General features: G+C 44.8%; 2 protein-coding genes across 3 annotated transcripts; one reads left to right on the top strand and one right to left on the bottom strand.

Moving 5' to 3' along the window:
* The first annotated feature begins 53,559 nt into the window (after nucleotides 1–53,559).
* Nucleotides 53,560–89,779, top strand: MANSC4 (MANSC domain containing 4). 2 transcript variants are annotated; one of them, XM_069228176.1, is made up of 3 exons: nucleotides 53,560–54,025; nucleotides 83,569–83,703; nucleotides 88,786–89,779. In XM_069228176.1, the coding sequence occupies exons 1-3, from the start codon at nucleotides 53,659–53,661 to the stop codon at nucleotides 89,475–89,477; spliced, it is 1,194 nt and encodes a 397-aa protein (XP_069084277.1). In that variant the 5' UTR covers nucleotides 53,560–53,658; the 3' UTR covers nucleotides 89,478–89,779. The 2 variants fall into 2 exon arrangements, with proteins under 2 accessions (XP_069084277.1, XP_069084278.1); XM_069228177.1 differs by lacking the exon at nucleotides 83,569–83,703.
* A 36,358-nt stretch (nucleotides 89,780–126,137) lies between these two features.
* MRPS35 (mitochondrial ribosomal protein S35) lies at nucleotides 126,138–275,406 on the bottom strand. Its single transcript, XM_069228175.1, has 8 exons — nucleotides 275,245–275,406; nucleotides 261,264–261,316; nucleotides 248,188–248,355; nucleotides 240,447–240,507; nucleotides 231,349–231,488; nucleotides 208,314–208,423; nucleotides 171,707–171,776; nucleotides 126,138–126,845 (listed from the first exon to the last, which is right to left on the bottom strand). The coding sequence occupies exons 1-8, from the start codon at nucleotides 275,366–275,368 to the stop codon at nucleotides 126,567–126,569; spliced, it is 1,005 nt and encodes a 334-aa protein (XP_069084276.1). The 5' UTR covers nucleotides 275,369–275,406; the 3' UTR covers nucleotides 126,138–126,566.
* Nucleotides 275,407–288,358: the final 12,952 nt, after the last annotated feature.

The following is a 288,358-nucleotide window of genomic DNA, read 5'->3' as shown; positions in this document are numbered from 1 at the left end:
AGGCATGACCTAAAAATGGCTGACGAGCTCTGGAGTAGCACCGGTATGCCAGTGAGAGGTATTGAAACCAAGATGATTAATGACAGCATTTCCAGCACCCCGGAATTTGTTTACTGTTCTCTGCTGAAGAAGGGATTAACCCAGAAACACATGTCCAGAGATGAACTAACTTATCCAGCAATGGCTGCACCTATTTGAGGTGAAATATACAAAATTAATGGAGTACGACGTTTTAACAAACTACATTTATCATGATGCAATGGGGCTTACTGCATGCTGGGATGTTAGGCAGTGTGCTCCAAACTGTGTGTGCAAAAATGGGTTAGTGACTGGAAGACGGAAGTATAATTGTGTAGCTAATTGAAAGTTATGTGCAAAAATATGTTTTAGGCATTTATAGCGACCAAATAGTCCATTGTAATGATTGACACCTTCAGCAATACTGGCGCATCTGACAACACCAAGTTGCATTTTGGGACTTGTAGTTCACTTTTCGTTTTTAGCTCGAGCCTGCAGGCAGCGCACATTACCTGTCGCTTGGCGAACTACTGTGCTTAAATAAAAACCTCTAACAAGCATTGGCACAGTCAATAGGTCTTGGCAATCCGAGAGCTTTTGGCATGGTCAATGTCTTTTAGCCATGTTGTGGAGAGGAGTGAATGTATGTGGTGTGGATTTGAAATATGTGTAGAGTAACTATGTGCCTTAGTGCAAAGTATATTTATGTGGAGTGTAATTATGTTGCATCGTGTGGATTTAACTGGAGTGGCATTGTGTGGTAAGGAGTGGCATGTAGTGGAGTTGAATCATGTGGCATGTTGAATTATATTGGTTGGATTGCAATTATGTGGGTTATAGTGGAACTGTTTTTGTAATTGTGTGGCATTGAGTGTAGTTATGTGTAGTGGAATTATGTGGCATGGTGGGCACTAGAAATATGTAGATAGTAATTATGTGGTATTGAGTGTAGTGAAATTATGTGGAGTGGGATTGTGTGTTATGGAGTGTGGAATGGAACTGTGTGGAGGTGAATTCTGTGGCATCGAATTGGGTGGTGTTGAGTGAAATTATGTTGAGTTGAATTATGTGGCATGGTGTAGAGTGTATTTGTGTGAAATGCTGCTGTATGACAGAGTGGATTTATGTTGAGTGCAATTATGTGGTATGGAGTGTAGTCTAATTATGTGGAATTGAATTATGTGGTGGTAATATGTGGAGTGTAATTATATGGCATGGTATGGCATTTTATTGTGTGCTGTGGAACTGTGTGGCATTGTGTGGAGTTATGTGGCATGGTGTGGAGTTACATTTTGTGGAGTGTAATTATGTGGCATGATGCAGAGTTGGAGCTGAGTGTTTATATGTGGAGTGTAATTATGTGGCGTGAAATGTAATTATGTAGGTTGTAGTGGAATTATCTGGAGTTGAATAGTGTTGCGTAGAGTGTGAATATGTGGTTTGGAGTGGAGTGGAATTATGTTGCGTAGAGTGAAGTGGAATTATATGGCACGGAACGGAGAGAAAATGTGTGGAGTTGAATTAATTGGATTGTAATTATGTGGTGTTGAATTGTGTAGTGTGGAATTATGAGATTTTTAAATGTGTTGTGTGTAGTGGGATTATGCAGTTTAGATTTGTGTGTTGTGCAATTGCGTGTCACTTAATTGTGTGGCATTGTGTTGAATTAGGTGAAGTTGAACGCTGAAATTGCCTAAAACAGTGTGAATGCCATCCAATAGCTTTTGATGCCTATCCTGCCAGCTCATTTAGTCTTGAGACAACTCCTGCTTCGGGCACTTGGATTTATCACTGCTTTGAATTTTCACCTCAGGCTCTACTGGGGAGGGGGGGCATGGTGATTAATGGTGGCTCACTGAGTCCTCTGCACGTACTCTGCAAGCTTGTGGCATTCTGCAGCTCTTCTATCTGGCAGCATGTTTATTTTAAACATGCATCAGCATGAGGGCTAGAAATAAAGTTATTCTATTCCTCCCACTAGACATGGCAGTCGCTTGTCTGCAGTGACACCATTTAAATTAAGAGCATCTGCAGCCATTAAAACAAGAAGCTATCTATGGTCTCATAACCAGAAATGGTGCAAGTGTGTGTGGGAGGAATAAAGAAACACAATCTGCAAAGGTAAAGAAGCAGCAGTGATGGGGGTGGTGGAAGTAGATGGAGCGAGTGAAAACACAAGCACTTGTGTGGAGTGCTCAAAGACAAAGAAACATGTAGCTCCTTAAACAGGAGCCTTAGATGGACATAAGTACTTGGTCCATGCTCCGCGGAAGGTCTAAACACAAGAAGAGGCATGATGCATGCATGCCATGGACAAACAGAAATGAGGGATAGGAGAGGGATGTTGGAGCAAACAAATGGTAAGCCCATGGGCGAACTGAAGTCCACGGATAGTAAATATCATGTCTCAAAGAGACAGTGCATGCGCTATCTAGCCGAGGCCTAAAAAGGGGCTTTTAGCCAGCCCATTACTTGCTATTTGTTGGCATCATTATCGCTCTTCTTTGCTGCCTTCTACTTCGGCAACTTGCAACACAACTACCTGCATCACTTCCTGCATCACTTCCAGCTATTTGTGTGGCGCATGGACCAAGTACAGATTGAGTTAGCTTAATTAGTGTTTGTCTGCTGTTTGCGCTGTGATTGAGGTACTATTTCTCTTTTTTGGCATTTATATAGCACAACCTCGACTTGACCTGAAGGTATGCTTTCATGCCTTCACGTACCCTACCTTATTTTCACACAAGCACGTGTAAATGCTGCAAAATGCTACTTTAAAATTATACAGTGTTGGGTATGATAAGAAAGTTTGGACGAGAGGCTAGATGAAAACTCTGCCTTTGAACAAATGGAAAGAACAGGGGCGGAAGATTTTCTTACTATTAGATGCTTTCTTAACATAAACTACACCATACATCTACATAGAAATGCTTTCACATTTAATTGACGTCTTAAATACAAATTAGCTGTTCAGTCATCACCATACACAGCCATTCAAATAGGAATCTCACTGGAGAATTGATGCTTTTGACTTGAATGCTCTCCACCTAACACGGGGGCTTTGTAAAAGTTCCTCTTTCTGGTTTGCATAGCTACAGTACCTACATAATTATATAAAAACACAGACTAGGGAAGTCTCAACAGGCTTACCTCAGTGCCATTGTGTTTGAGGGATGGCTCTGTGTATATGTCCATCGTTGGTCCATAGTTGTCCATCACCTGCCCCAATGGTTTTGGGCATGTGGGTGTACGGCAAGCTTGTATTTCTTAGAAATGCAGGTCTTTGCAGTGACCCTGAGTACAAGTGCCCTTAGGGCCTTCAGTTCTGGGCTTCTCGTTAGATTATAAATAAGTGTACTTGCCAATGGTATTGTGCCTTAGCAGTACAGCGCAGTGCTCCTTCATAAGAATTCTCTATAAGTGTCCTCATCTGTGCAATACCACCTCAGGGTAATAACCCTTACTATAGTGTCTGTTGGACTTTTGGCCATACGCATGGTCATCCCTAGTCTTTTTGCCTCCTTCCTCCTGGTTTTTCTGACCTCTCGCTGTTGGCTCTAGGACTCTGAGCACTTTATCACTGCTGACCAGTGCTAAAGTGCAGGTGCTCTCCCATCTAAAGTTGGTATGATTGGCTTATACCTAATTGGCATATTTAATTTACCTATAAGTCCCTTGTACAGTGGTATCTCTATACCCAGGGCCTGTAAATTAAATACTACTAGTGGGCCTGCAGCGCTGCTTGCGCCACCCACTGAAGTAGACTTTCAAACCTGTCTCAGGCCTGCTAGCGCAGGGCCTGTGTGCGCAGTTTTCTGCCACAGGGACCTGGCATCTAAATTTACTTGCCAGGCCCAGAACTCCCCTTTTACTACATGTAAGTCACCCCTAAAGTACGCCCTAGCTAGCCCTATGGGCAGGGTGCCATGTATGTAGAAAGGCAGGATATGTGCCATATTGCATGGCCTGTCCTGGTAGTGACAAACAGCCTAACTTGGTGTCTCACTGCTGTGAGTGCTGCCTTCTCATAGGATTACATTAGAAATGCCCTGCCTTATGTGTAAGGGGTATTGTCTGATTTATGAGGGGTAGCGTAGGCGTGTTTGGTATGGTTGTGATGGTGATAATAAATACTGCTTACTGGTGTGGGTGTGTTTTTTATTACTATCACAGAAGTGCCACTTCTAGAAAGTGCGCATTTATCTGTGCTTATGATTCTGGTGTTTTGCAGCTTGACTCCAATCCACGTCTGGGCAGAGTGACAGTTGGGGCTTTGTGCATACTTTTCAGACAGCCTGTACACAGGGAGGGTGGAGGTGTCACAGAGGTGCATCTGCATACTGAATAGTCTTCCTGGGCTGAGAGAAGGGAGAGGCGGGGCACACCTGCATTTGTAAAGACTGTGCCCTGGCCTCACACAATAGGGTCGTTAACCCCCCACTGATGTTTGGAGCCTGTGCTGGAGGAGAGAGGGGGCACTCCCAGAACCAGTTGTAACTGGCTGGAACCTCCTCTCCCTGTCATTGTAAAACACTGTAAAAATGGACTATAAGTACAGGGGAATTTTCCCCACAATTTGAACATTCTTGGAACTTGAAACTGGACACAGAACGCTGATGAATGGACTCACCAGGAAACCGCCATGGACTGCTGCTGCTGTGCTGACCTGTGACCTGCCTGGTCACTAGGAGGAACTGCCACCATCTGCACCCCTTGTGCTGGCCTGTAGCTGGGCCCACCAGCCCTGTGCTCCTTCTTGTTTAATTGTTCCCAGGGGCAGGGTGCTGTGGCCCCTGACCCCTGCTACGATCCTTCAACCCGTTGGCAGAATGCTTTTACGAGGAACAAGGCATTCTTTTAATGACTGAGGCTGCTGAGGGGCCATTGCGCTTTGAAAGCGCTTTTCTTTTGCAAACAGACAAATCACCGCCGCAGCCCGAGCTTGTGGATGTGTTCTAGCGCGTTGAAGGCGCTTTTCTTTTGTGCAAGGAAATCACCGCCGCAGCCCGGGCTTTAAACTGTGCCCTAGCGCTCTGAAAAGCGCTCTCCTGCTGTTAAAATCACCGCCGCAGCCGGGTTATCAAATTACTGCCGAGCGCGAGGACCGCGCTCAGCTCAGTGCCCCCGGGGCACGAGAAAAAAACACATTTAAAGAATCAGGAGCAAGCCTGCTCCTAGCGGTGCCCCCGGGGTAGGGATCGCTCCGAGGAGCGCCCCTGGGGCACCAGAAGGCCCTGCCTTGGGCCAGAGAACCATCGGAGAGGCGAGAGGAGAGGAGGACGCCTCTCCCTCGCCTAGGAAGCCTCGGAAGGCTTCGCTCGCCGTCGGAAGGGCGAGGGGAGAGGAGGACACCTCTCCCTCGCCTAAGAAGCCTCGGAAGGCTTCGGTTGCCTGGGGAGCGGGCAGCAGCCTCATCGGAGGCTCGCTGCACCCCCAGACCCCTCAGGGCCCCTGCGAGGGCCAGCCTTGCCATAAAGGGGTCTCCCTTGGTGAAAGGGCCGACGGAGGCCCCGGGAGACCCCAGGAGTTTGCGGGTCCCCGGAGGGGCCCGTTTCTCAACCGGAGGGGGTGCGTGGCGCCCCCCTCCCCACTGCAAAGGTTTCCCTGACCTGGGCCCCCCCCTCGAGAGGGCCGGTGGATGCCTAGGGGGGCCCCCAGCGTCTACGGTCCCCCGAGGGGCCCGTTTTTCTTTAGAGGAGGTGTGTGCTACCCTCCTCGCTCCCCAAATTGTCAGGAGGCCCCCGTTTTGCGCAGAGGAGCGCCGGGGGCCCCATTATTCGTTTTAGGCACTGGAGGTGCCTCTACCATCTACCAGGTACTTTTAAATGGACCAATAGGATCATAATTGAAGTTCTTGTTACAGACTTTTCTAATTGTGATATATTGCCTACCTGTTCTTTGATGCTTCTACATATATGTGCACATGTTCCTGTTATGGGCATGTCTTGCTAATATGTTCTCTTAACTTGCCATAGATTTTCTAATGTTCCTACTATGGGCGTTTTATGATATTCTTATGACAAGTGTTCTAATGTGATAACGTGTTCCTGACTACTGCTTATGTTGCAGAATACTGAGTAACCTGTGTGTTATGTGTGACTACTGCTAGTTGCAGAGTAACTAATGTGTAACGTGTTCTGACAACTGCTAAGGTAGCAGGATAGTACTGTTATGTGATGTTGGTCTAATAATTACGTTGTGTACAATACAGTGTATTTTTATATAATCTGGTGTTGTGTTTCCTTTGTGGTGGGGATATTGCGTCACATGTATGTGTGTGTTGTGCAAACGCTTTACGCATTGCCTCCGGGTTAAGCCTGACTGCTCGTGCCAAGCTACCAAGGGGGTGAGCAGGGGTTATCTTGGACGTGTAACTCCCTTGCCCTGACTAGAGTGGGTAAGTTCTGCCTGGCTGAGGTGCATACCCTAGCCAACCAGAAACCCCATTTCTAACAGTGTCCCTTCTGTATAATTCCTTTTAAATGAGTTGTCATGCTAGTACAGGTATTCTAACGTGGGTTACAGGGAATTGCTCTGAGGTCACCTGGGGGGGTTCGACCAGTTACTTTCAACATATCATTGACTTGGTAATGTTAAACATGGAAGTAGCTGTGTTGTGGCCCTGGTGGCTTCTAATTACTAAAATAACAAGCATTGGTAAAGCCAATAGGTCTCGCCTATACAAGATCTATTGGTGTTGTCAACGTTTTTTAGCCATGTTGTACAGCAGACCACCTACTGGACAGCATGGTTGAAAGTGTTAAAAAAAAAGTGTAGTGGCGAGTCAACCTGCTGGCTGCATCATGTCGTTTTTTTTTTTAACTTTCAACCATGATGCACAGCAGCCACACAAAATGGCTTACAAACACCGAAAAGTCTAAGAGTAGAGCTATTTGGCTTTGTCAATGTTTGCTTTGTCATGATGCACAGCAACTACACAGCCGTACAGCATGGTTGAACATAAAAAAGCCCTATAAAGCAGCCAGCGTTGATTACGCCATACCACTTTTTTTTTGTACTTTTAGCTGCGCTGCATATCAGCTGCACTGCTGTACAACATGATTGAAAAATATTGACAAAGCCAATAGATCTCACATAGGAGTGAACTATTGAGTTTGCCAATGTAAATTGTATTGGTGATTGGTTTATCCATGATTGGCATATTTGATTTACTAGGATGTCGCTAGTATAGTGCACCATGTGTGCCCAGAGCCTGTAAAGCAAATGCTACTAGTGACCTGCAGCACTGAGTGTGCCACCCACATGACTATCCCTGTAAACATGTCTCAGACCTGCCATTGCAGTGTCTGTGTGTGTAGTTTTGAACTGCCATGCAGTCTTGGCAAGTGCACCAACTTACCAGGTCCAAACCTTCCCTTGTAGTACATGTAAGGCCCCCTAAGGTAGGCCCAAGGCAGCCCCATGGGCAGGGTAGAGTGTATTTAAAAGGTAGGACATGTGCTAGTGTGTTTTAAATGTCCTGATAGTGAAATACTGCCAAATTCAGTTTTCACTACTGCAAGGCGTAGCTCTCCCTTAAGTTAACATGAGGGTTGCCTTGAAATATCTTTTAAGTGTAATTTACCATTGGGAGCAGATAGAGATATGGAGTTTGGGGGGTCTCTTTACTCACAATTTAAAAATACATATTTTAGTGAAGGTGTTTTTTAAATTGCGAGTTTGGAAATGCCACTTTTAGAAAGTGGCCATTTTCTTGCTTAACCATTCTGTGCCTCTGCCTGGCTGTGGAATACATTTCTGGGTCAGGATGACAGTTGGGTTGGTTGTTAATGCACTCTAAACAGTCATAGAAAGGGAGCTGAAGTGTACCCTGCATTTCCTGATGGGCCTTCCTGTGCTAGAGTGGTGGGAGGAGCTGACACTTGCACCTGAATAGGGCTGTGCCTGTCCTTACATAATACAATCTCCGATGCCCTACATTGTGTCTGGGACCAGGGCAGAAAAGGCAGGGTCTTGTGTACTACAAAGACACCCCAAGTTTTCAGAGGAGGAGCTAAGGGTCATGGTGGAGGAAATCACCCGGGTAGAGCCACAGCTATTCGGATCACAGGTGCAGCAGACGTCCATTGCAAGGAAGATGGAGCTATGGCGGAGAGTCGTGGAGACGGTCAATGCCGTGGGACAGCACCCCAGAACAAGGGATGACATCAGGAAGAGGTGGAACGACCTACGGGGGAGGGTGCGTTCTGTGGTTGCAAGACACCAGGTAGCCGTACAGAGGACTGGCGGTGGACCCCCACATCCTCCTCCACAACTAACAACATGGGAGGAGCAAGTCTTGACGATCATGCATCCTGAGGGCCTCGCAGTAGTAGCAGGAGGACTGGACTCTGGTAAGTCAAATCTTTACTACTATATCCCCACCCTACCTACATGCCATCACAAACTCCTACCCTCACACCCATCACTCCACCACCTCACATATACCCCACTATCACAACCCATTCATCCCAATACCGAGCCCTGCATGCAACACCAATGCATGGACACCCATCACAGACCTGCATGGACACCCATCACTAAAGCATGCCCATTAGAGAAAATCACATAGCCCACAAAATCACCACGCACACAAGGCAAAGCTGACAGGGCTATCACAACCATACAGGGAAACACACCCATGCACAAGATGGCACATGCAGATACAATAACACTGCATTTACATCCCCACAGGACCCCCACTCAACGTCACTGGAGAGAAGGTGCCACCAACATCCAGCCCCCCCACAGAAGAGGCCCACAGTGATGACAGCACCTCTGCACGCCTGGATCACGATGACCAACCTGGCCCATCAGGGACCTCTGGACAGTTGGTTGCCCTGCCACAGTCCCATACCACCACAGACCCTCCCCCCTCAAGAAACACCAGCACAGCACCCACCCAGCGGGCCCATACCACTGTCCCTAGGACACGTCAATCAGCAGTGTGTCCACCACTACAGGGACCCCAGGCAACGCCATAAACCCAAGACAATCAGGGACCTGGGGTCAGTGGGAACACGGTTCAGGGGACAAAGGCACAGGACAACAGGGAAGCTGGGAGGACTGCTGTGTGACATGGGAAGGACAGGCCCATGGAACCCACTCCCCGCGAGGCACTTGCAGGGATCCTGGGAGCATACCACCATTCCCAGGAAACCTTGGGCCAGATACTGGCCAAGTTGCAGGAGACCCAGCGGGTGCAGGAGGGACAGTACCTGGGGATCAGGGAGGACCTCAAACACATCCACACCATCCTGGTCACCACTGCAGGGGTGCTGGCTTACATGGCCAACACCATGAGGGAGGCAGTGGCACACCAACGGGCCCCTGACACTAGCCACACTGAAGAAAAGCCCTCCGCCTCCGCCGGTGCTAGTCGACAGGAGGCCCCGCCACTGGAACAACAGGCCACCAGCACCCCACCCCCTGCAGAAGAAGAACCACCCCCCAAACGGTCCCTGCAATCCAGGCAGAAGCCAGAGAACATTGCCAAGACCCACGCCAGGAAATAAGACTCTCCTGATTGTCACCCTTGTGTCCCACTCTGTTACCCTGTCCACCTTGAACTGCCATTTCTCCTCTTCCTATGCCCCCTTGAACAATGCACCTGTGATACAAAGAGACTGGACTATATATGGACCTTCCTCCACCATCACCCCAGCCCATTGCACATCCCCCTCAACCTCTTAGCCCTTAAATAAACACCCTTGGAACAAATACAAGTCTGAAGTCTGTCAATTGATTGAAATATGTATTAGTTCAACAATCTGTAAACATTGCAATTCATATGTACAGTTATATATACATTGGTATGACCTGTAGTGGGCAGCAGTAAACACACCTGGAGCCAGAGTGGGGCACAGAGATCTGAAAATAGAGGTTCCAAAGGGTACAGTAAGTGGCAATAGACATAGGGAAATCATGCTGCCATGTATAATGTCCAACACAAAACTGCAATGTAAAGTGAAGTTACAGTGTCATACCTGCGTGTCACTGGAAGTACTGCTGTATGAGAGAACTTCTGTTGTCCACATCTTCATCCTCTGCCTCCTCTTCCTCACTGTCCACAGGCTCCACCGCTGCCACAAGACCATCTCCAGGCTCATCCTCCTGCAGAAAAGGCACCTGGTGTCTTAAGGCCAGGTTGTGCAACATGCAACATGCAACAATTATCTGGTACACCTTCTTGGGTGAGTAGTACAGGGATCCACCAGTCAGATGGAAGCACCTGAACCTAGCCTTCAGGAGGCCGAAGGTTCTCTCAATTATCCTCCTTGTTCGCCCATGTGCCTCATTGTAACGTTCCTCTGCCCTTGTCCTGGCATTCCACGCTGGGGTCAGTAGCCATGAGAGGTTGGGGTAACCAGAGTCACCTGCAAATATCGCGGGATACCTGTTAGCCACACACTCACCTTTCGGGACAACACCATACCCATACACCAACATATAATGGGTGGGGACCTTGAGCTCACCTATTAGCCACACCCGGTGCCTCTGGAGTTGAGCCATCACATATGGGATGCTGCTATTCCTCAAGATAAAGGCATCATGCACAGAGCCAGGATACTTGGCATTCACATGGGAGATTTACTGGTCTGCCAAACCCACCATCTGCACATTCAGAGAGTGATAGCTTTTTCTATTCCTGAACACTTGTTCATTTCTCCGGGGGGCGGGGGTCAAATGCTACATGGGTACCATCAGTGGCACCAATATTGTTGAGGATATGTCCCGGGGCATAAAAGTCAGCTTTCACTGTGGCCAAATCCTCCACCTGGGGGAATACAATGTGGCTGCGCATGTGTTTCAGCAGGGCAGACAACACTCTGGTCAACACGTTGGAGAACATTGTCTGAGACATCCCTAATGCTATGGCCACTGTTGTTTGGAAGGAACCACTTGCCAGGAAATGGAGCACTGACAGGACCTGCTCTAGAGGGGGTATACCTGTGGGGTGGCGGATAGCTGAAATCAGGTCTTGGCTCCAATTGGGCACATAGTTCTTGGATTGTGGCCCGATCAAGTCTGTAGGTAAGGATTATGTGCCTGTCCTCCATAGTCGCCACACATATATATATGTTGCAATAAAAATGCATTTCTTCCTTTACAGAAAAAGTATGTGAATTCGAAAATCAGTTGATGTGCCAATGTCTGCTGTGAGGCAGTTAGGTGCCATGCCCTGTGCCCCCCTGAAATGGCGGCTGCCTGACGTCTGAGGAGAGACAAGTGGAAATGAGGTAATTCCGCTGGCTGTGTGCGCCGTTGCGGTCGGTGGTCGATGACCGCCACGCAACTTCCCACTGGTTATCACTGAGCCCTATGGGTTTGAGGAGCCAATGGTGATGTATGCCGGCGGTGACGGTACGCACCGCCGCGGATGTGACCGCCATTTCCTATCACTTGCTACCTGACCTTCAACAGGAGAGGACCTATACTGCAAGTGTTGCTGTGACCTGTGTCTGGAAGTGACAATGGCTCGAGTGTCTGGGGATAGGGCCCCCACCTTCACTTCGGAGGAGTTGGAGAGACTGGTGGATGGGGTCCTACCCCAGTATACTTCACTCTATGGTCCTCCAGACAAACAGGTGAGTACACTGTGAGCATGATGCGTGGACCATGAATGTATGGAGTGCTGTGTGTGTACGCGTTGTGTAGGGTGTGGCTGAGGGGTCGTTTGTAGAGTGCTTCATGTCTGGTGATCAATGTCTGTGCGTAAGGGGATGGGAGTGATATTGTGGGATTTGAGAGTAACAGTCCGGACAGTATTACTAATCACCAAGGAGGTGGGGACCCTGGGGGTCTTTGACAGGCAGAGCACCCACTGCTGGAAAAGGTGGGATGACATGTGTCGCTAGGCAAGGAAGGCGGCGGAGGCCCAGCTGGGGCTGGCCTCCCAATGAGGAAGGGGTGCCCATCGTTCCCTGACCCCCATGATGTTCCGCATCCTGGCGGTGGATTATCCGGAGTTGGATGGGTGCTTGAAGGCATCACAGCAGCCACAAGGGGGTGAGTACAGATTCAGAATCATGACTTTCCGCACGTTAAGGGTTTACCTGGGCGGGGGATGTGGGCCGTGGGTGCCCCTAGGCCAGGGTGAACTGACAGGGTAGGTCCCTATTTGGGCAGGCTCTGAAGCACTCCAACCCCAATAGTGTTAGTGGGCATCTTCTACTGGGCAGGGTCCTGTGGGTTTAAGGTGTGCAGCTATTGGCATTAGGCATTGTACCCCATAGGCTGGTGACTAGCTGTGTAACTGGTAGTACATGGCCTAGTGCATAGGGCAGCTCCCTGTGTGTTGTGCACGCCAACGGTAGTGGCGTTGCTGGCATTGACCAAGTGTATCTTCTGCCTCCCCCCCCTTTTTTGTTTTGTCACCCTGTCCTTGTGTGCATTAGCATCATCTGGCAGAGGAGCAGAAGCACCGGCGACAGAGGGAGCTGCATCCCACATGGGCATGGAGGCCGAATCCACCGACGGTGAGGGCACCAGTGGGATGGAGGGCGAGGGGAGTACCACGACGGAGACAGGAGGGGACACTACAGACTCCCCACCAGGGAGATGGAAGCTCCCTGGCGGTAGCGGACACCTCTATGCCCACCCCAACAACAGGTACAGCCGCCACCCCTGTACCAGCACCACCCTCCCAGCAGCCCCTCAGCGTGTTTCCTGTGCCCACTCACCCAGTAGGGTGGGCATCTCCTTCGCCCCAGGCACATCAGGCCCTGCCCCAGTCAGCCCTGCTGCCCTCAGTGAGGAGGCAATTGACCTCCTGAGATCCCTCACTGTTGGACAGTCAACCATTCTGAATGCCATCCAGGGTGTCGAGAGGCATTTGCAACAAACAAATGCATACCTGGAGGGCATTCACTCTGGCGTGGCGGGCCAACATAGAGCATTTCAGGCTCTGGCCTCCGCACTGATGGCAGCCATTGTCCCTGTCTCCAGCCTTCTCCCTCCAACTTCCTCTACCCAGTCCCAATCCCCTCAACCCCAACCTATCCCAAGCACACCTTCAGACCAGCATTCACCCAAACCAACACACATAAGTGGCTCAGGCAAACACAAGCACTGCACATCATCCCACAGGCACTCAAACAAGCACCATCCAGAAGCAGACTCTCCAATGTCCACTGCCTCCACTGTGTCCCCCTCCTCCTCCTCGTCCACCTCCCTCCCAGTAGCATCTCCACTCACACCTGCATGCACTACACCCTCATCCACTACCTCCATCACCAGCACGCCTATCACTACATGCCCCTCACTGCAGTCACCACCCCCACATCCATGCACACATCTCTGTGTCCTCTCCCACTGTGTCTGTGACCCCTCCTCCCAAAGTACACAAACGCAAACACACACACACACACACCCAACAGCCATCCACCTCACAACAGCATCCAGCTTATGCACCTGCTTCCAAACACAGCAGACTGACAACTCCTACAACCACTCCCTCTTCCTCCACTCCCAAACCTACACCCTCTTCCCACCCCAGTGTCCTTAAGAAGCTTTTCCTCACCAGCATTGACCTATTCCCTACCCCTCTCCCCCACCTCCTTCACCTCAGGCTAGGGTGGCCAGAACCAAGCCCAGCACCTCAGCCACCAAGTCCACATCCGCTGTGGTTTCTGGAGCTCTGAGAGGCTCTACGGAGGCACCCGTCAGCCCAGCCAGTGTGCCACCAACACCTGCCAAGGACAAGAAGGTTCCACCACCAAGAAAGGGCAAAAAGGGGAGAGCATCCAGCAAAGAGAAGGAGGCACACCCAGCCAGCAAGGCCAAGGCAAAGACTCCAGCTGGCAGAAGCAAGGAGGCACCACCCTCTGCCAGGAGAGGGGCACAGAACACCAGCCATGGCACTTCAGCCATCCAAGGCTGCAGGGGAAGGGCTGGGGCCTCCTCCCTCCACTGGCAGCACTGCCAGCAGCACCGCGGCCACCACCACCAGCTGCACCGCGGCCAGCATGCCACCTGCACCGCCACCAGCAGCAGCAGCCCCAGTGGCCAGCCGTCCGAGGCTGCAGGGGAAGGGTTGGAGCCACCCCCCACCACTGGCAGCACCGCCACCTGCACCGCTGCCACCACTGCCAGCTGCACCGCAGCCAGCACCGCCACCTGCACCGCCACAAGCAGCACTGCCACCTGCAGCAGTAGCCCCAGTGGGCAGCCGTACGAGGCTGCAGGGGAAGGGCTGGAGCCTCCCCCCACTACTGGCAGCACCGCCACCTGCACCAGCACTGCAACCACTGTACAGCCGTCCCCGTCGGCAGATGGACTGTAGTCATGCATCCATGGTGTGTCATGCATCCTGCCCACAGAAAATCGTGTGGATCTAGCACCCAGGTGAGTGACTGCGACCTTGCACACCCCATGCGCTGCATCACTGGGCACCAAGCCCCCTCCAGAACCAGTGGAAAACTGGCACCCACTTGAGAGACTGTGGCCTTGTACTCCCCAGGACCAAGCAGTGGGCAAACCACCCACTTGAGAGACTGGGGCTTTGCATTCCCCAGGACCAAGCAGTGGGCATGGAGCCCCCCCTCCAGGAGCAGTGGCGTTGTACCATCTTCCGGCTGAGGTGCCCCCCCTCTTCCCCGTCCCGCTGAGGTGCCTGTGTGTTTTCGACCTGATGCCCCTGCAGTGTTCTCTCCATATTGAGGCAGGAGTCATGTGTGGGCTTGGCCTATGTGTTTTGGCCCAGTGGGCCACAGACATTCTGGGGGTCATTCTGACCCCGGCGGTCTAAGACCGCCGGGGCCAGGGTCGGCGGGAGCACCGCCGACAGGCCGGCGGTGCCCCGCAGGGCATTCTGACCGCGGCGGTTCGGCCGCGGTCAGAAGAGGCAAACCGGCGGTCTCCTGCCGGTTTACCGCTGCCCTTAGAATCCCCCATGGCGGCGCAGCTTGCTGCGCCGCCATGGGGGATTCTGACACCCCCTACCGCCATCCTGTTCCTGGCGGTTCGCCCGCCAGGAACAGGATGGCGGTAGGGGGTGCCGCGGGGCCCCTGGGGGCCCCTGCTGTGCCCATGCCAATGGCATGGGCACGGCAGGGGCCCCCGTAAGAGGGCCCCGAAAAGTATTTCAGTGTCTGCTAAGCAGACACTGAAATACGCGACGGGTGCAACTGCACCCGTCGCACCCCTGCAACTACGCCGGCTCAATTCTGAGCCGGCGTCCTCGTTGCAGGGGCATTTCCTCTGGGCCGGCGGGCGCTCTTTTGGAGAGCGCCCGCCGGCCCAGAGGAAATGTCTGAATGGCCGCCGCGGTCTTTTGACCGCGGTGCGGTCATTCAGCGGCGGTACCCTGGCGGACGGCCTCCGCCGTCCGCCAGGGTCAGAATGAGGCCCTCTGAGTGGACATTGATCCGCCTTTTATACATATTGTATATTTTGTGAATACTGTTTTTGAATTATTAACATATTTCTAACTATTTCTAATATAACACTCATTTGACTCAATTACTTTTGTCCTTGCATTATTCCAGAGGGTTAAGGGGTGTATATGTAATGTTGTTGCATGTGTTTGTGTGTATGGTGTTGGAGGTGAGGGTGGGGGTGGGGGGGTTGCATGTTGAGTGTGTGTGTCACTCTCGTTTTCCTCCCCCCCTCCCCTATGTGCTAGGTGCAGTACTCACTGTGGCCGTCGTCGCCGCCGTTGGTACTCCTGGTATATGAGCAGAAACACCAGCATGGAGAAGACCTGCAGCTCAGGCTCCATGGCGTCCTGGTTCATCCTTGAGTGTCGAGAGGTGAGTGGTTTCCCTTCAAAGTACTGTTTCCGCGATGCTTTTGATGGCATTGGTACTGCCCCGGAAAAGCTGGCGAATGGGCGGGTTGTAATGGGGTGGGCAGTACATTGTCTTCTGCCTGTCTGTTGGCGGTTACCGCCGCGGTGTTCGTTGCTACCGCCGTGGCGGTCGGAGAGTTAAAGTGGCTGTATCTGTTGGCGGTTTCTGCCGTGGTCATGATTCCATTTTTGTTACCGCCGGCCTGTTGGCGGTATTCCCGCCGCTTTAACACCGACTGCCAGAGTTGTAATGAGGGCCTTAATCTTTTTAATCTTTTAAAATGTATATTTTTGCTTGTGTTTGTTGGATTTTTGTCCTTTTGGTCTTGTTTTATTGGCTATTGTTCTAAACTGGTGTGGTGTCCATTTGTAGTGTTTTCACTGTGTTACTGTGTGTGGGTACACATACTTAACACATTGCCTCTGAGTTAAGCCTGGCTGCTCATGCCAAGCTACCAAGGAGGTGAGCAGGGGTTATCTTAGGAGTGGGACTCCCTTACTCTGACTAGAGTGACAGTTCCTACTTGGACAGGGTGTAAACTGACTGTCAACTAGAAACCCCATTTCTAACACTGACTCTGAGGTCTAAAGTTAATGAAGGAAGGGGAGGATGCTGGGACTGGGATATATTCCTCATGACTGCCCTCCTCCCAATTGTCCTGCTGCCAGCGAAATACAAACACCATAAATAATCTAATTATCACACACATTAACAGCATTGCACTGCCATTTGTGCACTCCTGACAGTTTAAGCTCTGGCAGCAGCACTGCTGCTGGCTCGGGGCAGTGGATAAATAAAATGATTACAGCTGTGTGGTAGGGAAGCACACAACCTATGCCCAATCAAAACATGTACTCCTTCCTGGCTTTTTAGACACATGGGTTGGGTGGGTTCTCTGTAGTACTCCTAAAAGCACTTTTTTAGGTTGATCACATTATGTCTGGCGATAGCTGTAAATTCAGACCTAAAAAGAGGCTAACACGCTAAATGCAGGTGAATTGACAGGTATATATTCACCATATGTCATTGCTTCTTGATGATTGATCCTCCAGTCTCATTACAACAACCAAGTTGCTCTGGACTTTAGGCAGTCTCCCTCATGTGCTAGCAACATTCCCATACTGTCACCAAAACTAATAGAACATGGATACTGACACTATAAATGGGTGCAGGTGCTGATAATTACAACCACATTACCTGTGATCAGTAAATTCAGGAGTTAATTTACTGACCCAGCTCAACCGGTGATCTCATTGAACTTGTGTTGTCAGACTAGTGTGGACCAGTAAAAAATGTTCATATTATATTTCCCCATATTTTCTTCTTCTCATCCAAATACTTGGTGCTGAAAACTAAAGGGAAACCCTACTATTTTTCAACCCTTTATTGAGAGGGTGTTTTTGTGCTTTGAACTGACTTTTGACTCACCATATTAAGCAGGTGGGGCATCATTTTGCAAACACCACTGAACACCCCTCCCTCCACATAAAGGTATTTCATGGAATGCTCAAAATGCAAAGGGGCATTTAAGCACTGTTTTTTAAACAAAAAGAGTAAAACAGACATTCATAAATCCCAGAAAGTCATCCTCAGTAATGCTATCCAGTATGCCCTTAGCATAGAGATGCTAGTTAAAAGTTAGCCTTCCTTCAAATTGTGGCCTTTAGAGATGCACATGTAATAATTGTAACAGCAATGACAGAATTATTGGGTACAGTTAATTTTTCATGTAGTGATGAATGTCCTCCTGAGAGCACAGCAGAGAACAGCAAAACCAATATTCTCTGATTTATCACACACTAAGGGCCTCATTCCGAGTTTGGTGGTTGGACCGCCAGACCACCTTGTAGGCAGTCCTGAAAAGACAACCATGCTGGCGGTCTTCAGACCAAACTATTACTAGTTATACTGACGGGACTGCTGACCACCAAGCAAAAAAGACAGACCGCCAGTGCAGCGGTGGCCTGGAAATAGGTGGTCCGACCTCCAGCGTCAACAGCACTGTGACTAACCATCGAGCGTATTACAAGCACATAGTCACTGTGGCACACCCTTCATGGTGGTCAGCAAATGGCGGTCTCAACCACGGTGGTTCGCAGTCAGAAAAGTAATCGACAGCTGAACATTGGATGAATTTGAAAACAACACAGCTGACACACATTTACCAAGTGGACACACCTGCAAAGGACACTATAAAGCACACCCCTTCACAGAACACAATCCTTTGCATTTCCAACGCAAAACACAGAAGCCAGAGCACCTTATTTACCAAACACTTCCTAGTTTAGGCACCCTTTTTTCACCGTCTCATAGATCACCCTGGACACACTTTTGTCCATTCACACCCTTTTGCACATACCCTATTCAGTAAGTCAATGTCACCAGTTTTTTTTCCCCACCGTGTCACAGCCTAAAAAATCCCTGTTTCTCTGAAGATGTGTTAAGAGTCAAGGTGGATGAAATCATAAGAGTAGAACCAGAATTGTTTGGAGCACAAGTCCAGCACACTTCTCTCAGTCGAAAAATGGAAATGTGGGACAGGATCTTCGACGGAGTGAATGCTGTAGGCACCACCCTGCACAAAAAAGACATCAGGAAGAGGATGAAAGATCTTGGGGCAAGGTCCGTTCCCTGGTCTCCAGGCACCAGCTGCAGGCTTACAAGACTAGTGGTGGCCCTTCCGGTGCCCCATTACATCAGAGGAGAAGGTCTTGGCCATCCTGCAGGCTTGACAGGAATACTTGGGATAGTGGAATCTGGTAAGTCACAACACAAAAAATGTCACCAACATGTAATGTCATACGTGCTCATAGCTTACCTTTTGCCACGATCTTGTTCATGTTGCCACCAATATTCAATACCCAGAGTATCTGAGATTAAACACTGTCAGTCTCTGTTGTTGGACCCAACAGCACCAATTCGAAGGCCCCTCACATGCCATATGTCCAAATATGGCCTGTACATCTTTCAATTTACAATAATAATAAAAAGACTCATGGTATGTCTCAATACATAGCTGTATGCCTAAATCCAAAAGCAGTCTGCATAAAGATATGTAATACCCAACATTTGTAATGTGTGTGTAGTAGAGAGAGTTACCTGACTGCAACTCCCAGGAGGCACTGTTTCTATTATTAAAGACACCAGCCCATTGGTCACTTATCCAAATACCCCTTTTTGTCAAATCACAGATTCACTAACCTGGGAGGATACTATTTGTCAAGTGTGAGAAGTAGAGGGAATAACCTGACTGCAAATCACAGGAGACACTGTTTCTCTGACTCCAAACTCTAGACCAGAGTACACTTGTCTAAAGACCCCTGTTTGGCAACTCTCAATTGAAGTGTACTCACCTGAGAGGATAACATTTGCTACATGTTGGGAAGTGGAGGGAGTAAAATGACTGCAAACCCCAATAGGCTCTATAACTCTAACTCCAACCACCAGCACAGTTGACACTTGTCCAAATACCTTTGTTTGTCAACTATCAAATCAAGTATACTCACTTGGGACTGATCAAGCACAGATCATGCCCAAATCACAGACATATCTGTCAACATAGCTCCATCTTGACTTGCTAACCCAATATGAAATATTGGAGCTCAGGAATGACGCCTTACCCAGTGTGTAAAACAAGTATTCATAAGGCCTCAAGATCCCTCACCAGATTGGTATTGGCAGCAGACACATAAGGACTCTAGTCACATATACTACAAAGTCCTAGATCTGACGGCATCAAACTCAACTAGGCCTCCTTATGGACAAAGCCATAGCCACTGTTTTGCCTGCACTGGTGGCAAGATGGCATTTTCAGGCCATCCTCCCAAGTGTTAATGATCTGCACATTTCAGCGGCAGCTTGAGGAAAAATTAATTGAGATGTTTCACACATGTCATGTCAATACTCCCAGTACCATGGTTACTTGCCACAATTGGATTAATTGCAACTTAACTTTGTACAATGTCTCTGCTTACTGCAACACTAAACAGTTGGAGGTAGATGTCACAATACAACCAGTAATATTGTATGTGTTACATCAATAGGTCGAGCTGCCACTAGGCACACAGAAGCCACAGAACACACTGCCACTACCCCCTGGATGAAGCCCTCAGTGAGGAAGACATTTCTGGACATCTGGACGTGGAGGACAGTTCTGGCCCATCTGGGCAACCAGGTCAGATGGCAGCAGTGAGTCTTACTGTGCCCACAACGTCACCTTCAAGCCCGGTTGCCTCAACATCACAGGCAACCATTTGCCCCCAACATGTGTCTATAGCACAGTGTCTACAATCTCGTGCACCCCAGTCCTGGATCCTGAGTTCCAGTGCAACACTTCCAACACTGAGGGCCCAGGAACAACTTGGAGGGGGCACCCTGTGGCAAGGGAACAGGCCCGTTGGGGTAGGGTGCGTGGGAGTGATGCTGTGGGCCAGCGGGGTGAGGCCACTGTGGCTGCTTTTGGCCAGAACACCATCAGCCATGTCTTGGGGGTCTATCAGGAGTCCCAAGGTGTGATGGGTCAGGTTTTGACTGAACTCCAGAAAATCAAGCAGCTACAGAGGGATATGCACAGAGACATGCGGGAACACATGGGGGCCCACAATACCAACACGGCCTCCCTAACAGGGGTGCTGAGGGACATTCACACCACTCTGAGCAGGAATTTTCAAAGCAGTCTATCCCTTCCTTTGGCTCATCAACACCAGGTACATCAACATCGGTGCCAGCCACTAGAAGGGATGCTCTGCCAGAGGAAGAACCAGCCCATGACACTCCTGCCTCTGTAGCAGCAGATCACCTCACCTACACACAAGCGGGGACGTCCGGCAAAGAATGCAGGAGGTGTGGATGGCAAGACACCCACCACTGCCAGCAAGTGACCTCTTCCCAAAGGACTTGCTTTGTGTGCCCCACATTCACTCTGATGACTGATCCTCAACCACCTACCAGTTCCAATGAGAGGAGTACTCTGGACTTTGGATGACCAATGGCGTGGCATCGACTCCAATAATTTCATTCACCATGACTATCACCTTCACTTTACATCTTTTGTTTCTTTCTATCCCAAATGTATTTTCTGCATTAGCATTGTAACAAAATTCACCCATCACAAACCCATTGTCTGCTTGCTTAATTTTCACATTACGCAATGTAGAGATGTAAGACCATGTGAACCACATGATGAAGACACAAGCTACTTGTGCAAGCAGGGATCGGTTACAGGTACACAGTGTCCAGCTCAAGATTACAACCATTACACACCAACACATTAGTACAAGTGTCTGGTCAAAGCAAAAATTTTATTCCAGTGTACAGCAGATAGGCTGTCAATATATATGAAATTTTAGAAACAAGAATGTGTGACTCATACTGAGTCAAAGTACATATTTCAAGGTAGAGATTCCCCCACCCCTCAGACCACGTAAGGAAGGGATTTGTCAGACAGTGTTCCGTAGAAAATACAAACATTAAAGTGGTTGATGTCAGCAGCATAAGCTTATCACATACCACACCAAAGTAACCCACCATCACATAATCCAAGATACAGACAGATGGCAGTACAAAAAGTCCTTGATCACAGGCCCATCATAATCCAATGCTCATGCATCTGGTGGTATGACACAAACATATGTCAGTGTTGTGGCGCAGGCACTCTGGCCTGCAATGATGAAACACATCTACAGCTATATACAGGTCATCCAAAAAGAGAGTTTAGCCAATGAGAAGGAAAAATTACGTGGTCAAAAGCGAGGACTACGTATTTTCAGACCACATGATGACACAAATGATGTATCAGACCCTCAACAACACACAAAACAAGTGCAATGAGCACTTCTGTACCTCCATCCAAACACTGTGCAAACTGTCTTGGTTTAGGTCTCATACTTCCAAACTCTACAACCTACATCATCTGGAACAGTCCATGCCCACTTTATATGTCAGAACAGCATCAGATACCTGCCAATGTCAAAACTCTGAAATGTCCACATGAAGATGCCATGGTGAAGGTACTTATACAAAGAACAAAACCACAGAGTATATGCTTGAAATCATACCTATGACACAAGTCACATAGCAAGCAACTGGAAAACAAAGTACATTGCTCGGAAACTGACACAAACAAAGAAACATCATCAAGGTGGGAATGTGTGAAAAGCTATCTTATCAAGCTGCCTTTGGCTGAATATTGCAGAGTATTAGCTCCCTAGCTGTTTCTAAAGCACTCAACTCCTCACAGATTCACAACAACAGTTCATCATGCAGCCACAGTCATGACATCACATGACATACTTATACTCATGAAAAGAAGCAGTTGAAGAGATCTTCCTGCAAATCAGCTCCTTACTCTTTACCAATGTCATCTCACTTGGCATTTCAGGAGTCCCACCCTGTGGCAGTGCAGGCTACCCCTTCTCTGGGATGTACAGGATATTCCTCCACAGGACAACACTGTGGAGCATGCAGAATGCCACAGTGATCTGTCACACTTCCCGGGTGAGTAGGGGAGGGCTCCACCAGTCTGGTCAGCATAGCAGAATCTGGCCTTCAGGAGCCCAATAGCCTGCTCGACTGCTTGCTGTCATCTTCCACAGGCCTCATTAAAGTGGACTTCCCCTGGCATAGTTAGATTTCTCAGCAGCGTCAACAACCAAGAACGGTTTGGATATGCAAAGTCTCCTGTCAAGGAATGGGACGTAAGAGCAACAATGAGTCATTCACTTCATGACTGTAGCACCTGACACTGTACACACACAATCAGGACAGATGTCACTTACCAACCAGCCAGGCCCTCTCTGGGTGCAGTTGTGACATCAACTGGGGTATGGTGCTGTTTCGCATTATGAAGGAATTATGGACTGAACCTGGATAACAGGCACTGACATGTGAGATGTAGAGATCCACCAAACAAACAACTTGCACGTTGATGGAATGGAATTTCTTTCTGTTGTGATAGACTTATTTAGTGGCCTGCAGTGGCACCAATCCAACATGTGTGCTATCAATGGCCCCCACCACATGTGGGAGACTAGCAAAACCATAGAAGTCAGCCTCCACATTGGCTAAATCCTCATGTTGGGGGAACCTGATATAGCTGCCAATGAGTTTCAACATTGCTGAGAGGAAATCCTTCAACACCAGACTGAACATAGGTTGGAGCATACCAGTAGACAGGGCCACTATATGATAGGACCCTGTGGCTAGGAAGTGCAACATTGACATGACTTGTACAATGGGAAGTATGCTGGATGGATAATTAATAGCTTGCATCAGATCTGGCTCCAACAGACCGCTTAAGTCCACTACTGTTTGCCTATCCAGGTGGTGTAACATAATAATATGCCATTGCTCCATGGTCTGAAGGTCTGCCAGTAGACAGTAGACAGGAGGTTGTCGAATCCTCCCTCTCCCAGAGTACCTATGTGTGACAAGACGTGATTTGTAACATTAGTCAGTGTGTCCACAGCAACATACATTATGCATGCCAACAATATCATGTGACAAAGCATTTCTGACTGGATGGTCATGACACACAGTACACATCACAGTTGGCAACTACACAAAAGGGTCACATGTGACCCCCATGGTTTTCAACATGTGTCCAAAACATGGATTTGGACGGAACTCAAAGATATGCTACAAAGTTGCCCCTCGAAATGTGACTGAATATTACAACCGCCAAAATGAGTCACCAGTAATGGTCCATGGACTGCTGTTAAATGTCATCTGTACCCTGCAACAAACTACAATGGTGGTTGAGTAGAAGGACCTACATGACAAGACAGAATAAGTATGTTTGTGATGCAACAAGACATAGGTGGTCATTACAACCCTGGCGGACGGTGTTAAAGCTGCGGGAATACCGCAAACAGGCCAGCGGACAAAAAAAGGGAATTATGACCCGGGCGGAAACCGCTAACAAAGACAGCCACTTTAACACTCCGACCGCCACGGCGGTACAGACAAACAGCGCGGCGGTTACCGCCAACAGACATGCGCCCACACTATTACAACCCGCCAATCCGCCACCTTTTCCGGGGCAGATTCACCGTGGATAAAAACACGACGGAAACAGCTTTTGCTATGGGAAAACGCTCACCTGAACACATCCCACGAGAAACGACGACTCCATGGAACCAGAGCTGCAAATACTCCCTGCCCTTGTCTTTCTGCTCCTCTACGAACAACAGCTACGTAGGCGCAGAAGACACCGGTGAGTACTGCACCTACGACACGGGGGAGGCAAACGTTAGGGAGATACCCACCAAACACCCCCACCCTCGCATATCACAACATACACACCAATGCATTCACAAAAATCACAAGAACAACCCACAATCCCCCCGGAAGAATGAAAACACAATGCGAAATTCGGTCAAACATTATAATGTGCCAATACAATGTGTCATACAAAAATATACTGATATATATTAGGAAATCACTCATAATTATATACAATACGAGAAGTAGTGCAGATATGTACACAACAATGTCCGTGCACCAACAGTCTAAAAATGCATGGCCGATTGTCCACAAACGACACCTGACCACAATCGGAGTTAACACTGCCGGGGCATCAGATAGAAATACTACAGGCACCTCAGGGGGAAGGGAAGGGGGGGCACCTCAGCCAGATGAATGCAAAGCCAGATCCACGACGGGGCACCATGCCCATTGACGTATCCTGGGGAGTGCAAAGCCACAGTCTCTCAAGTCTCACAAGTGGGTGGGTTGCCCACTGTGCCATCCTGGGGAGTGCAAAGCCACAGTCTCTCAAGTCTCTACAGGGGGTGGGTTGCCCACTGTGCCATCCTGGGGAGTGCAAAGCCACAGTCTCTCAAGTCTCTACAGTGGGTGGTTTGCCCACTGTTCAATCCTGGGGAGTGCAAAGCCACAGTCTCTCAAGTCTCTACAGTGGGTGGGGTGCCCACTGTGCCATCCTGGGGAGTGCAAAGCCACAGTCTCTCAAGTCTCTACAGTGGGTGGGTTGCCCACTGTGCCATCCTGGGGAGTGCAAAGCTACAGTCTCTCAAGTAGATGCAGTTCTCTACTGGTACTGGGTGAGACTGGTGCCCATACTGGATGAGTCTCCATGTGAAAGTTCCTGTCCTGTCACTGTCACTGTCCCAGCTGCACATGGGATAAGGATGCCTGATGTAGCGGTCCTTTCATTCCTACATGGTGCCTGCCCTGTTCAGCTGTGCTTTGCCATAGCGGTCTTTGCCCTGTTCAGCGGTGCTTTGCCATAGCGGTCTTTGCCCTGTTCAGCGGTCTTCACCATGGCGGTCTTTGCCCTGTTCAGCGGTGCTTTGCCATAGCCGTCTTTGCCCTGTTCAGCGGTCTTCACCATGGCGGTCTTTGCCCTGTTCAGCGGTGCTTTGCCATAGCGGTCTTTGCCATGTTCAGCGGTGCTTTGCCATGGCGGTTCTGGTACGGACATTGGTGTGTGGCATGACGTTCCATCATTGCCCAGCGGGGCTGTGGCAGCCGGGGCCCTCCTGGACTGTGACTCTGGCGGTGGTCTCTGGACCAGTGACGATACTTGGGCCCTCCTGGGCTGTGACTCTGGCGGTGGTCTCTGGACCAGTGACAATACTTGGGCCCTCCTGGGTTGTGACTCTGGCGGTTGTGTCTGGACCGCCGGAAATGATGGCGCACTTCTCCGCCGTGACACTCACAACAGGCTGGCAAGACTTCCTCTGGACCTTCCCCACCTTTGGTGGAGTCACAGCTGACTCTCCAATCCCCTCCGAACCCAGGTCAGTTGTTGTCCCATAAGGAGTCTTAACACGGTCCCGTCGTCCACTCTCCAATTTTAGAGCCTTTACAGGGGGTGGGCTGCCAGTGCCTTGGCTCAGGTCCTACTGCCTGCCCTAGTGGCCGGTGCACTCCACAATCCCTGAACTTGCACCACTGGTATTGGAGGCTTTTTGGCTGTGGCGCTACGACGGGACTGATGAATTGGAGGGGGGGTGGGGGCAAAAAGGTCAATTTTACACAGGGACAGTTTCTGACGAACACTGGGATGGGTAGCTGGAGGGGGTCTGGGAGTGGAGGAAGAGAAGGTGGTTGTAGGAGGTGTTACTTTAGCTGTTTTGGGTGCAGGTGCAGGTACAGGAGGCTGTCGTGAGGTGGATGGATGTTGGGTGAGTGATTGCCGGCGTTTGGGTACTTTGGGAGGGGGCGTCACAGACACACTGGGAGAGGACACAGGGGACGTGTAAATGGCAGTGGAGGTGGTGAGTGCAGGTGAGTGGCTTGTGGTGCTGGGTGTCCTGGTGCGATTCCTGGTGCCTGTAGATGTGGTGCATGCAGGTGTGTGTGTAAACAAGACTGGGAGGGAGGAGGGAGAAGAAGAGGAAGGGTACACAGTGGAGACAGTGGATGCTGCTGTGTCTGTATGGGTGTGATGCTTGTGTGAGTGCCTGTGGTATGTGTGGTGCCTATGTTTGCTTGAGCTACTTTTGGGTGTTGACTTGTGTGCATGCTGGTCTGTAGGTGTGCTTGGGATGGGCTGGGGTACAGGGGATTGGGTCTGGGTGGAGGAAGTTGGAGGGGGGAGGCTCGACACAGGGACAATGGCTGCCATCAGTGCTGAGACCAGAGATTGCAGGGTTCGCTGAAGGACAGCCTGACCAGAATGAATGCCCTCCAGGAATGCATTACTGTGTTGTAACTCTCGTTCTACACCCTGGATGGCATTCACAATGGTAGACTGCCCAACAGTGAGTGACCTGAGGAGGTCAATGGCCTCCTCACTGAGGGCAGCAGGGGTGACTGGGGCAGGGCCTGAGGTGCCTGGGGCGAAGGTGATGCCCACCCTCCTGGGTGAGCGGGCACGGGGCAAACGCTGAGGGGCTGCTGGGAGGGTGGTGCTGGTAGGGGAGGTGGCGGCTGTACCTGTAGAAGTGGTGCGCACAGATGGTGCCGCCACCACAGGGGATCTCCCATCGGCGGATGAGTCCGTGTCGCTGGTTGGTGATCCGGTGGCCGACGTGAAGCTCCCCTCACCCTCCGTCCCACTGGTGCATTCAGAGTCCGTGGTGTGGCCCTCCATGGCCATGTGGGATGCAGCTCCCTCGTGCTCCGGTGCCACTGTACCTCCGCCTGTTGATGCTGATGTACAAAAGGACAGGGAGAGCAGGAAAAGGGGGGGAGACAGAAGAACGAGAGTTTTAGTGCATGGTATTCCGCTACCGTTGGCGGACAAGACAGACGCAGCAGCCCCCTGCATTACGCCGTGCTCCTGCACTCTGCACACGCAATTTTTGGGTTATGGTCTACATGGCAATGGTGGACATCTGCGCACATGGATGCCACAGGGGCAAATATACCTCGACTTGGCACTCTGCTGAGGTGGGGTTGAGTGTCACATGGCCTACATAACGGAGGGGCCTTGCCTACCTAACTCGCCCTGGCCTAGGGACACCCACAGCCCACCTCCCCCACCCAGACACCTCCACTGCACGCAAAGTCCACAGAATGAGGTTGTACTCACCCCCTTGTGTCTGCTGTGATGTCCTCAAGCGCCCATCCAACTCCGGGTAGGCCACCGCCAGGATCCGGAACATCAGGGGGGTCATGTTGCGACGGGCACCCCTCCCACGTTGGGAGGCCATCCCCAGCTGAGCCTCCGCCGTCTTCTTGCTGCAGCGGCGAATGTCCTCCCATCTCTTCCGCCAGTGGGTGCCCCGTCTGTGGTGGGCCTCCAGGGTCCGGACCTCCTTGTCGATGGCACGCCAGATGTCCCTCTTCTGGTGGGCGCTGACCTACATGACATGCACAAGGGAAGAGGAACAGTCATTACCAACTGCACCGTCGTTGTGAGTGGCCCCCTCCCTACTCTGGCCGTGTGGCCCATTCATTCGCATGCATTAATGTTCAATCAACTCTGCCCACTTCCCACTTCCACCCAGCCCTCTCCACCCAGGCCTAGCCCATACAACGTGCTCCCTGTGTTCTAACCTGTTGGTCTGGAGGACAGTAGAGTAGCGTGTACTGGGGGAGGACCCCATCCACAAGTTTCTCCAACTCGTGTGCAGTGAAGGCAGAGGCCCTTTCCCCAGACACAGCAGCCATCGTCGCTTCCAGACCGAGGTCACAGCAGCACTAGCAGTGTAGGTCCTCTCCTGTCGAAGGTCAGGTATCTAGTGATTGAACAGTTAGAAAATGGCGGTGACGTCCGCAGCGGTGCGCATTATCACCGCCGGCGCACCTGTTCATTGGCTCCTGGGACCCAGAGGGTCCACTGTTAACCAATACAGCATTGCGCCGCGGTCTACGACCGCCTACCGCGACGGTGTGCAACGCCAGCGCAGTTACCCCACAATCCCATTGTCCCAGTTTAGAGGTCAGGCAGCCGCCATTTCAGGGGCCCACATGGCTTCATTTACTACTGCGTCACACATAGCTAGGCCTACACTCAACACACATACAGGAAGGGTTTCGTGAGTGGTGTAGTCTTGTGTGTAACTGTGGGTACATACCTGGAGGAATAGTGACTGGTTCTTCGCTGTTGTCCTTCGTAGGCACCGTCAGCTGGGACATATGAGAAGATGGCGGAATCCTCCGGTGTACCGACCGCTGGTGGACCTGTTGACAATGGAAGAAAGACATTTAATCGTCAACTACCGGTTTGACCGTGCCACTATCCAGGAACTATGTACCCAGTTGGAGCCAGACCTGATGTCACCGATCCGCCATCCGACTGGAATCCCCGCTGACGTGCAGGTGCTGTCAGTGCTCCATTTCCTTACAAGTGGGTCTTTTCAGACAACAGTGGCCATGTCATCAGGGATGTCCCAGCCTATGTTTTCCAACGTGCTGTCCAGAGTGTTGTCTGCCCTGCTGAAACACGTAAGGAGCTACATCATTTTCCCTCAGGTGGAGGATTTGCCTACAGTGAAGGGTGACTTCTATGCCCTTGGACATATCCCCAACATCATAGGTGCCATTGATGGGACCCATGTAGCTCTGGTACCCCCCCCCCCCCGCAGGAGTGAACAGGTGTACAGGAACAGGAAGAGTTATCATTCCATGAATGTCCAGATGGTCTGTTTGGCAGACCAGTACATCTTGCAGGTAAATGCTATGTTCCCTGGCTCAGTGCATGACGGCTACATCCTGCGCAATAGCAGCATCCCTGATATGATGGGTCAACTCCAGAGGCACTGTGTATGGCTATTGGGGGACTCTGGTTACCCCAACCTGTCCTGGCTATTGACCCCAGTGAGGAATCCCAGGACCAGGGCAGAGGAACGGTACAATGGTGCCCATGGGCGGACTAGGAGGGTAATCGAACGCACCTTCGGACTCCTGAAGGCCAGGTTCAGGTGCCTCCATATGACAGGTGGATCCCTATTCTACTCACCGAAGAAGGTGTGCGACATCATCATCGCCTGCTCCATGCTCCATAATTTGGCTTTGCAATGCCAGGTGCCTTTTCTGCTGGAGGATGATCCAGATGACGGTGTTGTAGCAGCTGTGGAGTCTGTGGAGCCTGTGGACAGTGATGAGATTGAAGCTGAGGAAGAAGAAAACCACAACAGGGAGTCAGTCATACAGCAATATTTCCAGTGACACACAGGTGAGAACATTTTCAGATTTTACATTACATTCACTGTCACACGTCTACCTCTATCCTGTTTGTCTATTTCAATCACAATTTGTTAACTGAGTTGTACCCTTCCATTACGGTTTCACAGGTGTGGTAACCTTCGTGTCAACTGCTTGCATCCTTCAAGGGCTTGTGATTTGTGACATAGGTATGTTAGCCTTACAATGGTACAGTCATTATGACACTGTCATTGATAATACAAAGTATGAAATCATAGACTGACTCCAGATTGTTTTGTGTTTCAAGGGTGTTTATTTAAGTACAAGTTATTGGATGGGGTGGTAAAATGGAGAGGGGGGGATGGTGGAGGAATGTCCTTGGCAGAGTCCAGTCTATTAGTCTCACAGGTACACTGCCCATCTGGGCATAGGAAGTGGAGCTGGGGCAGTTCGAATATGGACAGGGTAACAAAGTGGGACAGTGGGAGGACAATCAGGGTGGTCTCATTTCCTGGCGGGGGTCTTGCCATCTTGCTCTGTCCTGTTCCTGGATCTCAGGGACAGCTTTGCGTGGTGGTTGTCCGTCTGCAGGGGGTGGGGTGCTGGTGTGTTGGTCCTGTGGCGGGGCGTCCTGTCCACTAGCGCCGGCAGAGGTGGTGGGCAGTTCATCGTCCTGCCTGGTGTCAGGGGCCCCTTGGAGTGCCACGGTGTCCCTCAAGGTCTGCTGTATGTCCTTCAGCACCCCTACGATGGTGCCCAGGGCGGAGCTGATGGTTCTGAGCTCCTCCCTGAACCCCAAATACTGCTCCTCCTGCAGCCGCAGGGTCTCCTGCAACTTGTCCAGGACCGTCACCATCATCTCCTGTGAGTGGTGGTACGCTCCCATGATGGAGGAGAGGGCCTCGTGGAGAGTTGGTTCCCTTGGCCGGTCCTCCCCCTGTCGCACAGCAGCCCTCCCAGTTTCCCTGTGTTCCTGTGCCTCCGTCCCCTGGACCGTGTGCCCACTGCCACTGCCCCCAGGTCCCTGTTGTTGTTGCGAGGGCGGGTTACCCTGGGTTCCCTGTAGTGGTGGACACACCGCTGATTGACCTGTCCTGGGTAGGGAGGTTTGGGCCCACTGGGTGGGTGCTGTGCTGGTGTTACCAGAGGGTGGAAGGTCAGTGTTGAGCTGTGCCTGTGCAAGGGGAACCGACTGTCCCGAGGCCCACGATGGTCCGGGCTGGTCATCAGGATCCAGTAGGGCAGAGCTGCTCTCGTCATTGTGGGCCTCTTCTGGGGATGGAATGGTGTTGTCTGGACCCTCTGGTGTGGTGACGGTCCTTCGTGTTCCTGCAGGGGCATAAGATCATGATTATTGCATGTGTGTGTGTAATGGTGTGCAATGGGTGGCTGTGCGTGAACCCCAGTACAAGCATTCCTGTGTGGGGGCTTGTGTGATGATGGTTGGGGGGGTGTTCTGGGTATGTGCAGTGAGCATGCTTTGGTGAGGGGTGACCATGCTTAGTTGTGTCATGCAGGGCTTGGTGTTGGGATGTGTGGTTTGTGTTATGGGTACATTAGTGATGAGTTGTAGTGATAGGGGAGGGTGTGAGGGTGGGGGTGTGTGATAGCATGCAGGTAGGGTGGGGGATCTGATAGCTGAGATTTGACTTACCAGTGTCCCATCCTCCACCGACTCCTGCGAGGCCCTCAGGATGCAGGATGGTCAAGACTTGCTCCTCCCATGTTGTTAGTTGAGGGGGAGGAGGTGGGGGTCCGCCGCCAGTCCGCTGTACCGCAATGTTGTGCCTGGAGACCGTGGAACGCACCTTCCCCCGTAGGTCGTTCCACCTCTTCCTGATGTCCTCCCGATTTCTTGGGTGCTGTCCCACAGCGTTGACCCTGTCAACTATTCTGCGCCATAACTCCATCTTCCTGGCTAGTGATGTGTGCTGTACCTGTGAGCCAAATAGCTGTGGCTCTACCCGTAGGATTTCCTCCACCATGACCCTGAGCTCCTCCTCGAAGAAACGGGGGTGTCTTTGGTGCGCCATGGGGTGGTGTGTGTGATGTGTGGGGTGGTGTATGTGTTGATGAGTGTGGTGAGTGTAGTGGTGTTTTGCACGTGGAAGTTGTGTGGGTGATGGTGTTGTGTGCCTCTGTGTGATGGGGTTGTCAATTGCTGTGCTGTCTCTCTGGCCTTCTTTCAGAATTTGTGGTCGTAGGGGTTTGTGGGTGATGTGGGTGTGTGTTTTATATAGTGTTGGGTGTGTGGGAGTGTTGTTTGTATGTGTATCAGGTGTGTGTATTTTGAATTGTCCAATGTGGCGGATGTTTTGTAGATGTGTGTGTATTTTGAGCGCGGCGGTGTGTACCGCCAATGGAATACCGCGGTTGAAAGACCGCCGCGTGGATTTGTGGGTCGTAATAGCATGGGCGTGTTTCTGTTGGCGTGGAGGTGGAGGATTTGTTTCCGCCAGTTTATCACTGACCTTTGGTGTGGCGGTGTTGTGTGGGTGTCTGAATTTCGGCGGATTCTGAGATGTGTGTCATAATTGCTGTGGCGGTCTACCGCGGCCGCGGCGGTGTATTGGCGGTCTTCTGCACGGCGGTAAGTGCCTTTTACCGCCAATGTTGTAATGACCCCCATAGACTGCAGGTGTGATGCAGTTTATAAAGCCTAATACGGCATTTCCATCCGCCAAAATGATGGATGCCGGACCTACTCCACTGGACATTAGGAACCACCCAGCAGAAGTCATCAGGGCAGTAGGCGGTTGTAACCGCAGCAGACACAGCTATAGGCTAGCATTGTTGCTTGTGGCAGTTGCGGCCCAATGGCTACGTCCGCAGTGGTGACAAGCGGGTACGTGGCGGACGTGACCGCCATCTTGTGCAAATTCACTCCCTTGACTCCTGAAACTGCTGCCAGCAACACCACTATGACCTGATCAGCTGTGTGCCACCTCTGGGAGCAGTCATGCCACATGCAGCAGGTGATAGGGCCCCTGCTTTCTCTCCAGAGGAGCTGGAGAATCTAGTTGATGAGGTTCTACCTCTGTATGGACAGCTTTATGACTCACCAGAGGCACACGTAAGAATCTCATAGGCACAATTGACACTGTTCGACACCATCCTTTCCCTTCTCACAGGCTACAATGTGCCCCTGTGTGCCAGTTAGACTTCTTGTGCGCCTGTTGTGTGGCATAAATGGGATATACATGGTGTGGGTATTGGTGGACAGTACTATATGCTAAGTTCAGTCACATTGTGTTGTGTGAGATTTTTGGGGTCCTAGATCCTCCTTGTGTTGGATGCACATAACTAGGTTAGGAGACTTTCCTGCCATCCACTGACATCTCATTCTTTACGATGTCTGTAAATGTTAGACAACGTGTATGTGCATGATAGCATGAGCTGTGTATACATTTTGTATGAGTCATTTGAGGATTTTGTAAGCAATGTGTATAGCACCACAGATCTTTCACCCCACATCTAGCCTTCCCAAACTGTTGTCTGGAAGGCATATGCGGACTCACTCTGCCCTTCACGTTGCCACATACACCACATGCCAAATCGCTGATGGCCACATGATGTACTATCATGCATGGGAGTGATGGAAATGGAGAGATATGTACGTTCTATATGCTCAGCCTGCAGAGACCAGGGCCTGTCAAATGTATCTCCCAGTATGGGACATATTCCAGGCTGTGGTAGAGTCTCTTTGGCTATGCAACTGTGCCCACTCCCTGTACACCAGCAAATCCTGTCATGTGGCCAATATGAGGCTCTAGTGGCAAAACATGCCCTGAATGCCTCAGTCCATTCACTAGCTTACACCACAAACTATCCATATGTGCATTTAGCATCAATGACAGTGTGTGTTTTACTCCCTCAGCTCTGTTGTCACCTTCACATAAGTCATATTTGTCTTGTACAGGCTTATTGCACTGATGACAGTTCCACAATGCGGACAGTGTGTTGATTCCTGGGAGGCCATGACATGTGACTCAGTAGCTTGGTCACATAGCAAAAATTGTAAAATGCATACCTTTGTATGTTGGATGCCATCTCTGTAGGATAGACACAGTGTGCAAAGGTGTGTCTGTGGTACAGGTACATGCCACAGAACCCACCCTCTAAAGTGACATGAGTCTGCATTTGGTAGGCTACATGTCCACACATACACAAGGAAGACACTTTCTGTACCCACCATGCCAACCCCTTCATTGTCCCTCATGTGTAAGGGTGAAGTCTGTACTATGGCAGTTGCCTGAAGGGACTGTGTGCATTGAGTCAATATCTCACAGAGTGTGAATGTGTTGGTCCAGCCAGGCCTCAGGAGTTTATTCTTCAGAAGCCACATGTGTGTAGTGTGTCACTGTGGTTCACATCACAGTACATATTGCTGTAGCATGGGCTGCTTGCTCATTGTCAATAGGCCTGCTTAGTCATTGTAGCATGGGCTGCTTGTCATGTGTCAGTAGGCCTGCTTAGTCATTGTAGGCCCTGAGAAGAGTGGTGGGTTAGTCTGCAGATGAATATATATGTCTGTAGTTATGTCCCTGTACTTATGGGCTTGTGTGCTTTACACTTGTGGTGTGTTAACCAACTTAAAATTTGTAGCTTGGTGTTTCTGACATGTGAATGACAATTTGTGCCAAAACTTGGGATTGTAATATCTTGATTTGTCTTTTGCATTGATGCAGGTCAACGCCCATCAGAATGAGGAGATATGGAGAGCCATTGCCTGGAAGGTGCGGACCCTGGGGGTCCACAGTCAGGGGAGCGACCACTGTCACAAGAGGTGGGATGACCTGAGACGCTAGGCCCGAAGATCGCAGAGGTCTACCTGGGGTTGTCCTCCCAATGTGGGTGGCGTGCACACAGGACCATGACCCCCCTAATGTCACGCATCCTGGCGGTGTTAAACCAAGACCTTGATGGGTGTTTCAGGGGAGCACAGCAGCCACAAAGGGGTGCATACAGGGAATAATCCTGCCTGTCATGTTGCCATATTAATTTGTTAGCTTCTCACATTTCTCCTTGACGATTAGTGATGTGCTATGTGTGGCACAGTAGATGAGTGACTGTTTGTGTCGATATGTAGTGTGGTGCATACTGATGTGCCATGCCCATTGGCCCAGGGACCTAGGACAGAACTGTGTACAATCCACAAACAATTTGCTCTATCCGGGAAATATATGGCTGTGTACATTGAGCAATCAAGTACTGTTTGTTGTAGTGGGTGTAAATTCTATGCAACGGACCACTACTCCTCAGTGTTACAGGCCACAGGAAAAGAAGTAATGGATCACTGTTCTTAACCATGTGTCTGGATAAATGAGTATTATGGCATCTGCCACCCAGAGGCCACTTGTCTTCAGAGTGTGATGGGTGCTGGTGCCTCACTAGTGTCTGTGTTGTGAAGATGGCCATCATACATATGACAGAGCCTACATTGTTCTTTGGTTGCTGCTACTTATCAATATTTTCCCTTGGTAAGTGGGGAATGTCTAGACATGATTTGTGTGCCATCAATGTTGCCAACATTACTTGTGCCTACATGTTGGCATGTGTCCCTTTCTTGTTTGACAAAATATGTAAAGTGCTGTTTCATGCAAGGTCTACCTGTATTCATGGGATAATTCCTGTATTCCCTCACATATATGTGCATGCCAACCCGTGTGTAGAATAGGACATTTGCAATGGGAGTAAATTTCACGTGGTGCCACAGACAGGAGTGTGTCACCATTGATTCTTGACTCACACATACCCTCAGCCACCATTGCTTGTCATTTGGCATGTACAACTGCAGTAGCAATGAGGACAAGAGCTGTATCACTAGATTGTTTAGCCACAATGTGCATTTCTAGGCCATTGATGTGGCATCATGTAGCAAAGCCCACTGCACATGTTTAAAAGGAATATTTTTTTAACCTGACTGTTGGCATGCATCATGGAATGACTTGCAGTTATGTTGAAATCACATGTTGTTGGGTACACCCATACATCCACAGACATCTGGGTTTGCAGGATCAACATGGAGACAGTTATGTAGGTTCCCATGGGACAACATGTTGAGGACCCTCTACAGGTACTGGCAAATCTCTCTGTCTTTCCAACATACAAAGGACGAATGGTTTCTACTGATGCAATCAGAGTATGTATTGTAAGCGGTGCTAGACATTAGTGGTGATTTCCCTGGGGCTTGCTGATTCATTGTGTTGTGGATTTTAGGGACATATCTCCCTGACAATTTGCACATGATGTCTACAGTGTATATTTCCATGCCAAATGTGTGGCCTATTAGAGCAACATTGGTACTACCTCCATCAGTGATTAAATAAAAATGTACCGGTGCCCAAAGCCCTCCTTTTAAACATGCGGCTGCTGCAATTAAATGTGCGAACATGGAATACTGAGTCAGCGTAATCCTGAAGCCATCTCGGGCCTCTTCAATCTATTTAAAGCCACTCCCTGCCCCATGCAGGTTTCTGCTTTCTCCCATTGTGAAGCTTTTTTGTTTTTCTCTTCCTCGTCTTTCCCATATGTGTCTTTTGCTCGCAGTAAATGCTTAAGGCGGAAAAATAAGTGCCAGCCCTCAGAAATAAGTGCCGGTACTCTGCACCGGAAACAACAAGCACAAATTAAGCACTGACCTCCATGACTCCACTTGGACAAATTACACATGGTGAAGTGTCCATTGTGGCTATGTTTCCAGTGTGACATGAGTATTTCCATGTCACCTTCTCCAGGCTACTGTACTGTTGTCAGCAACATGGCATGTTCTGGGAGCATCATTTCTTATTGTTGTGTTATTATGTATGACAAATAAATGTCTGCATGACCTTGTGTGGGATCTGTGGATATGCAGTTGGCATTGGCCTACTATGGTATGACAACCGGTAACTGAGGTATGCTCCATGAGGCAAACCATTGAAGGTGATGTGGTCTCCTACTTGTTCAAAGGTTACTGTGATTGCACAACTTCTCCCATGCAATTAGAGTTGTCTGAGAACCTGATTTCCCTGTGGGCAACCGTTGACAGTTCAGATGGCATGCATGCATATGGTATGGTATATGTACGGGCCACTTTGGTGGACTTTGTTGCTGGGACCTACTTGACATCATCGTAATATTTACTAATCAGAGCTGTTGTTCAAGTGTGATCAGGGACATGTGGTGACACTATTTTTCTGTGTATTTGCAGCATCAGCCCTTGCAAGTGAAGGAGACAGGGCACAGCCGAGTGGGGAAGCATCTGGCCAAGGGACCTCTGGTCAAGACACCACTGACACAGAGGGAGCCAGAGGTCCCGAGGGTGAAGGGAGTGCCACGGAGGAGACCGGATCTATATCATCATCATTGGATTCTTCCTCCAGTGGCCACTCCCTAGTGGTAGCGGACCCATCGGAACATACTCCAGTACCATCCTTGTCCACCACCCCCAGTTCTATAGTCACCCTCCCTGTTTCTCTCCACCAAGTTGGCTGTGCCCGCTCACCCAAGGGGGGGGGTGTTTCCTTTGCCACAGGCACCTCTGCCCCCTGAGTGAGAAGGCTTCATCTCCTCACTCAGGAGTATCTCTGTGGGTCAGACTGCCATTGTGAATGCCATCCAGGGGCTGGCCTGCCAACTTCAGAAGACCAATGCTTTCCTGGAAGGCACTCATAGTGCCATGCCTGGCCTACAGAGATCTTTTCAGGCTCTGGTTTCCTCACTGATGGCAGCCAGTCACCCCCCCATGGTCTGTCCTCCCTCCATCCAATCCAAAAAACCCATTTTCCTATCAAGCCAAAGCACACAGACACATCCGCACGCACCCACCTCAACACACACTAGCAGCACACATAAATTCAAACTCCCACACACATCAGTCTCCACTTCCCCAGACACCCCCACCAACCGACACACCACATCAACGATACCCAAAGGCATCATGACAACAGGGAGTGACACATCCAGCGCACCTACCATACCCACAGACACCACCCCAACAGCCACACAGAAATTCACCCACCATACCCAGAGCCACCACACCAACAGATACAGACATCCACCACATCCAGCGTATCTGCAGACACCACCCCAACAGACACACAAACATCCACCACTACAAGCATACCTACAGACACCACCCTGAAAGACACACACATCCGCCACTCCCACATTACCCAGCACCTCCACCACCCAGCCTTACCAGACACACAATTGCCCACACTCACACATGCAACAGACACCACCCAAACATAAGCATGCCTCACACACACACACACACACATACACCCAAAACATCTGCACCGACACATCAGTCAACCACTCCCTCAACCTCCAAATCCTCCAACCCCTTCTGATGACCGTCTCTGTGTTCCAAAGAAAAGTGTCCCTTTTCCTCAGTTCCCTCAACAACACTTTCCAAACCAAAGAGGCCCTGACCCACATCCCAGCCCATCCCTTCTACATCCAAGTTCACCCTAAGAAGAAGCCCACTCCTCCTAAGAAACAGTCCACCCCTTCCAAACCCACCCATCCCAAATCCGACCCCCACCCCAAAGGATGATCCCTGAGGTGCCTGCCTGCCCAATTGATGCCTCTTCCTGTGGAGGTTCCCTGGCAGTAATAGAGTCAAGTGTGGGCACAGTACTGTACATTGGCAATGTTCTAGACTGGCCAACGGCCTTTGATCTTTTGCATTTTGTTTCAAATAAACCCAAACAGTTGGTTATTTGGGTACACATTTGTCCTACAATTCCTTTTCTACCTTTATGTTGTTCCTGAGTAACCTGTGTTGTATGCCTACAGTTCTGAGTGTTTCACCCTGCTTGCTGATCCATGTGCTCCTGACTTTGTGGAGAGCACTGGTGTCACCAAAGACAAAGGTAGCTGTTTACTGTATGGATATATGGATGTTTATGCAACTGTGGTATAATTGCATTGCGTTATGTTTGTTATGGTAAGTATTTCATCTTGTGTTGGCCAATGTCAGCATATTAGACTTGTCCACCTGATATGGATTGTATATTCGTCTCATGTGTGAAAACTTGAGTTTAGTTTGTGCAGACATGAAGAATGTTCAATTGTGCTAGCTTTTGCATTTGACTGAGCATATGTCCATTTTGCCATGTGTACCTTGCAGCTACTTTATCTAGATGTCTGGCCCATGCTGTTGCATGTGCTTTCTTGAATTGCACTTCCACATTCTGCAGATAGGCATGTTACTTGCTCTAGTATTGTTTGTCCCTGAGATACCCGAAGGGCCAGTTCCTGTGCAAATTTTGTTTTATGGGTGTGTGCAAAGTGATATGTGCCCAGTGCAGCATCCTTTGCTGAGTGGTCCTGATGCCCCCATCCCTATTATGCAGGTATTGTTTGAATAGTGAGGTTTGCATATATTTGTCTCTCTGACTATTGTGCATCCCATTGACCTTCCACTGTGTTGCAATGTGGGTGATGTCTGGGTCCACTGCAGGGCTGTTTAATGGGAGTAGTGTTTGTGTTCCATGACACTTCCATACATATGTGTGTTGAATCTGACGACAGTCCATGGCATGTGTGCACTGAGAGAGTGTCAGTTGTATTGGTAGATGTGATGTTGCTGTGTTGTTGGTGTTGTGTGACACAATGTTGTGTACACTTCACTGTCCCTGTGCCTAAGATGTGCAGATGTGTGTTTTTGTGCAGTGTTGCAGTGCAGTGTGAGTAACCTGCCCAAAGGGGGTGTTTAATGGCCATGAATGTGTACTTCTTTGTGAATGACTCTTAACTGTGTACACAATGATACGAGAACTTGGTGCCCGTAGCGTGACCACCATATCATGTGAACGACGGCGTGACGTTCTGTTGTTAAGCATAATCACACTGCTAGGTTGTTGCGTCCATGGCGGTGTGGATTTTTTTGTACCTTCGATGAGCAGCAGCAGAATGTGTGTGATGGGCTCCATGGTGACACAGGACGTGTAAAGCTGCCTGCAGGTGAGTTGCTCCCTTTATACTCTCCGTATCCCCCTGCAGGGAAGTGGTGTTTGGACTGCAACAGTCACCTTGGCAGTGTACAACCTCATAATGTGTCCGGCGGAAACACCGGCTCCGCCGGCTGTTTGTGCTGCCTTGTGCTGTCTCGTGACCTGGCGGTGCTGGCAGGAACGCTACAGTCTTTGTTCCATAGGCCTGGATGACTCGTACTACTGTGGTCCGACCGCCAAGCCAATGGGGGTCAGACCGTCACCACAGCCATGGCGGTGCACGGACTACCAAACTTTTAATGAGGCCCTAAGTTGTAAATTGATGACGGTAGACACCTCTCCTAATTAGCTGATTTAGATGGTGCTGAAATGTCTTTTTGTTTATTGTTTAAAAGCAATTCCAAAAACGTTCACTTTTTGTCTCCCACATAAGAACATCAGATTGGAAAGAGGACCCAGATCAGTCAATAATTTTATTTAGTAATCAGTATACATACCATGATATATAGATTCAACAACTTAAAGAAAATATACACTGGGATATTTCCATGGCTAAATACCGTATCTAAACTAAAAAAAAACTGAACCAACATTCTTTTCCCCATTCCATCATTTTTGTGTATAAGTAGTTAAATTTGTATAATTCATAACAACTCCACGAGCCCAATAACCAAAACTTGAAAGTGCCTTTTTAAATAATTTTGCATTACTTCTTTAGTGTCAGGCAATTGTTCTAAGAATCGAATCCACAAAAACGACAGTGTGCAGTCTTCGCTTTTTTATTCCGATCAAAATATGTCCTCGTGCGATTTGCAAAATTACCTTAGGCAGCCTATAATAATAAAACAAAAAAAAAGTTGTCCCATACAAGGCTGTAGGAATGTAACAAAACCCCCGCTCTCGTTTGACCTTACATAACTGATTTTTTTCCTAAATTGTCATTCAGTTTCATCAATTCCTGCATCTTGCTCTTAAAAGTAGTTATGTCTGCTCTAATAGCCTTCCAGTTCTCATTTTGTGTTACCTGTCTAATGGCAGGCACCTGTCCTAATTCCAGTCTAATTAGTACTTGAGATGAACTTTTTCTTTTTCTGAATTCAAAAACAGATCTCAGTCCCTTTAACCCAATTAATGACAGGTTCCTCAAAAAACAACTCAGCCATAACACTGGTTTGAGACAGTTTTTGCTTAAAACCCCCAGCGCACTGGTCAAAGAAACTGGTTCCTGAGAACTGTAAAGTGTGTGAATCCCTCACAAACCCTTATGACTTGTTTTAAATGTTTATTGCCTGATCAGGAGATTGGCTGGCAGGTTATGAAATTGTTAAGTTGTTTGCGACAAGCCTATATTAGTAGATGTATATTTATTGCCTTTACTAGACCTTTGGACAAACCCACGTTGATCAATTGGGAATGCTTTTCAGTCTATAGTCTCACAGTGTCAGAAAATTCTATTTACTATATTCCTCTAATGATGTTATTAGCCGTGTGTTATCTATTAAGAATATGTTATTGGCATAGGCAAACATGTTGACTGGCCAGCCACCCAGTTTAGGAGGAGCTTTGGACATTTTGTAATATCCAAGAGAACTCAGATATTTTCTCCTTTGGGCGTGGTCAGGTTAGACATACCAGCCATGGTGGTTTTCAAAAGACAATAGATGTTGGTCGCCAATGTGGCTAAAACAGCACTGCTAAACAATTTTAATCTCATCAACCACTAAACTCTAGAAACCATATAAATTATACATTTTGATATTGTCCACTTTGAGATTTTTAAAGGGTAGGCCTTCCTCCCACTGTCTGTCTAGCCACTTGCATGATGGAAAAAGAGATTCATTTTGATTTTGCAAAAGCACATATTTCCTAACTCTGCACACAATCAGAAATACTTTGGCGAGACTTCAGAAAAATGGCTTTCATTTTTATCCCCAACTTGCTTTCCACAGACATGAACGCACCACATAAAATATTGATTCAGCTATGTTTCTCTTTTGGTAGCTTCTGTTTAGGGATGTTAGATACTAACTGCAGGTTTTCCATTAGTATGAGGTCTACAAAGATGCTAAAACAGAATCCTAAACTGTGAGCAATTAATAAGCAAAACTTTGCAGAACAAATGGTGTGACACACCTCTTGTTTGGTGACACGGAGGCCCTAATTATAAATAGGCTGGTGTTCTTCGACCCCTGTGTGAACTCTTGTTTGCGCAGAGGTGGGAAGCATGAGTTATATGTGTGTTCAGTGGTTATGTCTTTTCATGCAAGCATTATCCTGTCTATCTCTGTGCCCCATGGTTAACAATGTTTCCTGGAACATCTGAGGCCTCTGTAATCTAATCACAAAACAAAAGGTACTTTCACAATGTTCCAGATTAAATACTAAACCTGCATGTTTACAAGAAACACCTTGTAACACACAGTAACAAAGCCAAATCTCTAAACCTGAAGTCTTGCGAGCGATCAAGCTTTTAAAATGAGCTAGAGCTCCTGGATACGATGGAATTTCCATTGAGCTTATTTCCCCTAAATATTATAGTTATAATATTCATTCCTTGTAGGAAATTGGGTTATTAGTTGTGTGGCCTGCACAAGTAATAGGTCCATAATTCTTCTCACTGGGAATCATGCACCCCATTGTTGGGCTTGACTCTCTCAGGGTAGCGAAGGAAAGGAGGCCAGTCCAAGGCCTACTCAGGGGAAGTGGTGTGGGTTAGTAATAGCCATTCACTGGCATACAAGAATAACACTCAATAAATGATTGTCCAGTCAGTGCTTTTTCTTTAGAAAAAGGAAAAGTACATTTATTACACACACACACAATACTAAATACTATGCAGTAATGTACAAATATGCACGTAGGCAGATGGAAAATACCATAGATGACAATACATAATCACCTTTGACCCCCCCCCCAAAAGAAAAATGGTCATACAAACATATAAGGAAAGTCTATTAGCTTGGTCAAAGGTTAAATATCAACAAACCACATGTAAATACATAATTTTATATATAAATGCAATCAATAATCATCAAGTGCAACTGCATTTATAGAGGTCAAGAAAGCATATTCACTATGATCAATTAACACTTTCAGCATTATTATGTCAAAGTATTTTAAAATTAGCAAAATGTTTGTCTGTGTGCTTTTTGTTGACTTTTAAACCATGAAAATGCAATAAAAAAACTGCCCCTAGAGGGCATCACATTTTGACAACATAGTCCTGCAACCACAGACTTAGGGGGTCATTCTAAGTTTGGCGGGCGGTGGTTGCCGCCCGCCAAACGGGAACCGCCAATTGGCCGCTCCGCGGTCAGAAGACCGCTGGGGCCATTCAGACTTTCCCGCTGGGCTGGCGGGCGCCCGCCAAGGGAGTGCCCGCCGGCCCAGCGGGAAAGGGCCTGCAACACTGAAGCCGGCTCCGAATGGAGCCGGCGGTGTTGCAGGTGTGCGACGGGTGCAGTAGCACCCGTCGCGCTTTTCACTGTCTGCTATGCAGACAGTGAAAAGCTTAATGGGGCCCTGTTAGGGGGCCCCAGGACACCCGTTCCCGCCATCCTGTTCCTGGCGGTGAAAACCGCCAGAAACAGGCTGGCGGGAAGGGGGTCAGAAGCAGCGCCGCCATGGAGGATTGGGCCAACCGGGGTTAATCCGGCGGGAAACCACCGGACCCGGTTTTCTGACCGCGGCTTTACCGCCGCAGTCAGAATGGCCCAGGAAGCACCGCCAGCCTGTTGGCGGTGCTTTCCGTGGTCCGCGGCCCTGGCGGTTTTTACCACCAGGGTCGGAATGAGGCCCTTAGTTCATAGAGGGCGCTGTACAACAAGTACTCTTTTCTAGCCTCTTTAGGCCACAGTAAATGCAACCATACACTTAGCCCCTAGAGGGTGCTGCACTCCCAGATGTAGAGCAGAAGCTCTAGTCCAGGAAGTGCTTTGAAAACATTAGAAAATCTCAGAGGGTCCTGGTTTTGAGGACCCTGCAAACATAGCATAAGTATTTTAAAAACTCTTAGGTGGGGAAGCTGCTGCACTCCTGCGGCTCACCCACCCCCACACCTCCTTGGCTTAGTTGGTGGTGCCCCTGCCTGTTTTGGGTCCACCACAAGTGGAAAAGCATGCAAACAGGAAAAAGCCCTGCAGGACATTATAAGACGCTCCAGCTGGAGCAGTAAATATTATAACAACGGGCCTACCACTATGCTGGGAGCACACTTGCCTTTTTTTATTGTATTTCCTCTTTTTTGGGGGGGTTGTCTGTACTCATCTGGCATCCCCATGCCGCCATCATGTTGGGGACAGTCAAGGAAGCCCACCCCTTGCTGCCCTGCTGTATCCCGCACAGCCTGCACCTTTATGTGCAGCCACGTAAGCCGGCAGTGTCTCTCTCCCTGCTCACTCCTGCGGGCAAGGCTGAATCCTTCTGCGGTCACTGTCCCACTCTCACTAGACACAGTTGCGAGGTCACAACCATTGAGGTAGGGAGCGATGGTGCTCCCTCATTTTCCTCTGCTTTGGGGTCAGGGATAGGGCTCCGGCCCCCTTTTCAGTAAACATGGCTCAGGGATGGGGTCCACAGGCAAATAGAGCAGTGGTTCACAACCTTTTGACTTCTGGGGACACCCTCTTTATCATTACTGGAACCCGGGCCCCCCCCCAATCATTATTGAAATCCAGGGGGGGTGGGGGCCCACGGAGTCATTACTAGAAGCCAGGGACCACGGCCTAAACATTGTGGATGATTTTAACCACAAAACAATACACAAAAAATAAAGAAACAAGCATTCATCAAATATGTGCACACATGTTAAGACATTTTATTTAATAGGCAAAAAAATAATATATAAAACATTTTAAAAAAATAAAAATAATAGGAAGGTTGGAGCTTTTCTTAATTCAACTGAAGACACACAGTATTCATGCTATATTCTGTTTGATGCATTGCTCCCACAAATCAATCTGAGGATACTGATTTAGTTTTTAGCCTCCAATTTCAAATTCCTTGTTATTTACAGTATGATTTAAAATGTTAAATTGCAATTTAGCCACTGTATTTATGTACACGTTATTATACTGTTAATATTATTTAATTTTGTAAGCAGTCGTGAATCCACTGAGAAGGCTTCGCGGACCCCCAGGGGTCCCCGGATGAGAGGTTGGATACCTCTGCAATAGAGAGTCTGAGGAGGGGGTCCTAAGCAGGCCTGGGGCAGAGTGACAGCTGGGCTTTGTGCATACTTCTCAAATAGCCAGTACACAGGGAGTTCTCCTGGATCCCTGTGCCAGCCTTCCTCCTGGTCTCTCTCTCTGGGCACAGAAGTCCAGGGCTTTCCCCCAACTTGTACTCACAGGATCTAAGTGGGCCAGCCTCTCTGGCCCCTGGGAGACCCAGTGGTAAAAGGGGTCAATCGGGCAGAGTCCTTAGTCCTTTGTGGGCATCAGGGGGTTCTTCCTTCAGTTGTCCATGGCAGTCTCAGGGTCCAGCAGTAAAGCACAGAAAAATCACCAGGCAAGTGTTTTTAAAGAGAAGTGGAAGGTTCCACAAGTGAGGCACCCCTGGCTAATCCTACAATGCCACATCACCTCTCCACCCCTGTCCCAACCCTCCTGCTCAGCATGCAGGAACAGTTCAAAATGATGTCATCCAGGAGTCACTGGTCCCATCTCCTCTGGTGGTCTCAGCTCCAACCCTCAGTGACATCACCGCCAGAGCCTCTCTCACTAAATTTTCAAAGAGAAGCCCCTCCTGTGTTGGTTCCAGAGGCCTGGCTCCCTCCTTTGTTCAGTGGACTTGAGCAGGCTCATCCCTGGTACAGTGTGAGAGCCGACCGATTGATGCAGATCATTCAGCCCCAACCCTTCCTCCTCAGGAGCTCGGCAAAGCATTGTTAATTGCACCCTTTGTGTGTGGGGGTGGGGGGCTGTGTTCCTGCTGCCTGAAAGAATTGTAATTAACCTGGTGCAGCAAGGTGACAAAAGACCTGGGCTCAGATTCTGAGCTGGGCCAGAGAAATATGACAATTCTGGATGACCCATAAATGATACAGATATTTTTTTGGTACTTGCAGAATTGATTTCCCCTGCACAGGTTACACCCCCATTTGATATGTCACTGGTCTGTGATGGCCAAAGGGAACAGAAAGTGCACTCTAAGGCAGTTTTCTCCCTATATGTGTGATAAAGTGTCACTACAGACTCACATTATAATATACCCCAGGACAATATCTAATTATACAATATTATTATAAACCAGGACAATATTTAATCCTGCAGAGTCTCCTCTGCGCCAGGCTACTTGTGCGCAGTTACCAGGCTATGCAGGACAGTAGTCTCTCATGCACAGCCCGCACACATGTTAACGTTTAACCAGCCACACGCCTCTTATACTTGCTGCATCACAGCAGCCTTATCCTAAAAGGTGGCCACTGACGGTAAACATGCACAGTCCATTTGCCATGTGATTACCGTGGGTGAGACACAATTACTGAGGTTCACCCACAGTAAACAGTCCAAAACCGGGTGATCCAAGAAGCAAAAAATCTGGGTGTACTGAACGGACAGGACCCAATTGCAACATTCCTTCATAATTCATGCGCCACTGGTAGTTTGTTAGAAGTACTCATGACTAATCCATAAAAAAGCTTTGCAAAAAGTTATAGACCCATTTCATTTATTAATTATAATCACAAAATGTATGCAAAAATCTTGACCACACATCTCAAATCTGTTACGCAGTATCTTATAAAATTTACCAATCAAGTTTTATTAAGGGCAGATTGACTGCTGACAGTTCATGTTTTCTCCAGTGGTATTTCACTAGCCTCAAAAGCTATGATGAGTAGCAGCCTTATAACTAGATGCCAAAAAAGCATTTTAATGTATTAATTGGCAATATATGTTAGAAACTCTTTAAAACTTTGTTTTTGATCCTCATTGTATTTCATTTGTTACATTTTTAGTTCTTCCCAAGAGCTGGTGTCTTTGAAAACAATTGTTATTCCTCTTATTTTAATTTGACTCATGCAACTAGATAGGGATATCACCTTTTCTCTGAATTGTTTATAATAAGTTTAGGACATTTCCATGGACATTTGAAATGTAACTTTTCCATTCTCCCATTACTTATTTTCAATGTAATGGTTTAGAATTTACAACCTCAGTATATGCGTATGATATTCTATTATATTTGTCTGATCCCCCAACTTTATGAAACCTTTCTTAGATGAAGTCCAATTTTCATCACAAATTTCTTGTGATATGTTAAACTTAAATAAGACAGATGTTTTACCTTTGAATGAAATATATGTTTGACACCTCTAACTTTATATGGAACACAACCAAAATTAAATATTTTGGTATTCACCTAATCTTAAGAAAACCGTCAATTTAAACCCTCTTCCCTTAAAACCAAGTTACTTGGGTACTATCTATTTGGTCCCCTCTTTCACTTTCATGGTGGGGTAGTTTAGATACCATCACAAAGATGATCACCCTCATATCCCTTTAACGCTTTGCTTTAACTTTTCAGATTCTAAATTTTGTGTTTAAGCAATTTGACAATATATGCTCAAAAATTCCTTGAAATAACAAAATACTCAGAATACTTTATCAAAATAGTAAAAAGTTAACATGTAAGGCAGTGTGAGATTCCCCAGCTATGAACTGTATCACTCCTTCTTCCTTACCAGACAAGCATGTGAACTATTTTCCTATTATGATGATTTTCCTGCACCTCTATGGATTAACATTGAACACACATTCTTTGCTGATTTCTCATTCAATGATATTATTAATATGTCTATTTGACAATGCTTGCATAAAAATCATATATTAAAACATTTGCGTTTTGTTTTCCGTTATTATCTTTTAAATGAACATTCCTCTTTAAAGTGTTTCTTTTTATCTATAATTTGGAACAATTGTTTTTTAATCTGCGCTAAATCCTTTTGCTGGAATCACTGGAGAAAAGCTGCATTACCTGGGTATACCACACATGGAATTGTTCCTCTATTATACCCTTTGAGAAATTACAAAATATTTATTTACTATTTAATACTGTTGTTAAAGATATATGTTATCACAAGCATCCCTTTCTACTTCTTTATCTGGGTCCTTGAATTTACTTCCACTCATTCATATACCACCAAAACATTTTCATAATCTGATTTGGAATTGTAGTATACCAAAGACCAGTGTCATTTGCAGATGACTTCAATAGCCAGCTATAATCAGGTCTAAATCTACAGTCGAACTACTCTGGGAACATGCTATGCAAAATTAATTTGATATACAAATTTGGAAAAAAATAAAGCTCAAATTATTCAAAACACCTAAATCAGCAGGTATTATTCAATCATTCTTTATTTTTAATCAATTGCTTTTTACCCAAGTTCACATTTCCAGGCTTGATATTTCTGGTTCTAATTTATGCTGGACTTTTAAATAGGGGAGACGGTACAATGGTTCTTGTTATTTAACTGTCAATATGTAATTCATTCTGGAAATTAGTATGTACTGAATATTTTGAGATTATCCAATTTAACATTCCCTTTCCTTTGATAATATATCCTGATGTCATTTTTAGCCTGCTGCTGTAATTGTACTTATGATCTTAAGTCATTGTATCCCCTTATTCCGTTTGCATCAAGACAAATGGTATCCTGTTTGAATGATTTTTCTAAAATATCTTTTCAGTCCTTGGATAATAATATATTTGGTAACCATAGACTTGAACTGTTTTAGCTGTAGACACCAACATCAAAATTAAGAATGATTTATTGTGGTTGCTTTTTTTGTAATTTCTATTGAATACTCCAGTTACTTAAACGTACTTATATATCTGTCTTTTACATGTTGTCCTTTTCTTTCCTCTTTTTTTCTTTATTCTTATAATGCTGGACCTTTCTTATGTATTTAATCTGTTATAATAGATATGTTGATAAAATACATGCTCTATTCTATGCATTTCTGTTTTATTGCTCCTTTAATAAAATGTATTAAATGTAAATGCACCTGCTTCATATTCATTCCTCCATGTTTTACGACTCTAGAAAAAAAGAGATTCTGTGGTGCATGAAGTTCTTATCTCTGGCATTAGCTCTGAGAAAATAAGCCCCACATTCTGGCTTGTCCAGAGGAGAAGCAGTTTAGCCATTTTTTAGATAAAGCTACCTTCTGTCTGGCGTATGGGGGCTCTGCCTGAGCAGAAGAAAGATACAAACAAGATACAACAATTGGGCAAGACAATACCACTATGTAATGCAGTGGTCTGGTGTGAATCTCTCTTCTGGACCTTATGCCAGTCCGTTGACACACTGGGAGAAGGGGCTACCAGCTTTTCCATCTCACTTCGCCATAATCTTGTGAACTGTAGGATTGCATGTGGTTTCTAAAGGTGTACCTGGATCTCTTGTGCACCACAGCATATCCTGCTTGGTATCCATGGATTTCCCAGCATCTGTAAACAAGCACACCAGAAGGCCAATAGAAGCAGAAGTGGATTTACAAGTAGGCATATGATTGGAGGTGCACTTCTAGGATTTAATGCTGTTTATATAGGCCACTTTATTATTTGCTACATCCTTTCACTCTAAGGGCCTGGTGTGTGGGAGAAAAAATATGGGGTGCCAAAGGAAATATATAAGTAAGAGAATGCATAAGAAAAGGACATCATCTCCTCCTCCAAGAATGCTGTTTGTGCGGCTCATCTTAAGGAGAGGTGTCTCATTGAACACTGGGGAAAGAGGTGCTCTCAGAACAATTTTTGTTAAACTATCTTATCTCAAAAGTGCAGTTTGAGGCCCTGTTGGTAGAGATGTGGCAACACTGCTCTTCTCCTCTGGGAGGAACCACTAACTGGTTCATGAAGTTTTGTGGTTCTTCCTAGCAAATCAAGGACCAGTGAGAACCACACAACTGTCCAGCAGTCCCAGCAAATGTGTGGTCCTCCCTGGACCTAACTTTGCCAGAGAAAAAACAGACAAGTGGCCTGATTTAGAGTTTGGCAGATGGATTACTACGTCACAAAAATGATGGATATGGGACCTTATCACAAGTGCATTATATTCTATGACACTGTTATTAAGGCGGACAGGATATAGGTCACATATGGGATGGAGTAACCCATCTGCCAAACTACATCAGGCCCAAAGTCCACAAACTGTGAAATACACCTATCTTTCAGATTCACTTGAGGAACTAATTTGGTCTGTTTCTGTGGCTCAGTTTTGCTACCCAGAAAAATTAAGAAAAAGGGTGGATTTCACCTGTCATGCAAAATAGTTTTGCCCACCCCAGTCAGGAGTCTTTCCTAACTGTAGGCATATCGCTCTCATCTCAGGTTTCGGATCAGACTGTCACTGAATGGCCTTTTTTTTTTTTTTTACTACAGTGATAAATTATCTTCAATCTCTGCCGTTCGCACCCTTACGGAAGGTGGCATTGGACATTCCATGTCATGTTGATTTCTTAGCGTTAAATCCTTCATTTAGCAACTGGGGACCATGCATCTGATTTCTCCCAATAAGCTAGGCTCTCCTTTATACTTCAAGTAGGATTCAGTTTTACGTTAGTCATAGAGTGGTGATATGCCTAAATTTACTCCTCTCAGTTCCTCTTCAGAAGAGGTTTGGTTCCCTACCTGGCTTGTTAAAATGGCAGTAGAACTTTATATCACCAATAAAACTTTTGCAATGATGACATCCTTTTTTTTGTTTTTACTTCCATGATGAGGGGGTGCAAACCTATAAGGAATTATTTTACTGTTCATCTCTTTCACTTGCAATATGAGTAGTATTAGAAATGGGGTTATTAATTTAGGAGGGAGGGACCCCTATCAACTCGATAATCCTTCTGTGATTAAGTCAAAATACAATTATGAGAGAATGTATGCTCAAAACCTGGTAATTATGGTACATGCAGCAGGCATTTCCCAGAGAAGTGCATGTTAAGTTCAAGCAGTACCAACAATTCTAAAGTAAAGAACACAACACCATAAAATTCCCAAATTAACAGCTGGGAAAGCTTTTTCTAGTCAGGCCTGCAGCCACTAGCTCCTGAGGACAGGCTTGTGGTCTCCAGATCTCTCTCCAACATCTGCAGGGACTAGTCCTCTTTGGTGAGCTAGGCCCTCTAGGAACCAGGAGTCTTTCTGCTTTTTGTGTCTCTAAAGCGGTTAAATAAGAGGTCAACCACTTGATCCTTGAGGAGCAGTTCCACTTCCTGGGTGCCACCAGGAATCAGGAGTCATTGAGCCCTTGCTTGAGTTCTCTGCTTCCAGCAGGAGTCAGTAGTCTGGATTCTGTTTCTTCCAGCAGGACTGTCTTCTTCAGATGCAGTCTTCCCTGGTCCAGGAATGTTCTGAGAAGGTAGTAGTCGAGGTGCAAAATATATCCTCTGCACTAGCCAATGACTAGAGAAAATGTAGCAGCCAATTCTAACTATTTTAATATATTTGATCCACCGCCTTTTACAGCACTTCCTCTATGCCTTAGTGTAAAATTACCCAGGATTCTGTGTTTCAACATGACAGGACCCAACTTCCACCAAGCAGGCATGTCTTCAGCTTCCTGGCCACTTGTCTACCTGACAGGGTAAAAACTGGTTTCCATCCTTCTGTGGCTGGAGCCTGACTGTCTATATGAGTCCTGGGGATTAGCCCTCTATGGCATCTCCAAGTCAAAAGAGTTAGTGCTAAAGCTGTCCTTAGTTCTGCCAACTGTTCCTGTCCACTCCCAGATACCTAATCCCTGCTAAGTGATCAGTGGTTAACATCCATTGGGGGTTCCTGGGCTCAGAGGCTGGCCATTGTTCTCTGAGCCACATCATTAACTCTCCCAAACAAGGATGTGAATTTTAGCTCTGTAGGTGTGATGAGTGACAGAACTGGTTTTAAACCAGTTTCGCCTCAGGCAGCCTAGACTAATTTTGACAAAGTTACTTTTCCTTACTTTTCTACTTTAGTTATCAAACATCTGATTTTGCCATTAAGATTTTAGAAACTAAGCAGCAGATAATTTTGTAGCATGATTCTAGCCCTTTCTTAAGCAGAGGTGAAAAATAAAAATATTATTCCAACCTAGGTCTCTTAGGGTAAAGTATAGCCAGGCCTAAACAGCAAAATAGCTGTTAGGGTTTATTTTGCTGGGATAGCATACTGACCCCCAATATGTAGTGTGCCCTATTTTTGCACTTTGACACCATGCCCTCTAGACTTACAGGGCACACTTTATGGGTGACTTATGAATATGTAAAAATAGGCTTTTACTTCATGGCAAAGTATTTTTCTCTGCCATGTGTCACTACTAAGCATCTAAAGTGTAGCCTAACTAGAGTACAGTGGTGCTCCTGGCAGGCATTTATTTTTGTCATATATGTAGGTCTTGTAAATACACATTGCAGCTCAGATTTGACATTTCGCTTTCCATGCCATAGATACACCTTAGGCACCATTTACAAGGGACTAAGAGGGAAGATAAATAAAGAGTTCCAATATACAGCACATATTTTAAAGGGAAAGCAACACCACTTTACTACCGTTTGGCAGTGTTAAAATGCACAGTTTTAAAGCCAGCAAGTTCAGACATGCAAAAATGGCGGGACCACAACAAAAATAGGATAATTTCTTGAAATAAGTTTCATCTGTATGCTCTGTATCCAACAACATCAACATTGAAATAATGAATTTCAGGACAGATGGCCAGTGGTTTGAAGGGTGACCAAGCACAATGCTGCAAAAGCGACCTAGCTAAATACTTTCATCTCCCAATGTTTATTTCTAGGGGCGAAGTTCCATCTGACACTGTTTTAAGTACTTTCGCATTATTACCTGATAAGTGATAAGAAAAACATTTTCAACCCTAATATTTAGATTATAACTTGTGGCTATTGTTTGCGGTTGGAGCTTGGGTGCTAGAGGATCAGGGTCGGACAGGACAGAAAATAGTCCTGGGCACCAAAATAGAAGTGGCCCCATTAGTGAATTAGATAGCTAAAAAGTGCCTCGTGTTTGCAAACTGGGGCAGTTTTTAACTTGTAAAAACACCTTTTTAAGTGCTTTGCAAGATGAAGAAGGCTGCATGGACTGCAGCTTACTGCAAGCAATATTTGTTTTAATTTCAGGGGGGCACAGTAAATACCGGGCTACACACTGACCTGTCAGACCAGCAAGTCGGCGCCGCCTGATCGCTCTGCTAAGGGCCAGTCTGAAAGTATTCCTTCAAGACGTGGATGGCGAGATAATAGCCCGAGGATTGGCCTCTAGGCGGAAAAAGACAGATTTTGACTGAAGAAAAACATCCTTTCTTCAGAAGTACCGAAAAGCCTTTCTGAAAGGAAAGGGGGGTCCCCACAGGCTTGTCAGCAAGGCTTTGTGTCCAGTGTCTGTGGGGACTCTCCAGTTACCACAGCTCTCGAATGTCCCTGCAGCAAAGGCTGCCCCTCACTGTTAGGGTCTTCGAGGGGGCTAGAAGGGCGGAGGTACTTGGGAGTAAACAAAAAAAAAAGGAAAAACGAGCTGTAAAAGAGAAGTTGTTGTCCTAAATATAGCGCAGACGTTTGTGCAAGCTCGCGGGTGAATGCATTTGCTGCTGATACACCGGTGAGTGACAGCATAGTATGCCAACTTAACCTTTCAAGGTTGTCAAACTGAGTATCGCCGAGTTTAGTCATAGTTTACAAAAAAAACTCTTATCTACAGCACTGCCGATTCGTAAGATTGTAACCGGAAACATCACGTGAATAAATTGTTATTTATTAGGTGCACATAACATGAACAATGTCTCTGTCAAAGCGCATTAAAGAATAGAAAAGCAAAGTTGGTAAAGGCTGCCGCAAAGGGGTGGGTTTGTATAAAATAGTGCCCCCCCCCCCCCACACACACACACACACACCCTTCATGCCCTAGAACCTAGTCCCCTTGTGTTTCACCCCTCCTACGGTGCCAAGGGAATAGGGTAACTTCACAGGTTGCCCACAGACGCCTGCCATGGAAATAACTCTGGGCGTCCAGATTCCTAAAGCCACCTGAGCCCTCCGTATCGGAAGGCTTCATTGGGAATACCACGCACAGGTGTATTTTTTTTGCTCTCGTGGGATGCACATTCTTGGAGGTTTCATGCGAAATTATACTGCGTGTATGCCCCTTTCTGTAGCTGGGGCGTAGAAGGGGTGGGGTGAGATCATGAGATACGAGCCTGTGACTGGGGTTGCGCAGGTAAGGGGGTGGGGCGCTGACGAGGCGAAGGAAGGGGGAGCTCTGACTACTTTCAAAAGTAAAATGCAGGCGACCGAGCGAGGCGCGCGCCCCGACAGCTACCCTCCCATCTGCAGCCGGCGCGTCCCCTTCTTGGCACTATGGAGAGGGGTAACCCCCACACCGCCGTGAACCCTGCCCCCCTGACCTGTTGTCACTCTTCGCGACACTTTGGGGGTGTTCGGCCCTCCCTGCCGGCAGCGTACATGAGGGCAGTGCACGCGCAGCATGCAGGGGGCCTGACCCTTCCCCTGGCCGTGGCCGCCCTGCTGGGGGCCCTGAGCCTGGCGTGGAGGTCGGACTGCCTCTGCTCCCCCACCGCCTTCTACCACAACTGCTGGATCCGCCGCTTCCCCGGGCTCCTCCTCGACCTGCAGGAGTCCCAGCGCAGGGGCGCGCGGGTGCTGCGGCGGTACTGGGAGAGCACGGCCCAGCAGTGCGGCAGGACCTGCTGCCTCCTGAGGAACGGTGAGTCCAGGGACGGATTCATGATGTCGGGGTTGGGGGGCCTGAGTCAAATGGAATTTGGTGGGGGTGAGCGGGGCTGTTCGAAACAGCTTGTGGCTTTTTGAATCAATGTCAGCTCTTTCATGCCCTCTTTGGCCAGGTAAGCTGACAGTGCACAGGCGCTCGTCCAAATTCTGGACGTATTTATATCTAATATATATATATATATATATATATATATATATATATATATATATATATATATATTCGTCGATAGGGACGTGTGTTTTCAGTAATGTAACATACCTGCAGGTCACTACTACTAATGCATATAATATCTGTGCCACCCTCCCATTTCTCATATGTGAGGTCCTGCTTTGATCTAAAAGAAACTTTTAATGGATGTTGCAAGAAAAATAAACACAACATTTCTCTTCAAACTGTCATAGACTCTCTCTCACACATCACCCATATTAAAAATAAAATAGTGAAAAATGGTAATTGAGACAATCTGTTTAAGAATTAGTTCAGGATATTAGGGCAAGACTGCAATATTGAAATCCACGATGGAAATTGAAGCCCCTTGAGCTGACAAATATTGCTTTTTATTATAATATGTACTTCCATCACTGGAATGTGGTCTTCCTCAGTTGTTACGTCAGAGCTCATAAATCAATGCATCAAACTAATCAATTTTTCACCTTTTGTTTGACGGGGAAATCTAAAATTTAAGCTTTTGAATAAAACATGGGCAAGCAACATTGATTAGAACACAATATAATGTATAGTTAGAGAGGGGAGATTGGTTTCCCTTTAAGACATTTTGGGGTAAACCAATGAATGGTGTGTTTTTAATGGATACTGCCTCAACAACACAGTTTACAATTGTAGGAATTAAACACCATTTTACATGCGGCTTTTAGTTTCTCTCCAAGAATTATTTCCAAAAAAGGCACGGTGAATTTAGAGCACTTGACGTAGTAGCGGTAATCACAGAATGGTTGAGTTTTAGGGAAAAAAGAGAAAAAGCAAATTATTTCAAAACAACCTTAAAATACAGATGCCCATATTTATATTTTTTTAGCGCCGCATTTGCGTCATTTTTTGACGCAAAAACGGCGCAAACTTACAAAATACAATTGTATTTTGTAAGTTTGCGCCGCTTTTGCATCAAAAAGCGGCGCAAATGCGGCTCTAAAAAAGTATAAATATGGGCCAGAGTTTGCTGCCTTTGAAAGGGGGTAAAGGCTAGAATGGATTACGTCATATACCAGTCAACAATATAACTAAGGTGTTCCCAGAATGATTGACTTGCCCCGAGCCCCTTCAAGCTATCAGAGACACACTGTTTCCTCAATAGCCCTGAATGGAGAGGTTGCCATCTTGCCAGCATTTTACTGGCCTGGCGTGTATTTTTATCTTATTACTTGGACAGCAAAGGGCAAAATAACAGCCTTTATTTTTCTACTTTGTAAAATTAAGTTAAAACAGCACACACATGAACAAACCACTTCAAAAACTTATTTAGCGTTTTCTGTACTGTTCCTAAAGGATCTATAAACCAAACATGTAAAAATTGCTAGGCTGAAAAGGAACGTAAACATTTTCACACATTCCGGATTCTAAGAAAGGAAAGAAAAGTTTTCCATTCTTCTCTGAAAACATTGATGTCCCCTGTAGTGCCTCCTCCTTGTAAGGAGCTAAGAAAGCATGGGATTTGGTCAGCAACAAAGAGCTTTCACCTCAGTTCTGAAGCAAATGAGGCATTAGGCCCAGAGGACAAGTTGCAGGCACACGTGAAACATTAAAAATAACACACAATAATACTCTCTTTTTCAGAATGGTGTTTGGAAGGGCCAGGGCCGCTCTTGGGAGTGCCTAAGGGCTCCTTTGTGTGGGCTTGTCTCTCTGGTCTGCCCACTCTAGAACCGGGCCAGGTGTATAAGTTTCCCAGGTCCATAAATGGGTAGCTCATCCAGTCCAGGTTTTTGCTTTGTTTTCTGACACGTATTCCATTATATAATTACAAATCCCAGAATGTAGAGCAAGTAAATGAAGTGGATGACCCATTCAGACCTGGCCCTGGGAAATGTAGCACTTTCCCAGATTACAAGCAATTGCAAAAGTTAACAAGCATTTGCAATGCAATATGTCTCGTATTTTCTTGAGTTAGAGCTATTGGCATTGTAAATTCAGAATTGGACTTTTCTTGCCACATAAATTGGTCAACCTTGCCTCATAATTTTGCCTTTTCCTGCAATATAATTTCAATGGCCCTGCATATAACTATAGCACTTCCATTTACCTTTTTCCTCTGCAGAAAAAATTAAAATGTTGCCATTTAGTATCCTAATTTAAATGTGGCATGCTAATTCCAATAGAATACCACTTTCACCACCCCACCCATCAGAGTTGCTGGCTGGCTAACATGATTCCCCCCAAAAAGACACAAGACCGCCATAGAGGAAAAAAAGAACTAGAAGGGGCACCCAACCATATCATGTGTTCAAACAGTCATCGTGTAAGAAGGATGTTAAGTTGGCATGAATCATGGTCATAATTATTATAAAGAGAGATTATTAAAACATATACGATTGTCATATAAACCTTTTTTCTGAAATAAACGTTTAGCATTAGACTGTAATGCTCAAAACAGCCCTTAGAGGGCACCATAACATAAATATAATTTGTAAGAAACATGGTCATGTAACCATATTGTTAGCCCAGAGAGACCATAACCCCATGAAAAACAGTGAAAAGTAATGCTGTGTAACCATATACTTAGCCTCTTCCAGGGTGTTTTTTACGGCTAACAGGCCTTCTGCAATGATATTACAAACAAGCCCTGTAAAACAAAACTTCTCCCAGCTGTAAAACAAATGTTCTAGCCATGAGAAAGCTTAAATGACACTGAATGGTGGGAGGGGTTATTATTTTGGGGTCCCCAGTAACCTAGCCTGAGGACCCAGAGATGATGTAGACAGAGAGTTTTGAAGGTGGACCCATTGTCCTAGGACCACCTCTGGCTTGGCTGAGTTATGAGCAAAAATGGTTTGTAAAAGTAACACCCTGCAAAGCATTATGGAGTGAGTTTTTGTGCCGCAAATATTATAGTATGTTGAGTTCAATGCTCCGAACAGCCCCTAAAGGACACCACAATAAAAACAACATTTAGAAGAAACATGGCCATGTAACCCTACAGTCAGTTCATAGAGAGCATAATCATATGAAAAAAATGGGAGAAAGTAATGCAACGTAACCATATATGTAGCACCCGTAGGCCATAGTGCATTACACATTTTCAAGGCTAGCAGGCCTATTGCAATGCTATTATAAACAAGGCCCATAAAACATAACTTCCCCCAGCTGTAAAACAAAAGTTCCAACCATGAGAGAGCTTAAAAAGATAATGAATGGTGGTAGGGGTTATTATTTTGGAGGGTGGGGACCTACAGATGATGTAGACAGAGCACATCGTGGTCAATGTTTAGAAGGTGTTCCCATTGTTCTAGGACCACCACAGGCTGAGTTATGAGCAAACATGTTTTGCTAAAAGTAATTTCCTGCAAGGTGTTATGGGGGAAGTTTCTGTGCCATGAATATTTTAGTATGTTGATATGACTGTAATGCTTAGAACAGTCCCTAGAGGACACCACAATGAAAATAGCACTTTTAAGATGTAACTATATAGGTTAGCCCCTAGAGGGCATAATCCCACAAAAAGAAAATGGCAAAAAGTAATGCACTGTGACTTTATGTTTATCCCTTAGACGGCGTAGTGCACTACACCTTTTCAGGGCTGGCAGGCCCACTGCAACAATATTACAAACAAGGCCCTTGAAACATTAACTACTCTCAGCTGTAAAACTAAAGTTCCAGCCACGAGAGCTTAAAAAGACACTGATTGCTGTGAGGGGTAATTATTTTGGAGTCCCCATTAACCTAGTATGTTGACCCAGAGATGACCTAGACAGAAATAGTGTGTTGTGGTGATTGTTTTGGTGGTGGTCCCATTGTCGTGGGACCGCCACAGGCTGAGTTATGAGCAAAAATGTTTTGTAAAAGTAATGCCCTGCAAAGCCTTATGGGGCAATTTTCCTGAGTGCAGTGAACATTGTAGTGTTGGCTCTCCCACTGTGCCGAGAGAGCTGCTTTCGCTTTGAAGATTTCTCTTTTACCTAAAGCATTTACAATTTCTAGTGATTAAGGAGAGAGCCACAAGAAATGACTCCGATTAGGTAACTGTGAACAATTTGACCAGTGCTCCAGTACTGCCGATCCAGTTCGCACTGTTGTGCCTGTTCGTGCTGGGAGTCCAATGACATCCATGCAGCAAGAAGGGGGAGAGACAAAAGTAAAAAAAATAGATCGCCCATCCTAAAGTATATCAGCAATTGTGCTATAATCCATGTAACAGGGGCAGTCTGCAAGGCGTGAGACAAACCGCCTCAAGGCGGGGCAAACGTAAAGCATTTACCAATGACATCAAGTGATTTTTGAAAGGCAAGTCCAGGAACAAATGAAAGTGATGGGCATGGTTAAAAGCCCACAATACTTAAAACAGGTCAAAGCGCTTGCACGCTTGACCTAATAACTAGGACTGGAGCATTCTTGATTGATGATAGGGAATCAGTATGGTTGAATGTTAGTTAACAGGAAGCGGGGTTTAACTAACAGGGTAATCACATTTCCTGTTTTCTGAAAACAAGAGGAAATCTAATTATTTATTTAAGATTTTTGTGATGTACCATGTGTTAAAATTAATGACCCTGATGCATTTGTTCCAAGTGGCTCCATGTCGCCATAAGCATGCAACGGCTTTTTAGCAAACAGTGTGTTTTTTAGCCAACAGCACTTTGTGTGTTGGGGCTTTTAATCTAACAGATATATATTAAAAAATATACCACAAGCTGTGGAATGCAAGCTGGGAGCTATGCTGATGTATACAACAGCAACTGCCCAGGCTTCTTGACACTCTATTACCCCTCTTAGAAGTATATACCAGTCCTGTTGATGCCCTCACAATTAGACAAGAGTGAAATCCCAATTCTGATGTGTCCTCCAGGCATGAAATTGCATGGTCAAATATCCAGATTGTTTTTCTCTGGTACTTATCCTAATTTCTTTAGAGGGAGAAGCAGGGATATATGTGCACATCAGTCTTGCCACAGTACAGATTGATACCTGTTCATTTCAAATGCCTAGAGCAACTGTATCTGTTGTACAGAGTGTCTACTTGTTTGATGGCCTATGGGACCTGTTACTAAATGCAGGTGCAAATACACACCAACTTGAATAGCATTTGTTCCAGGTGCTGGCAGTACTTCTGCACCTGGTTTACAGATCTGGTCAAATATTGGAGCACAGTACGTACAAACTGTATTGGCAGAAGCTGTCAGGTCATTTTGCATATTGCCAAACAGCAATAAAGTGCGATTTGTGCTCAACTCCTAATAGAACATAGCACTAAACTGGGTGTATTACTGTTTGTGATCATTGTAGACCCACCATGTGTATTCAACTGAGCTTGTAACTGACTGGACATTTTCTATTTCAGTTTCCCTTGAAAACTGTAGGTACAATGTTGCTCCCATTTTAAAGCATAGGCATGGATTTGTGTTGATATTTATCACACAGACCAGCAAAACATACCAACAGAGGTACAAGGTGAAAAATATTTTTAGGGTATAGTGTGCTAAATGTGAGGTTCATGTCCTCTGACTAGTTACTCTCCTATGGCTTGTGCTCAGCAAAAGGTTGATTATTGTGTGTTCCAATATTTTGAATAGATTGGTTATTGGTAGAAGTGATAAAGGAGATGCAAAGAGATCTAGGGACACCTTTTGCTTTGCCCACTCAAGAGTCCAGTTTCTAGTGTAACCTCCACAATTTTGGTTAACATTTCTTTCAAATCTAAAACTTCAAATTTACAACAATTTCGAATCGGTTAAGTTTGGATGCTGTAGTCTTGTAGATATAAGTATATATGTAGGATATTAGGGCAAAGGTAATATATATTTTTAATGAGACAAAGGTTACAGTGATGTTATAGTTAAGTGGAAACGTCAGTTAAAATGTTACATTTTAAACTCAACAAAAGCTACTGAAATTCACCAGTAATAGTTAACTGAAGTAACTTTAACTTGCATCCCCACCATCCACGGTGTAGTCATCAATTATGTAATTTCAGATATAATCAGTGAAGTTATCAATGATATAATAGAACATGTCATGAGTGATGTATTATGTGAAGTCATAAGCACTGCATGGCGAGTTATAGTTCCTTCAGTTAACTATAACTGGTCTTTTTCCATTTAAAAATGACACTTTCACCTAACTATAACGTCACTTTAACGTTTGATTATTTAATTTTTTTCAGTGAACTTCTAGTTTTTTTTCTAAAGTAAAGTAATATTTTATTACCATACCTAACTTAGTCTACCCTGAAGTGTGCCTTGCCTTTGACTGTGTGGGATTGTCCGCAGTGTCTGGCCTGCAGCAAGGCTGCCAGGCCCTGCGTTCAACACCGCCTCCGATGGGTGGTTAACTGCTCGCCACGCATGGCCCTTGGTCTCCAATTCATAAAATGGTGATACAACTTTCTTTTTATGTGGAGGCCTGCCAATCAGATCTCATATTTTGAGCTTGCAGTATCATTGTAGTACCACTAATGTATCACAGTCTGAAAAAGTTGTACATTTTAAAACTTAATTTCTCACAACCTACTGAACAGGTTTACACTAAATCACAAAAAGCACACTTTCTGGATCAGGATCTTGCTTTCTGTCAAATTGTGATGTAATTCCATTCAGCAGTTTTTGCTGTAGCGCGGTTCAAAATTCCTAGGGGAAATTGTATGAGGAAAATGTGTTTTGGGACCTCCTTTGTTTTCTCTACCCCCACTTCTCGAATCACCCTGAAACATTCTGGGAAGGAGCCCAGGAGGATGAACCTTTTTTGGAAAGTTTTGTGAAGATCTGTTAAACTGCGCCAAAGTTATTAGTGAACCACAATGAAGGTCGTCTTTCTTTATTATTCAGCTACACATTCCATTATTCCACTAAAAAGGATTTTTTTACATTTGCCTTCAGCTTTGGTCTCCATGGACAGATCTGCATAAAATGTGGCATTCGCTTAACATATGCAGCTATCCATGCCACTTTTCATGTGGCTTCACACTAACACTCACAGAACCATCACCTAAGCCCCATAGCTTGTTGGGGGGAAAAAGCAGTGGCAGGGGAGGACAGAAGGGTGGGGGCTAAGGTAGCAAACCCAGGGAGGTAAAACTAACATGAAAGGTGCACAGGCGGAGGAGAAGTAACGGGCAAGAGAGCAAAGTGGGGGGCAGTGGTAGAAAAGTACATGGCTGAGCAGGCATGGAGGGCATACAGGGTGGGGGTGGTAAAACAACAGGCAAGAGAGGAGGGCTCGGGTGGGGGAAGCTACAGGGAGGATGGGGAGTGGAAGCACACATGCGAAAAAGCAATCAGGGGAGTACACAAGGACGAACGCAATATGGAGGGGGTGGGAAGAAGCACACAGATCATAGAGCAACATGGAGTGCTTTGGGAGCGAAGTACACCAGGGAGAGAGCTGGAAGAAACATGCACTCCCATGGAGTGCTTAACCGAAAAGAAAAAAGTAGTGCTTCAAAAACAAGTAGGGGAAACATAGAAGTCAGCCAGACAATAGTGATGAGAAAGGGGCAGTGCTCCATGGGAAGAACAAACACAAGATTTACAAGCGGAGAGGCAAATGGTACCAATGGTAAGCAACAGGCGGGCTCCAATCCCCTGTATTTTCTTGGTACGCCTACAGTGAGATTTGCAACAGACAACGTATGTGTTGTCTAGTAGGTGAGACCTAACCTGCGCCAGGCTTTTTACTTATGGGGAGGGTTGGGCAATGGTCCTGGTCAAAATTGTGGATACATTTGTTTGGGAATATCCTCCTGATTCACCACTACTAATAACCAATCTACTCAACATTGACACATACAACTGCCACATTTTGCTGAAGGCAAACCACAGAATAATAACTAATCAGTGACTATGAACCCAACATTTAGCAAACTTTTCGGGAAAGGGTTAAATATATACATCAGTTGTAGGGTTAATACCTCAATAAAATTAATTAAATTAAATATTTAAAAAATAACAAAAATAATTTTAAAAAAAGCTAATATGAAATCATTTAAAATAAATGTAGGCAAAATAATTTTTTCAGCATGTTCCAGGTCATCATTAATGTCATCCAAAAAGCAGAGATCCAAACAAAATGTTATCCTAAATTATGGAGGTGGAACTTGTAACATACCCCTATCCCATGGGGCATTACTGGTTGTTATTTCTGGGGGATTTTCCTTTTTTCAGTTGCAGGATGTTTATAAGCTATTACATTTTCATTAATATTTTGAAGCAGAATAGTTTGGTAGTGCCCTTGTGGGCTGGTGAAAGTGTGCCATACCTTTTGGACCCTGTACTCTCAGGCACATTCCTCTTTTGAGCTCTGGTTGGCAGATGAACAGAATAGAAGTTGAAAAGAAGTTTTTGGTTGAGATGTATTATATGTCGCACCTATGCATGCAACCTGTACTCTTGCACCTGGACACTTTGGGCCTGATTACAACTTTGGCAGAGGGGGTTAATCTGTCCCAAATGTGACGGATATCCCACCCACCGTATTACAAGTTCCATAGGATATAATGGACTCGTAATACGGCGGGCGGGATATCCCTCACATTTGGGACGGATTAACCCCCTCTGCCAAAGTTGTAATCAGGCCCTTTGTGCTTTAGGCTTGGGACTTTTGGTTTTGATTCTGGCCTTCTCAGTGAGCCAAATGAGTGGAACTGAAATTCCTGACCATCAGTGAGCTTCTTTAGTGGGCCTGTGCAGAGCACATTTGCAACTGTCTTGCTGGACAATTACTATGGATCTAGTAAGCATTGCTCGGTGTTCTGTTCTCTACAAAAATAATAATTGGAGGGAGGGCCTGGTTCATATATTTTTCACAGACATTATAGGACTATTCCAACCCATAGGATTATTTAAATAGGTCAACACATACATGAAATTAAGAATCATAAACACATATGCACCTCTGTGCCATAGTTTGTTAGAGGGCAATAGTACCCACAGCCGGGAGGTAGATAGGCAGTCTTTGTTACTAAGATAAACATGTGGTAGCATCTTGTAACATAGAGACAACTGAAAGCTGGTTCCCAGAGTTTTGATTTCATGTGGGGAAAAAGATTGAAATTCATATCCCATTTTTGGTCTACATTTTGTTAAATAACATAAACACAAGGAGTAGCACATAGAAGTATAATACCTGTTTAATGAGAAAAAGCCAGCAAGCATAAACATAAGTGTATGGAAGTGCCTCCTTTTGTATGGTCACCCCAAGCCTTTGGACTGTTGCTGGTGTTTTCTCAACTTTGAGAGTGCACCAAGGCCTGCTAACCAGACCCCTGTGCCTGTGCCATGACCTTAAACTGTGTATATTTGATTGGCTTATACCCCATTGGCATAAGCTAACTTACATGTAAGTTCCTAGTAAATGGTACTTCGGTACATAGGGCCTGTAAGTGATAGCATTACCCCAGTGACTGCAGTACTGATTATGCCACCCTGTGTGTGACAGAAGTGAGAGCATGGCTCCTAGTCTGCCACTGCAGACTGGAAGGGCAGTTTTGAACTGCTATCTCGACTTTGCCATTAAAAGTCATGCTGAAGCCTAGTCTTCCCTTTTAATGTACGTATATCGCCCATAAGGCAGGCCTAGAGAACACTAAGGAAGGGCGCTGTACATCATAAAGTGGAACATCATGTTTTACATTCTCCAACAGTTAAAAGCTGCAATTGTCATTTTGCGGTGGAAAAGGCTAGTATCCTCATTGGCACGTGAAGAATGGCAAGCTGCCATTGCAGCCCTGCTAACTTCTGAATGAGACTACTAAAGTTGATAGTGTACGGTATCAAACTTCTCATTACATTGAGCCCGACTTGATACCCAAGTCGATATTAATGAAACTTGTTGTAGGGTGCAACCTTTACAATGTTGCTTCTTTGTTGTCCTAAATCTGCTGTGCCTATCCATGGCTCCACAATGGGTTTCTCTTTGAGACAGCTTTCTGCCCTCCTGGAGAGATGTGCTAACGATTCCCAGGAAAGAAGACAATAGCAGTTTATGCAGGAGAGAGGATTTACCTCTCCTTGGCAGAAAGGCACACTGGTGTTGGCTCAAAAGGCAAGCTTCAAAGGTGAAGCCACCTTTGAAGAGCAAATGAGGAACACTTGTGAGACTGGCTACCCTGTTGATGAGGTAGACATGCTGGCACTCGGGAAGGAGAGGGGAAATCAGTTGTCAAACTAGTTTTCCCGAGGTGTGTAGCCACCTTGGTAGCCACTCATTGGATTGGGCTAGAAAGCTCTGAACTCTGTGAGAGGAATTTCACCATATTGAAAGTGGCAGGATGGTGCATCCTGGGATAGCTAGATGGCACACTTTGCAGGGAGTGGTCATCAGGAGGGAGGGAAACTGGTAGCCATCAACTGCATCCTACCCTGAGAGCACTTTTTGAGTATAAATAACCCCCTCTCCGGGCACCCAGAACTTGGATCTCATTGGACTGTAGAAGAGGACAGAAGAAGGTCTGCCCTGTTGCATGGAGGAACCGGCAAAGTGAGGCTGCACCAATGTGGACAGCACTTGCTGATCCTGGTGCCTAGCAAAAGAGTGTGCCTGCTGTGTCCTCTTCATGGAGAAGTCTTCTCCGGAGTCCAGGCAAAACAAGAGACTCCTAGGGTCAATTGGCTGACCATCAGCTGAAGAAGCCTGCTGGGACAAGTTGGTAGCCCAAATCTTTAAGCCACCACTTCTCACCACTGTGCAGCACCAGACACCCGCATTCAATGCTCAAAGTTGCATTCAAGTCTCTTGGACACTGGAGAGTCATTACAGTACAGCTTGGTCACCTAGAAGGCAAGCTATCGCCCAGGAAAGTATTTAACTCTAACCACAATACCGGGTGACTGGTAGCCCAGTGGGAACTAGTCTTTTGCCAGGACCGAGAGGACTTGGACCCCTGCAGCCAGGACCATCTGACCAAGTTCATGGACTGAGGAGTAGCTGCAAGTAGACCCCCGTCAACTTCATCGCATCCATGAGCATCTTCAGTACCCTGTATCACTTGCATTAGGAACACTTCCATAAGATCTTGCTGAAGACTGCTTCTTCCTCTGAGGTAACTGTGTCTGAAGACCTTGCTGATCCCCATGGCTGGCTACCTGCTGGAGTTGGTTGCCCAAAGTAGCTCAAAGTAACTGCATTGATACTTATGTATGTTTTTTTAAAACAAGCTTGTAAATGCCAAATTCATTGAATTTGCCAAAGCTTGTTTGTGATTAAGGTAAAAGGTAAATATTTACTATACCTTGTAATTGCTATATTTCCATAAGACTCTGGTGGATCTTTTTTGTTGTGGTGTCTAAAAATAAAAAATACTGTCTATTTCTCATTAATTGGTGTTGGATTTCTTGAGTGTCTCTTGAATTTATTCTTCAATTCTGTTTGTGCTGTTTACATGCTTTACACTTGTTTCTATATGTAAGCCTTGCTGCTCAGAGCTACAGCTACTCATGGTTGAGATAAAGGGTTTAGCAAATGGAACCTACTGGTACTAAAGGGGTTGGTAAGTGTATTACACTGTGAGGTCGCCCAACCACGCCACAGAATACACCGCATTTCCTTACAATAAGTAATGGTAGAATGCTTACTCAATGGACCTGAGTTGTGTCTCATGTTTATTTGGAACAATGCAACGCTAAAATCCATTTATTTAGGTGCTATATTTACACACTTTTTTTCAGTGCATGTGAATGGAAGCAGTACATCATGACAAATAGAAATTAAAGATGGTGTTAATGAGCGGTGCCAGGCACTTTTCTTTGAAAGAATGCAAGAAGTCATTGAAGAAGTTGATACATGTTTCTCAAGCAAAAGATTGACTGTACTAATTTCTACAGTTCTCACTCCATAGTACCAACATCAGAACGAGGCTACACTAACCAGAACGGTTAAGCTAAAATGTGCAGTACAGGATAACATAACGTTAATTTGTTTAAAATTTACGTAATGTGCAAGAATGCCAAAGCTTTAGTAAGTTTCACCAGATACTAAAAAAAATCTCAAACGATTAATGCTAGTGGTAGCATATATAATTAAGGAATATATGTGGAGTAGTGTTCTGACAGTGCATAAGCAATCATTAAGGAATAAATGTATATGAATTTACGTTCTCATGTTGATGTTTTCCCTTGTCTACAGTCAATATGAAGGGCCATAAATATACTAGCAAATACAGTTTTGCTTTAAGTTCTGTTCTAAATTGTTTTTAATGATTTAATATTCCCTACATTTATTTTCTACTATATGTGGATACAAATGTAATCTGTGTAAATTTAAAATAGAAAGTTATATATTTTTAAATTATAAATCTTCAAGAGCAACATTAAGAAGGATGAGCCATGTGGCACCCTGCATGATAAAGTCAACTGATTCACCCAAAAGCCCCCATTTTTTTGTTTCTGGCATCACTTCCTGTGATTAAAGTTGGATCCAGTGCCCTGTCCTACTCTGTTTGCAGAAGATCTATCCTGAATAATTAGTCCTGTTTGGTGGTGTCTGTGAATGAAGGTTAAAAGATCCTTTCAGAAGTCTGTTTTTAGGATTTTGGTCTAGAGCAAAGCTGGTGGTCTTGGAGGTATTTCTGTTGCTTTCTGTGATCCAGTAGTTGTTTAGTGTTTTTGCTCAGTATACCGTTGCCTAGCATTTTAGGGTCCACCTTTGACTTCTTTAGACGTAGAATGGCCATTCCTTCCTACAAACAACTGGACATGAAGGGCACGATTGTCAGAAGGCATATTGCAGTAATTAAACTATCATTCCAGTAGTTGTACTTCACGTACTATAAAACTCACACACCTATGGCTGGAGAGCTCCACCTTTCCTATCTTTTCTACACAAAGCTCTCTGCCTGATGGTGGAGGTCTATGCATGTTAGCATAAAATTTAGTAGTAAATGTGGAATGGACTAGGGAGAGTGATGGGAAAATGGGGAATAATTACTACAAAATGGGTAATGTAAGGAGGGGGTTAGGGAAGGACATGCAGTTCAATAAACAAACAAGACAACATTGTATTACAAGAGTAAGACAATTTCTATTTAAAAAATAAAGTTTAAATTCTACTACAGTTTTAGTGATAAAACATTCTTAAATATTCTCCAGACTAGCCTTTGAGTAATTCAAGCACCACACATGGCGACTGCTTGTACTGCAACACCCTCCTATAGAAATCAGTGGAGATAGCCTATAACACTAAAAAGCCCTAGGACATAATCTCAAATTAAACAAATTCTACATTTGAAGTCTATATCTGTATTAGTTGCCAAGTGAATGTTATTGTGCTTGGTACATCATAACATTTTGATATGCAAGTTACATTTAGTTATGTGGGATGGCTTGCAGTGTTTTCATTTGTTTCTACTTCCTTTACACTCTGCAGTACCTCCTTTTTGTGCTTCTGGGGAATCTCTGAGCATTTGCGTGGTGTCTCTGTGCTTGTTTTCTACAACTCTTCGGTGTGTTCTCACAGCCATTTTGTTGGCAGCAAGTTTCTCAGACATGGTGAACCATTACTTTTTTAGGTTTGCAGCTGCATGCTTTATCGAGAATGGTTGAGACTGTTGATTGTCAACTTTGGTGATTTGTGCATGTTGCTGTTGGATGGCTAGTTTCTCCTGTTACTTACATCATGGGATATTTACTCTATCACATAAAACCACCCCTTTAAGGTTATTGCTCCTGGGTGCTCACTTGTCTGGCGGGCTACTTGCTCTTCGTTGGGTTGAGGTTTTCCGCTTCTCCTTTTCTAGATTGGGTTTGTTGATTTACTGATTTGCTGATTAACAATGATTTGCTATTGACTGTAGATTTTCGGTGCGTCATCTATATAGTGTTTGTCTTCACACACTTTGGTGTCTGAAGCTTGATTTTATATGCTCTTTACACAGAATGTGTTATTTGCTCGAAATTGTGTTCCTCTCCATATTCTTTCCGGAGAGGCTAGTTTCTGGCATGTCATATGCCAGCGCTCCTTTCTCATCTTGGTGTGTTAAGGTTACGTTGAAGCAGAATCTTCTTTGCTCTAAATAAAGGAGCAGTCAGTCACAGGAGGTTATCCAGGTATATGTTTATTTGTTCGCTGCAGTGTGATCTGTGTTGAACGAACAGAGAATCTTCACATTACACAAAAGAGCAAGTATATATATCCTTTACATTCACATATTTTTCAATGAACAACAATGATCTCATCATGGAAGCACTAAAAGGTCAAGGGGGTCATTGAGATTGTGCAGCTGGTCGGTAAGGCTCCCAGACAAGTTTCTTGCTTGTGGCTGACAAAGACAGATACATTTCCTTTACTTGACACATTTCAAAACGTATATCTTGCCGTATCTCACCATTAAACTTGGGAATGGAATAGAAAAGGGAACCAGCAGCCTTTAATCATGTTGAGATGGGGCCACTCACCTGAAACGCAGGATATCTGCAGGAGCGATGGTATGCCCCCCGACCTCCTGGAACCCCTCTCAGCACTTAATGGGGGACACAGAAACCCAGGCAGGCATCCCAAAAGGAAAGGGGGAGTGGAGGAGAAAGAGACAAAACACTGCCATGTCTTGCCGGTCCAGCCAGGCACCCTGTATCTTGGGGGGTTGTGGGGCAGGTTGTTGTTGACAGAGTGATAGTAGAGTTAGTGCACTCAACTTCCTTGAAACTGAATCTTTCTTTCTGATATGGGCATGGGAGCGGTAGAAGAACACTGGGATGCTCCAGCACTTTTCTTGGATAATAATAACTGTTGCCACAATTACTAATACTGCATTACGGAAAACCCAAACTGAGTACCATAACAATAACAACACTAGGGCCGGCTTCACAGAGATTCACTGTTACACACTACAATTAGAACTGTGGTTGCACTTATCATCCACAAGTAAGACAAACAAGGGCATTAATTATATCACGTATAACTCTCCTGCATGCATAGGGTTAAACTAAAAGGAACAAAAACAATCCAAGAAATACAAATGTCCACTCTGGGTTTAAACAGTTAGGGTGGCACAGTTTGGTTTGCTTTCACTGTGTGTGTGAAAAACCCTTCAAAAGCAAATTCCTCAAACCTGAAACACAGGCATGAATGACACAATTTAAATCCAAGAGTTATGCCATTAGAGAAAGAAAAGTCACGTAAATGCTCTTTTAAAATTGCACTGTCACTTTTTGTAGTACTTGAGCTTAAGCAGATTTCCTGAAGCACATTTAGGCAAGTAACTACAATAACAATGTAGAATGTTCAGAAATACATTTGTCTCTTCAAGATAAGCATTCTGCCAAAATACGAGGTCTGAAATACACCAGCTGTTCTAGGAAATCGCAGAGCTCAAAGAACAAACTTCCTGGAGAATACTAGTCACTTAGCTGCAGTCTTTTACGAAGTGCTGGAGGAATGCCTGGTGTCAGCCGGTACAGGAACGAAGAAAATAATTGCCTCAAAAGTCCTGAATACGAGGATGACAGCAGGGGCTGGACTGCCAAATCAGATGCTGAGATCAGGAAGCAAAACAAAGCCAAGCAGGGAGGCATGCTTCACTCTGCTATTTATAGCCAATCAGGAAAGCAGTTGAGTTTCCACATGTGGATGAGTCACCACACCCAATTAGAAGCACATGTCTACACCACATCCAATTAGAAGCACATGTCTACTCCTGCTCACATTAGAAAACACGCATTGATAAAACCAATTGTGTAACACAGCATATTATGTTTACTTAGAAACATGAAGGTTTAACCAAGAACAGAGATATGATTTAACCCTAATTCCTGGGGATGCTGACAGATAACACAGGAGGCACCTTGAGGATTCCTGACAAATCATGGGTGCACAATTATACAATGTTTAGCCATTAACGTGCTTCCTTTGAAGCTGGATAACAGCAAACAGAAATATGTAACAGATAAGCGCTTCCCTAGTGATCTCTGCCCTTGTCATAGAACATTCTGCAGTGAAAGCATTCCTTAGTGCATGCAATCTGGTTGACACTTTTCATGAACCGGAGCAAGCTTCAACAACAAAAAAAGAATACATTTCTCCATGCAAAGAAAAGCAAGTGTAAATACAAAGATTGCTTCTCTAGAATTTGAAGTGGCTTTCTCAACCTCTTCTTTGAATACCCTTTCACCTGGGCATTCACTCTATTTGTATTTTCATCATATGAATCACTTCAGGTGGGTCTGTTTGTACATGTGACACCATCAGTTTACTAATATTCACTTGGGACTTTGAGATGCAGGACGAAATACAGGATGGGTGGGCTTAGATCATTGTGGAGAGGAAAACTCAAATCATATTTACTATCGTTATTAGGTCCTTTATTAACCAGCCCCAACTACGGAGAGGAAGACTCCCATCCCAATTACCACTAACTAAGCCTTTGAAGTTATTTGCCGTCTCTTCTATGTGGGCGGTAATATTTTTCTCTTCGTTATGTATTCCCATTATACACTTATCTTTAATTATTGCGCACAAACCTCCCTCTTGGGCCAATACAAAATCTATACCATTCCCTGTTCTGAATAAGTCTGCATACTTTCCAATTCTAATGTGATACTTTTCAATGTAGAAATAGTGGAATTCGGCAAGATCTGATGTTTGTTTTCATAATACTCTCTGAACCCTTGTACTCTTGCCCTACCACTCCCCCAAGTTTGAATATGGATGCCAGCTTATAACCAAATGTTTTCCCTTTCCTATAATTAGTTATTTCCAGATCTGTCACTCCATCACAAAATTCTGCGGTAAGTGTCCTTTCAAACCATCTAGTGCAGGGGGTGTAGGTCAGTGCAGGGTACTTCAAGGGGTAAAACCATTCCTAGTGTTACATCATTGGTGCCGCTATAAAAGTTTGAATATGTCCCATTGGAAAGGAAGTAAAATCCTGGTTCAGCATACATTGGTTACCCCGTAGTTTACTGCATCGTACCTTCTATTTATAATCACTTTTTCCTTGGTCTTAGATTTAGCCATGAAGTTAGGTAGTCTTTGTACTATCCCTGAACAATTTATTATCAAGCTGGTGGCACGCATGACTAATATATCACAACATATCACATAATGTCCTGCTGCCTTTGTCACCTGTACCTGGCCCTGGTGGAGTCCTGTCAAGGTCACATTCTCATGGTTAGACTATATGGAATCATATGAGTTATTACAACCCGATTACCTCACCCATTTATGGATCTCATTATACAGGCAAGGGGGTGATAAGGAAAACCCAAACCAAACTCCTATTTCTCTAAAATGTTGTGGTTTCTCAAAGGTATAGTTCTTTATAGACATGGGATAATCCATAATGCACTTGTTGAATGTATAGGATAGCAAGCTATCCCATTCTTAAAATATTTTAGTTTGAACACGTTACACAAGTAAACAGTACATATAGCATAATAATCATTTCGCTTCTTGGTTGCTTCCGGTGATTGGTTTTTCGTCTTGAAATCAATTGTTTATTCTTATGCAGATGAGTTAAGTCTGTACTTGAAATTCTTCAGCACCACAAGGCCAAGAGAGGCTCAAGCACATCAAAGCTCTGAGCCCAATAGACAATCTATAGTTGGCTAGACCCAGAATGTGGTCTTGGTCTCAAATTCTAACAAGGTTTATCAGTACGCAGTGGTTGTGGCACGTCTGCAGTCTGCAAATGGTAAGATTCTTCTGTGTGCTTGGGTGGAGGTGCCTTTTTTACGTGGCCTGCATGAATCCAATTTTTGTACCCTTGACATTTCACGGCGGTGTTTGTTTTTAACAGTACCTGGGTCGGGCCCTTCCACCTTTATTGAAGGCATTTATTTCACTGGAAGTTCTTGGTGAAGACCAGGGACGGCTCCTCAGCAGTGGTGGAGGGGTGACACCCCCTGGTTGAGCCAGCAGATGAAAAATAAACCAATAGCTTGCTATTGTTTTTATTTTTCATTTTTCATCTGCTGGCTCAGCCATCAGGGAGGAGTGGGGCTGGGCCACATGGAGGTAGAAGGGGGAGGAGGGGAGAGTACACTGAGTGTGCAAGTGTGTTTGGCCGGCCATTTCAGGCCAGCCAAACAGACATGCGCACTTGGGTTTTTCTAGCCCGGTTGTATACACAGCCGAGGAGCGAGGAAGCAGGAGATGGCGGCGAAAGGTAAGTAGCTTCTTTTTCCTTTATTTAGGCCCTCATTATGAACACGGCGGTCCGTTCCGCACCGCCGGCGGTAGAAACCGCCAACAGAGGAGCGGTCCGGACCGCCAAATAATGAACCAAACGAAACTCACGCATCCCGCGCACCACCCACCGCCAGGAAAGGAGTCCCGCTGACGACGGCAGAGACCGCCCACAGGCCGTCCAAAAGGCCCAACCCGCCCATCAAATAATGAACCACCATTCCGCCGCCAGTTCCGGGGCGGGAACCACCACCACACAAAGCCAGGCGGAAAAGAAACAAATAGAAGGAAACACTCACCAGAGTTCAACAAAACGTGCAGCGGCAGCCATGGACAGAGAGCTGCAGATCATGCCAGCCTTGCTCCTTGCCATAAATCTACACGACCGAGACCGCTGACGAAGACGATGATGGTAAGTACCGCAACCTACGACACAAGGGAGGAAAGGGCAAAGTTACATACCCACCCACACGACCCACCCCGCAAAGCCCCCCAACCCTTCCCAGCAGCAATAGTCAGACACCCCACACCAAGAGGGACGTACCTGACCGAAGGCCACTGCAACTTGGCCATAGGACATACAATAGCACCACAGCCATAAATTATTTAAACAAACACCAGGGTGGAACTGCGTGCAGCCCAAACACAGGCCACACAGAAACTTTATTCAGTAGCTCACTGATCTATGATGATAACAGGGCCAATGGCCAGTCCATAAAAAGTCAATTTTCCTTGGCCACAACTGGCCACACCTGACTCCCACAAGTGCTGGGTACTCCACTCAACAGGGCACCATAGGGGGATCCAGGCACCTCACAGAATCAGGGGTATTTACGACAGGGGTGGGATTTTGACTTGCGTGAGGAGGTTAGAGGGGGGTGGGCTTCTCCTTTGAAGGGGGTGGGGGCTGTTTGGCTTGGGCGGAGCAGGATGCCTTAGGCTCTGAGCGGGCCTTCTTAACTGGAGAAGGGGCACGGAATGGGAAGGCTTGACCGGGGTGGGCTGCGATGTGGAAGGAGCGGAAAGGGCAAGGAGGTGGGCACGTTTCGGGTCAAGACGGGGTGGGTCAGTGGGTTCGAACAGGTCTACACGGGGAGGAAAAGTTTCTTGGGAGCAATTGGGGTGGGTGTGGATGAGGGCGTGGGAGTGGAGGCAGAGGGAGTTGATGTATGGGGTGTAGATGTGCATGTAGTGGGTGCCGGTGACTGCTCAGTATGCTGTGGTGTGGTGGATGTCTGATGGGTGGGTGTCTTGCTGCATTTGAGTGTTTTGGGAGGTGGGGGGGTGGACACAGAGGGAGAAGACAGACAGCTAGTGTGGATGTATGTTGGGTGGGTGTCTGCAAGTCGGGTGAGTGTGCTGCATGTGTCAACTACAGTGGAGGTGGTGAGTGCAGGTGTGGTGTATGGGGTGTATGTATTGCTGTCTGCTATTGTGGTGAGTGCAGGAAGAGGAGCAGTATCAGTGAGTGAAGGTGCAGTGGATGAGGGTGTGCATGTAGAGGGGACAGACAGGGATGCGGAAGAGGCGGGCACACTGGGGGAAGTGGATGTTGTTGTGTGTGCAGGTGTCTGTTGGCTGTGTGAATGCTTGTGGTGGGAGGTGTGGTGCTTGTGTTTGGAAGTGTGTTTTTTGTGTGTTGATGTGCTTGACTGCGTGTCTGAATGTGTGCCTTGGACGGGTGAAGGGAGTGGGGTGCTGGAAGGGGTAGAGGAGGTTGGAGGGGGGACGGAATGGCCAGGGAAACTGGCTGCCGTCCAAGAGGATGCCAGAGTCTGAAAAGAACTCTGCACGGCAGACACGGCACCGTGAATGCCATCCAGATAGGCATTAGTCTGCTGCACCTCTGATGCTAGCCCCTGGATGGCATTGACGATGGTTTTCTGCCCTACAGAGATGGTTCTCAGGAGGTCAATAGCCTCCTCTGTGAGGGCAGCAGGGCTGACTGGAGCAGGGGAGGAGGTGCCTGGGGCAAAGGAGACGCCCATCTTTCTGGGTGGGTGGGCACGGCCAACTTAGTGGGGAGCAGAAGGGAGGGCGCTGATGGTATGGGTGGTGGCGGAAGATCTCACGTCGTGATTTGTCCACTAGTGTCCGCCACCGCCGGAGGACCCCCATTGGAGGAGGTTTCAGAGTCACTACCCCCTGTGGTAGTAGCCTCCCCCGTGGAAGTCCCCTCGCCCTCCCACCCACTGGTCCCCTGGGCGTTCATTGTCTCTGCCTCCGAGGATCCGTGGGCCGCTGTCTCCCAACTAGCCGGTGCCTCAGCTCCCTCGCCTGATGTTGATGCTGTACCAGACACACAAAAGAGAACAGGGATGGTGAGACAAAACAGGAGAGACACTTGTAAGTAGCTGAATGCTGATACACAATGGCCAGACATACACCTACCCAGCAGACACACCCAACAGGCAGCACCGTGCACTAGGCCCATGACCATGGCCCTGACTACAGAGCAGTATAGTGACCTACACCCATATCCTGTCATTGCATTGAAGCTGAGGTAGGTGAAACCTGACAGGGACACCCCTACACCCTTTGGGGAGCAGACAGTAGCTGGACACCAGTCAAAAACCCTGCTCTAAGCACCATGAGCCCTATCGCACACACACTCATCCTTCCAGGCTGAGTACTCACCCCCTTTTAACTGCTGTGCAGCCTTCAAGCGCCCATCCAGGTCTGGGTACGCCACTGCAGGGATCCTTCGCATGAGGGGGGTCAGTGCCCGACTGGCACCCCTACCACGTTGGGAGGACTTCCCCAGCTGGGCCTCACTGATCTTCTGCGCCCAGCGCCGCAAGTCCTCCCACCTCTTATGACAGTGGGTGCTCTGCCGGTTGTAGACCCCCAGGGTTCATACCTCCTTGGCTATGGCATGAAAATGTGCCCTCTTCTGGTGGGCACTGACCTAGTAGGGAGACACAGAGAAGAAACACAGAGGTCAGGCACCTGCACGATGGCAATAGCTGGCTGATTGTTAGACATAGGACAGACAGTACTCCCAGACATGCAGGACAGTGGTACGCAGCATTCCATGCACCAAGCCCCATCCTGGCTCACAGGAGCGCACATCAGAGCAATCCACTCCATCCATTACACACACAGTGCCCCCCCAAACCCGGACTCTCCTGTACCTCTGGCCGGCAGTAGAGTCTGCCGTACAAGGGCAGGACCCCTTCCACCTGTTTCTTCAGTTCTTCCTGGGTGAAGGCCGGGGCCCTTTCCCCTACAGCACATCCATAGCCAGAGGCAGGCCACAGCAGTACAGAGTGGAGTACTTGTCCACACAGGGTCAGGGAGTCAAGTGATCACACGATGACGAACGCGCGTACGTTCCGCGGCAGAATGCACTGTCACCGACGGCAGCGATCATGATAAGCCAGGATTCCCCATTCGCATCCATGTTAGCCAATGAGGGTGCGAACAGCGGTCAACATCGCTGTATGCTGTGACGTCAACCGCTAGCGGTCTTGGGTCACTTCCACAACGAAGGGGCAGAACTACATTGGGCAGACATTTTGCCATCACCTATGCATCTTGAAATTCAATTTCCTCACAATGCTGGGCCTACTAGCCATATGAAGCACCTATGTCTCTATCCATAGAGTATATAAGCACACATAATTTACTCTGTTCCCTCTTAGTGATGTCAAAGTACATCGGTCAGGTTGCAGTTATTGTACAGACACTACTATGAAGAATGCAGTGAATGTGTTTAGCAAATATGCCAGTGTATGTGTGCACATGACTCCTTGTTCTTAACCCTCACAGGTACCGACCTTTGTGGCGTTGAAGGGCACCATCAGTGTACAGACCACTTGTGGATATGGGGACCATGGTGGAGCATCAGATCAATATCACTTACAGACTCATACGTGGAACTATTCAGGACCTATGTGCATTACTGGATCCTGCACTGACTCCCGGAAATCGTGATCAGCATGCCATTCCAACTGAGGTGCAGGTGCTCTCCGCACTCCATTTCCTGGCCACAGGCTCATTTCAATTGACAGTGGGCATGGGTGCTGGTTTCTCACAGCCAATGTTCAGCTAGGTACTTATAAGATTTCTGAATGCATTTGTACAACATCTGCAATCCTATGTGCGATTCCCCCAAAGTGCTGAGCTCCCTGCCATCAAGTCAGGCTTCTATGCCTTTGAAAACATTCCCCATGTTATTGGCGCCATCGATGGAACCCACATACCGATCATCCCCCCAAAAGTGAGTGAAAGGGTGTAGAGAAACAGGAAGAACTTTCACTCCTTGAACATCCAATTGGTATGTACAGCAGACCAGTACATATCCCATGTGAATGCCATTTTTCCGGGTTCAGTCCATGATTCATTTGTTTTGAGGAACAGTAGTGTGCCACAAAAGATGGAACAACTCCAAGAGGACAGAGGGTGGATCATAGGTAAGTGTGCCTGTCACTAACTGACACATTGCAGAAAAATTGCAATGACGACTCTGTATTGACCATTTCTCTAGGTGATTCTGGCTATCCAAACTTGCGTTGGATCCTGACACCAGTACTAGGAGGGTGATAGAGTGTAGTATAGGTCTCCTAAAGGCTAGATTACGGTGCCTACATACCTCTGGGGGTTCCCTGACCTATGGGCCTCATAAGGTGTGTAGGATAGTCGTGGCGTGCTGCATGCTGCACAACGTGGCATTGAGACATTCAATCCACCTTTTGGAGGTGGAGGGTGCTATAGGTCCTGATCTGTTACCTCAGAGAGGTGAGGAGAGTGATGGTGAGGATGAGGAAGGGGAAGATGTCAATTCCAGAAACCAACTGATACAACTCTACTTCCAATAACTGTCTGTGACTTCAGCCTGTATATGTGGTTAGTGACTGATACTGTAAGTGTGCCATGTCAACTAGGGGGAATTGGTCATGATATGCGAGTCATGGACCTCTTCAGCATGGTACAGACAGACAATATAAGCATTCCCTTCTTGACTATTTTGAAACACACTGTACCACCAGCATGCACAATTTGACAATAAAGTTTATCCCTGCCTGTTGCATCATTACTCCACTTTGTTCAACATTGAAGACGGGACAGTGTTACAGGTGAGATATGTTGTTTATTGGTGGAATACAGTGACAATCTTCAGGACAATGTATGACTCACTTAAGGTGTGTAGGTCTCAGCAGGGCCCTCACAGATGCCAACTTGGGAAACCAGTCCCATCACTGAGGTGCACACTGCAGGGGTCCACGCTGGACCCCTCACCACGGCGCTAGGCGCCGACTTGAGTGATTCATGGTCGTCATTAGTTTCGGCACCAGCTGTTAAAGCAGAATCTTCTTTTGTTCTAAATAAAGGAACAGTCAGTCAAAGAAGGTTTTTCAGCTGTAGGTTTATTTGTTTGCTGCAGTGTGATCTCTGTGTTGAGGGAACAGAGAGTCTACACATCACACAAAACAGCAAGCATATACATCTTTTACATTCACATAGACTACAATGCACAACAATGATCTCATCATGGAAACAGTAAAGGGCCAAGGGGGTCATTGACATTGTGAAGGTGGCCGGGAAGGCTCCCAGGCAAGTTTCCTGCTTGTGGTCAACAAAAACAGATACATTTCCCTTAGTTGACACATCTCAAAACATACATCTTGCCGTATCTCACCGTTAACCTTGGGAATGGAACAGAAAACTGAACTGGCATTCTTCAATCATGGGTGCACAGTTATACAATTTGTAGCCATTGACGTGCTTTCTTTGAAGCCTGATAACAGCAAACAGAATGTTTTTTTCTTCAAATATATTTTTATTAATTATTAACATTGCCAAGTAAATAGTCGGTGGCAATGTCTCCAGCTGCACCGCAATTGTTTATCAAAGAGGGGTTACAGTACAACAAATCAAAAAGGTACACTGTTCTACAGAAAAAAACAGAAATCCACCAGGCACTTCGCAAAACAGAAGCAAAAGCCCTCACACATCAATTTGATGTCATGCTTCATCATAGGGCATGCTTCGGGAAATGCGGCCGGCAGGTAGGTTCCCCATTGAGGACTACCATCCTTAATTAGGCGACTTTAGTTCTGGGTTGGCATTATCCCATGGAGCACCGTCCCACATAGAGGATGGCATACATCTACTTAGGTTGTTAGGTGCGTAGCTTTTTGAGTAATTTTACAATTTACACATTTTGGTATTTAGCACAGTGTAGGAGTCATATGTTTGATTTTGGTCCTGTTGAAACGCCATTTGATCCTTGGGGACTTCTGAGGCGTGAAACATGTTGACATTTTCTTTTTCACCCCTGTATCTCTTGGTTGAGTGGTGGAACATTATTTCCATTTCACTCCCTGGTAGTTTTTAACTTTGACCAAGACCCTCGACAATCAATAAAATTGAGGTTTGTGAGGTCCTTGAGCCAATTTTAATCTTTTTCTCTCTGACTGTAGGTCTAAATTTGCTCCTACATCTCTCTGATCACGGCACGCACGATCAGTTACGATCTCCGGCAAAGAGCCCCCTTGAGGGGCCCGTCAGACATTGCAGCGCCAGTCTGACAAGGAGCATGCCCTATGATGAAGCATGACATCCAATGGATGTGTGAGGGCTTTTGCTTCTGTTTTGCGAAGTGCCTAGTGTATTTCTGTTCTTTTCTGTGGAAGTGTACCTTTTTTATTTGTATGATAAATTGGGAGACTGTACACTGGACCAATTAATCTCCCTCTTCTGGTTAGATAGTTACAGTACAACAAACAGTACATCATATTTCAGTTAGAGAATCGACATCATATTTGTAGGCCCTGCCTCATACATTTGCATCAAAATTACCTGTCAAAGTCACAAGTATGTGTACAATAATCATCCAGCGAAGTTTATCTTGAGCATGTGTCATACACCCATAATATCAACCACACTTCAGGATGCAGTCGGCTGGCACCACTTGCCATAAGGCCTTCATATAGGTAATATGGGGAAGGGAACAAAACTTGGTGAAAGTACAAACTATAGAACTTGCCTGGTAGTTGCGGTTCAAGAACAGAGGGTAACCATGGCAAACCACTCATCAGGGACCTCTGACCAGGGGGGGGACCGCCGAAGTCGGAAGGAGGAGAGAGCGAAGGGCAAGCAACTGGAAATCAATGGCCTCTGAGCAATGCACTAAGGGTCTGTCCAGCGATCGCACTGGGTACATTTTCCATCATACCCATCAAGGACTCTGGGGATTTGAGGAGCAGATGGCTCTCGGATGGCATGGGAAGAAGTAATAGAGAAAGCCATGACTTTAAATGGTACGGAGTACTATCACAGTGTGGTGGGCTATACAGTAGCATATCACGCCGCTGTCCAGGGCAAACTCGCTGGGCTGGTCTCCTCACCCTCCCTGGGTGCTTTTTTGTCTATCAGTTTTAACATGTAGGTGTCCCAGAATGTCGTAGTCCTGCCACTACCCAGTGACCCTCGGTCTTGCTCCAATGCCGTAGCCTCCGCCGCAGCCCAGCAGGACACCACGTGTAACCAGTTCTCTACACTAGGGGGTTGGGGTGCTTTCCAAGACATAGCAATAAGTCTTTTAAATAATATAAGTGCAAGATTTGCGAATTTTAGATAGTGTGTGGTTCTCTTAGCTATCCCCAAGAGACAGAAGAGTGGGTCTAGTGGAAGGCGTACTTCTATGATATCCGACACGTGTTGCACTACCTGTGTCCATGCACTGTGCAACACTGGGCGTTTCCATGTCATATGTAAAAAGGTAGCATCTTCGTGGTTGCACCTCGGGCAGGAGCGGGAGGCTCCTGGAAACATACTACGTAGGCTATGGGGTGTCAGATAAGTTTGTTGGACATAATTGAATTGGGTATATTTCAATCTGGCTTTCCTTGAAACTTAATTCACATGCTCCAATGTCATCCTCCATTTCTGTTCTGTCCGATCCTTGCCCAAGCAGGTGTCCCATCTAGCCTTGTTACGGGCATGTGGCACACCCTGTGTCTCCCTAAGCGCTATGAAGAGATTAGTGACGCCCTTCTTTCTGAGCCCCTTGTTAGGATATAATGCAGCCCTTGATGTATTGTGGGCTCTGTGCAGCCTGATCGCCAGATTTTCCCCATCACTGACTGTATCGCTGCAAAAGCAAGGAACTGTCCTGCATCCAGGCCATATGCGTCATTCAAATTTGAAAAACTATGCAGCTCACCCTCTTCATAGAGGTCACCTAGGTGTGCAAGTCCACCCTCCCTCTAAGGATTAAAGTTATATATGTGATTAAGGTCTCGCAACTGTGGTATATCCCATATCGGGAGTTGAGGTGAGTAGGGGAGCAAATAGCGCCGCGGATGGACATAACAGGGCCAAGCCAACTTTGCTGTCCGCAGTAGTAAACCCAACTCTGCATCGGGTGCACCCTGTGTGAGAAGCCATCTTAATACCTCTCCCTTTCTTCCACTGCCCGCACCATGTACCCCTCCATTGGTTGATCACCAGTCAACCAAAGCATCAGCTACTTGAGCTGAGCTGCCGCATAATATCGTTCTGTGTCTGGCACCGCCATACCTCCTTCGGCCAAGGGAAGCTGGAGTGTCTGCAGGGATACCCTCTTACGTCCAGACCCCCATATAAGCGCTGCTAGCAGACCTCGTATGGTCTTAAAAATAGTCTTCCCAAGAGGAACCGGCAATGCCAGAAACAAATAGAGCAATCTGGGAGGAACCAACATTTTGGCAATGGCCGCTCTGCCCGTAGGGGAGAGGGGCAGGTGTGCCCAGAAGGATAGAGATTGTCTAGCAGAGGTCAGGGCCTTACCATAGTTGCCCTCCGTCAAATCTATCTCAGAATGATAAACTTTGACCCCTAAATAACGGAAGGTCCGGGCAGCCCAAACAAGGCGCTCTCCACTCGGTAATAGGCCTGCCACATCACTGGCCTTACGTAGGGGGAAGGCACAGGACTTAGCCCAATTTACATGCAAGCCCGCCACTTCCCCAAAATGGTCTGAAATAGTAAATAAATCCAGAAGAGCTCCGGTAATCTCGCCTAAATAAATTAAGACATCATCCGCATATAGGGAAGTGACATACCATCGTCAGTCCACCCAAATTCCCCAATCTATTTCCTTCATTCGCAATTGTGCTGCTAATGGCTCCATAGCCAGTGCGAAAAGCATCGGTGAAAGAGAACAATCCTGTCTCGTCCTCATTTTGAATGGAGAACAGCAAACAGAAATATGTAACAGATAAGCACTTCCCTAGTGATCTCTGCCCTTGTCGGGGAACATTCTGCGGTGGAAGCATTCCTTAGTGCACCCAATCTGGTTGACACTTTCCATGAACTCAAGCAAACTTCAGCAAGAAAAAGAATGCATTTCTCTATGCAAAGAAAAGCGTGTTTAAATACAAAGATGGCTTCTACATAATATAAAATGGCTTTCTCAGTCGTTTGTGTTCTTTCAAGTTTGTCTTATCACCCTGAATCACCATTGTGCCATTATCATGGACATTTATTAAATGTTTCTGGTGCTAGCTCAAAAGGTCAGTACGAACACTTTTCCCTAATTGTTTCACATTAATTCTTTCTGAAAGATGCAAAGAGAATATAATCACAAGGCTAAATGGAGAAAGGAAGGCAATAGCAGTTTGGGAGGTGAGTACGAGAAGCACGAGCACCAGTAAAAGGATTACAAATTGAGACCATGCAGAGTTTGGCAGACCCAAGGTGATGAATAGGAAGTTAATGGCAGATTCCGTGTCCAAGAAGATCAAGGTCAGCACCATGCTAGGCTTTATGACCAGCGTTATGTTGTGCACATAACCATTCAGTTTCCATAATTTGAGAACATTAAGTGAGGTCTAGGATCATTTTTGCACAATGCTCATATTAATTTAATGGCAATACTGCTTGTAATTTCAAGGGTGTTAATACTTGTGCTGTGTGCAGCAGTGCTACTTATCATGCTAGATTATTTCTTAAACTATTGGTGATAATATTGCTCATGCTGATTGAAGCCCCCTAAGTGCCAAGTGTTGACGAATTGCATTGTTGAAGACTTGTTTTCAGCGTCTTGTGCTCACTGTGATATTACTACTTTTATGGTATTTGGCTTGGACTATATCAGACCTTATTGTGTTGTCATGGCTGCTGCTGTTTTTTTCCCCAATCTATTTTATTTTGCGTTGTATACAACCTGTTCATATCTTAAATCTTAACAGTGAAACATTAACACCTCCTTGACGGCAATCGTCCATCCCTTGACGAAGGAGCATATTTCCATAGTCCAACAAGTCTTTGCTTCCAGGGGTCTGGGTCCATTCCTCCAGTAGACATGCGGTCTCTTTTTGACCCTCGTTGTCCCTTTCCTCCGTTACATGGATCCCAATTATTCATCTGTGTCTGGCTCCGAGCCCAACCTTGTAGGTTGTCTCACCCGTCAGGTTTCTCCGAGGGCCCCCATACTTTAGTGAATTGCAGTGTGCAAGAGGTACCTCTTAATGCACATCCCTTTAGGCATTGATTTGTATCATCTCTACCCATTGCATACAGTCTTGTTCTTTCTGTAGCTCTGCGAATGTTGCCTTCCCAATATCGCTCCATATGCCCCCTAACTTTGAGAGGCCCAACATGTCCCATTTTCAAGAACCTTCTGCAGGAGGTCATGACCTCTGCATCTCATAGTGGTGTCTCTAAATTTCAATCTGCCTAAAAATCCTGTCCTCTGGGTCGCCAATCCACAGACCTTGATTGCCATTGCTGTTGGGATCGGCATGGCTATCAGTTTTTCCCTCCCATATAGTTGTCTAACAAACCCCTCCGGGTCCGTCCCCCTAAGGGCCTCCATCAGGGCTGACTCAGTCTGTTTCTCAAAGGACCAGTCATTAACTGCCAGTGATTGGGTCACCCAATAGTAGAAGCATAAGACTGGCAGGGCAATACCTCCATCTTTCTTTAATTGTAAGCAGATATAGTCCTGATGGACTAAGGGGTGGAGTTCTCAACCCCGTAGGTGCTTCCAGAGAAGGGTTACTTTAAAGCTTTTTTGACATTTTTTTTAAATGTGGGATTCCAACATTGTTTGAAAAAAAAACATGCAATGGCCACTATCAACCTGAAAGGTGTGATTTCAGCAACCTCTGGATTAGTGGTCAGTCGGCATTTCTAGATTGAGTTACCGCCTCAACAGTAGCAAAGAACAAGATGGCATGGAGCTGCACTGTACTCAAATGCAACATCTGTGGACTCAAGCATGTATATTTCTTTTTATTTTATTCTAGTCTCCTGCAACCTGGCTGTTTTCTATTATGAAACAACCCATTCCACCAATAACTGCCTTCACGTGCACTGCCCAACTCTAGAGAGCTGCATCATAAGGAACAAGAACAATGTCATTTTGTACAACATCACCATAGGTGAGATACTTGATTATTATTTATGATTAATAGCGATGTTATTTATTTAGATGCAAACTGCGACACTAGGTCCACTGTTTGGAAGAACACAAAATCTGAGCAATTTATTTAGTAACTCACTCTTGATTTGGTTCTTCTTGAATAGAAATTGGCCAACATTCAGAAATGAGTCACTAGAAATTGTCTTTGGGGGTATCTTGATGCCATTGCAATATACTGCATTCATAAAACGAAAGGGCACTTGTTGCAAATTGATTAAGGCAATGGCTGCAAGAGAATTGTTCTCTGGTTCTATTCAGTGTTCAAGCTGAACTTGCAAATGTCCTGGTTGACATAGTTATATTGATTGTTTCACTCTTGTGCCATGCGGAGCCCACATTTAATTGATAGTGCATCTGTTGTCCATCTGTCTTTTGAACAGTGTCATGGAAATAAAGCACTACATCCCAGGAACACAAAACCACACAATGCACTGCATCCCGGGGATACTAATGTAACTCACTGCTTTCAAGAGACACTAGGCCACCATGTTGCACTATATCAACCACAGTACATTGCTTACTAGGATGTTGAACCACCTGCCCTACATCTTGTGAGCAATGATTAGCCACCAAACACTGAGTTAATAGCCCTTATCCACACTACCACAGTTTAATGCAAAATAAGGATCTTAACACACCACAGTGTGCACTGCAATATAGGAACACTAAACTACCACACTGGACCACGTTCTTGGGACACAATCCCACCACACTGTAATACATTCTAGAACACTAACCAACCACAATTCACAGCACCCCACAAACCCTAATCCTCCCCAATGCACCACATGCCAGTGTCTCGACTCGCTAACCTGACACTTTACTCCATGTTAGGGACACTTGTTCTCCTTTAAACTGGTGTACCTGTGCATAATTAATCTAGTTTATAGTTTTAATGGTTCTAATTTGGTAAACGCAGGAAGCCTACTTGTCTGTTTATTTATGAAGAATGAGTGACCTGCCAATTGTGGCTCCAACGTGTGTGACTCCAGGTGCAACCAGACATTTGTCCTGAAGATAGGGAAATAGACATGGAAATGAAGCATATTCTTGAAGGGCTTTTATTAAACTTTGAGCAGTACATTTTTCAGGCAGTGGTAGACAGTGGAAAGATTGCGAAAAAAACAGGTTGTGTGATATTTTCACACCTTCTCCCTTGGCACCTTCTATAGGCAGCCTTGATCTCCTTATTGGTGGCTTCAAAGACAAAAATGTAATATTGCCTTGCTTTGCAGCTGGTCCTGGGAAGTGAGAAGTGAAGACAGCTGCATTTGAGGATTCTGTAATTTGGTCAAGATTGTAAGGATTATGACCACGAGTGATTAATGGAGACTGAATAATGGATCAATTAGAGTCATTGCTCAATTTAAATGTTACAGAGAATAGTTGAGCTCGGGAAGCCTCAACTGAACACAGAACAGCAGTGAGAAAGACCATGAAGATATTGTTTTGATCTTATTCCCTGAAGGCAAGTGGATCACTAGGAGTCACACCAGGGCAGGATGCATTCAAACATCTTGAGAAATGCTGAGTAGTGGGTGAAGTTGTAGGAACAAGGAGTAGGGTACACTATCAAACACAGCCATAGGATAATGCAACAGTAAGATAATGACATGATCCTTGTAGATATTAGGTAGAACAGTGTTGCAGATGTAGAGAAATGCAGTCTCTGGGTTGCGGCTTATGAGAAGTTGAAGCTGTGGTAAAGTAATTCATTTTAGAATTATGATCTATTGAATGAATTATGTTTTAAGTTTGTTCTGTCAAGATTCGATTTAAGACTATAAGAGGAATTTATTTATAAATGTATTTGATTGCAATGGACTAACATGTTGCCCCGCTTGCTTCGAAGCTCGGGTAAATAGATACATCTTAAGTAATCTTTTCAGAAAGAGAGAAGGAGGAAAATTCACCGGCACATCGATGGAGACAAAAAGGCAGAGCATCTCGCTTGTCTAAAGGGACCTGGTCCCTTCAGAGAACGGAGGAAGGAGGTCCAAATGGAGGAAGTCCGTGAAATAAATGTGTCTTTGAAAGGGGTTGTCTTCAAAGCCTTTTTAAGGGTTGTTAAATTGGCTATCGATTTCAGATGAAGATTCCAGAGGTTACAGGTGTGGGCTTCCTTTACTCTAATCATTTTCCTACATGTTTTTTGTCTTCTATTTGGTGGGCTGGATGGAGTAAATTAAATTTGTTATTGGATCTGATGGCTTGCTGTAGGTTTTAAAGGGGGATCATGGCTTGGAAGCATTTGAAACCTTCTCCCAAACATAGCTACCATGGCCGCTGAGCATCACAAAGATGAGCAAGAGCACAATTTAACTATTTTTCTAAATAGTATTTTAAAGTTCTAGATGAACCAGCATTACACTATCAAATCAGCCTAGCTTAAACATTGCAATATAGTCACGTGTGTATTTGACCATGTGTTTATTTGGCTAAGTACTTTCCTTATCACCCTCATCTACCATCATTTGCTAATTATTTTCACCTCCAAAAGGACCGTTTTCTGAATGAGATCTATTCAGTGATTCATTGTACGTATGGTGTTTGTAAAGCAAAAGCCCAGCTAAAAGGCAGGTGAGCACTGAACGGAGTCAAAAGCAAAAACATAGTCCAAGTGATAGCTGTTTCTTAAACAAAAGTGAACTGTCACAGTGTCATTATGTGGTGTTCTTTGAAGATATGTCTTCTGCTGTTTCCCACATTGAAGCAGGCTTGAGGCAGTGCTGAAGGATTTAGGGATGTCATTCCAGACCCTTGGTGCATTTACATTTATGCACTTATATACAACATTTATATTCCAGGTGTGGTCCAGCCTTATTAATATGTGTGGTACATTTGAATGAATGAATATGTATGTAACCATTACGGTTACTAAGAGTTTACAGATAAGTCTATTGGTCAATCATTAGACTGATTTAACAATATTCATTACATGTTCACTTTTAATGAAAGCTGTGTTCCGCTGATTTATAATTATGGCTCTCAGTTTTTAACATTTTCGTCTGTATTTATCCACATTTATTTTTTTGGGTAATTTTATTTGTATTCATCCATATTTATTTTGTGAATAAGTTAATTAGTACTGCATATATTTCCACATTTATTTAACCAATAAATGTGCATTCATACTTTGATGCCTATCTAATTTTAGCACATTTAGCAGCCAAGTATAATAAACTATAAAGCCACTTGAAAGTATTTGCATAACAGCACAAACGAATGTTCGGCTGCACAGTCATTTAAGGACATTTATTGTGTTTTTAACTCCGTATGCTCTCAATCTGCATGACTATTGGCTGGGAATTCATCAACAACAAGGAAAGCCACTCATAACATGCTCAATTTTCTGTATTTTTCCACTTTTAAAAATAAATATAGACTGGAAACACATTGTTTTCCATCATCATTTATCTGTAAATATCAGTAAAAACTGAAAAACTGGGAGCCTTATTTATAATACTGTAATGTGCATCCATTTAGATTTGCAAGTTAATTTAGCTTGAAATTAGGCCATAGCTGAAATTGTTTGCTTTAACGCTGCCAGTATACCATTTTCTCTTCTCTGGAGGTGTGATATTGTGCTTCTCATTAGCTAGAGAAAGGCTTATTGTTATGTATTAGACTGCTTATAGTGAAGCCAGAGAGACAAAGGTTGTCACAGAATGTGGAACAACGATGGTGAGAGAAAGCCTCCTGTTCGCGATTTACCAGGAAGATGCAGCACTCAAAGACAGAAAATGTGTACCTAATTGTGTGGATAGGAGAACTTGGGGGATATGTCGACTCCCCTTAAGTGTGGTTATGGGATTGGCTCTCAGTGGTGGAAATTAGATATGGATGTTTTGGAAACTGTTAGTTGTACTTTTAATTGGTGTTTCATAGTTAGACTTCATCCTAACTTTGAGAGAGAGCAGATCTTTGTGCTGGGTTTCTGGATTGTAAAACTTTATGCTGAACACACTTATATTTTTCGTTGAACTTCTCTACTGAAGATCGAAACCATGCTGACACCTTCTACACTTCCTCGTTAAATATCCCCTTTAGAATTTCTCTGTTCTAAGCTTAGGTTTAGGTTAGATAGGGAAAGTTTATGGTATAACTGATTGCTTCTATCTGTTTCCTCTGCATTGTGGTTGTTACCATTTTATTACAACTTAACTTACTGGCACATTTTGTTCTCCAGACTGTATATTTATATTTTTTTAATCTGTTTCAGTGTTGCATATATACTGGTTGGATTAATAACTCTTTTTCCAAGCTATTCCATAATTTTATGCTTTCATTTTTGTACTTTTTTCTCTTCTTTTTAAAAGATTCCATTTACAGCAATTGAAACGGTCCCTTTTCAACTACTTAATTTCTTGGAATTTGTTGTTATATTTTAAAATTATTTTATGCTATAGAGTTTGTCTCTCTCACTAAATCCAGTAGACGTATGAGTGCATCGTTTGTGGTACAGTTTTATGTTTGCACATTGAATTGCAAAACTGAATGTACTTTACAGTTCTACTTAAGCCTGGACTGAAGAAACCCACCGATTGTTTGCTGCTGCTTTGTGTGTTGGGAGTTTGATTGAACTCAGATAGCATCATCTCTTTCTTTTCACAAACTGGCACTCATTTACCTGCACCTTTACTATGGGTATCAGTTTCTGCAGGACAAATGGGCTCTTTATTTCCTTCAGTGTCTTTACTCCACTGATGGGACATAGCACAAAAGAGATTGGAGAATTATTTGACGTGCTTCAAACTCTGTTCTTGACATTTGCACACCTCAACACTTTTAATTAAGGATTTTCAACATATAATATAAGACTCAATTTTGTAATTGAGGTGACAAGCAGTATCCATAGTAAAGATTAAAACATTATTTAGGGAAAAGGCACATTTTTGTGACTCGAAGATTATGCATATTGGAGTATTTATGGCAAAAATCCACGACAATGGGAATTTAATTCTAATTTCTGGTCATATATTACTGCTGTTGCCAAAGCTGCTTTTCACTATTTCATGTCCGTGTTTGTTTTGTTTTCTAGGTGTTGATCCAGACCTGCTTGTGTTTGAGAGGATGTCCTTCAAGGACTTAAATCCTCGCTCCTCTTTTCCTAAATGGGAACGGCAGAACTCCTCAAAGACTGCAGAATGCGAAAAATGTCAACATGCTCAGCTCACATCCATGACTCTCTCTTTGCAGACTTCTCCCCTGAGCCCAACCGGGGAGACTGACCGCAGTCTTAACCATGATGGCAGTGGCACAGTCCAAAAGATGCGGCTCACAACGGACTCATGGCAACCGTCTGTTCCCCACAGCCATGTCATTGAACAGACCCTTGTCTCATCAGAAGGTACCAAGTGGACTACAAGTTCTGTTAACCCTGTTCCTTTCTCCACATTGACATCATCAGACAACAAATCGCTATCTCAAATGCCAAACCTTGCCCATCTAAACAGCAGCAAGCAGCACCTGAATGAAACCAAAGGGTACAGTGGCAGGAACCAGTCAACGGACAGTGAGCATGGAGGTCATAAACCTGTTTGGATAGGCGCTTCAGGCAAATGGCTGTTGCCTGTGGTCCTCTGCTGTTCTATTACCTTTGTCTGTTGCTGTGGTCTTCTTCTAGCTGTGGGCCACCGGAGGAAAAGAACAGGCCACTATCGGCCAGTGAAAAAGGTAGAGCTTGGGCCAAGGAAGTTTATAAAGTACTCCATTATAAAAGGCCGCTTGTAAAATGTGAATGTGATACCGCATGGTTGTAGGTCTTCAGAAGCAGATGGATCATAGGAACCAAGAAAAAACTGTGGTGCTAGGTCACAAGGATTAGACTTGCAAAATCTAAAGCATGGAACATGAGGTGGGAGATGACCGTATTTAGATTTCTTTCTTTCATTTTTACCGAATACACAGCATTCATATGCAATTCCCAGGAAAACTATCCTTTTGAGGCACATGCTTCAGTGGTGCAAATCAGTTGGCACAACGGACTACATGTTGAGAAAGTTCATCCTTTATAAAAGTTATTATTCCCAGTTTTTCCTTAGCTGCATGATACTTTAAATATTAACTTGTAAGAAATATGTTCTCATGTTGCATCTAGGGCCTGCTGCTTTTAGTAAAGTGTACAAATTTGTTTTTAAAAGTGCTGCGACTGAGCCGCAATTCTGAATATTGCCATATGGGTGATTTCCGCGACACGTTACGGAGGTGCAAAAAATGATCATGTTAATTTAGTATGCTCATTTCCATGCCCTCTGAAGCACTTGAATGCACAATTAAGCTTGCAGCAAGACACTGCATATGCCTCAACTCCTAAAACCCTTGCAGAGTCTTAGGCAGTTGTAGAGTGATCCTACTAGCGGTCTGTTTGCAGAAAGCCTATTGTCGGCTTACCAAGAACTTATAGTGGGCTTAAAGCCTTGCTTTGCTTGCTTCTTATTTGATGGCTTACCTTGTCCAGTTTGTTTGTATCTCCCCCTTAAGCATAGCCTGTGTGCTTCCACAGCTCACTTTAAGGGACCAACTTTATATTGAGAGTGCATGTTTTCCAGCTGTCACCCTCATGTGCTTCTTTCTCCCCTCTCCTACACTCCCTGTTGCGCATGTCGGGGTGCTCTCCATTCTCCCTTGTGTTCTCGTCCTCTTGTGAGTCTTCCCCGCTCTCTTGTTTCGCCCTCTCGTGTGCTTTTTTACCCTTACTGCCCCCCCACCCCCCACATCTTGCACCAGCATTAGCATCCCCTCCTTTTTTTTTGTAACTTTATTTTGGAAGACAAGGAAGCAAATTCCTGCTGATCCTTTCTCTTCAGAAATAAAAGCACTTTCTCACTTTTTCATTTTCATCTTTTTTTATTTACCGATCCATCTCGGATCAGTAAACAAAAAAATATGGCAGCCTTTTCTCATGCATACTTCAAAGCCGAAGCTCTACAGCATGAGGAAAAGTTTGCAGAGTCAGTGGGTCTCAAAGGTGAGACCTACTGGCTTTGACACTCGCTTCACAGCGTAGGATACCTGCATGGCTTGTTACCAGTTATTTAAAACATACAAAGAGGGCACTTTGACTCCACTCGTAGGAGTAGTGCTCTCACTTCACATTCTTGCTATTGAGTGTGTCATTCTACCTAACGCATGAAGAAATAGCTCAAGTCTGAAAAGCACACTGGATCATCACCCATTAAATAATTTAACTCATAGATGTAATGCAAACAGAAAGCAATAGTATTTTATTGAAGCATGCGTTTTAAAATAAAATATTGTAGTCCAGTCTCAAAATGCAAGTCAGGCCTATTTGCTTTACACCCACTACCTTTACAGTTTCTTAACATCAACATATTCCCTTTCTCATGCAGCAAGAAGTTTAGATTTGAACAGAAGTTATTATGGGTTCTGAAAGGTCTCCGAGGTTGCTGTACATTTGATTGCTACCTCCTTTAATTAATAGACTACACCAGTGGTTCTCAACCTTTTCTTTCCTGAGGACCCCCACTGAATCATTACTCCAAACCGGGGACCCCCAAGCAATTTGTACAATTTAAATTTCAAACATCAAAACAGCAATTTGCAAAAACTACACAAACAAGTACACACCAAACAAATACTCAAGTTACTAAAGATCTAATTATTTAATATTGAAAATATAGGCAAAAAAAAAAAAAAGAATGAGAAGGTTGGTGCTGCATCTCGGAGACTAACTTTTCAGTGTTTGGCTTTATTTAGGACCGTTGAATCCTCAGGTCATTGTCCACATTTCCTAAGCGATTTCTGTTTATATTTTTTAGGTACATAAGATCTGAGAAAGCTTTTTCACATAATTATGTGATAGGGAAAGGAAGTAAAACCATAAGGGCCTCTCTTCTCTCGATAGCGCCTCTGTCACATGTATGTAATTCATTTGTTTTATAGCACTACTCATACCAATGTAGGGTGTCAGAGCACTTAACAAGGGACTACAAGGTGTAGGATTCACATTTCATCCACACTGGTAGCAGTAGTTAATTTGGAAGTAAAATGTGCCTGTGCTCAGAGCTTTCCTCTGAAACATGTAGCTACTGCGTTTAAATGTGCTAGCACAGAATACTGGGGCAGCATAATCCTAAATCCATCTCGTGCCTCTTTAATCCATTTACAGCCGCTCCCTGCCTTTCAGCTCACTCCTTCAGCTTTCTCCCTTTGTGCGCTTTTCCATCATTCTCTTCCTCCCCCTTTCCCATATTTTTTTTTGCTCGCAGTAATTGCCTGATGCAGAAAAATAAGTTCCGGCCCTCGAAAATAAGTGCCGGTGCCCCCCACAGTCAACCACCAGCTCAAACTAAGCACAGACTGGTAGGCATTTTCAAAGAGTACTTGGTCTGGAGAAGCACAAACTCCAGATTCAGAACACAACACCGTGGTTAGCGTTGACTTTAATAAGAATGTATGCCTACGTAAATGAAACCCTTTTGTTAGCAGCGTAAGGCAAATGAAAGACTGAGGGAAAAAAAAAAACGTTCTTATTTGTGCCATGCAGTTTGCATGCAGCTCTGAAATGGCAGTTCATAGCTTACTGTGCTAAATTACAATTGTAACCAATGAACTTCACAGTAACAAAAAAATCTTTTTCACTAAAGCAGTAACTCACTGTGCTATGCAGATTAAATACTGTTCTTTGCATGCTACACATTGTTTGCAGCAGGCATATTCATCTGGGATACCTTAGATGAGTCAAAACTGCCACTAGACAAAACTCCCATCTCTCTCCAGCAGGTACATTAATCACCAGAGTTATCCTGGCACTTTCATTTTTGACCGAAAGCTGCTGGATGTACAAGGAACTATACAGTGTTTTTTAAACTGCTGCACAAACGAAGTAATAAATATAAAAACAAAGAACTGACGAAGTGCCTACACCCATAATTGGCTACATCCATAATAGGTTCACTAACTGTGCTACTTTTTCTTGACTTAATGATACTCCTTTTACTCAGACATAATGCATAGAATTATAACTGTGCTTTTTTTGGGTAAGTCTAACGCGTCTTTGCCCTGGGATCTCAAAGGTGCCTGAGAGATATAGGGTTTGACTCCGGACCTCCAATAAGCCCACCAGCATGGAGATCCGACCCCATGGTAGAGGTACCGAAATTTAATTCTCTGGCAATTGTAAACCAGTGGATTATGAGTAATGTGGACAGATGTGGTCCTGATGATTAAGACCAGCCACACTGGCATCACATAGCTCTGAAACCCTTCTGAGGTGCTCTAGGGTCTTTTGTAGCACCCACAAAGAAACTGCTATAGACATCTGGCTTTGCACCTTCAATGGCTCTGCCTAACATGACCCTTCCTTATTTTGTCAAGCACGGTTGGAGCTTAAACATCAGGCTGATATTATGGCAGCATGATTTACTAAGTTGATAAACCTAGCCCTGAATACTTAATAAGATAAAAACAATAACATCCATAGCCAATAGCTCTCGGCAGGCAACTTGATTTTGTCAATCTTTGCCTTTGTTTTGTAATTTAGATGGCCACTCTGCACCCGCATTGTCTTTGCTAATGCTTGTCAAACAACTATGCAGGTATTAGCATAATTATGATAATTAATGATGCGACGGGTTGCCATCTTCATATGGTATCTTTCTTCTCATTCCAAGATACCCTTCACATTGCATGTTCGTGCTACATTTAGACACAATGGTATAGTCATCTTGGAGTGGTACAGGTAATAAAAGGGCAATCCACGGAAGAGGAAAAAAAGTTTGGTTTACCCAGATCTTCATCTCTAGCAATGCATCGCTAAAATAATGTTCTTGTTTGAACTTTGAAACCTATTGTGAAATCGTTCAATGCATGGCCCTTTTTTAATTTAAATAAAAAGACCATTGGTGACCTGCAAATTTTGCCAACTGTTTTTGCAATGGTGGCAAGGAGTGAGCAGAGGAATACTGCCAAAGCCAGGGTAGAGAGGAGTAAAAGCTGAGTCCGCGGAGAAATGGGCAGGAACGGGAGTCAGCAGTGGCAGGGAATGCCCACATAAAGTTAGCAGCTAATACAGTGGGAGGGCAAAGCAGAAAAAGAAGTTGGGGGGGGGTAAACTACTAAGCCCAAAGATAGTGCAACATGCACTCAATCTAGCTCTGAAAAGGAGTCGAAAGGACGTGCGTGTGCTGATTTAAAATGTGATTGCCAATGTTTGACAGCCAGTGTCTGAAACTAGAAGAAGTAGTTGAAGTGGCTGACCCAAAGCCCACTCAAAGTATATGTTGAAGTACATTTGATACAGTAGGTCTGTTGACAACAAACACCTAAAGCGGTCTGTAGGGGAGTCACAAAAAAGCAGTCAAACTTTAAAAGCACCCATATGGTTTTAACCTCTCAATACAGGTTGATTTCAATTTTCCCTAGTTTCCAGAGCTTGTTAGACTGTCTCGCCTTTCGGACAATACCAGGAGCAAGGCCAGCTTCCTTGATGGGGTACAGACTGTGCAATATTTTGTGATTTTTTTTTTTTTTTAACAAAATAGAACCAAATAGCTGATGTTCTAGCACAATTGACTGTCAAATAAATTTGTTAAAAAGTAGTAGGTACTGAAAGAGCACTCATGAACTATGACACTTTGCTGAGCAAGCCTGCCTTCCCCTGCACAGGATGCGATATTACTGTTGTCCTGCCAAAACCATTTTTAAAAGATGAAGCCAAGCAAGAGAACTTTATTTCCTCTCATCCATCTGCTCTGCACAGGAATTGATTTCCCAACATCCATCTGCACAGGAAGTGACTTCACAATGTTCTGGTTAAAACCTTCTTTAAAAGAAGAAGTCAAGCAAGAGGACTTACTTTTCCACCATCCATCTGCACACAAATTGGCATCACTGGATTTCCTATTACCATCTGCACAGGAAGTGACATCACTTCCTGCCTTCTCCCTACTGCAACTTTTCAGGGCATCTCATATTCAGGGGATCCCTAGATAAGCTCAGAAACAGACAAGTGCAGCGCCTATTTGGAACTTATGTAAAAAAGCAAGGGGGCACTATTTATCATTCATTCTTTATTGTGCATTAAGTATTAGAAATGCTTGGCCAACACGTGTTTTGTGATATTCATTGCTTCATCAAGGTGATACATTTTCATACAACATTCACTACATTACAAAAAAACAAGAAATATAAGTACAATTGATGACACACACAGAGGCAAAAGTGTTTCACTAAAAGATATATACAGTTATGGGCATTGACTGTTTGGGTCTGTTAAGGCTAGATTGGGCCCTGGGACACAACCCTTGTCCCATTGAAGTAAAAATCATGCACATCACTCAGTACTCCATACTGTGATTACCACAATCACACCCGATGTTAATGACCACTCACAGAGCATTCACATAACACATAGACCCAATCATGTACACATCCCATTGCCACACACACTCAAAACTACAGAACATGCATTCCAACTGATGCTCATTCATGCTGTCTCTGCAGTACTCCATGCCCTAGACATCGCAGACCTCCTCACCTACTACAAGCTTGATGTCCCCTTTATCACAGAAACATGGCTCACCCCCCACATCATCACATATTCTAGATGTCCTTCTTCCCACATGCTATAGCATTCATTGTGTGGACCACTCACATAAGACAGGAGGTGACCTTGTTGTCACCCGTAAATATTCTTGTTCCTACACCTTATGCAAGCAAGCAACACTCAAATCCATGGAGCTGCTGACATTCAATTTTTCACTCGTTGCAACTCAGACTGGGACCTTCCATCCCATCTACAGGTCTCAAGGGCAGAACAAGGATTCCATTGATGAATTCTCAGAAATCCTCACCACCTTCCACACTCACAACACCCACACCATGCTCTTGAGTGAGTTCAACCTCCCAAACAACACCAAAAAAACAAGACATGACTCATTGATAATCAAGCTTTTTATCAACCCCCATGCTGGCCCCAGTATTCCTCACTCCACAGAAAAGTGCAATGCCATCAACCTCTTCTTCAGTTACAAAACACAGACGATCCAGCAGCACATGAATGACTTCAAGCCTGCTTCAATTTTTGCACCAACCCCTTCACATAGAATCCCACAATAGCAGCTTTAAAAAGCCCAATCTCTCCCAGATCGCTCTGACATACTCTATTTCCTCAAAGCCACTTATAAAGATTTGTTTTACCATTTTCCTGTATCAGAGCTCTCTCTGGGGATGTTCTCTTACCCCTATGTGCCATTATAAATGCCTTCCTCACTCAAGGCATCTTCCGAGAAGCTTTCAAGACAGGCCAGACCCTCCCACTTGTAAAGTAACCTGCACTAGACCCTGATGACCTTGCCAACTAATGGCCTATCACTCTCCTATCATTCATCGGCAAGATCATAAAAACAAATCTGTCTATATTCAACTCCAAGATCTCATCAATGCTAATCATCTCCTGGACAACTACCAATATGGCTTAGGTCACACTGCAACAGGGAGATCACTACTATAGACATTGTAGACAATGCACTCCTGAACAGGGATGACGATGGCCCTTGTCTCATGCTAGATTTCTCAGCCACTTTTGACACAGCTGACCATCCTACCCTCGTAGTCACCCTGGAGTTTAAAATGGAATTCACCTGAGTCATTCATTGGCTCTCCTGCCTTTCCAACACACAGGATTCTTCACCTAGGCACCTCCAGGTCATCAGGGCTCCATAGTGCCATCTTAAGCATTTTCATGGAGCTGCTTAATGCTCTGCTTACAGATAATATCATAGAGATTCACCTGTATGCCAAAGAAACACAACTCTACTTGAAATTCTCTTCTGCTTCAGACATCCAATGCCTCAACACTGCTTGGACATCATCCAAATGAGCCTAGAACAAGAAACATGGAATAGTACAAACCTGGCTCAATGGTGTGAATCTTGTTGGCTTCAAACCCTAACTTTCACCTAATGCCAAGTCACTTTGTTTCACCATGGACACCAACCTCACTCTCATAGAACACACTGCCACAAAAAGAAGATGGCCTAGTACCAGCTCTTTCTTTTAAAGAAAGTCAACCCATTTCTTCCAGAAATCAACTTCAGAACTGCTGTTCAAGCCCTTGTACTCTCACATCTGGATGGTGGTATTCCAGACTCCCTGAAGGGCACATCACCTGTGTCCTAATGGGACTCCATTGGCTCCCCTTGCCGGCCTGCACCATCTTCAAAACCAGCTGTATCATTTACAAAGCTATCACGACCAGCACCCCCACTTATCTTGCAGACAAGCTCACCATCTCTGGACTAGCATTATATCAGAGGAGACCATCATTATCTCGCTGATTCCCACAGAATGCCAAGAATTACCCCCTCTCCCACCCTCAGTGTCAAATTCAGCATTGTTCCAGGTGGGGGCAATGGGCTCCACCATATCATCGTTGACATTAATATGGTAAGAATTATCTCCATTATAATGGAGTCAAAAGTGGATATCAACGTGCACAAAAAAACAGCACTGTGCGGAATCGGCCACAACTGCTATGTCAATGCTTGCCTAACCAAGTGTGTGCATCATGCCATGCATACCCACATTTGCCAGAATTCAACATAATTGCCAGGATCAGCTCCATGCTGATGTCACCCACCTCCCAACCAGATGTGACCAACTCACTGTTTCCCATCAGCTTACAACGTCAGATTTGGCCACTTTATGTTTCTCAAAACAAAGCTAGTGATGGACCACCTCAGAGGTAGTCCCTGCCTAGTCACTTTTAGCCTTTTCATTCACAGCCAACCAGCCATTCCCAGCAGCTTGCCAACATAGATGGATGCCCCACTTTATCACAGAAACATGGCTTTACATTTCCTCAACACCTGTCCTTCATGTCCTTATCACCACAGTTTAAAACATTGTCAGGAATAGACTGCATATAAAAATAGATGGTTGACTCGCCGTCATCCATAAATCTACCTTGCCCTGTATGCACAGTAACCAAACAACACCAACATTAATTAGACTCCATGTCTGCCACAGGCCTTCATTCAATCTAATCTGTGGACTCCAAGGTGGCAACTAGACCTTCACAGGACAATCTCCGACCTCCTGACTTCTGCCTCCATTCAGCCAAGCCATACTGTATAACTCAACCTCCTGATTAATTCCTGCACTAAGACATTTAAAGAGTCCCTCTGCATATGCTTTGATACTCTGGATATCAAGAAGCACATCACTGCACCAACCCTCTATAAAGGCAAATGACCTTAAGCCTTATGATGGTAACCCCTCCCTTTATTAATTGCAAGGCTGCAATATCCTTGGACTGGACTGACCACTTTCCCTCCTTAATTCTACACTGACATCAGGATCAACCAAAAAGAATAAAATGGGCATTCTGCTCGATCAAAGACTTTACCATGGACAACCCCCTAAAATAACTCCTTGATCTTACACACTCCCTTCACATGTCAACATACTACTCCATGCATAAATCAAAAGCTTGAAAATCCATGTTGAACTCCATGCACAATTAAAAACACAGTGTTCTACACACTTCACACTTTGAAACACCCAGGACTTGCAGAGAAAAAGTGTGCCATATTAGGCACAAAAAAAATGAAGGGGAACCCCGGCATGCATTTGTATCTCCCAAATCAATTTACTTCACTCAACCTGCAGATCCCTCATCAACACAAGGAAAATCACTTTGTAAAAGACTACCATCAACAAAACGCTTAACTGCTCATCAGCCCCTTTCCATACCTTTAATCCTTCAAACATTCCACAAGAGTAGCACTATCAACCACTTCTTGACAGACAACAGAGCTAACATTAACATCATGAAACTAGCACCAACGGTACTAGCAATCCCCACCGCTCCATTCCAAGTAAATAGCATTCTATCCCTTCCCATGCTGAACCAATATTGTCACTTCACTGAAGGTCATCTCCTACGAACATGACATTCGCCCATCATCCATTGTGAAACCTCCTCAAGTAGACCCCCAAACACCATTCCTTATAATCTATGCCTTCTTCAGTCAAGGAACATTCCCAGAAGCTCCTAAAAATTGACATCTTCTCCCTCTGCTCAAGAACTCTTACCTGGACCCACCTGGGTATCACCTACCTATCTGTTACTGGAAAAACTATTGAGGAAGCGGTCTCCATGCAACTACTTGAGCAGATGAATAAGAACAACCTTCTAAAGCACTAATAATTTGTCCTCGGACTATACTGCAGCACACAGGCTTCAAGTCTTCAAGTAGTTGAGAATGCTTTCCTCATTATTGGCAATAACACCTCATAGTCCCCCTCTATATTTCTGCAGCCTTTGATACTGTCTTGCTTTGATTGACACACTGAAAATGTTGGTTGGGCTTCTTGGACACGTTCTTGCAATGGTACATTTATTATCTCACCCACAACAAGCTTATCCATATAAAAGCCTCTCAGTTCCAGAAACCTCCATCTCCTGTAGCGTTCCCTGTGAATCAAACGGCCTCCCCAGTCATCTTCCACCTCTACATGGTAGTTTCAAAACTAAACTTATTGGCAATGCCAAGATCCTCAAAAGGCTAATGGCACACACCTCTACCTCACATCATCTCAGCTCATGATATCCACCAATGATTCAAAACTTTCCTTGAGCTAATTCTGGACTAGATTTTGAATTCCTACCTTAACGACACCCCTGAAAAAAAAGAATTCCTCCTGTATGCTAACAGCACAACACAAACTCAAATTCAATACCTGCTAGCCAAAGCAAACCTACATGGTTCCTCCCACCAACCGACAGCCACATGACTAGAATAGGATAAGGCCAACATTATACCACAAGTTTAAACTATCATGTCATAGATGCTACAGAAATACTGACTGTTCACCATAATGACCGGCCACTATTTCAGTAGGCAGCATGTTGTGGATGCCAATAATATTCCAATAATCACCAACATTATGCCTTGGCCACCACTACCAAGAGTGGACATCATCCTGTCCTGGATGTCAACAGTATGTTCAGCATTATCTCCTGCATTCTAAGGGCAGCATTACACCATTCATGAACATCATACCATGGATACCCAAACAATGACAATTTATACCACCATTATTCTGGAGACAACATTTTACATGAGATGGGCACCACCTTACCACTGATGATCACAATACGGCAAAAAATCTACTAACGTCATTCTGTGGCAAGAGCCAAAGAAACAGGGAGAATTCCACGCTCTCAAGCAGTAACATATGTAAACAAAATCACAGACACGCACCCCAACGGCAACATTCAAGACTTGTTTATGCTTAGCTTGCGGTGGTCGGCTCTGCATGCCCTACTCCCAAATGCTCACTTCTCCCTAATGCTCCCCTGGCTCTCTCAGCTGCCAATTAAGCACATATGATCAGCTTTACCTCTGCTAGACAGCTGTTGGCCTCACTTATGGGACACTGTATATCAGCACCCTAAACCAGGAAAACTATGTCCGATGTCTGAGCATGGACAGATTGGGTGAACTACTTGTAGGTGACAGTCAGATTTCTTCAGTCATTTCTTAAGATTCTGCCCTGCCAGTGAGCCGGGCGTCGCTTCATCCTGGTGAGCACTGCCAAAAGTCTGGACTGTGGTTCTGAAATATTCTATTGAAAAATAGGTTGGATCTTTCAGCAGTATGAGAGACGTTCCAACTATGTTTGTGTTTTCCTGGCTATCTGAGTCCTGAAGACGAGGGGAGTATCCAAGAATAAAAATAGGTTGCTCATTGCTTCCTAGTGTAAAGAAGAGTTAGAATATCTGTAGCCCCCTTCTCGTCTGGTTCATAAAGAAAACATGGAGAATTGATGACAGGTGCTAGACGGACAGCATTTGTAAATGAATAAAATAACAGATATTTATTACCCACATGGCATTTGTACTTTAGAACAGTGGTAGTGTTCACACACTGTCCGGCCAATATGCAAATCCTGTCCTATGACAGGAATTTCAAGGAGCAGACAGATACAAGACGCTCCTACGGTGACTCAGCGCCGCATGTTTTCAAAATAATACCACATTTATTGGTGTAACCGTTGACCTGTCCATACACCATTCCATCACCTCTATGGAGGCAACACCTCCACCTAACATTGGTCTCCTTACTGTAACCTCTGATACTCACTAAGGTGAAGAGGGTCAAAATCTGCTGAGTCACAGTAACATCATGTGGCCTTGTGAAGCACATCAAACTTTTCCAACGCATGTAGCACTTTAAGGGTAAAGGTACCTGAAAGCACATTGTGGGAGACTCCTTAGTGTTACTGTCAAAACCTTTCAGCAATGTCCTCCTTTGCACATTGACGCCATTGGAGACTTGAAACTAGTATTTAGATAAATTGTTGTGACACAAGACTACAGTGGTTGCTTTGCAATGTATCCTTGTTGTAGAGCTCCTCAAGTGTAAATGAACCTGAGACTTAGAAACTCTCTAAGCCTAAAGAGATGAATGAGAACAGCTCTTGTTCTGATAATGTTCTACGTTTGATATGATTCATTCCTCTATCTGGCAAAAAAATGACATCGAGCATGTTACATATGCGTGTAGGATGCTAGCTGCTATGGAGATAATGTGCAGTCTGAATAGTTATGTTTCAGTGACACGCTTGCTCCGATTTCTCTCTCCTAGTTGAATGACACAATATTCACTACATATTTGATTGGCAAGGCTGGTGACGAATAATACTGTAGGTTAAATGTAAATGGTGAATATTAAAGCCATCTCCACTACTTTGCATAGTTGAATTCTGCAACTTGGCATCAGACCTGCTAAATGTTCTGATGTAAAACAATGTATGGACACAAAATTTCGAATAAAGTATTTAACGTTTTAGACATGTTGTTGGTAGACGAATAAATATAATGATTTGTGTTAAACTTAGTGCAGGTTCCTACGTCTGCAATATAAACTTATGCCAAATGTGGGTTTGCTCGTGGTGAAACAAACTGGGTATTAACTATTATATTTATAGCAATTAGTTGAATTGTGAAACGTACTTTTGTGCGGGGGTTCAATCTTCGATTCTGTAACAGGGTTTGTTATATGGCCATTTTTAGGTCCAGCATTAGCTAAGATCTTTCGTTTTTCGAAAACTAAGCCTTGAATACATGCACACACATACAAACATACAGGGCCTTTCAATCAGCCCTCTTCATCTATTGGTTGTTGTAATGTCATTCATATTTTGCTTCAACGCACCACAGCAAACTGCATAGACAAACAGATCAGTCACTTCAGTCATTGGTTCTCCACACTGGAAGTGAGGATATTTGGACTACGTACAATGTTCAGATCTGCCACAAAAGTAGTGCTCTTAATTGGCAGCAACTAGTTGACTAGTAGGTCCTTTTATAATAAGAACTTTTAGTTGTTGTTTTTTAGGTCGAGCCTGCGAGACCATTTGCTAGTGAGACGCTTGTGTACAATAATGGGCTTGCAACCCGCCTCTAGCTTATCATTCGTTTTCATCACTGTCCCTCCAGTTTTCTGCCTTTTCATTGGGCAGTGGCTTGAAATGCATCACTTCCTTTTCAGTCCATGGCACACGGATCAAGTACAGAATTATTTGCTTTAATAAGTGCCCCTCCACAGCCATCTGCTGGCCGCGTTGCGATTCGGTTACTATTTGCACTATGAGGCTCATAGCTCTTTCATGCAAATCGTTTTCCGTACACAATTCTCTATAAACTTTTTTCCAGCTTTCTCTAACCAATTTATTTTTCGGATGGAGTGATGACTCCCGCTATACATCAAGATTCTCTTGCTTCAAATACAACAGCCAAACTCCTGTCTTTTTTGGAACCAAATATCGACTGTCCAAATGAATGCGAAAACATCTTGGACTGTTTGTGACTACCAACAAAGGTAAGAGATTCCTTTGTTAATGCATGGTGACCCCTCGACTCTTGCACATAGTGTGGCAGAGTAGCCACGGGATTGATGGATTTCTTCAACCCAAGTTCCATCTGTGGACATGTGTAGAAAATCCTGATGGTATAATGCTGAATATGCCATAACACCCTCAAATTTCGTGTCCAGTGCACCCTAGTGGAAAACAGATGCACAAATAGCATTGTGAACTGGGCCTGTAAATGTTTCACACCACCGCGAGCCACCATAAGAACATACATTTCTGAAAACACACTCGAGACGCAATAATAAGCTCCATACAAACATTCCAAACCACCATCAGTGCCATCAATATATCTACATTTAAGTAAACAACAGACACACCTCAAATCACGAAAATTAAGTGTGTTCGGGATTGTTTCTAAAACCTTTCTTAACCATTGATGGTAAACATGTTGTCTATAATGCAAATAGGTTCTGTAGACAAACAAACTTATGGCCTTACTAATGCGTGGGCAGACGTTCACTCTGTGAACAAGCAGGCCACGGGGGTGTCGCCAGGGCTCCCCTGTTTCTTCTGGAGGTGTGCCTTCGCCTGTGGGCCGACGCAGTGATGACAGCAGCCCTCTTGACCAGTTGCCACATGTGCTCTGAGAGACTCAGCTCCTCCTCCCTGACATTCCTGCCAAGGCCTCTCTCGTTGAGGGGCCGGGGCAGGCCCGCTTTCTGGCATGGATTGACAGCTGGCTGATTGATGCAAGGTCCTGCAGCTGGACAGAGCAGTAATCAGCCCTCTTCTGGAGCTGAGTCAGAGAAAGATGACATTTCTGGATGACCCATAAATTGTACAGATATGCTTTTTTTACCCTACTGTATTGTTCTTTTCATACAGGTTACAGTGTACATTGGTGCGACTCTGGACCCTAGGGAACTGGAGTTGCGCCCTAAGACAGCCTTTCCCATGGGCATATAATGGAGTGTCACTACAATGAAGACAGTAAGCACACTGACTACCCATCACATGTGTACACCCATCTCATAAGGCCTAGTCCAGGTCACCACCCACTCTGCATGGTCCCTTCTGTGCCAAGCTACCTAGTCACAGTTCTTGGGCTGCTCACAACAGGAATCTTCCTCCTGCAGCCCACACACGGGTGGTGTGGGGGCCCAGCACTGGGCCTCTTACCCTTGCTGTGTCACATTTGCCTTTGCTTCACAAGGTGGCACCGGCGATAAACAGAGTCCATTTTACCGTGAGTTTGCTATGGTGAGTCCCAAACTACGAGGCTCCCTCACAGTAAAAGTTAAAAAAACAGGTGATCTGAAAGCAAAAAAAAATCTGGGTGGAACAGGTAGTCAGAACTATCCTCTCACACTCCCCCATGGCGAGACCTATTGATTTTGCCAATCCTTTTTTTTTTGTGGGGTCTTGGCAGTTCTGGTCACTACTGCTGGGTCCTTGCTGTTTATAGCAATGTACTGCAACTCACATGGCTCTACTAGTGGTGCCCACTTTACATGGGCTTTAAAACCATTTCAAGATGGCTCTGCCTGCTAACGCTCGTAATGGCAGGCATCCTTGAACATTTTTTGTTATACTCCATTAAAACCATTTCAGAGGTTTAAGGAGCAGATAGATAAATATCCAAGATGCTCGTAGATACATGTACATGCATACGAATGCACAAAAGTCATCTTTGCATTTTGTTTTACGGCATAACATTATAAAACGTTACTAGATTATCACATGCATGGCTCGCAATCTTAGAATACTTTTAGTTATACTTTTTGTTATGCAGTAGCATTCGTTTAGCATTTCAAGGTGGCTAATGTATTGCTTTCTTGGAATTGTAAAATAACAGTAAGCTAAAGAAATGGGTAATGGCAAAACTAATAGCTCTGTGACCAAAGTCAGTGATACTGGCTTTTCCAATTTATTTTATGGAAGGGATCATGTTTCTGTCTCTGTTAAGGGTATCAAACATTAAAAGGGACAGCCCCATGCCACGTTTTCATGCTATTTGCTTTGAAATAATTCCCATTTATATACATTGCTTGCACAATTGTCTCGCCCGGATATCCAGTACATCTGGAATGGACCAACTCCGACAGCATTGGTCCACAACCAAAGTTTTAAGAAAGAGTATAATTATATAGTGAAGTAGCTACATGCGCACATGCATGCACTCACACAGTCATATTAGCTTGGCAATTGCCTTTTCAACATTGACTTGCTACTTGGATACTAGAGTCAAAGGAACCAGGAGGTTTTAGTCAAATTTGATCAGGGGATGAAAAAAAATTGATTCTGCCCTATATTTGGCAATTGCCAGGTTTCACGTACAAACGAAAGCTAGAAATGGTCCACAACCACACAAACAAAAACCCCTTAGTCATAACATGCTTTCAGATTAAATTTTGTGAAACATGATGGAATTAGTCTCGAGTATAGTGGGAGTCTTACGATATACTTGTAGAAGTCTGGACAAACCTTGCATTGCATGTTCTGTGCCTTTAATTCAAAGCACTGTTCAGCGTATGCAGAAGAAGCTTAGTCAGTGAGTACAGAATGGCAATCCTAAAGAGATGGATTTTTTTGGGAAACTCAGTATTACCAGCTCTTAATGAGCTACCATGAACTCAACTGAAAGAAAAAAAGTACTTCAATGCCCGACACCTGCTGTCCCATAAAGATCAGACCACTGTAACACATTTTTACATTTAAATGTTGTGGGAGGGCGGCTGTATTTGTGTGTTCTGAATTGTTAATTGCATTATTGCTTTTAATTTATTGAAGTTATCTTCGGGCTGCCCAGAGTGTGTACAACTATTCCAGCCACGCTAAGGTTAGCAACATGTACTCAGCATAAGAATATCTAAGCATGAAAAGCCTAGTGCACGCCACCTCCACTCAGACTGCCTAAGTGTGGTGCGTGCCTCGATCTGGCATCCACATTTAGATGATCTGCACCAGAAGTACCTATTGGCATGTCTGAAGTAAATCGTTTTTACCGCAGAAGGGCTGTAAACAGAACATTTTAATTTCACATTTCCTATGTTTTATACTATTTCTAACTTTGTAGGTAAAATTAAAAGTATCTGTCAAGAAGCAGCTCAAGTGAGAAGATGTATGTAAAGATCCACCAAACAGTGGTAGAAGTAAAAGAAGTTTATTGTCCGACAACTTGGTACTCTGTTTCCTCTTCAGTTTCCCCATTTACAATGTCCAAGTCCCAGAATCCACCCCACCATTCCACACTTCACATTCCACTTCCACGTCCACTTCTGTACACATTACAAAGTATTCAAAGTCAGGATATAACATATTTCACTTCCTTTAAACAAATGAAAAAATTATAGATCAAAAATAAAAACATAATAAAATATACAAAGATGTACGAATAGTGTAATAAACTATTGAACAAACCACAGAAAAAAACTTAAAAAGTACAAAATTGACCATAAAAGTCTAAACAAAGTCTCTAACTTGACGGGCCAACATCGTGTTCTCGCATTGGATTTCACCCTTGATGCAATAGAACCATTTTTCATGGCGATATCCCCTCATTTTCATCCAAATCCGAACATGTCTCTTCATCACAAGATATATCTCCAGTGACAGTCTGTTCATAATTTGTATCTCCTTCCATACACTCAATAGACCGTGAACATCTGTCACCAAAATCATTCCCAACCGCTACCAGATGATCAGCACACTCTCCTTCATCCAGGTACTCACCATTACCAGAGCACTTCACCAATCTCCTTACATTCCACACTTTCCCATCCTGTATAACCACACTTTTCCTAAAAACCTTAACCACTTTGAGGGCTCTTCCAAATTTACATGCACCCTTTCTCACAAACCCAGGCTTACGTATCCTAACCCAATCTCCAACAGCAAATCTAGATTCCTTCACTTTCCACTTCCTGTCGTAGACCTCCTTAAACTTCTTCTGTTTGCACCTCACCCTTTCTCTGACCTCTTCCATAGACATATTCTCCCTATTCTTGCCTTGCTTCCTCTTGAACCACCATGGACATAACTTAGACACAGGATGTCTCCCTCTCAACAATTTAAAAGGACTCACACCGGTTATACACTGTGGAGTAATGCGATAATACCATAAGTTTTCTCTTAACTTCTCCTTCAACAGTCCCCCAAATCCACGTGCCCAAGAAATGCTTTCTTTAAGAACCCGGTTGAATCTCTCAACTTGTCCATTACCTTGTGGTTCATACAGTGGAGTGGTAACATGTTTGATATTGCTGTACTTGAAAAAAAAACTCTGCATTTCCTTAGCAACCAACTGAACTCCATTATCAGAAATCAGAACTTCGGGATAACCTTCTCTTGCAAATACTTCCTTGAAAAATTCAATGATAACATTTGATGATACACAGGGAACTAATTTCACTTCTGGCAACTTGGAAAAATAGTCAATCAGCACTAAGGCATAACGTGCATCTGCCGGAAGTGAATAAAATGGACCCAAAATGTCAAAACCCAACTTCTGCCAAGGAGAACTCGGCCATGGAACAGGTACAAGAGGAGCAGGCACAGTTCTTAACATTTTTTCTGCATTCACACATACACCGCACTCTCTGACTGTCTGCCATCTTATCTAACCCCGGCCACCAGAAACAAGTATGTATCAACCTTTTCATAGACATTCCTGGATGTCCCTCATGAGCTAGTTTCAAAATAGTTTCCTGCATACCTTTGGGAGTAATGCACTTCCCTTTCTTGAATAACAGCGCATTTTCAACTTCCAGTTCATCTCTAACTTTTCCAAAAGGTTCTATCTCCGCCGGAATCCTATTTCTGTCAGGCCAACCATCTCTCACAAACCTCTTCACTTCTTGCAAAACAGAATCTTCCTCATCACATACCATCCATTCCTCTTCTTTTATACCACCAAACTCAACAGTCGTGTATCCCAACACAGCAGATACCACATCATTTTCCAGCACCTTACGAAGTGCTTCATCCTCCGTGGTCTCATTCTGTGGAAGTCGCGACAAACAATCTGCCACAGCATTACTCCTCCCTGGCACATACTCTACCTTAAAACAATACTCTTGCAACCTAGACACAAGTCTGGCAATACGAGCTGTGGCATTCCAACCCCCACCTGGAGAAAGGATACCCACTAAGGGTTTATGATCTGTCTGAAGGATAAAACTCGAACCCCAGATGTAATTCCTAAAATGCTCAACAGCCCAAATACATGCCAACAACTCCTTCTCGATCACAGCGTATCTTCTCTCAGAATCTGTCAACGTACGTGAAGCAAATGAGACATTCCACTTGTCTTTTCCACATCTTTGCGGCAACTCCCCTCCAATTCCATACATGCTTGCATCTACTGTTACAACACACTGTGCCCCCACACTGAAAGGTCTCAAAGTTGGGGCCTTCACAATTTCCCTTTTTATTCTTTCAAATGCTTCACTCTGTTTTTCCATCCATGCATAGTGGACCCCTTCACGTGTGAGTTCCCTCAACGGCTCCATTTTAGTAGCAAAACTTTCAATTAACTTACTGTAATATTCACAAAGACCTGTAAATGACAACAGTTTTTCCCCGATTATCAGGAGCAGGAGCATTGACTATGGCATCCACTAAAGATTGTTTTGGTATCACTCCTTCTCCTGATATAGTATGACCTAAATATTGAACAGGTTTGGAAAAAAACTTGCATTTCTTCTCCTTAAGAGTCAATCCGTTCTCACTTACTTATGAAATATAAAAAATTAAATAACCTGCACAAATATAAAAAGGGAATCACCTAAAAGTCAAAATACAGAAAGAATAATATAAGTTTATTCATCCATATCCTTGTTTCTACGATTTAGTCCTTCTATTATGTCTAGAAAAAAATAATCCACTTTTCATATGACGTTCTCTAGTCCTATTTCAGTGCCAATGCCGGGCAGGAAACAGGAAGTGAAACAAGCGGATTGAAAGTCGAGTGCAGGTCTCTACGGAGGAAACGACATAACACACCAAAGGAATTCGTCGGCAAGTCTTTAATGCGCACAATAGTTTAAGGTATTTCTGATGTGAAAGAAAAATCAGCGTGTAAGACTTTAGCGCTTAATATTTTCAAATCCGTTCCAGTCGCTGAAATACCCCAGCACGCCAGGTGGAGCGTGCTTCTCCTCGTACCCAGCATGTTATTTGCGCAGAGGTAGGAGCGCGCGGTAGTAGAGGCACGTGCAATTGCACTGTTGTCCAAGTCGTCAGACAGTGCCGCGTGGCACAAAACTAACACGGTGCGCGGCGCTTATTCAAACATCGCCGTTCGACCAACGGCAATAAAAACAGCAAAAATAGACTGAAACTTCAGATACAAAAGGCTGCTTGACATACAATCATGTCCAAAGCTTCGATGTATAGCCATACATCACCCTAGTGCCGCCAGATGCTTCTGAAGCGTTCCGTTCCGTTATTTCCTTCGGCAAAACAAATCTGAAGAATGCGCGTGAGTCAGATGACACCACTCCTGTGCTGTACTGATAGATCAGTAACAGGTGTCGAAACCTCGTTGCCACTGTGAAGATCCTCCGGACAGTGGTAGAAGTAAAAGAAGTTTATTGTCCGACTACTTGGTACTCCGTTTCCTCTTCAGTTTCCTCCTTTACAATGTCCAAGTCCCAGAATCCACCCCACCATTCCACGCTCCACATTCTGCTTCCACATTCCACATCTATACACATTACAAAGTATTCAAAGTCAGGATATAACAATGTATCACACCGTATCACTGGAGAGCGTATGTTCCAGGAGATGTTTAAACATGTTGGATCACGCCACCTCAGACAAATAACTATGCTGTTCAATTTATTGCACAAAATGCATTCTCTGAATACAGGCAGCACAAGAAGCTGCAAGTCTACCTTCTTGTGTACGGTTAGCCTTTCACAGTCCTGCTAGTGCAGGGTAGCTGTAAGACAAGACCAAGCAGGTCAGGCAGTACTCGATATACACTATGGACGGTCACGGAAAGTCTGTAGGGTTAAACGTAGCATCGGTGCTACGTCTTCCAACCCGGAAGTGTTATTTTCCACTCAGTTGTTGTGAAATGATGGTGCGCTGAGTAGTCACAGTTGATCCTCTGCAAAATAGTACACATAAAAAGATGTTTAACACAATCTGATCCTCCATCGAGGAGACTGCTTAAAACACTGATGAAATCCTCAAGTATCAGTAGAATTGATGACGCTTCCAGACAAAATGCAATGTCTTGAGCATGAGGTGGGCGACAGCGGCTCTAGGGAATTATGCGACTGAGTAAACACCTGCCTGATTTTAAATGACTTAGGGTCAGTTTTCACATATTTCAGGTCAACTGGTGACTTTAGGTCCCTTTGTTAATTTTTGACATGCACATTGAGTTAAAATGTACCACTGAGTTAGGGAACAATAAGCATCTGTTACTGGGCACCAGGGAATCATTGCCATCGCCCTGCTTTCGTGATGCATTGAAAAGCAAAGCGTCCTATACTCTAACAGCCCTTCTACAGACGAAGCATGGGATTCATTCCATTCTCATTCCAGGTTTTATGAACTCCTGGCCTGTGCTGACTCCTTTTGTCTTATCTGCGCTCATTCATTCTACCGTCTTCACCATTCTTGATATCATCCCTCATAACCTCTTGCTTGAAAGATTCCTAACCTCAACCAAGGTTACTATCTCATCAATATCTCCCCTTCACAATCCGAAAGAATGTGGGCCTAGCCTCCAATGGAAAGACATTATCAAGCGAGTAAACATTAACGCCCATATTTATGAAAAATGGCACACAACTCTGCTAACGCAGTTGTGCGTCATTTTTTTTAACCCCATTCCTTAAAGCCCTCCGTGAGCCATATTTATGAAATGACGCAGGATGGCACTAAGGAATGGCTAGCGTAAAAAAAAAGAAAAAAAAGACGTTAGCCGGGGGTATGCCGTTAGGGGGACACTAGTGGGTCAGAAATTACATTAGGCTGGTTAGCTGCAACATTTCTGCCACTAATCAGCCTAGCGTCATTTTTTGATGCACAAGCAGACAAAAAGATGACTCCTGCCTAAATATAGACATGAGTCATGTCCACCGCCCCAATGCCCACCACAGGAGACCAGTGTCCCCTGGGCAAGCCCTACATCCCAGTGCCAGGCAGGGGGCCCCATGTAAGGGTCTCCAGTGGCACACCACACACATACACTTAGCTGCAACTTACTTGGGATGGGCTCCCTTCTCCTCTAGTGTCCCTGTGGTGTGAGTGGTGCTGTTGCTGCGGTTTGGGGTGGGCATCTTAGTGCCCATTCCATGGTGTTTAACCATGGAAATGGGCCTACCTGCACTCTAACACCTGGTCTGACCCGGCTGTTAAATAATGGGGCTAAGGGGGCTAAGTGCCATTATTTAGGTTCACCTCCCACCCGCGTGCCATTTCTGTGCTGGGAGTTAAATATGGCACTGGGGGTCTAGCAACATTTTTAGGATGGGAACTCCTACCTTGCACCTCATAGAAGGAAGGTGGGTTCGCATATCCTAGAAATGGTGCTAACTCTAATATTTTGACACTAGATGGGTCATGCGTCAAAATATAAATATGGAGTTATGTTAGCGCTGCTTTAGCACCAAAATAAATGATGCGAAGATGACGCTAAGGTTCCATAAATATGGGCCTAAATGTCTGTTATTATGCATATTCTCTTTTAAGAGAACCCTATGTAAGGTCCTCTCAACTAATACATCTCCTGCTTCAGTCCTGAACTTGTTGAAAGTGTGACTGGCAGGTGTTTGAGGGTCACTTGGGCAGTACGCCTTGCATTTCTATGCTACGATTAGCGGGTACATTATTAGCCCTTTCCTTGGTCTATAAAGCCTCAAAAGTTCCCCTTGTTTTGCAGTTGGAGGCCGGCCCAATAGCGGTATTTTTGCATCGTATGTAAGGTTGTTTAGTTATCAGCAGCTACCTGGGCATCTCCTGACACCTTTGTTTCTCATTACAAGCTCCAGGTTGCTTTGGCATCTTCTGGTTCTACTGTTCTCGGAGTTCTGCCTCTGTTACGTAAACTAGTCATTCTACTACCACTTAGATTGTTTCTTGTTTTCTCCCTTCAGATTAACTTCGGGATGGTTATTTCAGTTCCTTGATGTCTGTGGCTCGTTTGACTGCAGTAAACTCCTTCTAGTGGGCACTGCACTCGGTCTGATTTTGTATGTTTTGTGTTGCTGAGTGCCTGCTCAGCTTGCCAAGTCCTCATTCTCTAGGACTGTGAAGGAAGAGGGTTTCAGGGTATAGTGCCTGGATTACTTACCGGTGATCTTCATTACTCTGAGTATAATTCTTCCTCTTCACAGTCTTCCAGCTCTCCTGCATTCCCATTCTGAGTGGGTGCCGACTGGGCCAAGGATTGCCTTTAGGGACTTGTTATGTTACAGGAAGTGCTTCCAGGAAGGACGTAAGTAGGCTTCCCTTAAAGGGGACGTGCATGCTAGTAAAACGCTAATGTTTGCGGCTGTCCATGGGAGGGTGGGACCTCATTCTTAAGGACTGTGATGAAGAAGAAGGAGACTGCGATTAATGAAGACTACTGGTAATTAAACCAGGCCTTACTTGATTGACTTACACAAACATCAACTCAAAGTAAGTTCCTTTAGTTCCAGACGGGTGCTACATGAAAGCGGTAACCAAATGCTTACTCTTACAGCTGGAGGCTCCATACTCCTTCCTCTGCTGCTGAAGGCATTCAAGCTTAACCAGATCCCTCTTCTCGTCCCGGTGTACACTGCTGCAAGTGCCCAAGACAAACACACCTTGTTCTCGATATTGATCTCTTTTGGTTTTGCTTGAAGAAGTTTGTGTTCTTTATGTTCTCATGAGAACGAGTGAGTCAAATAGCAGATGACCGGTGTTTCATTTGTGTGTAAAAAAAAAAAAAAAAAAAAAAAGAAATTAGATGCCAGGACCAAAATATTTCTTGAGAGTCCATCGCCGCTCCAGCTCTTGACACTTCTGCTAAATGCCAGGGGCAGTAGCATCTGCTAGTATTAAAATATATATATTTAATTTACAATTAGGAATTACAGCACCACCATGTCGTAAAGAAATATGTGCTGGAGCCAAGCACCAGCAAACACCAGCACAAATTAAGCACTGCAGACATTTGCTTGGTAGGGTACGGTCTGTGCAAAGAGGATTCTCGTACGAGTCCAATGAACCATGCAACAGGATTTTAATTTTAGATCTTCTGGTCCAAACATCTACAAATGATAGCATAAAACAAGTCTATTTAATGAGAAACAGCCACCAGAAAATTAGGGAGAAACATGTAATACTCTTTAAGTGAGGCAGCTTTGAAACGCCCACAAGCAATTGCAACAAAACCTCCCCACCTGTATAATGAGATGGCAAAACATATTTAATATCAAGAACAAATGCCATTAGTACGTGAATGGCGCAATAAATATGTACTGAATACTAAGTTCTACACTTCGACAATTTGCATTGATGAAAGGTCTGCTTTCGATGCTGGATGGGCTGCCATAACCCAGTCATGAGCCCCACTTGCCAATTCATTCTAGTCACAGCCTTCTTCAATGGTGGGCTAATTTGAAAATTTTTGCTTCGGCTAATTTTGACTTCCAATCTGGTCTTGTGGCTTGAGCAGGAGCTAACAATACATATGTTAAGCATTAGGGGTTTAATTTGCTTGGCGAACATAAAGGCCACATACTGGTTTATTAAAAGTAATGAGCCTGCAAAGTTAAAACTGGAATTCGAGGCTGTGCCACATAGGTTCTGGAAGTAGGGGTGTGGGATGCACTGTAGCACCCCCTAAAAACATGCTGGAGTTCAGAAAGATAATTAGCAATAGAGGTCCCTTTAAATTTTGTTTCGTCAGATTTGCTGTATGTTCAAAGACAGAGATCGAATGTCAGGCTATGTCTTCTGCCAAATGGCTGCTTATCCTTTTAACATGGAGTTTGGTGTTTACTCATCTTACGCTGACTGCAAAGTGAGAGGATTTGTAAAGTGAACTATGTGGCATACTTTACAGGGAGTGTGAAAAGAAAGGCTGTACTATCAAAATTCATGTAAATACCTGTAAATGAACTGTGCAAATTATTCAGAATATATCAGCAGTTAGGAGACTACAAATTAGGCACACAAAAAAAAAGATTATGGAAACAAACAAAATCAAAGTACTTTGATGAGACGCAAATGATAAATGTTTGTGAACCACGATTGCCACACATTATCGATTGTATGCTATTTAGTTTCATCTGTCAAATTATTTGGCCATTCAATAGAAAATGTGTGACGCTTACATTTTTCACAATCCCTAGGACTTTAGTGATGTAACATTGATGGCAGTACCCCCACTTTGAAAAGTGTTCCAGTACCACTGCTATGCTGGACCTCATAGTAGATTTTAAATTAAAGCTGAGGTTAAAGGACACTAGCACGAGGGCCTAGTTATGGGAGATCAAAACACATTTTCCACAGCCCATGTTTTATTCTTTGGCATTAGATGAAAAAAGCGATTTTGCCCCCCCCCCCCCCCCCCCCCCCATCCCCCCAGTATTCTTGAGGATTTTTTTAAACTTCAAATTAAGGCATATTGTGTTTAATTGTTGCAATATTTAAAATGTCATGTTATATTTCATCCCAGCAGATCACAAGAAGCACCAAGGGACATTGTGCAAGTTACATTCCCATTGGCTCGGGGTTGTGTTAGCCAGGAGGGGGACATTATTTTTTGCACTGGCACAGATCACCGTGACAAATGACAATCTTTATTTTCCAAAATCCCTAAATGCCTTCTTTGGTGTGGGTATATAATTAATTTCTTGTGCCACTTGCTGTCTGGTAAACAGTGAATAAGGTGATACAAATCTTGTCTCACGTTTGGTCTTCTTAGCACAAGAGCGAAGGAAGGGCCGTTCCTGCAAGGAGGCCACAGCTGTGTTGGCTCCTTCTTGGCTTTCCATTTACAAGAAGCCACACAGTGGCGTGATGAAACTCGAAGGCCTCCCCTTAAACAGTACATGGAGTCCCCCTCTTCCAGACTCACTCAGGGGCTCTCAGACCAGGGTACTGTTCTGTTCAAGTCTTTGCATTGTCCTTACCTCACGCAAGATGACACTAGATCAAAGCAAAGAATTCAGTAATACAAATCCACACAAGGGGTGATTTGCGCCACCTTGCGCGGGTTTGCACAGAAATGTAACGAAACATAGCCAGTTGCGCTGCAATACTTTTTAATTGGGAAGCGTTCCATGGGTGGAGCATGGGCGTTCCTGTGCATCCACCCATGGATTTTGGCACATTCCCAGATTAACTAAATCCAGTAAACCTGGGAGTGCGTCAAAACGCTACGCCTTCCCCCAGTGAGGCATAAAGAGGAGAAACACCTTTTTTCTCCTCGTTATTTCCACTTTCCATGCGTGCCATATTCTGCAGCACACGTAGGAAGGGGAAAATGCCTCCAAGGTCTGTTTTGTGCAGGAAGTTGTCCCTTCCTGGACAAATACAGTCCTGCCTGTAAAGTAGGGACCCTTGAACTATGATGTAAGGGTGCCTGCATTTCTTCTAGGCAGCACAACGTGCACCAGCTGCAAGGAGAGAGCAGAATTACTTCATATTTTTGTAAATAAGGAGCATTCTGCTCTCCCTTTCAGGCAAAGCAGCGTAGCAGCTCCCTTGCTGTGCCACATTGTGTAAAACATGGTAAATGTGCCCCTGGATGTCACCCATAGCATCTCTCCTCTGGCAGAGGGAAGACACCCTAAGCTAGAAGAATGCACAGGATGTTATCTCTCTGCCTCTCTTCCATTACCACATGAATGCACCTCGGACTGTGCAGCAGTGTTTTGGGCCTGTGCTCTCTAACTGTCCACAGCTTTGTGTGCAGCGCACAGTGAAATGCACACCCTGCCAGGAAACAACTAGGCTGTAAAGGGCAGCGTGGGATTAAGGTTTAAAGAAGCCTAAAAGTAAGCCCAGCTAAGCATATTTGAGTGAACAAGATATGGGGGGGCCTGGGTGACCCCTGCTCCTTTTCACTCCTTATTGGATGAATGAGTCTTTTCTTCACTAAAGCTATGTTTGTGTTCACATTGTGCGCTGAGTGCTCTCGTCCCTCAAATAAGGCATTTCATCCGCGACCTTAAACGACGGATTGGAATCAGGGATCCCAAAATGAGGCAAAACTTTCCGAGAATCCCATAATTCCCCAAAACAAGTCATAGCATTGACTGGCTTGACAGCAAATAAAAGTGCACACCCTATGACGCCAGTAATCAGCACAAAAAAAAAAAAAAAAAAAAGTTTTTCTTATGGATTAATGATAGTTTATTCGATTTTGTAGCAATATAGGTGCACAGAAACATAAATTCTAAATTCCTGATGATACAGAAAAAACCTTATCATATTTTCCTCCACTTTCTTTAATGCTTAAGTGGAAAAGCAAATGTGCGCTTGTGAGTTTACCCATTAGTAGAAAATAGAGGCCGGTGAAGATATGATTTGCACAGAACCAATTTTCATCTCGCCAATCAATGCCTCAAAAAGCGCTGCACTGTGGCACTCGCGGCGCCCTTGGCTTGCTGTCCTGCTCTCTCACACCGCTTACTGGGTTCACTTTCAAACACAGTGGCATTTACCAACATTTCATGAAGCGCATCACATGAAGTTGCTGCACTGTACTGCATGAAAGAGAGTAGAACAGCACTATGTTTTCAAATATATGGTGCAGTTCTGCTTTTTTCTAGTGCTGAAGCACTTGTGGCTGCCTAGCGCCAACACATGCACCCTTGTGTCATGACGCAAGTGTGCTTGCACTGTGGTCAGGATAGTTTTTGTGCAGGAAGGGATACTTTTCTGCACAAACATTATTCCTCTTTGTATGTGCGCTGCAAAATCCAGCACACACACACAAATGCAAAGTGCAGCACATATGCAAAAATGGAATATTGAGGATAAATAAAGATATTTCACCTTGTTACACCAGCTAAAGTATGCACAACAGTTGGCACAAAACCATGTTTACAACTCTTTGTAAATATGAGTTTGCGTCAAAATACATGGGTAGATGCAGATGATTGCCAATGCACCATCATCTATGTATTACGTCTTTGGGGCAAGGTAAAGCAAGGCAGTGTTTTTTTCCTTTTTAATAAATCCACACAAATTGGGATTTGCAAATCCCAATGTAGATTTTGCGTCGGGGCTGCGCTATATAAGTGAAGCAACCCCAATGTAAACTCTTACTCTTTAGGGCAGAATTTGTTGTCGCACCTTTCAAAGTGAGGTTCAAAATTGTTTTTATTTAGAATTGTCAGTTTACACTATCCGGCCTGCTAATTTCTGTCTCTGTTACTGGAATTTTGCTGGCTATATTCCACGTGAACGGCCAGCTCTAGAATCTTGCTTACTAAAACTAAGATGTCTAGAAACGATGCAACAGCAGTGGCCTGTTATGGCCTCTTGATCCATGTCCACGTGTCACTCTAAACAATACAAGATTTGTTAAAACGGGATGGCTTCCTAAGCATTGTTCCCCAGTGCTGGTGCTTTTTCAAGGGCCCACGGTCATGAGACAAAATGTACTTATAGATTCTGAAACACATGTGCCCTTTTTAAGTCGAGCCTTCGAGTGCATTCGCTAGCACCTGCGTCCCGCTTGTTGTGTGTATGGTAATGGGTGTGGAGCGCACCTTTCGCATACCATTTGTTGGCTTGCATGGCACTCTTCTTTACAGCCTCATCACTTGTCACTGCAGGCCAAGCACCATTTCTGTTCCTCTGTGTGGAGTGGGCACCAAGCACTGATTGATTCAACTTGATCTGCCCGTCAGCTGCTCCAGACATGATTGATGTACTATTGTGTTCTTTTCAACTTTTAGTACCCTGGAAACAGAAGGCTTGCGACTAGCAAAAGCGTGCCCAGCTTGACAAACTAAATTGCAAAGTTTTATTTTTTTATAACTAACTTTATTTTGTCATCTTTTATCACTTTGCACTCATGTTTTCTTTTGTTTTTCTGCACGTGGGCGCTGTTCTTAAAAGATGATGATTATCGTGTTCTAAATATAGCGAAGCAACATTGTTTCTTTATTATGCATCATTTTCTGAAATGATGCTTTAACATATAATCGTACACTACACCCCAATCCACCCCATTCCAATTTGCCACACTGCAATCCTCCCCATCTCACCCCACACCAATCCACCAAACTCCTATCCAAACCACTCACCCCAATCCAATCCTGTCCAACACACCCCACTCCATTCCTTCCAACACCCCCCAATCAAATCTGCCCCACTCCAGTTCACCCTAATACAATCCAAAGCAAAGCGTACCATTCCAAAACAAACTGCCTCACTCCAATCCAAAACAATCTGCCATACTCCAGTTCAAAACAATATGCCCCACTCTACTCTGCCCCACTCCAATCCAAGACCACATTCCCAACTCCAATCTAAAACTATCTGCACATCTCCAATCTGCCCCAATCCAAAACAATCTGCCTCACTGCAATCTACTGTACTCCAATCCAAATCAATTCACCCCACTCCAATCTGCCCCACTCCAGTCCAAAACAATATGCCTCATTCCCATCTACCACACTCCAATCCAAATAATCTGCCAAACTCCAAACTCCCACAATCCAAAACAATCTGCCCCGCAGCAATCTGCTGCACTGCAATCCAAAACAATCTGTCCCACTGCAATCCAAAACAATCTGCCCCATTCCAATCCAAAATAATATGCCCCACTCCAATCTTCCCCACTCTAATCCAAAACAACACACCCACTCTAATCCAATCCACTTTACTCCATCCCAATTCACCCCACTCCAATCCAGTACACCCCACTCTAATCCACCCTAATACAATCTGCCCTACTCCAGGCTAAAATAATCTGTCCCACTCCAATTCAAAACAAAGTGCCCCACTCCAACATGCCACAGTCCATCCTACCCCACTCCAATCCCAAAACCCCAATCCAAAACAATCTGCCCCACTCAAATTCACATCACCCCAAACCAATCCACCCCACTCCATCCCAATTTATCCCACTCCAATCCACCACACTACAATCCAGTCCAACCCACACCAATCCAATCCACCCCACACCAATCTAATCCAGACCAGTCTAATCTAATCCACTCAAATACACCTCACCCCAATCCAATCCTCCTTGCCCCAAACCACTCCTGTCCAATCTACCCCACCCAAGTCCAGTCCACCCCACCCCACTCTGATCCACCCTACTCCAATCCATCCCACCCCACTTCAATCCAATCCACTCCACCCCACTCTAAGCAAGTTCACTGCTACCCAATCTACATCACTCCATTCCACCCCAATTCATACCACTCCAATTCAATACACTTTAATCCACCCCACTCCAGTCAATCCAGTCCACATGAATCCACCCTAATTAAGTCCAATCCACTCCACTCCAAACCACCTTACTCTACCCCACTCCAATCTAGTCCACCCCACACCAATCCAAACCACCTCACTCAGTCCATTCCTCCACAATCCAGTCCACCTCACCCCTATCCAATCCACCTCCATATAATCCAACACACTCAATCCAGTACACCCCACCCCGATCCACCCCACCCCACTCAATCCAATCAACCCCAATGGATCCAGTCCACCCCACCCCTATCCAATCCACCTACATATAATCCAACACACTCAATCCGGTACACCTCACCCCGATCCACCCCACCCAATCCAATCCACTTTACTCAATCCAATCCACCCCAATCGATCCAGTCTACCCCACCAATCCAATTCACCCCAATCGATCCAGTCCACCTCACCCCAATGTAATCCACCCCACTTCAATCCTCACTACCCCAATCCAACACACTCAATCCAGTACACCCCACCCTGATCCACCCCACCCCAATCCACCCTAATTTACACCCCAATTCTATCCACCCATCCGATCCCAGTTCAGTCCACCGCACTCCAATCCATCCAGCCTACACCACTCCAATCCACCCCACTCTGATCCAATCAATACCAATCCACACCACTACAGCCCACCCACAGCACCCCTCTACAACCCACTCCACTTCAATCCACCCACCTCCAATCCAACACACCTCAGTCCAATCCATCCCACTGCAACCCACCCCACCTCACCTGAATCCAATCCAATCCAATCCACCTCACTCAATCCAGTCCACCCACCCCAATCTGCCCCACCCTAATCTGCCCCACTCAATCCAATCCATCCCACTCAAATCTGAACCACCTGACTCCAATTTTATCAACCCCAATCCAATCTACTCCACCATGCCAATCCACCTCATCTCAATCCAATCCAACCTAACCTAATCCAGTCTACCCCCTTCCAGTCCACCCGCCCTAATCCACCCCATTTCAATCCACTCCTGTCAAATCCATCCCACTCTGCTCCAATCCATCTCACTCTACTCCAGTCCACCCCTCCCCGTCCTAGTTCAGTCCACCACACTCCAATCCAATCAGTCCAGCCTACCCCACTCCATTCCACTCCACTCCAATCCAACCCAATTCATGCCAGTCCACTCCCCCCACTACAACCCACCTCACCCCAGCTCCTGTCCACCCCACTCCACTCCATCCCACTGCAGCCCACCAGTCCAATCCAATCCACTCACTCCAATCCACCATACTCTATCCCAAACCAATCCACCTCCCCTAAGTTCAGTCTGCCCCACTCCAATCCATCCAGCCCACCCTGCTCCAGTCAAATCCACCATACTCCAATCTAAATTCAATCCCACCCCACTCTCATGCAGTGAAACCAATCTACCCCATTCCATTCCACTTCACCCCACCCCACCACGCCAATCCACCCACCTCAATGTAATCTCATCCACCCAAATCAATCTACCTCACCCAATTTCAATCCATCCCACCCCACACCAATACAATCCACCCCCTGCCCCAATACAATCTACCCAACTACCTCATTTTACTCCAGCCTATTATCTCTTCCACCCCACTCTGAAACACTTTGCCACTAATCACTGAACTCTATGACACTCCAACAATTCCAAAGTGCAACTGTACTCCCCCACTCCGATCTGACTCAACCTTTAGCCATGCTGTACACCAGCCACACCGGTGTACAACATGGCAAAACACAATTGCCAAAGCCAATAGCTCCTGTACAGGCGAGGCCAATTGGCTTTGCCAATGCTAATTTGATTGATAAGGAGGCAGGTAATAGGGCTACACCACTAGATGGGCCCAGGTGCTGGAGCTGCTGTCTCTTCTGTTTCACTGCCCATGCAATGTGCAACCCTATGTGAAACTTTTGACCAGGCCCCGTAGAAAGTAACAGCCATGAATCAATGCTAGTTGTTTTCTATTCTGAGCATAAAATAACTTAATTACAGTACTTGTAATAACTACCAGACTGGCTGGCGTCATCGTCACTGCAGGCCCAAAAGTGACAGAGCCCTGTGCAGGGATGGTCCAGACAATGTGAGCTGTCAGCTAGAGCTCATGTTACCAAAACAAAAAGAAAAGGCAAGAGCAAAATACAAAGAAGGATTTGAGTCAGCCCTCTTCAGCCATTTACTTGTTTAAATGTGCCCCATTGAGCCTTTGTATGGATGACATGTCCATCACATCATGGATTAGCCCACTGCATTTTATGAATGTTTACAATTTTTGTTCATGTAGTTTATACTGGTGCACAAAGTCGTGCTCACAGCTCCTACCTGAAGCCACGTGGTTCCACAGGCACGGCTGTTGGCTGCCGGTGGTGGCCAAAGGCACTCATTTATCATACCTAAACCCAAACATAACCTAATACTTCTTTCTGAACTCCAGTTGGATGGATTGTAGGGATCAATTCCCTGGACAGAAAAACTTTGCAGGTTATGCACTTGATGCCATTTTATCACTCATTCCACATATCAAAAGATTACCTCGGTCAGGCAACTTTTACCTCCATTTGTTTAAGAAAATCAAACGTACACTGCAATCCATCTAACAGGAAAACAGCAACCCAGCACTCGTTAGCATCTGTTTGAATTTTAGCAAAGACATACTGGCTCATGTCCCTCAATCTTCTCTTGTCCCTCTTAAAATGCTTCTCTATTCCACATCCAGGCTCATTTCCTGTACATGAAACTATGATCACATTTTCCCAACCTTGAGAAACATATTGTCTGCTCCTACCTTTCCAACCAATAGCAGTTTGTTCACATGGATGCTTTCGGGTCCCAAAAGATCCCAATCACCTTTCAGAGTCCCTCGGGATTCCATAATGCACCTTGTTATCTTCAACTTCTACATGGAGCCGTTTGGTGCTCAACTTAGAGATAGCCACATCAAAAGTCACCAATATGCCAATAATACACAACTGTACTTGAAAGTCATTCCTGCTTCCGACATCCAATGCCTCAAACACTGCCTGCCCACCATCCAGACCTGGATGAACCTTGACCCCAACTTTCACTGAATGCCACGTCAATTGGATTCAACCTGTACACCAACCTTACCCTCAAAGAACACATTAATAAAACAACACAAAGATAGTGTGGTAACCACTTTCTCTTCTAAAGAAAGTGAAACAATTTCTTCCAGAATGCAACTTCAGAACTGATGTTCAAGCTCCTGTACTGTTGCATCTGGATGGTGGTAACACCATGCTTCATGCCCCACCACCCTGAAGACTCCGCACTGGCACTCAATATTTGCCAGGGCATCCTTCACGTTGCAGCATATCCTATTTAGAGCCTGAAGAAGTATAACACATCACCTCACCACTCTGATGGAAATCCATTGGCTTCAATTGTTGGTGGTTTTAAAGATATCCACAGCCAGGGCACCATCAAACTGTAAAAGTAGTGTAAAAAAGAACACTACTTCAGTTTAAGACGCACATCTTTAAAGAACACGAGAATACAATGAATCCACTATACAAAAACGAACTACCTTTTCTATTATTTATCGACTTTATACCTGTCACTGTTACCTTTGGCGTAGGTTTCCACTATAGAAATGCATCATAGTTACTTGCAGAATCTACCCATTAAACCAGGAATCAGATTTAAAAGCTTATGTCCCATGTACAGAGCAACTCACTTAATGAAAACACTTCATCTTAATATTGACTTATAATTGGAATTACTACAAATTCATAAATTCAAAAATACTAAACCAAAAGTTCATTTCACCCTAACTTGAATTAATTTAACTCTTTTTGATAGCTTTGTTCCACCCTGATAAAACTCTACTGGCTCCTCCTGCTAGCCAGCACCATCTTCAAAACCAGCTGCATCATTTACAAAACCATTACAACCAGCATTTCTGGGTTTCAATCTCACCATATCTAGTGGCCCTTGACACACCCGCAGCAAGGACACAATCAGAATGGAGGAACAAGACTGCACATGAAAATACAGGGCAATATGCCTTCATCATCTCTTCACCCAACAAGCACCCAGGATCTGGAACATCCTCACCATCTCAAATTGGACCACCTCAATCCTGCTCCAATTTGGGAACAAATGAAGGCACTTCTATAAAGAACACTACAACACACAAAATTTCAGCTCACCCTTGTTGACAGAAGTCAGCTAACCCTGCAATCACTAGTTAATTATGTCTTTGCCTTTGACCCTATACAGCAGCCCCCCTGCCTTTTGGCTACGTTTGTGCTATACAAATACTCACTTCTGATTACATACATTTAGACTATGTATACTTACTGTTGCCTTTGTTTGTTGTTCCTATTGTTTTATGAAAGCACGCTAATAATGATTCTTGGTGCATATGTGCTAAAGAAAACATTTAAAAAATAAATACATGTATATTATAAAAGGGAAAGTATGACGGAACAATGCATGCACTTACCATGCATATGCCTTTACAATGCGGTAAGTACAACGCATGGTCATTACGACGCATGCCCTTACCATTACATTTTTTTATCACGCATATGTCTTTACCAAATTTTGAAGTAAAGGCTTGGTTGGTAAAGGCATATGCGTGGTAAAAAGTAGAGGTAGACAGATATATATATATATATATATATATACACATGGTTGGTAAAAAGTGTGTATATATATATATATATATATATATATATATATATATATATATATATATATATATATATATATATATATATATATATATATATACACACACACCCAAAAACCCTACAAATTACCTTACCACCGAAAAACCCATACCCAACCTACACCCCACACCACCCCAAAACCCATACCCAAAAACTTAAAAATGCCCTTACCACCCCAAATCCCATATGCACCCCAAAACCTATTATAAATGCCCTTACCACCCCAAATCCATACCCACCTTAAAACTTAAAAATGCCCATACCACCCCAAATCCTATACCCACCCTAAAGCCTAAAAATGCCACTACCACCAATAATCATTACCAACCCTAAAATCTGTGTGTATATATATATATATATATATATATATATATATATGTATAAATCACTCACACCACTTAATACTTACCTGTACTTACTTTTAGAACCTTTACCAAGCATACACCTTTACCATTCGTGCCTTTACAACTAAATTCGTTGTAAAGGCATGCATGGTAAAGCCATGTGTGGTAATATGCGTGGTAAAGGGATTGTGGTAAATGCATTGCGTTGCATATGCTGCATTGTAAGTGATGTTTCCCTAAAAAAGGTGTACCATATTAGGGGTCTGACTAGAAGGGCCCTTGAAAATACTAAGGCTGAAATGATATATCAACGAATTTCAGAAACATTACACCTAGCATAAAAACACTGTGGTACAGTACAGTGTAGTAGGGAAGACAAGTGTGCCCCTGGACAATTCACCTCCGGAACTTTAAATGTGTTTACGCTCTCATACCCCGCCCGCCAGCACACCCTCAGCATCCTCTCCTACGCCGACGACACCCAGCTCGTCCTCTCCCTGACCAAAGATCCTCACACCGCCAAAGCCAACCTTCACGAGGGACTGAAATCCATCGCCGATTGGATGAGCAACAGCCGCCTAAAACTTAACTCCGACAAGACGGAAGTCCTCATCCTCGGGCGCACCCCCTCGGCCTGGAACGACTCGTGGTGGCCCACCGCCCTGGGCCCTCCACCCACCCCAGCCAACCACGCACGAAATCTCGGCTTCATCCTCGACTCCGCCCTCACCATGTCCAAACAGGTCAACGCAGTCTCATCCTCCTGTTTTAACACCCTCCGTATGCTCCGCAGGATCTTCAAGTGGATTCCAACAGGAACCAGAAAGACGGTAACCCAAGCCCTCGTCAGTAGCAGTCTCGACTACGGCAACGCACTCTACACAGGCATCCCAACAAAAGACATCCAACAACTCCAACGCATCCAGAACGCATCCGCCCGCCTGATCCTCAACATACCCTGCCGAAGTCACATCTCCCCTCACCTGAGGGACCTCCACTGGCTCCCCGTGGACAAGAGGATCACCTTTAAACTCCTCACCCACGCACACAAGGCTCTACACGACACCGGACCCACCTACCTGAACACCAGACTCAACTTCTACGTTCCCTCACGTCAACTACGCTCTGCCAACCTTGCCCTCGCCATCGTCCCCCGAATCCAGCGCAAGACCTCTGGCGGCAGATCCTTCTCCTACCTCGCCGCCAAGACCTGGAACGCACTCCCAATCTCACTACGCCAGACCCAGGACCTCCTCACCTTCAGGAGACTCCTCAAGACATGGCTCTTCGAACGATAGCAGCACCCCCCCACCCCCCCTAGCGCCTCGAAACCCTAACGGGTACATAGCGTGCTTTATAAATTATTTATTGATTGATTGATTGATACGACACAGTGTTCTTAGACGTCATCACAGATCTACCTACATCCCAGGTAAAGGAGAAAATGTAATTAAAAGTTCTTTATACTTCTACATTGCTTATGAAGTGTGTCGTGCAGGATGCTATGGCTACAATGAAAATGTTTACTGTACTCCTTAGATCGAGATCTGTCCTACATCAGATCTCCACAATAAAAAATAACGAAAATTGGCCTGAGTTTTAACTGCAGTTATATGTGAACTGGTAATCCCAGGATTCTTCAGTTAGTAGAATGAGACTGTGTGGTGTACAGTGGGAGGTTTGCCATTATCCAGTAGGCTGCAGATGCCAATCCTACAATGTGTTGCTGCATCCGCCACTCAAGAGCACAGAACCTCGAGGTGAGGCATTAATGGCCAACTGTGGAAGAGATCGTGTGAAACACAACACTGCAATGTTGGGTGACTTTCAGAAGCACTGCTCACAGGTGAAGGGGTTAACTGCCAGAGTAGCACTGGGGGTGGGGTTAACATGCCGGCGCAACACAAGACTTCAAATAAATAAATACAAGTTTTCCCTAGTGTTTCAGTTACAGTCTCACATGGACTAAAGAGCTTATTGTGAGATGATTACTCAAACACTCGGGTGTTACACTGTGGTAGTCCACACTGGACATGATCACACTTGGGATCAGGCCAAATCCTTCTACGATGCAAGAAAGCATTGAGCAAAAAATCAAAGTTATTTTTTATCTTTAGTATGAAACGTTTTAATGATAAGGCCAGTCACAGTTTCTTATGTACCACAGAAACATATTGTACATAGATGTTGTTTGAACCTCGGATACGTCACTGCATTGAGTTCTTTACTCCTTTTTCGGAGCTACGTTCACCCCTGAAATAGGACCAGCATCCCTCGGAAGTACTGTGTAAAGCAGTCGAGGTGTCACGACTCAGTTTATTTCCAATTGAAGGGCTGGCAGACTTAGCTCTTCTGGCAGCAGATGCTGTGTCCATAAAGAGTCGTGGGGGAGAATATGTCAAAATATGCATAATCCCTATGTACAATGCATCACTGAACTTTACTGACCACACGGGAAAGTAAATGAAACAAGCCCGTTTGCGTATGACGAAGCCAGGCCTCCAGTGCACCTCAGTGCAGGCTTCAAGGACCTGCCTGAACATTAAGCAGCTTCTTCACGGACTCTTTATACTTTGAGACGGAGTCTTCTGTCCCGACCTCATTCCTCAGTGTGACCACTGAGTTCCGATACTCCTTCACAACCTCAGACTCCAGCAGCTCCTCCCTGCAGACGGCTGGACTCTTCTCAGCCGCTTTTATTCGTAAGAGGGTCTCCAAGGCATTCTTCTCAGATGCGCTGTTCTCCCAGACAAACTCCTCCATGTCTGCTTCTGTCTTTTCTTTCTCCCACATCTCAGTTTTCTGAAGAAAAAAAAATAGTTAAAAGTTATCATTTTGCAATGCAGCAACATTTAACTCGAGACCAATGTAATGCAACTTCAAGAGTAAAGCAACATACAAAGCAAAACAGTTGCCGGCAGTGGACATTACTTATGCAAGGCTACTGGCCTTTTATGCAACACTGTGTTAAGTGTGCAACATCAATAAATGGATGAAAAGCAGATGCTTGCCACCAATTATCCAGGTGTACGGAGTCTAATGTCAATGTTCCCAATTAAGAAAAGGTACTGAATCAAGTGCTTGTGAAAACAGTTGAAAACACCAACCGGGTACAGAATGTGCAAACCCAGATTTACATCAATACACTATCTGTTTCAGTATCCCTAAGACACGGGAACCAAAGATAAACCTGTCTTCTAAAGACTACCTCAGCCTACCAACAATTTTGCCATCACTTCATATATATTAAATTCTATTCAATTTCAATGGTAGAAAACTAAAAAAAAACTAACAAACCTATATCCACTAAACATGAAACAAAAACAAAAACTCAAGGTCTGGAAAATATGAATATCAGAGAAAAGAATCATAATAAAAAGCACAATCATGTTGGCTCTGATTGGGAGCGCAGATTCACCTTCCTTATTTTTGGAAAGACAACTGGGGCTGGTAGGGTGTTCTAGTAAAACGTAATTGATCCAACACTTGCTGTGCTCATCTTCACACTTAAACTGCAACAGTAGCTTCTCGCTACGAGTTATGTAGAATATGGTGTTAGGAACTTGAGGGGCTACTGTAAATACTGAGAAAGTATACCAAATCTTCACTGTGTACTAAATGTTTCCCGTGGCTAATGTTCAAATCAATAATACTTAAGGCAATGTTTATATGTAAATTCTGGTACTTTAGTGTTTAGGCAGTGGCCTTTATATATCAATCCATAAACTTTGTGAGTATGAAAAATGCCATAAGATCCTAAGTTCCCCACAGTCGCCCAGAAGCCATCTCCAAACCAGAATCACTATATAGGTAAAACCTGTGCTACTTGCTCTAATACATGTGGACCTAGGGACAACCATCAGACATTTGCTCATGGACTAACCATTTTCATTTAAAGAACTACAGAATGAAAGTAGATTATTTAAATGCTGTAGACTTTTTCCTAGTAGTGCCTTCTGGGTGACAGTCAAGATTTACATGGTCTGACGATTGAGAACAGGGCTTGCATGCACTTCCTTGGCAGACCTATTAATAAGTTCACCACGTACGTTTGGAGCATCTGAAACCAAAGTAGCAGCCATATAAGGCATCACAGTCCTCAAACTTAGCCCAACAATGACCAACCACACTTTTACCAATAGTTCTTTGTAAAACAATGGTCTAAACTGTCGAAAAAACAAGGTAGTAAGAAGTACAAATAAAATCACATATGCTGCCATGGATAGAGTGAAGGGCCAGTAAATATAAAGATGATCTTTAGCATGACCAATACTACCTGTTAACAAGGGTATAAGCTGGTATAAATTCAGTTGAGACATGGATGAGACTTAACCACCTAAAAATCAATCCAGCAAAGTTAGAAAAATATTCTTTCTGTTTCCTATACAATTATTCTGTGGGACAACTTTCTATGGCCAAGCAATCACAGGAATAACCCCCCCCCCCACCCCCAAGTTACCAAAGCCACCCCCCCCACCCCCGCCCTTAAAACTATATTCTGATTATCTATAAAAGATCAACTGAACGTTTTCAGAAAATGTTATTAGGATAGCCTGCACCACTGCAAAGTGTAAGAATCTGTCCTCTGCACTTCCTTAAGAAGAGAAGGAAAATCACTGACCTGTGCAGGTTATTGTAGTTATTTTACCCAAAGAAATATTGGCAAAGCTATGCTCAGCTCTCACATTGCACAACACTGTGTGGCTTATGGACATCCTCAATGGTGTTATTCTCCTTAGCAGATAATTGTTCCACAAACTCTTAATTATATCAATAGAAAGGGGTCATTCAGAAAGAGTAATGTCATTTAAAAGTGCTGGTCCATGAAAGAGCCTGTCCTCCCAGAGCCTGTCCTCCCACTAGATCAGCTCATTACCAATGTGCTGTGAATAGATTTAGTTCACAATCTAAATCACAGATCAGCGAGTGAGAAACCAATTTTTCTTTACATTTAATACAGGGTGTATGGGCCAGCGCAAGAGATGTGGAGTGGAGGTGCTTAGAGGGTTTGTGGAATCTCAGATGGTGGTTGGTGTAGGTGGGTCCGGAAATGTGCAGGGCCTTAAACGTGTGGGTGAGGAGCCTGAACTGGCATCTCTTCTGAACTGGGCGCCAGTGGAGTTTTCTGAGGTGGGGTGGTGTGGGTGCGACAAGGGAGATCCAGGATGAGTTTTGCTGCAGTGTTCTGGATAGTCTGTAGGCTTTGAAGTAGGTGGGCCTTGATTCCCATGCACAGAGTGCTTCCACGGTCCAGTCAACTGGTGACAAGGGCTTGGGTGATGGTGCGTTTTGGGGAAGCTGCTTGAAAATGTTTGTAACATGCGCAGGATGAATACGTAGGGGGACGGCACTGCTTTGTCTTAGCACCTCATGGTGAGTTTGCTATCCAGGATGATACTGAGATTCCTGGGGCTTCAGCTGGGGTTGGAGTGGGCTCCAGTTCTCTAGGTCACCAAGAGTTGTTGCTGCCGAAAAGATCTACACTTCAGTCTAGTCTGTGTTGTACTTGAGGCAGTTATTCCTCATATAATTGTTGATGAAAATTCGTTCTGGCAGCAGTAGAGTTTTTGGAGAGGGAAAGGATGAGTTGCGTGTCGTCGGCATAGGATATAATGTTGAGTCTGTGGAATCTGACTATGCTAGCAAGGGGGGACATCTAGATGTTGAAAAGGGTGGAGCTGCATGATGAGCCTTCAGGAACTCCGCAGATGACTGGTTTGGAGGTGAAGTGTGGAAGGTGGACTCATGATGAAGGAGGCGATCCATCTGAGGGAGGCTCCTTGGATGCCTATGTTTTGAAATCTGGAGATAAGCGTGTGGTGGGAGACAGGATTGAAAGCTGCTGAGAGATCTAGGAGGATAAGGGCGGCTGTCTTTGTCGAGGAGGGCCCGGATGTTGTCTGTGGCCAAGATCAGGGCTTTCTCGCTGCTGTGGTTGCCACAGAATCCAGATTGGGAGTCGTCCAGGAGGTGATTGTGTTCAAGGTAGATGGTGAATTATTGGTTGATGGCTTTTTCAATGACTTTGGCCAGGAAAGGGAGCAGGGAGTCTGTAGTTGCAGAGTTCGATGGGGTCCAATGAATGTTTCTTCAGCAGGGGTTTGATTTCTGCGTACTTCCAGTCTTCTGGGAATGTGGCAGAATACAGTGAGGTGTTGAGTAGGGTGGAAATTTCAAGGCCGATCCTGGAAGCTCCTAGGTTGAAGATGTGGTGGGGCATGGGTGGGTCGGATGGAACCCCTGAATGGATGGATATCATGATGGTGTCCTGAGTGGTGAGGTGCTTCCAGGCAGTTAGCCGTGGGATGGTCGTGTGTGTGGAGGTATAGCTGTTGAAAAAGTCTTCAGGCTCAAATTGGGGAATTAACTTTCTGTGGATTTTGGTGATTGTTGTGGAAGAAATCTGTGAGACTGTCGCATAGAACCTGAGAGGGGGAGATGTTGCTTGTCGCCGTTGCGGGGTTGGTGAATTCCTTGATTATGCAGAAGAGCACCTTATAGTGGTTAGCTCTGAAGCTCAAAGCGATTTTTTTGTTTTGTTTTTTTATGTCTCATGTAGTTGTCTGTGGTACAGGTTCAGTGCTAATGTGTATGCAATTCTTTCGGCTCGTTCTTTGTTGGTGCGCCACCTTCTTTCAGGATGTTTGCAGTGGTGCTTGATGTCCTGAGGTCCTTACTGTACCAGCTGGCTTGCTTGGTGGATCTTTTTATTTCTTGTTTTTGATAGGGGCAGCAATATCAGCGCAGACAGTGATGCAGGTGTTGATGCTTCCTACATCCTGGTTCACGATGTGGTGTTTGGGCAGGTTAAGGGCGAGGGTGTTGGTCCATTCGGTCTCTGAGGCCTTGTTCCAGCTGCAACGGCCGGCGCTGGGTGGGAGGGCATGGGGTTTGTGATGATGAAGTAGACAACTGAGTGGTCGGTTCATGTGTGTATTTGATGCGGTTGTAGGAGGTAGATATGGGGTCAAGCATGTGTCCTGCAATGTGCGTTGGGTCGTGTATGAGTTGGGCGAGGCTGAGGTTGTACAGGCTGTTGAGGAGGTTGGCGGAGTTAGGGTCAATCATGTCATCAAGGTAGAAGTTGGGTTCATCCAGGGACGCACATCATTCGAGACGATGGTGAGGTGGGCAATGCAATTGGTGATGAGGTGCAGAAGGTGGTTCGAAGTCCCAGTGGACGGTATGAAAGGGTTTCCTTATAGAGGATTTATCACCCCTTTGGACAGCGAGTTTGAGATGTTCCACTGCTGGTGTCGTCCGTGGCGGTGGTGCATTTGATGAAATCTTTCTGGATGACGGCAATTCCTCCATCTGCCTTGTTGATGCAATCACGGTTGGTGATTGTGTATCCTGCTGGTATGGTGTGGTGGCGATGTCGGCGGCCGATGCAGGGTTGAACCATGTCTCCGTTAGGAAGACCATTGTAGGAAGTTGGCTCTGTATGTACTATTTCAAAGTAAGAAATAGCATGCACAGAGTCCAAGGGTTCCCCTTAGGGGTAAGATAGTGGCAAAAAGAGATCATTCTAATGCTCTATTTTGCGGTAGTGTGGTCAGAGGGTAGTGTTAAGCATTTGTTGTACACACACAGGCAATAAATGAGGAACACACACACAAGACAATTCCAGGCCAATAGGTTTTTATATAGAAAAATATATTTTCTTAGTTTATTTTAAGAACCACAGGTTCAAGATTTACAAACAATACTTTAAATGAAAGGTATTTCCCTCAGGTATCTCAGGAACTTTGAATCATCACAATAGCATGTACAGTTTTGGCACAAATGGCAATAAGCTATTTTAAAAATGGACACTGTGCAAAAATCAACAGTTCCTGGGGGAGGTAAGTATTTGTTAGGTTCACAGGTAAGTAAAGCACTTACAGGTTTCAAAGTTGGGTCCAAGGTAGCCCACCGTCGGGGGTTCAAGGCAACCCCAAAGTTACCACACCAGCAGCTCAGGGCCGGTCAGGTGCAGAGGTCAAAGTGGTGCCCAAAACACATAGGCTTCAATGGAAGTAGGGGTGCCCCGGTTCCAGTCTGCCAGCAGGTAAGTACCCGCGACTTCGGAGGGCAGACCAGGGGGGTTTTGTAGGGCACCGGGGGGGGGGACAGAAGTAGGCACAGAAAGTACACTCTCAGCGGCACAGGGGCGGCCGGGTGCAGAGTGCAAACAGGCGTCAGGTTTGCAATAGGATTCAATGGGAGACCTGGGGGTCTCTTCAGCGACGCAGGCAGGCAAGGGGTGGGCTCCTCTGGGTAGCCACCTCCTGTGCTAGGAAGAGGGCCGCCTGGGGGTCGCTCCTGCACTGGAGTTCGGATCCTTCAGGTCCTGGGGGCTGCAGGTGCAGGTGCAGTGTGTTTCCCAGGCGTCAGGTTCTTTGAAGCAGGCAGTCGCAGTCAGGGGGAGCCTCTGGATTCCCTCTGCAGGCGTCGCTGTGGGGGCTCAGGGGGTCAACTCTGGCTACTCACAGGCTCGCAGTCGCCGGGGAGTCCTCCCTGTAGAGTTAGTTTTCAACAGGTCGAGCAGGGGGCGTCTGGTGCAGAGTGGAAAGTCTCACGCTTCCGGCGGGCAACGTGTGGTCTTTAAAAGTTGCTTCTTTGTTGCAAAGTTGCAGGTTTGTTGAACAGGGCTGCTGTTCCTGGGAGCTTCTTGGTCCTTTTAGATGCAGGTTAGTCCTCTGAGGCTTCAGAGGTCGCTGGACCCTGGGGGATGCGTTGCTGTTGCAGTTTTTCTTGAAGTGGGGAGACAGGCCGGTAGGGCTGGAGCCAAAGCAGTTGGTGTCTCCATCTTCTCTGCAGGGCTTCAGGTCAGCAGTCCTTCTTCGTCTTCAGGTTTCAGGAATCTATCTTCCTCGGTTCTGGGAGCCCCTAAATACTCAATTATGGGGTGTGTTTAGGTCTGGGAGGATGGTAGCCAATGGCTACTAGCCCTAAGGGTGGCTACACCCTCTTTGTGCCTCCTCCCGGTGGGGAGGGGGGAGGGGGTCACATCCCTAATCCTATTGGGGGAATCCTACATCTGCAAGATGGAGGATTTCTAAAAGTCAGAGTCACCTCAGCTCCGGTCACCTTAAGGGTTGTCCTGACTGGCCAGTGACGACTCCTTGTTTTTCTCATTATCTCCTCCGGCCTTGCTGACAAAAGTGGGGGCTGTGGCCGGAGGGGCGGGCAGCTCCACTAGCTGGGATGCCCTGTGGCGCTGTAACAAAGGGGGTGAGCCTTTGAGGCTCACCGCCAGGTGTTACAGTTCCTGCAGGGGGAGGTGAGAAGCACCTCCACCCAGTACAGGCTTTGTTCCTGGCCACAGAGTGACAAAGGCACTCTCCCCATGTGGCCAGCAACATGTCAGGTGTGTGGCAGGCTGGTAAAACTAGTCAGCCCACACTGGAAGTCGGTATGGTTTCAGGGGGTATCTCTAAGATGCCCTCTGGGTGTATTTCACAATAAAATGTACACTGGCATCAGTGTGCATTTATTGTGATGAGAAGTTTGATACCAAACTTCCCAGTTTTCAGTGTAGCCATTATGGTGCTGTGGAGTTCATGTATGACAGACTCCCAGACCATATACTCTTATGGCTACCCTGCACTAACAATGTCTAAGGTTTTGCTTAGACACTGTAGGGGCATAGTGCTCATGCACCTATGCCCTCACTTGTGGTGTAGTGCACCCTGCCTTAGGGCTGTAAGGCCTGCTAGAGGGGTGACTTATCTATGCCATAGGCAGTGTGAGGTTGGCATGGCAACCTGAGGGGAGTGCCATGCCGACTTAGTCATTTTCTCCCCATCAGCACACACAAGCTGGCAAGCAGTGTGCATGTGCTGAGTGAGGGGTCCCCAGGGTGGCATAAGACATGCTGCAGCCCTTAGAGACCTTCCCTGGCACCAGGGCCCTTGGTACCAGGGGTACCAGTTACAAGGGACTTACCTGGGTGCCAGGGTTGTGCCAATTGTGGAGACAAAGGTACAGGTTAGGGAAAGAACACTGGTGCTGGGCCTGGTTAGCAGGCCTCAGCACACTTTCAAATCATAACTTGGCATCAGCAAAGGCAAAAAGTCAGGGGGTAACCATGCCAAGGAGGCATTTCCTTACAACGATGTTGGGCACAAGAGTGTTGATAAGGTACCAGAACTCAGTGGCGTGTTTGCCGAGTGAGCGAATGTTGAGGAGGGTGCATGAGAGATGGTGGTGGGGAGCTGGTGCTGCATGCCATGTGGGCTGGATGTTGCTGAGAGGGATGGGGGAATGCGTGTTGTGGCAGGTGAGTGGCAGAGGGTGCAGGTGGAAGGTCCTACCATGGAATGTGGTGCAGTGACAGTATTCGTGGCGGCACAGAGGGTCGAGGGCACGGAGGATGGTAGAAGCGTAGCTGTGGGTGGCACCTGAACCAGGGTTCCTGGCACCGGGCGCGGTACAGATGCAAACGGGTGGAGACAGGCTTGCTTTTGGCACCGCTGCCATTAGGTAGGTCCTCAGAGGTGCAGTAGGAGGCGGTGGGTAGGGCTGACAAAAGGGCGAGAAGGAGAGGGGGAGATGAGAGAAAGGAGTGGGAAAAGGGCAAAAAAGGGCAGAAGCAAAAGCGGACTAAAACGGCCCAAAGAGGGTAGAAAAAAGAAAAACGGGAGCAAAAAAGAATGAAGGAGTAAGGTGAGAAGAAAGCAATACAGAATAGACTGAAGTGGAGAGTACGAAAAAAGGGTGGTAAACGGGCGGGAGCAGCAGCAAAAATAGTGAGAATGAGAGCAGGAGCAGCAAAAAGAGAAGGAACGAGCAGGAGCAGCAAAAAGGATGAGAAAGAGCATTTTAAGCAAAAAAAAGGCAGGAAAGAGCAGGAGCAGCGAAAAGGGCAGGAACGAGAGCAAGAGCAGCAAGAAGGGCGGGAAAGAAAGCAGGAGCAGGAAGAGTATCAAGAAGAGAGTGGTGCAGAAGCAGGAAGAGGAAGAAGTTGCAGCAGAGGACAGAGGGCCTAGAAGAAAGCGGATCCTGGAGCTGGCCGAGGGCCAGCAGAGGTAGGTGGATAGCGGAGACTGGGCACCTGCTCTGACAGTTTGCATCTGATAGATAGGCTTGAAAAGTGATTTTCTTCCAGACTCCTCACCCAGCCATTTCAGCACACGGTGTAAATGGACTTTGGCGAAAGGTGCTTGGCAATAAGGATGACATCCAACACTTCAGGTTGTAGGTGAGATGCAGTGAATGGCCACCTCTCAATCTCTATGCATGTAGGTGTTGATTGCCCACAGGTGATCGATCCTCTTGAAGCAGGAGTCTGATCAAAGGGCAGATGTCTACGCCAGACATTTTGGGTACTACTCTACTGGCCCAATGCAAGGCCACTACGATGACTTGGCACTGATCGTTTCAGATCGTTTCAGGACTAAGAGCCGGAGAGGCAGTGTCAGTAAGGCATACGAATCCCATCTTCAATTCCAAATGGAATTCATCTCCCAGTGTGTCTCTTTGTGGGAACTCTAACTCACAAAACCTTTGACATTATGCATTCTCAACTGTGGCATAAATATTCTCTCCAGGGTTCTGTCCACTGCTGGGAGATGCCCTGCATCACCTTCGTGATTTGCCAGATGCTGCCGACTGAGCATGTTTGCTCTAAAATTCAAGGACTCCGCTAGGTGGTTTGCAGTCAGGAAAATTACCTGATGCTCTAGCCAGCTCCAGAGGCACAGAGACTCCTGACAGAGGACATAGCACCCCATTCCGTACTGATTGTGGCAGTATCAAATGCCAGAGAGGCCCTAAGGTCTTCTGGGACCGCCGGCAAGATCTTGTTGGCCATACCTCAGAGGACATGCATGTAGAAACCCAACAAATGGACTGAATTGACCCATCTCAGCACTATGCTGGCCGAGGTGTAGATTAATTGTTCAACTGCCTCAATCAATTTGGACTCCGTATCTGGAGACTTATTGTAGGAGGCTGGCCTGGCTTGTAGTGGGTACCAAGGGGTACTTACACTCTGTACCAGGTCCAGTTATCCCTTAGTGTAGAAGAGGTGTTTCTAGCAGCTTAGGCTGATAGAAGGTAGCTATAGCAGAGCAGCTTAGGCTGAACTAGGAGACATGCAAAGCTCCTACTATACCACTGGTGTCATATGCACAATATCATAAGAAAACACAATACACAGATATACTAAAAATAAATGTACTTTATTTTTATGACAATATGCCAAAAGTATCTCAGTGAGTACCCTCAGTATGAGGATGCCAAATATACACAAGATATATGTACACAATACCAAACATATGCAAAAGGAAGTAATGCAAGCAGTGTAAAGTTACAGTAGATTGCAATAGGAGCACATAGGTATAGGGGCAACACAAACCATATACTGCAAAAGTGGAATGCGAACCACGAATGGACCCCAAACCTATGTGAGCTTGAAGAGGGTCACTGGGACTGTAAGAAAACAGTGAGGGTTAGAAAAATAGCCCACCCCAAGACCCTGAAAAGTAGGTGTAAAGTGCACCTATAACCCCCAGAGAGCACAGAAGTCATGATAGGGGGTTTCTGCAAGGAAGACCAACACCAACAAAGCAACAACAGTGGATTTCCGGACCTGAGTACCTGTGAAACAAGGGGACCAAGTCCAAGAGTCGCGACAATGTCGAGAGTGGGCAGATGTCCAGGAAATGCCAGCTGAGGGTGCAAAGAAGCTGCCACCGGATGGAAGAAGCTTTGGTTTCTGCAAGAACGAAGAGGACTAGGAACTTCCCCTTTGGAGGATGGATGTCCCACGTCGTGAAGAAGCTTGCAGAGGTGTTCCCACGCAGAAAGACCGCAAACAAGCCTTGCTAGCTGCAAGGGTCGCGGTTAGGGTTTGTGGATGCTGCTGTGGCCCAGGAGGGACCAGGATGTCACCACTTGGATGAGGAGACAGAGGGGGCGCCCAGCAAGTCAGGGAGCCCTCACAGAAGCAGGCAGCACCCGCAGAAGTACCGGAACAGGCACTTAGAAGAGGAGTGAACCGGAGTCCACCCGAAGTCACAAAAGGGAGTCCCACGATGCCGGAGGACAACTCAGAAGGTTGTGCACTGCAGGTTAGAGTATCGGGGACCCAGGCTTGGCTGTGCACGAAGGAAATCCTGGAAGAGTGCACAGGAGCCGGAGCAGCTGCAAATCACGCGGTACCCAGCAATGCAGTCTAGCGTGGGGAGGCAAGGACTTACCTCCACCAAACTTGGACTGAAGAGTCACTGGACTGTGGGAGTCACTTGGGCAGAGTTGCTGAGTTCCAGGGACCACGCTTGTCGTGCTGAGAGGGGACCCAGAGGACCGGTGATGCAGTCTTTTGTTGCCTGCGGTTGCAGGGGGAAGATTCCGTCGACCCACAGGAGATATCTTCAGAGCTCCTGGTGCAAGAAGGAGGCAGGCTACCCTCCAAAGCATGCACCACCAGGAAACAGTCGAGAAGGCGGCAGGAGAAGCGATACAAGGTTGCAGGAGTCGTCTTTGCTACTTTGTTGCAGTTTTGCAGGCGTCCTGAGCAGTCAGCGGTCAATCCTTTGGCAGAAGGTGAAGAGAGAGATGCAGAGGAACTCTGATGAGCACTTGCATTCGTTATCTGAAGAATTCCCCAAAGCAGAGACCCTAAATAGCCAGAAAAGGAAGTTTGGCTACCTAGGAAGGAGGATAGGCTAGCAACACAGGTAAGAGCCTATCAGAAGGAGTCTCTGACGTCACCTGATGGCACTGGCCACTCAGAGCAGTCCAGTGTGCCAGCAACACCTCTGTTTCCAAGATGGCAGAGGTCTGGAGCACACTGGAGGAGCTCTGGGCACCTCCCCTGGGAGGTGCAGGTCAGGGGAGTGGTCACTCCCCTTTCCTTTGTCCAGTTTCGCGCCAGAGCAGGGCTGGGGGATGCCTGAAGCGGTGTAGACTGGCTTATGCAGAGATGGGCACCATCTGTGCCCATCAAAGCATTTCCAGAGGCTGGGGGAGGCTACTCCTTCCCAGCCCTGACACCTTTTTCCAAAGGGAGAGGGTGTAACACCCTCTCTCTGAGGAAGTCCTTTGTTCTGCCTTCCTGGGCCAGGCCTGGCTGGACCCCAGGAGGGCAGAACCCTGTCTGAGGGGTTGGCAGCAGAAGCAGCTGCAGTGAAACCCCGGGAAAGGTAGTTTGGCAGTACCCGGGTCTGTGCTAGAGACTCGGGGGATCATGGAATTGTCTCCCCAATCCCAGAATGGCATTGGGGTGACAATTCCATGATCTTAGACATGTTACATGGCCATGTTCGGAGTTACCATTGTGACACTATACATAGGTAGTGACCTATGTATATTGCACGCGTGAAAAGGTGTCCCCGCACTCACAAAATCCGGGGAATTTGCCCTGAACGATGTGGGGGCACCTTGGCTAGTGCCAGGGTGCCCACACACTAAGTAACTTAGCACCGAACCTTCACCAGGTGAAGGTTAGACATATAGGTGACTTATAAGTTACTTAAGTGCAGTGGTAAATGGCTGTGAAATAACGTGGACGTTATTTCACTCAGGCTGCAGTGGCAGGCCTGTGTAAGAATTGTCAGAGCTCCCTATGGGTGGCAAAAGAAATGCTGCAGCCCATAGGGATCTCCTGGAACCCCAATACCCTGGGTACCTCAGTACCATATACTAGGGAATTATAAGGGTGTTCCAGTATGCCAATGTGAATTGGTGAAATTGGTCACTAGCCTGTTAGTGACAATTTAGAAGCAGAGAGAGCATAACCACTGAGGTTCTGGTTAGCAGAGCCTCAGTGAGACAGTTAGGCATCACACAGGGAACACATACATATAGGCCACAAACTTATGAGCACTGGGGTCCTGGCTAGCAGGGTCCCAGTGACATATAACAAACATACTGAAAACATAGGGTTTTCACTTTGAGCACTGGGCCCTGGCTAGCAGGATCCCAGTGAGACAGTGAAAACACCCTGACATATAATCACAAACAGGCCAAAAGTGGGGGTAACAAGGCTAGAAAGAGGCTACTTTCTCACACTTATAAGGAAAGAATTGTGTTTCACCTTATAGGTTGAATCCTGAACCATCAGGCTTTCTGGAGTAGGATGTTTAGTAGGAAAATTAGGTCACCAGGCTCCAGTATTTGACACCTGGTCATCTTCCTATTCACTGGTAGGAAGAAACATAGGTTTGTCCAAGTGCCCAGCAAAGTATCAATGCGGGACTGTCTAAAGGAGAGCTAGGACTCAGAAGTGGCATGCACAGTATGCAGATTTTCTCTAAGGACATTAGTCTTGGTCTTGACCATGGGCAGCTGCAAATCTAACTGGTGAGTGTCCAACACCATATGAGGGGAGGTACTAAACCCACTGCAACCTTGTATATCCATATAGAAATGATCATCATAATGAGGGCGGGATCACCATCCCCTTCTAGTAGACTACCTTGTGCAGAGTCCGAACTGAAAAAATAATATAGCTTCTGTTGGTGCAAAAGGCTCTGTGGAGGTATTAGTTCAGAATAAGTATATATGACAACAGGTTGTGCTTTTGTTATTTCATAGAGACACACTGGTCTGAAGTTGGTTTTGGGTCAGAGATCAGGATCATAATAGGACCCTCTTTTTGCAGCATCGGCGTTGACAAGTGGGAGCCCGGAGCAGAGCCAGACACTGGAATAGGTGTCTGTACTAAGTGCAGGCACTAGACCCAGACCAGGTCCTCGGCTGTCATTATTTGGGCCCCAAAGGCATGCCGGAAGAACCAGGAAAGTGCTGAACACCTGAGGCCTTTGAAGGCCTCAATTTGCTGCAGCATCACCAATGGCCTGGGCATGCTGAGGCGCACCGAGATCAGCTGGGGATTCTGCCCTGCACTTGTTCACCAACTAACATTTTGACAGTCTTGCTCCTTCTCCTTGGACTCGGGGTGGTGGGATGGGGTAGAGTCCTGTTTCGCTTTATTATGTTTGCACTTAGACTTTAATTTAGATTTAGCTGAGGACTTCGGCTGTGAGGTAGACCGCTTGCAAGAACGGCCCCAAAGACCAAGTCCACACCCGCAACCTAGAGAGGGACTTACATGAAGGTCTCAATTTCTTCTAATATTTGATGGTATACAGCTTCACCTCCCGGTCTCGGATCGTTTCAGGTGCATGAGATCCCAGTTGCAGCAAAATTCTGAGTCATGCTCTAAGCCCAATCACAAAAGGGACATTGTGTGTGGGTCTGTGACTAACATCTGTTTTCTGCAATCACAGCATGGCTTGAAGTCTGGTGTCTTAGGAAGGGATATGGTTCCCTAGCACTCTAGTTCTGAATTTCCTAGAAGTCGTCATAAGGCTCAACGAATGTGGGAGAGGAGCTCCAATTTCACGTCAGGAGGTGGGGAAATTAAAAAAAAAAAAACGTCAGCACGCAGTGGTTGAGCTTTTTATGCAGCTCCACTTGGTCACTTCTGGGGCCGGAAGGAGCCATCACGAAGTCTCACAGCGCCACCCAGTGGAGCACTGTGGCACTGCTGGGAAAGTTTCTGGGTGCATTATGGTGCCTGGAGAGAGTGCTGAAGTGAGGAATCTGTAATTAGAAGCAACCATCAGTAAACAGACTTCAGGCTACTTCGAACAGCCTCTCAAAAGCTTACTTGCTCGTACCAGATGTCAACAGGCTCCTTGACATATACAATGCACGCCTGAAAATCAAGTTGAGCTTAATATACCTCTGAAAACATGATCCTTAATTTTCATACCCTCTGCACCAATGTACACCCAAGAACTAAACAAAAAAGCACAGAATACATAGATACAAAAGAAATGGGTATGGACCAATGCCCCTGAAGGCATCACACAACTCAAAGCTCTCTGCTCGGCACACAGACCCCTCATCACCAAAATCAGGACCACCTTTTACAAAATTACGATCAACGAAGCAGCCAAAAGATGCTATGCACTCTTCAAAGTAGTCCAGCTCTGCACAAACCCACCTCAAGACCATCCATTACCTCAATCAGTCCTCAAATAGCGAGACGATCCACATGATCAGAACCCACATCTACAGTACAAAGCCCATCATCGGCTCTGCCTGTCACCCACATCATCCTACCCGCAAGTGGACACCGTTCAACCTCCTCCTATATGCTGAGCTCGTTCACATCTTTAACACTCTCGAGGGCACCTCCCATGAGTTCACCCACTGAGAAATCTTTTCATGAAGATGCCCCAATCTCCTCAACAACATGAAATCATCCCTTAGCCTAGGCTTCAGACCTGCTGAAACACAGAGGTAGCTACTCTTCAAGCAGTGAACAATGAGAAAAATTACACCTGCCCCCTTTTTTTTTTTTTTTTACTTTATTTTGGCCGATAGCATATTTAGACCTTGGTCAGTCTCTCTGCAGCCTTGAGCACGGTTGACTTGCAAGCACAAACCGCCACCATGGAAAGGCATATGGGTTTCTCCAATACAGCTCTGCAGTGGTTCACCTCTTACCTCACCAACTTCCACCCGCTCAACCAGGAGGAAACTGCTGGATCCCACAAACCTCCTGTCTCCTGCATGGCAGACTAAGAATCCATGTTCTCAAAATTACTCCTCAACCTGTACTCTGAAGGGAGTACGCTGCTCCTCTTCAAGACTGCATCACCTACAGCCCCTCCGAAATGACACCTCTGCATAACTGGGTGAGACGCTAGCCATCACAAGCTGTAAGTGACACCAGGTGAGAGGACATTGTCAGTCTGGAGACTAAGAAGTACAGCAAGGAAAGAATTAGAAGTTGGGCCTGCTCCAGACATGCACCAAGGATCTCGAACAGCATCAACTCACGACTGATTTACACCTCCCGTGCACCTCAGAAAGCACTTGAAAGAGCATTAGCACTCCCCTCTGCAGAAGCCCATGGTTATCTGCCTGTTTGTAAGCCATCATGAATCATTCCCTTGGGCTCCTGCTTGATGTTCGGCGCTCAGGTGAACCCCAGGTAGCTTTGCTGCGCGCACAGATTAAGTTTAAACAGGTATCTTGGGGGGGCCAGGGTCCCCTTCCCTAAACATAACCCCCTTGTCCGCTGGCATCGACTTAACAACGTGTACTGAAAATAACATATAGCGACACGGAGCTGTGCGGCGCACAGGAAGCCAGCTGCGGCCCTCCCGGTTTAAAAACAATATTCTTCTGTTCGGAGTTGCTCCGTGTGAAACACGAGCGTTGATGTTACGAACATCATATAATCAGCGCAGTGACTGTGAGATTTCCAAAGCAAAGTAATTAAAATAGATAGTTTTAAAATCAAATTAAAGGAAATGTGGTCGTCGTTATTAGTTAAACTGTGTGAGCGCAGCGACAACTGAGAACAGTCTGTGTTCACTGGTTTTCTCATCCCACCCCCTCCCAACAAACAAAACCTCCCAGGGGTCAGCAATATCGATTAACATCGCCCAGACGTCCCTGGGAATGGCATTTTAAAAGGCTGGGTACAAAACAGTACAGAAACTACATTATGCTGAATTTAAAAAAGTCAAAACCTTCCCAGTTCTGGTGACTCACAGTCTCCAGTCAGACAAGATGCTCGACTGTCTTTTGTCCACAAAAGGACTCCTTTCAGTAGGGGCCTCGCGTTCAAATGAGCTACAAACAAGGAAAATGACAAGGGTGGGGGTGAACTGTTTCCGCTCGAGCGCTCCTCCTTTCCTCGTCGCCACCTTGTGCCTTCCAAGGCTGGACGTCTGGGCAGCGCGGGGACAGAACAAGGGTCTCTCACAGGGATATTGTTACTTGAGAGTAAGGGGATATGAGCAGAGCACCTGGTGACCGCCTGGACCATGGCTGGCACAGCGCCTGCTGCCTCCCTCACAGTCTATCAGTGCAGGGCCTCCAGCCCCGTCCTTCCCTCCGGACACACGGCGCGAGAGAGCTAATTACCGCGATTACATGTCGCGCGCGGAGAAAACCCAGCTCTGCGCGCATTAACCCGATGAGCTGGCGAGATGACAACTGATATCAGGATTACCGGAGCACTTAAGCGTCTTGAGGCAACGCAAGGCAAACTCAAAACAGGCATTTCTTCTCACAGAGGCGAGCCGATATGGCAGTCATTTGTATAGAGGGCTGTGGAGAGTGACCAGTGCGGGGGTCGGTGGGGGAGTTACAGTAATGAAAAATGGACCGACCTACGGAGTCAAATATGGGGCAGGTGCTCATCCTTAAATCAGGACATTTTTGGTTAGCCCCCTTGCCTCATGGATTCCAATTAAGAGTTTATCTGCACTTGCTACCGCTGCTAACACATGCGCAAAAGTAACAAGTAAACGCCCGAGACATTCATTTGACTAACTGTTAACTAGAGGCTAGATATACAAAGCCATTTTGCATTACTTAACGGTTCGAACGGCTATATCGGGCCATTAAGAAATGCAAAATGATCTTTTCCGATGTACAAAGCCCTTTAGGGAATAGCAAATTATGATTTCTACCCGGGAGAAATCGCGATTTGTGATCCCTGAAATTGGAAATCACAAATAGGGATTACCTATTTGGGATTCCTATTCAGATGTACAAAGCATTCCCTAAATGCGAACTGGGCATTTAGAAAATGCAATTACCATCGACTTCAAGTCGATGGTAACCATGTGCAATTTTAAAAAAGCACCCCAAAATGCTTTTTTTTTTTAAAGTGCAATAGAGCACACACATGCCCATTGGGCATGTGTGTGCTCTACATGTGCACTGCTTCCTGATAGGGAATTGCTTTTTTGGAAATGCAAAACCGATCCATTGTCACAAATGGCATGGGATTTCTTATTTGTGATTCCTAACAGCGATTCCTATTTTGTAGGAATCGCTGTTAGGAAATCAGTATCTTGGTACATAGCATTTTGCATTTCCTAAATAGCGATTTCTCTGAAGTCCTTGGTGGGCGGGGCCTAGCAGGCCCATGGCGCTAAAAACCTGCCTGGTATGGTGGAAGGTAAGGCACAAAGAGGGCTCACACCGATTGGTTGGCGCCCATTGAAATGTCCAATCCAGGCTGGGACAATAAGCTTTATTGGGAGATAATGGCTCGCTGTATGCCTTATACGTACATGGTTCCACTTCTCTGTTGCGCTGCGTCTGAAGCACAATGCGCATTATTCGCTTGAGGCGCTTGTACAGCACCTACAAGGGGTGTTACACAGAGGTGTGGAACCCTGGGACGCAGATATGCTATGTAGTGATCCATTCAATCGTCCTTTAACATTGTGCGCTTTCCCTCAAGGTCATAAAATACGTCACTGACATACATGCCAACAGACGCGATTCAGACAGGGAACTCCCAATTTTTTAAGGTAAAAACGGCTTTATGTTAGCTGTCTCTCACCTGAAAGTGCCACTGCTTCTATTCTTACCCCCAATTATTTTTTCAAAATGTCCGACTTCCCTAGCCTAAAATATAGGCATGTATGCCCTGCTGTACGTGCCCTTGCGCGCTTCAGATGACACCACGCGTGCCTCTGTGCTTTTAGGACATATTATTAATTTTCGCTGGGCCCTTTAAGCAGCCTCCATCAGATGAACTGCAATTAAATCCCTCAAGAAGCTACATCACGTACTTAATATCAGTAATGTCTAAAAATGCAGTCGGGGTGTATTGCATTACAACCCAAGTTAAGCAGAAATAACCCAGAGTGATGAAATATTTCTCCTATGCCTGGAAAGCGCCGCCGACGCCTCTGTCAGCGCTGTCACTGTGCGGGAGCTAATCATGTGCAGCTGGAACGCCAACCAATAAAGAAATAATGGTCGTCTTTATTGTCGAGTGATCAGCCCCTTGTCAGGGGTATGTTCAACGTACACCTGTACAGTGGTGGACAGGCTCCCCCCGGACTGTACACAGCCCCAGCTCCCTCAGTTAATGTTACCACATGTTATTGAGCTATCAGAAGCAGTGACTCGGAACAGTCTGCTGAACTTTTAAACATCTTTAATCCCCAGAGAGCTGCCAACATCTCCCAATAAATATAAAGGCGGAGCCCCTGCACACTCCACATCCTATGAATGCAAATGTCCAAGCCAGGACATCTAGAGCCATGCATTAGAAGCAGTGTTTTTTGGAAGGGGGAGGGTGGGAACAGTAGGTTGTGATGTTGCGTGTCCTCCATTCAGTGGCGGCTGGTGACATTTGAAAGTGGTGAGGCGTAAAAGTTGGGGGATGCGTGCTATGTCCCAAGCATAAAGGGAGGTTCAGTGGGGGAGGAGGTGTTCCCTCAGAAAATTTTGGAAAAAAAAAAGACAAAGGCAAATGGTGCATTTTAAAGCACATTTGAGAAAGCATCAAGGTTTATAAAGCAATTGTGACTATGTAGCCTTGGACTATTTAAACACATTCAAATCTGCCCCATATGTTACTGTATTACTGCACCATGTGATTTCTTAACTTGTCATAGAGGTGAGATGATGGGTCAGTTACATTTAAAGAAAGGATATCGTGTTTTAACTAAATAAGCATCTCCTACTCGCAGTCCTGTCCAAGCTCGAGCAAAACACAATATTTATGGCCTCACAGATTCTCAGCTAGTCAATGCTAAAAATAAAACTGTCTTTAGATATTGCTGTAACTTATGCAGATATATAATGAATGTTCTATTTTTTAGTAGGTGTTCTATAGTCGTGTTATCAAAAAATAAAAATAACACTATTCCTTTCTTTGAGTTTACAGCCCTAGCTTATATATTATGATTACCACCACTTCCAACCCTATCAAACACTTAGGCCCTCATTCCGACCCTGGCGGTTTCAAACCGCCAGGGTGGAGGACCGCGGGAGCACCGCCGACAGGCCGGCGGTGCTCCAATGGGCATTCCGACCGCGGCGGTAAAGCCGCGGTCGGACCGGCAACACTGGCGGTCTCCCGCCAGTGTACCGCCGCCCATAGGAATCCTCCAAGGCGGCGCAGCTAGCTGCGCCGCCGAGGGGATTCCGACCCCCCCTACCGCCATCCAGTTCCCGGCGGTTCTCCCGTCGGGAACCGGATGGCGGTAGGGGGGGGTCGCGGGGCCCCTGGGGGCCCCTGCAGTGCCCATGCCACTGGCATGGGCACTGCAGGGGCAACCGTAAGAGGGCCCCTAAATGTATTTCACTGTCTGCTTCGCAGACAGTGAAATACGCGACGGGTGCAACTGCACCCGTCACACAGCTTCCACTCCGCCGGCTCGATTCCGAGCCGGCTTCATCGTGGAAGCCTCTTTCCCGCTGGGCTGGCGGGCGGCCTGAAGGCGGCCGCCCGCCAGCCCAGCGGGAAAGTCAGAATCACCGCCGCGGTCTTTCGACCGCGGAACGGTATTCTGGCGGCCCCCGACAGGCCGGCGGCGACCGCCGCCGGCCAATGTCGGAATGAGGGCCTTAGTCATCTGTTACCCCGCGTTCATGGTTTGTATTTATTGCTCGTACTTTGAAGGGGCAAAAGTGCCAGCTTTCGGCAAAGCACAGTTTTAGGCTGCAAGTCACTTGCCAGGACATAAACAGAAGCTCGAGCTGTAAACTTTGCAGAAGAAAATCCCAGCCTCCTATTTGATGGGCAGAGGTCACAACCGCATCATGCTCCGGATTTGGCGCATCCCTTGGGTAGACTGTTGTGTATTAAATAAAACACCTTCCGTGAGCCTTTCCACCACACACCTGACCTTCCTCGGTGCTGCAAGTGGTATTTCCACATGTTAGATTCTGTCTGCTTGAACTGCACGCGCATGCCTGTGCACATCAACATTTTTTATGTAGAAGTTGGGACAATTAAAAGCTACACACACATCTAAGAATCATTAGCACACAAGTCTGAAAGTTGTGGATCCTCAGGGCTTCCAGATGTCCACTCAGAAGATGCCCACTAGTCAGTCTACACTGTGCACTCACAACTTGCCCATCATGTGTGCCAGGCGCCTGAGTGTGCCCACTTAGACTGTTCACCATTCATGGCACTGGCGCTGCAGCACAGGGTGGAGGTTTGCCAATCTTCACAAAGCAGTGCTTGGCACAGAGCGCTGCAACCTGGAGTTTGAGGAAAGCTGTGATGCTCCACTGCTGCTGCAGGGGCAGTGAGCTTATAGGACACCCAAGCCTCGCCCACCAATCGGCATCGATTTCCTGAAATCAAAGCGTCACCAGTTTGCATGTTCCTCTCATCTCGCCACCCCAGGGGCAGCACTGGGTGTCAATAGATGGCAATGTCTAGGAACCATGCTGTATCGCCCGTGGAGCTAGGAGACTTCACCCCACATTTATTTAACCGTTTGCTACTGGGAAAATCACACCATTTTCCGGTTCCTTTAATATAACAAATGAAAGTGCTTAGAAGTTGCATGAAGCCACCTGTAAGCACTACATAATAGCAACAGATTGCAACGTGATACAGCTTTTTTCTCCTCACTAAATATTAAAGATGGCCGAGGTACAATCCTACTACCCCTCATCCAGACAAACAAACATTGCTACTAAGCTAATTTTCATTTTGTAAATTCGGCGGTTGTGAACATCAAAATGTACTCTGTAAAAGGGACACGAGCAACGATGTTATGCAATTAATATCTATTTTGTTTAGATGAGGCGCAGAAGGTAGGTAAGTAATATATTTTACACATAAAATAATAATTAGATGTACTTAGCAACAGCAAGGAATTTTTATTATTATTCCTCTGCAGGTCTGTGGATCATATTTCCTATCATTTTGAAAACTGGTGTATCATGTGAGGCACAAGAAAATATGCAGGCTTGCCACAAAAGCAAAATTGGGAGTTTTTATGATAGAAAATAATGAAAGGGTTCAAATTCCCACTGACCTCTATCATTGGCGAGAGCTTTGCAGGTAACGTGGTCCTCTTTGCATTTCTGAAATGGATGAAGGCTGTAAGTTTGGGTCCCAGTCTGGTATTTGGATGTCTCTCCAACTCAGAGTCCGATTAGTTTAATATGCAGGCTGCACTGAAGAAAGTAACAGGTGCAGCTGAACTCTAATGTGGCCGGTTCCAATAGCAGAAAGGCATCTCCTGAGCCAATCCAGATGCTGCCTATGTTATCGAACAGCATGAAAGCAGTGCCAGGATTGGCTGGAGCAGAAAACCCCAGCGCTCCTTCAGAGTCTGAGGGGTTGCTGCTGCCATCGACCGGCTCGCTAACGTTTACACATAGGATAAGCCACAAGGGCGCATGTCAGGTTGGATGCAGAAAGGCACCTGTCCAACCTGACATGTGCACTTAACTTCAAACTAAACCTGCTGTGAAGCCTCACCCATGCCTCCCCAACCTAAACTCTCACTTATGCTGATTGGCACCTGGCCTGAAATAAAAGCATCACGCTGATCGCAGCCGGAAAAAACCTGAACGAAGTTGAATCTAAGATTTATCATCGGAGCTGAGGGGGCAACAAATGCAGGGTGGCGATGTTCTACTGCCTCAACAGGGAGGCCTCACCTGCCTCCAATGCTTGCATGCTGAGCAATAAGCAGTCTATAGCATGCCGCATAGGTCCAACTGCTGTAGGTATTCACAGGTCCGGTATTAGGGGAGTGAGAAAGTAAAGGTGTAAAGGCACTGTGTTCAAACTCATACCCCAAACAGACCAGGTTTATTAACAGAGAAGACCAAGTCTCCGTAAGATATCCCTCACTCAGCTTTAGTAGCTTGGATGAGGTTATGAAAACGGTGATGGGTGGGTGCATTATTCAGTACAGCAAGGTTCAAAATAGTTGAAAAGCTACAGAACGAAGGCTAATGTAAACACATACACAATTATAAATAGGAAACAGAGAGTAACAAACCTTTTTTCACTGAGGGATTCTGAGTGACATCAAATAGTCTTAAGCAGGTGACCAGGCCCTGACTTACCTGGACGAGTACTCCAACCGGTCAAGGCCTTGGAAACCAGGCTCCACATTCTCCATGTGCCTTTCACTCTTCTCACTCCCTCTCTGACCCTATCTTTTTTCACAGTGCACCTCTTCTGCTTGCTTTTTTGCCACTTTGTGTCTCTTTTGCTCGCTCTTCCGGCCTGTGTCCCTCTTTTTCTTGCTTTTTGCCATTTTGTGCCTCTCTTGTTTGCTTTTGCTCTTTGCATCCCTGTTGCTTGCTTTTTGTCCTCTTTTTCTTTCTGCTCACGCTTTCACCCTTTTGAGCCTCTTTTTTTCTTCTTCCTTTCCACCCTTTTGGCCCTGTGTACCATGCTCCCCTCCCTGCCTTCCGCCACCCGCACCCCCTTCCCCTGTTCCTTACGTGCTTCTCCTGCTCATGATAAGCCTCGTCTGCCAGCACCACCCTTCCTCCCTCGACCCCTAGGACCTACTTAAGGTGGCCACAGTGCAGAAACGCCACTGGTCGACAAAGGCAATCCCATCTGCATCCACAGCCAAGAACCCTGGTCGTACTGCTCCCAGAGGTACTCTGCCAAATTCCTGCATTCTCTCAACCCAGGCAACTCACCACCCCCCACTGCTGCTGCACAACACCACACAAGGTGCCTTCTCATGTACGACCTGACAACGCAAGCACTTCCTACCACCACATTTGCTCAACCCTGGCCACTCATCCCCCCCACTGCTGCATGGCACCATACAAGGAACCTTCTAATGCACAACCTGACTCACAATGCAAGCACCACCTACCAGCACTCGGACCACCTGCAGCACACTGACCCATCCGAACAGCAAACTAGTACCCCCAGAACCACTCTCATGCAAGCTACTCAACACCAGAGATCTAGGACCTGCTAAGAAATTAAGCTCAGGACCTTCTATTCCTGCCAGAAACCTGGCTAACCCCCTTGTCAGCCCAGGACATCACCATGACAATCCTTGAAGGATACAAGATCGCAAGACGGGACCGACAACACAAACATGGAGGAGTCGTCATGATCATTTTCAAGGAATATCTCAACTGCATCACAACATTAAAAAACACGATCCCCCTCCATGGAGAATTTTCACTTCAAACTACAGGAAACTTCACCGTGAAAGGAACTCACCCGGACAGCAAAATAATTTCACTCAAGACATCATTGACTTTGTCAACCCCCTTGCCTTGCACAAGGTCTACATCCTCCTAGAAGACCTCAACTTCCCTTGGAAGACCAGACCTATCCCAGGTCTACATCACTCCTTGGGAGCCTCGGCATCATCAGACTCACCCAGAACGTCACAGAACCCATCCATGCTGCTGGACACACCATTAACCCATCTTCGCTACATTCAGTGGAGCCAAGTTCACCTCCACTATACACCTCACTTGGACCGACCACTCCATCATCCAATTCCAGATTAGGACCCTCTACCTCAAGAAACCTGCCAATATCATCCAGACAAGACGCAACTGAAACAGCAGCACAGAAGAAGACTGAGACAACGCCCTGAGCATATAGGTCCCACCCTCACCAGAAACAAACACAGACCAACTCAACAATTAGCCGATTGCGCAAGCACCTTGGTACCCCTCAAACACAGACACCACAAAAGAGCCAGAAAGCAGGCCAACTGGTACTCAGGTGAACTTCTAGCAACCAAACAACACTGCAAACAGTAAGAGAGGAAATGGCGAATCAGCTGAAAAGAGACCAACAAGGACACTTTAAGGGCCGCCCAACAACAATCCCACCACCATATGAGAGAAAACCCCAAACAAGGCGCTAGCCAAACACATAGAGAGCAGCACCAACAGCAACAAGAAGATCTTTGCGATTGTCAAAGACTTCAGCTCACCAACGCCTCCTCAAACAACATCACCCCTGTGCAGGACCTGTGCAACAGACTAACCACATCTGTGACAAAATACAAACCATCAACAAATTCTACCCTGAACCGGGCCCCTCACAGCCTCGCTACTAGCCTACCAGCCCACCACCAAGAAAGCACCCTGCCCGCCTGGAAGACAATGACCATAAAACAACCAACAAGCATTATAAGAACCATCTACTTCGAAACACTGATGGACCCATGCTCACACCACATCTAAAACACAGTCACACACACGATTGGCAGAACACCTGCCCACGTTCTGAACACCTATATATCCACTGCCACTTCCCCAGGCATCTGGAAACATGCCTGCTCAAGAAACCTTTGGCAGACCCTACTCAACTAGAAAACTACAGACCAATCTCCCTGCTACCTTTTGTGGCAAAGATCATGGAGAAGGTCATCAGCAGATAACTCACCAACCACCTAGACAGATACCAACTTCTGGACACCTCGCAATCCTGATCTGACCAGACCACAGCACAGAAACCAGTCATTGCAGCCACAGATTACATCAGGATGCTCCTCAACTAAGGAGAAACAACAATCCTCATCCTGCCCAACATCTCAGCCACTTTTGACACAGTCTCCCAATCCACCATGAGCAAAAGATTTCATGAGGCTGGCATCCAAGGCTCTGCCCTCCTCACGGGAAGAAAACAAAGTCAGCATGACACCCTCACGCAGAAAGCCAGAAAGGTAATATGTGGAGCACCCCATGGATTATCTGCCAGCCCAACCTTGTTCAACATCTACACATCGCCACTGGCCACTATCATCAGAATCCCACAACATCAACATTCTATCCTGCGCAGATGACACCCAACTCATAATCTCCCTTTCAGACAAGACTCCTGAGACCAACACCAAATTAAACACCTGCATGTCTGCAGTAGCCACATGGGTGAGCTCCAACTGCCCCAAGCTCAACACGGAGAAAACCAAGGTGGTGATCTTTGGAAACAAAATCTCCCCGTGGGACTCCACCTTGTGGTCGGTGGACCTGAGACCCTCCACAACCCCTACCAAAACGACAGGAACATGGGACTAATCCTTGACAAAAAACTAGACATGACAACATAGGTCAACACAGTTAAATCCACCTGTCGAAGATGCTGCAAACCAACTTTAAGTGGATACCAGAAAACACCAGGAAAACAGTCACACAAGGCCTCATAACAAACAGAATTGACAAAGACAACACACTATACACCGGAATCAATAAAGCAGACTCCAAACCTTCAAGAATGCCTCAGCAAAACTCATCTGCAACCTCCTGAGACACACGCACACATCTCCATACCTCAATAAACTCCACTGACTTTCCATACACAAACGCATCCACTCCAAACTTCTCACACACCTACAAGGCTCTGCACAACCTAAGCCCTGCTAACCTCACTGCACGCATCCATTTTCACCAACCCTCCAGGCACCTCCACTCATCTAGTCTCTCACTTGCACACACACACACACCCGCATACTCAAAACCAGAACAGGTCGCACCATCTCACACATCGCCCGCAAAGCTTGAAACAACCTCCTCACCACATCAGATCAGATCCTCTGTGCCAATCCTCGAATTCCACAGGAAGCTGAAGACCTGGCTCTTGGATTAACTTCAAACAAGCCACTGCCTACCCAACGACAAGTGTCTGGATACCCCCTCATGGTGATTAGGGCGCTGTCAAAACCTACTTAACAGAGCACAGCAAATAGTCAACAGCAAATGCCTACCTTGTAAGTATGGCATGATAAACAATCCTCATGTCGAAAATGGACTAACCGTGACCCTCCAATATAGCACTTTAAGTACTTTCTCTTAGTGTAAGATTTCCCACACAAAGGTCTGTTTAACCAAGAAGACAAATTTGCAATTTTGCTAGTCTGTAGGCCAATATATTACTTCCAGATCAGACCCAAAATATCACGGACATTGAAATAGTACTCTTACAGGGACTAACAAGCCTGGACTAATACAACATCCCAAATGCTATCCCAACAGGCTTAAGGCAGTGTATAGGACCAAGCTTCTTTAATATTAAATATATGACATACAGGGTACTGAAAATGAAGGCCACAAGGCAGCGCTTTGTTTTCCTTGAACCGTCTCTGAAGAGCAAAATGGCCAATCAAAAATTCTGAAGAGGCGCTGATCCCTAAGGGACCCATGAAATGCTTTAGCCCCTTTGGACGATACAAAGTGGGTTGTAATTGCATAATTCAAATGGAGGGACATCACCATACCAGCTTCCATGGAGACATGTGGGATCACATCAGAACCCACACTGTTGCCAATTCTACTCAACAGTTAACTATGAATAGTGCTCAATATGGTCTGGGCTAATGGGGTCAGTTTGTACTCTGATGCGGATTGCACAAAAGAATACTTCCGAATATCAGGGTAACCAATGAACAAGTTACTTACCTTCGTTAACAAATTATCTGGTAGAGACATATTCTAGTTGCAGATTCCTTCCCTTAAAATTTCTCCCAGACGTCAAGACTGGATCTGGAGATTTTAGTTCAAGTAGTACCCTTGCGCGCCGTCAGGTGGCGTCGGTTGTCTCCACGTACGTCACTGACGTCGAGGTCGCCATGATTAAATCCTGGTCATATATAGATGCTACCCTGGTGCGCTGACATCAGTTTCTTTTCACGACTTTCCACACCAGAAGAGCGGAGCCATGAAAAACACTGAGACTAGTGAGCCAGAACTAGGGCCCTGAAAGGGAGTCCCTTTCCCTAGAAATCAGTTCGGGGAGGATGGGTGGGTCGGTAAGGAATCTGCAGCTAGAATATGCCTCAACCAGATAATTCGTTACCAAAGGTAAGAAACTTGTTCATATGAAATCTAGTTACAGATTCCTTACCTTAGATTAGATACCCAAGCAATACCGTATCTGGAGGTGGGTCAGCAAACCAAGATCATAATAAGAAGTCTGGCAGGACCGAACGCCCAAAGTAGCCGTCCCTGCGGACCTGACTGTCCAGACAGTAGTGTTTAGTGAACATATGCAGGGATGCCCAAGTTGCTGCCTGGCAGATGTTCCGGACTCAAACCCCATGTGCTTACAGTGGTTGCTCTGGTAGAATGAGCAAGCAAACCCTTAGTGGGGTTGCTTCTTAACCAAAGCGTAGTACATTTTGATGCAGAGAACAACCCATCTAGAGATGGTCCTTTTCTACACCCCCTACCTTTCTTCACAGCCACATAACCAACAAAGAATTGATCGTCCACCCGGAAGTCTTTGGTATGACTAAGGTACAACGCCAAAGCTCTTTTTGGGCCCAGATGGTGGAGTCTCTCTTCTTCACAAGAAGGATGTGGGGGTGCGTAATAAGTAGGCAAGAAGGCAAGGTGATCGATTTGGCCTTCATGAAAGGGCGTGACCACTTTAGAGAGGAAAGAGGCCCTTGTAGGAAGCACCACTTTGTCAAGATGGACAGAGGTAAAGGGTGGCTTCGAAGAAAGAGTTTGCAGCTCACTCACTTTATGAGCAGAGGTGATGGCTACAAGAAAGGCTACCTTTAAAGTGAGAAGCCAAAGAGGACAATTTTGAAGGCGTTCAAAAGGAGCACACATGAGGTAAGTAAGTGAGTACCAAGTTTAAATCCCACTGGGGCATTATGAACAGGGAAGGCGGAAACATGTGCGTAAGACCTGGGAGCCCCTGGCTGAAGCACCTCAGTCAGGAGGTTAGTCCTGACAGCCACCAAAGGCAGCTTGAGGCCCAGGACCGCTGCAGCTCTTCTCACCACCACTGAATATGAGGCTGTAGCCATGGTAGGAAGAGAAAGCATGTCAGCATCAAGGGAGGTGTCGAGACCACTGGCTTCACCCAATTCCTGAGTACAGTCCATGTCAGGATCTTTTAGCTGGAATTCTAAAGGGTCCAGCGATCCCTCCATACTCTAACCGTACCATAACCCATAGGCATAAGGGTCAGGAACCAATCTGAGGAACACATTCCCCATCAAAGTCTCAACCAGCTTCGAGCGACGTTGTTCCGGTTCCGTATTGGAGTCAGGAATGAGAATGGGATCAACGTTGATTGTGGGCCCTACTGGCGTCAGGAGTCAATGTCAAGTCAGTGCCAGTATGGATCCAGTAATGGATCGTGGTGTGCCCTCTGGACCCAAGGCCAAAGCCACGAGCGTAGAACCTGAGGGGTTCGCCTCTGACTCTACTGAGTCCGAAGGCATCACAGGAGGTGCATGGCCTCATAAAACTCTCTGAGTTGGGCAGGTGTGGCTCCAACTTCCAGAAAGTCAGATGGCGCAGAGGCAAACCATAAGCAGGCTCTTGGGACGGAGGCCTGGAGCATCGATACTTCTCCCACGCCGTATCGTCCAAGCGATGGGGCGAAGCTGAAGAACTTTTGTTCTTCTTCGACGACTTCTTTCTGTGGCCTGAATGTCATGACGGTTTGGAGTGGGATGAGGTTGAGTGGTGATGGCTCTGCGAGCGGTCTCAAGACCTTCCATCCAAACAAGACAAGGAGCCACACAGAGGTGAGTGCCGGAGCATGACTTCAGGTTGTGTCGTGGCTCCAGGCACCACAAGCACACGAGATGCGGATCAGTCACCAAAATCATGTGGTGACAGGAGTCACACAGCTTGAATATGTTCTTGCGGGAAGACATCTCAATGCACTGAGTAGTCAAAAGCCTTACAAAAGGTCAAAAACTCTTCTCCACACCTATGCGTAGGCTAGCGCAGAAAGAAAAGAACTAATGTCAATGTGCTGGGGTGGTGCCTATATATGACTACGACGTCATCACGGTGACCGTGACGCTACCAACGGACGTGGAGTTGACCGACGCCACCCAAGGGCGCGCAAGGGTACTGCTTGAAGAAAAATCTCCAGAGCCAGTCTGACCCCTGGGAGAAATTCTAAGGTAAGGAGTCTGCAACTAAAAGTCTCTATCAGATGCTTTGGACAGTGTCATTAAAATAATAGCACGCTGTTAGCTTGAATTAAATGGCGTCATAATTAAAGTTGATCTTGATTACAATCACACACCCTATATACAGCTGCTTAAGATGTCAAGCTAACCACCACCAACATTCAGGTTGAAGACTAACTCAAGCAAAGCAGCCTTTGAGTAAGGCTAGGAAAGAACCTCTCCTAAAAGCTTCACGAAGACAAAGCAGGCACCTCAGCTCAGAATCTCAGGCTATCCTGTCAGAGCTTTTAGTGCGCACACACACATATATATATATATATATATATATATACACACACACACACACAGAGATAATATAGTATATATTCCAACAATTACATCTGCAATAGACGAATACCTTCTACTGACTGCTCCAGTAAAGACACACTTCAGGCTGTGGTAGCACAGCCAGAAAGCGATAGATGTAGGCTCTGGAATCTTTCAAAACGGTGTATATTTCATTTTTAGTGATGGTGTTGGTTGGCAGTTAAATAAACTGATGATTCAGCACAGAGTCTATTTTCATAAAATAAACAATAAAGCAAGGTTCCTGCTTCAGATTTAATGAAGCATTCTCAGGGCCAAACTTGTGATCCTGGGCATTCCTATGTTCAATATCAGATAATACTTTTGTATGGCCCCCACTGAGTCATTCTACAATATTTTTCATACTATTGATATTTATTTTTCTTTTAGGCCCTTTTCAAATTAGCAGAACATAGTCACTTGGCCACTAACGTTGTGAGTCTTGTACATATGTGAGCATGTGTGCATGAATGTGTGTGTGTGCATGTAGCATGTAAAAGAACCTGAATGGCACAGTACTGCACTTTTAACTTCTTTCTTGGGCTGCTAGTGCAACACTTTCACTTGGGTGGTTGATTCTGTTTTACACGTTTTTTTGCCCTGCTCTTTTTAAGTCGGGGGGCATCATTAGGTTGGGTTGCACAGTTCTTGTGCTGTGGCTGGCGGGGATGGAGAGTCTGCAGAATCTTGGAGGGGATCCGATAGGCAGATGGTGAAGTTATCGGTCCCTTTGCCTCTTACAGCTTCCCACAAAGGTCTTAACATATGCCACGTCCACATGTTTCCTTCATTTAAAATACATCACCCCCACCCCCGGGTAGCCCTTTAAAGAGTGCTGCCTCTGACAGCCTTGGTGGTAGAGGGTCTCTCTCGACTGAAGATTGACTGCTTCACTCGGCTGTGACATTGCCCCTAGCTCAACTCTCTACCCCCCACCCACACTCCACCAGCAGAAGGGGTTCTGCTTCACACTGTACAGATCATATTTTACCTTCTCTGCTGTCACCTGTATAACCTGGCATTCTCAATTAAATTAACCCACAGGCTCCGAGTCCACTTCGTATGTAAGCATAACATGTGCCTTTCGACCATGCACCATTTTCACTTTTGATTAACAAACTTATGTAACTGCATGTCAAAGTCCGTGTACTGTATGTGTTGCGAGTCACTGTTTATTTGAAGGAGCCTCGAAAGACTGCAAGGACGCCAATTACATACAGGCAAGATGGCTCACTAATGACAACCAGTGTCACCTGCAGGCCACCAGTTCCACACCCGGAGGCCCAACTCAGCCCTTCATCTCTTCAAGCGGATAAATTACGTACCAAAAAATCTATGGTAGCTATTGATGTTTACTTTTAAATCTGCTATCGTTCAATCTATTATTTGCACTCTACCCGACAATGATTTGCACAGAACCTTCCAGATGCTCCGAGATTTAATACTGCTTTTACTAGTGGAACACACATTCAAGACCCATTGCATTTGCCAATATTGTTTTTTCTTTGTCGTATGGTTAGCACCTGAAATAGGATTGTGCCACTTTCCTTAAACGTGTTCCAAGTGCTTATTAAATCTTTCAGGCCTACCAGGGTTTTGGACAATCCCTCTGTGGCACATGCATCTGACCCCTCCTCCCCGAGTCTCTACAACCTTTCTGAGTGATCTTGGCAAACTCCCTGTCAGATCAGGTGACCCTGTCCCAGCTTACGCCTGGACTTTATCCCTGCTAATAAAAAAGCCTGATCTGGATCCTTTAGAAAACAACTTCAGCCAAATACTAGTCTGTAGTTTCTCGGACAAATTTAGGAAAAGTTGATTGCTCAAGAACTCCAGGCTCACACTGAGACTAATGACATTCAGCATCCCTATCAATCAGGCATTTGTTGAAACCTTAGCAAGAGACGGCCACTCTTAATGTCATTGGACGATCTGCTATTAGCTGCTGATGAGGGAGGCCCATGCTTGCTAGTACTGTTGAATCTCTTGGTCACTTCTGCTTTCACACCGCTGACCATGAGCTACCTCTTTCTTTGTATCCTCAAGCAGGACCATGGCATGGTTGTCTAAATTAATTCTCATATTTTGCTACAGGGCGCCTTTAGTGGCTAGAGATGGGTGGATCAAGATCTCGCGCCCTCTAATCGGGGCAGTGTCTTTGGGTACACTTCTGGTAGCTTATGGTCTTTAATATGTACATAGGGCTGATAGGTGATTTGGCGGTGATATGCTGAGTATCTGGGGTGTCATCGTTGACCAACGTTCAGTTCCTGAAGATTACAGTCTGTAAAAACAAGACCTGGAAGGAAGCAGCCACATTAATATGTAACTCTGCAAAAACAAATTTTTTGCTAATCTCCTATATGCGATCCTGGCCACTCGTTCTGACAGCGGTAGTGATGTTAGCGTAAGATAAGACTGCAGCACAATGGTGGATTCCACTCTAGTCTCACAATTTCACTTTGAACTAGAGACTTCCTTCACTTGCACACTATTAAAAGCAAAAAACAAAAGTTACATTTAGGATTCCCATCTACGTCACCTTATCAGTCGGATGTTTTAAATAATGCACATTTCAAACCCCCCCCCCCCCCAAAAAAAAAAATGTACCCATCGTATAAGCGGCCGTGTAGTTTCCAGTACTCACTGAACATGTATGATTAATGGGTTGCAGAACTGTGCACCATCAAGTGCACCGCAATGTGGTAAGTGATCCAACAACAAGAACAACACTCGATGGAGCACATCTTTTCAAAGAAGGTAATGACTAAACCAGATCATGTAAGATGATGCCTGTTTACTACACAGGTCATGATGGTCACACAGCTAAAACTTCTGGTTCAAAGGGCTTTTTGATAGAGCAGACTAAACAGAGGTCTGAGAAGAAAAACTACTGGAAATAGCCAGAGACTGAAACAGAAAGAAAAGCACAAGAAAAGTGCTGACTGATGGTTTCTAAGACACCCATCCAGTAAAACAATGACTTAATTTTCATACTGGTTTTGTACCTTCCCCTGGACTCACTCGCCGCTGTGACCTGCTATTTTAGGTTCTTTCAGTACCTTGCTACCTATCCAGCTAACAGCAAGCATCCTTTAAGTTCTCTTGAAGATCCTTTCGGCTCTCAACGGACCTAATTCCATGATTGAGTAACACATTCAGGCCATGTTTTTAGGCCTCGTTTACCAACAGCTAAAGCTGTCTGGTTGGGAAAGGCCTATTATGGGCTTACCAAGAACAGAACAAGGGCTTACAGCCCACCCACTGCTTACCATTGGTTGGCTTTACTGTCACACCTATGTGCTTGCTTACTATTCCTTTTTTTTTTCTTGCCCCATCTTGTGTTTCTCTCTCTCCCCTGAAGCACTGTCTCTTTAAATTTTTTAATGGGTAACTTGTATTCTTCCACTGCTCACCGTTACGGAACTACTTTTTTTCTTTTTGGTTAAGCACTCCACAAGAATGCAAGTGTTTTTTAGCTCTCTTACTCGTGTACTTTTCCTCCACCAAATACCCACTCCATACTGTGTTGCTCTCTCAATCATGTGCTGTTCACTATCACTCGTGTCCTTCTCTCCTGAGGTGGGTTGCTCTCTCCTTCGTGCGATTCTTCCTCCACCCCTAGTGTGGCTCTCATTCCTTGTTTGCAGCTTCTTCCCTCCTCACCTTTATTTACGTCTTTACTCCCCCCCCCCCCGCTCCTTGTTTCCACTCCACCCACTCCTACTCCCCTCTGTGGTCCTTTAGTTACTTTAATTTTTTTTTTAAGGGGTGCATCAGCAAATTTCTGCTGGCCCTTCCAACTTACAAAGAACTTTCACACTGCATCTACTTCAATTTTGTATTTATTTACTGATCCATCTTTGAGTCATTAGCTTCATTTCATAGGCATGCATATGCATGCGCATGCTTCTGTGATGATACATGCGCATGCATACATCATCATGAATGTCCACTCCTATTAAATGACGTGGGCTCCTCCAGTAACAGTTGCATCATCTTGTATTTTTTTTCTTTTGGCCCATGCTGCACAGCATCTGCAAAAATGCCTTTTTAAAATGCTCTATAGCATTGCCAAAAGTCGTTGGCAAAGTCAATAGGTCCTAACTGTGAGACGTATTGGCTTTTCCAATGTGTGTTTACTTTTTTACCTTGGATTTGTAATCCTGTTCATCACCTTAAGTAACGAGCACTACAAGCCCCAGAAAGCAAAAGAAAAACATGGACTGTAAGCATGGACCTAGGTAACTCGAGAGCTCTATCCTTACTCCATTCCAGACATAGGGCCGGATTACGACTTTGGCGGATGGGATACTCCATCACAAACGTGACGGATATCCAGTCTGCAGTATTTCAAGATCCTGTATATCCTATGGAACTTGTAAAACGGTAGGCGGGATATCCGTCACGTTTGTGACAGAGTATCCCATCCGCCAAGGATGTAATCCGGCCCATACTATTTGATCTACTGGTTATCAAACTTATGTAAGTAAATGTATGGCACAGGAGCCAGATTTAGCAAATTATTGGTGGGCCCAGGTCATATAAGCAGTACTATGGAGGCGAGATGCACAAGTGCCACAGTATGGTCCTTATTCAAATGCACGATATTTCGTGGAAATGACTACGAATAAAAGAATTCACCCTGACTCAAGAACAATAAAGGAGCAACTGATTTATCTGTTTTGTGTAGTGCCAGACACCCAGTGCTGGGCATCACTTGAACATCAAAAGTTGGGGCCAAGTCCAAGAAAATAAAGGTGTTAAATAATCTGTTTAGGCAAGGTGCTTTTTAGATTTTTGAGCTCTATAAAAAGCAATTACCAAATGGTAATGTGAAAAGCATAGTTATTTTATCCACTATAAGTAACATGCATAGTTTTTAAGTACTTAAGCTTTAACGTTATGAATGAGACAAAATTACATATTTTCAAAAAAGGAGCTAAGCTTTCTTGGTGCATTTAAAGGTCAGTTTTTCAAAAAGTAGAGTTTTTTGAAATGCAGGCATATGTGTGTCTGCGACGTATCACCTCAGGCCCTTTGGAAATGCGGATTACTCTTTCGCACCTTGTTTTTCAAAAAGTATGCTCCTGACTAGGCCTGCGCCCTGCTAGTTTCAGTCAGTAAACACACGTGAAAGGTCATAAGCAAATACTTGGGCCCTTATTATAAATTAATAAACTAGCGCCTATGATATGTGGTGTTTACTTGCTGCTATGCTGGCTTTCAAAGCCGTTAAAATCTACGTAGCTTCCAATAGGAAACACCCACAAACCTTTTAAATTCTATGGCTTTGGTCAATTCTTGGGAAGTCCTTTAATACCCCATCTTTTCCACAAGGTGGCAGCAAACATGAACACGCTTCAACAACTGAATAAAACGTGTATTTTAGATGTATGCGTGCAGGGCAATAATACATGTTCTTTATTGGAGAAAAAAAATGCGAAACAGTGTGAAATCTACATTTAGTAAACTACGAAAAAAACAACTTGCCCTAGGATGGTACACCATCCTCTTCCCATAGAACACGCGCTGCACGAGCCCCAAAATCTATCTGTTCTTCCAGCTTTGTGATAATTTGTGAATATAAAAGAACCAGACTTAAAGCACCGAAACCGAAAGTAGCAATCAACCTACAATGTCCTGGACCGGCGGGAACAAGGGCCCCCAGTGCATTGGAGAGGGCCTTAGACCACACCCTAATTCAAACCTTTGGGTCCTTGTTACCCCTGGGCATCGATGCACTGCACCTGCCACACTGGTGACAGCTATGCCCTTGCTCGCTACCCTACTCGAGGTACACTTCATATTATAAATAACAAAGGCACCCGTGTGCGTGAGCCGAGCACCTTAAATTCGCCCAGCTTAAAGCGAGCTAGGTCCACTATTAATTTTATTGATTTATATGAGCCAAAGTTTCTAAAACTCATACTTGACCTCACATGAGTTTTTCCAATCCTGATTTGATTTTCAGATCTATACAAGTGTCAAAGGCAAGCGTAAATCGCATAATGTGCTGTTGCGTGATTAAGCAAAATTACACAAGGTTTCTTGAATTATGTGTAATGTAACCCAACATTTAGTGCTATTTTCTTAACATAAAATGCACCCCTTTCCAACATGGACCAGTTGATCCATTTTGCTCTAAGAAAATAGCGCTAAATGCAACAGAACACGAACAGCAAAAGTTGCACAGGCTTAGTAAGTTCATTGTTCCAGAGGTAGGATTTTTGTGCCAAATTACTCATAATTATGCATAATTTTTAAATTACTCTGATTACTCCGGCATAATTAAAAAACTTCACCTAGGTCTAAGAAAGGGTGCTAAAGTGGGGGAGGTGCACATGGCATGACACTTCCTGTGAAGCTGTAAGCCTCTGGATCAGAGCTGAACCGAGCCAGTGTGTCAGGCGGCAGTGAACATGACCGCCTTCAAGACTCTCCTTGAACTCACCACGGCTAAAATACCATGAATGGCCCCAGTAAGGCCACAGGAACGAGAACATCTTCAAATCATAAAACTTGCTTTCCTGTGGACACTGAGCACGTTCAGGTCAGAAAGTGTCTATTCTGTATGGGACATCTGCCGTCCCATGCCTCATAACAAGGGCTATTCCTGTGCAGAGGCGAGAAGTACACAATGGCCGGCTTAGCAAGGACCACAACTATGGATTAACCTGGTCCCAGGGCTTGTACAGCAGAGCTCTCACTCTCCAATAGTTAAAACTCTTTATATGAGTTATAACCCCCCCCCCGGGCAGGCAGCAAAACGAGCACCAAATGATCTTTCGCCAGGTGCCCAAGAGGATTACATGGACCATGGAAAAATCAAATGTGTCGTGGCAGGTCATGAAAAATTCATGGAAATCAAAGAGATGCACCTGACTGACGACCTCCTGAATTATTAACATGGCAGCTGAAAGGTAATAAAAGGGCAGCAGGCTCGTGTGTGCTCATTACACGACAAGCACTGGCACGGTAATACCGCACAGCCTGGGCCGCCATCACTAAGTAATGACGGTGCTAAGCGACAGGTGTGCGGCTCACCTGAGACTAATGATGAAAGGGTTGTAGCGTTTAGTCTGACTTTTGTTGCGCTCTGTGATGTCCGAGCGAGAGCTGCTTTGAGGGCAGCGCAGGGATTTATGGGCTTTATTTATAGATTGTTTCCTATAGCGCAAACTCCTCCCATCTGGGTTTCAGTTCACTGTAGAAGGTACTGAAACAAGAGCGGAAGAGGTAATTACACGTGCAACATGGCACATGTCACGCGGCAGCTAAAATTAAACAATAATGATTATATCTAATGGCTACTGAAAAAGCAGTGGTCGCATCATCAACACCTCACCACAGGACATTCACACCACTGTTTGGATGACAAACAGTAGTTCAGTTCCTGTACCGAATGCCCCTAAATCGGAACCATCACATGGTTTCTTTCCAAGAGACGGCTGCAGTTCGGTGGATCCTGGGCCAATACCAGCCAGGCCCAGACAAGAATGGATCAACAAAGAAACCCCAAACAAAGCAGGTCCTTTTCTATTAACCACAACCACCTCTCTGTCTCATTCTGAAGTCAAAATGTTCTGGTCTATTGATACTTTTTAATTTATCCCCCAAACCCTGCTACGATTCTGAGGGGTACTTAAAGGACTGTGCCACACACCGAGCCTGTGAAACGGAAGGCCTCTATTCCAATATGCCTGTAGGGCAGTGGTCTGCAAACTTTTTAATGCCATGCCCCCCCCGCCAGTTGAAAAATAAAAAACATTGCCCACCCCCTCAGAAGTTTTCACAATTATTTTATAAAGATGGCAAAGTCTAGACCTATTTAAACATTGCAGTTAAGTACTGTTACCTTTAAAAAACAAAAAACAACAACGTACGTCTGCTTAAAACAAAGGCCTGTTATCTGTATAATGATTCTTTTGGCCAGAGTCTGGCGCCCCCCCCTGGGGTCACTTGAGGCCCCCCAGTTTGAAGACCTCTGCTATAGGGTATCCAATCTGTCACCAATGTACGGCGCCACCATCAATCCCGAACACCTGCGGTATCCTGCACTCCCCGCCCACGCCGATGTGCTCGGCTGCTATGCTTCACAAGAGTGACGATTTCTATTCACAGAACATTACACAGCCAACGCTCTATTCAGTGGTTCCCAAACTTTTTCGACCTGCGGCTCCCTTGACCTATTGGCAATTGGCCGTGGCTCGCCATTACGTTACTTTTTTTGGCAGGTGGGAGGATGTAAGCCCGGCATCGGGGGTACTTCCATTTTCCTCCCTGAAATTAATTGCTGTGAAGGTATTCTAATCGTAGTTGTGATCTACTTTGTCACTGAACTGATGCTGTAATAAAGCACTTTATCAGCAACAAATACTCACTTTACCACCTCTCCTTTTTACTCCAGGCCTTGGAGCCTTAAACCACACGTTCCTGCCATGAAAGCATCTTCTTCAGTGGCAGCAGCTTGCATCATATTCTGCATGTCACAGAACTAAATAGAATACATATCTCTGACAATCCTTAGCAACAAATATGACACAACCACTAAGCAGCCAATTTAAACATTTATTTTCTTGAGAATTCTGGCATTAACATCAGCAATCTGAAAAGGGCAATGTTGGCTACATTTGCAGAAGGACCTTCAATAGAAAAGTCTGTTGCAGATGGCATCCGAATGCCATATATAGCTGAGCTGTAACTGAAATGCAATGGGAGTAACTTCCTATTCAAACTATCTCAGTGCCAGTACACTAAGAAGGTGATATACCCTCAGACATGAACCTGATGCTGAGGAAGCCAACCTTCCTCCAGCAGCAGGCAGGTCACTGGTTTCCTTGAAGGAAAAGAAGGGCAGCGCAAACCTCTGAGCACCCTTTAAGATGGCTATCCAAACCCTGCGCTCATAATTGCATTTCTCACACATGCAAAACTGTAGCAGTTGAGGCACCCATCTCTCTCTTTGCTGAAATGCAGGTTAGAGCAGGAACCGCTGCTGCAGGTGGGAGGGACTAGGTAGGAGTAAGAATAGGAGTATTCAGAGTAAGAAGGAGGAAGTAGAGTTAAGAGTAGGAATATTTAGCAGAGTAACAGACAGCGAATAGCTGCAAGAGTAAGAAGGAATATTATTTGGAGTAAGCAGAAGCTTTGTTGCTAGTAAAGTGATGAAAGTAAGAATGACAGAATGAGATAAGGATGATAAGAGAACAAATCCTTTCATTTACTTTTATCAAAGAATCTGTGCTAGTAAAGCTGGATGTGCTTTCCGTTTCATGCACAGATCACATTGAAGTAAGGGACTTTAATTAAGTACTATTGCAGCTTGCTTCAGTTGGTTAAATATCACATGCACGCAGCTGAAATAGGTAATATTTACACGTTTTAAGGTGATCAGACACTGCTGATATGCACTACCTGGCATTTATAAGCACGTTATTGCTGTTTCACTGGCTCACTAAGGTACAATGTCTATCTGTACAATAGTTTACAGCTATACCTGTCTCTGTAACATACCTTGTATGGAAGAAGAGTGCAGTGGAAGGTGGGCTGTGGTGCATTAGCAGGCATCCAGCCAAGGTCTGACTGCAGTCACTAGGCTGAGTATCCTATGATCTTCGTCTTATAGACAAATGTTAGCTGTGTAATAAACTGCCTATCTGTAGGGCCCTGCTGACAAGAAAATCAAAGTGCACAAGACAATAAAGGTACCTACATACAGACAATGCATCTGTACTGGACACATTTTTCAAAAGTGTTTGTCTTAGGGTGGCTTATTCCGAGTAAAGTGTCTGTGACCTATCCTTGAAGGGACAGAGTTAGTTGTATGTGACAGCAGGTCTTCCATGAAGGCCTGAGTATGCATTATTTGCTGAGCAGAAGAATTGCCCTTTACAGTGCTTTACTGCATATTTCTTTACCGTTTATTTTATTTTTGGAGCTTGTGTATTAAATTAATGTTATTCACATTCACCCTTAATGACCTTTATAAGCAGTCTTCCTTGTCTCCTTACCTAGGTCGAGGTTATAAGAATTAGCATGTATGTTTTAATTATACTGCACAAAAGGTTTTGTTAAATTGCATGAAGGGATTTCTAAAATTCACTCCAGCAACACTTCTGAAGGGTCAGGACCTGTTAAATAACTCTGAGTTGAGAGATGGTTTTATGTTTCAGTGTCATCCATTAACACTGCAGTTAGCAGGAGGCCAGGGCAAGTAGTGACAACAGATATTTATAGCTATTCCTCGTTTCGTTCCCAAACTGTGTGCTTGGTGCATGGCGCCCCTGGCTAGTTTAGATGGCGCACAGATTGGGAACCACAGCGCACAGATTGGGAACCACTGCTCTATATGTTTACAACGCCGAAGAAAGGATGTTAGCTAGATAAAGCAGGAGCATCAAGTTGCAGTCAGGTGTCCACTCCTTCAGGTGACAGGACCGGAAAAGTAGTCCTTGCGGCAAGAGGAGTGTGTAAAGATGGGCATTAAAACTAAAAGGTATACACAGATTCCTGGCAGGGCCGCCTTAGTGCTGGTGGTGCCCGGTCAGTTCTGGCACCCCCTCAATGACCTCCTTCTTGACGCGTTCCCTCGCTACAACCCCAACAGAGACCTTCATCCACTCATAGCCCTTATCTCATATGCATTTTGTTGTGTTAACTTGGTATAGCGCACTAATCAGCCAAAGAGGCTATCTCGGCGCTGCTAGGTATAGTGGACGACGAAAAGCTAGGAAAAGGTGGTCTTTAGCATTTTCCTAAAAAGCGGGTAGTCGGTGCATATGCAGATTTTGTAAGGCAGTTGGTTCCAATATTAAGAGGCTAGATTAAAAAATCTCTTTCCCCAGCTTTAGATTTTCTTATGTGTGGAATGACCAGGAGAGCTTTTCCGCTTGGTCGCAGTTGTCTCATTGGACAGTATGGCAGGAGCTTCTGAGCAAGATACTGTATTCCAGAACCCCTTAGTGATTTCTAGGTAAGGCACTAGATTTTAAAAACTATTCTTTTCCTGATGGGTAGCCACTGAAATGATTTCTGAAGCGGGGCGGGCGCTGTCCCATATGGCACACTGCAGATAAGGCTGGCGGCGGTGTTTTGTACTATTTGTAATTTAGCAACTATGCTCTCATTTACTGAGGTTAGCAGAGCATTACAGTAGTCAAGTCTGCTAATTATAAGCCCCTGTACTAATACTGTCCTGGCTGATATTGGTGTCTGCAGTGTATGAAAGCAGGAGCCGGTTGTTGCTGTTACCTGGTCTTTCATACTCAGCAAGTTATCAAAACGGAAACCAACATTTTTTTTTTACTACTTGTTTAGGAGAAGGAGCAACACCCAGTTCCGCTGGCCACCAGTCATCCGTGGAGTTGGGCTTTCCCAAACAGTCGTATCTCTGTCTTTGCAGCATTCAGTTGCAAGTACTTGCGATTGCTATAATTCCAGATGGAAAGCACTTTTTTGGTATTACTGGATCCTCATTAAAGAAGACAATCAACTGAGTGTTGTCAGCATCTGACTGAGTTTCCAGGCCATGCGTTCTAGCGATGTTTTCCACGGGCGCTACATAAATGTTAAACAGTGCGAGGCTTAAGCGAGAGGCCTGAGGCACTCCCTTATCAAGCAGTTTGGTAGGAGATTTAAACTATCCCAAGGAAATAGTTTGGGTTCTATTACTTAAGTAGTCTCTAAACCAGCTTGAACCATTCCCTGGATTCCGCAGTCTCGCAACCTTTGTAAAAGAGTGCGGAGTGACACAGTGTCAAAGGCAGCAGATAGATCTAGAAGCACCAGCATCACCGGAGTGTCGGAGTCCAGGGATAATCTGATATGATCTGTTAAAGCAACTAAGGTTGTTTCTGTACTATGAGACAAGCGAAATCCTGATTGCGAGGGGTCTAAAATAGAGTTTTGCTCTAAACAGTGAATCAGCTGTTTGTTTATAAGGCCTTCTAAAACTTTTCCTAACAAGTGTAGAAGGGAGATTGACCTGTAGTTAGTTAAGTCCACTGCCGGAAACTGAGGGCTTTTTTTTTTTTTTATAGGCCTAACCATAACTCCTTTCCACCTCTGGGGAAATTTCCCTGTGGAGGTAGTTTGGTTATTTAGGGAGCATACAGCTGGAACCAGAGGCGCTGAAGTAAGGCCATAATCCTGGAGGGACAGATGGAGGGAGAACCCGCTTTCCTTTTGCGAGAGCCTTGGATATCCCCTCTGGAGTAACCAAAGTAACATTTGATAAGCCTGTAAAGTTGGGATGTGAGTCAATAATTGGGTATGTGTCATTATTAGTAGGAGGAGAGGAGCTTGAAAGGGTGCCTTGGCCATTAGAATCTCTAGATATTAGAAATGTGTCTTAAGTATGGATTATTTTCTGTTAAAAAAGTCAGCTAACGAGTGGCATAGGTACTGTGACTCAGGTGGGGTCGGTTTACAGGCAGGTGCGTTTGTGAACTCGTTCAAGGCTTTATATTAAGCTTTGGAAGAGTTTTCGGCTGAGTCGATTTTAAGCAAGATAAAAGCTTTTCTAGCTTGGTAATGTTCTTATGCTAAGCAGTTAGGGCAGATTATGGTGTCCGGCTTTTCTAAACTCAAAGAGTGATCAGTCCAGACCAATGGCGAGGGCGGGCAGCGGATAAGGTCAGAGGAGTTGGTGAAAGTAAGATCTAACATGTGTCCAGCTACATATGTAGGACCAGTAATTTTCGGCGGTGGGCCCAGGATCTCAAGATCGGAAAAGAGTCGGACGACCTCTGGCTAAGAAGAATTTTCCCCATTGTAGTGAAGTCACCAAGTAAAAGAAAGTGCAGTGAGGCGAGTACATGGGGGGGGGCGATATATTCAGTTAATTTCAAAACGAAATCCCTTTTTGGGCCAGGGAGTCTATAAAGAAATGCGCCTTTACTTGTTTTTTTAGCACTACTCATTCGAGTGTAGGGTGTTGGAGCACTTTACATCACACGCGTTATACAGAGACAATGAATGATACGTGTGTAAAGGAATTGTTACATAGGACGCAAGGAATACACGTGTAAAAGGAACTGTTACATAAGACAATGAGGACTACAACATGTAGGAATCACGTCATACACACAGCATCCAGTGTATTTTAAGAGTGAGTGGTCTGTAATGCACAAACTCAGGATTTTAAACGTACCACAGTGGTTCTGGTTGGCTTTACTAATAAGAATGAACTACTACCCTACCAAACCCTTTTTTATCAACATTATGATAACGAAAGACTGGGGAAATAAACAATGTTCTAATCTATAGCATGCAGTTTTCATGCAGCTCTTTGACAGTTCATAAGTCTCCGTGCTATACTGGTATTGTATTTTATGAACTGAAAATAACAAACCTATCTCTGTGACAAAAGCAGTAACCCACAAAATACATTTCTGTGATCTGCCTGGCAGACGTTCTTTGCAGAAGGCATGTTAGCCCTCTTCGCTACTTTCTGATGAGTGAAAAATGCCACTAGACAAAACTTCATCTCTCTCCAGAAGGAACATTATTCAGCTAGTTACCTTGACATTATATTGTTGCCTGAAAACTGATGGACACACAAACTCTGCAGCAGGTGCTTCTAAATGCAGAAGTTATTTCTAAACGCAGCCCCCTATCCAGGTCAGCGCTAGATTCAGCTGCGTCAGTTGTTCCCCCCTAAAGCCGGCACTATTTCTTCAGTGATAGGAGGTAACTTCGGTGGGGGTGGTCCAGTTGGAGGTAGAAGGTCCCACTGCAAAGAGGTATTGGTACCATTGGCTTCTTGGAGGCCTGCGAGGTCTGGTTCCATCCTGAATAGACCATCATCATCATGATCATCTGCGGATCCACGTCCGCCCAAAAACAAACTTGCTTTCCTTCATACATTTTTTCGGTTTCTCTTCTGAAGTGATGGTGATGCATTTCCAGCAATGGCCGAGACTCTTACAGAGTGGGTCTACGGGGACGGTGGAGTCGGAGACAGTAGATTTGGTCAAGGGGACATTGGAAGGGGCACTGCTGGCATCATGAGGGCATCAAAGAAGTTGTTTGCAGTGTCGTGGAGGAGTTGGGTCAGGTGGCGAAGCATTCAGGATGTTTAGTGGAGTGTGTTACCCTCTGCATCTAGCCCGATGGCTGGGGCGCTGCTGGATTCAGAGTCACTGTCCAGAAACCTGGAGCCAACGGGAGGAAAGACATGAAAGGCGCAGAGTGGTGTGACGCCAGTAACTCTCCGTATGAGGAGGTCGCCACATTCTCCATGTGTTCTTCAGTTGTATCCTGGTTTGATGTTGGCTGTGGCGCAGCAGAGGTTCTTGGAGACTTACTTTTCCAAGTGTGACAGCGAGACTCTCGGCTTCTCTTTTTATTTTTTAAGAGGACTTTGACAAAGGTGGAGACTGGTGACTTTGATCTCTGTCTCAATTTACAACACTCCTGTTGTTCATCTCAAGCACTGGCTATCAACATTTTGACCTCCTGTTCTTTATTTGCCTTTGGATGCATTCAATGCACAATTCTCAAGCACCAAAGGCAGAGGCATTGGGAATCTGCGATGGCCATATGGCCATCACATTCACTACACGGTTTACAGCCAGATCACTTGGGCAGTGACATCTTGAGAAAACTGCACCTAAAGAATTTAGATTTTGGAAGAAATCTCAACAACGCTGAAACTCCTGAGGAGAATGAGTGCGCTGGAATGAGTTGATGGCGCGTAAAAAAGGGAACCAACGTCAGCATGCCAATGGTGTGCTTTGTGGCTCCAAGGACGTCACAGGGATGCCGCATAGGACACTGAAGTGGAGCCGGCACCACCCACCAGCTTGGGAAAGCTTCTGAAGAGGATCCAGGCTTAAGATGTAAAATACTGAGATGCAAAGTTACTCCTGAAGTACATATGGTGATCTAATGTGCTCCAGTGTAAAATGAGAAAGTGTAAAGTGTGAGCATCTGATATCAGATTACATGTCAGCTAACATAACTGCCTGGTAAACTGGCTGTGTCAATCAAAAACACTACTACATGCATAGCACACACCAGACTCAATACTGTACTGGCGTTTAAAATAGACATTAATAATGATCTTAGTAAACAGTGCTCATATTACGTCTTTCGGAATTTGAACAAGTCCAATTGTTAAATATGAGACTTCCAGATACAGATGCCTTAACCTGCTCATCTAATCTAGTGCTTTATACAAATGTGAATCAAGCCACACACTCAAACTACAGCATTTCAAAGAGCTGATTGACTGAGCAAATAGCAAAACGAGTCTTTTAACCACTACATGAGGAGGGCCTAACCCAGGTCCCTGTAGCCCCTTCGGTGCGGAGAGCAACACTTCAGAACCTGACTGAGCAAATAGCAAAATTAGTTTTTTAACCACTACATAGGGGGGAGGGGGAGATAACCCAGGACCCTGCAACTCCTGCGGTCCGGGGAGCAACACTTCAGGGCCCCAGGTCTTCAGGAGGTCCCAGTTAGCCCAAGACCAATGACTATTGTTGAGACATAAAGGAATCAGGGTCCCCTCACCACATTCTGCAGGGGGGGCATCATTTTGTGTTACACCAGTGCATTATATAACATTTGGTCTTAGTTAGCGTGCCATGCGCTTTGGAAAAAAAGGACTTTATCCTTTTTACTAAAATAATCTGGTTCACTTCTGGAAACGTAACTCAGCAGCAAATATTGAACACAACAGAATTCACTTACCCAAGATTCATGGTACAAAACTGTCAGCAAATACATTGCGTAGTCCAAGTTCTGCCTTCTCACTGGACATCTGTAAACAAGGAGGGCATCATTGGCAAGAAGAATGTTAACCTCTGCATTCGCTGCCGCACAAATAATGTAAAATGAACAAAAGCAATGCCCCTCTAGCCAGACCTATTCCAACGTAAAATAAGTTACTTACCCATAACACGGTTTCTGTACCTTGGGATCCTTAAATCTCCTGCCAACTGTGACTGTTCAGTGAAACGTCAATTAATAGTCTAGTACAGGGTTCTGCAAAGTCGGTCCTGGAGAGCCGGGTCCATGCCAGATTTTTAGCATATCCACATTTAGAAAACTGTAGATTTCGGAAACATCTTTGTTTTAAATGTGGAAATGCTAAAAATCTGGCATGGACCCGGCTCTCCAGTACCGACTTTGCAGAACCCTGGTCTAGTAAGTTGTCTGCATTTGAAATGGTCTGTAAATAGACCTTTATGTGTTTGAGCAGAGACATTAACGGAGCACACTTGGCTGGTGACTGAAAGCAATGAGGACCTACAATTCCACGACAAAGAAACTGGAGCAGATCTCCATGTGTCTCGGTGAGAATTGGTGACGTGGAGCTTCAACGCTGGGTCTCCACACACAAAACATTCTTCATTCTAACCTTCGGGTGGGGAAAGATGATTCTATGATGCGGAAAGAAGCAATACTTTAGTGTGGCAAGGCAACAGGCTACTGTTACTTGAGTCCATTGGCTTGACAAGCACTCTTGCAAAGGGATTTATTGTAGTGAGAAAGCGTAGCTTATATAATCTATATTAACATGAAATGTTTATGAATTAAGGTGTGATGATGCCTCATAGAAACTATAGTGATAGCAATTTTGTTTAGAGGTGCGCTTGAATTGTGACCACGAAGAGTGGCCACCAATGTATACGCAAACTAATAATGATGATCAAAATGTTTATGTTACGTTCAATTGAGCTTATACTAATATTTGCGTTATTAAATCTGTATTGAAAACCTCATAGGCCTTAAGTTAGCATGAGCTGCAGCTTAGTTGCCTGGCTCTCATATTAAATGCATTTTTCTATTTTTCAGTGTGCTGACTCACAAGGGGCCATGACCTGCTTGTTCTTTTTCTTCAAACTTGGAAGATGAATGTAACCATGTAAATCCGTTTCACACCGCTTCTCATCGTCTTGCAAAATAAATGTTAAAATGAATTGAAACAGTGTAGATTAATGTAATGTACAGGGTCATTCAAACCGGTGAAGACAATGGAACTGCTGACCAAAAGATGTGCAAAGAATTACAGGAGGATGAAATCACATCCGGACGTGCCATTTCTGAAGACATCAATTACGAAGACCAATCAAAAACTTGTAAAACAATATGGGGTGAAGATTAGGATTACCGAATGCTTAATTTGATAGGTTAAAGATAGTGGGGTATAACAAACGACCAATAGAATTTTGGGGGAATGTACTAAGAAAAAGGGATAAAAACCCATGTCACGAGAAGTCATTGGGAATTAGGTAGGGAATTCTACTGATTTTATCCACAAACTCGGTCACTCTGTTTGGTGACCTTTTGGTTTACTTAAAACCATCTTCGCCCTTAGACTGCCCATTTACACTTTACCTCCTTATGAGGGAAGTGCCCTTTTTGCCCCAGAGCTGAGTTCTGACTGTTGGTGATTTGACTGATGTCCTGAAGACGAAGACTGAACCTGTGTGCTTACCTAATCCTTGGAGGGCAATTATGACAATGCATTTGTAATTTGTCTGTTTGCTTTTCCTTTCTAGGTACCAACTGCTTGCTTTTGACAGAGACCATAGCTAGATGTTTTCCAAATTGGTGTTCTAAATTGTTTTGCATGAAGCCCAACAAGCGAATGCTAATCAGTGGTTAGGACAGGGGTTCATCAAACTGACGCAAATAGACAACGACCGAGACTATGCTTTGTTGAAACTGACTCAATATTGACACTCTGCTAAACTTGATTTATGTTCACGCCGTGTTATGTTCTGATGGTTGTGATTCTCGCTTTGATAAAAGCTTATCAAAGTTGCCATATTGTGACTATGCTATTATGTTTCTTGGTGTTGAGATTAACGCATTTGCTATTAGATTGTATTTAATAGGGAATAAAATTCATAAAATTCTACTAAACAAGGTGTGGTTATTCATGGATGAAAGGCTGATAGTGTCTTGGAATTGATTAATGACTTTGACTAAAGTGAAATGCATTGTCGTGATAAATATTGATGACATTATTGATGTATTGATTGACATATTGATTAGCTATCTCGTCCTAAGGTGTCTCTCAACTGGGTCAAAAGATTCATTGGCCTAAAACGAGTCCTGATGTGTAATAAATTATCATAAAGGGACGCGTTAACAGTACTTTTGCATTTGGGACCAATATGCTTGATTACATCATATCCAGCATTTTCATCACAATCTTCAAAGTCGCAGACAGGGGAATCTAATCTTGTAAGGAGAAATCAATTTCAGAGACTTCTCCCTGCTGTTAGATAAGCATTTGCTACATGCGTGTTGAAGGTTGATCCTTGAAACTTCAGAATTTAGAGTGGCTGTTGATGTTTTTTCCAGAATTTGTGAATTGCAGAGCGGGAAGTAAAGCAACCTTCTGCATAGCTACCAATTTTATTTGTTTACAGATGTGTGACATTTTCAAGTTTTGAGTGCACTTGTGAGTGACATTTCAAATTCTTATGTGTGATCCTTTGAGTGACACGTTATAGTGTTTGAAGCAAGGTAGTTATGTATATGTATTAAACAAATATAAGAAATTAATCTGTTGTGGAAAGTCGTAGTCTAAGATCTGCCTGAAAACAGCTGCTACTCTTCTGAATTAGTAATGGAACTTAGGGAAACTACATTTTATGTCAATCAGGGCCCTATTCTGAGGAAAGATTTCAGACAAGGATGGATGGTGAGGGCAAAGAGAACCTCTCAGAATAAATATGAGCAACAGCAGTAAGTGACCGGCAGTTGTAGGACATCACTGCATTTAAACATATGGACTATTGCCCATAAATGTTCCATGGCTAGAGGCCCTTATGTTGCAAGACTCAGCTCACTATGTTTACAAAGATGAGTTTGGGAAGTGAAGGGGTCCTGTTTTGAGTCTGGCGGCTGAAAGTACTTCCTCCTTATTTTGAGTTGATTGGTAACATGAAACTATTCTATTTATGCACAAAGGGGTAAACCGTGAGGACAGGGTGTATTTCTTTCATAATAACACCCCTTTGTTGAAAAAATTCCATCAGTGGATTTTTTTCTGTTAGTAGCACACTTCCAGTAGTCAGTGGATTCTATATCTCTGTCCAACTCTGTAAGTAAATAAGTAACTGTCCAACTCTAAATAAAGCCCCTAGACTGCTGAACCTTTTTGTCACATTGGCAGCACCAGCTGTGTATGTTGCACTCAATGTTCTGCATAGAGTGTTAGACTCAAATATCCATGGCTGGGAACTAATGCTAGAAATGTTACTGTTTTGTTCAGGGGATAAGATGTTTAAAGCAGAGGAAGGCTGGGAGGCACCATCCTGAATCCTTCTTGGTGGTTGCGGCGGTGGGTTGTAGAGGACTGGCCACATAGTGCATTTTGACACAGTCGATAGACGCCCGTTTGTTTCTTAATGAACCAGGGAGAAGAGGGGGAATAGCAGTTCTGTTGCCGTTTGCCCCAAGAACCGTAAAGGGTGGTCTGTAAGATGGCTCAAAAGCTTGATTGTTGTGGATTGTTTCCTGAACCTCGTCCCTAAATTTGGGAAACCACCTACCAGCAGCAGTGATAACCTTCTCCTCACATTTGGCTGTGTTAAAGTGGCCTGTGTTGGACAGTTGTCTCTGACTTCCTGGTTACTCTGTAAAACATTTCTCCAAGTAAAATTTATCTTCATCTACCACCTTTCCAGAATTATCTAAGCCAGGCAAATACATAGGAACTGTGAAAAGAACCTCATATGGAGTGCCTCCTCCAAATACTCGTCTAGGCAAGTTATCTAATGCTCGATGAATGCCATACAGATTATTGTACCAACTAAAGCATGAACTTACCACACTAGCAGTCAAAGCTTATTTAATTATGACACTGGCACACTGTACCTCACCATTCGATTCAGATTTGAGCAGGTTGCTGATTTGCAGACAAACTCCCAGAGCAGACATTGAATCCCTGTAAGCCTTAGAGGCGACTACAGGACTGTTATCTGAATTAAATGAATGAACTGCAATTGCCCCACTGTCACAGGGCATTGCAAGATGTTTACTATTGCTGAAGCGCTTGCATTTCTCTGTGGCCAAATTCATACGAATAAACAACATAAATGAATTGCCACCAATATGTACTTATATCAGTTAGCTAAGTGAAGGGGACCGATTTGATCCAAATAAATCACCTGGAACAGGATATCGGAGATCATGAGGGGAGTTGGCAAGAGTCTTTTGACAGTGGATGGTCTAATCTGTTAAGACATGTCACACTGCCTAACATAATCCCTAGTCTGTTTAAATAAACTAGGCTGCCAGTAGCATTGCTGCAACACTGTTACGGTCGCGTTAATTCTTGAATGAGCAGATGCCAACTCCCCCGGTGCTTTTTTGATTAATTCTAACCTAAACAACTATTAGGTATGATTCTGTCTTCCACTCCTGGTATTGTGACTTAATTAATATTACCTGAATTAAGGGTGTATGATTATTTGGTAGGAAAGCGTTTAGGACTGCCACTCCAACAGTCTGAATTGAAGCATTTGCCGTTAGTTGAGCGACACAGTTCCCTTTGACATGAACACCACCATGCTGATTGACCAAAATGTGCCTCAAATGGACCAATGAAGCTTATCTTGTAAGACGGCTACCTTTCCCCGGAGATGTTTATTCTTTATAGGTTTCCCCTTTTAATCCATTAAACCGCCAGTGCAGCAAATTAACATTGTAACCTTGCACACAGAAGGATGTGGCAGACACAATAAGAGTGGGAACTGCCAAGTCAGCATTTTGCAATGCATGTAACAGGGCACGTAATTCTGCATGTTGTACAGTGGAGTCACCTAAGATTCTGGTGTGGGTATGATGTGGGATGAACTCACCATCCTTCACTACACCTTGTACTGCTGCACAGAATGTACAGTATTTGTATTTTGTTCCTACCGCAGGTCGGGAAGAGCCATCGGTATGGAACACGCTCTGGTAAGACAAAACAGGTAAAATGGCTGGAGTCTGCAAAATTCTGTTCCTATTGGAGAAAAGCTTGTGTACGAAGAGAGGGATCATACTGAAACCTTGCACCCATTGCACTTTATAAGTGATAAACTATTACCATCTGGGTGTGGAGCACAAGCATTCGGAATGCTGGCCTGGTGACCGCTTCTCGTGTCAGTATGGGAGAAACAATGATGATGCTTACCCTACGTCAAATGGCACTCTTTTAAAATAGCTGTTTGTACAGCCATCAGGATCTTTTCGATGGAAGCAAAATGTGTTTCAGCCAGGAAATACAAGTAAAACTTGTAAGCAATTGGGACAATTTGTCCTTTATTGTAAGTCACATAGTAACATTCTAAGTCACTAACCACAGTGACTGGGTATGACTCTGATATATAGGTTGGCTTTGTTATTCCTAGTTTGGCAGGCTCTAAACCTTTACCGTTGCTGGATATCTTTTATCCTAGGAAGGTAATCGTCAAGTACACAATCTTCTATTTTTTTAAATTAATTTTGTAACCATGCACTGTTAATATGGTCACTACTATGTCTAGCGTGGTTAGGTGTAGATTCAAATCATATTCAGTAAGATTGATATCATCCATGTAGGACAATAGCGTGGGATCTGGTTCTAAGATCTCCATGATACGTGCTGAGATTAGGTCAGAGACATTCTTATAAGGCCATCGGCAAACATCAGCATGAAACTTGCACTCAGTTGAAACTGAAAGCAGTTAGATACTCATTGTCAGGTGCTGTTTTGGCTAAAGAACCTATTGGAAAAATCCAGGGTCATTTTGTTTGCCCCCCACCCCCCCTAAAACAGGCTGATCAATAAGCCTGTGCTATGTGCAGGGGCATAGTTGGTCAGTAAAATTGTGTGTGTGGGGGGAGGGGGGTTTGAGCTTCATATTTCCTAACAATTACACTGGTTAAAATTCATTATATGAGAAGCAGGGCAGGAGGGTGGTTTAAGGAGTAGGAGGAAGGGAGAGGAGCACGGATTGAGAGGGGTACTTTTAAATCTTAAAAACAAAGATGAGAGCGTGTATGTATGTGGTTTTGTCTGTATGTGTATGCAAACATCCCAAGTGAAATCCGACTAACACCTTACCATACCAGACTTAAAGCACATGTACCCTAATATTTACAACACAATACATGTATTAGGTGGGTGTAACGCCCCAACACCTCACCCCCTTAAAGCTACACCCCTGGCTATGTGCATTATGTACCACATAGTTCTGTGTGTGTGAATTCAAATTCCTATAGTCTAAGACTATTCTATATGAACCATCTGGTTTGTAGAGGGAAAGAGGGTCGTCCCACCCGCTTCATTTCTCTATAAGGCTGGAGCATGTATCATGGCCCTTTCACTGGCATAAATGTCCCTGATATTCTCAGGCACTATGGGAGAGAAGGATACCCTTATGACTTCCTCCCCCTAGGTTGCTTCCCCAATAAAGACTGGAGGCCAGTCTTCTTCTGCTAAGATGATGTCATACTCATCAGATAATTGTCACCAAAAGACTGCTTTGATGATACGGGCTATGTCCCCTTCAATTTGTATGTTTAGATTGTCAACCCTCTCAGGAGGATGTACGTTTTTTTCTGGAGTCTTGATCTGTATAAAATCATCAGTTGCACTTGCATCTAGAAACCACTGAAGTGTCTGATGCACTATTTTGGCTTCTGATGCGCTGTCTAGAAGCGCCCTCGTCCAAGTCCTGTTTCGCAGGAGGACCTGTAGCTGTATCAGGATGTTTCTTAGAAAGTCCTGCTACTTTCTTCTTCATCTTTTTTATTGGGGTTTTAGGGTCTAATCCTTTCTCTTCTCTCTTTACGCTGATGTCAGTCTCATTTCCTGCTTCACTTTTCCTACTGTACACCTCTTTTCTTTGGTACTCGGACTAGCTCCCACTCTCTGTTCTCTGACCATCAGTACACTGAAAGGAACGTAAAGAGTAGCTATCAAAATACTGATACTTTCAGTTTTGTTTTTTTCTCATGGTCTCTTAGATTATAACAACCCTTGCAGGATTCTTTCTGTTTTTTTCCTTCCTCCTGTTGCAGACTTTTCTTTAACAGAACCCTCTGTCATTTTTAGGTTTTAAATGTGGCTTAACGGGTCGAATACACAAGGTATCTCTAACATCAGAGGTATAAACCTATGCTATTATTTTTGGTAGTTCCCATTGACAATCTTGAACTGAACTGCTTCTAGTGTCTGACGTATAGCTAGAACCAAAGTCTCTCCCTTAATATTGCTTAGGATGATAGAAGACACCGTAGAGAATTTCCCTATTGACGTCATTCTTAAGTCCAGAACTAGTGCAGCTCCTTGCTCATTCTCTACCTGTCTAAAGACATCAGGGAGAACTGCTAATGAAGACGTACCTTGCATACTAGTGTTGATGCATACAAAGATGCTTCCCCAGATATTACACTCCTCTAAGGGAGGCACCATTCCAAGCAGGACACACAATCAATATCCTACGTTTGTCTTGGGGGTAGTGCTTTGATATGCTGGATGTGCAGCTATCACAAAAGCCTCCCCCCCCCCCCACACACACACACACACACACACCCAAAATCTGAGGCACCTCAAGCTTTGAGATGCTGAGTGACTACTTCCCTTTAATTAGCCCCTTTCACAATAGGTGCTACGTTATTGATTTGATTCAAGGTTGACATAGATGAACTTGGTTAAATGCACCAATGGTGAACATGAAAGTTAAGTTATTGAAGCCCCGCAAAACACTATTCAACGTGTTATGTAAATAGATGTTGCTGTTGGGTTACTAGCAGTCACCATGAACCGTGGGGGCACTGTGGTATCTGTAACATACCCATTTTGTTATTCACAATATCACGCATACAGTGTACAAAGAAGAATGAACACTTTCAAGTAAAAAGTATTAATTACTACAGGAATAATGTTTCTCAATACAACTACACAGATTATTATTATAAAAACAAGAAGGCACGCTATAAATAATAAGAATAAAATGAATATTTCTAACACGGTTAAAATGACATCTAGAACCTAACACCTTAATTTCTACTTCTATGCGCTACAATAAGAGCATACAAGGCAGAGCAGCTTGCAGTCTAGAATTTCTTAGGTAGAAGAGACACACTGCATACCTTGTTGACAGCAAAATCTGTCTTTATCAGTGGAAGCATGAAGACCGTGTTACCCGCGAAGTGCAAACACATGTTGTGCTGAGGTCTTCCTCCAGGACTCGGCTTTATCGGCTTTGGGCAGGACATAGGTTCTGTGAAGTGTGTTGGCAGTAGGCGAGACCCCACTCTAGCAAAATCTTGGGTGATAATCTGGTCGATGGACCTCTGCTGACAAGTTGTCAAGTGGCAGTCAATACTAAATCTTATCAGAAATTGGAAATTCTGACATAAGTTTTAGAATGTCTGTATTATGTGCATCAAGGTGTGCATCCCAAACGTTTCCTTATGAACATATAAGGTAAAAGGTCATCAATATAAGGTAAAAGGACGCTAAATGACTGCATTTGTTCTTACTCAACCTTGACCTGATGAAAAGTAGACCTGTGACCCAGACAAATGTCTCATCAAGTGTTGTTCCTATGTCATTAATCAAATGGCTTGACGCTTTCATAGTTCTAAGAAAGCTAAGGTCAGGCGACATCTGCGCCTAATGGCAGGCATGATAATGATTCTACAAAAATCAAGCAACATTGCGACTTCCACGGTCTAAGATTAAGATGATGGCGACCTCCATTATCCAAGGTGGAATAGAAGCCTACATAAAATGGAGCCGGGTCATAGGGGCTTTATGTCAAGAAACAGTTTTAGGTTTTTAATTTAACATATTCTGAAAAAAGGCAAAGTTGACAGATTGATGGGATGGATGAATAACTACTTTTCTGAAGATGGTTGGAGCTACCTGCCTCCTCCAGCCAGGGCATGCTTTAATATCCAGTTCCCCTGTCACTGCGCTTGAGTAAATCAGTGGGACAGTGCACAGGAACAGGCTGTGTTGTGGCCAGTGCAGCAACACTGAAGGGAAACATCCTGTCTGCAGACTCTGTGCCACTCTGTGAGCGTCGCCACCCACCTCCTCAATGCTGGTCATGCGTGCCAGATGTGGCCTACAAAAGGCCACTCTGGTGGCAGGCCCATCAAGCAAAACCAAACCTGCTGCCCACCACCCGAGTGTCAGCCTCTAGCCAATGACGCCCTTAATGGTCTTGAGGCAGGCGCTTTGCCAGAAAACAACAGGCATGGCGCCACCCCCTGGTCCATGTGGGGCATTACAGCCTATCCGAAATTTTTGCTCATGACCACGGCTGACAGACATGTGGAATACGTTCAGACTCTGCTTCAGTGGGTGATTCATGATTCACATGGATGGCGCCAGTATGTGTTCAAGTGTGAAAAGTGCTGCACTACTACTAAGCAAAAAAAAAAGTGAGGCAGCTGAGCACGCTCTACACACATCACACTCATCAGCACGATTGTTACTTAATGCAGATCCTGGCAGAGAACGCGCGGCCCTTGGGGCGATAGGGGGCGCTATAATGCATGACTAATGCACTTTAGTGCAGTGACGCGGACACCAGCACTAAAATGCTGATTGTCTGTGCTTTCAAAGAGAACTGATCTCTGATCCAGAATACATCCTACTGTAGCCACGAGGACAAGAAAACTGCTGTTTCAAAAGTAATATGACGCAGCTGAGGAAAGCCCACAGCTTACCAGACTTCCAAATACTTCTCGAGTATTCTTTAGCCTCGGAATGCTGCGATACCAAAATGTCCTTTTTAATCTACTCAGATGAACAAAAGGGGTTCTTAAACCATCAAAAGAATGTTCTTCAAAGCAACAGACTTTTACAAAAATAGTGGGGCATCTGAAAATGCAGTAATAATTAAAACATAATGCAATGCGTGGATTTTCTTTTTGCATTTTAAGTACGTTTTTACTCGAATATTGAAAAAGCTTATGGAAATTCGACAAATAACATAACCGTTGGATGGTGGCGGTAATGTGTTAGTTTTCAGAATAAATCCAAACAAAATCAAAAACAGCTTACCATATATCGCATACATTTAAATGAGATATTTTTCCAAAACCGTACCAGGGATCCAGTTGGAAGAGCTGGCAATCATCAAACACTCAAAATAAAAATTTAAAAAAACAAATCTATTCTATATTGTCAAGAAGGGTACGTACGTTCGACAAATTAGGCACAAAATTCTGTAAAATCAGAATATCGTGTCTGAATTAGAAATCTTAGTTCAGAAAAGGAGGCCTTTGACGATATCACCTCTGTTACTTCTTCTTCATGGAAAACATTACTTCTCAATCACAAATGTCCATTTTGTTCACCATCAAGTGTAAACCAGTTCACATTATCTGAAGTCACAGGTAGAACATGCGGACAAGAGAGGAATACGCATCCTTAGATGTGTTATGTGCTGTTCGTGACACCCTGTATCTGGTCTAAAATATTCATAGATTTGAGGCAATGTTCGGCCGCGACACTGAGGTTACACCTCGGAAAAACCAAAGGCGAACCTGTGTCCAGTAGAGGGCGATCGTTATCATTAAGAGCGGAGGAGTTGTGGCTACGAAGCAACGGCTGCAGGCTTCAATGCCGACCCGCAGAAACTGGGATCAGAAGAGGCACGGGAGAGGGAATTCTGAAAAGGTCAAAAGAAATACGGTGACACAAAAACCGAAAAGTCAACAAAGTCTGCTCCAACCGGAATAGTGCTTTTACGTCACCTGTGACCTCATACACGAGTCCTTGTAAGCTTTTACTGATAAGCGTAGATAACGGAGGGGTCGGCCCTTCTCTGATAGGGTTAACTCACCAGTACCGCCCTCCCCATCCTCACCTACCGTAGGAATGAGCAGGGGCTGTTACTGCTCTACACGGGATCTAGCCATGTCCCGTGAAAGAAATGCATAAGCCCCCTCGCATGAAACTTCGAGGAAGGTGGTGCTGTTGGGGGGCAGATTGGCATGGGGGTAAGGGGCCCAGAGTCTCCATTAAGAAGCTGTATATGTCTCATGCAGGCTGGGAACTGTAACCCCCCCCCCCCCAAAAGAGGGGAAGGCTTCAAACGCAGGCTTCAATTATGTGATACGATGAAAAACAATCGTCCTCCTTTCGACTAACGGGAGGGTACTGAAAATGTCTAATTTTGAATGAATAATTGCTCCACAGCGCCCAGTTCATCCACCTGCTAAATATTCCTCGGGCTCCCTTAGCACAGGGACTCTTGGCGGTTGTCCTAATACCGACAGAGGGTTTTACCACAGTGACCCAAGACTCGTGTTGGAACTTTCTGGTGCCTACGAGTCAAGACCTCATACCTTAATCTTAAAATTGCACATCCAACTTCCTTCAAGAGAAATGTCCAAGAATACTGGTGTGCAGGTCAGCATTTTGGGGAGAGCGCATTTTCATCATAGACTTGTGGGGGTGTGGGTGGTAGGACGGTCTGGTCAAGCTGTCCCGGGTTCTACGCCTGTCCATTTTATTTCCACCACCCCCTGGAACTGCAGTGATAGGCTGGAAAGGCAGTGACGGGCTCAACGCCTCCATCGCTTAAAAGGTGAAAATAGTCTTAAGGTTGGCAGGTCTGTTGTCAGTTTCAAAGAATGAAAACTTTCGCAGCGCTTAGCAGAGCCTGTTCTCTTTTGTAAGCAAACAATGGTAAACATGATGGACATTCTCTTAACAGAATGGGCCAGGGTGGCATCCCACCTGAGATTACTCATCTAGCAAACTAGTAATTGGCCTCATTGAGAAGAAAGCAAAAAATCTTTAAATTGCACGAGAAATGGTAAATCGAAAAACACTTTGCAGGCGATAGTGTTAGACATATAAAGCCGAATGGTAAACATAGTGATGTCATAACGAACGCTATTAGTGGCCAATAAGCTATTTTTGCACTTAAAAAACATATATTCCACTCCCAGCCACAAGGTGGCAAAATATGCAAGCATTTAAACTTTCGAGTCCTAACCACATTATACTGTGAAATCATTTTACTAGTGTTAGCGCAGGTGTTTTAATAAACATTATTAATGAGTGTTTATGTATTTTGGATAATCAGTTTATGTAGAAAACGAAATAAAGAAGAAAAATAATGCACGCATTTGAACATGTGACCTCGAAAAATGGCCACCAATGTTAACGAAATGTACTAATTAATGATTAATACATATGAAATGTTGAAAAAAATATTAGATTAATGCAGTACTGTGTCATATTAATGGTTACAAAGTATGCTTTAACTTTAATAATTGTAGGCCTTAACTTAGCGAGTGTCTTGGCCTATTTCGCCAGGCCTCATGCAGAAGCTGTATTTCTTAGCGTTTAATAAAAATGCTGACCAAGTGAATTAAACTGTGAAATGTCTATTGTATTGTTTAAATGTGCTCAAAACGGAAGCTTTCCTTGAGAACTGACTGCTAGGAGATGATGTTCTTGCTAATGCAACATTTTATGTGTAATGTGTGTGAGATGGACTTTCCCAGGACAAGAACAATGAAGATACTGACTAGAGTGGAAGCTGCAACAATACTGTTACATGACAAGCCGGATGATGAGAACATCGTGAGACAAACCAATCAACGGTATGGGAACAGGGAAATATTAGAATTCATAGATTTGGTATAGTAGTGTTATTGGAAAAAGTGTGAATGTACAATTAACTGACCAATAGGGAATTAGGGGATAGTTTAGGTGATTTTAATATAACAGCGCTCATTCTGAGAAAGGAGAGTCCTTCTCTGCCCACATTTCCTGACCGAAAAGTTATTACCTTCTTATGCGTCTTTACTAGGGACGTGCTTGTCTTTAATGCTTAATGACTTTGCCTCTACGTTCCTGACTGAGAACTGATGCATTGCTGATCGACTGATGTCCTGAGGACGAAGACTGATTCTGCATTGCTGACCCATACAGAGGATAGGTGTAATGTGATAAAACTGATTATTATGCATATTTGCTTTTTCTTTCTAGGTATCAACTGTGTTGTTTTGATAGAGCCATAGTTGGATGTTTTCAAAATTTGTGGTACTAAATTGTTTTGCATGAAGCCCTACATGCTGATGCTAATCTGGTGTTAGTTGAGGATTTTGACTTATGACAAAAGAGACTAATGTTTGATGGATTTCTCTGCTTAACTACATGTATTACATCTCGTTTACGCAGCTGACTCTGCTATTGAGCTGCATTGTAACTTTAGAATGTGTTGTAGTACAAGCTTTGATTAGATTGCGTTTCATCTGCCGTTTTGGACAACCAGTGTTGTTTTTGTATGTGTTTCATTTAATTTTTAGATTAACCTACATGACCTTAGCATTGTTAACATAGGAATATAAACATTCTAAACTTTTACTAAAAGGTGTGGTTATTCATGACTGAAAGGTCATGGTGCGTGATAATTACTGACTCCATTCTTTAATGATTTTATTGTTTACTAATGATTGTTGATTATTGTTGTGTATTGATTATTGATTATGTACTGGAGTTATGGTAAGAACCTCTTAATTGTGAGTGAAAAGGTTCATCGACCTATTCACGTCCCCTTGTAGGTATACTTATTAAGGTCTGACGCGCTAACACTAGCCTCTATCTAGAAAAAGATCAAGTACACACCATGTTGAACAAGCATTGGAAATGCCAATAGGTCGGTCCATGTAGGCATGTTGCGCAGGCTCTCATTATTCTAATGAGACTACTGGATTTCGAGTGGCAGAATCGCCTGCGGTGTGGGAGACTGAGTCAGATCCACTACAGGTGACACCTGTCGCTCTAATCTGGGTTTTGCTCCGGCTAATTAGCAGTGCCTCATCTCTACCCAAGGGCAGGGATGATTGGGCAGCCGAGCGCATGACATAACTGGTTTCACAGGGAAGCCACGGTCACTCAGGTCTCATCCGTTTCTCTCCGTTACATTAGTCTCATATATACAATGACAACAGAGGCAGTAAATGTTTCAATAAGTTTTGAATGAAGCGACTACATCTTAGATAGCAAAGTGTTAGCTGCAATAACCAGGACGATACAGCATGACAAGATTAATATTGTGACAAGGAGAGTGAAGCATAGAAATAACGCTACCATATTGTCACTATAGCCAATGGACTAATTCCTACCTAGGCTATAACAGAGCAGAGCATGTTAAGCCCTAATTCTGCCCTTCAGGTTCCCCTGGGAAGACATCATCCCCCATACCAGAGCAAAGGCCTGGAATCTGCAAAGCAGCTGTAGCGAAGCGTTCAGCAATCAGCATACAGTCGTGAATCTCTGGCTAGAATCTCCCTCTAACTTGTAAGGGACAGGAAAGTGTTTTTATAATAAAACAGCTGATGTTCTGAGAAAATGTCCCTCCATGAGGATGTGTGTTTTTCTACAAATGTCGGAGACTAAACTTATACCACGTTCACCAGCAACCTATCTTGCTGCAGCCTTGGTAGAAGCATAGAGTGAGCAAGAAAGTCTTGTTTGAGAACAGAGTGCTGGCCTAGGCAAAAACAGTTAGATAGATAGAAAATAAAACAAGACCCTAAAAGCGGCTACTGTAACACTAATAAAGCGAAGCCAAATAAAATATATATAGGGTAAGGCGCACAGCAACAGGCCTAGTGTGTTAAAATAATGTGCATGAAGCTATAACTAAAATGGCTACAGAACAGGTTAATGACTGCCCTCCTCCCATCTGTGCTGCTACCAGAGAAAAACACTGTAAGTTATCTAAGACACTCCAATAGCTTCACAATGTGATGTGTGTGTCCCTGAAAGTTCAAGCCTCGGGCAGCTGGATAAATGAATAAAACGATCACAGTTGCGAGGAGGAGAAGCAAGTTTTTTTTGAGGAAGCACACAACTTCGGTCCAATCAAAACATGCACTCCTGACTCCCAACAAGTGGGTGGAGCCAAAGCCCCTCTCTAGTGATGGTCATATAATTTTCTGGCGATAGCTGGGCTGTCAAGCAAGACCATAAATTTACAAAGAGACTGCCATGATCACCAACATTAACATATTTTAGTATAAAATGGTTTTCAGGCTAAAACGCATATGTGTTTATTGTCCATAGTGCTATCTGAAGAGGACAACTTAAATTTTTCTGCAGCAATATTTTTTATTCACTGACTAACATTTTTATGGTTCTACCACCTCAGAGCAGACAATATGGGTTTTGCCTGGACAAACTCATTTTTTTAATCCATGCTCTTAATGTCAATGATACTACTAATAAAAACGCACCTGTACTAGACAGTTCCTAGCTTCAGTTTCTCCGCCCCTAAAGGAATCTTTTGTAGATGGACTACTGTGCATTACCTCATCATACTTTTTGGTCTTAAAATTTCTCAAAACCATATTTGTATACGGGCTTTGAAAGTGTCTGTCCTCTGACAGACACGCTCTTTCTTCTGGAAAGCCAGGTCATGCCAAAAAATTTACTTTATTAAGCAATAATGCCATAAAAGTACAATTTTTTTAAAATAAAAATACACAGTGCATTTACCCACTATAAACAACAAGTAAAAATTAACACTGAAAATCTAAGATGATAAAACTTGTCAACTGTTCATAATCAATTAAAACAGTCATAGATCAAATAAAACAGACACATTATTCTTCAACATATTCTGTAAGTTGCCAAGGTAAGGAATAAAAACTATCACCAGGCCACTGTCTGTTATACATAAGAAATCAATATCTTTTCTTGTATTTCGAGAACATCTAATAAGACCAATTACTGCAAAGCAGATGTTCCCATGGTCTGCACTAAATATTCTTAGAGCGAATTTAACAACAAAGAAAAACATGTTTATTTAGGCCATAGCCTTTTTAAACACTAGAAAAACACAGAATCACATCGAAATCCACTGTACACAATTAAACACTAGATCATAGATAAAATAAAATATATCTAACTATATAAATACACCATACTATATAAGGTAATTGTTCTTCCTCAATCTAGTAATTAATCCACATTATCATCTCTCAACGTTGTCTCCACGTGGATTAAAAAGCGACCCAGCGCACGTCACATCTAAAAATCTCATGTCCATTAAAAGGTTGATCACTTGTCCTCTTTCTCTAATATCATATCAGGATATGGACTGAACTCATTTTCCCATTAACACCACATTGACAAATTTTCTGTTCATTTTGCAGACCTTCCTGGTTGCCTGAAATAAAGACTAAATTTATTCCACAGCGAAACCTTAGTATGCTGTGACGCATCTTCTCCCAGGGATTTAGAAAATGTTAAATGGATCTTTTACTACTCACATACAAGAGATCCTTAGCCCTGGAGGCCAGTTTTAATAGGCTTTTAAACACTGCTTTACTCACACCCATCTCATCGATCCCTCTTGTTACCTGTGTATTTAGTAACTTGGCACAGGCCAGAATCCTTCCTCTAACCTCCGTGCCCATGTTAATTCACTTTGCAGTATCTCCTTTTTATATAACTGGGAGATTTTCCATATTTCTACGCTATTAGTTCTTATCCAGAATTTTAACATCTCTGCACAAGTGGTTTGTGTCCACCCTAATAAAGCTGCCTCTATTGTAATCGCTTGCGCCATGGTTGAGGTGGGGAGGCAAAACAGCCTTTTCAGACACTTTCCTTCTTCTAAATCCAATCTCTTCTTACCCCGTATACCCATCACCTCTGCTCCATACATAAATTGCATTCTTACCATAGCTTGATAGGCTCATATTACTGGTCGGAGAGAAGGGCCCCCCATATTGTTTATCAAATCTCCTTAGGCCCGCTATTGACGCCAGTGCTTTATCTTGCGAGGAGGTCCTTCCAATCTAAATTCTGTGAAAGCCATACCCAGAGATATTTATATTTGCTCACTCTATTTTTGTATTATTAATTGTCAAACTCAAACTCTTCCCTTGCTTCCCTATTTTGAGCACTTTAGTTTTTTCCACATTAATTTTCATTTTTTTTCCTTATGCAACAATCCACAAATGTATTCAGTTTCCGTTGCAATCCAATTCCTGTCCTATCAAAATTCACCAAATCGTCCACGTACAAAAGACAACTAATATTTCTGTCATTCATTTTGGGACTGAAAGCATTTGGCAAACTTAAGACTTTAGGTGAGTCGGCAAGAAACAGTGAAAACAAAGTAGGGGCCAGTACAGATCCTTGCCTGAGGCCATTTCTTAAGCTGATTTTCATCAAAACTAAGCCCGCACTACCCAGCTCCACTTGGGCCCAGTTGTCCTTGTACAGTTCCTTAAGAATTAAAAGCAAATATTTCGGTATTCCATATCCCTTTAATACCTCCTACAGCAGTACCTGATCAACCGAATAGAACACCCAGCTAAAATCAACAAAACAATAATAAAGTACTCCCCAGCTCTATAGATTTCTTTAAAATGGCCCACAAGCCTAAACAGTGATCAATGGTCAAGTGACTCTCCTTAAAACCACCTTGCTCCAGATGTACAATATAATTTCCATCTGCCCACTCCTTAATCATCTTCAATAATATCTTGGAAAAAATCTTGACACCTATATCCAGCAAGTTAATTTGCCTGTAGTTTCCCAGAAGAGATTAAACACCTTTTTTTTGTGGATTGGTTTACTCACAGCTCCTTTCCAACTATCCAGAAATCTTCCTGTTGCCAGAATTTCCTGGAAGATGGAGTGAAACAGCCTGGCCCACCATGCACTATTTGTTTTATTACAACTGCTGGCACATTATCAGGGCCAGCCGCCCTTGTGAGTTTTATCCTTTCGATAGTTTCCTTAATTACTAATTTAGTGAAACCCATCTTTGTTTTCTTCTCACTACTAAAGATGGTGCTACTCTGCTCTACCGAAACACCATGATTGTATGTCTCTTCTAAACATCACATCCTCTCCTACCTGTTCCAGGGTCCACTTTTGAGGAATACCAGTCCCACACTGTACTAATCTCCAAAATTTCCTAACATCGTTAGATTCTATAGTTTTTAACATCACATCCCAACATTTTGCTTTTGATTCCCGTTTCTTTCGTGCTACCAAAATTCTAAGTTCCTTTTTTAAACTATTAAGCTGTCGTCCCCCATCTAGGTTTCTGACACGCCTTTGGTACCTTTCTAATTTCCTAATATTACATTTTAATATCTTACATTCTTTAGCAACCCAGTTATTTGTTTCATGCTTCCTAACTTTACTTTTTTAGAATGATATATATTAAAATTCTTGACTTCGGGAGTAAGGCACACAACCACTTTATTTATTACCGTCTCATACTCGACTAAAGGATCGAAGGGAATCTCCCCATTATCTATAGTACTATAATTGCACTGCAATTCCTTCAATAAACTTAGGTGCATTTCCGAAAGCCTTATTCGTAAACGTTTTGAGAAATCAGTATTCAACATTAGGTCCCTCCTTGGTCAATATCCATTTAGATAATAGTTTTTAACGGATAATGATCACTCCCCTCCACCCGCAAGACTTCAAAGTTCATCACCAGCGCAAAAGCCCACAATGATAGAAACACATAATCGATTGGGCACATCTGAGTGCCTTCTTTAAATGTTTTTCTACCTCAGATATCTGTGGGCACACAACCATTTAAATTCACTAATCCATTTGACAAAAGGAAATCTAATAAAGCAATAGCCTTCCCAGGTGCCACATCATGTGGCATACAAATAGGTTGTATATTAAAAGCTGCAAGATACATCCCATACTTTCCATCCACCAACTCAGAAAGCAGTTTATGATTAAAATCTCCCATCATAATAGTCATGGTTTGAGGGTATAATTCACCTATGGCAATAACATCATTCTTAAACAATTCAATCTACCCGGTATAGTCAGTGCTACCATACACATTTACATATACATTTAAAATGATAATATAGTTCTTTCTCCTACCTACATCTAGCAGTTGTAAACCACAGGCCATTACCCAGTTACACTGTGTTTTAATCTGCCATACCCTGGAGGTAATATGGATCGAGACCAAGGTTAACAATCCCCCAGAGGGCCGGCCTACATTATTTTCTGTGGCCGCTTGATAAGTCCCCATAAAACCATCTAAAAGTGGGGGTTCTCTACGCAGCCAAGTCTCCTGAAAACATAAAATAGAATACTGCCTTAAAGTTCCATCAACCACTTGCTGTTTCCTTGCATTACTTAGCTCGTCTATGTTCCAGGAGAGCAAACTGATGCTGAGCAGGGAAAAGACCTGCTCCTAATCCACCTCAATTAAATCATGGGCCACCTCCACCCCCCTCAAACAGTCGTACCTGTTAGGTTGAGATGGAATCCCCCCATATTCGTTTTTATCCTCTGAAGGGATAGTAACCCTGATCCTGCCTACCCTATTTCCCATAATTAATCTATTACTGGTCGGGCCTTCCTGCTGCCCCCATTTAACTTGGTTTGACTTTAGTCCACCGTGATGATTCGGAAAACCTAGAATGTGACTTGCAGGGTATTCCCTGTCTATTACCATAGCCGGCTCCCTAAATATTTTCACACCTTGAATTTGTAGCTCATTTTCTGTATTAAGAATAGAATTTCTCACCAATCCTGAATACAACAGGAGCTCTGTGACATCTTTTCCATCTGTCTTCTTCAGGAAGCCTACCTGTTTCAAATCACTTGTTAAGATTGACTTCAAACTTGGACACAGAGAAAAAACTTTCAGAAGACGTGACCTGTTTAAGGGGAGCAACTTCCTTATCCTTTTCCCTCCACGTCTACCTAATGAAGGCACGAAATAAATCCATAAAGACTCAGTCGTCTTCTCTGTAGCTTCAACACCACCCAACGATAATCCCTCTACATTGGGGTGCCCTATGATATTATGATCCTGTGTATCTATACTTCTTATCTCATTAGTATCCTGTTTTCTACTTGCCAACTCCCGATTCCAAATCTCACAATCATCGCGGGAAGCCTCCCTTTACCCTCTGCTACATACCGGATACCTTTTCTGACGTCTGCCACTCAAGTCTACTTGCAATGTCTTAGGGATAGAATTCGAAATCTTATAATTACTAGTATTTTCCTTATCCTTTGACTTACCCTTAATCTTAGTCACTTCAGTTGGACTTTTACTACCTGATATACAACTTTTACTTTTAACACTAGCATCCACTTGGACTTCCACAATAGGGTTGGGCTGGCCGACTTTCCTTATACGTTCCCTGCCAGATCTCCCCTGCCCTCTTTTCTTTGTTCTTTTATTCCTTCCTCGGAATCCCAAATAAGGAAGGATTCCATATCCATACCAGCATCCCCATCTTTTTATTAACATTGGGCATTTAGAGATATATATGGAGGGCTTCTCCTCTGATACAGAGGCTTTATCTCTTAACCCCATGTCACTTCCAACTTTAGTTTCCTCATCCTGGCCTGCATGCCCTCTCTGAACCTCGACAGGTCTCACCATGTTAGGCATACAACTATTAACTTGCTTTAGCTCCGAGACTATACACTGCAGGTAAACCATATGTGCCGTCAGTGTATCCGAGTTCACTACTACAGCTTCAAAAATACCTTGTAATGTTTTTTGCATCAAGACCATCACGTCTAAAATTGATCTCCCTGCTCCCCATTTGCCCTGTGATCAATGTCCTGAGTTTGGGGTGGGTCTCCACTTGCAGCGCGTTCTTCCATATCCACTCTTTTCGCCCCCACATATAATACTGATCCTCATGGGAGTAAACACTCCCAAAGCTCCTTACTGGGAAACAGGGTAAAGATGATAAACTAGGTTCGAAGCAGAACATATCCTTGTCTGAAGGGGCCTGGGGCATAGAGTCCCCTATCATCTCCTTGTATAACAACTGATGAGGTAGCGCTTTGGGATATAGGGGGACCTTTTTCCCAGCTCCTTCCTAGAAGGTACACCTTTAAAATGTTTTCCCACAAAGTCCCTAATAGACTTCACCAATGGTGATACCCCTTGTAATCCAAGGTTAGCCTCCTCCTGTGTAAATTCAGTCCGTGCATGATCCCCCAAGTGCAATATTCTCTTCTTGGACTTGGGGATGATACTTGCACATTTACTTTCCTCCCCTTCCTAGCTCCTGGAGCTTCTTGGAGCCATGGAGAAGTAGAAGAAAAAGACAGGAAAGCACACAAAAAAAAGAATAAAACAGAGTGCACTTACCTGACTACCGCCTCCACCCCCAGATTTAATACCTCTCGGACCACTGCCCTCAACGAGTGAAGGTCCGGCAGTGAAAATCCAGCAACAAAGCACTGCTTCTGTTCTCCCTTTGCGTCTTCCTTGCTTCCTCGTGGCTTTCCTCGCTGGACGCCGCCTGGGATGCTGCACGAGCCATCCGGCTTCCGAAATGCGCTTTCCGGGTGCGCTGCCCCAGCCGTCCGGTTTCCGACGTGTGCTTTTCCCAGTATGCGGCACTCCGAGTGTCTGCGGATCTGGAAGGGCGTGTCCGAGACAGGGGGTAGGCACAAGCACGGTCAGGTCAGGCTGTGTCTGAAGCAAGGTAACAGACAAGTCTCTTTCCTCTAACAAGTCATTAAGGGGGCTTCTCTTCTATGTTGTGATTGTTTAAAGGGACTAACCGAAAACACAAATCACAGATGCTTCTAAAACTGGAATACTTAGATGCCTGTTGTTTGCCATGAAATGCCTGATTAAAGGAGGCCTGAAGAAGAGATGAAGCTGTGGTGGTGGTAATTAGGAAAAGACGGGGCATGCACCTCAACAATGCACTGCTATTGCTATTACATACCCAAAAACAGCAATTCAGGTGTACTCCAGCCTCCATCCTTACAAAATGGACACAGACATGCAGTGACGGTACAAGAAATCACCACTGGCATCTAAGTAGAGACTGAGTGGTACATCGTCAGAAGCCCTACAATGCCCCACTTCCAGGAACTGCGCTATCATGGACCTGAACGTCTCATCAGAAGCTGCCATCTTGAAGACTTCAATACGCAGCAATAGAACAGGAGCAGTTTAGTGGTTTGATGGTTTATGGGCATAAAAGCATACTCGAGAGGATTGGTTTACTTCCCAACAAACAGACTTATGATGACAGCCAGTTTCAGAACCACAACAATCTTGGCAGTTACTTTAATTTTGGTGAAAGGATCGGGTTCAATTTTGTAGGAATTACTGTTCTTTGTTACTGAACAATGTTTGAAGTACATTTTATCCATGTTTTGGAGCACTACGCCCGAGATGCAAACTGCATTACTGAATGATATTGTGGGAAAAAAGGCTGATTGTTAAGCTTTGTGGGAACATGGCCAACTAATCGTTTGTATGCAACGGAATGTTATCACTGCTCTGATTCCCAATCAATTAACTGTACTTACACATGAACAAACTGGATTTTCAAGATGGTTTAGAGTAATAACCAACATATCACAAACTTAAGAAGACTACAACATTCAACTAAAGTTCTTCATTTCATCTGTCTTTGTTGTAACCCTTCTAGTAGCACTAATAACTAGGGCAAAATCAGCAGGGCACCAATAAATTCGCCAGAAAAAAATGTGTGATAGGTTAAAATAGCATCAAATAACATTAAGGTTAAGCAACACCACAATAAATCGCCAAACCAATTTAGAACAATTTAGTAAGCAACATAACAGAAAAATAATCAGATTGGACCAAGGGACCCCAAATATAAGAATGTAAGTAAAAAATACCTTTATAGGACAATGGTGTTATAGACGTCAATGATGGTCAATATGCATTACCAAAAGCCTCAACAAGATGCCATTCTTGCATCAAAGACAAAGACAAAAAAAAAAAAGTTACTAGTAAACTATTCTGAGTCACAGAGACTGGGGTGAAGAAGCAGAGTCCTTTACCCTTCAAAATGATACACTCAAATGCTTTTAATCTTCTTAGTGCTCTTCTGACATGTTTCAGCCACAGTTTTAAAGGTAAGACAGGCCTCTCTGTCCTACTCCCGGGTACATCCAAATCAAATCAAATTGTATTTATAGAGCGCTGCTTGTCACCTGAGTGGGTATCCAGGCGCTGTGCTGCTGCATCAATCAAAGAGCCAGGTTTTGAGCTCTTTCCTGATGAGTGTCAGCGAGGGTGATATGTTAAGGTGAAAGGGGAGGGCGTTCCAGGACTTGGGGGCGAGGTAAGAGAAGGAGTGATCTCTGGTGCGGCTGCGATGCGTGGTAGCTGAGCGAGGGCTAGGTGGGCGGAGTGAAGGTTCCTCTGAGGTAGATGGTATCTCAGACGGTGGTTCAAGAAGGCGGGCCCTTGCTCATGGAGGGCTTTGTAGGCGTGTGTCAGCAGCTTGAATAGACATTCTTTTTATTTATTTATTTTTCCAATCGATGGAGAGCCAGTGGAGGTCTTTCAGGTGTTGGGCGATGTGGGTCCTCTTAGGCAGATTGAGGATGAGTCTGGCTGCTGAGTTTTGGATCATCTGGAGTCTTTTCATGAGCTCGCTGGAGGTGCCTGCGTAGAGTGCAGTCTGCTTGTGATGAGATCCTGCGTCACAGTTTTCCTGGTATTGACTGGGAGCCACTTAAAGACTTTGCGGAACAGGCAGAGTGTGTGGAAGCAGGAAGAGGCAACTGCATTGACCTGGTGTTCCATGGTGAGTTCACTGTCCAGAATGATGCCAAGGTTGCGGGTGTGTTCTTTAGGAGTGAGTCTGAGTTCTGATGGCCACCATGAGTCTTTTCAGAGGGAGATGTGTCTGCTGAAGATCAGTACTTCTGTTTTGTCCATGTTGAGCTTCAGGCAGTGGTTATTCATCCAGGTTGAGACATTCTTCATGCAGTTGTGGAAGTTGGTCTTCATCGTGGTGGGGTCTGCTGAGAGCAAGAGAATGAGCTGGGTGGTGTCGGCATAGGAGACTATGTTGATGGCGTGGGCTCTGATGATGTCAACAAGTGGAGTCATGCAGATATTGAAGAGAGTGGGGCAGAGAGAGGACCCTTGAGGGATGCTGCAGACTGTGTGCTTGGGTTGCAAAGTAAAGGGAAGGAAGCAGATTATCTGGGTCCATCCAGAAAAGATGCTATCCAATGGAGCGCGTTGTCTGCGATTCCAATTGGTCTTAAACAGTGGATGAGTACGCGGTGGGAAACGATGTTGAAGGTTGCGGAGAGGTCAAGCAGGATCAGGACGGCAGATTCTCCCCTGTCGAGCAGGGTGCAAATGTCATCAGTTGCGACAGCGATGAGGGCTGTGGTTGGCTCTGAAACCTGATTGTGAGGGATCCAGTAGGTTGTTTGATGGCTTTTTCCAGGACTTTGGTAGGGAATGGGAGTAGACTGATGGGATGGTAGTTTTGGAGTTCGCTGTGGTCAGCTGCCGGTTTCTTGAGGAGGGGTCTTACAGCATTCGGAGAGGTGTTTGAGGTGATGGAGGTGTTGAGGATAGTGGTAAGTTGGAGGCAGATGTCTATTGCTAGGTTGAGGGGTCAGTGGAGATGTGTGTTGTGGGTGCTCCAGAGTGGATGGAGTTCATGAGCGTGCTTGTGTTCGATGTGGTGAGCTGTTTCCAAGCGGTGAGAGGGTGGTTGGCGACCAAGAGTCCTAATTTCCTGAACATGCTGGATAACATATTCTTAGTATCTCTCAAGGCTCCCGAGATGCTGAGACGAAGGTGTGAGGGGGTTCAGAGTGGAGGCTACAGTTCACAAGTCACAGGGAAACTCTACCACTATTCTTCCAGCATAGTCTCCAGCCAGGTTCAGACCAGTCCATTCCCAACTGGTGAGATGTTTGTTCCAATAAGACCCCCCCTCTTAAAACTTTTATGTACACGAGGCAGCAGGAGAAGAGCCATAGAGACCCTTGATACTTCCAAAGTGAGGGTACACAGATAATGTGTTTTTCATCAGTCTCTCTTTAGGAATACCGAACACAGCCGGTAGACTTCATCATTTTCTCTTCTGGTCTCTCCCAAGTTCAAGTGTGTTCTCAGCAGCTGGCAGTTTGGTGTCATTATTATTATGCATACTAACCTGCAATTGGTGGTAGGTCCTGACTCAATTCGCACACCCTAGCCATCCACTAGTACCTACTTATCTTCCCACACACTCTCCCAGAAACCTTAGTTGTAACTGACAGGACCCTGGTTCCAATATTCAGTGCTCCCAAACTCCTGCCAGGAACTTTCCTATGAAAGTTAAGATCTACACAGGCCAAACCTCTTCTGGCTGATCCAGAAACAGCATCTGGGAGCAGAGACAGAAGTCTGGGACAGATACCTAGTGCAAAATCTACCTTAACATTACCCCCTGTTTTGAAAGAAACATGTCAACACCCAGGCCTGATCTCAAACCCTTTCTGCTAACATCAATCTGTTCCTGTCCACCTCCAATCCTCTATTTCAAACTGAGTGGTCAGTAATTACTCCTTTAACTTTCTTATCAACAGGACTTTCAATATTGTTCTCTAGCAAAGAGTTATTTTCACACCTCATGCATCAAAGTACTAATTGCAGCAATTGAAGAGATGGAAAACCAGCAGAACGGATTTAAGACCACAAAAATCATGCATTTTAACTATTGAACTAGATTTTTAAATAAATATCAAGGTAAACTTTGAATGAATTTTCAAATATTTTCCCAAACCAAACTTTGTAAAATTTAATTTTAGTCACAAACAGGCCTCTCTAAAAGGAAAAGCTACAACACTCTGAACTATCACTTTGTAGCTGGCTGATGCACGGAAATATTTGTAATATTTAGCAGTCCCATTTTTATACATTAAACACTCAGTCTAGTGTACAAGGTACAGTTAGTGGGGACTTAGCCAATGTATAAAAAAAAGGTATAAACATAGGTTTTCCTACATGCCAAAGCAGCTTGTTTAAAATGTGTTACTGTAGGGTTAGGGTTTGAAACTGAAGCCAGTAAAGCTACAGTGGTGGAACTAAAGCCACATTGTTCCAGTCACACAAGTATGTGTTGAAACTGTACACTGAAGCCCACATGTGCCATTTAACTTTTTTTTTATATACATCTTTATTGCGTTTTGTAAAAAAGCATAGTACAATTCACACAGTAATCAGTCTATAAATGGGTATTCAGACTGGTACGGGAAGGAAACCGCATTGCACATAACCAACTGTGGGTCTGCGGTCCCTCAATACTTGTACGCAAGGTTTCTCTCCCCCACCCCTGCATTCTCCCCTCCTTGAAAAGCATGGATTCTTCGCCAGTCTGGTGATAATCCAATAAACAAACATGCATGATACCATTAAATTAAGAAATGCTTCCCTATTTATGCATACAATAGGAGTTCGGCTAATTCATCTATCACCAGCAGAGTGTAGTTGGAAAAGAGAGAGAGAGAGTGTGTGTGAGTGTGAGTGTGTGTGTGTGTGTGCTTGGCAACTCCGAATGAGGGGATTCTAATGGTGCTTATCGTGATGTATCGCTGAGATGATACCCTTGACGAAATCCCCCTTTCAGGACACCGATCTGCCTGTTAGGGTCGGCATCCATGTTGATGGTTTAGGAAGAAGGGTGCGATTGCACAACATTTAGCAGAAAGAAATTATATGCATTCAAAGTGGCTGACTCGGTGTGTCCACATCAATTCAGCGTAGATATGTGTCCTAGTGTCTCAGAGGGTCAGGTCCATCTCCCCTCGTCAGTAGAAGGATATAGACTGCGAGTTCCACGGAAGCCCATCGGGGCACATACGCCCTCCAGGGGGGAGAGCGAAAGTGCCACAGATGACTTCCAGGTCATAGATATACAACATTTAGGTAGGACTAGTGCCAGATTCTGAAATCACAGGAGACCCTTATTCTAATTAGTGATCTGTCCAGTTTCATGCAAGGATCAGAGCAGTTTGAGAGGGAGCAGATTGCCCATTATCTCTGACACTACAGCTAGTCCCTGGTCCCAAAAGGGGCATATCACTGAGCATGATCACACCATGTGGGAGAAGGGGACTTTATTTGTTTTACATCTTGGGCAAGTGCTAGGGGTTCCCACGAACATCTTGTGAAGCCTATGTGGGGTAAAATATGCATGGTGCAAATAGTAAAACTGTGTAAGGGAAAATCATGCATTTCGGGTCACTAGTTTTACTGCCTGTAAATATCGGGTCCACTGTTTGTCTGTAAAATCCCTCCCAAATACCTGTGACCACCAGCCCCCAGTCATCTCCGGCAGTAGAACTTCTTAGTGCAGTGTACAAGTGTGTGATAGCATGTGTGGTGGTCCCATCTGTCAGTGGTGCTTCCTTTGGACGTAAACCTTAGAGGAGGTTGCTCCCGATCAGAACCCCAAGTCCGCTGCATCACATCTCGTAGCGCTGAAGGTAACATGAACTGCTCTGGGCCCAGTCTGTGGTCTTGCCCTAGCGTGTTGAAGGCATGGAAACTATTATCGGAAACCACATCAGCCCAAACCTCAAAGCCCGCCTCCTCCCAGTCTTTGATCCGGAACATTTCAGGTCTACACATTCTGGTGTTGCCCACATTGGCAGATTAGGGGAGAAGGCACACCACGTTGCCTCACACTCGCGTATGTTTTCCAGACGTACAAAGCTGTCGTCAAAAGCATACTATGTGACATTTAATTTGAGTGCCACTGGTGCATTTTCTTGCAAAAACTTACTGTGGCTTATTTACAAATTAAGGTTCTGTTGAGTTAGTCCAATGTTAAAATAGGTTTTAGGGACAAAGCAAAAATACTGTGAGACCAAATGGCAGACGCACAGTGGCCAGTGTAAAAATAAATCCACAAAAAAGCTTTAAAAATGTTAAAAAGAACAAGTTACTTACCTTCGGTCAGGCTCCTTCTGGTGGATACTCTGTCTAAGCGCAAATCTCTCACCTTTAGAATATCCCCAGACTAGAAAGATTTAAACAGCATTGCTTACACAAGCCAGTACATGGCATTATGCAGCTGGGGGTTGACTTCTTTCCACCCCGAAAGCAACGATAGAGCCACATATTAGCACTGACCCTGCGCGCCAACATAAGTTTCTTTAATGGTGCCCATTGCTAGTTCTTGCTGGGCTAGGCAAAACAAACAATAAGACATCCATCAGTTTTTCCTGTTCAGGAGCGACACCAGACCGCAAACTTGTTTCAGCACCTGGCATAAAGAGACTTTTTAGAAGGATGCCGGACAGCACAGATTGCACCCACAAGTTCAAGAGGAGGATTAAACGCAGTCAACTGCCACGACTCAGATTTGGATGCAGGACCCTGCCCTGCTGCTATGATGAGATCCTTCTGAAGTGGTAGCCTGATGGAAGGACAGATGCTCATGCCTATAGGGTCCGGGTACCACACTCTCCATAACCAATTGGAAACAACTAGGATGACTTGTGCACAGTCTTTCCTGATCTTCTTCAGAACTCTAACAGGGTAGGCAGCTGGAGAAAGGTGTACAGAGCTCCTGTACTTCACTCTATCTGTAATGAGCCTCGAGAGCGAGGGCTTTCTTGGAAACTCTAGTGTGCAAATATTTTGACACTGTTTTGTCGAAAGTGGCAAACAGATCTAGCCAGGTTCTCCTCAATGCTGGAAGATTCCCCGTGCTATCTCAGGATTTAATCACTGCTTGTGATCCTCCATGAGTCAACAGCTGAGTTTGTTCGTCCTGGCATTAAAACGATCCCTTCATGTGGTTCATAACCTTTGAAATGCTTTGTAGCTCCAGCCACCCCCAGAGGCAAAGAGTCTGCTGGCACATGATCAAGGACCCCACTGCTCTGCTTGTTGCAGTATTATATGGTGGTGGTGGCGTCTGTGAGAACCTGAACCACCATCACCTTGATGAGCAGTAGGAAGGACTTCAGCATTAGGTGAATGGCCAGCAACACCCAGAGGTTAATACGGAGTCCTCTGATGTCCACCTCCCTAGATGACCTCTCTAAGCCAGCAGCAACGCAGACATCAATACCATCAGGTATGGGTGAGGCAAATGGAGGGTGTCCCAATGGCCCAAATGCAGTAAAGCAGCCACCACTGCAGGTCTTTTTGCAGTCTCCCCCGGAACCTGGATGGAATCAGGGATGTTACCCTGGTGCTGGACCCACTGATACTTCAAGTTCCACGGAGGAGCCCGCATTTGCCACCTGGCATTGTTAATGAGCATGATGCAGACTGCCAAGAGACCCAGAAGCCTAAGAGACACTCTCAATGAGACCCAGGACGGAGGCTGAAACATCAGGATCACAGCTCGAATGTCCTGGACTTGTGGTGGAGGTAAGGTCCGAACCTGCACAGTATCCAGCATGGCTCCAATGAAAGGAAGCCTTTGCAAAGAAGCCAGGTTTGAGTTCAGCACATTGATCGTGAACAATGTTAAGAAGTTCATCATCTGGAGGTGGTCTCGACTGACTGTGGAGAGCCCACCTTCAAAAGATAGTCTTTGAGGTAGGGGAAAGCTGGGATTGCCAGCCTCCGAAGAAGTACAGTTTCCACATCGCTCGTGAACACCCAAGGGGCAGGGATGAGGCCAAAGGGAAACTGAAAATGATCCTGGCCCACTTTGAACTAAAAGTAGTGTCTGGGGGACTGCAGGATGTGCACATGAAAGTAGGCAGTCTGCAGGTCCAAAGCCACCAATCCAGTAACCTGGATCCTGGGCAGACAGAACCTGGACCAGAGTGCGCATCTTGAATTTGTCCTTCTACAACGTGGCATTCACAGGGCATAGATCTAAAACAGGATGAAGTCCTTCATCTTCTCTGCCACAAGAAAATAACTGGAGTAACAACCAGTCCCTTGGGTAGGACCCAGTCTATGGCCCCTTTGGCCAAAAGATCCTGGACTTCTTGGAGCAAGATCGACAGGTGCTCTTCTAAAAGAGGTTGAACGATTAGAAGGACCCACAAGTCAGATGTTATATTTTGCCACCCTTGGAGGAAATTGTTACCACCCACCAGAGAGTCATGTGCCACTAAGGCCAAACTAAAGCATCTTGGAGGCTCATGCTGTAGGTGCTTGGAATGTTCGCTCCCCTAGTGGCCTGGACGTTGTCTGCTTGATCCCAGATCCTGGAAAGACTAGAATGCCTTTTACGGAGTTGGTGAGCCCTTGTGTTGCTGGTATGCAGTGGAGGTTACTCGAAAGGGGCAAACTTGTTTTTTCTGCAGGGACACCCTGGGTTTTTTTGCTGAACCCTATTTTGGCTGGGTATAGAAGTCATTGAACTTTACCTGTGTTAACCAGTAGTAAAGTGCTTGTGCTCCTCCTTTCAACATGGTAAAACTGGCATGCATTTGACTGGTTAATTTATTGCTTTTAAGCCCAAAGAATATGGTAACAAGTGTACCCAGCACCTGTAAATTAAATGCAGTGGACTGCAGCACTCATTCTGCCATCCAATGCAGTGGCACTCCAAAGCATGTCTCCAGGCCTAATATTGTAGCCTAAGCAGTTTTAAACTGCAAATTCGTCCTGTCAAGATAACCCCTTTTTGATAGGCCTAAGCCTTTCTTCTAAAAACTAGTAAATCATCCCCAAGTCGGCCTTATTGTCCGTAAAGCAGGACAAGCGAAAGTTTAACGTTAAACATGTCCTTACAGGAAAAAAGCCCTAAAAGCTACTTTCACTGTACCAGGGGAGGACTTTGGTAGAAAAGCACTGGCATACCATATTAAGTTTAATAAATGTTATCTCCAGCTTGGAAAAAGCCATTCATTTTTGTTTTAGATTTGTACTATATATTTTGAAAATCTGACTTTAGAAAGTTTATTTTGCTCTTACTGAACTTCATAGATGCTAAATCTGTATTTTGCTACCATACTTTTGGCAGGCAGTAATGAGCATTTGAGTTGGTGTAAATGAGGTGTAAACTTGTTCCCAGAAGCAAATAATAGGCTGACTTGAATGGGCAGAGATGGCCCAAATGAACCTGACAGAATATGCAGGGCTGCACTGAGAGGATCCTTTCTGACATTAAAGTATCAAAGTATCAAATTCTGCTTGAATGTCACATCCTGCTTGGCAGGTTTGGTGGGGTTTTTCATATGACACTTGGTGAACACTTCAAAGAGGCCTCCCTTGTTACAGGCATATGTAAGCGGACACTGGGCAGGGCCCTTCTTTTGTCCACCTAGCCAGACAGGCTCTAATCACAGTGGGCCTCTTTTTGACATTATAGTGCCAAAGCCTGCTTGACAGGTCTGCTGGGTTTACATAGAACATTTGGGACACACTTCAGAGGGGGGAAACATGATCCCAAAACAAATAGTGTGTATCCACTACCTGGTTGCTGACCACTCAGCTTTTATTCTACCAGACATCTGACTCTGAGGTTGTTGTGATTTCAGGACTGGCCTCAAACTGGATTTTAGTTTCAGATGTGGGATGATGCTAGGATTACCATAGTACACTCTATACCCTCGCCCTCAATCCTTAAAGCCCAATTCTAGTACGGCTAAAGACTTCGATCAGCTTGAAAATGCCCAAAGTGGGTTGGGTGAGGCCTGGAAACCTTTACCCCCTTGGTTAGGGCATACCCAGGAATCATTTCTATCCACTAGCTCATGGCAGGCTTAAATACGTGACCTGCAACAGAACACTCCTGGACCTGTGGAATATCAGAAGAGGATATAACCTGCTGTCTAAAACTTGAGAAGAGCCCTGGGAGACTGGACCGGCTCTCTCTCTCTTGTACCCAGGACAATGAAGAAGTCTCCAAGGACCATAAGGCTGACCTCATATTCAAGCTTCTGGGATACAACAAGCTAAAAGAGGACTTTCCTGCAAATAGACGTGGACTGTACTCTACCTAACACACTGTGAGTTTGTAAGTGCCTCCACTGAGGTCCTGGAGAGTGGAGGACTTTAGAAGAGTCCACCTGTGGTGGACTGGGACTTAAAGACTAAAGTCAAAAGGTAAAATATTTTGCCCAGGATAAACCCAGTTGATGTGTATGAACAGCACTCTATCACAGTCAGCATCAACTTATGCCTAGGTCTTGTCTACTGCAACCGTTGACTGTTGTTGGCACTTTTGGTTTCTTCTTGGCACTATTTCTACTTAAAACATTAAAAATTCATATCTTCATTTCCGCTTACTGGATTTTTGTCATTTTAGTGTAACTGTATATTAATATTAAATTCTATTCTATTAATTTCTACTCCATTGTTCTACTTCATTTTTGATTTTTTTTATTGTTTTCCATTTTGACTTATTACAGCATAAATACACATTTACTGCATGTTAAACCTGTCTGTTCTGTGCCGTAGCTACCAGGCGGTTGAGCTCAGGTTTAGTGACTTTAAGGGTTCACCTTAACAAGGGCTGTGAATATTATTTGAAGTAAGTACTTAGCTCCCTCAACTAATGGTCCAATTACTTACATCCATTGAATGGAATGTCCATTAGAGAGGCCTGAAAGTCCCAAGAGAAGCCCACAGATTTAATTCAAGAGTGATGCTGAAGCATACCACTATTTCTGATTGTCCAACCAAGCAATCAACGATGACCAGTGCAGAGCGGATTATGTATTTGGCTACATCCTGACCATACTGAACGGTTTGAGAGAGGGTGACTAGAAAACTGTCAGGGATGACCGGCAAGATTTGGTCAACCATGTCCCATAAACTAAGGGAATATCTCCCCAACAAACAGCTGCCATTCACTAAGTGAAGGGCTAAACTGGCTGAGGAAAACATACGTTTTGAGAATGCTATAATTCGTTTTGTCGCTCTTTCCGGTAAGTCATTGGAAAATAATTGGAGCTATCACTGCTGGTGGAAACCTCAACCACCAACGGTTCTGGAGTAGGATGCTGTGCAAGGAAGGCAGGGTCGTCTGGCACCAGTCTGTGGTACCTAACAATCTGCCTGTTCATGGTGGCCAGGAACAATGATTAGTTGAGGTGCCTCTAGGGCTTATTAAATAGAAGCTCAGGTCTGTCCTAGTTGCAAAAGTTCCATCAAGACATTGTTCTGAATTCCATAGATGCCAGCTGGAAGTCCCATACTCCAGATGCCCGTCTCATCATCACAGCAAATGCGCCACTCTTTTCCTTTGATGGGTCATAGGGAGAACACAACCAAGTGTCCAAATCACTTGCATCCTGCAAGTCCATGTACAAGTTGTTGTAATCACAGAGGTGGGGAAAGAATTCTCATTATCTCCACTGTCATCTTTAAAGACTAGTTGCCTCTGAACTGAAAAGCAGCTGGAGTGTTAGGGCACAGCTCTGTGGCACAGGCATTGTTCAATTTGAGTCTGACTCTACTGGGGCCACTTGTGCTGTTAACACTTCAGGACACAACCACACTTGGGGCTGAGATAGATTCATCTTAGAGTTGGAGAGGACTAAAGACACGGAGTTGTCCTCACGCGTCGGCGTCAAAAGGGCCCTTGTGGATGTTGGTACCGGAAGTCAGCTCCAGCACTGGAGTGGAACTCAAGGAGGGTTCAGGAGGCACACACAGCGCCTAGGGCTGATCCACCAATGATAACCGGACTGGAGGCCTCCACAGATCCCTGGGGACTGAATGACCAGAGGGAGCCAGAAGAGTGCAAGCAATTTGCAACCTGGCCCTTCTAAAGGCCACAATCTGCTGTGATATTGCCAACTGAGCCCAAAACTCAGGTTGCATATGGATCAGTTGCTGAATCAGCTCCTTGACAGAGGAGTGGGAGAGAGACTGAGAGGCACCCTCATTTCCTTGAGATTCCCCGGAGTGGCAGGACTGAGGCGAGTCCTGATTTGTCTTAATTTGCTTCCACTTTGACTTTTCCTTACCTGAAGACTTGGAGCACAGTGAGGACCCGTCATGGGAACACTCGAGTGAGCAGAAACAGGTCATACCTGTGACCTTGCACAGGACTTTCAAGATTTCTTTGGATGTCAGTTTTTAGTGCAGCTTCACTTACCTTTCCCAGATCACTTTCAAATTCACAAGGGCACACTCCTCACAGGGCTTGGAGTCATGCCCTGAACCTAGACACCACATGCACACCCTGAGGGGCTCTGTCACAGACATTTGTTTACAACAGTTGCTACAAGGTTTAAACCTGGTGTATTTAGGAGGAAACATAGTTCCCTTGCACAATGGAAAAATCTAAATTTTGAGGGAAAAAACTCAACTGAAGAGAAAGAAATTGGGAGCGAACTCTGGATCCACATATGAAGGCCCAGAAAGAAAGGAATTAAAGTTGACGTCCAGGGGTGGTGCTCATATGCCGCTCCACTGTCACTTCCTGCATGGCACAAAGTCATTGTGGGGCCACATGAGCCTACATAATAGTGCATTAGAGCAATGCAGGCGTCTGGGGATATTCTAAAGGTGAGGAATTTGAGGTTAGAAGTAGCCATCAAAAAATCTTGCACATAGGTGAAATTTCAACAGGGCGTATCTGCCGAGTCGGAGGGATATGTTAGTGTTGGAATCAGACTGTCATTTCTTCCAAAACAATAAAGATGACCAGGGTTGACAAATACCAGTTTTGTGGGGTCTATCCACAAGTTTTCAACTGCTCTATTTAATCTTATCCCATCTGTGCCTGAGTTTTGGGTCAAAATATCTTGTGAGCACATTAAAAAAAATGTAGCATATGGGCAAGTGGCATCTAGCCCTTGGCACCATCAACTCCTACTTTACAGGAATGTATACCATTCCAGGATACCTCGATGCAACAATGTACCAGTGAAGGAATTATTTTAGAAACTGTACAGTGCATTTAGTTGCAAAGTTGTGGAATTTCCTGGTAAAATGTGAGAAACTGAGTGAAAGGAATTGGGCCTCGGCTGTCATTCAAACATCACTGAGGACAGCAAAAGAGATATGTGGCAGATATAGAGATTGCAGATTAGCATTTGACTTAGTTCTCTTCATCCACACTGTTTGGAAACAGGTATTTTGCTTCCTCTCTAACTACCAATACGATTTCATCCAGAAGAGCTGAACCTCACCATTTGCCTATGTGATTGGACATCCTGGAGGGTATACACCACGTACGAGATAGAAACCATCTCCAGGATGCTAAAGGAAATGGCAGTAAAACTCTCATAGCTTGGATTGACCTTGTCTAGGACTTTCAGTAGTCCAGGACAAGTTCTAGACTACCTGGTCCGGAAGGACCAGAGCTATAGGCACATTTGGGGCAAAAGCGTGAAAAGCTTTTTTAACATTTGCGTATTTCCTTCAAAACTACACAAGATACACAAAGTTCATGCAAATTGGATTTATGGGTGAAAATGGCCTATTGCTCTCGATAATGCAGACTCTATATAATCAACGCTTTTTCTCCCTGTAGAATGGTTTCTATGTGAGGAAAAGATACGTTACGTTACGATACGCTTGTGTATCAAAATGCAACAAAAAGTGAAGGTGCTTGTCATCAGTTAAGCACAGCATGGGTAGGAAATTCATGCAAAAACACCCAAAATATATATCCCTTTCATATTGTTTGCAGCCACGATAATATCCATACTTCCTAATTTTTTTCAAAGCACAGAAATAGCACCCTAAAGCCACTCTAAACAGAAATATATGCACCTAGAGAAAGATCAACCAAAATGATTAGAGAGAAAGTAAGAAGGGAACGTAACGAGTGCACACCTTGAAAAGTGTAAATATATGTATCAATGTAGAAATCCAGTGCCTGGGTTCAGTGCAAACAACAGCAGTGATTTTTATCCTGTGGCCCGCAGACCCCTGGGGGACCACCACGCCTACTCCGGGGGCCTGTCACGGTTTAAAAAAGTTAATAATATTAGCAGAAACTGGAAAGTTAAAATTACGTTAGTATCCGTATCTTGATTAATGGGAGCAGGGTAAATGCAGCAGACAGAATGTAGCATGGACTGCTGGGTGTTTCAATTAAGGAGAACTGGTAGTGCTGACAAAAAGAACACGCAGTATGAGCCAAAAAGACAAAATAATAGGCTTCAGACTGGCATATTGCTTCGTCGTATAGCAATAGAATTGCATTTTGAAAAGCTTCACATTAACATTTATTTTTTCATATTTTTGTTTGTGAATTAAATAAAATAGTTTATAATTTGTGTAATTGTTTGAGGTAAGGTAGTTTCTTTAATTTTGTGCATTATCTTGCGGTTCAAATCCTAGGACTTGGTTAGACTGGTGTCCTCAGCTCTCAATACTGATCTAGTGGGGGGTTCACACAAGTCAAAAGGTTAAGACCCTCTGATTTAGAGAATCATTCAAGTCACAAACAACTTGGCACATCTTAGCTACTCCTCTGCGTGCACACCATGGTTAATGTCACTTGCACCAGTTCTGACCTGAACAAAAGCAAGCTGGAAAATAAAATGAATCAATCACAATGAAAAGGAAGCAGGAGCTTTGAGCGTTTAGTAATTTGAAAGTTGACAGCAGCGCCACATGCTAGGGCTGACCCAGAGGGCACCGTGTGAAGCCAGTTCTCTCTTGGATTACCATACCTGTCTGCTGTGATGGTAAGTGTATCTGTGTCCTTCCAATACCGCTCTCCTACAAGTTTAATGAGTTTCTTCCTGGCATGGTCATCCAAGTTCAGGTTGGAAAGTTTAACCTTAGAAAGTAAGAAGAGAGAATAATTGCTTGAGTGCCAGTAATAACCTGCCTCTGTAAACACCGCCCTGCAAATAGCTTCTCATTCATCTTAAATTATAAGCAAGCAACAAACAATACAATGGGAAGATATGGGTTGACTCTGCAGATCTTCAATTTAGAAAACAGACAAAGTCTAAACTCCACCAAATTGCATTCTGACAATTCTCAAAATATGAATTTTTCAGATTTGGAGTTACCCTGCCACTGGCCTAGTGTCCCCGAAAGTATAGCGTCAAAAGAACATCTTCAGGGTGTATGCTTCAGGGTGTAGAAGTCGATTACATGTTTTCATGAAATGGCCATAATCAGATTGGAAACTTAAGGTCTATAATTATGTAGTGAGAGCAGACAGCTCTGGACAGAATAATGAAGGTTTCCCTGCATTATTTTGCTACAGTGTCGCACGTGTGATCAGGTCGGTGAGAGAGTAGATAGACCAGTTGATGATATGCAACGATGTGCTACCATTTTTTCCATGTGTGATGGTCTTTCTATTCTATTCAGTGCTCTTGACTATTTATGAGAATCCCCTGACCCTAGAACTGGAAACCTAGCAGGTGGAGCTCTCCGGGTGCCTGAATGCTGACTCAGCATCTGCCTTTGCCATCTCCATCCCCTTGCCTGTCACTATTACTAACTCAATTCCTTCATCTATGGTTGCATACCCAAACGCACACTGGTCTGGGTCAATCCCCTCATTCACGGACATACCCTCAGAGGAGAGATGGTGTATTACCATACACTGACTGGGCTCCTTCTATGGTATAACCCCAGTGGGGAGAAGCCTGGGACCTATGGTAAAGGGTATTTTATGGGACCTTCAACCATGCCCAGTTTCAGTTCCTTGTCTATTTTTTGCCACATCACTGCTGGGTGCTCGCAAGACAATTTAAGGTTTTTTTACTACCTGTGGACTGATATCACCCTTGAAAGGCATCCTAAAGCCCAGCTCGAAGCCCTGCATCAATAGCGCCCTCCCAGTTGTGGCAGCTGTTGAGCAATTCTCTCAGCTTGGGTGTATTTAGGGGAGACCTTGTTAGCCGAACATGTCGCAAACCCCCAAGTCCACGGCACCACAGAGGCTCTCACTGGTCTCTTCTTGGGCGCTTCCTTCCCATCTTCTTTTTCCCGCACTCTGCCGTGGGTGTCCCCCCTCAAAACTGGCACACATGTGCTTGAATTTGCATGCCGTGCCCCACTTACATTTGTTGCTTTCGCATTTCCAACATATAGCTGTGGCCCCTTTACTATGCCCTGATACCTTCCAAATTGTTTAAGGCCTAGCCCTGGCAGGTGTTCTGTTTTTCTTTGTTTTCCTTTGAACACAGACTGACTTAAGGACTGCTCTCATCCACCAGACCATACCTTAGCCTCTCTCGCTTTTATGCATGTAACCTACGCCATCCTCTTCGTGCCATGTCATAACTGGATGTGCTGCATGTTTAGCTTGAACCCTTTATCGTACTCCATCCAGGCGTCTCCCCTGAACTGCTTGTGAGCTTTGTGGCTTTTGGCCTCTTAAGGTCGTAAGTCCTGGGCATAGTGCGGAAATCTCTCAACTATGATGGAAGCCATGATTCTAAATATGGAAATCCTATTATCGGAATTTCTCTCCCTCCTCACCCCTCTCCTATTCTTCCTGTCCTCTTTCTTCGTATCCCCTGCAGCTACGTCTAGCCTTTCAATCTGAATTTCCAGGAGCAAAAAATAAAATCTATAAATTTCCTACCCTAGATCTTCTTGACTGCCAGTAGGATCACGCTGGCAAGCGCTGTGACCCTTGACACCGTAGACAGCTGGCCTGGTGCCTGTCTCGCTTATGACGCCACCTGTTGCCTAAATGGTTCTGGGTTCTTGGTCATGAAGGCACCCCCCACCCTCCAGCTGAGCCTGATACTCCTTCTGGTGTCCGCTTACACTGCTCCCCTGACACGCCTTCTGCTAGCAGGGGTCCTGGAGCATGCACACATTTGCTACTGCATGTACCTGACCCCCTGGTTTCCTTGGACCCTTTATCCCATGACCCTGCTTTAGGTGTTAGCCCTGTGTTGTTGTAGTCAGTGGCCATGCATGATCCCCTGTGAGACAGCACTCGCCCTGCTAATCCTGTTCGCTATTTCTGCACTCGCCCAGGTGCTTATAACCTGGTAGTACCCCGGACTACTGGACAGTTTAAAAGTCACCCTTCGCCTCTGGCTGGGCTTTTGCATCCCTGAGTTTAATTCTGAAGCCCTTGCCTTCACCTAAGTAGAGAAAGGTGCAGGGGGTGGATGGAGAGCCCGATGCCCGCCATTTGTGATTTCCACACTACCTTCCCCCACTGCCACCAAAGCCGTGGCTGTTTTTGCCACCCAGTTTCTTGGCTGGAATGACGTTCCGACCCCTCAATGCCCTCTTCACAGGCAGGCCTCAACCATTTCCAGCAGTTGGGCTGGGCTCACTCGTACTGTGCATGGCTACTCCTGCACCACTTTGTCTTTCCCATGGCTGCAAGCAGAAAGGAGGCAGGCTCCTTTTGCATCTTAATGCTTAACTCTTCCTAACGTTGTGAACAACATAAAAATGTTAAGTGCCAACACTAACAATGCCAGACACACAAATCATTAAACGGCTGTCTTATAGGCAGAAATGTTTTAAGGCATGGGCAAAGAGGGCAATTGCCAAGGGTCCCTAACTTGCAAGAGGCCCCATAGGAAAGTGAATTTTCCCTCTATTTGACCGCTGTCTATTCAATTTCTCTATTAAAACCTCTCTTCATCTCTGCCTGCCTCTACCACTTACTCTGTCTCTCTACTCTATGTCAATTTAAAGATTATTGGGGTCCCAGGCAAAACATATTTCAACTTTCAATTGTTTTTTGCGTGACCCCTTGACTCCTGTTAAAGTTTAACAAATAATTTAGTATTGTTTGGCATCATGCATGCTCAAATTGGTAGGAAAGGGCCCCCCAAAATCCTCAGGATGGCACTGCTTATAGGTGGATCCAAAAGGTGACTGAAGCTTTAAACAACACAATGGTTCAAGACGGTTGACCCAAAGGGCCACTATTTATTACTAACAGCTCTGGAAAGGAGATAGCTAATGAGAACTAAAAATAAATAAAACACCAAAATAAGGATATCTTACCAACAAGTTTGTTTGTTTATATATAGTTAAGGGTACAGACCTACTCAAAAACACAACTCCATGACTCACTAAAACATGATTTTACAAAGGTTCAGGCTTACAAATATCTGAAGTCGAATTCTAACTAAGGACACCTTCCCACTCATGTAAAAGAAATTAAGCCCTCTATCCTTTCACAAAAATTACCATGTGTGCCCTTGTGTTAGACCTGGCATCCTTAGGGGGGTCTTACCCTAGACTCTTTGCCTTTTTACCTCCTGTTTTGTTGCTGTATCCTTTTGTTACCCATAGGACTCTGAGCACTTTACCACTGCTAACCAATGCTAAAGTGCATGCGCTTCTACCCTTAACATGGTGACATTGGTATATCCACAATTGCCACAGATAATTTACCTGTAAGTCCCTTGTAAAGTGGTAGACTATGTGTCCAGGGTCTGTAATTAAATGCTACTAATGGGCTTGCAGCACTGATTATGCCACCCACTTAAGTAGCTTTGTAAACATGTCTCAGGCCTGCTACTGCAGAGCCAATGTGGGCACTCCCAATGCCACCCCGACTTGGAATCTAAAACCTCTTTCCAAGCCCAGAACTCCCCGTTTCTTACATATACGTCTCCCCTAAGGTAGGCCTTACACAGCTCATAAGGCAGAGTGCTATGTAAGCAAAACGCAGGACATGTACTTTTAAGTTTTTCATGTCCTGGTAATAAAAAAAACTCCTAAAGTCATGTTTCATTACTGTGAGGCCTCTCCTTCTCATAGACCACCATTTGGAATTCCTTATAATATCTTTAAGCCGTAACTCCTGATCTGAGAGGAGTAGCTGCATCATGTTTAGTACCCCGGGAACGGTAATCATAAATCCTCATTACTGGTAAAGTCAGATTTATTATTATTATTTTAGAAATGACACTTTTAAAACGTGGAAATGTCTCTGCACTCTCTGCCCTGTGTGCTTATAGCCTATCTCCAATACATGTCTGGCTGGGGTTAGGTGACAGTTACAGTTGTGCATTCCTTTCAGACACCCACAACACAAGATACTCAGCTACATTTGCTTTCATCCGCATACTGATGGGTCTTCCTGGGGAGGAGGTTGGGAAGGGTTCACATATCTCAAAGGGTAGTGACCAAAGCCCACACAAAGGGGATGATTACCCCTACTGACTGGAGCAAAGGTTGAGCTTAAAGGGGGGACCTCGGCACCTCAAAGAAATTCTTTGCAGTCCTCCCCCACCTCAAAGGCACTTTCTAGTGTAAGTACTGGGCTTCTTGACCTCTTGACACTAAGACAGTACATTACTGGACTAAGAAGAAACTGCTGCGCCAGGAGGATTGCCACTCTGCTGTGACTGACTGACTGTTCCCAAGAACTGTTGCCCTGCTGCCTGCTAACCTCTACCCTGCAAATGGAAACCTAAAGGTCTTACAGCATCCTAGGCCTCGTTATCAGATGCTTTTTACTGGCATTCAAACTCCGGGGGCAGGTCTGCAAGACAAGCGCTCAATTCTGTGGGAGCACGTCTGATTGCCATTTGGTGCAAGCAAGCAAGGAGGAAGCACAGCGCTTCACTTTCAAACATCAACCGCTCTAGAATCTCTGCGCTCAACCCGAGCTTGGAATCTGCACTTTGCTGCCCGAGAGGAACGTGCTGTGAGCCCTGCACCGCAATGGGGGCCCCATGACTGAGGCTCACCAAAACCACTTGCAGCTTGCCCCAGGCCCCGCCATCATCCACAAGGAACAGTGCACCACGACGTGGACCCGGTGTCTAAGGCCACCTGCACCACTCACGGCTCAGCTCCAGCCCCACTTTCAGCCACGAGCAGTAAAGCAGCGTGACTCACCGATCGGCAGCTGTAGTCAAAGAAGGTACTGTGATCCCAGGGACTGTGCGGCCTCCACCGCTGAGCCCCAACGACATCGCAAGCAGCTTGGGTTTTACCTGGTGGAAATTCAGTCTCCTCAAGACCTCCTAAGGACGCTTGGAGTTCCAATTCCAGCTCTGTCATTGTGCTGTTCTTGTCAAGAAGAATTACCGTAAAGGCTCTAAAAGTGGCATAGTTAATTTCAGCACTGCTCCGACAGTTCATGTAAAACTTATATCTTGATCTACTGATTGGATTTTTATGATTTTAGTCTTATTTGATACAGATGAATATTAGTTATTTTTCTAAAACCCATGTGAAGTCTTTTTGTGGTGTTTTTATTGGGCTACTGTAATTTAAGTATTGCACAAATACTTTACACATTGCCTCTTAAGTTAAGCCTGACTGCTCGCTCTGCTTCAAGATACCAGAGGGTGAGCACAGGTTAATTTTGGGTGTGTATCTGACTTACCCTGGCTAGAGTGTTGGTCCCTACTTTGACAGGGTGCAAACCTCTGCCAACTAGAGACTCCATTTCTAACACCTCACCATGCTGGATCCACTTAATAAAGTGGAACCCAAATACTGCATCCCTGCAAAGTCACTTTATACTCTAGCCCCAATGAAACTCATGACACTAAATCAAAAAAAAAAAAAAATAATAAGTCTAAAACTTGAAACAAAAGCTCTGTAAGGGCAGAAGAAGCCCTAGATGTACGGCTCAACGTCTCAATGTGCAAATTCAATCTGTGAAAAAGTCATCAGAAGTTCCTTTTAACACAAGAATGGATGAGGAATGGATGAACTTAAACGTGCTTGTTCTGAATTCTGGCATGACATAAATCATTTGTACTTCTATCACTAAGCTTGACACCATGTATCCACCAATAATAACGACAACTACTTTATCAAAGCCAATAAAATTAAGGGCTTGATTTAGAGTTTGGTGGACAGTCACTCCATCAAAAACACGAAGGATATCTAGACCACCTTATTACTAGTGCCATAGAATATAATGCACTTGTGACAGTGTATGCATCACCCCAAACTCCAAATCAGGTCCTGGTTTTCAATCAACATTTCTTCTGAATAGGTTAATGAGTTCCCAAAGAGCCACGGGTAATATATCAGGAATACCACTATAGTAAGCCTATTCTTGGATGATAAAGAGAGATGTACTATATCAAGCCCAACTGCGGGCTTCCACAAATCCTTATTGGCCACATTCACAAGGCTCAAAATAAATCATGCTGAAAAAGAGGGCAATTCAAGCTACTTAGTGGCAGAATAAAATACAGCTCTAGGGTCGTCGACACAGCGGCGGGTAACTATTCCAGGCTGAAGAAAAAAACCTGTGGGAGAAGAGACGATCTCAATAGAAATGCAATTGTCATTTGTACATATGTATTGTGCCACTGGTCTTGTAGCACTGTAGGGTTAGCGGTGGCTTTCCATAAGGTCCTGAGGTTATTAGAGTGTGTCAGAGTCAGATTTGGTGTGTGGTAAATTGCAATGTGTTTTACATTTTCGTCCTATTCTCGGTCATGAGGGCTATTTCTTATTAAGCTGTTTTGTATGATTCCACTGTTAAACTGTTAGGACTGGATGACTTATTGAAGTTGCTTAAATACCTTCCTAGGCAATAGAAGAGCCCATTGCCCACCAAAGAAGTTTGTGTAAGGTTACTTGAAAACTCTAGAAACTATGGTATCCAAGTAAATGGCATATCTTTCTCGTGAAGCAAATATGTAAGAAGCTCGGTCTTTTGTGTGCTGGAGTAAGCTATGTATTGCAATAAGTGCTCTTGTGAGTATGGTGAAAATCAACAACAGTATACATGCACCATTTTGGAAGTATGCAGTGTTTAAAGCTTTCTGTTAGAGGATTGGACAGGGGGGCAGCCGTGAGACATGTGGAAATCCACAGCCACCAGAAGCTCTAAATAGGTGTTCTAGGCTCACTTCCATGAGAGTGTGTAACAGTGTGTGCACTTAGCTCCTTCATACTCAGTTGATTATGCACTATACAAATGCTTTGCTGGAGATCTTAGTTATCCATACATAATCACAAGTCCACTACATAGGCTCTTATGAGCAGTCACTGGCTGAGTGGATGGAGGAGGACAAGGATATCTATAAGCCAGTAGTGTAGTGGAGGAAGTGCATTTAGCTGCCCTCTTTTCACCCTGGCAACAGATAAAGCCACTCACAGTAAGTTATTAGAGATTTCTTTAAAAGGGCATATTTCTGAAAAGTGAAAAGAACTGATGTTGCAGTTTTCACTGAATACTTAAAACACACATCAACACAAACTGGCAAAGATACTTTGAAAGCTAGTGGTCTCTAAAATAAAGAGTGCCAAGTACTAGAGATGCAATCAAACAGATGCTTCATTAAGCCTCCTTAATAAGCCTTCTTGACTATCTGGGCAGACCTCAACGAGCAGTCAAGACCTATGTCACTGCAAGTGGTGTTGGACTTCTTTAGGTTCAGTACTAAACATTTATCACAGTTGCAATGAAATATAACTCAATAATATACAAATCCATTCACAGTATATATGGTAAGTAAAAATAAATTAAATTTGTATTTAAACTGAAGGGTATCTAAGCACTAAACGAAAAATGCAGAACTCACAAATGTCTACAGGGCCCAGGTGAAAAAACTAAGATGAAAAAAAAACAGGTTTTCAAGGATTTTTTTTAAACAAGACAAAAGAGTCTATCTTACAGATTCAGAGATGTGTGCAGGAAAAGGGTTCCATAGCCTGGCAGCAGCCAACGAGATAGAACGTCTGCCCCATCTGGCTTTACGGAACCCAGGAATGATAACCTTTCTGCCTCAGGAGGATCTGAGCGTCCTGCCTGGCACATACCAATTGAAGAGAGCAGAAAGAGGTTTAGATCCTTTTAGATTGAGAGTTAAAAAGACTAAGCAAAGATCCTTAAAGGAAATGTGCTTCCTGATAGGAAGCCAGTGAAGCGCACAAATGCCTTCGCTAACTGACAGCCGTTTAGGAGTTTTGAGAATGAGAATGAGATGAGCAGCCGCATTCTGCACCACCTGTAGTTTGTGAGCAGTGTTTATGTTCAGATGAAGGCCATTGCAGTGTTCAAGTCTGGAGGAGATCAAAGCAATGACCACCTAATGACGCATTTCTGCAGGAACGAACAAGAAGATTTATCTGAGAGTCTAGATAATGTAGAAGCATGTACTTACGGTACGATTAACCTGTGTCTCAAAACTAAAAGAGGTGTCAAAAATAACCCCCAGGTTTTTAGCAGCTTTCACTGGGGTAGGAAGAGGGCCACATCCCTTAGGTCACCAAGTATTGGTCCAAATAGATCCTTGTACCCCAAACACCAGCCCCTCAGTTTTGTCTGCATTAAGTTTTTAAAAGTAGAAAGTTTCATCCAGGTGTTTAGATTGGTATTGCTGTGATTAAACGTATTTTCGTTAGAGGACAGATTGTTAGAGATGGATACACTGATCTGTGTATCATCAGCATATGATAGGGACTGGAAGCCAAACGAGTGAATCCGATCAGCGAGAGGAGCAACATACACATTGAAGAGAATGGGGCTAGGAGAGAAGCCCTGGGGTACACCGCATGGAAGACTAAGGGGGTGATTCTGAGTCTGGCGGGCGGCGGAGGCTGCCCGCCAGACTTCCCCCTCCAAAATACCGCTCCGCGGTCGAAAGACCGCTGAGGGTATTTTGGGTTTTACACTGGGCTGGCGGGCGACCGCCAAAAGGCCGCCCGCCAGCCCAGTGTAAAACTACCTTCCCACTAGGACGCTGGCTCAGAATTGAGCCGGCGGAGTGGGAAGGTGCGACTGGTGCAGTTGCACCCGTCGCGAATTTCAGTGTCTGCAAAGCAGACACTGAAATTCTTTTTGGGGCCCTCTTACGGGGGCCCCTGCAGTGCCCATGCCATTGGCATGGGCACTGCAGGGGCCCCCAGGGGCCCCAAGACACCCCATACCGCCATCCTGTTCTTGGCGGGAGAACCGCCAGGAACAGGATGGCGGTATGGGCTGTCAGATTCTCCATGGCGGCGCAGCTTGCTGCGCCGCCATGGAGGATCCATTTGGGCAGCGGAAAACCGGCGGGAGACCGCCGGTTTTCCGCATCTGACCGCGGCCAAACCGCCGCGGTCAGAATGCCCTGCGGGGCACCGCCAGCCTGTTGGCGGTGCTGCCGCCAACCCTGGACCCCCTAAATGTCTTAGCTTTAATGCCAGCACAGCTAGCAATTTGCACCCTGTTGGTGAGAAAAGAATGACAAAGGTTGAGGGCCTTACCGCCCACTCCAGCCTGATAGAGATGCTGCATCAGGTGCAAAGGTAAAATGGTGTAAAAGGCTGCTGACAGATTCACCAGCACCAGGACAGCAGCCCAACTCTAATCAACCTGGCGCCTGATGCTATAAGTAGCAGCAGTGCTGTCTCTGTGCTATGGTCACTTCTGAATTCATTCTGTGATGGTCAAGAATGTCACAGGTGTCAATTAGCTTCACTAATTCTTGATTGAGATATTTCTCTAAAATGTTTGTAGGTGTAGGCAGAAATTAAATAGTGCACATGTTTTTCATGTTATCTTGGTCAACAATAGGTTATTTTTAAAGGGGAATAACTGTAGCTTCCTTCCAGCGCTGCAGAAAAATCCCTGTATCTAGGGCATCATTGAGCACTCCCTGTAGAATCTCAGCAAAGCAATCGGAAGCTAAGTGCAGGATATTTGGTGGACAAGGGTCAGCTGGACACCCTGACTTAAGATACATATGGAGCTCCTTAGTTTTCTGTGTGAAATAGGAGGAAAGACAGAGCCGAGGGGCAATAGTGAAGATGACTATTGTTTCCACTGGTAGATTGTGTTCAGCAGAGGGAGGAAAATCAGAGCAAATATTAAGGATTTTGTCTGTGAAATAGGTGGCCAGTCTATTGCAGAATTCTTGTGAGGGGTCAGTAAGGCCAGGCCAGGAATTAAGGGCTGAGATAGTGCTTTAACTACTTAAAAGAGTTCCTTAGAGGAGTTTCCTGCCCGTCTTATTTTTTCTGCATAAAAAGTTGATTTAGCTGGGCTAATAGGTAATTTTCGTATACACCAGTACAAACTTGCTATCACAAAACACTAACACAATGAAACTGATATAAAACATTACAGCAGTACTGGCTATTTTTTGATCACTAAATGAATGAGAAGCGTGGCAAAATCTTGCAACCAGAAGTATAATACCATAACAATATAGTTATGGAACTGGTGAATAAGCTAAATATTTGCAAACATTACGTGATAACAATCACTAGCTGACCACAATCACTATATCAAAATGGAGTAACTGCAAATCATGTTGACAAAATGGATACTTTGGTAAAAGTCTGTAATGTTTACTGTTTGTGTTCATAATTTTCAAATACATCTTAAACCCAAGTTCTGCAGAAAACAAATGGTAATGGACATATCAAGTAATATGGACTGGAAGCAGGCATTGTTTTAAAATTCTGAGTGCATTTACTGGTTCTACGAAGATACTCCAACCACCTCAGAATAGAATTAGTGAAGTTGGTTAACTCAAAAATGTAGGTACGAAAACCTACAGTAAGTCTTCAAGCATTTTAATACTGCACCCCTGCATGCAAAACAAGCATTGAGAAAGACAATCGGTTGGGAATTGGTAGACAGTCATTTTGCTTTGTCAATGCTTGTTTTGTTTAATCATGTTTTTACAAAACGTCATTCACTATTAAAAAAAATATAAGCCTTAAAGCGAAGATGGGGTGCTTTGTGTGCACAGATTCTCAAGCAGCCCTCAAGATTAGCTCCCAAGATAATGGTAGCTACAGTCTTGTGCTTTGCAGGAACTAACGTAACCATTTTGTTAGATTAGAAATTACCAAAGTATTCAACGCTCAGCTACAATATCAGGCTTTCTCTTCTGCTGTTCTAATGTTCTGGAATGAACTTCTTATATGTTTGAGCCTTTTCTCGACTTCATTCCTTTCATTAAAGAGTTGAAAACTTTTCTTCCAACATTTGTTAGTCTTTTCCCCGGTCTGCAGTGAGCCCTGTGCTCGGGGAGCTGGGGAAATAGTTGAGGTCCTTACTGCCCTTCTCATGTTATGATTGTTTTAGTCTTAATCTGCTTTAAAGGCCATATTTTTTTGACACACGTGTCTTAAGTATATTTTGATAATTTTGGTGTACAGCACTCCAAGAGCAATTTACAGTGAGATGTGCATTCTATTAAATCAAAAATAAAATAAGCATTGGCCAAGCAATAGGCCAGGAAATAGCTGTCTGCCTTTTAGCTTTGTGAATATTTGTTTCTTTGTCATGAACTTTGTAAAACTTGATTGTCGGTTGAGTTGTCAGGCGCTTGTCAATATAAAAAAAATGGCTAACAACAAAACACTTTTTTGGCCTCAAAAAGCACATATGGCTATAGCAGCCGAAGACACTTAGAGGAAATACTTTGTGTCTATACGTGCTACTTGCAAAAGGGCAAAATACTGTCAACCACAGTAAAGTAGTCAATGGCTGTAGTGGGTGGAAGAAAATGTGACTGGCACAGTAACAGACCAATAGATGAAGAATATAATTTTAGTGAAATCAAAAGGTCTTGGCTAACGCCAGACCTACAAGAAAATCATGTGAGGAGAGCCCTGAATGAAAAATGTATTTGTCCACATTTATTCTTTAAAATCGTAAAAATTGAAAGCAAACTATGAAAGAAATATATCTGATTGAAGGCACACACTCCAACAAATATTGACAAAACTGATTTGCAGTTTTACAACTGTTCACACTAATGGTATGCAGCTTAACACATAGCAAAGAAGCCAAACTTTTAAAATGAGATTATGGTATAAAGAGACATGAAAAGGTTGGTTAAAGCAATGTTCAGCCTTATTATTTATTAGAATAGATACCATGCATAAAACGTAGAAATACTGTAAGTGAAGGAACCAAAATGTGCAATCTTTTAGAGGGTTTAAAGGAATGTTGAAAAGTTTATGTTCATGCTCACTTTTAGTTTTGCCACATTATCATACCAAACTGGCAACTAGCCCCATTTCAAGTGGGACTCCCCTGGCTAGTTCTGGCTGGAAGTTTCAAGACCATCCTTACAAAGTTGAAAGTGAAACCGCAAGTCCCAAAATGCAAAGTGCTGTTGGTTAAAATACCAAGTCTAGATGAAGGAGTTTTACAACAAATGGGGCCATTTCTCAGCTCTGGACATACTTAACAATTCAAACAATGCAGTTAGGTTTGTTATCCCTTATCAAAATGCAGTCAAATGCATGTTTAAAAACATGCTATTGGTGGATGTTTTCCCCTCTAAAGGTATCCACATACTACCCTTCTATAGAAATGAGAGGGAGTGAGACTTTGGAGGTTATAATGGAGCCCCTCCCAAGCCCAGAGGAGATTACTGATGAGATGTGTTACTGATGACCCATTGCACAATAACACACTGCCATTCTGTCTTTCATTAAAATCACAGCATTGTTTTTTTAACATGCTTGTCTGTGTTCCTCACGTCCACAGTAAATGCTTCGCCTGCCGTAGCTGGGTGCCCCCCATTCCCTCCAACGTCAGTTCATGCCCCTTCCACAAAGAGGCCCGTCTTATAGTTCCAAGACCTATAACCTAGAGGTTCCATGTTCAGAGGGAACGCAACACCAGAGCAGGAGAAGAACGCCACTATCCGGCTCACAGAAATTGTAGGAGAGCTGAAAGACACAAAGAGCCTCAGGTCAGAGACTTCCCTCAGTCGGTTTAGTCAAGTCAGTACTGGACCGCTGTAACAGTATGGCAAATTGAAAAACAAAGTAGGCAAATTAGAGATAGGTGGTTTAGTCAGTGAGTGTCCTATTTCAGCTCATCAGCACTTTTTAGCAATAGCGTTCAGGTGGAGCAATCTTATAGGCCCTGATGAGGGGCTAAGGGGTCTTCTAGGTGCTATATTCATATCCTACAGCGAAGCTGGGGCCTTTCACAGAAGTAAAGTCAGCAGCAGGATGGCTGATGAACTGAGGTTCAATGGGGCTTTTGGTCTTGTTCGCTGTCAAGGGGAAGTGGACAGGACTCACCTCCACATCCTGGAACAACACACAGCAGTAGGGTCCATCCAAATGAAGGTCCAAAATGTAAGCCATAAGCTGTTGGGCAGCTATGGCTCATACAAAGATATTCCGGCATTTGAGCCGTTGCCCACTGACAATTGCAGTAAGTGAGTTCAGAAAAAAAAAATCCAAATCCAGTCCACAAGACTAAAGTAGTGGGGTACAGCTTTCCTCCTCTAAAGAAAGTCTGGCAACTCCTCTTCCCCTAATTCAGGCATATTCCTCTGCTTATGAGCACAAGCCCAGGCTCACTTTTTAGATGGCAGCTCCATTGGAAAACCTGTTATATTTCCTCAGGCAATGGCCCAGAAAACAAAGCACACCAGAGGAAGCATAGAGCAGCATTATCTTCTGTAGGCTGCATTAATCCTCCATTTTTCAAAGTAAATATTTTCCGTATGCACTTATTCTAATGTTCACAAAGGGCATGACAATCTCTCGTCACATGTAACGTTTATTAATGATTATTACACTTGCTCAAAAAAGGCGATCTTCAACCTGCAGAACCTGGACTTTATTTACATGGTGCAGACCAGTTTCTCAGGGGCGAAAATATGCACCCCAAAAATCAAGTAAAGGGCTGCCACCAGACAGGGTTTATGTAGTGGTATTGAAGATGAGTACAGGTTGTGGACACCTTAGAGTATCCTCTTATGGTTCACCCAGATGAGCCCCATCTCACAGTTTCATGAATTCAAAATCAAGGGGCCTCACAAACTGTTGCCAAATGAAACTTTTTAGGTTCCAAGGAAAAATGATGAAGTTGGCACAGCTGAATGGGTCACTGGGGACTTTTATCCTTAGGGAGGAGAAGTGGCATAGTGGCTAGAAGTGCTGACCTTTGACTCAAATTCACAGCCTCGGTGCTTGACTTAACATCCTATGATTCTGGACAAATACTTTAATCTCCATCTGTTTATAAAAATGGGAAATATAATGTAACTGTGACATTCCAACTTGCTGTACGCAATCTTGACCTTCTCCAACACATGATATAATGTACAAAACACTCCTTAACAACCCAACCTCAGAGGAGGGGCTGCAATTCTGGTCTTCAACTCGGAGTTGACAAAATGGTCATCAGCCTTCCAATGTAAAAGAAGACAAGAAACAGGACAGACTTGCCTAGTGTTCAGTTTTGCATCTCCTATGTATAAATTAACACTAAACCATGATCTGGGACCCACATATATGTACAATAAACTCAGTAGCCAGTTCCCCAGTGCTCCACCTTTTCCTTTGACTAACCAATGAGATTCTTTTAAATTCAGCATGACTCTTAGTGCCACATTTTGTTTAATCTGTAATGCATGCGAGCTAAATTTGGCAAAGACCAAATTCAGGCAATTGCAGCAGACTGATGCCATAGCTCGAATTACTGACAATTTATGTTCTGGTGGGGGAAATACAACTGTCATTCTTAGCTATCTCAGATAAAAGAAACAAGTAGGGGTTACGTTTGCAATTTGTAGCAAACAATCGAACATGGCCCCCAAATTCCAGATAGGGTCCAATGGTATTAGGCAGTTTCCTAAGGAGGGTGGCTGCCACAGGTGACTACATATTGAGGCGAGTCCCCTCACTACCAGGACCTCGGTCTTGACCACTTAATTTCAGACAATTATCACTCATCCAGTCGCCCCTGCTTATGATAATGAGGCATTTCCATCCAGTCTCAAACAAAATTTGCATCTCATCCACATAAGTCATCACCTCGAGGTTACAGAATCTGATGAGGAGAACAAATGTGACTATATACACTTCGAACAATGTGAGACTTAGTGAGGACCCTTTTGGGACACCGCACTCCGTTCTGAAATGCACAGACATGCATGTTGACATCTTCGCTCATCCGGACTCCTACTTGTCCAAATCCCATGTATACAGAAAAAGAGATTAGGAGGTCAAACCTTCTCCTCCATCATGCCTAAAGCATGGAACGACCTGCTCCTACAAATAAGAGCCTTCTCCTCACTTACTGAATTACACAAGAAGCTGAAGATCTGGCTTTTCGAGTAGTCTCACTGGGCCCCAGGAGTGCCTAGACTCATATCTGCTCAGCACCAGGATACCCTCCCGGGTGATAGTTTGCTCTACAAATCTTCATAATATTGGGTTTGATCTTGAAAAAAAATGACAAACTATTCAAGTGCAAAATCTGTGCCCTCAAGTTCCTTAACTGTGCACTGAATATGGGGTGTGACACCATTTTGTGGGCAGATCCAGAAGGATTAGAGCTGCTGCTACTCCTTTATCCTGGATTCATTACTGTCAAAAGGGTGGCCTCAGTCCCATGATAGCCCTCTAAAGCCTGCTTGGTGATCACCCAGTACATTACTCTTTCTTATGAATGCTAATAGTTATTCATTCACAATTGTTTCTGTCACTTTCGATCACAAAAGCAGCCCTCACACCAGCGGGAAGCTGGTCATATGAGTAAGAAATAAAACAGTGCTTCACCAGGAACTCATTTAGTCAAATTTCTTTATTTTGCAGAACAACAATTTGATGCATACTGTTAATGTGAAGACAACATGGTTGCAATCTAACCTTACGGTGTCTTTTAATCAGCACACACAATTATCACTGACCAAACACAATTATTGAAAAAGAGCAAAGGGTTTATGGACACATTTTTATGTGACAAGTGGACAGATGCAGGCGGAGTGTCCTAGTGAAGAAAACATGCAGAAGTGAACAAACAGTGGCTGTATAAAGAAATGTGAGGCTGCAAATATACAATTCTTTGATGTGCACAACTATAGTCCCCTTTGAAGGCAGATTATTTACTCACTGGGTTTCTATGCAGAGGTGTTGACAGCATTTCAAACTCTTTTAGAGTATCGAGTTCTCATCAGGACATGCAGGTAACAGGAGCATCTGAATGAATAGTATGGCGGTAAGTTGGAAATGAGGTCCTATTTGCATCTAATTAATGGCAAAGTGTCACCTACAGTGATAGTTTAAATGGATGCAATAAGACCAAACGAGCAAGTGTGTGTCCTGATTGGCACCAACTTATGTGCGTAAATTAATGACGTGCCCACCGATGAGTTTAACAACCTTGGGCATCTGTATGCATGTTAGTAAATCCTGCTCGTGCTTGGCAAGAATCTTCCAAGCCGACCAGGAACATGAGAATAGAGCACTCTTAAGGTCTCTAAATGCGGATTCTGCACTTAGAGACAGGGATGGTGGAGCCATTCCTTTTCCTTGGAAGGATGAGGTGGAGCGAAGAAAGAGAACAACATAATGGATTATCTGGCATGAAAGAGTGTGACCACCTTCGGCAGGAATACCGCTTTTGTCTGGAGGACCAACTGGTCCAGAAAGAATGATATGTATGGCTGCTGAATTGACAAGGCCTGGAGTTCACTCACTTGACAGGCAGAGGTGTTGGCAATGAGGAATACAGCTTTTTATGGTGAGTAGACACTATACCAGCTGTGCATGGGCTCAAAGGGAGTACACATCAGGCAGGTGGGGCCCATAAGAGGTTTTGGTGACACCGGTTGCACATGATGCCACTCCTTGGAGGCAGACTTCTTTCACATGATGTGGTTGTGCCCCACATTTGCCCCCTACTGGTCCAGAGTTGGTACTACCTTGTCCGCAGTTCTAGGCACCCCATACAACTAACACCTAAACTGGTATTGCTTCGTGAGCCATATGACTTGGGAGGGTCTCGAGGGGACAGAACGCTGATTGGTCTGGCAACTCTTGTGGCAAAAAGAGACATAGCTCACGCATAGAGGCAGCCCTATCCCCCAACACTGAAACAATGGCGAGCAGGCATGGACTGGTGTGCCAAACTGGAGGAACCTATCTACACTGCTAGGGGTTGCCCTGCAAAGTTCTCCAAAATTTGGGGCAGATGGGGAGGACTACTATGGACTGACTTCAACACTCGACTCATTTGCGATTCAACAATTTTCCAGGTGGGTGGTGAGTTGGAGGCATGGAGGAGACAGGGACCGATGGCATGGAACACCTATTATGTGGCTATTGTTTTCTTTCTTTCTGTTTGTTATTGTTCCCTTTTCCCTGAAATCAATAAAATATGTTTATCCAAAAACAAGTGTTGCTGGGAACATATGGGCTAGCTGTTTAAAGAAACACATCACAACATGTGATCTAAAAAGAGATGCCTGACCTGGTGGCAAATGCTAAAAAGCTAAAAAAAGGATTGAAAGATAACCTGTAACTGATGCCACAGAAAAGCCCTGCTGGGCTGCAGAGAGACAAAAAAGTAGAACTTCAGGTAACTTTGCTTGTAAAGGCTGAATATCATTGGATGAACAGCAGACAACTTTCCCCCAGCGTTCAGCACATACAGTTTTGGTGGAAGAACACCTGCCTGCAGAATTACATCAAACACATCAGAAGAGAGACAGAAAATTGACTGTTGCTGTTCATTCTCCACACATGGAGAAATAGTTTGTTCAGATTTGGGTGCAGAGCCTGACTGCTGTTGTGTCAGGAGGTCCACCTAAAGGAGCAAGGTCAGATGCTCATGGCCAAAGGGTCTGTGTACCTGACTCTCCTCACCCAGTCTGGGGCCACTAGGATGACTTGGGTCCAGTTTTGTTTTTTTAACTTCTTCAGGACTTTGGGCATGAGAGGCAGGGCAGAAAGGCATACAGGAGTACCGAGCCCCAGTCGAGGTGAAAGGGGTCCATGAGTGAGAATCTTCTTGGGAACTCCAACATGCAAAAGCTTGGACACTGAGCGTTTTCTGCAGTGGTGAATAGATCAAGACTGGGTTCTCCCGACTGTTGGAACATGACCTGTAGACCCCAAGACGCCTCAAAGCCCCTCTCAAACACCCAGATTGAGAATTGAAACATGGGGATCATAGTCCAAATGTCCTGGACTCGTTGAGGTGGAGGAAAAGCTCAGAAGAGCAATATATCCAGGATGGCTCAGATGAAGGGGAACAATTGAGAAGGAGTTAGGTATGACTACGGCACGTTGATGGAAAAACCCAACTATGTCAACAGGTCAAACTTTGTCTGGAGCTGGTTTACAACTCTTTGAGGAGAGTTCAACTTCGGTAGCCAGTTGTCAAGGTATGGGAACACTGGCAGCCCATATGTGGAGGTTGGGAATACAGCCACCACAATCACATTTGCGAACCCCTGAGGGGGCTGTTAAGGTCAAAGGGGAGCACAGAGAACTGAAACTGCTCCTGGCCCATTTGAAACAGCAGGTAACATGTGGGCTTGCAGGAACGTGATGTGAAAATAGGTGCTATACAAATCCAAATTCCCCACATCCATTCCCCTGGGTCCAGGGCAGACAGAACTTGGGCCAAGGTGAGCATCTTCAACTTGTCCTTCTGGAGGAAAAAGTTCAGAGGGCAGAGATCGAGAATCGGACGAATGCCTCCATTTTTCTTCAGCACAAGGAAATAACAGGAGTAAAAGACAGCCCCAATCTCTGATGCTGGCACCCTCTCTATAGTTCCCTTGGCCATGAGCGACTCAACTTCTCCTCAGAGAATGAGCAGTTGGTCCTTCAGAAGGTTTTGTGCTGTGGGTAGCATATCTGAGGATGGGGCCTAATACTGGGCCATTGTGTGCTGCAGAGTTCCAATTTAAAAAGGTTTTGCAGCATCTGCAGGGGAGTCTGGTGTCTGGGTATATGGTTGCCCATGGGGCCTGAATGCTGTGGGCTTGATCTCCTACCTCTAAAGGACTGACAGGCTTGTTGTTTCAGAGGTGCATTATGGTGATGTCTCTGCTGGTATATCCTATTAGAGCCTCAAAGGAGTAAAGTTGCCGGGAGACTGCTGAACAGGCAGAGGTAGGCCTTGGGGGCAAGACAGTGGCCTTGATCTCTTTAAATCTTTCGAAGGTAGAGTCCGCCTTAGCTCCAAAGAGCCTAGAGCCCTCAAACTGCATGTCGGTTAAGGCTTGCTGGATATAATTGGAGAAGCCAATGGAGCTGATCTAAGCATGGCACCAATGTACCAAACTGGTCCCAACTCCCTACTCGAACAGTCATTGTGTCTAGTCTTGAAAGTACAGAATACTTCAACATGTTCTGGTCATTTCGAATGAGAGTTTATTGATTGGCTGAATATCCCTCAGGGTTAGCCACCAAGATGTCGGCCACTCTATCCCACAATGCTTGTAAGTACCTTCCCAAGAAGCAAATGGTGTTGACTGACCAAAGGGCAAGGTGGTAGAGGAAAACATGCATTTAGCAAATGTTCAATGCATTTGGATTCTCTATCAGGAGCAGTGGTCAGAAACTCATTTGTATTAATTCTGCTTGTGGACGCCCTGCACCACTAGGCTTTTGGGAGGGGGATGATGCAAGAAGAAATCCAGATTTCATAAAGAAATGTTGTTTGCAAATTTGGGAGTGTGTTGAGACAGTTCATGGAGCAGATCTTTATTAGCCCTACATATCCTTGTGTGCCTTGGAGCCCTAGGGACTCAGGTGGCCTCCTGTCAGATTACCGCCAACTGTGCCACTCAGTCACAAACCAAGGAGGAATCTTTCTTTGAGATCGACACTGCTAACTCTGGCCCTTTCACAACGTCTGACACCGCCTTTGGCTCCACAACCAGCGCACTAATCTGAGCATCGAAGCAGGCAACAACGTCACTGTTGCTGATAGTTATGTCGTACTGCAAGACTCCTCTTCAACACACTCCCAAATTTGCAAACAACATTTCTTTACTCCCATTCTGAACCTGAAACGTCCCAACAATTTAATCACAGTAACCCTGATTATGATGTTTATGATGATGAAACATTTTCCATGATTTACAAGATGCCATTGGCCTGGATACCTTTCCAGATACCGAAAATTCCTCTCCTAATTCTGCAGTGGCAACAGAGGAATCTCTTGAACACTGTTGAAAATTTTGAGGGAAAAAGTTCTATCAAATTTGACAGAATAGATGGAGCACCCAATCTGTGCTGGAAGGTGCAGAAAGAAAAGAAATGAGATCAGCTGGGGGGACAGATATAGGGGGTCATTATGACCCCGCCGTTTGGCGTTAATGTGGCGATAATACCGCCAACAGGCTGGCGGTACTTACAGCCACATTATGAAATTGGCAGGTTGGCTGAAGCCAACCCGCCACTGTACCACTCCGACCGCCACGGCAGTAACAGCCATTGGGCTGGAGATATCCATCTCCAGCCCGGCTGGCCGCCATTGTGCCACCCACGGGATTATGACCCCACCTACCACCATGGTTTTCATGGCGTTCGTACCGCCACGAAAACCATGGCTGTAGGCCATATCAGTGACAGGGAATTCCTTCCCTGTCATTGGTAGGGGTCTCCCCCCACCTCTCCAGATACCCCCCACACCCCACTACATCTCCAAACCCCTCTCACCCCCCACAACCACGCCCCCTTCACACACACACATACACTCATTCATACATACATACACGCATGCATCCATCCAATCGCAGACACATACACACACACTTCCAAACATACACGCAGACACGCATTCACATTTCACAACATACACGCACTCACACGTCTGTACATGCACACACGCATTCAACACTAAATGCACACACGCATTCAACACTAAACACACACCCGCAACACCCCCTCCCCCCCTTCCCGCTCCCCTGTCGGAGACCCGACTTGCCTAGATCCAGGGGGGTCTTATGGCAGGCGACGGGACAGGGCACTGCTACCGCCAGAAGAACACCGCCAGGCCTTATTATTTCTCATAATACGGCTGGTGGCGATCTACTGCCGTGGCTCTGGTGGTGGTAGCAGCACCACCTTACCACCATCCGCCAGTATGGCCACAGCCGGATTTCTGCCATTCTTGTGGTGGAAATCCGGCTGTGGTCATATTATGGCGGATGGCTGGTAGGCCCGGCAATGGTCTTTTGGCAGCCATCGCCATGGCGGTAGGTGGTTTTTCTGGGGTAGACGGATTTAACCAGTGCCGCACAATGTCACCTACCGACGTGCAAGGAAATTTTCAATGAAAATTTCCAGATCCAGTCTGGTGTCTGGGGGAATTTATAAGATGAGAAATCTGATGTAAGAAGTCTCCTTCAGAATTATACAGCCTAAACAGTTAATAAATGTGCAGTAAGAGTATTTTATATTAACTATATACAGGAGTGTTTATTGCAGTGCAGATCCTGTACTGATTTCCTTCAATGTGTTCTCAAACTGGTGGATTAAGGGAAATAGTACACAGTGAAGTAAAGCGATGGGCCATAGATCCCACAATTTGGTGAACTGGTGAAGTAGCGATGTTTGCCCAAGATTCCACATTGCACATGGTGCAATTCAGAGAATGTAGATTTACATTTTTCTTTCTTCCGTTTTACACCAAATATTAATGCTTCGTGTTCAAATATTCAATTAGTGTTAGTTAAATAGAATTAGTATTTGGAGTTCAATAAGTACACCTTTCACACCTTAACCCTGACTGAGACTATACACACATATACATGCTCAGTCATAAAATGTAAAGGTTTGCTTTTCTGGTTGGGAGGTTTTCACACACAATGAATGAAGCTGTCTGTCTGAATCTATGTGGGGCACGTCACATGCACCTCCTTGATGAAATATAAACCAAGCAACAAAATCTGTAGACCTAAAAGACCTTCAAGATGTTCAGTTTCTCCTAAAAACGTTCTTTTTCTCAACTGACAGAGCAAGCAGTAACATTATTATAAAAATAGCATCTCCTGCCTTTCCTTCGCTGTTGGTTGTTCTGCTTGACAAACAAGAACAATTTTGAAAGAGGCTCAATACCTCGTTGACCGAAATGAAATAATTAAGAAAACAGAGGTCACAGAACCCACATAGCGTTTGCCCCTCAGGTTAGAGGGCCTCAAGAAGACTTAGGTGGTGTTCAACATTGCTTCAGAAAGACATGCGCCATCAAATAAGGAGGAGGGAACGGAGTATGCAACAAAGGTACCCAGGTAGACGCAAGGGCTGACATAAAGCCAACTCTGCATATTGCACTATGCTCAAAATGTTTCTGCCAACCAATAGTAAAAGTGGTCTGTGAGGAGAGACCTAAAAACAGAGGGTGGGACACAAGATACTTGCTACAGTATTTCCTGTACAAGTGGAAACTAAGCAAAACTTCTACAACAGCATGCAGATGTGAGACTGTAAGAATGGTGCCGTGTATACTCAAAGCAAATTACAGGTAACCTGTTTTTTCACTATCATCCATTACCCAAACACTTCAGTACCTCTACATTTTATATAATTTTATTCGCCAGCCACTGTCCCCTTCTGTTTCCCCAAGCTTACCTTGGAAAGAAGCAGACTGTATTTTTTAAGCTGTCAGTGTAAAATGTTCCTTGTACATCTGGTTGGATGTGGGGGCATTTACACGTCCTCTAAAAATGCATGCAATGCAGCACTAAGGGTACAGGTGGAGTAAGCTTACAACCAGTAAGAAAACACCTTCAAATAAAGTTACTGTAGGATGTTATCTTTCTTCCTTAATATCTTCCAACCTGGATGTGTGCGAAGAATTGTTGCAAACACATTGGGCTCCCACTTCTATGCAAACAATAATATTTGCATTGACTATAGGAGGTATACACTACCATAGAAGATTTGTAGTTTGATGTTTCAAGGTGTACCTTAAGCAAGCTAGCATAACACTGAAAGGGTTAGACTGTCAGATTCAATTTGCACAGGCCAGATTTGTTTCCTTTACTTTATATCACTGAAACCAAAACCATGACCCCACATACATCTCTTAATTATACTGAAAGTAACAGTAGCACTTACCCTTAAGGTCACAACTCTTGCTTTGGGGTTACATAGAGATGTTCCGGCTGAAATGTAATCCACCGTCTCAGTTTCAATTGGAAAATGCTGCTCGCATTTCACATCAGTGTCCAATGCAGCCGGCCACTCAGTACAGAAATCTGAGGCGAAATTGAGGGTGGAAAGCAAGTTAGCCACTGTTTTTGTATAGAACTTGCAAGGATACTGACAGCAAAGGAAAGTAATATTTGCCTCCTAAGTGGACTATAATGTCAACCATTTCTTGGTGTCACCGCTGCAATCCAATAGCGTCCAGAAAATTCGATTGTATAGCAACAGAGTAATCGATTTACACAAGCAATAATCTGGGAAATTGTTTTTCTACTGCTGCAACAGCAATGATTCCTAAAGCACTCTTCTTACTAGCCAGCAGACAGACCAGAAATAAAAACACTGAAATATTTTTATTTCTCATTTTGTCTCATTCATGAGGGTTGCTCCACATTTAGAGGCAATTTACATAGTACATGTGGTTAAAAACCTAGACACACATCACAGAAATGTATCTGTAGAGGTGGTTGTTGACCATTATATAACGTTTCGTAAGTATTCCATTCTTTTATAGGTTTCGGCTACCAGACAGCTTTTGGCAGTCTGCAGGCAAAAACCTTTAGCGAACCATACCAAAAGCATTCAATGGGCTTAGAATTTACCCATTGCTCACTATTAGTTGGCTTTGTCACTTTCATTTGTTTGCGTCTTGTACAATTGTTTTCCTTCCTCTTTTTGTATTTGCCTCTTCCTTGAACATAGCCTCTTTACCATAGTTTTACATTCTGACTTGTATCCTTCCACTGTCCTCATTCAACAAACCTTTTCTTGAAACCTCCATGAGAATACATGTGTTTTCTAGCTCTCTTCCTCGCGTACTGCTTTCCCCATCCAACATTGCTCCCCCAATCCAGCTTTTAGCTGCTCCCTCATGCCTCTCTCAAAGATCACCCACTGCTTTTCCCACCAATCCTGGCCCAGCCTCAAGTGCCTCTTTTGTTCCATAGCCTACTTCCTGCTGCTTGCTCAAACCACCCCACCCACTCCAGCCTTGTCTTCCCAGACCCCTCCCTCCTGGACCAAATTTTTCTTCTTTTTGAAGGTACTGGCAGTTGCAGTTCGTTTCCGGGCTGTTCCTCAGCGCTAAAAACATTTTGCAGTATTAAAATTACTTTTTTTTGTATTTACTGATCCAAGCGGCATCCGCCATCTTGAACTGGTAAATTAAATAACTGACACAAACATGCAAGGTAACGCATGCAGACATATATGTCATCACACATACACGTCTAGAGAATGACATGACTACCAGCACTGTCTGCTTGTATGTTTTTATGCCAATCTTGCCGATGCTGCATTGGCTAAACCATTAGCAAGGCTAACAGGTTAAAGTGAGACCTACTGGCTTTACCAATGCTTGCTTGAATGTTTGATTTGACAGCTCAAGACATATTGTTACTACTGCCCTAAACTACATACCGTGGGCATTAGCTTCACCCAGCGGAGTATTACTCTTATCTTTTGATGTTAGCTATTTGATGTATCATTCTGCCTTCAGGAAAGTGTTTTCATTGGCATGTGTGAACAATTATTTTACATATGAAAAGTAAACACAATGAGCACTCTGGCACATTCAATAACGTAGTTCTCCTGTAGGGAATCAAAATGGAAAACAAAAATCTTTTTTGTTACTTTTTCCCAGCACTGGCAAAATGTGATTAACAGCACAGACTCTAGTCTAGTGTTCTGCCTTTATAGGCAAGGTGACACATCGAACAGATAAAAGACTGGCTATGGGTTGTATGAGAAAATCTGTTGCATTTGGTTAATTGCAGAATATACAGAGGACATCGCTAGCTGCTGGGCCACAATATTTTATCATGACGTTTAAAGCAGTGTGCAGAGGCTGTTGTAAGGATTGAGCACAGTGGGTACACAAAATCATGTTACAATTAAGACGGCTCAGAATTATAACTGACCCTAAAGTACACACTTGCTGGGGTACACAGAGATTTATTGACAAGAACCCAAAAAACTGAATATCTTATTTTTTGCTTACACTACTTTATTTGAGTTTAATCTCGTAGCTTTAATCTGCAAACAAGTAAATTAGTATACTAAATATTTTAAACACCACACCGTGTAGCATAAATAACCGGGAATGGACGAACAGATATTTGTAAACAAAGAATGGCCTTGCCAGTAGGTCTGAGAGTAATGAGACAACAGATGCATCGTAAGTACATTAAATTATTAAACCTGTGGTTAGTTCCGGTCTATAAAACTATGCTTCATAATTAAATAAAGCCAGACAAACGTAAGAAACAAAAGTGCGCCTATAATGAAAGCAACATTGCCTTAATACAGTTATGTTTTTGCTTGTCCCAAATAAAAAAATAAAAAAATGAGTTTGAATGCAAGCGAGCTCTCGTCATAGCAAGAAAGGAAAGAGTATAATATAGTGACGGCTACCCTGCCAGCTGCCCTTCATTTAACAGAAAAACACGGACTGTATTAAAGTCAATATATACAGCCTTTTATTATTAGGTGAGATGGGAAGGACATCGGGTGGGAACAAAAGGGGATGGCAAGTATGAGAAAGACAGAGACACAAGGTAAAGCGGGTAGGAGAAATGGGAACGGGGTGTGGACAGGGAACAGGTGGCAGCGGGAGGGATGAGTGCGGGTGGCAAGCAGAGGCAATGAAGAACGAGAGGCCCAGGAGGGGTGGAAGCAAGCTGGAAGGTAATGACCCTATTAGGACAAGCATTCGCAATGCAATGGGCCTCGCGATGCTCGAGTTAGAGCTGTTAGCGTTGTAAATTCCTAACTGGACTTTTCTTGCCACATAAATTGAAAATGAAAAGAAAAAGCAGCTGACATAATCGCGCCAATTCAAAGCGCCATGGCCACCATGAACATAAAGGAGAGACACAAAAGGAAAATGAAGTTCACTTGCGGCAAAATATATGGCCAAACGTGCAAGTATTCATGTAACTCGGTCGAAGGCCAAGGCGGTAACAAAACTACCCCAAGGAGCGACGAACGTAAAGATTTACCAATGATAACAAAGGATTTTTGAAAGGCAAGCCCATGAACGAGTGATAGTGATGGGCGTACAATGGGCGTGGTTAAAAGCCCACAGATAGATTACAACAGGCCAGAGCTCTTGCGTGCTCAGCCTAAAAGCTGGAAGGGGTGGGAACGAGCATCGAGAAGCAGACAGAGGCTTGTGGCTGTAAAATAGACTATCATGCAGGTCCATGCACGCACTCCATTTTAGGGCAAAAAATAAACCGTAATAGTTAATAGCATCAGGTGAAAGAAACACTCACCTGTGATAAACCAAGATGTTCCTTAGAAAATTCCAAGCCAATGGATGAAACAGGTTCATCAAAATAATCTAGGTTTTTAAGGTTTGGCTGATGCAAAGTCGTGCCGAAATGAACACAGACTATTGGTGCCGTCTCACTCTGTAATTCTATGCATGGCACTGCAGTTCTGGGAATACAGTCAGGGCACAGGCATACAAGGCAGACACAAAGAGAGCATAAACGTGAGGCACAAATAGTGTGCACACATGTGCATGTCTGTTTTAACATGAGTTAACTCATTCAAGCCACACCTATTGGCTGAGACAATGTTTTTTTTAATCCAGGTTTTATCTCAACAGTAAATCAGGAGATGCCATTACTTCAGTAGGCCTGCTGACATGGGCAGCAACTAGTAACCTCTAGTCCATAGGCCGGCCTGACATTAGTTAACTTGTGCTAAGAGTATCGCGTCTCCACACGTGCCTGCACACGGTCTCTGCGCTCACACTGTGACTAAACCCTTGAACTACTACATAAAATTACTCATTGGATGGAGTTATCATGACAAGGTGGTGTCATGGCGACTCGTCTGCCTACTAGGAAGCCCTGGCAAGTCAAAGGGACACAATCCTTTAAAAACATGCCAAATAAGTATGAAGAAAATATGTACAATGTAATTGTAATGCTATAACGAACTATACATAGCTAGTCAAATGTACACAAAACGTTTCATATATATCCCTAATGTTTCTCTCCATTCTAAAGCTCCTTTGCCTCGATCCACTTGGTTATCATAATAAAACGATAAAAGGGCACCTAAAAATGTAAGTAACACAATAATGCACTGCATCTGACTTTTCAGATGTGCGCCTATGCCGTCCTCTCGTTGGACCGCTTGATTCATTCAACAGCGAGGTTGAGTCCGCCCAGGTGGCATTGCCCTACCTGGGTGGGGCTAGGTGGTCAGATGATGAAGCATGACACTATATAGTGTGTGAGACCACCTTGTCTGTAAAGGAAATTCCCCCGTTTCCTCTCAATGCTCACTGACCTCATACTGACCTCTTTCCTCTAACAGGGGATCACGAAGAACCAAGGGCACAAATTGCACGCTAGTCATCTATTCCTTGGTTTACAAGAGAACCCCGTACTTCTTAGTGTGAGATTTGGTTACCAAGCTCCTAACATTCGAGGAAGGGTTCAGACATCTTGAGAGTGGGCAGAATAGTGCACTCTGGGACTGCTAGACACATAGTCGGAAGTCATCACAGGGCAGGAAGGGTCCTGGTGGCCCATTGGTTAATTAATTACTCTCACCCGGGCTATTTTTCTGGGCATAAATATGGCACCCCTGGCGCCTTGAACCTCAGATCATGACGGAACTGGAAAAAGGACTGCCCTACTGACTGGATTTGGCAAAGAGAGGCTGCACATTCTAGTGGACTGCACCTGCTACACCTTGGGCTAGCTAAAAAAGGACTGTGCCTGTGGCTCCTGACTTGAGTAAAGATGCTCCCAAGCCAAAGAAGTGACTCCAAGGATCAGTCGCCCGACACCCTGGAACCAGCACCAGGGCCACCAGAGTTGAAGCAGCCCAACTCAGCATGTCAGTAGCCCCTTCTGGAGAATAGCTGCTGACAGCAACTGGACACCCCAAGAGGCCGATTCTCAACAGCCAAAAGTTGCAACTGAGCCTGTGGGACTCAGGAGTGTCACCGGAGTCCAGATTGATCAGCCAAGAGGGACATCAGCCTCCATCAAAAGGTACTGCTGGGGTAGCTGTGGATGGCGACCGGTAACCCAGCAGCGGCTTGCCTTCTACTGGCTCAAAGAGGACTTCAAAGTACTCCGAACTCTGTGGCCAAATTCACCCCACCTGTCCTGACTGGACCAAGGAGCAGCCGCAAGGACAGCTCCATAGACCACACAGCACCCAGCTCATTCTTGAGCCTCCTCCATCTCCTACATCTGCAGCATCAAGACCACTTAATTAACGTCTATAGAGGGTGTGCTGTAAATTTCAGAACTGAACAGGAGAACGCTTTGGTGACCAGGTGACTGTCTAGGAACTCCTTTGTGGCCCAGCGGACCTCTCCTGTTGGATTTGGTTACCACATTCGGGCCAGTGTAGCTGAACACAACTCTTACAAACCTTTAAAAAAAATGTCCAACTTTATGGTTACCATTGCATGTTTGCAATTGAACTGAGAGTCACGTTTCATTTAAAAATCAAAATCTTCAGAACCTCCAGTAAAATTTGTTCATTTTGGGCTCTAAAAATTCATAAAAATATAACCTATTATTATACATTAGTCATTGTTTCCTATTGTGTTGTTTGACTTTCCTATCTCATTGTTTGGTGCAGTAAAATGCTTTACACTAGTTCCTATGTTTAGGTCTTGCTGCTCGAAGCCATAGCTATCCAGCGTTGAGATGGAGGTTTTACAAAAGAGCCTGACTCGACCCAAGACGGTTTCTGCGAGTCTATTATGCGGTAAGGTTGCACAAGCATACTATATAATACACCCAAATCCTCACATCTGCAGTACCCATTAAGGAAATAGGAGTATATTATAGGCCTTTTGTGGGTTTCTGAACCCATATCAGTCTAGTCTTGTTTCTAACACAAGACTGAGACACTACTGAGGAAACCACTCAATACCATTCTAGTGGCTGCTCATCGTGTGTTTCTCTTTTGTGGAGATAGTAGAGACCATGTAGTTTGTCATCTAAGGCCTGGATAAGAAAGATCGTCTATAAAGGTTTAGCTCTTTTTTGTCATAGAAGGACCATCCATAAACAAAGTAGCTGCTACTCTCATTCCTAGTTAAGATGGATTGTGGGAGTCTCCCTCCATATTTAACATCTAACTAAAACAAATCCTACCTCCGATGCAAGGAGCAACTGTTTCTCTAATATGCTGCTATGCATAATATATGAGTAACAAAAACTGTATACTGTGAGTTATTAATCTTCAGATAAAAACCTAGAAAGTGGCATTTGTCATGGTTCCTCAAATTCCATCAATTTGAATGTTGTTATTACCAACGGAACGTGAGAAAATGATAGAACCTTATTTCCACTCTGTTGTTTGAACCCCTGCATTGTGACCCTCTATGTGGAGGATGGCTGAATTTAAAACTTTATATTTGATGCCTAAATGTACACACAGCCTGTGTCCTGGACCTTCAGCAGGCAAAACTATATCTTATATTCTAATGCTGCACTTACAGACTAAGGGCATAGTACTCTCTAAACATGGAAAGTGCAAGGGGACAGATCTTTCTTTCTACAATCGCTGAGACTGTGGAAACAACTTCCCTTTTAGCTAACTTTCTCCTAACCCCAACACATTTAATAAAGTATCCAAAACATTATCTTACACTCAATTTAATATCATGACCTATCTGCTAATGCTGTTACTGATATGTTTCTTATGAGGTTTTGATCTAAGAGTTAATTTATAATGGAACAATTAACAATTAGTGCAGAGAGCAGGAATTCCTAGCACAAACCACCAATCAAACCAAAGAGCCCACAATACCAGTATGACCCAACAAATATCTAATTTAAGGCCAACAGCCTTTGTTCTATACAGAGTAAGGGTGTTTCCTTCCTGTGGGTCTAATATATCCAAACTGCTATTAAAATGACTTTAAGAAGCACTTATCTCCCCATTTGTGTCTGGTCTGTGAGAGGATGGGCAATTTCAGCTTCCAAAGCCACAGACTTCAAAAAATTAACATTGCTTTCCAACCATTTAATGGAGCATTTCCAAAAGTTTAGCACTACGTTCTTTCTTGTACCTTAGCAATTATTTTAATTTGTCTAGGTCATCCCACCTTTAAACAAGTTTAGTTGCTTTTATTACTTTTTACCATACAGTTTGGTAAAGCGTTTGTCAGACTACAGTAATTTTGCAACCTTCCAGAATGAGGTCTCAAAGTCTCAGTGTTATGTTGTGTTTGAGAAAGTTGACACTACTCAAAAATATTCTCTTTTAGCATCATGGGAAGTTTAATTTGTAACTGTATTTAACAAGTCTAACCGGATGACATCCATTTTGTCATTTACAGGTGTGGTAAAAAAAAAAAAGACACTTTGAAGTCACTCTCCATAAGCTATGTTAGAATAAAATTATCTTCAACACTTTATAGCTTTTTAGTTAGGTTAGCACTACACAAGTACCACTATATATATACATTCTGCATCTGCTGGAATGGCAAATCCTTCGAAAAAATACTTTTGACACAAAAATGTTAAATTCCCCTACTAAATAAAAAACAAAGGAGTGTGCTCATTCCACCACCAACTGAGAAACTGTTCAGCAGACAAATATGTCAATATGGTGTAATCAATAAAGGTGTTTTCTAAGTGTGCCTTCCCGAAGATGGAATGGGCTAGGTTGTTAGTAGCACATAGGCCGCTTCGCTGTTGTGGTGCACAATTTGCTAAAATTTCTAAAGATTTCATTCCCCTTGCATCATCAGGTTTAAATTCCCATAGGGTGGGATATGTGGAATGACATCCCGATCTTCACCAACCAGCTCATCTGTGAACAAAGTATATTTTAATACCATAATCTTCATATAAAAATAATGCAAGCATTTATATTATAAAGGTATCCACCTGCTGAAAGAATTACTATTTTAGACTTTAACAATTCTCACTACATAAAGAAAGATGCAGGGCCACTGGAATAATGTGTCAGAGGATGACCAAATTGTGAAACAGGGTTGACTAAATTATATAGCAAGAAATGGCAAATTATGGGGCATAATGCGGCACATACTGTGATAGTACTAGTTTATGTTTACACATGCTAAAACTGCCTGGGCAAAGCCTTTGCATCAATAGCACTAGCTTAAACCTGAAATCCAGCAATAAGCAACTGAAAGGCGACCAGTCAACCTGTGGGAAGGACCTTCCACTTTGTTTTTAGTAACTTTTGATATGTTTGCGCTAGAAACAATTTTTTTGTTAAAATCTGTGCATTACCCAGGAGATGATAAATTAAGTGGCAAACGTGCAAATCTGTATTTATACTAAAATACAGCGGCCACAAGAGCGGCCATGCATATATGTCATATATGCACACATTTAAAAATATCATGAAGCATAAGAGACTCGAGAACATTTGTGAATGTAAACTATATTTGGTTATTCTACCATGAAAATGATATGTACAGCAATAGCTCATAACCGATAATAAGGAGAAATTCACAAGAGTGTGCCCTGAAGGGGTGCACACAGCCAAATATGTGGTGTTGCTCTCTGATGTGACAGACAACTCTCAGAAACTCTTAGCACGAAAGGTGCATCAACCAGTAAACACCTACAAACTATTCTTTCCAAGTAGCTCTTTTGGTCAGCTAGTGTTCCCAAAGAAGCTCTCAGGCTGAATTCAGGTGCTAACAGCCTTAAGATACCCATCAACTTCACCGAACCAGGACAGATAGCAAATAGTGTAAAGCGCTGAATGCAGATAAGAGGTCAAGATATCATAAAAGGAGACCTGCGAAGGAAACATGAACAGTAGAGTCACACCTGCTTTGGCTGAAGTTTAAAACTCCAGCACTGTTGAGACATACAAAAGTATCCAGTGCTTTTGATATGAAGTATAAAGTGTCAAACGGAGAACATAACATGTGAGGTACATAAGAAACTCACTCAAACACAATTCACCATCTAGTCCTCACTCTAAATGCTGAGCTCCATTTTTTTTAAAACAATCAGCATATCATCCACACTCACCTTTCAGCTCTGCACAGTGCTTTTTAATTGCAACAGGTGTCAAATGCAAAAAATTGGGGATCTGAAAAAAAAGGATATGAAACTTTTAAAATAAACAGTTTATACATTTTTGAAAATGTATATTTATATATATATATATATATATATATATATATATATATATATATATATCACTGTGCCATTACATTGTTATGTAAGACTACAAATTTCTCTGTGTCTTTAAGGAGGCTAAGAAGTTTCAAACTGAACTGTGCCAGCACATGAATCACAATGGACGTTACTGTAAGACTCGCTACCAGTCACAAATTAGTTCCAGAAATGTTTTCAGGAAGGGTATACTCCTGCACTGCCACACGCACATACCTTTGTGGATAAGTCACCTAGAGGCTTAAAGTTTGAAAATATCCTTTTTTGTAAAATGTTCTGTCAGCTACCAAATTTGAGATCTACTCATCCACTTCTTTACAAAAACAAAACACAACTTCTTCGCTCAACCTTTCCTTTTGTGATGGCAAGAATTGAAAAAAGAGAAAACAGCAGAGCAATAGCAGTCTACTTGCTGTCCCTCAAAAGAACAATTTCCTGAGGTCATGAAAAGATTCTTAAGCTGGATTATTTTTTACCTTCGCAAGCTTCACACCTTGAGTGTAAAAAGAAAAAAAAATATCTGAAGTTGTGAGTTGCTAGATTTTGCAACTTCACATACTATAGAAAAAGCAAAGAAGCCACACATTTTAATTCAGTGAGCAACCAAAGATACTTGCGGTATTATGTTTCTGACCGTCATTTTCTGAATCTAACTCGATCCCTTATATTAAGGTGCCTCTGATTTGACTTTTACAGCAGTGGCGAGTGCACACTTGTAGCCCTCCTCTAATAGAAGTACGTTTGATATCAGAAAAGAGTTACGATCAAATTGACAAATGAATTATTCTGCATTTGGAAACAACACTCAGAATATAAAAGTAGTGATAATAACGCACAACCCTTTCATCACTTACTAGCCCATCCGCCTGTCCTCAAGTCAAGAACAGCAACTACAATGGCAACTGAAAATCCTTTTCAACCCCACAACCGTGACCACCTAAAACCGTGGCAGGAAAATACGCCCCTGTAATGTAGGTTTGTGTGTTTAGACATTATTTTGCACTGCTGCCACCATTAACCATCCCAAGGCTTCTTCCTCGTTGCTAATTATTTTTAAGCATTTAACAACATTAACAGTGTATTCCTCAGGGTGCTTATGTTTTACTTGTTATAATAGTGTGCTATTTGTTCATAGTCATACATTTTACATAGTATAGTCTTGTACTAAGGCCTACTATTCTTTTCACAATTACATTCCCACATGAGAGTTTGAGAAGTCCACATGATGTCATAGATTTTACAGGGACACCTTCTCCCAGTCATGTCCTGAGAGGCAGGTCTCTAGCAGAGACTCTGCTTTCAAACCACAAATTGGGAAGTCATATTGAGGAATGAGGGCCCAATTACGAGTTTGGCAGACTTGAACACCCGTCCGCCAAACTCCCAATGGCGTGGTCGTCGCCATGCGGGCGACTGCCCCACCAGCCCCATTAAGACTTTCCCAGTGGGCTGATCGGCAGAAACCAAGTAGGAAAGTGGAGGCAGCATTGTCGCTGGCTCATAATTAAGCCGGCAGCAATTCTGCTGGTAAACAAAAAGAGGTGAAGTCCCACTCAGAGAGTTCTTGATTTTATTGTTGTGCAAACATTAAAGTCCCAGTTTCACAGTCAGTCACTGGTTAGTAGGACGGAGAACAAAGTCCAAAATCCAAATATGATAAACATAGGATGAATAGAAGATCAGCCAACACGTGTTTCGCCCCCTCTGGCTATATATAGACCGGGGCTTTCTCAAGGCTGAAAATAGAAAGAGATGACAAATTGCAATTCAGAAATATTCATGTGAGTAGATGAAATGTCATTGAGAGGCACCATCAAGAGAGTGAACGAAAAGGGGAATCCCATGCAAGGATCGAAGGGAGTGTGGTAAGTCAGGATGTGAGATAATTGGAGCCCAATGCTAGATAGAAGGAAGAAACGTTGATGCGTAAGTGCAATTAGTGACTACAGTCAGACCCCGACGTATTTGAAAGACCAAGAAAAAAGACCAGGGGGCACCAGCATCCTCGAAATGCACCCTGTCTGCACAGCAGACGGTGCACAATTCGAGGATGCTTGGCAGGGTGTCCCCTGCACTGCCCATGCCACGGGCATGGGGAGTTCAGGGGCCACCCTGTTGCTCCCTGCACCTATTCTCCGACAGCCGTTTCATGGCGGTGGAACTGCCACAAACAGGCTGAGGTAGAACAAGGTTGATATCAGCAGGGCAGCGCTGCGTTCAGCACCCGTCGGGAATCGAACATCCGGGGTGGGAAGGGGTGGTGGTAGGTCGGGCGGGTCCACCCACCAACCTCGTAATGTGGCAGTTGGACTGTTGCAACTGCGGCAGTCTGACCACCACAGCGGCATTGGCGGTACTTGGACCGCCAATGTCATAATCAATCAATCAGCGTTTGTTAAGCGCAGACAGCTACTCAGCAGAGAGGGTCTCAAGGCGATGAGGTGTGCAGGGGGAGTGGAGCTTCCATCAGTGCGGTGGTTCTTCAAATAACTTCTTCAAACAGCCATGTCTTCAGCTTTTTCGTGAAGCTGGGGAGGGGTGTAGTCTGTGTGAGGTGGGGCGTTCCAGGCTGTGGGGGCGAGGTAGGAGAAAGAGCGTCCCCCTGTTCTTGTTTTTCTGATGCGGTCTATTTTGGCGAGAGCGAGCTGGGCCGAGTGTAGGGTCCTGTGAGGTACGTGGAAGTTGAGTCTCCTGTTCAGGTAGGCTGGTCCGGTGTTGTGGAGGGCTTTGTATGCGTGGATGAGGATCTTGAAGGTGATTCTTTTCTCTATGGGGAGCCAGTGTAGTGTGCGCAGGTGTTTGGATATGTGATAGTGTTGGAGTAGGTCGAAGACCAGTCTGTCGGCGGTGTTCTGTATGTTCTGTAGTTTGCGGGTGAGTTTCTTGTTGATTCCGGCGCAGACCACGTTGCTGTAGTCCAGTCTGCTGATAACGAGGGCATGTGTGATGGTCTTTCGGTGTTCGATGGGGGATCCATTTGAATGTCTTGCGTAGGAGGCGGAGGGTGAGGAAGCAGGTGGAGGCGACGGAGTTGACTTGGTGGTCCATGTTGAGTTTGGAGTCCAGGATGATTCTGAGGTTGCGGGCTTGGTTCATGGGGGTGGGTGGGCTTCAGAGGGTGGAGGGCCACCAGGAGTCGTTCCACACATCGGGTTGTGGTCCTATGATGAGTACTTCAGTTTTGTCTGCGTTGAGTTGTAGGCAGCTGCTTTTCATCCAGCTGGCGACTGCTCCCATGCCTTCGTGGAAGTTGTGTCTGGCTGTGTTGGGATCGTTGGACAGGGAGAGGATGAGTTGGGTGTCGTCAGAGCAGGAGACGATTGTGAGTCCATAGTTTCTGACCATGGCGGCTAGTGGGGCCATGTAGACGTTAAACAGCATGGGGCTGAGGGAGGATCCCTGGCAAACTCCGCAGGTGGTGGGTGTGGGGTCTGAGAGGAAGGTGGGGGGGGAGCTTACTCGTTGAGTTCTGCCGGAGAGGAAAGATTGAATACAGTCGAGGGCCTTGTCTGTGTCGAAGGCCGCTGAGAGGTCGAGCAGGATGAGGGCCGCAGTCTCTCCCTTGTCCAGCAGGGAGCAGATGTCGTCTGTTGTGGCTAGGAGGGCTGTTTCAGTGCTGTGTTTTTTTCTGAAGCCAGACTGATAGGCGACAAGAATGCTGTGGTCTTCGATGAATGTGGCGAGCTGGCTGTTGATGGCTTTCTCAATGACTTTCACTAGGAAAGGGAGCAGGAAGAAGGTCCAGTAGTTCTTGAGGTCTGTGGGGTCCGCTGAGGGTTTCTTGAGAAGAGGTTTGATCTTGGCATATTTCCAGTCGCTGGGGAAGGAGGCGCCTGCTAGGGAGAAGTTGATGATGAGGTGGAGCTTGGGGCAATAGTTTCAACGGCTCTGTTGAAGATGTGGTGGGGGAATGGGTCTGTGGTGGCCCCAGAGTGTATGGTCCTCATTGTCTTCAGTGTATCTTCGGTGGTGAGGGGGGTCCAGTTGGTGATAATTGGTTTTTTGGTGTCGGGTTCTGGTGGAGGGGGTTCTGCACGTAGGTTGCCCTCACTGAAGTTGTCGTAGATGGTCTTGATTTTGTGGTGGAAGTATGTGTTGAGTTTGTTATAGAGATCTTGTGAGGGTGGGATGTCTGTTGCTTCTCTATTGGGTTGGGCAAACTCCTTGCTGATACTGAAGAGTTCCTTGCTGTCGTGTGCTTGTGTGGAGATTCTTTCTTGTATTGCTTTCTTTCTGGTGATTTGATGAGATGGGGTCCGATGGTAGCGGCTCTGAAGTGGATTTGGGCTTCTGTAGATTTGTTGGTTCGCCAGATTTTCACGAGGCATCGACATGTGCATCTGGATTCTCAGGAGTTCTGCCGTGAACCACCTGGCTTTCTTGGCGTGGGTGCTGTTGTTCTTTTTGAGGGGGGCTATGGTGTTGGCGCAGTCGGCGATCCATTTGTGCAAGGTGCGGGCTGCGATGTTCGGGTCGTCGTTGTGTACGATGGGGGGGGGGTGGAATTGGCGAGAGTTGTGGTGAGCTGGTTGTCGGTGATTCTTGCCCGGCTTCTACAGGATGGTTAGTGTTGGGGGTCTGATGATGGTGTGTGTGTTGAAGGTGAAATGGATGCAGCAATGGTCGGTCCATGGAAGTTCCGAGGTGTGGCTAAAGGTGGCGGAGGTTCCTGTTGTAAAGATGGGGTCAAGGGTGTGTCCTACTGAATGCGTTGGTTCCGTTACGATCTGTCGGAGCCCTATGTTGTGGAGGTTGTCTAGGAGGGATGCGGTGTTGGGGTCTTGTAGGTTGTTGAGGTGGAAGTTAAGGTCTCCCAGCAGGGTGTAGTTGGAGGCTGCGATGGCTTGCGCAGTGATACTGTCTGTGATGGAGTCGGAAAAAAGGTGTGCGGGGCCTGGGTGGGCGGTAGATGAGGGTTCCCCTGAGGGTGAACGCTGGACTTGTCTGAAGTGGAGGTGTTCCATCAGGCTTGTGGGGTCTTCTGAGTGTGTACTCAGTCGGATGCTAGACTTGTGGATGATGGTGATCCCCCCCCCTCCCGGATCGGCTGGGGTGGTCTTTTCGGGTGATCTTGTATTAGTGGGGGAAGGCGATAGCAATGTTCATGCCAGAGGTGGTGTTGGTCCAGGTTTCGGTGAGGAATGCGACATCCGGGGTGGTGCTGTCAAGGAGGTCCCAGATTTCGGTGGCGCATTTGTGTATGGAGAGGACTTTGAGGAGGAGGCATTTCATGATCTTCGGTGTGGGTGGTGTGTTGTTGCGGGTGAGTTGTGCCGGACTGAAGGCAGCGGAGGCAGCTGAAGGGTCCGTGGGTGTCGGCTGGTGATGAGGGCCTGCTGTTTTTGTTGCGTTCTGGGTTGAGTGCGTGGAGTGCTGCTGGCATGTAGAGGTGGCGGGTGGGAGGTCCAGGGGTCCATGCGCTGGTCGCCGTCGGGTCGTGGACAGGTGCAGATGGGCTTGCCTTTAGTAGGGGCAGGGGGAAGGAGAAAACAGCTGGGAGGCCGGAGTGAGAAAACGGTGCGAAAAAGGGGGCAGGGCTGCGGGAGGAGCAGCCGTGGGGAGAGGGAAGCGAGAAGGGGTAAAATAGACCGGAAGAGAAAAACTGGAAAGAGAGGGTAAAAAGCACAGAAAAAAGGGGAATCAGATAGAGAAAAGCACAAGGGAGAAGACAAAGAAGCAGAAAAGCACGAAGGGGGAAGACAGAGAGAAAGAGGCAGCCTAGCTGAAGGGCAAGGCTCTCCCATTAGACACCAGGGATGAGGCGCAGGCAGGAGCCTGCGGGTGGAGAGGGCCTCGAACTTCTGACCGGGGTCAGAGTTCAATCAGACACGGGCTGCACTTACTGGTGGAGCTACATGGGGGGGAAGAGCAGTTCAGTGACCAGGTCCCCTGAGTGTTTTTCTAGCCAGGTGGGCAATGGACCAATCATGACAAATTATAAGTTGCCTTATGATGAGAAAAATCATGTCTCAAAACTTGGAATGTCTAGCTTTTTAGTAGAAGAAGTAGTGTTTGAATCTGTGGTCTTCCTCACATTGTGGAGGCAGACAACACAGACAAGTTGAACAGGATGTTTCCCTTTCCTTTATTATTTTCTCTGGCAAATGTATATTTTCAAATTTTCAAGTGTTTTGGCAGGCTACGGCTAGACCTAAGTTTACATTCCAGGGTTTGCGATCAACAGGCTGGTAAGAGGATGTCCTACTCGTCCACTGAGATGCCTCTGTGTGTTTATTGCAGTTTATTGATATAGTAGGTGCTAGGTAAAATCAGGCAGCAGGTTAAAATGCTTTCTATTAACTAGCCGTTCCTTCAGAGTGGGTGACTGGCAAACTTTAGTCTGAAGGACATCGACACTGACAAACTACTTTGTATGAATCCAACCTGAACAAAAATGTGTTTTTCACTGGCAAGTAATTTGTCAGATCCTTCCTTAAACTGCAGTTTCCTTCAAAAAATGCTTTTTAAAATGGAAAAAACAGGACTAGCCCAGTAGTTTTTATCGATGCATATTGTTTACTGTGCTCTTCTATCACCATCCTGTGTCTTGTGAGAGGGATGCGGGGGATTTCCCACTCATAATATATCAGATTTCTTCCCTCATACCTGTTTCAGTAGCTCCCTTTATAATGTTCTCCTGTCCTATTTTAAGCACCTTTCCCTCCTCCAAATGCATGCATTCTGTGCCCTCCATCTGGCATGCCCTATATTTTATCTGAAGTATTAAAAAAAGAAAAATGAGATGGTGACTGATTCCTTTCAAATGCCTAATGATTATCTCTATCAACCTATCTGTTTATTTTGAGGTCTGGAGGGATTCACACCCTTCTTCTCAATTCCATACATCCTTTCCGCACCTCAAGATGATTTTCACCCGATTCAGCTTTCAACATGAGTGGAGGAGGTAGAGAGAAGACAGGCTTTTGTGATTCTTTTTTTAAGTCAAGGAAACTCTTAAGTTCTTAGTTTTTTTTAAATACTTCTAATTAATGTTTTAGGACTCTTTAGTGTTTTGTCCCACACTACATTCAGGATTAGGTAACGGATATTTTTATTTTGGAAACAAAATGTCAGATATTTGTGAAAAACACATTTTGTCAACTTAGGCATTTACCTGGCTTGGACCTGACAATTTTGGTTGGTCAGACTGAGTTTCTCCAACTTTGTTCTGACACTTTATCAGCAGACCCACAGTCACACAGGCATTCTACTCTGACAGTGTCATGGATTATGGCAAACAGTATGTGAAGTACTAGAGGCCAATTCATCATCTACACATTTTCAAACTTCAACGCCAAGGTTCTGGTTTAGATGAATATGGCTAAAGGTTTTTTAAAAGTTGTGGAATTAACTAATAGCAAAGGCAACTACTGTAGTCAAATAGTATCTATGTAGAACTTTACATAATCCTGTATCGGTCAAAAGAGACAAAATCATTTTAAAATGCAAACAAAGAAAATCAGTACATGAAAAAGGCCCCATATTTGTCTAATGCATAGAATGTGAAATTACCTCTTAAATGATGGATGTTGCCATCACACTTGTATAATACTGCTTTCACAAAGTTGTACAAATGCCATCTGAACCCACATACCTTCATCAGCTCCAAGTTGCCAAACTTGTCAGGGGGCACACCTCTCTTCACTGGATAACCCATTCGCACAGGAAGTGGCACAGCAGCTGGTTTAAACACCGATGCTGTTGGATATACACTAGTCCAGTCCTGGTCCGTAGCCATTTTTTCTGACCTAGGAGGAACAGCCTAAAAATATTGGGCATAGGTTTAGTTCTGTAATCAAGCACATACCATCACAAAAAAGTCACAAATACGGTTTATTCTCAGTCATAATGTAAAGACAAACTGGCATCAGTTTCAAGCACAAATTAACCAGAAATAGACAGGACCTCCGAGGCAGTGAAAGACAACACTGTGTCAAAAAGAATGCAAACAGTGCAGTCTAACAAACAATAAAGGGATGTGTAGTGCAAGAAAGTACTGTACGAAACACTAAGCCCTGGTTTAGCTGTGCAAGAATCCCATAAAAGGAAACTCTTATGTTTCTTTTCATTACATACCCCACTGAATTCTCACTTTTCCTTCACTTAAAAATAAAAAGAAGAAATTGGAGGTCATAGGTAGGATATATCACTTGGAGTACCAGGTGGTGATAAAAAGCGCACCCAGCTAGTCAGAGTCTTTTCTGCTAAAAGGGCGGTTTGCATGCAACTCTCTCTCCTTTGATCGTGTGGGAGTCTGGGGAGAAGATCAGTGGCCATACACCAACCTCCTTCTTATGCTTAATAATGAAGTTTGGTTGGGCAAACAGGGTCACAAGTTTTGCACCTCCCACCTGGCTGCACGTCTCACATAACTCTAATACCTATATTGAGAAGGATATTAAAAAAAAAAAAAGTGTTTATGATTAAAGTAAACCTTGTGGGGAGGAATGAGAGCAGTAGAAGAGGAGGGGATATACTGTACAGCATGGAGGTTTTGAGAGTTCCAGAGTTTGGTGTGTTGACAGGTAGACGGGAAACAGTATAAGCTCATACGTATAAAGGACTTCTATCCCTAAATGCCTTTGGGGTTGAAACAGGAAGACGGAAAACAGATTATCATCCATTTCAGAATTCTTATGTTTATATTCCCATTGTACTATTTCTAGGTTAGGGGTTGACACCACACCTGCCAAACAGACCTGCTGCTAACAATATACATAGAGTGGGCTTTTGATCCACCCCTTTTCACCATAGCTTTTATTTGACCAGCCTTTTTTAACCATTGGCCACCACGTCTTGGCTCAGTTCAGTGGAGTATTCATTTCTCAGCTAATGCTATTGGCCCCTTGGTGTATTCTTCTACACCCTCTCAAGCAACTGTGTAAAACAAGATGGACTGCATTGCAACTACAGCCCTCTAGCTGCTGTGCATGTGCTAACAAAGTAATTTCAGACCGATCGGTTTTGCAATGCTTGTCATCATTATATCAGCTGCTGTACCCTAATTGCAATGATAACTTAGGAACCAAACTCAGCCGCCTAAGTTTAATGGGTGATGTGTTTGTTTCGATGATGCATTCCAAATGTTGGTAAAATAATTCTCTCTGTTGGAAATTGTGCATTATATTCAACTAACAGACGGGAGTACATTTTATATCATTTTAAATTATTAAAAGGCATTGAACTAATTGTAATGCAAATAGACTCTGAAACATCCACAGGGCAAAATGTCGATTTGGAAATTAAACTGCCATTTATTTTTGGGCCTGCACAATGACCTCAATTTTAGTAAATATATTATTTAAATATAAATATATATATATATATATATATATATATACACACACACACACACACACACACACACACACACACACACACACACACACACACACATACATACACACACACATACATACACACACACACACTTCTAGGGGTGTCATCCAGTGCTCTTCATCAATTGATCAGTTATTGTGCCTTTCACATTTTAATTCTGCACACTACTGCATACACCAGGGTGCAGTGTTACAGGCCACTTCGGTATTAATTAATATTAATGAGGTGGGTCGCATTTTGCGATCCCATAGCGAGTCCCTGCACTCACAGGGATGGTGGCCTGCTGAAGTCAGCAGACCTCCATGTCTGTGACTGCTTTTTAAATAAACCAGTTTTTTTATTTTATTTTGCAGCCCGTTTTCCTTAAAGGAAAACGAGTTGCAAAATAAAAAAGAATAACGAAACCTTTTGGTTTCGGTTTTTCAGAGTAGGCAGTGGTCTATTGGACCACTGCCTGCTCTGAAAAACCCTTATTGGCAACATTCACAAAGGGGAATGGGACCCCTTCCCTTTTGCGAATGGGTTACCACCAGTTTTACACTGGTGGTAACTGCGAATTGCTTTGCGACCGCATTCGCGCTCGCAAAGCAATTTAGCATAGCGATGCGAGACGCAAATAGGAAGGGAACACCCCTTCCTATTTGCGAGTCGCATTCACAATTTGCGAGTCGGTACCGACTCGCAAATTGTGAATGTGCATCGCAAAAGGCATTTTACATGGCGCAAACTGCGATTTTCGCAGATTGCACCATGCAAAATGCTTTCTACATCTGGCCCTTGGTGTTTCATTTTCCTTCTCTGACTTCAAAGCGAGAGGATTTATGTGACAATCATGCTGGATTGTAAGGGGGGGGTGCTTGAGGTAGGCTGTACAATGCTATATTTTTTTTTTATAGCATACACCAAAATTTAAATATCTGTAAATGAACTGTGCAAACATTTCAGAATATACCAGACTAGAAAAGCACAAACGAAGCACATTTTTGGTAATTGTGAAGTGTAGTGGAAAAAACATTTCAATACGATCAAAAAAAAATCAATACACTAGGTGATGTGATTACCACACATTGTTTAGTTTGTGTTCTGTGTACTTTTATCAGTAAAAATGTCTGTTGGTGCAAATATAATGGTCATTTCAATTGAAGAAGTGTTTGTTGTCTGTAATGGCAATACGCTACCACACCATGTATACTCCACTCTACGCCATTCCATTTACTCTGCAACACTCCACACTACATCAATCTATACTGCGTCACTGCACTCTATTCTGCACCACTTCACACCTCTATACTGCACCACTTTACCCTATGCCAATACACTCCACCCCACACTAAGCTACTATGCACCACTGCACTCTACACCACTCCACCCTATGCCTCTCTTTTTTGCAACATTGCACTCTATGACAATGCACTCTACGCCACTCTAATCAACTCCACACTCTACTCTATGTCACTGTACTCTACCGTGTACCACTCCACTCTACTCTGAAACAATTTACTTAGCGTCATTGTAGTTCTCACCACTCCCCTCAGCCCCACTCCACTCTGCCCATCACTGGGTTACTGCACTCTACTCTGCAACACTCCACGCTCTACTCTATGTCAATGCCCTCTGCCGCACAATACTCTACTATGAACCACTGCACTGTTTGTCAGTGCATTCTACACCACTCCACTGTATGCCACTCTAAACTAATTCTGCCCTTTACTCTATACCACTATGCTCTACTGTGCACCACTCCACTGCACTCTGCGCTGTTGCACTGTGCCCCACTCCACATGATGCATGCATCTTTACCCTACTCCACTCTAGCCAATTCACTCTACTCCACACTACACTACTATTCACCACTACACTCTTCGTCAGTGCACTCTACACGACTCCACTCTGCGCCACTCCTCTATATCCCTCTCTACTCTGCAACACTGCACTCTATGCCAATGCACTCAATTCTGTACCACTCCATTCTACGCCAGTGCACTCTATGCCACTCCACTCTACACCATTCTAATCTACTACGCACACTACGCCACTGTACTCTACCGTGCACCACCCCACTCTGCTCTGAAACAACCTACTCTACGCCACAGTACGTTGCCCCACTCCAAATATCCCAACTCACTCTACACCATCCTACTCTACTCTCCGCCACCCCCTTCTACACAAATGCACTCTACACTATTTTACTCAAAAGCAACACACTCTACGCCAATCTACTCTGCACCCTAGGTCCCTATTCCCTGCTCCACAAACTTTAGGCCTCTGCACTGGACGACACTGTACTCTACACCACTCTCCTCTGCACCGCTATTCACCACTGCACTCTACACCAATGCACTCTACTATACACCACTGCACTCTACGACAGACTACCCTGCAACACTGCACTCTCTACCGCTGAACTCTATGCCACTGTCCTCTACTCTAAACCACTGCACTCTATGCCAATGCACTAAACACAGCTTGACTCAAAACCAATGCACTCTACGCCACTGCACTCTACACCAACTACTTTGCACCACTGCACTCTCCACCACCATACTTTACAACACTCTATGCTAACCCACTGTATTCTACACCACTGCACCTCTCTACTCTGTTCCACTCTATATGCCACTGCACTCTACAACACTGTACTCTGCAAGCTCTGCCACTGAACTCAACACCACTCTAGTTTGAACCACTGCATTCTAGCCACTGCACGCTATGCCATTTTATTCAATTGAGTTCTATGGCACTGCACTCTATTCTACATCACTGCTCTCTGCACCACTATACTTGGCACCACTCTACGCCACTCCTCTACTGCACTCTACACAATTGCGCTCCATGTCACTCCACGCCAGTCTACTCCACTATGCACTGCTGTACTCTATGCACCATTTTACTCTGCATCAGTCTGCTCTGTGCCACTGCACTCTACTCTGCAACACTCTAATGCACTCTAAGCCGCTACATTCTGCATCACTCCACGCCACTCTAATCTATTTTGCACCACTGCACTCCACATCACCTTACTCTACACCACTATACTCTACACTTCTGCACCCTACCCTGCATCACTCCATTCTACCATGAACTATTCCACTCTATGCCGCTTCACTCTACTCTGAAACAATCTAGTCTATGCCACTGAACTCTATGCCACTGCAATCTACTGTACTGAACTCTACGCCAATGCACTCTACACCACTTTACTCAAAACCAATGCACTCTATGCCACTGCATTGTACACCAATCTACTCTGCATCACTGTACTTTATGCCACTTTACTCTAGGCCACTCAGCCCCACTCTACAACACTATACTCTCAGATGCTCAATTCTAGGACTCTCTACTCAATTAAAGTCTACTCTACTCCACTCTGCAACACCTTACAACACTATTCTCTATTCTATGCCACTCTGCAAACCTACTCCACTCTACGCAACCACCTCTATGCCACTTTTCTACAGTCTTTTGTTCACCATACTACTCCACTCTACGCCACAACACTCTACACCACAACACCCTATTTATTATTATTTTTTTATAGATTTTTTATAGAGTGAACTTGACCCAAGGGTATCAGAAGTCTTCACAAAGTTTGAACAGACATCAATTTTCAAGGATTACACAAGAAAAATATTAGGCATACAGGGTAATAATACACAACAATGGAATAGAAGATCAACAATTTCTAGAGGTAGAGTTATTTCCAGGAGTTGTGATGCTGAGGCTTTTTGTTGTTCGGATGGAACATGCACAGAAGTAATTAGACTGTTTTAGGAGGGTGGATTCAGGTATTTGTTGAGAACAAATAATTTAAAGTTTTTCCTAAAGCAAAGGATTGTCACGCAGATCCTGGGTAGGGCATTCCAGATTCTACGCGCATTCCCAGAGGATGAATGGGCAAGTGATTTTTCTTCATTAAATTTGAGAGGAATGAGGAGTAGAGTGTTTGAAGTTCGCAGAGGCCTCTGTTGGCCACCTTTTGACAGTTTGCTTGCGAGGTAGTTTGGATTCTCCGTGTAAAGAGCTTTGTGGTTATTCAAGCCATATGGATTATGCTTCTTGTTTCAACTGGTAGCCAGTTGAGTTTCTTAAGTGTATGAGTGATGTGATTAAAATGTCTCTCCCCAGAGAGAAGTCTAGCCACTGCATTGAGCACAGACATCATAGGGATAAGATGTTTTTTGGAGTATCAGTAATAGTTGCATTACAGCAGTGTAGCTGAGAGGACTAAGGACTGTAGTACAGTCTTTAAATCTCCAGTGGGGTGAAGGGTTTGATTTTTTGAGCTGTTTCAGAGTGTAGGAGGCACTAACTTTACAATACTCTACTATACAACACTCTACGACAACCTACTCCACTTTCTGCCACTCTATTCTACAACACTCTACGCAACTCCACTCTACATCTATGCCAATCAACTCTACTCCAATCTAGACCCTTCCACTCCACAACACTCTACTCCTTCAACAATACTCCACGCCACTCAACTCTACACTACGCCACTCCATTTTCTGACACTCCACTACACGCACTCTCATTTACCCCTCTAACCTTTAGCTATGCTTAACAGCAGCCAAGCTAGTGTACGACATGGCTAAAACAAACTGGCAACGCATACTGGCAAAACAAACTGGGAAGGTGGGGGTAATTTTGCATAGGCGAGACCTAGAGGTTGTGCCAGTGCGTTTTTTTTTTATTTTGGCAAGCACAGACAGCTCATCTAACAACAAAGGTTTACAAAATCTGTGACAAAAACACAAGTATTGACAAAGCTAAAAGACAGACAGCCAATGCCAGACCTACAGACTTTGTCTATGCTCGTTTTATTTATGATTTTTGGTAGTAGGTGCATGCTGCCAGAAATCACTCCCGAGCAATGTATCAACATATATTTTAAAAACACTAGGCTAAACAAATATGTTCTTTAAGACAGATTGAGAATAAAACAATCACAACAGGAAGTAGCTCAAATACATCCCCAATGCCAAGAGCACAGGGGCTCACTGCATGCAGCGGAGATTAATAAAAACAAAATCATTCAATAGCACAAAAATAAGAGAAGCACATTCCAGAATATTAGAGCAGCAGAAGAGAAAGCCTGACATTGTTTCTGAGCTTTGTATACTTTGGTGATATTTAAGCCTACAAAGTTGTTCTTTCTTCTAAAGCATAAGACTGTAGCTACTGTTAGCTTAGGAGCCAAATATGCTTTAGGCTCAATGCACGCATGTCAACCCAACTTAAGCTGAATACAAAAGTCAAGAGATAGCCAATGCAAAGATCTCAAAAGAGGAACTAAGGGCCCAATTCACAAAGAAAGTCAAACAATTGCATCCATCTCCACCTGCACCATATTCCTAACTTTATGGAATTAACAAAGGGTCAAAGAGGTACACTTAGAAAGCTACTCCACAGTAACATTTCCAGGCATACTTCTGGTCAACTCAGGTGACATTCCCATGGAATCATATTTTTGTTGTTGAGACAGGATTTCCTTTATAAACACCCACTTCTTTTTCTCTGCTGGAAATTTTATTTCCATCTTCAGACAAACCATTCCTGTACTCGCCCACCAAATCTGGGTGAATCCATTCACCATACCACCATGGGAAGGGATTGATGCTAGCCCTTGGCTGGAGTAAAAATCTAGCGTTCCCGAAAGGAAATCAGAGAAGTTTAATGCTCACAAAATGTAGTTGTTTGTGGATGTTCACAAACATCCAGGGCAAACTAAGCTTTAGAATCCCTGCTTGAGCGGGATTGTACAAGTGCAGAGGACTCTGCACTCGTAAATCGTCTTACACCTTTTAGGAATGCCTTTGTTAGCGTAGAAAAGGTAATTCTGTTCACAAATTTACCTTCGTGAAGAGGGACATTATCACATTTACATGCCCCAATGCCTAACACCGACTGGCATGTTTTTGAACACTAATAAAACACTACTGCCACCATCCACACAAAGCAGCACAAAAGCTTCTGCTACAAAGTAAACATTCTCTGCAGGAATAAAAAAGGATTAGCTTGTCTAAAGATCAGCAGCTGGTACAGTGGCCGTTACTTTTCTTTTTTTGCACCAGCAAGACAGAAAGACAGTTTGGAATCTATGAAGACTCCTGGAACAAGCATTGGCAAACCAGTAGATCTTTACTTTTGGCTTTGTCAGTGCAGTCCAACAGACTTTAACAATGCTGTTTTCAAATGAAATTTAAAAAAAAAAAAAAAAAAAAAAAACACACAACAAAAATGCTATTTTGTATAGACACCCGTGTACCAGCATAAATGCGCCAGCTATTTTGTTTTTGTTTCAATTTATCATTCCAAGATGGCAGATTCATTTCCTCTAATCTAGTTAGTTAATTAGTTTTATGGTTATGTATATTGACATTGCTGTTGTCGCAGACCGCTCAAAATTTGAAAGATATAGATAGATATAAGGCACAAAGATTAGACAATGTGCCCGGTAACACACAACATGGTTGAGCGAGTATGCCAGGACTGGAGTCCTTTCTGCATTTGCTGTCATTCTGCAGTGAATGGCATTCAGGGTGTGGTGTACCATCCACAGAGAATTTTACAAGTTAGCCCCCACCCCATTCTTCTGTTTATCATTGATAATTTACCATGCCTATGCATGGACCTTCCACATATTCATCGCTCCCTCTTTCTCTTCTTTCAAAATCAGAAAGAAGAACCCTGGTTCCACCATTACCATTCAGAGGTAGCTTTGTGGAATAGACTAAGACTGACCATCCTTAAAGATCATCTGCCATTTAAGAGGAACCAGATGAACCTTTAGCTCTCTTCATCGTTACATCCATCACTGTGAATGTTGCCGGTGGTCAGTTTTATCAATTTCCTGTGGCTTTATGGAAACAATTAGGTGGTCCATAAGTGTTCTGCTTCTGCCATTTACAAGTTAACTATTAGACCACATCCCCTCACTAAAAAAGTATTAAAGCCAGCATCAAGACATCCTGTAGGCAAAAATACACAAACAATGATTGCACTTTGACAGGTACTGGGAAATCAGGAGAGATAAGACAATTCGCCCAAGATCAAATCACCTGGTCAGGCAGGAAAGCAAGGAACAGTTCACGTTTCCAGGTTTGTCAGTATGAATGAGGACCACTAGACAAAATCTACACCCTCAAAAGATATTAGACTTATGGTCATCAAATTAAAGCCAATGAACATTAATTGACATGTATTTGTAAAGCGCACCATCAACCGCAAGAGTATAATGGCAGTGAGCAGGTGTTTGTGCCTAGCCCTGCATAGGGTAGATGGGTAACTAAAAAGCCAGGCCTTCAGCTGAAGGCACTGAATTCAAGAAGAGAGGAGGAGGCTCTGATGTTGAGTAGGAGGTTGTTCCATGCTTTAGTAGGGATTCAAGAGAATCCCCGACCTCCTGATCTGCGTCTGTGTATGTATGGGATGTGTGTGAATAGGAGTCCTGCGAAGCAGATGTGTCTGTGTAGCTGGTGAAAGGAAATGCAACTTTTCTGGTAGGTGAGGCCTACGTTGTGTAGTGCCCTGAATGTGTGTGTGAGGAGTTTGAAATGAACATGTTTGTGCATTGGTAGCCAGTGTAACTCCTTAAGTGTAGTGTGATGTGATGTGATTTCTGCGAGATAGGTTGTAGAGGAGTCTAGATTCCGAGTTGAGAATGGTTTGTAGTCTTCTGGTGAGATGCTTGGTAATCCCGGTATAGAGGATGTTCCCGTAGTCCACCTTGCGGAGGACAAGGGTTTGAGTGGCTGTTTTTCTGGTGTTGCTTGAGAGCCATTTGAAGATCTTCCTCAGCATCATCAGGGTGTGGAAGAAATAGGCAGGAAGCAACATGCATTGCCTTGTATGTTATGTCGAGTTTGCTGTTGATAATAATTTCAAGGTTTCTGGTGTGAGTCCAGGTCACAATTTGGCCGGCCACAAGCTGGAGCCCCATGGCAAGGTGCTCTAGCTGAAGATCTCTACTTCTGTCTTGTATGTGTTGAGCTTAAAACAGTTGGCTTTGATCCAGTTAGCAACTTTGGACAGAAGGTAGTGACCTGGTTTCTTCTGTTGGGGGGTCTTCTCCCAGAGGTAGAGTAGCAGCTCTGTGTTGTTGGTGAAGGAGACGATGCTGACAATAGGAGGGTTACGGGCCTGTAGTTGGAGAGAGTGACTGGGTCAGCAAATTGTTTTTGAGCAGGGGACGAAGGTTGACTGTTTCCAGGTGTCTAGGAGTGTGACAGGCAATGACATATTTGATAGTGCCTAGTTGATCGATTTAAGTCCTTTAGTGGAAGCAAGAGTCCCATGGGGCCCCCGGGTGGATGGTCTTCCTGGCAGCCGGCGCAATCTACAATTGGAAAGACAGGCCACAAGGTCAGGATTCATTCTTTGGCCATGATGAGAAGTTGAGTTGCGATGATGGTGAGGTCTGGTTGAAGGTCTAAGTTACAGTGTATGGAGGTGATTTTGTTACAGAAGAATTCTGAGAGCTTGATGTAAAGGTCTTGTGAGGGGCTGATGTTGCTGGAGGCAGGATGTGCTGTGAAATCTTTGAAAACGGCACAGAATTTCTTTCTGTGGTTTGTGCCGTAGTTGATGAGGTCTGCAAGAGCTATGCACTTGGTGTTCCATATCAGCTGGTGGTAGCGTCTTAGGGCGGATTTGAAGTTGTCCTTATTCATGGGGTCTTGACTTGTTCATTGAGCTCCAGTTGCTTGCAGTGGTGTTTGGTCAGCCTGAGTTTATCTGTGTATCTGCTGGCCTGTGATTGGATCATTGCTGTTGGGTTACACTTAAGGGGAGCCAGGGTGTTAGGGCTTGTAGTGATCAAGCTGTTGAGTTCCTTGAGGACTATTGGCAAGTTGATGGTGTGCTCCAGCAACTGCCTGGAAGACCAGTTCTGTTCTCTGATGCTTTTCCAGCTGTGTCTGGAGGGTTCAGTGGTGGTAGGTCTGATGTGGTGTGCGATGGGTGTGTTGAAACTGATGAGAGCAAGGTCTATCCAAGTCGTAATTGCTGGCTTGTCAACTTTGATGTTGGTGATTGAGGAGAAAATTGGATTCAATAGGTGGGTTCAGTAATGTGCTGGGTGAGGCTAAGTTTTCTGAGGTTTTCTAGAAGGGCCACAGAGATAAGGTTAATGCAATCTTGTAGGTGAATTTAAGGTCTGTGTGATGTCACTAGCAAAAGTGGTGCGGGGTCCTGAAGGTCTGTCTAAGAGGGTTCTGGCCCTAGGAGACTTTGGCTCTGATGCCTATCTTGAACATAAGGTGTTTCATGTAGCTGGTGGAAGTGTCTGTGTGGGTGGTCAGCTGATGGTGTCTGAATATAATAGTGACTCCCCCTCCAGGCTTATACCGATAGTGTTGCCTGGCGATTCTGTAGCTGGCAGGGATGCCTGGATGCCAGCAATGTCTGGTACAGTGTGTGGTGTGCAGATGGATGAAGCAAACTGAAGTTCTCTCGCTTGGTTGCTTCTTTTAAAGATGGGCTTCGCAGGAAATCATGATGTCACTTCCTGTGTTGATGGATGATGTGAAATCATACTATTTGTTACATTATACCAAGGGTCTTCAAAATGGGGGGGGGGCCTTAAGTGATCCCTGGGGGGATGCCAGGCTCTGGCCAAAAGAAGGATTATGCAGCTAATAGTGCTTTGTTTTAAGTAGAAAATTGTTTATTGCATTTTTAATAAAGGTAACATAACTTTACTGCAATGTTTAAATGAGTCTAGACATATTTAAGCATTGCCATCTTAATAGAATAATTATGAAAAGGTCTGAGGGGGCAGCATTAAAAAGTTTGAAAACCACTGCATTGTACCATGTTGCGCATTATTGGCATTCCAGTTAATGATATGGTTAGGTTGTGTTATAATTTTATTTACACAACTCATGTGCTTCTAACAAGATGTATTACCCTGCTCAAAGCATGACACATGGCATTCCCTCCCAAGACTGAACTAATGTGATGAAATATAAATGTTATGCTCAACTGTGGTGAATTTCTACACAGAAAGTTCTTCACTCCCCAAAAATAAAAACTACAAATGATACTAGTTGTTATGTCCATATTTCACAGCAAGGGTTACAGAGATCAGAAATCTGCTGCCCTCACACTGGCCATGTAGGTTAGTCATCATAGGCAGGTAGTAAATGTATGAAATGCGGAGGAATGCCCATGCTAGGTGCATGAGGAAAAATCAATGTTTGTTTTTTAAGAGCAATCAGTCGCTCTATCAGTCTATCTATCTGATAACTCAGGCCAAGTGGCCAATAACATGGTGTAAAACCAAGTTACAAGAAACAAAGATTACCTTTTTGCCCTTCAGTCATGAAGGGGAAAGGGACCCAAGAGTGAAAAAATTAAAGAAGTTTCTACAAGCAAGCTCCTTAAGAGTCTGAGAGAAATGATAGGAGCATTGTACACCGTTATGAAGAAACTGGAGGTGGTGGGAAAAGCAATTGTGGCAATGGAGCCCAGGAAGCAAAAGGGGACAGAAAAAAATGGTGATTTTATTGGGAACACATGTCCAGCAGGTGGAGGATGATTTCATTGCTGCATCTTCCGAACTTTACCATGGGAAAGCATTTAGACAGGGGGTTATAAAATCTTTGTTGTTGCTCAAGGGGAAGCATGAAGTCTAGGACAATGTTAGAAGGGCAGGCAACATTTGAGAGCCGACTCCTCATTATCTTCTTATGTGCAATAACAAAAGGATACTCGAATTTCCTGTGCAAGTGCTCTGGACCATGAATGATGGCACACGTTTGCAGACATGTAGGAGTCTAACAGCAACAGGAACGTCGGCCACTATAATTTCTGTTCATACATTCTTTGGCTGCGACTTCCTGGAAAAACTGAAAGGTCCACCTCTGCTAAAACAGAGTAAGCCCTTTAGAGGGCGTATATGGGGGTAAAAAGTCTGCAAGGTTCTGTAGCTAGAGAGGGACTTGTTGTGCATGAAGTGCAAAGGAAAGTTTCGGGGTTAATGGTGATTTCTCTGCATGTTCTCCTCAGGTCCCCAAATACCTAAACCATTCCCTGTATTTTATCATCAACAGAGGAAGTAGCCATCTTATTTGCAATTTTCTACAGAGTACTTAGAGTAAGTCTGGGGTTTGCAGTCACTGATTTCAGGAGGCTGTTGATTTTAAAGGGTGAATGTTGATGGGCATAGGGTAATACGTATTGGATGGCAGATCATACTGGTTTTCATTTAATTTAAAAATTGAAATATAAACAGAGAATGCTCACTAGAGCATTTTAGGGCATGAATAGTTTCCTTGGCATGTGGTGAATTTTTCCATTTTATTTTACAAAAAAAAGCACACTTCTTACCTCTCTCCTATTCCGTACATTTGGCGTTGATCTGTTGCCTCTTCCAGAAGGGACTGAAAAGCAAAAGTCATTCAAATGTTTTGTAATTTTACTTAATTACCTGTAAAGCTGAACAACATACATGCAAATTTGAACACAATACCTAAGTAGGGAAGGTTAAAATCGCTTCATTAATGAGCACACAAGTTCCACATTCCGAATCTCATCAGCAGGTCATTCAAGATCTGAACACTAAGGGCCTGTTTCACAAACTGCAATTTGTAGTACTTTAGTAGTAACAACATGGTGCTATTAAAAGTTCGACAAAATGTTATTCACAAACCTACAAGTTGAGATCTCTTCCTCCAACTCTCCGATCTTTTCTATGGGGAGATCCTCAAACATGTAAGTCTACTTCATAGTGATAAATGCAGGCTGGAAAAAGGGCACACTTACTTCTAAATGTGAGGGGATTAGTAGGGAGGGGTTTAGGAAGGGCTAGGGAGGGGTTTGAGGAGGGACAAGCACCCACCCACAAAAGAGTAAGCCCATTGCTATTCACAAACTTCACTTCTAAAGTTACTATGGTCAAAAAAGGGCCCCAAACAGCAGCAAATGTACTTCAGCTGTGGGCTGGAGTAAGTCCAACACCCCACATGGCCAACCATTGATACTGCAACACCCTCCCGTTGAATGTAATGGTGATAGGGACTTAAAATAAAATCCAATAGGAAATATTGTTAAATCAGCTTAAAAATATCTAAACATAAAACAATTTTTAAACTATTTTATACAAAAAAAAGCAATATTCATTTTAATGAAATGTAATTAAATTACTTTTAATTCTTTACAATAATCAACAATTAATACACAATAAAAATATATTCTTGTTACTTTACCTTTTAAAATTTAAGTCAGAATTGTTTTAATCACACATATATATATAAATAAATAAATGAATTAAAAATGAAGTCAATAGTGCAGTAGCATTTTATGTTTTGTTCATTGTTTAAAACAAATGTAAATTAATATTTAACAGAAAAAAAAAGTTTAAGTTTAATTATTAAGTTTAATTAATGAGAAATTTAACTTTTTCCTATATTTTACAGTAGGGAGACCTCTGCTACCAGAGCAGATATCTCCTTACAATAAATTCTAGGGGAAATTTAAGAAATGTATTGGACCAAAACCATAGGAAAATTATTTTATGTTAAATATTAATGTAAATTATATATATATATATATAGTAAATAAAGAACAAAATGGCAAATGCTACAGCACTTAAGTTTGAATAAAATATATGAAATAAAAAAATATTTGTTGAATATTTTAAAAATCCCAACTAAAGTAAACTTTTTGTATTCACTTATGTATTAGAAATTATAAAACGTTATGTATGGAATTAGAGAATAAATTAAATTCATTTTAAAACGTAGTTACATTCATTTCATTTTAAAATTTAAACTTATGAACATTTCTATCATTAAATAATATTTATTTTTAAAAAGCTGAAATAATTTTTTTTTTAACTTTCTTTAATGGTAGTTTTATCACATCTGGTATCAGTCATGATGTAAGAATACAATAACACAAAAAACATAACAAGCAGTGGATGTCAGCAATTCAATAAAGGAACAATTGCAGAGGCCTGAGTGTGAGCAAGGGCAATACATACAATCTAGATCATATTTCCACCGGAGCTGGGCCCCCAGCTTGTCATAGCACATTGATGCCCAGGTGACCCATCGACCACACACATGGGGACCACCCGGCAACACTATTAGTCAGCAAACGTCACGACTTCACAAATCAAAAACACTACAACAGTGTCCACACATCACTCCCCTTCACTAGAGTCGTCCAAAGAATCATGTTCATCCTCCTCTGTAAAGTTGTGCAATATGGACCCCCACAGCACGACGGCCTCCAAGGCCCCCCCTGCCCCTGCGGGTATTACGCATATGCACCTCCTCCGCTACTCCCCATTCAAGGAGATCCCTCTGCCACGATGCCTCACAGGGAACCCGAGCATTCATCCAGCATATGGCCACTCGTCTCTTGGCTAGCATTAGCACCAGTTGGACCATTTTATGATGCATCTGAAGTCCCTTGTGTCTAGGTACCACTCCCAGAAGGCAGGCCTTTGGGGTCAAGGGTATCGCTATGTCAGTCCCCTCTGTTATCTTAGGAACTACCTTTTCCCAGTATCCCTGAACACCCCGCATGTCCAGGCTAGATGCAAAAAACTGGCACTTACTCCCCACATCTCGTGCACCTCACCTCCCTCTCAGGAGTTATTCTATTAAGACACCCTGGGGTCACATATGTATGGTGCAGGAAGTTAAAATGGAGCAATTTAAATCTCTGATTGCAGGACACTTTCTTCACTAGCATACCCGCTTGTGCCCAATCAGCGTCTGTTAGCGGCTCCTCCAACTCCCTCGTCCAAGCAGCACGTGCCACACACTGGTGTAGCACCTGATCACCTCTAACAGCTTCATAGAATAATGAGATGAGGTGTCCCTCTCTCCACAATGGAGCATACCGCCCAACACTTGGGATGGCTGCGGGGCAGCCGTGAACCCAATCCAAATTTCCTGCGCCACACTTTCCATCTTGGCATACTGCAGAAACTGGCCCGGCCCCACCTCAAAAGTTTCCTGAATCTGCGGGTACTCAATGAATACCTCCCCAGGGTAAAGATCCCCACCAGTCTAGCAGCCCCCGGCCCTCCAACGATCCATAGACATATCAGCATAGATGGCCCTGAATGGGGCAAGATCCCAAATGCACAGCTCCCTGTCAAATGACACCCTACCCATCACTTTACCCACGAACGCCTCCCAGATTGCCGCAGTCTGCCCTACCAGATAGGGAATCCACTTCGTCGATCTTCCTCCCCCCATCAATAATTGAACCACCAAGGTATCACAACCCAGCATACCCAGAACAACCTCTTCTCCCAATTGTCTGATACTGTCAGCCATCGCGCAGCATGTTGCAAATGGGCCACATAATAGTAATGCTGCACATCAGGCAGGGCGAGACCACCATCCTCCATATCCCGTTTAAGAACAGACAATGCCACCCTACTACGACATCCCGCCCAGACCAGGGAGATAAGTAAACTGTCTAACTTTCGGAAAAAGGAGAAATGGATCCGGAACATGGCATTCTTAATGAGATAAAGGCAACGCGGGAGAAAAACCATCTTCGCCACAGCCGCCCTACCCATCACAGACAGTGGCAATTGACTTCAAAATGACACTGACCCCTCGAGATTAGTCATAACTTTATCCTCGTTGAGGCATCTATATGTTTCCTCCGTATGGGCCACCCATATACCCAAATATCTAAAGCCTAATTCCTAGCGGAGGCCAAGCTCAGGCAATAGATCAGCAGGAACTGCCAATAAGCTGCCCACTGGAAACAGAAGTGACATTAACTCAGAGGCCTAAGACCGCGCCAAAGGTCTGAAGGAGCCCTATCAAGACCGGTCCGACCCGGGCAGGTGTATGGACATATCAACGCATCATCCGCGTATAAAGAGATAACATGGGTAGAATCACCAGTCTTAATCTACCATCACTCCATCTCCCCACGCAGCAGAATTGCCAATGGTTCAATGGCAAGGGCGAATAGTAGCGGAGAGAGGGGGCAGCCCAGCCCAGTACCCCTTCCCACTTCCCACTCCCCCGCTAAGTCTCTCCTGATTCAAACCTAAATTGAAGGGCTGGTATACAAAAGGCGCACCCAACTACAAAAGGCAGGACCAAATCCCATTTCCCGCAGCACAGCCACAAGGTACGGCCACTCCACTGTATCAAACGACTTTTCCAAGTCGATCGACACTAAGTCAGATGCACAGTCCATCGTATCGTGCAAAACATGAGTGAGTCTACAAATGTTAAGAGGGTTACTAGGTGCAGGCATAAAGCCACATTGATCTTCATGGACCAGTGTGTGGACGACTGTCGACAGACGCATTGCCAATACTTTGCACAACATTTTAATGTCAGTATTAGGCATCGTGAGGGGCCTGTATGAAGATGGATCGGCCACATCCCTCCCAGGCTTGGGCAACAGACAGATAACACCCTCCCTCATTGTACGCGGTTGTATCCCGCTATCCTGAGCCTCACGGAAAATCTCGAACAACTTTTATTTCAGAGTGGCAGAATAAACTTGATAAAACTCTGCAGGAACTCCATCCCCACCCGGGGCTCTGGATCTGCTGAGGGCCTGAATAGCTACTCCCAGCTCCTCCACGCCTATCTCACTCTCCAATCCCTGCACAAGCTCAGGAGTAAAACTTGGGCAGCCCCACTCCATCAAGGACTACAGATCTATGCCACTCCCTAATATACGATCCAAACGACTACAAAGGTTATGCGTCAATGAATGACATGTAAATTCATGACCCTCCGTATGTAAATCCTGACAACTATCCCTGAACCCCAAATCACGCATAACTGCTGTGAGCAAGTTTGACATCAGTGATTTAGTGCCCAGTCGGACGGGTGCCAATCCATTCGGCCATCCAAGATACAGTTGTAGTCCCCTGCCCATATTATCAGTGTCCCTATACAGCCCTCCGATAACTTTTGTATATGCATGAAGAATAACTTATCATCTATATTGGGTGCATAAGTGTTAAGCAGTATAACCTCTCTATCATCTAGCATCCCCTGGACCAGCACATAGCATCCCTCCACATCTGCTTCGCTATACGTGTGTCTGAAGGGTACTCCATGTGCTATCCAGATGGCAACCCCTCTCGCATAAGAGGAGTAAGTGGCGGGGTATAGCAGCCCCCTCCATTTCTTCCCCAACTGCTGAACCTCCTCTCCCACTAAGTGGGTCTCCTGTAGGTAAGCTATTTGTGTCTTATTACGTCTGAGGAATGAATGATCCCTATAATGTTTAGAATAGCCCTTTAAGCCCGGACGTTCCAGGCTAAGATGTTTGTATGCTCCGCCATAATGATCTGTGATCACCCTCCCATGCCCCTCCATATATTTGGTATGTGTATGAATTCACGCATGCACTGTATGAACACAGCCCCTTTTTAAACCTAGGAGCAGTACTAAACAAGTCACAACCCTCAACACTCCCCTCCCCGGTCAGGCAGCATAACAATTGAAACAACAACCAATGCGCATCCATAAAGTACCATGCTGTCAGGACCCACAGCCTAATCCCAACCCTCTGAAACATGGCCTACCACTTTTAGTGGAGAGAGACATTTCCGCCCCCAGATCATATAACGTCCCAACCAGTGACCAATTATTTAAATTCAAAGCATCCATAGCACCACCGTCGCCCCCCCCCCCGCCCCCGCCGATAGAATCTGCGCTCCGCCCCCGCAACACTGGAGCAGGAAAAAGAGAACGGACAGGAAGAAAAAATTAAAAGGGGAGAACAGATCAGAAATATGGTGTACACAGTACATCTAACAATTATACAATCAAGTGCCAGTGCCAACAACTTCTGCCTCCTTTGCATCAGCCATCTGCATTGATTCAATTGTCTCATCCTGATGTGTTAGAGCCATTGTGCCATCTTACTGAATTTCAACCGTGGTCCGACTCACCCCCTCTCCTGGCGACAACTCCCCTCGTGCAGTTCCATCTTCCTTCCTCTAGGGTGGGTCGGTGACAGACAGACAGACAGACAGACACACACACAGACACACACACACACACACACACACACCTACCTACCTACCTTCCGGCATGTCAAATAAGTGGGACTTGCCGCCATGAAGGACTTTTAGCTGGGCAAGATACAACAGCATGTAGCATATGTTGAGCAAGCCTAGCTTGGCCTTGACCTCCAAGAATCCCTTCCTGGATCCCTGTTCTTTGTTGGTGTAATCATGATATATTGAATCTTATGATTGTCAAAATGAACTGACTCCATTTCTCGACAAGCCCTAAAGATGCAATTTCTGTCCTTATAGTCTGGTATGCTGGCTATGATTGATGGCCCTCAGGTGCGCCCCTGGCAGAGGGGGGGCAACTAGTGCACTGTGCGCCCTTTTGATCGCAAATATTGGGGACAGTACAACAGGTTTTAGTACTCTCTAATCCAACGCTCCACGAAAGCCTCCGTGGCAGACCCCCCAGCCCGCTCTGGGAACCCAATAAGCCGAATATTATTGCTGGGGGACCTGCCCTCCGCGTCTTCCACCCTGTCCTCGAGGATCCTGGCTCTGGATGTAACTTCAGCCATCTGTTTCTGCAGTACACCAACCTCCGCCCTGAGCTCGGAAATCGAGCCCTCTGTGTTTTGCACCCTGTCGGATACCTTCCGGAGGTCCGCCTGGAGGGGATTGACCTTGATTGCCACTGATTCGATCTTCCCCTCCAGGGCCTCCCTAGATCCCTGATTTGCCACCAAAAGTTCAGCTCTCGTGGGCTCCACGACAGGGCGACAGGGGCACCCAACCCCGCTTCAGTCCTACACCCAGTCAGGTGCGTCTCCCGCTGCTCAGACAGGGCAGGGATGGTGTATAACTCCAAAGTATTGCCCTGCAGTGAGGCCGGTCGCTTGCTTTTACCCATGAGCAGTGCTCCAATGGGAAGACCTCTGAGTCCCTTGCGCGGTGCCACAGCCAATATTTATTAGCAGGATAAGTCAAGGGGGGAGGGGATGAGAAGCAACCCCCACCAGTCCAATGATTCCTGGCGACCATGCAGTAGCCTGTTTCCTGCTAGGCTGGAGGGCGGAAACCTAAGTTTCCACCTGTTGACCTAGCGGGAAATTTCTAATAGGTCTGGCTGAGTGGTCGCCACAAGGCAGCAGCCATCCTGTTGTGTTTGGCGGACAGGCATCTATGGCAGGCAATACTGCTGAACCTGTGGACATAACATAAGCATTGCCTTGGTACTTGAGGACCTCCAAAGGCCTTGTCTGTCCCTTGTATATGGCCAATCTTGAATCTGCAATGCCAAACTAAGTTATTGTGAACGGCTGCAATTCAATAACTGTAGTACTTTGTATAACAAAACACCATCTTGGTTTAGGCACAGGTGATATCCAACCACTTCAACCAAAAGATCAAGTAGTAGATGTGTAGGTCACTGATGCACTAAAACTAGAAATCAATGGAGGTAGGATAAGAGCATTTGTTTTGTTAATCCTACCACATAATTCTGTTTTGAAAGATTAAGGGGAACTGATGTCCATCACTTGGTACTTTAAACAAATCTATCCCTTGACAATAATAAAGTGTATCCATAGCTCCTCAGATCCACAGCACTTCCTCAAGTTTCTAAGAAGAATCTTCTCTATCTCTGCTATGACCACCATAAAGCATTTTATCTTGACCTGCATATTGTTTTTAAGGCTTCTAGGTGGTTACTGCAAGCCTGTTGCTACTTTTGGAAGGGAGAATACACTGACACTTTACTAGCTGGAGCTTTGACACCGAGAGTCTTTCATATTCAAGTGTTTCATACTCAGACTATCTTACAAGTTATGCCCCCACTCTTTCTTTCGTACACTCCTGCACTGACCCTCCAATCACCCTGTTCCCTTCAACAAAATTTAGAAAGCAGAGGCCTAATGGCAAACAATTTACCATTAAGTTGCCCTATTACACACAGTGCTCCAGGGTTGCAATGGGCAAGTGCGCCTGCTTTTTGCACCCTAGGGGCACTATGGTATTACAGAACGGCACAGAGGCAAATATGGCCATAGGAGGCGCACTGAAAGTGTGCCATAAAAACTGCTGCACTGTCAGTGCACCACTTGAGGGAAGCCCTCTGGAGCGGAGAATTGGGGTCCCATGGACTCACCATATATCTCGCTACAGACGAGTTTGGACACTCACTGCACCCGCCTACAGGGGGAATCTTTAACCAATCTCTAAAGCGCAGGTGGGTTGCCATCTGCACCGGTAAACACAGAACTGCTTTGAAGCAGCTGCTTCATACATCACTGACTGCGTTGCCCCCAGAGCAGTGTGAATTCTAGGCTGTCCTGTGGGCAGCACATTTATTGTAATAGGGCGGAATGTCCTTGCTTCCACCCAGCACACCTGCTTAAAGGTGCGCCACGTCTAAAACAATGACAGTGTTCCCCATATGTAATAGGGGCCCAGGTGGCATTGTGTAACAGCCTGGTACCCACAGTCCTTCAAAGACACCTGTCATTCATGTGTAACCTGAAGAACCTTTTGTTTCCAACCTGGATATATCCATTCTTGTGGTTGTGTTGTCTATGGTAAGCTAAAGTTTAGGCCTGGGAGTAACTCAAGGAGTTTTATTCTGAGGAATTCCACAGAGTTACATAAAACTCTGCAAGATTCCGAAACAGTGCCGATTTTTTGCGGTAGGAGCTTCTTCTGTGCTGTAAAATCAGTGCAAATGGCACCACAAGTACACCAGAAGGCGCTGCTTCTTTCTGCTGTTCGAGTAGATTTTCAACTCGAGTGGCAGCTTTCTCAGCGTGAATAGTCACGACCTGCCTAAACCGCCCACATTGAGAAATCTCTCCGGGAAGAATTCTAGCGCCTGGAAATCACACTAGGGGACGCAAATTCTCGCTCTCGACAACTTAACATTGGCGAGCTGCATGCAAGAAAAAACTCTGCCTCACTGCATTTGGCGGAGTTTTGCCAGAACTCTGCACTCCAAGCAGAGCATGGGGTGGGCAAAACTCTGAGAACTCTTACGGCGGAGCAGAACTTTTCACCCACCCCTACTAAAAGTGTCAGGTCTACATTGGCATAAGCGTGCTCTACAAAATCTCATAACAGACAGACATCAAAAATGTGTCAAAATGTTGCCAATCCTGCAGGTCTCAAGCTCAATTAACTACTTAACCTAAGCATTAAGCACTCAACACGTGATCTATACACTATAGTGCAGTGACCCACTTAGGTGTAGGGTCTGGAAGTGAAATAAGTGTGATAGGACATGACATGGTCATGCTGTCCAGTCATCCTATATTGGGAACATATAGCCTCCGCCCTTTCACAGGTTTTAGGATACACACTTAATCTGACACCCAGAAAGGCCTTTTTAGGTATATTGGACAGCCTTGGCAATACTGGGAGGAAAGATTATCTCATTGGGATGACCACGCTAGTGGTGAAAAGAGACATAGTATGAAACTGGAAAGGACCCACCGCACTGATGTCGACTCAGTGGAGAAGAGGAATGGACCAGTGTGCTACATTGGAAGAATCTATTTATGTGGAAGAAGGCTGCCCTCACAAATATGAGTGTATAAGAAGGAAATGGATGAAATACTACGGTCTACCAGTTCTGGAGAAGGCAGTATGTGTGTCTGCAGTGTCTGATGGCAGGGTTTACTGTGGCAGGCATTTTGCTTTCACATTTAGTTTGTTCAGTCAGACGGTGAAACTGAGTCCTTAATATGACAGACTCCACTCATCAGGCAGGATGAGAGGCCTTAAATAGCTGCCACCATGCACAAAACAGCTTGTAAATATAATTAGGTAAGTATTTTTTCTCACTCTCATAGAAACTGGTCTTAAAAACCTTCTTAGAGGAAGGGATGCTTTGCAAGTTATTTACATTGCGGTACACTGATTCTGAAATATAATCATCATCTACATCCATAGTCTTTCACTTTTATTTTGTGTTTTTGCTTTTGAATTCAGCAGGTTTCACTTGTTTCAAGATGCCTGATCTGAGAGCTCATATAAAAAAAGCAGTGATGGAACACTTGCTCCGCAGCCTTGGAGACTGTGCACGTGACTTTAAATATTTATCCGCTGCTACACCATTAACCATAAAAAGCTTCCCGGGGAAAAACAATGCAATCCAAATTTCTTAGATTAAGGCATAATCTCATCAACGGGCTCTTACTCATCTGTAGTTTCTGGATCTCTTTTTTCGTACTCTGGCACAGACTATTCTCCACTAATCTAATCAGAATATCATCATAACACTGATGCTCTGCTCAATGCTTTGTGTACCTACACAGTTATGAGAAAACCTTCCTAAACAACATAAAATGAAAACAGTATTTTGTACAAAAGCAGGTGTATTAGAGGGGAATTAGATACCCAATTTCTTTACTTTTTATCCCTAGGATGGGCACTGTCCACAGCATTCGAGGCCATTTGATTGGGAGGCTGTCTCCTGTTTTGCTCCAGATCAAACAGGACTTGTTGTACAGGCATGACTGAAACATTATCAGACATATGAGACCTGAATCTGTTAAATGGAAGTTGCTTAAATAAGCTGAATACCTACAAAAGAGTGCTGTACTTTTGTCTTTCATGCTGACAAACTATCACAACAGAGATTTTATTGCTAAAGATTTGAGATGCATGACAGTCTGGCCAATAAACTATCCTGATTATAAGTGTGCAGGGTGGATCACATTATTAGAATCGATATGGGAAATTAATAGAACATTTATAAAAGAAAAACATTAAATCAACTCCCATGATTTAACAATCGGTCACACTGATTTGGTTTCAAACACGTGGTCAGGAGTTTTATTTCCTCCATATTATGGCTGCATAAACTTTTGAGTATAAAACCAACACTTGCAGCAAATTCAGTATGGGATTTGGAAGAAATAAGGGGGTGGGAGTCTCTAGTTAGGTAACAGTACCTTCCGAAAAACAACTGCTGAATTTATATAGGCTTGAGGTCTGCTATTGTAGCTACCTGAGCAAGTTGAAGATATAAAAGACTGCATATTTCTTTGTATCACTTACACTTTAATATTTATTGGTGAACCTTATTTTTTGTAGTTTTAAAATGGTATCATTTAGAAGCACCAACTAAGCACAAGTTTATTTTTAAAACTAGACCCAATTGTCAGAAAGCATGAACAGTGTACTATGCATCAAACAGGAATGATGCACTCTTCCTCCCCTTAGGGAAATCACAGCTAACCACACACAATAAGAAAACGCTGTCCAACAGTAGAATCAGGAAAATGGATTTGGTTAAGTGAGAAAACAGAGGAACTCTATATCTCTGAAGTCTTGAAGTCAAACTTGGTATTGGATCACTGGATGAGCTGCTTAATCATTTGCCAATAAGATGTTTCATATATTCTTAACAGTGAAAATGATATACCTTAAAAGTATGTCTATGTAGGCCACATTTCATATTCTAGTGTGACTCTGATAGTACTGAAAATGAAGCATAAGATTTAAGTAACTACATGAATGTTAGATTACCTTCCTCCTCTACTGAAAAGGTAGCTATCTTCTTGTGAATATCTACCAAGGAAATATTAGTTTTCCAGACAAAATTACAAATCCAATTACCAAGGTCCTGACTACAGCAACACTGCAGCACAATCGTATAGCAAAGATGTCATAAAACAAAATTAAACTTGTACCCAATGATTCAAGATGCCGGCCACCATCATCAAAAGATGCACAAGCTAAATGATTCCTGGGAAACATAGTTTTCACTGTCACACACTGCGCTCTCCAAGATGTGAAACTTTTCAACAAGTGGCATCAACACTCTGCAACCATCGTCACCCTTTCCTTCCTCTAAATTAACTTTGCTTGAGCGAGTTCAAAGTAATGTCCCTCCGCTGAGCCCTAAGCAATAAGTTATGCATCCCAATACCCATTCCTAGATGGGTGGAATACTGCTGGACAGAATAAAAGATTTGTTAATGGGGTACCTGATGTTTTTCCTTTCTGGGGCATTTATGCATTTACCAAAATTGCCAGGAAGCGTGAACATAATAGTCACACCCCCAAGCCATTAGATGTGAAAATAAGGAATTATAACAGTGTAGCCAATGGCTATTGCCCCATTGTTTGGCATCCCCTCAATTTGGAGAGACTCACTTCTTGTGATGCTAATATAGCCATTATTACTGTGTTTTGTCGCAGGTTCATGATCACAGTCAGCAATGTTATAATCTTCTGCCTCATTTGGGATTCACATACAGTGTGGAGTAAGGCATTTCTCCTGCAATTATCAGGAGACATGCAGGTTGGAATAGGACACGGTTCACAAAGAAGACAGTTGCAAGACAGGTCAGGTCTGTGGCCTAGAAAGTCTCTGCACTGCACTACTTGGTCCACAAGCCTAGCATCATCTTGATGGGTCCCCTGTATTATGCCAGCATATAATCCACAAATACAGCTGCTTGGTTTATTAAGTTACTAGCCTCACTAGTGATCTTATTGGTAAGTCAAGTTTACTAAACTGGCAAGAAGGCAGCTTTTGGTCTTGATGTGCTGCCCAGACATGCACAGCTTCTACCTGCTGCTTAATTCTTGCCTTCCTCCTTTAGAGCAATATGTTGCCCTCTGAAGAAAGGAAACTCAGCACTAAAAAAAACTTAGGGCCTCATTATGTGTTTGGTGGTCCTCGGGCAGCCAAACTCGTGGTGGCAGTCCGACCGCCGCATTCCTGTTGGTCGGACCGCCAGATTACGATCCAGGCGGTCAGACCACCAGGAAACCTCCACCGGGATCAGGGATCCTGACAGGTTGGCAGCAGTCAAAGTCACAGTCAGCCACAGCAGTGGTGAGTTTGGCACCGCCGTGCTGATCACGACTTTGCTTTCAGCCAGCCTTTCCAAGGCAGGGTCTCCACCATGAAAAAGTTGGCAGAAAGGCAGCATTGGGGCCACATGGGGTCTGTGCACTGCCTACGACCATGTTGTGGGCAGAGCAGGGACCCCCCTGACAGCACCCTGAGAATGCACACTGTCTGCTATGGCAGACAGTAGGTATTCCAAGGGTGCTGTGTGTGACAGCATTGGCCTCAGCTCCCTCAGGGAGCTGAGGCCAATGCCCCCGCTCTGTTCTCTGTTTCCACCGGGCTGACTGGCAGAAACATCGTTATACGACAGCCACCTCACCACTGCCATATTAGAGTTGTGGCGGTTCAATCGTTCAACTCATAATCAGGCCCTTAGTGTCTGTTGTTATCAACATACAGCTTGATGTTATGTTGCCCCAGCTGCTGCTGATTCAGTAGCCATGAGTGCTTGATACTAAAAATCTGGGTCGTATGTTGTGTGGATGGATGAAGTACAATTGAAATCTAAATGGATACACATGGAATTGAGAATCAAAAGTCTACTCTGTTTGCCCATGCACTCAGTTGGCCCATACACCTGTAAAAAAAATTATTTTGAAGAAAATAAGTAACATGATGGCTTATTTTCTTCAGAAGAAAAACGTGGCTTATGAATGTCACATATTTCACTCAACTATGCAAATAACTACAGGACCAATGACTCATTTAACAAACGGCTGAAGAACTACGTCCCACACTGACTCAGTGTGGGGTCCCAGGATTCCAATAACGATTCAGTGGGGGGTCCGCGGGTTCCAGTATTGATAAAGGTTGGGAACCACTGCCCTAAATGATTTGAGGGTCTCTACTTTGCTAAATGTGCTAATGAACCTTCATGACTTGCTAATCTACTACTCTCCATCATCCTCGTGGGGCCTAACGTGCTCCACTGTTGTTAATGTATTGTTGATGTTAAATCCATGGTCCGGGACTAAGGATCCATCTACTCAAGTGCACTTGCACTCGAGTTTGTAACAACGATCTGCAAGGTGCAAACCCCATCCTGCTATAACACATGCGAGCAAGGAGTAAAAGAGGTAGGTATAGGACCAGTAGGAGACTGCTTTACAAACCTTTCGAGAGATCACCATGCGAGAATCAGACCAGCATTTCAGATTACATTTTAATGAACAGTATGGTGGTCATACTTTTCTTCCGATCCAACCGAAACTGGACATTAGAAGGCACGGGTCATAACACTTGCAAGTTCTTGGCGTAATGCAAACAAATTACTGGAGATGCAAATTAAAAGTAAACGTATCTAACATACTGCCTGTGCACGGTCATGCTTCACGTCACTGATCAACTAAAATCATCTCGACTAAAAGGACAACATGTTTTCGATCATCATCGTATATACGCACTGACAGTGACTTCCAATGCAACATGCATAAGTAACATGAACAGTTTACGCGTCACTTAGTTCTGTTGTTACCGCTCCAGCCCTTTACCTGTACTCCTACCGGGGCTCTGAACAGTTAAAGCAGTGGAATACGGTGCTCCTCCCAAAAGAACCCGAACTCTGCACAGAGATGACAGGTAAAGCCATCCTGGACTCATCAAGGAGGTCGCCATGTTTCATTTGCTCGTTCAACGGAAGCCGACAAGGTTAAAACAAAACATTAGGGATGCGACGGAAACGCCGGGGCACTGGACGCACACGAACTGTGCGAACGCTGCGGCCATTTTGAATGAAAAGACAAGACGCTTTAATTGATGAGGTCTCTAATAATATAAATATATTATTGAAGAAAACATGCCATTTAGTAACTTTTTCATCACACTTTGAAGCTGCTACAAAGTTCAGAAAAAATATAGACTATTAAGTGTATAAGTTTTGAAAACAATTTCGCCGACGTACGTAGAAAAGTATTTTATGTGAAAACTGTGTACTGTTTTTTTTCGATTCAGTGAAGCGGAGGCTAGATGTGTGTGTCTTTATTTACATTGTTTGTACGTTTGTTCTTTAGAGCGGGTGACAAACGCTCCCGTACCAAGCAAGTTACGAGACTGGGCACGCCAGGCGTTGTTCCGCTTCAGGGAGCACGTTATTTCCCTATCCTTATGAATCGGTTTATATGGTGGTCAACCCTGCAAACGTCACTTCTTCATCTTATTTATAGACTAATCAATGACATGTAATTAGTGTAAAATGTTAAAGAATTTCACTGCTCCTAAAGCTGGGGTGACCAGGTTTTCGGAATAAACGCAACAAAATAAAATAAAAATAACGGGCGGCCATATATATAGGACTAAATATTACGTTGGCCACGATCGCTTACACAACTGTGTGCATTATTTATTGCTGGATTTGAAAAACCCTTGCTCTGAGAACCCATTAATTGGAGGTCTAGGGATAGCAACAAAAGGAGGTAGTGCCACAAGGCACAGAATCACGAAAAGCAGTCGGTCAACGTATGCATTTATTTTTTTTAAACTCTGCCACAAATAATTTGGAAATACAACAGTAAATCTGTTCCGGGTTAATTCGTTGCAAAGGCTGCATTCTTAAAATATCATTTTGGGTTAAGGCGCCCGTTGTAGAGAGATTTCCATGCTCAGTAAACCCCAGAGAATAATATTAGGTAATGCAGTCCTTCCAATGTAGCACAGAGAGCTTTGAACTGGCATCAAGAACCCGCATGTCCATTGCAAGGCATGCATTTAAAACCTTGTTGTTTTTTCTCAGTCTGCTGTTACTATAACGCTCCTTAACCCCTTCGCTGCCAGGCTTTTTCCCCCTCCTGTGCCAGGCCTTTTTTTGCCTATTTGGGGCAGTTCGCGCTTAGGCCCTCATAACTTTTTGTCCACATAAGCTAACCAAGCCAAATTTGCGTCCTTTTTTTCCAACATCCTAGGGATTCTAGAGGTACCCAGACTTTGTGGGTTCCCTTGAAGGAGGCCAAGAAATTGGCCAAAATACAGTGAAAATTTAGTTTTTTTTTAAAAAATGGAAAAAGTGGCTGCAGAAGAAGGCTTGTGGATTTCCCCCTGAAAATGGCATCAACAAAGGGTTTGTAGTGCTAAACTCAGCAGCTTCCTAGCTTTCAGGAACAGGCAGACTTGAATCAGAAAACCCAATTTTTCAACACAATTTTGGCATTTTACTGGGGCATACCCCATTTTTGCAATTTTTTGTGCTTTCAGCCTCCTTCCAGTCAGTGACAGGAATGGGCATGAAACCAATGCTGGATCCCAGAAACCTAACCATTTCTGAAAAGTAGACAAAATTCTGAATTCAGCAAGGGGTCATTTGTGTAGATCCTACAAGGGTTTCCTACAGAAAATAACAGCTGAAAAAGAAAAATAATGAAATTGAGGTGAAAAAAACACAAATTTTTCTCTACGTTTTACTCTGTAACTTTTCCCTGCAATGTCAGATTATGGAAAGCAATATACCGTTACGTCTGCTGGACTCCTCTGGTTGCGGGGATATATAGGGCTTGTAGGTTCATCAAGAACCCGAGGAACCCAGAGCCAATAAATGAGCTGCACCCTGCAGTGCGTTTTCATTCTATACCGGGTATACAGCAATTCATTTGCTGAAATATAAAGAGTAAAAAATTGCTATCAAGAAAACCTTTGCATTTCCAAAAAGGGCACAAGATAAGGTGCTGAGGAGCAGTGGTTATTTGCACATCTCTGAATTCCGGGGTGACCATACAAGCATGTGAATTATAGGGAATTTCTCAAATAGATGTCTTTTTTACACACTCTCCTATATTTGGAAGGAAAAAATGTAGAGAAAGACAAGGGGCAATAGCACTTGTTTTGCTAATCTATGTTCCCCCAAGTCTCCCGATAAAAATGATACCTCACTTGTGTGGGTAGGCCTAGCGCCCGCGACAGGAAACACCCCAAAGCGCAACGTGGACACATCCAAAATTTTGGAAGAAAACAGAGGTGTTTTTTTGCGAAGTGCCTACCTGTAGATTTTGGCCTCTAGCTCAGCCGGCACCTAGGGAAACCTACCAAACCTGTGCATTTCTGAAAACTAGAGACCTAGGGGAATCCAAGGAGGGCTGACTTGCGGGGCTCGGACCAGGTTCTGTTACCCAGAATCCTTTGCAAACCTCAAAATTTGGCTAAAAAAACACATGTCCCTCACATTTCTGTGGCAGAAAGTTCTGGAATCTGAGAGGAGCTACAAATTTCCTTCCACCCAGCGTTCCCCCAAGTCTCCCGATAAAAATGATACCTCACTTGCGTGGGTAGGCCTAGCGCCGGCGACAGGAAACACCCCAAAGCGCAACGTGGACACATCCTAAATTTTGGGAAAAAACAGAGGTGTTTTTTGCGAAGTGCCTACCTGTAGATTTTGGCCTCTAGCTCAGCCGGCACCTAGGGAAACCTACCAAACCTGTGCATTTCTGAAAACTAGAGACCTAGGGGAATCCAAGGAGGGCTGACTTGCGGGGCTCGGACCAGGTTCTGTTACCCAGAATCCTTTGCAAACCTCAAAATTTGGCTAAAAAAACACATGTCCCTCACATTTCTGTGGCAGAAAGTTCTGGAATCTGAGAGGAGCTACAAATTTCCTTCCACCCAGCGTTCCCCCAAGTCTCCCGATAAAAATGATACCTCACTTGCGTGGGTAGGCCTAGCGCCGGCGACAGGAAACACCCCAAAGCGCAACGTGGACACATCCTAAATTTTGGGAAAAAACAGAGGTGTTTTTTGCGAAGTGCCTACCTGTAGATTTTGGCCTCTAGCTCAGCCGGCACCTAGGGAAACCTACCAAACCTGTGCATTTCTGAAAACTAGAGACCTAGGGGAATCCAAGGAGGGCTGACTTGCGGGGCTCGGACCAGGTTCTGTTACCCAGAATCCTTTGCAAACCTCAAAATTTGGCTAAAAAAACACATGTCCCTCACATTTCTGTGGCAGAAAGTTCTGGAATCTGAGAGGAGCTACAAATTTCCTTCCACCCAGCGTTCCCCCAAGTCTCCCGATAAAAATGATACCTCACTTGCGTGGGTAGGCCTAGCGCCGGCGACAGGAAACATCCCAAAGCGCAACGTGGACACATCCTAAATTTTGGGAAAAAACAGAGGTGTTTTTTGCGAAGTGCCTACCTGTAGATTTTGGCCTCTAGCTCAGCCGGCACCTAGGGAAACCTACCAAACCTGTGCATTTCTGAAAACTAGAGACCTAGGGGAATCCAAGGAGGGCTGACTTGCGGGGCTCGGACCAGGTTCTGTTACCCAGAATCCTTTGCAAACCTCAAAATTTGGCTAAAAAAACACATGTCCCTCACATTTCTGTGGCAGAAAGTTCTGGAATCTGAGAGGAGCTACAAATTTCCTTCCACCCAGCGTTCCCCCAAGTCTCCCGATAAAAATGATACCTCACTTGCGTGGGTAGGCCTAGCGCCGGCGACAGGAAACACCCCAAAGCGCAACGTGGACACATCCTAAATTTTGGGAAAAAAACAGAGGTGTTTTTTGCGAAGTGCCTACCTGTAGATTTTGGCCTCTAGCTCAGCCGGCACCTAGGGAAACCTACCAAACCTGTGCATTTCTGAAAACTAGAGACCTAGGGGAATCCAAGGAGGGCTGACTTGCGGGGCTCGGACCAGGTTCTGTTACCCAGAATCCTTTGCAAACCTCAAAATTTGGCTAAAATAACAAGTTTTCCTCACATTTCGGTGGCAGAAAGTTCTGGAATCTGAGAGGAGCTACAAATTTCCTTACACCCAGCGTTCCCCCAAGTCTCCCGATAAAAATGATACCTCACTTGCGTGGGTAGGCCTAGCGCCGGCGACAGGAAACACCCCAAAGCGCAACGTGGACACATCCTAAATTTTGGGAAAAAACAGAGGTGTTTTTTGCGAAGTGCCTACCTGTAGATTTTGGCCTATAGCTCAGCCGGCACCTAGGGAAACCTACCAAACCTGTGCATTTCTGAAAACTAGAGACCTAGGGGAATCCAAGGAGGGCTGACTTGCGGGGCTCGGACCAGGTTCTGTTACCCAGAATCCTTTGCAAACCTCAAAATTTGGCTAAAAAAACACATGTCCCTCACATTTCTGTGGCAGAAAGTTCTGGAATCTGAGAGGAGCTACAAATTTCCTTCCACCCAGCGTTCCCCCAAGTCTCCCAATAAAAATGATACCTCACTTGCGTGGGTAGGCCTAGCGCCGGCGACAGGAAACACCCCAAAGCGCAACGTGGACACATCCTAAATTTTGGGAAAAAACAGAGGTGTTTTTTGCGAAGTGCCTACCTGTAGATTTTGGCCTCTAGCTCAGCTGGAACCTAGGGAAACCTACCAAACCTGTGCATTTCTGAAAACTAGAGACCTAGGGGAATCCAAGGAGGGCTGACTTGCGGGGCTCGGACCAGGTTCTGTTACCCAGAATCCTTTGCAAACCTCAAAATTTGGCTAAAATAACAAGTTTTCCTCACATTTCGGTGGCAGAAAGTTCTGGAATCTGAGAGGAGCTACAAATTTCCTTCCACCCAGCGTTCCCTCAAGTCTCCCGATAAAAATGATACCTCACTTGCGTGGGTAGGCCTAGCGCCGGCGACAGGAAACACCCCAAAGCGCAACGTGGACATATCCTAAATTTTGGAAAAAAACAGAGGTGTTTTTTGCGAAGTGCCTACCTGTAGATTTTGGCCTCTAGCTCAGCCGGCACCTAGGGAAACCTACCAAACCTGTGCATTTCTGAAAACTAGAGACCTAGGGGAATCCAAGGAGGGCTGACTTGCGGGGCTCGGACCAGGTTCTGTTACCCAGAATCCTTTGCAAACCTCAAAATTTGGCTAAAAAAACACATGTCCCTCACATTTCTGTGGCAGAAAGTTCTGGAATCTGAGAGGAGCTACAAATTTCCTTCCACCCAGCGTTCCCCCAAGTCTCCCGATAAAAATGATACCTCACTTGCGTGGGTAGGCCTAGCGCCGGCGACAGGAAACACCCCAAAGCGCAACGTGGACACATCCTAAATTTTGGGAAAAAACAGAGGTGTTTTTTGCGAAGTGCCTACCTGTAGATTTTGGCCTCTAGCTCAGCCGGCACCTAGGGAAACCTACCAAACCTGTGCATTTCTGAAAACTAGAGACCTAGGGGAATCCAAGGAGGGCTGACTTGCGGGGCTCGGACCAGGTTCTGTTACCCAGAATCCTTTGCAAACCTCAAAATTTGGCTAAAATAACAAGTTTTCCTCACATTTCGGTGGCAGAAAGTTCTGGAATCTGAGAGGAGCTACAAATTTCCTTCCACCCAGCGTTCCCCCAAGTCTCCCGATAAAAATGATACCTCACTTGCGTGGGTAGGCCTAGCGCCGGCGACAGGAAACACCCCAAAGCGCAACGTGGACACATCCTAAATTTTGGGAAAAAACAGAGGTGTTTTTTGCGAAGTGCCTACCTGTAGATTTTGGCCTATAGCTCAGCCGGCACCTAGGGAAACCTACCAAACCTGTGCATTTCTGAAAACTAGAGACCTAGGGGAATCCAAGGAGGGCTGACTTGCGGGGCTCGGACCAGGTTCTGTTACCCAGAATCCTTTGCAAACCTCAAAATTTGGCTAAAAAAACACATGTCCCTCACATTTCTGTGGCAGAAAGTTCTGGAATCTGAGAGGAGCTACAAATTTCCTTCCACCCAGCGTTCCCCCAAGTCTCCCGATAAAAATGATACCTCACTTGCGTGGGTAGGCCTAGCGCCGGCGACAGGAAACACCCCAAAGCGCAACGTGGACACATCCTAAATTTTGGGAAAAAACAGAGGTGTTTTTTGCGAAGTGCCTACCTGTAGATTTTGGCCTCTAGCTCAGCCGGCACCTAGGGAAACCTACCAAACCTGTGCATTTCTGAAAACTAGAGACCTAGGGGAATTCAAGGAGGGCTGACTTGCGGGGCTCGGACCAGGTTCTGTTACCCAGAATCCTTTGCAAACCTCAAAATTTGGCTAAAAAAACACATGTCCCTCACATTTCTGTGGCAGAAAGTTCTGGAATCTGAGAGGAGCTACAAATTTCCTTCCACCCAGCGTTCCCCCAAGTCTCCCAATAAAAATGATACCTCACTTGCGTGGGTAGGCCTAGCGCCGGCGACAGGAAACACCCCAAAGCGCAACGTGGACACATCCTAAATTTTGGGAAAAAACAGAGGTGTTTTTTGCGAAGTGCCTACCTGTAGATTTTGGCCTCTAGCTCAGCTGGAACCTAGGGAAACCTACCAAACCTGTGCATTTCTGAAAACTAGAGACCTAGGGGAATCCAAGGAGGGCTGACTTGCGGGGCTCGGACCAGGTTCTGTTACCCAGAATCCTTTGCAAACCTCAAAATTTGGCTAAAATAACAAGTTTTCCTCACATTTCGGTGGCAGAAAGTTCTGGAATCTGAGAGGAGCTACAAATTTCCTTCCACCCAGCGTTCCCTCAAGTCTCCCGATAAAAATGATACCTCACTTGCGTGGGTAGGCCTAGCGCCGGCGACAGGAAACACCCCAAAGCGCAACGTGGACATATCCTAAATTTTGGAAAAAAACAGAGGTGTTTTTTGCGAAGTGCCTACCTGTAGATTTTGGCCTCTAGCTCAGCCGGCACCTAGGGAAACCTACCAAACCTGTGCATTTCTGAAAACTAGAGACCTAGGGGAATCCAAGGAGGGCTGACTTGCGGGGCTCGGACCAGGTTCTGTTACCCAGAATCCTTTGCAAACCTCAAAATTTGGCTAAAAAAACACATGTCCCTCACATTTCTGTGGCAGAAAGTTCTGGAATCTGAGAGGAGCTACAAATTTCCTTCCACCCAGCGTTCCCCCAAGTCTCCCGATAAAAATGATACCTCACTTGCGTGGGTAGGCCTAGTGCCGGCGACAGGAAACACCCCAAAGCGCAACGTGGACACATCCTAAATTTTGGGAAAAAACAGAGGTGTTTTTTGCGAAGTGCCTACCTGTAGATTTTGGCCTCTAGCTCAGCCGGCACCTAGGGAAACCTACCAAACCTGTGCATTTCTGAAAACTAGAGACCTAGGGGAATCCAAGGAGGGCTGACTTGCGGGGCTCGGACCAGGTTCTGTTACCCAGAATCCTTTGCAAACCTCAAAATTTGGCTAAAAAAACACATGTCCCTCACATTTCTGTGGCAGAAAGTTCTGGAATCTGAGAGGAGCTACAAATTTCCTTCCACCCAGCGTTCCTCCAAGTCTCCCGATAAAAATGATACCTCACTTGCGTGGGTAGGCCTAGCGCCGGCGACAGGAAACATCCCAAAGCGCAACGTGGACACATCCTAAATTTTGGGAAAAAACAGAGGTGTTTTTTGCGAAGTGCCTACCTGTAGATTTTGGCCTCTAGCTCAGCCGGCACCTAGGGAAACCTACCAAACCTGTGCATTTCTGAAAACTAGAGACCTAGGGGAATCCAAGGAGGGCTGACTTGCGGGGCTCGGACCAGGTTCTGTTACCCAGAATCCTTTGCAAACCTCAAAATTTGGCTAAAAAAACACATGTCCCTCACATTTCTGTGGCAGAAAGTTCTGGAATCTGAGAGGAGCTACAAATTTCCTTCCACCCAGCGTTCCCCCAAGTCTCCCGATAAAAATGATACCTCACTTGCGTGGGTAGGCCTAGCGCCGGCGACAGGAAAAACCCCAAAGCGCAACGTGGACACATCCTAAATTTTGGGAAAAAACAGAGGTGTTTTTTGCGAAGTGCCTACCTGTAGATTTTGGCCTCTAGCTCAGCCGGCACCTAGGGAAACCTACCAAACCTGTGCATTTCTGAAAACTAGAGACCTAGGGGAATCCAAGGAGGGCTGACTTGCGGGGCTCGGACCAGGTTCTGTTACCCAGAATCCTTTGCAAACCTCAAAATTTGGCTAAAATAACAAGTTTTCCTCACATTTCGGTGGCAGAAAGTTCTGGAATCTGAGAGGAGCTACAAATTTCCTTCCACCCAGCGTTCCCCCAAGTCTCCCGATAAAAATGATACCTCACTTGCGTGGGTAGGCCTAGCGCCGGAGACAGGAAACACCCCAAAGCGCAACGTGGACACATCCTAAATTTTGGGAAAAAACAGAGGTGTTTTTTGCGAAGTGCCTACCTGTAGATTTTGGCCTATAGCTCAGCCGGCACCTAGGGAAACCTACCAAACCTGTGCATTTCTGAAAACTAGAGACCTAGGGGAATCCAAGGAGGGCTGACTTGCGGGGCTCGGACCAGGTTCTGTTACCCAGAATCCTTTGCAAACCTCAAAATTTGGCTAAAAAAACACATGTCCCTCACATTTCTGTGGCAGAAAGTTCTGGAATCTGAGAGGAGCTACAAATTTCCTTCCACCCAGCGTTCCCCCAAGTCTCCCGATAAAAATGATACCTCACTTGCGTGGGTAGGCCTAGCGCCGGCGACAGGAAACACCCCAAAGCGCAACGTGGACACATCCTAAATTTTGGGAAAAAACAGAGAGAGGTGTTTTTTGCGAAGTGCCTACCTGTAGATTTTGGCCTCTAGCTCAGCCGGCACCTAGGGAAACCTACCAAACCTGTGCATTTCTGAAAACTAGAGACCTAGGGGAATTCAAGGAGGGCTGACTTGCGGGGCTCGGACCAGGTTCTGTTACCCAGAATCCTTTGCAAACCTCAAAATTTGGCTAAAAAAACACATGTCCCTCACATTTCTGTGGCAGAAAGTTCTGGAATCTGAGAGGAGCTACAAATTTCCTTCCACCCAGCGTTCCCCCAAGTCTCCCAATAAAAATGATACCTCACTTGCGTGGGTAGGCCTAGCGCCGGCGACAGGAAACACCCCAAAGCGCAACGTGGACACATCCTAAATTTTGGGAAAAAACAGAGGTGTTTTTTGCGAAGTGCCTACCTGTAGATTTTGGCCTCTAGCTCAGCCGGAACCTAGGGAAACCTACCAAACCTGTGCATTTATGAAAACTAGAGACCTAGGGGAATCCAAGGAGGGCTGACTTGCGGGGCTCGGACCAGGTTCTGTTACCCAGAATCCTTTGCAAACCTCAAAATTTGGCTAAAATAACAAGTTTTCCTCACATTTCGGTGGCAGAAAGTTCTGGAATCTGAGAGGAGCTACAAATTTCCTTCCACCCAGCGTTCCCTCAAGTCTCCCGATAAAAATGATACCTCACTTGTGTGGGTAGGCCTAGCGCCGGCGACAGGAAACACCCCAAAGCGCAACGTGGACATATCCTAAATTTTGGGAAAAAACAGAGGTGTTTTTTGCGAAGTGCCTACCTGTAGATTTTGGCCTCTAGCTCAGCCGGCACCTAGGGAAACCTACCAAACCTGTGCATTTCTGAAAACTAGAGACCTAGGGGAATCCAAGGAGGGCTGACTTGCGGGGCTCGGACCAGGTTCTGTTACCCAGAATCCTTTGCAAACCTCAAAATTTGGCTAAAAAAACACATGTCCCTCACATTTCTGTGGCAGAAAGTTCTGGAATCTGAGAGGAGCTACAAATTTCCTTCCACCCAGCGTTCCTCCAAGTCTCCCGATAAAAATGATACCTCACTTGCGTGGGTAGGCCTAGCGCCGGCGACAGGAAACATCCCAAAGCGCAACGTGGACACATCCTAAATTTTGGGAAAAAACAGAGGTTTTTTTTGCGAAGTGCCTACCTGTAGATTTTGGCCTCTAGCTCAGCCGGAACCTAGGGAAACCTACCAAACCTGTGCATTTATGAAAACTAGAGACCTAGGGGAATCCAAGGAGGGCTGACTTGCGGGGCTCGGACCAGGTTCTGTTACCCAGAATCCTTTGCAAACCTCAAAATTTGGCTAAAATAACAAGTTTTCCTCACATTTCGGTGGCAGAAAGTTCTGGAATCTGAGAGGAGCTACAAATTTCCTTCCACCCAGCGTTCCCTCAAGTCTCCCGATAAAAATGATACCTCACTTGTGTGGGTAGGCCTAGCGCCGGCGACAGGAAACACCCCAAAGCGCAACGTGGACATATCCTAAATTTTGGGAAAAAACAGAGGTGTTTTTTGCGAAGTGCCTACCTGTAGATTTTGGCCTCTAGCTCAGCCGGCACCTAGGGAAACCTACCAAACCTGTGCATTTCTGAAAACTAGAGACCTAGGGGAATCCAAGGAGGGCTGACTTGCGGGGCTCGGACCAGGTTCTGTTACCCAGAATCCTTTGCAAACCTCAAAATTTGGCTAAAAAAACACATGTCCCTCACATTTCTGTGGCAGAAAGTTCTGGAATCTGAGAGGAGCTACAAATTTCCTTCCACCCAGCGTTCCTCCAAGTCTCCCGATAAAAATGATACCTCACTTGCGTGGGTAGGCCTAGCGCCGGCGACAGGAAACATCCCAAAGCGCAACGTGGACACATCCTAAATTTTGGGAAAAAACAGAGGTGTTTTTTGCGAAGTGCCTACCTGTAGATTTTGGCCTCTAGCTCAGCCGGCACCTAGGGAAACCTACCAAACCTGTGCATTTCTGAAAACTAGAGACCTAGGGGAATCCAAGGAGGGCTGACTTGCGGGGCTCGGACCAGGTTCTGTTACCCAGAATCCTTTGCAAACCTCAAAATTTGGCTAAAAAAACACATGTCCCTCACATTTCTGTGGCAGAAAGTTCTGGAATCTGAGAGGAGCTACAAATTTCCTTCCACCCAGCGTTCCCCCAAGTCTCCCGATAAAAATGATACCTCACTTGCGTGGGTAGGCCTAGCGCCGGCGACAGGAAACACCCCAAAGCGCAACGTGGACACATCCTAAATTTTGGGAAAAAACAGAGGTGTTTTTTGCGAAGTGCCTACCTGTAGATTTTGGCCTCTAGCTCAGCCGGCACCTAGGGAAACCTACCAAACCTGTGCATTTCTGAAAACTAGAGACCTAGGGGAATCCAAGGAGGGCTGACTTGCGGGGCTCGGACCAGGTTCTGTTACCCAGAATCCTTTGCAAACCTCAAAATTTGGCTAAAATAACAAGTTTTCCTCACATTTCGGTGGCAGAAAGTTCTGGAATCTGAGAGGAGCTACAAATTTCCTTCCACCCAGCGTTCCCCCAAGTCTCCCGATAAAAATGATACCTCACTTGCGTGGGTAGGCCTAGCGCCGGCGACAGGAAACACCCCAAAGCGCAACGTGGACACATCCTAAATTTTGGGAAAAAACAGAGGTGTTTTTTGCGAAGTGCCTACCTGTAGATTTTGGCCTATAGCTCAGCCGGCACCTAGGGAAACCTACCAAACCTGTGCATTTCTGAAAACTAGAGACCTAGGGGAATCCAAGGAGGGCTGACTTGCGGGGCTCGGACCAGGTTCTGTTACCCAGAATCCTTTGCAAACCTCAAAATTTGGCTAAAAAAACACATGTCCCTCACATTTCTGTGGCAGAAAGTTCTGGAATCTGAGAGGAGCTACAAATTTCCTTCCACCCAGCGTTCCCCCAAGTCTCCCGATAAAAATGATACCTCACTTGCGTGGGTAGGCCTAGCGCCGGCGACAGGAAACACCCCAAAGCGCAACGTGGACACATCCTAAATTTTGGGAAAAAACAGAGGTGTTTTTTGCGAAGTGCCTACCTGTAGATTTTGGCCTCTAGCTCAGCCGGCACCTAGGGAAACCTACCAAACCTGTGCATTTCTGAAAACTAGAGACCTAGGGGAATTCAAGGAGGGCTGACTTGCGGGGCTCGGACCAGGTTCTGTTACCCAGAATCCTTTGCAAACCTCAAAATTTGGCTAAAAAAACACATGTCCCTCACATTTCTGTGGCAGAAAGTTCTGGAATCTGAGAGGAGCTACAAATTTCCTTCCACCCAGCGTTCCCCCAAGTCTCCCAATAAAAATGATACCTCACTTGCGGCGGTAGGCCTAGCGCCGGCGACAGGAAACACCCCAAAGCGCAACGTGGACACATCCTAAATTTTGGGAAAAAACAGAGGTGTTTTTTGCGAAGTGCCTACCTGTAGATTTTGGCCTCTAGCTCAGCCGGAACCTAGGGAAACCTACCAAAGCTGTGCATTTATGAAAACTAGAGACCTAGGGGAATCCAAGGAGGGCTGACTTGCGGGGCTCGGACCAGGTTCTGTTACCCAGAATCCTTTGCAAACCTCAAAATTTGGCTAAAATAACAAGTTTTCCTCACATTTCGGTGGCAGAAAGTTCTGGAATCTGAGAGGAGCTACAAATTTCCTTCCACCCAGCGTTCCCTCAAGTCTCCCGATAAAAATGATACCTCACTTGTGTGGGTAGGCCTAGCACCGGCGACAGGAAACACCCCAAAGCGCAACGTGGACATATCCTAAATTTTGGAAAAAAACAGAGGTGTTTTTTGCGAAGTGCCTACCTGTAGATTTTGGCCTCTAGCTCAGCCGGCACCTAGGGAAACCTACCAAACCTGTGCATTTCTGAAAACTAGAGACCTAGGGGAATCCAAGGAGGGCTGACTTGCGGGGCTCGGACCAGGTTCTGTTACCCAGAATCCTTTGCAAACCTCAAAATTTGGCTAAAAAAACACATGTCCCTCACATTTCTGTGGCAGAAAGTTCTGGAATCTGAGAGGAGCTACAAATTTCCTTCCACCCAGCGTTCCCCCAAGTCTCCCGATAAAAATGATACCTCACTTGCGTGGGTAGGCCT

Source organism: Pleurodeles waltl, chromosome 4_1, assembly GCF_031143425.1.
Source record: "Pleurodeles waltl isolate 20211129_DDA chromosome 4_1, aPleWal1.hap1.20221129, whole genome shotgun sequence".
Taxonomy (NCBI): domain Eukaryota; kingdom Metazoa; phylum Chordata; class Amphibia; order Caudata; family Salamandridae; genus Pleurodeles; species Pleurodeles waltl.
The sequence above is the reverse complement of the archived record's forward strand: the minus strand, read 5'-3'. Positions and strand labels throughout refer to the sequence as shown.

What these genes read in the sequence shown, in the direction of transcription:
- MANSC4 (XM_069228176.1), top strand. Translation starts at nt 53,659, where the DNA reads ATGGAGAGGGGTAACCCCCACACCGCCGTGAACCCTGCCCCCCTGACC. An exon ending in CTGCTGCCTCCTGAGGAACG is followed by an intron (nt 54,026 to 83,568) that starts GTGAGTCCAGGG and finishes ATTTTATTCTAG; the next exon opens with TCTCCTGCAACCTGGCTGTT. An exon ending in TTTGTACAACATCACCATAG is followed by an intron (nt 83,704 to 88,785) that starts GTGAGATACTTG and finishes TTTGTTTTCTAG; the next exon opens with GTGTTGATCCAGACCTGCTT.
- MRPS35 (XM_069228175.1), bottom strand. Translation starts at nt 275,368, where the DNA reads ATGGCGACCTCCTTGATGAGTCCAGGATGGCTTTACCTGTCATCTCTG. An exon ending in GCAACTTGGAGCTGATGAAG is followed by an intron (nt 240,508 to 248,187) that starts GTATGTGGGTTC and finishes CTTTTTTTTCAG; the next exon opens with ATCCCCAATTTTTTGCATTT. An exon ending in TTTTGTACCATGAATCTTGG is followed by an intron (nt 126,846 to 171,706) that starts GTAAGTGAATTC and finishes TTTTTTCTTCAG; the next exon opens with AAAACTGAGATGTGGGAGAA.